Consider the following 288,358-nt stretch of genomic DNA (forward strand, 5'->3'; position numbering starts at 1 on the left):
GTGGCCTGACTGTCCTCTCATGGGGAACTGCTCTCATGTCACAGCTATGAGTATAGGTCCAGCTTGATCCTCAGGTTGGGCTCGCCCTCCCTTGCTATGTGCTAGTTACTGTGCATAGGAAGATGTACTTGTCACTTTTCAAAAGCTGAGACTCCTGGTAGGGAATGCATGACACAGGCTGAAAATTAGAGAGGGGGAATTAGAAAAAAAAAACCCAAACCAAACCCAAACATTTTGTGCTTGTTATGCAAAATGACGTTTGTGTTGCTTTCACTGTGGGGCCAGAGATTGAATCCCACCGCCTGGGGATTACAGTCCAATATGTGTTTGCTGCATAATTAATGGCAAATATGAGGCTCCTGACTAGCTGGGATCAGTGGGAATTTGCAGTTTGTGTTAGTCACTGGACAGTGAGCAGCTCTGCGCCTTGGCTGGGCAGCATTTTCACTCTGCTGGATGAAAACCCTGGGGGTTTTAAGCTGCTGAATGTTGCCAGCCATTTTTCCAGCTGATCTTCATGGCAGGTTTCCTTCTGATGGCCAGATTTATCTACCCTGTAATGGAAGTAAGTGTTCCTGCTCCACTGCTTACACTTTTTCTAGCTGGGCCTCTGTAACTGTAGCACAGAAAAGACACGGGGAGAAACTTAGGATATTCTCGTTCTCTTAACCCATTTCACATTCTTACCTGGTTTGCAATTTAAAGAGTTGTTGACAGAAAGCTTGTGTAGGCCGCAAATGCACCAGCGCTAAACATGGTTTAACTGGAAGCCATCACTTGGAGTTTCACCTTTGAAGCTGAACGTACCCTGGGGACGTTATCTTCTGCTCCAGAGTTCGAGAGTGCGCCCTCATCTGTGGCTGCAGGAACCAGGTAAGCTCCAAATACACTTTGTCCTCTCACTATCTACACTTAAAGTGTTTAAAACCTTATGGCATGGCCTGTTGTACCTAGCAAAACCTTTGAAATGAAAGGGTGTTTCTCCCCTCTTTTGTATCTCAGTAGTACTGTATTCATCATAAACTCCCAGTCACTGTAGATACCTGAAAGAAAGCAGTGTCCCAGCTTGAGGTCAGATTACAAGTTTTATTATGCCTTTAAGTAGTGATAGCGTTTTCTTATTTCTAGAACAGCATATGACAGATACATCTGCTTGTAAACATATGGGATGTTTTTCTTAACACTGCTGATTCTCGGCTATTCTTCTGACAATTCAGCAAACAGAAGGCAGGTGTGAGGACTTTTGGCAATAAAAAGTTTGTGGAACTTATTAAAAAACCAAAATGCAATTAAATGGTGGTCTTTCTTACACCACAGAGTGAGCCGCATGCAGAACTCAATGGGGAATTTTTGAGAGGGAGAGTGCACAGAACAAACCAGGGTTTTATCTCCCCTTGTGTCTTCTAATTATGATTAGAAAAGACCTGACCCTAAAAAGACAGGTTCATTTAGTCACTGGGGAAACCTCGTGTATATCATCATCATAGACTGGTCTGGGTTAGAAGGGACCTTAAGGATCATACAGTTCCAACCCCTCTACCGGGGCAGGGATATCTGCCATTAGACCAGGTTGCTCTAAGCCCCATCCAGCCTGGCCTTGAACACTTTCAGGGATGGGGCAGCCACAGATTCTCCGGGCAACCTGTGCCAGTGCCTCACCACCCACATAGTGAAGAATTTCTTCCTAATAAATATCTAATTCATTGTAAAATAGCAAATCCCTATTTCCATGATAAAAATTCCACCTTTGGTCAGTCGGTGCAGCAGCTCCAGGTTAATTGAAACTGGAAGCCAGATGGGGTCTGGCTGCAAGAGGGTGCTGGGTTCATTTCTTTGCGTGGGATGGAGCTTGTGAATGTAACTGTGTCAGCAGTTCATTTGTCAGTTGCAGTTGCCCAGGGTAAGTGAACCAAATTCCCAATCGTTGGACATTCCTTACAGTTAGTGTGAGTAGCTGCTTTCTGGCTGAAGCCATCCTATTTGCTGCATCTTCCACATTACTAGAGCTTGATGAAACCAAATTTCTAGATGCATGAAGAAAGATGTCCTATTATATTGTTGGTTTATGTTACTTTACTTAGACTTGTTTCTAGATGAGCAGAAGCTCATCTCTAAGGACATCACTGCACCAGCACCTGAGATTAAAATGCAAGAAATACTTGCAATCAAACCAGTTTAATTCATGTATATTTGTACAATTTGTATAAAAAAAAAGAAAAAAAATAGGTACTTGCAGACATTAACATAAAGACCAAACAATATTTTCTATTTATTTAAAAAGCTTTAAACATACAGAAGCAAACCCCTAATTATAAATGCATCATTATGCATAGATTTTACTGTTTACACCATACTGCTGGCTGCTTTTCTTTTTCATCCAGGAATCTATTTAAACTCCAAGAATTCTTAAACATTCCTCTGAGCTTCCTGGCCTCAGAACTGCTGTCTATCATCTTATCAAGTCATTGACCTCCAGCTGAAAACATTGCTCTAAAAAAAGAAAGAGTCAAATCTTTAATAAACAATTAAAAGTGCATTAACTGTAGAATTGTTTAATTTCATAAATGTTTAAACAAGTCAGTGAAAAACACCACCCTGTGAATTAGCTTTTTGCATTATTGATTGTAAAGTATCTTTTTTAATGAGATTCTGCTATTGCAAACTTTAGTCTCTTCTAGTTTACTCTGCGCAACCGCTGAGTCGCACGCCGTGTAGTATTCCTGAAATACCCACTGCAGAACATTTAACACTATTTTACATTTTTAACTGTGTATACAATGCGCTTGCTCCGTATCCCTGTTCCTTCTTAACACCAAAATAATTCAGCTCGATGAACAGAAGCCCACTCCTAAAAGGTCTTTTAGGTTATGTCTTGTATTTTGCAGGAGACAAATGCCTATTTCACTCTAAACAAATGCAAAAGAAGGGAACTTCCCCCGGTAGCTATAAACTAGGGTTGTTGGTTTCTTTCTTTATTTCTTTGCTGTACACAGGTTTAGATAAAAAAAAGTGATGGCTATTCTGCTTAAGTGTCCTTGCTAAGAGAATACTGCCTCTTACAACATCTATATCCAATTGTATCTATTACTTCAATGATCTCTTGCAAAAAATAATAATCAATGAATGGTTTCATAAACAACAGGTGATTAAAGTAAAGGATTTATTATAATCTGCTTACAGTTGTTTGCAAAGACAGACATAACGTTTTTGCATAAAGATATAAATTGCTTTTTAAAACTAATTTAGTGTGTTTAATTATATGAAGTTTCTGTGAATTATGAATTGTACCAAACCAAGATTAAAAGTAATAAGGTACAAAAATAGGAGCAAACAGACAACAATTTGGACTGGGACAGGCATTTAACAGTGAAGTGTAGAATATGGCTTTGCTAGTTTAATCAAGCAAAGTTACTCTGAGACAGAAAAGGAGGCAGTAACTTTGTTAATATAAAAAGCTGCTGCAGACTGTATTCACCCAGAACCTGGCTTTGAAATTTCCTATTTTAGACTTTAAAAAAAAAAGGTAAATGAAAAGATGGATGTAGGACTGTGTCTTTACTGTAAACAACTAGTCTGCATGCTGTGTATCTCACGTTGGAAGTTTGGCTTTCATATTGCTGTGCAGGTCAGTATTGAAAGATCTGCCTATGAATTAGACTTCCAAAATGCAAATAATATACGTATGCATATATTTATATATAAAAAAGTCTCTCTGAATACAGTCTTTACAGATTCCCCATTGCATAAGGCAGGTGTCATTTAAAAAGACAAGTAGCACTGACTGGCTTCAGTGCACCAAAGCGCACCTCAGAATTTGGACTCGGAAAGGGTGTAGAATTCGGCATTCAACCACCTTTTGAAAGAAATGCTACATTCTGACCAGCCAGAGGACAAACTCTAGTGCTCCAACATACCAGTGGCACCCAGAGAGAACACTACAGGACTCTGAGAAACTATTCTAGTTAAACATGAGCATATGGTAGCAACAGTTGAGCCTCAGAAAAGTTCACCTGTCCTCTATTCTACTCCAAAATTTTGTATTTGCTTATAAATTGTGAAACAATGAAAATCACCTCAAAAAGTTTTTTTTTCTTTGCAGTCTTACTTTAGAGAAAACATTTTTGAGACAAAATCAGACTGACTGAGTTGAACTTGTAGTGTGAACATTTGTCTTCTCAGATGTATTCTGATTATTACAAAAACACTTACAAAATTACACGCGGTTTTAGTTTATCACTAAAAATTCCACTCAGCTTGCCTGCCCTTAGCAGCATCTTACCACCCCTCTCACCAGGACAAATCTGTTCCGTATACTTACTGTAATGATCTGCATGTTCCCTTCATCATAATCAGAAATTGCTCTCCCCCATCTGAAATAATAATCTGACCTTTTAAGATGCTTTATGTATCCAGTATTCAAAGGAAAACCAAACAATCTGGGAAGCCTTAATAAAAAAAGAGAAATCATTCAACATCTTATTCACCCCTGTTCCCCTGAGAGAGAAAGGGAACTGAGGGCAAGAACTCACTATATCATTAAGCTGGCAGAAGCTTTGGAGAGACCGTAATTTGTCTTGTTAAATGAAACCCTGGTAAAATGGCAAACACAACAGTGTAGTTTCCTACAGAAATATGAAGCAGGAGTTCGAAGATGTGCTCGAGTCACATACGCTTGCAAGCGAGACGAAAGGGAGGAAAATATAGAGGGGAAATAATAGAAAGGCTTAAATACAACTGAAAAGGTTAAGTGTGGTTATTTACAACAGATACCGTAGGATGGTAAATTAGATATGATGCTAAAAAAGGCACAGCTTTCCCTTTCTTAAATACACTGTAAACGGTTCATTATGCATGCAGAACATTTCACTTTACAAAAAAATTACCTTGTTTGTTTAGACAAAGATAGTACTTAAATAGTCTCCAGCAAAATAGAGTTCTTTCAAAAATACTTTCCCATTCATCCTATTAACCATTAAAGAGTTTTTTTTGTCTCATTTACAAAAGTTCCTTACACCTTATTTCAGGTCCTTCACAATTTATACATACAGCAATGTACAGTACAGCAAAAGACTGCAAAAAATTATTTGTAAAGCCAGCACAATAGATACTATAAATTGATACCAGGGCATTTGTTTTCGCATCTCATCCTTTGTAATTAAATAGTAAATGGACACTTAACACAGTGTATAGCATCTATGATGGGATAACATGAGATAACAAATGCCGCAGGTGGGGATAACAGAGTATTCCACACCAAATGTTCTGTTTTTACTTTACACATTAGGGTTTGTGTGTGTGTATATATGTGTGTGTATATATATAGGTTTTGTTTTTGTCTTTTTTTCTTTTTTTTTTTTTTTTTAACAAGAAAAGAATATTAATGCCCCATATTGACTTTACGTTTTATGTGCAAACCAAGGGTAAGCTTTAAAAAGTTCTCATTAGTTCTTGAACCCTTTTAAAACAAGCAAACAATACCAGAAACTACATGGCATATTTAAAACTCCATCTGTTAAAATATCAAAATCAAAGAGTTATTGACTAGATATGGCTTTTCATCCAGAGGAACAGGAACATTTTCTAAGTGTTTTAGGGTTATAGGGTCATTTCCAAGCATCTAGGTCTTGCCAAATCCAAACATCTAGGTCTTGCCAAATCTTGCTTTCCATTCCCCAAACCCTTTGTATGATTTTAGACTATTCAGAGACTGCTGAACAAGTGTAAATAGCATGTTTAAAATATGGTTTCTTGGGTCCTTCATGGGTGTGGAATAACACAGGGAAACTTAAGGCAAAGTTCTTCCATTTAAGACATTTTCTATCACTTCCTGTGAAAGTACAGGGGCTTGGCATTCCCAGATTCCACCTTTGGTAGCTGGTCACTGATGATTTCCACCAGCATGGCCGGAAACTCTACTTTCAGTGCCTGAGACTCTCGGAAGGTGTAGAAGCAGAATTCCAATAAGTCACTAACGAGCTGAAAAACACAGAGAGAAACACTTCTTAGGAAAAACACAGACAATTTTGTATGCTTACTGATAATGGACCATTACCGAGAAATGGCGACTTGGCAGTCCATTTGCAGGGGTTAAAAAGCAAACAAGAGAACTCAAATCCCAAAGTGCTACTTAAGTCATTAAAAATCAACTAACTAGGAAAACCCAAGATACCACAGATTTCATTTTTCAGCGTAACTGCACTTCTTACAGGCAACCGGCCACCATGGAGACTATTGGTACTCAATGTCTATGGAGATAAAGTCTTCTGCCCAGAGGGAAAAGATCAGCCATGAACTATTGTATCTCTGATTCTCAGCTGGATACACACATTCATTCAATCAGATTATGTGGTTAACTTCAGTGCACTCTCCAGGGGTTGCAACCTACAACTGCCAGAGCAGCTGATGGTTTTAGCTCAACAACAGGCTTCTGTGTCACGCTGTAGCATTTCAGGTTTTAGAGCATCAAAGGCCTTATGAAACAGTTGATCTGGTAAGGCATTTCTATATAAAGGCATTTTCATTTAAATACACCCCCCTCTCCCAGCTTTTTTCTGCTTATTACTCATTAAAATATAGAGTAGTTAAAGGAAGTATCTCTTTTTGGAGAATCTAAATTCTCCATTTCCACAGTGGTGCCTAGCAGCAGTTTTGCTTTCTCTCAGTGGATTAAGCATGATCCTGAGGATTTTAAAGACAAAAGTTTCTATTTTATTTAGCTTCTCAATGACTTGAGCAGGAAGCTTTGTTCTGCAACACCGCAAGCACCATCCACTGCACCATGGCCCTCCTTTGGCTTCCTCTGGGTGGCAGAGGTGGTCATGGGTGAAACCGTATCTCAGTTCTCCCAAATGGCAACTGACAGCCATTTTGTTATCCTAACAGATGTGATCTCCAGCTGTAACAGGGATGCAAGCTGAAGGACAAAATGGTCTAGGTACCAGGAGCTTCTTGCTATGCGGGGAAAAAAATACCATGTGTCTTCTAAGTACCAATAAATTGAGTTGTGGTGTTCTCATTTGTCATTACAGAACTTCACTGTAGTCTACATGTTACGGGAAACTTCATCACACTACAAGAATGAACATTGATTTTTGCTTTTGAGCATTTTATTTGTTTTTGTCTCTTGTGCTACTTTCTCCACACAAAATTGCAAACTGCAGCTTATCCTTGCTATAGAACAACATGCCATTAGAGTGAGATAACTGTGAAGGCAAGAAGACCTCTTCCAGCATCACTGCTTGGGTGTAATAAGTGGATCATGATAAACAGATGTCCCATCCCTGGCAGTGTTCAAGGCTAGACTGGACAGGCTTTGAGCAACCTGGTCTAGTGGAAGGTGTCCCTGCCCATGGCAGGGGGGTTAGAACTGTATGGTCTTTAAGGTCCCTTCTGACCCAAGCCATTCTATGATTCTATAAAAAAATGATAAAAACATGGCAAAGGAAGCTGACGGCTTGACCTACATGCATGTAGGCTTTTGCTGGGTTAGTTTTACATACATTACCTTGATACAATCAAGGAGTAGTTGTTCATGACCTTCAGTAGCAAAAGAATGTAATTTCAAAAACAGATTTTGTTGCTCTGATCGAAATAAATGCTCTAAAGCCTCACAGTACGCTAGACCCTTTGCAATTTTTAAGAAAGACACAGCACAAGAAGCAAGTCAGCTTCTGAAGCACCCATGAATGAAGTGTGTCTGGGTTTCCATTAGCGTATGACTTCCCATTGCAGTTCACCAAATTACTGTGCTGTACAACTGAACTGGAACTACAGCCTGTGCTATTTAAACATTCAAACATTTGGTGCCTTATGCCCTTGCAAAGGACTATTAAACCACTTCTGCTTTTGTAGTTTATCAAACACAAGCTTGTTGTTTCAGTTCTTAATGTGTAGAGTTGCACTCTGAAGTAAAGCAGTTAAAGATAAATAAGAAGTGGACATCTGGAAGGCAGAAAAGGAAATAGAGGCAGCAACAGACTACCACCCTGTAGCACCATATCTTAGTACTTATTTTTCAGGACTTTCACAGCTGTTCTTGCAAGCAGTTTATGAACAAGACAGAGAAGTGCTGAGATCTCTCACACACTACTCTCTGCTATTGAGTACTACACAAGCCTGTTTGCTGTTGCTTAGTTCATTCACAACCTGGCATGTCATGGGGCAATACTAGTTAAACAGATGCATGCTAAATAGCCTAGCCATAATTTGGTTTGCAAGAGGGGAAAAAATGCTGATGTTCACAGGTTCACTTTACCCATTAGGAGGAAGTTGTTTCTGCATATACTGTATGCCAAAAACATTCCAAACATAACACAAAAGCAACCAAAGAGACGGAAACTGTCGCTTGGTAAAATCACCACTAACCTCCTTCCTGCTTGTGTCATCAAATACCAGCACCTAAGCAAACCGAGCCTCGCTCCCCAGCACAGCCTTGACAGTGACCTGGTGAACGTACTACTTTTCCTGAACTTGAACATGAGTCATTTTGCATCACTGAATGTGAGTGAGGGGCTTGGGATCATCTCTGTCAGCCCACCAACCGGCCTCACTGTGCTGCCTGCTCACCTTCTCTTCTAGTCAAGCTCATTCCTGCCTCATCACACTTATGTTGAAGCCACTGAGTGCAGCTAGACAGGTATCGCAGAAAAGCCCACGTAGGAACTATTCATTCTGCCACCTTAGCAAGCTTTTATTAGCATCAAGTGCATATGTGTGCTTGGTGAGTATGTGGACAAAAGGGGAAACGAAAAATACCAACATTGCTGAAGAGAGCATAATCTACTCCATACAATAAAGGCGTTAGCAGTCCAGTGGGGATAATGCAGGATGTGGTCATAGATACTATCATAACATAGCACACTCTGAGTCCCACCACTGAGGAGAAAGGTTGAAAGGTTAAGTTAAGTTTACACAACTATTTAAAAGAAAATACCAAGACTCCCCCCCCCAATCATGTAATACTTGGGTTTAGAGCCTTAAAGATAATATACATTGTATACCCATTTAGTCTGCTAAAACTTTTGTGCCTCTCTTCCTTAAGCAAAATTATCGATTTTAACATATTTGGCAATAATCAGCCACATCAAGAAAACAGGATTATGAGGAAGCACACCCCCTGTGTCACACGAACAAGGGACTGCAGTCAGGATCTTTTTAACTGCAACCTTAAAAGCTGTGTGCCTTTTGGGGCTGGGGAGGTACTTCTAGCACTAACTGAAACCAAAGAGGAATCACAGACCAACTCAGAGGTACTAAAATGTAAACAGCATGATAAGGTCAGCTAGAGAAGGCTACAAGACTGCGAACTGAGCTGTGAGCAGGGCTCTCCTCTGCAAGCGAGTCCTCATGCATTTTCAAAGGTACCACTCCTGACTACATTCTACCGACTGCTTTTACCCTCTACTTCTGGTAGCTCATATTGGACCTGCTGACACCTTCTCCAGTATGGCAGCATGAGAGGCAGCTCTAATTACGTAGCATGAAGGAGAGCACCACTGTTTTCACAAGCAGTGCAACAGTGACTAAAAACGTATTTACTTTTACAATCTCCAATTATTTCAGCTGCTGAAGCTCTCTTCTGAAGAGCTACAGCTTGGCACAGCACAGACAGTGCAGTTAAGGCCACAGCTGAAATAATTCCCATTTCCTCGGGATGCAACCAGGACATTGTTCTTACTGCTTTAGAAGGTAGTTGTTCAATTCTCTTCGGAGCTGGCAATAAACCATGGCTCAGTACCTCTGACAGCATTGCAAGCCTCCTTCTGCATGCAGGACAATCAGGCCAGTATGAGCGGGGTTGCAGGACTGCAGACACACAGGTCGGAATTATCACATCCATGTTACCCAGGCTGCCGTAAGACATGAGAGCTCTTCTGCTGGCAAGTGGATCAGCTGTTAGCTATAACCCTTCACCACTTCAGCCATTAATGATGTAGCTTTCTCTCATCACTACCCTACAGTGTGCTGTGCTTAAACATTTCCAAGGCTACAGCAGGCTTGGTAATTCTGAGATTTTTAATCAATCTTTGCAGTTGCATGCTGTATTAAGCACCTCTGAGAAACAGACACACTAATCAAACATCATTTTCTGTTATTAGGGTGGGGTTTCCATAAAATGGGCTTTTTTCACCCATGCAGTTCTCCATAATTAAAAAAATGAATCCTTTAATGAAGTCCCTGAAGTTAATGCAGTTACAGTGACCATCAAGCACCTGCAGAATTTTACGGCAAAAATAACGTCTTTTGAGCTTGGCCCTCTCATCGTGCCCTTGCATTTCCAGTAAGAACTGTCTGGTCTGCAGGGGTGCACAGTTCTGTGTGCTTAGTTAGTTTTCTGACTTCAGACTCTCTCCCAGCCTCTGAGTGTGTTATGAAAGCTCACAGCCACGTCCCAATCATCAGGAGCATCTTTGCGATTAAGCTTACTGATACAGCAACGGAGACAGCAGTAGTGTAACAACACAGTGCTGAGTAATTTCTTCCTATTACTAGCTACAGCTATCACTGTCAGAAACCTCCTGGGTTCTCATATGAAAGTGACACTGGAAACTTTGTCCCTTTCAGGAATGGGTCTCTGCCTGTTTCCTATGCAGTACAGTGCAGATGTGCATTGGGTGGAGGCAACCTTGCAGCTCTACATGATGCAACTGCACAGCCTTGGTGACTACATGCACCGAGCCAGGCTCCCTGAAAGGACAAGCTGCTGAGCAGCAGTATGCTCACTCTTGCTTTCAAAACTTGCCCGTTTCAAACTGCGCAAGAGTCAGTCTGCTGTCCTGCTAAGGTAAAGAACAACAGCCAAGGCCAGCCAGCCTCCTTTGCCCCAGGCAGCAAAGAGCCCTGGGTGGGTGCGGAACTACTGCAACCTCCTGCTTTTCCCCATTCACACAGTGGATACAAAGCTCCTGCTTCACAACTGGTAAGGCTAAGGAAGACCACTGCCAGACAGGTCTTGATTAGTCCATTGCAACTATATTCCCTTTTGCTCTCAGTCCTGTGAAAATCCCATGATACAAATTAATTACTCTCAGGGCTCAGGTAGTAAATCCTCCTCCCCTGGGATGGCTCACAGGCTGATTCTCAGGGGTACAGATGTCCTTTGGTGCCACTGTGGCTAATTCGTAGCTGCTTAAGAAATCTTGAACTCTAATCCAAAGAGCAAAACCTCCCACAAGCCCAGGGAAAACAAAGTAAGAGCAAGGGATGATGCCTCTGGTTACACCTATGCAGTGTATTTTCCTCTTGCTATCAAGGAGTTAGAAGGTGGAAAAATGCATCTGGATTAGGCATGAACAGTATTTGACCGGAACAAATGTGGAACCTAGTTCTGCCTGGACAGGTGCATTTACTGATTTAGGAACTGCACTCATTTCTCTTCATCGACATGTGCACGCTGAAACTACAGCACCTGACACTCGGCCACGACATGGAGAAACCTGAGATGATCTCATTCTGTATGCTTGAGGATGCATGCAAACCCACAGCACCACACACCATGAAGCATCCTCAGCCCTTGGCCAGGGTGAACTTTGGGCCAAGTCTCCCTTGCTCTTCTGTCAACAGTAGTGGGGGGTTCTGCCCTCCTTCAGCAACAACCTATTAAAATAAAGGAGAGGAGACCCAACCATCACATACTGAGCAAAGACAACCCTCAGAGAAGCCCCTGTCTACACCAGGGAGCTGGGAATCAATTTCTCACTTGACAGACATGTATTACCTGCTGCAACACACACCCATGCACACTCATTGCTGCTGCTTTTGTGGGGGCCGCACCAGAAGCAGGGGCTGGATCTAGCCTCTGAGTATACAGGGAAAATGCCTCCTCTGAGAATTCAGTCACTAAACAAGGCTCCAAACAGCCCTTCAGCCATGGGACACAGCTTTGGCAGATCAGTAGCAGGAGTAAGTGTGCCCAAAGGTGTTGGCAACAGCTGAGGGGCTCATCTGCAGCTTTGTATTTGTGGGGTTAAGCACCTGCAGAGGCACATGTGCATCCACCACAGCATGCCCTGCAAGCCTGCCCCTCGAGGATCTGTGCCTTGCTTCCCACTGTCAGCTTTTTCAGTGAGTATAATCCTGGCGCTCTCAGCCTATGGAAAGATCTACCTCAGCTATAAAGTATTCCCTTCAGGAACCATAAAAAATTAATTATTCAGCAGCATGAGCCTTAAAGAATTTATTTGTGTTTGGCAGAAAATATCAACAAGCAAATGACAGTGCAGTGCTCTGCCTTGCCAAGACAAGGGGAAGGTTCATATTAGGGTTTAATGTCATGGCATCGAAACAAAAGCCCTCTTCACTGAAAGTCTGTTTAGTATCAGCCAGATTGAAACCAAACTCAGCTTTTGTTCTGCAAACTGCCTAACCATACACTACACTCTCTATATGAAACACGGCTTGCCATGCAAGATACAACCCTTCCTGCCAAAGCCAACAGGAGATGTTGAGGAGGATCCAAATGAAGTTTTTGATACCATGTGTAGTACATCTGTTTCTAATGTTCCTGAATGCCATTTGTCTGCTCACGTAACACAGTTCACCTACATCCAAGTGCTGGATGTGCATCTCTCCCTGAAATGCCCATGGCCATTTGTGGGCCCAAGGCCCAAAACCTTTATGTCCTGAGTAGAGAGGCCTGTTGTCCTTGCCACACTATAGTTCTCAACACGTAACAACAGCCCCCAGTCACAACGGTAGAAATACAATCCCTACAGAAGGAAATAGAACCACAGGATTATTTGGGTTGGAAGGGACCTCAAAGCTCATCCAGTTCCAACCCCCTGCCACGGGCAGCGACACCTTCCACTAGACCAGGTTGCTCCAAGCCCCATCCAACCTGGCCTTGAACACTGCCAGGGATGGGGCAGCCACAGCTTCTCTGGGCAGCCTGTGCCAGGACCTCAGCACCCTCACAGCTATGAGTTTTTTTCCTTTATCTAATCTAAATATATTGATTATGTTGCTGCCCTCAGCGCTACTGGAGGATGCCCACACTGGGGTCCATCCGCAGAAGCAAGGCGCAACAGCAAGTAAATGGCAACAACCTTTTCCTCCTCTCATCTCCTGCTGAATGAGAGGAAGGGCGCACTGTGTAACCAGACTGATGCTGTCAGCCAGTGCCTGCTGTATCAGCAACAACAGCTTCCACACAGCATCATGCAAATAAAGAGCATTCTGGTGCATGGCAGCAGTGACGCAAACTACCCGTCCGCCTGCAGGCATGCTCCTCCAGCCAAGGAAACCGTGGTTATCTTGTCTGCTCAGGACGGGTTCCATCTCGTACTTCTTGGTTGCACTTCTGCTACTTCGGGGCTTTATGGATCATTAAAGTTGCTGATTCTTTCAAATGCTGAAGTGCCTACCTGGCCTTCTTGAAAATCTGTTTTCCTCACCTCGGCACTTTTCTACCTGCACATATGTTCACTGTGTGGATGAATGATTTAGTACACTGAGCAGCGCAAAACCACTGTGTTTGGGGTCTTCTTCCTCATATCAGCCAAGTGATTTGGTACTGTATCAAATAATACTGTTATTTGATATTCCCATGCACTTTAGTTCACACAGTCTTCAGAAAAGACTACTTAAAAATGAGGCTGATGACAGCAAGTGTGAAGGTGCAAAGGAGCAGTGTTTTTTTCACTGTTTATCGCTACACTCAGGTAAAGCAAACTCCATGAATGACAGGATACTGCTTTGCTCTGACGGAAAAGCTGGAGGCAGCAGGAGAGCTTAATAAGCATGCATTCTGCACAGGTCCCTTCGGGCTTGCACTGCAAATGCCAACACTGTGGCATGTAAACACGGGGCCTCAGCTCCAGTTAGACCACTCTGCGCCAACTATATTCTGATCTCCTGAACTTGTAACAGAGTAAGTTAAAAATGCACAGGTGGCAGCTGAAAAAGTGCTCCTCCTAAACTAAGGGGTTGAGCAGAGCATTTGCATTTACATTGATCAAACAGAGAAATTCTGTGCTAACAGGCAGTGGGGGGGAAGAGAAATTCTCGCTCCTCATTAATATCATCACCACTCTCAATTTATTCTGATGCATTGAAAAAAAACCAAAAACAACAAAAAGCAAAAAAATCAGTTGTAAAGAGGAAAAATAAACAAGTGCCTTTGTTGAGCAAGTCTCCAACATCATCCCTGAAAGGAAGCACTGTTGTCGGACAAGCGGCCTTTTTAACAGAGAATGCTGACAATGGGACTTTCTTTGAAAAGTCCCTTGTAAGAAAGCGCTCTCTTAAAATAAAATACAAAAATAGCTTAATTAAAAATTAAATAAAAGGCAAGAGCAGTCTGCTTCCTCCACGTCAGCCCAGCTCCCAGTGGTTAATGTTGCGCTTTGGAAAACGTCTGCAGGACACAGTAGCATTCTCAAGTAAGCGCGAGCCTGTCATCCAGTCACCTTAACCACACATACACACCCATTTAAATAATCAACCATAGACACTGCCTGTTCTGAGGTGGATTAGACAACTCCAGAAACGCAGGGGTTTGTTATGCTGCCCTGGGGTTCAGATGTGAATATCTTGCAAATGATTTTATCACCCATCCCCTTTCTTTCCACTAAAACACTACAACTTCCTTTGCTGGCACGGAGCAAGTGAAACCCGAGCTCTGAAGAATGAGCTATTACTGCAGTACTAATAATACTCTCCCTGCCTCCCACTAAGATTTGCAATGTTTTAATGAACAACAGAACAATATTTGAAAAATAATTCCATATGTACATTCTGTAAACAGACCTCAGGCTCTTATACAGATTTGACCTGAAGTGCACTGTACTGTACTGTACTGTCTCCACACAAATGAAATTTGAGTACAAAGAAGTACATTTACATGCGGGCTCTGAAAGCAAGTGCTGTAGGTTCTCCATGCAGCAAAGTTACTCCTCTGCCCACCCAGGGTGGAGCAGGACACTTTTCTCCTTTGCTGCACTTTACCAGGGAGGTGATGAGCCTCTGCTCATGGGATCCCTCCTCTCTTGCACCCCAACATGACTAAAGATCACTTGCCCCGTGAGGCTCCCATCACTCACTGCATGGCGGTGCAGCTTCAGAGAGGATGGGCACTAGCCCCACTACTGGCCCAGGCAGTGAGGAGACCACTTCTGAGTCACTGGTTTCCTCTATAAGGGCTCTAGGCTCCATTATGGAGATCACGGAGATACACCCCCACTGCTGCTCAAAGCACCTGGAGAGGTGTATCTATCTCTGCACTTAATCACTGGCTAGAACCCGGTTGCTCACAGGTCAACATCAGAGACACATCTTCTGAAGCCACGAGCAGGTCCCGTGCACTACACACCTACCACAACCTTTCAGAGCCACCCTGGGCTGAAGCAACAACAGCCTGGGTGTTCTGGGACTACACTTTCAGTTTCCCCATGTCATTCATCACATCTCGCACCTGATGCATATAAAACAACCCCCCTGCACTGGACTGAGACAGGCTGGTATAAAGTAACCTAACAACACAGTGACTGCCATGCTTGAAAAGCTCAAATAAAGCTTCAAATACCCAAGATGGCTCCAAGGTCTTAACACAGCTTTAAAGTCATCATTATTAAACCCCAACCATACAAGATCCCTGAATTAACTCAACATTTAACAGCACATCAGGCATGTTAGGTAAGTGACACTAATCCAGCACCTTCCATTGAGGAGCACCTTGTTGGGTACTCTGTGTGCTGCACTTGCACCACATCTAACTTTGAACAACAGCCAACATCCCTTCTCCCACTGAAGAGCCTCTGACCAAACTAATAGCTATACTGACCTTCAGTGAATCTTTGGAGGAACACACTACCATTTAACATAGGAGAAGGCAGCAGGACCCAGCCCTAAACGACTTATATTTTCTTATTTTACTTGGCAGTTGTCCTTAAATTCATCTAACAACTTCTCCCAGATGTTCCTTTAAAAAGAATTCAAATGGTTTTTTTTCCTCCCTCTTAACACAATCAAAGACTACTGGTTTACCTTAATGGAGAGAGTTTTGCTTAACTTTTCTGCACTCCCTGAGGAGTTATACTTACATCATGCATGGAGTCAAGAAGTTTAGTCAGTTGGTAGAATCTCTGCCAGCTTTGCCCAGAGTTACTTGGACATTTAGTTACCATCTTCTTTAGTTCTTTAATGTAATTTGCCCTCATTTCTTCAAATGCAGCTTGGCTTTTGAGACCATCCTTGGGAACTGTCATTGAAAAGACAGTCTTATATTAATATTAACTGTATTGCTTATTCTTTTGATATGCATACTTAAAAAGTTACACTAGTTAATTGATGAAAGAATTAAACCTGTAAGCAAAGTCCATAATTTTACAGACATTGGTTAGGAATCAACAACATAATACAGATTGTCAAGCAGTTCAAGCATCCTCTCCAGATCTGTGATTGCAGAAGCTGTGGCAGAAGACAAGACGGCATCTTGGACACATGCTAAGCTCATGCTGAAACTGTTTTCATACAACCCAACCACAAAAAAAAGAACAACCCCAAAAACCAAAAACCAGATGGATCAAGAATATTTTCTTAGAAGTTGAAGACGTGATTTAACATTCTTGAATGATTCCCCACACTTGGCAGAGGAGGGGAAGGTACAGATTTACAGCTGTTACGTGCAGAAATGCCAGACCAAGTGAAACGTTTCTATGCCATCAAGTAACATTTCTTTGAATGTTAGTAAGCATCTGCATAACACCTAGAGCAGACAGAGCCATTATTCTGCATTAAACAGAAGACTATTTTCCAAACATCCCAAGACAGTGCTTGACCATGCCATAGAGTAGCAAGCATTTCTAGTGTCCTATTAAAGTTCCCATCTGCCAGACAGATCATTTCCCAAATGTGTTAACGGTAAGTAGAGTCTTCCGATACGTTTTACTGTGACTGATACCAGCAAGGCTAATTACAAAAGCAAATACACTATTTTCAGAGTGCAGGTTCTGCCCCAAACAGGAATGACTTACGGGATCAGATCTCTAGGAAAACCCCGAAGAGGTTATTAATAACAACAAACAAAGCAGTCTGGTGTTCTAGTACTGCTTAACTATCAAATATTTTTTTACTCCGTATCTCTTAATGCTAGGCTAGAGAAGGAAAATAAAACGCTAAACTGTACAGGAGGAGCTTATTTTCTAAGCAAGCCAGAAAGCTACGTCAGAGTAAGCTAAATGGGAAGTCTTTTTACTAAAAAAGAGAAAAAAAGGTGGTGTTCCAACTTAGCTTACCCTGACTTAACATCTTGACAGAAATTGTCTTGTTCCTCCATTCCATTCTCTTTGAAATCCTGTGAACTGCCTTCTATCCCACTGCAATCACATCATAAGCAAGTAACCACTGCCCAAATGGCTGCAGAAAGGAAGCTTTAAGAAAAAACACCAGTAGTATCTTCCATCACCAGTGTCTACCAGAGCAGTTTGGCAATGGAAAACAAGGAGGAGCTCTACCACCGCGTAAAGCTGCAAGGTCTTGTGACCATCAAGTGCTGGAAGGGGGCACAAGGAGTAATCTTTAGAAAAAGCCTAGGAGGTAACACACCAACCTATCTATAAGTAGCTTATATTATATACATGTAATATTTAACTTTTAAATTCTAGATGCCAAATCTCTGAGTCAGTCAGCTGACGGAAGAAACTGAAACAGATGTACAAATTCAGTTTAAGCTGAATAAATAGAGACAGCAATCAAGATGAGTTAAAGCCATCAGAGCTTACTGGGGCCCTTACACAAAATGCATGGGCTTTACAGCACCTTTAATATTCACAGGCCTGTATCCCCACATACTGCTCTAAGAATGTTAGAGGCACTCTTTCATTGTCTACTACTATGTATTTTATGCTCTGTCTGAAAATTATTATGCTATCACTCTGGCCAGATTATTAAGAAAGAAAGACCACAAATAAAGAGAACTGAAGCAAAACATGAAATTCTGGAGGTTTGCCCAGTGTTTCTGATTTTACTTATTAAATGCAGCAATGCTTTTGGCAAGCTCCCAAAATCTATGGTCTCTGGAAAGCAAGAAAACAATTGAGTTGTAATGTGTGGTTTCTTCCACATGTAAATGGAGTGAAACTTCCTTGATGTGGTCGTCATGAAAGTTGCAGAATAACTTGTACTCTGCTCATCACACGATGCAATAAAAAAACCTTAAACGAAAACAAACCTGGTGTTTTCTGTCACAAGGTTGTATCAAGGTGTAAGCATTCAAAACCAGGTTTGCGGCCCTTCACATGACGCTGTCTGGGTTTTATTGCTGTCTTCATTTCCTGCTCCTCTCTCTAACAAAAATACCCTGGTTCTCCGAAAACAAACTATTTTTAGTAGGATTTCTAGTGACTACCGTGTGTGTTTCGAAGGGACCCAGCTAGCTGAAGTTAATTGGCCAGCCTGATCTCACCTAACAAGTTCTTGCAATAACCCAAGTCATTAGTCAACACTCTCAGAGCAGAATACCAAATACCCTGCTAAAGGAAATTTTGCTGTGTTTTTAGAACGCCTTTAGGCGCTTTTTCTAAAGATTCTCCCCCTTTAGGGCTGATTTAAAAGCAGCAAAGCCAGATTCCAATCCAGACACTCTCTCAAGAACATTCTGGGAGCTGGACCTTCCCCAGACATATCCACGTTTAGCACTGCTAGTTCCTTCTGGAAAGACCTCAAATGACAACCTTCAAAAAGCCTGTTTGCTTTGAAGGGCTACCCCAGAGCATATCAGCTACCCACAGTCTCAGTTTCACCAGCAGACCATCTCCTCCAGCCCTTGATGGAGTGGGAATGGGGGTCAGACCCCACAGGCCTGGACACAAAGTGATCCTCAATGGACAGCGTATCTCCCCATCCCAGGGAGCTGGAATAGCTTCAATGTGAAGAAGGGAGAAGAGACAGCCGAGCTCAAGAAACTTACAGCCCCAGGAGGTTTCTGTGAGTGAATCCAAATCCCTTCCAGCCAGATGGGAACTGCAGCTTCACGTTCTCTTTCAAAGGGAAGTTCTTTAACCACAGAGCTACCGGCTGGGTGGGACGGGTGACGTCTGAATGAAAGGCACCACAGAAAGGGAAAAAATACCCATCCCACTGCCTTGCCTGAAGGGGTTGCCACTTGGATTTGCTGGATGCTGCAAATCCCTTCGTAGGCACCTAACTCTGCCTACAGCAAACACACCCACACCATGGCTGGGGCTCAGGAAGCTCCTGGGTGTCTAAATCTGCTGCTGCACCAGCCCGCTCTGGTGTCCTTTAGCAGTTTCAGCAGGAAGCACCTTCCTATGCTGCACAACTAACGCCTATCGCTTGCCATTCGCTCCTTCCTCCTCTCAGTTTGCTGAGGCAGGAGATGGGATGATGGGCAAGGACAGCGAGACCTCAAAGGGCGCACTGGGCTCTGCTCACCACCAAATGGGGAGACGCTCTGTGCAGCACGAGCCTGCGTAGCCCCTGGCCCTGGCAGCCTTGGGCAAGCGTCTTGCTGCCGGCAGCTCGCAAGTGAAAGCTGGAATAAGCAGAGCAGCCCCTTTGATCTTCCATTCCTCCTCTCCCCGTGCCAGCCTCCTGCCGGGGGAATTCTTGCCTGGTGAGTTCACTGCAGCGACATCGTGAACACCTGCCAGTGGAGCTGATGTGTTATCTCATCGTGATGTCACTGAGTGGATCCCACAAACAGGAGCATGATTATACAGCAGCAAGTTTGATTACAGGTAATTGGATTTTTCATTAAGACTGATGGAAAAGTAATGCACAAACTGCCTGTGTATTTATACAGTTGTACTGGGATGCGAGCTTTTCAATATTTTCGCTAAGATCAAGAGATCTGCTAATTACTACACAGTGCTGAAACAAACACCAAGATGTAATTTGGCATCTTAAAACTCAAAAGTATGACGCTCCAGAGAAACATAAAGTGTGCGCTGTTATCTATTAAACTTTCAGTGCCCTGTAACAGGGCTTACCATTCTCAATTCACTTGGCATTGGAAAATCATCCATTCTACAGTACAGACAATGTACATCTTTTGATCTTGAAGGTGACACTAAATTACCCAAAACAATGGCTTTGAGTGTTGAGAAGGGATTCTTCCCCAGTTCCCATATCTACTGCACTTTCTCGGCATGGCTGGCTGACTCAAGCACTTGTTGTACAGAGAAAAGGGGGGGGACGAAGGCCCTTCCCAGTCCATTCCTATCCTTCCAATGCATGACATTCAAACTGGAAGGACACTTCCTGTGCTAATGCAGATTAGAGTGAGACTTGCAGATAAACCCAAAACATAAAACCAGGCTTATTCCTGCGGCCCTGATGGAAACAGTGTGGCTCTTTTGTCACATTAGTTAAAATCACTGCACCACTTTGTGTATTCCCATGTAACCACAAATCTAACTTACCTGTGCTCAACAGCAGCAAAACTTTCATTATAGTGTACTCCTCAAAGCTAAGCTGCAAGCGAACAAACTGCAGACTGATCTGGTGCATCCCCTGGCACAGCTCAAACATCGCAGACTGGCGCATCCGTTCCCTGCAAAGAGAAAGAAGCAAAATCCAGAAGATAAATACAGGAAAACACAATGTGTGCAGGGCAGCCCACATATGAGGAACCGTAAGACCTGGAAACCAAGCACTGATCATGCAGAGGTCAGTAAGACACCACCACGGCTGTGAAGTTCAGGCTCGGTAAGGGAGCTGGGGACTACAGACAGGGAGCTGGAGCTCTGCCAGCCCCGGAGGGCTGCCTGGTACCTGTGCTCCCAGCCTGGCAGAAAAGCACGTTGCCTGTGAGCTTTGGAGGAGCTGGGCATCGCCTTGCTCAGTTCCTACACTATCCACAGTGGATGGCTGTGTTCAGTTTGCCACCCGGCAGACCGCAGGCAGCATTAACATCCACCCCCCTACAAGGACCAGAAACAAAACTGATGATGTTAATGAAGTGACAAAGATGTTTAAAAATGTGTTTGAATTGTCAGCATTGAGCTCTGCCCTGGCTGATGGAAATGAGCCTGCTGAAAGGGTTAGAAATGGTGCAAGAGGGGAATCTACCCCCACTGCACGCATGTTTTAAATTATATATATCCTCCATCAGTTGATGTACAGGTAGAAAAGGCTTTTGGAAGTGCTTGGTGCAGAGATGGGCTAGGGGATAGGATGGATAAAGAGAGAACTGAGCGCCTCACACCTGCAGCCCTTACCACTCAGGGCAGTTAGCCCTGACCCCAGCCCAGCAGCCCCCAAGGCTGCCTGCAGCCTTAGGCAACAGGAAAACTCATGGCAAGGAGCTCCACTGCCACCACGCACGGCTGGGTTCACAAGCCAGCAGGGCCCTGGGATCAAAAAGCTCCTCTGTGCCAGCAGACATCCTGACTCTCTCACCCTGAATAACACAGAAACACAACTGGCAGGTCTGGAAAATGAAGAAATGGTTTAAGAAACGTAAAGCAGAATGCATGCCTTTGTGTTATTGCCTTTATGTCTACTGAGGAGTCTGAAGTTAAGAAACAATTGGGATGACCGCTGCCTCAGCCAGCACTTGTGCATGCTTCCCAAGTAACTTCCATTTCAAAATCTCTGGTTACTATTTTTCCTGGAAAAGGTACAGGTGTAGCTCCAGGGATGAAGGTGTAGGAACAAGAAGGAGAAATTATTTCCCTGTCACTGAAGTTCATGTTAATATACTACACTGGACCTCCTGTGGGGAATTCCTCATCAAGTTGTTGCAATGGTCTCTTATTCAAAACCTTAAATATTCAAAAATTCTGTATGCTGGGTGTTTTTTTTTTCAAAAATAATAATATAAAATAATCTGGAATATATAAAGGAGTATGTAAGATGACAGTCTCATTCATTAATACATATTTTTGATGCTTAAAGAATAAAATAATGAGAATACATGATGTGTATCCAGTTCACTCTTTCTTTTGCTTTATATACCTGGATACATTCAGCTTCAGACCCTCTCTCTTTTCTCTGAAGCAGCCCCAGGCTAACCCACACTGCACAAGTTTCAGGCAGAATTAGGTAGGATTTTGCTATGCTTCTAAAGCCACTATCCCAAAACACAGCTACAGCAAAGAGTCACCGAGAGCTGCCTGTCTCACTTTCAAACTACAGTATGTATGTGGGTATTTAGACATGGCGCTATAATTGTCCAGTGACCACTACTTCTTTTCTTCATTATAATTGCTCAACAACAATTGTCTATATTTCTTCAAACATTTTTTCACATAAGTGGGAAATTGGATGAAGTTCAGCTAATTATTTTAACCAAGCAACTGCCTTTTCAAATATACAAATTGGCTGGTGAAAGAGAAGAATCATACTGTGTGCAAACAAAGACTGACATAATCTTCCTGGAGTTTTATTTCACTACTGCCAGAGCAGATTTTATTTCCCTCCTTAATACTAATAAAGCAGACTCCCCATTGTTATATGGCTCTGCACTTTTCCCTGCTCCACCCTCTTCTTGAGACTAAGAACTTCCAGCTTCTCTCTTTTTTCTTTTTTAATTTAATAGTAGTAGTAATGCCATGTGACATGTATTTATTTTTATTATGCACCATGGACTGCAGGGAAGAAAAGGAGTAGAAGAAAATAGCCTTTGAATGCTTTGGATGATGACTGAAATACCACTCGGCCCTCTGTTTGAAGAGCAGCCTCTGCTGCTGGATGCACCCAGGCACGAGCACACAAGTCCAGTCATGCTCTGCAGAGGACTTACGGATGTCACGTGCGTACTCAATACTGATCACTTTGCAAGAGAGACCCTGAGTAACTGGGATTGGGTAAAACAAAGGGATTTGCAGAATTAAAAGACATCAGATGCACATACAGGCATTTCACAGAAATCATAGAATCATAGAATGGTTTGAGTTGGAGGAGATCTTAAAGACCACCCACTTCCATCCGCCTTCCGTGGGCAGGGGCACCTTTCACTAGACCAGGCTGCTCAAAGCCCTGACCAACCTGGCCCTGAACACTGAAGATGCTTTGAAGCTGCTGGGCCCAGGGTCCCACCATCCAAGGCTTGCAGCCAACTCAGCACAGCAGCACCTGGATGTCTCCCGGTGTTTGGATGTGGCCTTAGCACAAACAACTGAGTGTGCCAGGGGTGGGGACTCCTTCAAATTTGGCCATCACATGACTCTGCCTACCCTCCTTTGGGGACATCAGCCTAAGCCAGCCTGAGGTCCTCTTGATGGGTTGTTACTGCCCAGAGACAGAATAGCTGCAGGTACCTCTGAGCAAGAGAAAGAGACCCCAAAAGACCCCAGAGAGCGATCTCCCTTCCCACTGCTCTTGCTTCCCTCACTCTTCCCAAAAGTACCAAAATCAGGTCTAGTATACTGGTAATGGTGGTTCCTAATGGGCCTCTTGCAGCAGGCTCATAGGGATATGTACTGAAGTTGAGAAACAAATGATTAATAAGTGGTATTTGTATTAAAAAAAACCCTACAACATTTTAAGGTATCTCTCAGACTTCTAAATACCGTCAGGATTCAAACCAAGAACAGTCCATTATATACATTACTATTTTTGCAGGCCAAAGCTAGTTTCTCCAACCTCAGAATGTAAGCAGTTGCCACCATCCCTGCCTGTGTTTGATGACCACAGACGTGAGAAGCGTCAGATCTTTCATGCGATACCGCAAGCCACACAGCAAAGAAACAACACTTTCTGAGGTTTTGTCTAAGGTTTCTTACATTTTCAGTAAACAATGTGGCAAAATACCCTCTGCAAGAGTGAACCTAAAAGCATCCTGACTCAAAACCTTTAACATCGCATTGCACTTCTTGTGACATTCTACTGTTCCTCTCTTGCAGGATTTTTATTTGTTTTGCTTTTATACAATTGTCCAAATGGAAGAATTTTAGGGTTTTTTTTGTCTGTCTTAAACAGTCTTTAATCTACTTACTAATACTGATCTCTAGTCTACCCTCAAGGAAAACCTGATGCCATTGCTTATAGTGACATAAAATTATACACGGAACTAGTTACTAAGTAGTTTAGTTAACATACAGCAAGCCTGTAATTTCAAATCCATTTCCCTCCTGAAAAATCGATTCAGCTGATTTATTACTTATTTACAAAGTGTTCCTATATTAGTTAATTCACAACTCTGCTTAACGTAAAATAAACATGTTGTGGGAATTTACAGTATTCAACTTTGCATTTGATTTTTAATTGACACCGTATAAAATAAGAGGGTACAGAGCTTTTAGAAAATTCAGATGCTGATACTGCAGACAGCCCAATACCGTGACAGTTACTACAAAATAAAAGCTCACACGCTAGAAGACATAGAGACCATAGAAGTCAGGGCATGTCAACATAACGTGAGGAAAAAAACAGTTACTTCTTCCTTACCAAATGCCTCATCTAAGAATAAATACCATTAAGTCATCACAAATGTCTTTACCACCATGGGGAAAAACTAGAACAAACTTCTTTGTTGCCTTCACCCCTGCCCTGTGTGCGTGTGTGCTGAAAGAGTAACTGAAATACAAAGAAGGGCAAAACCCAACCAGCCAAAACCAGCTCTACCTTGACACAGCATATAAACTTCTCGACATGGAAAATGTGAAGATCTGGAATATAAGGGCCTGTATCTTTATGGGGACATTTAAGAAGGTAAGTACATTTAAGCAATAAAAGGCATGGGGACAGAGCTCTGAATCCACTGCGTGGATACACATTCAAAAGTGGTGTCATTAGCTCAGTTTAGCTTAATCCTCCATCACAATAATATGCTTTAAACTTTACACCTTACATTAATCCATCTTAAGTTCCCTGAGTGTCTCCTTACAGGCTTAATTTAATGCCCAGCTCACATTCTGCCTGACCTTTCCTGCAGCACTGCCGAGAGGCAGAGCGGCCACAACCAGCCCATTCTCCCCCAGCTTCTGCTCTGCCCCATTTTCACATGCTCCTGCACAGCCTTTTGCGCCACAGGTACCTTGTGTTAAGTGGTCACCGAGTTGCTCACCACTTCCTCACTGGAACTCCTTTCCCCTCTGGGGAAGGCAAGGTGGGTACCTCCACTGGCAAAGCCCTCGAAGCCACCTCAACTGCCTCTGTGGGAAGAGGGTTTTCCTGCTGTTGGATTTTCTCTCAATGAACCACAGCAAACATATTCCTAGTTGAGAGACTCCCTGGTACTTTCTGAGTTTGTCTTTTCTTGCTTCCCACTTGATCTGGGATCTCCTCGTAACTTCATGCAATCTCCATGTCCTCGCCTCGCTCATCTCTGCCATCCTTATTCACAAACTGACTCCAGATTGCCTATCTTCCTTCCCTGGACCAGCTCTGTGGCATAAGCCCAACACCTTAGCCTATTTCATCCTCAAGACCTACTCATGGAGAGCTGAACATGTGGATGAGAAAGTGGCAAACTAACCCAGCTCCTCCTCTTCTCCAGCTCCGTGGAAGTAGCCATCCTTTTACACAGGTGCAAGCAACAAGACAAATGGCTTGAGCACCCAGCTCAAACAGGACTGATGTCCCAGGTCACCAAGGGGTAAGTCACCCAGCTACAACAGATGTAGGATTTGAGAAGTCACACTGGCTTGGTTTAAAGAAGCTGTTTAAGACACGGCATCCTAAATACCAAACCAGTCACATGTCTCATTAACACAATTATGTCACTTGCACAAAAACCAAACGGCCACATCTGAAATTGTGAAACTACAGGCACGCTGCACAGAAACAATTTGTTATGAATAAGTAACTTATAATTTATGAAGTCATCATAAACTCTAGTATTGCAAACCTCCTTGTTGAGAATGGAAACTGCAACTCAGCTGACTGCAACCAAGATGAGGAACCCATGAAAGAAGAAATATTCACTCCAGGGGAAACTCAGCCCCAAACTAAACCTGATACCATGTTCTGTTTACTTTCTCATGGATGCTATTCAAAGACACAGCACAAGGTGCATTCCTAAATTAGACAGGGAAGTGAACAAAGGGCAAGCCGTGAAGGGCGTTTTGATGTTTCATCAGTACATGTGGCTTGCTAATCCCAAGAAAAACTGGGCAAGGGCATCCCCTTTCACAGCACCTCAGAGGAAGAAATGTGTAGCTGACTTAGTCCCTTGGCCTCTGCAGGTCAGAAGAGGCTTTGGAAAAGACCAAGCAACACCCATAGCAAAAGTCTGCTGTCAAAGATATTCTGCGTTTCCTCTACATTTTTCTCCTCATAAGAACTGCTTCCAATTTCATAATGAAAAGCCTTTCCCTTTGCTAGACTAAAACCCATACACATTCGAAGCCTGCCCATCATTTAACATGATTTCAGGGAACTTCAGAAAGCACATTACACTGTAACAAACCCAAAACAAACAAACCAGCCAACACAAACCAACAAGAAAACTGCCAAAGGCCTGAAGGTCAAAACCTGTTTGGAAGCCTCAAACAGCAAGGTATGTTTTCCACAATGCCAGAAGGGATCAGTCTGAACTTGGCAGAGAGAAGACTGAAAAATCACCAGCCACTTTTAGGGCACAGCAGGCAAGCTGTGGATGAAGAGGAGGGGAAGGACCGGGGACATGGAATCACAGAGTCCCTTGTTCAGCTGCTCAAACCATCTCATCAATAAAGCCTCAAGCCTGAATTATGTTACCCGCCTAAGAGGGGCTCGCTTGTCTGGAAAATGTTTTGAGATTCTTGGGGAAAGAAAGAAGCAAACATACTTTTGTAACAACAATTCACTGTTTCTTGTGGGAGCAACCTACTTCAACAGCTCCACCATAAAGAATGGTGGGAACAGAACAACACTGCCTAGCACAAAACCGAACCTATTCTTCCATGCAAAGGGGCAATCACTGCACTGCTTTGTGTGTGGTGGCACTGGGAAACACTGTGCATCACTCTGTTCAATGGACTGTACCCAGGCACCTGTTTCCCATCTTGCAGACATTATAGACTCAACCAAAGTCAGCAGTACTGGAGAAACATCATTAAGTTATTGCACTGATCAAAATCCAAGCCAAAATACATGCAGAATTCAGGAAAAATTCAATTATGACCTTTCATTCAGCACTTATTTCTTATTCAGCACTTTCTAATCTCTGCTTACTCTGCAAGACACAGCAGAGAGAGACACAAACATGCTCACTTCAACACATAGCCTTCAACTCTAAAGGCTTTAGAGCCATCTCCTTCCAGGAAGGAAAAAAGATACCTGTTACCTTGCAACAGGGGCAAACATGGGCAGTCAATCTTGTTGAAATTAATGGCACTTTTGTCATCAATTTCTATTGAGAGAAATTTGGGTCATACCCATTTTTCCTTTAAGTTGTCAGTAAGCCAGCAGAAATAAATACCTCATCTTCAGCACCACCAACCTCCTCTTCCTCCTGCTGGTAAGGCAACACATGAATTCTCCATCCCTTACTGCTTAGGGAAAGCAACTGTTACCCTGCCGTTGGTTACACCGCCATGGGTAAACACAGGCTGGGAATTAGGTGGTTTATCCAGGAAACTACCTAGAGCTAGCACTGCCTCAGATAACCACCCTATTCCCTATACAAGCTATGGTGGATCTCAGCCAGGTTACAATATCACAGCCCCTGGCTGCCTTCTCTGTCATGCTGCTGGAAAACACTGTCCTAGTGCCAGGTCTAGAGAAAAAAACCCAACCCAACCCAAACCCAAAGTGCTGTTGCCTCAGTCCCAAGCACAGTCTGCGTTTTCAGCATACTCCTACGTTCCCAGGCCATTCTGGCTGACACTGCAGAACTGCCTGATGCAGCTATTGCCCACATACATGCTCCTTCATACAGAGACAAGCAGGTGGCAGCAGTCATGTCTTAAAGCTGCAAGACCTGTCACCAAAGGTACCCTTCAGCTCCTTCTGTTGCCCCCAGATCCCTCTGCCCTGCCCTACCTGACTTGAGCCACTACCGACAGTCAGCATTTCTTCTACCCAGAAGCTGGGAATCAAAATAAACCATGTGCCCTGTTAATCTGCCACAGCAGCAAGGCCTTGGTACTGCTTCCTACTTTGAAAATAAGGAGGTATCACAGTGAGATCCTCCTGCATCAGCAAAATTGGCTCAAGGGTCCTGGAGATGCGCCCTGCTGCTGTTCCTGCAAGAAGTCTGACATGCAACAGGAGAAAGCTGCTCCCTGCAAGGAAGCGCTGTATGCAAAGGATTTCCTGCTCTGTAAGCTGCTAAAGGAGAAGTACATCAGTAACCATCTCCCCCTACCAGCCCTGCCACCAGAGCGGGTAAACCCACCATTACCAGAGTAAAATATTTAACCCCACAAGCTTCTCTCCAGGTGACTGGGATGCTGCAGATGATGCACAGCTGGGAATACTGGCACTACAGCTATGACCTTGGCAGAAGCTGGTGCCCAGCCTAGCACAAAACAGGGATTAGACTGAAGACCACTAGTGCTGATGACTGATAATTGGAAAAGGAAGGTCATTTTGCATTAAAACATATCCAAAGACATATCTGGTATTCTGTGGGCTTTTAGCCACGCAGGCATACAAACATGGCAATTGTAGTCAATTCTCAAAACCAGTTTTCTCACAAGAAAGTCCTCTTGGTGATTCCAGAGAATTTAATCCTAGGCAACTGGCACTAAGAAATTCAGAGCTGCTTTAAAGTTTCAGCTAAGCGTCCTCCAGTTATATGCCTATCAACAAAGGAACTGGCAACAGCTCGTGGATAATGATTGCCAAAGGAGAGTTTCAGCTCCCAATCAGTAACAGAGAACTTGTGCTAAAATGCAACTTAATAATCAACCAGTTATGTAACCCTAAAATCCCAAGCACATCGATAGCAAAAAATCCCAAGTATCTGCTGGAATTAACAGTTAATTATGCAGTTAGCAGAATGCTGATACCAAATACTCTCTTTTGGTTTGCATTTGCATTTCAAAGGAGACAAATCACAGTTTAAATGAGAAAATACATAATTACGCCTTTACCAAAATGCTTTTTCAACACTATATTCAATAATAACTGATGATAACGTACACATGACAATAACTACCCTTTTAAAGTTCGTCAGAGAAAGGTATCACCAGCCAGAAAAGGTGCCCATTAGGTATCGTTTCATACATCCATTATGCCAGGGCTCATTGTCACTTGCAGTGGCTCATCAGCAAAATTACTGCTATATTCTACATGCGGCAGCAATTCTTCTCTCGTGCCAATGATGCCTCAGAAATCAAGACTTTGCTCATGCTGTCATGCAAAACCTGGCATTTTCTGGAAGCCAGCTGAGGCATGCCTCCTCTCATATCACTTTAGAGAAACTACTTCCTAATTTTTCTCTTATTCATATTTAACTTTATAGGGGAAGCAGCAAAAGGAAGCACTAAGGCATTTGGAGATGCCACCAAACAGCTCACTGACGTGCATGAAGATTAAAGCAGTACCACTATTCAGACAGACACTTGAAAGGAACAAACCTCTTCTCTAACCTACCCCTTCCTGAAAAAGACCTCGAGAGAAGTGAAAAGACACCCTCCCAAAAGGCTTGTGGATGTCCCAAAGTCATGCCGAGACAATACTAAGAGAGCATAATTATGCCAAGTTCAATGTAAAAATCACTGGGCAAGTCTTCATGCTAACATCATAAAAAACCAAGTCAAACACATCACAAGCTGGAAACCTGCCAGAACATCCACTGGGCCAACAGATGATCCAGATGAAAAAGAAGCGTTTGAGAAAGATCAGGCCATAGAAGAAAAGTTATATAAAATCTCTGCATCACTGTTCTCTGCAAAGGAGTCCAGGAAGGCTCTGCACCAGTCTCCCTTTTCAGTGAGTGAGTGTGAGAACTAGTTTCAGATGAAAGTATGAGTAGAAGAGGGTTCAGAAAGAAAGAAAAAAAAAATACAGTAAAATGAATAGTAATAAATCACTAAGACCAGATGGCATCCATCCATGAGCTATAAAGTAACTTAAATACAGAATTGCTGAACTACTAACTGTGATGTGCAGCTTATTGCTTAAATTGCCCTTATAAAAGGCATGGAAGGTGACAAACGTGACTGATTTCTTTAAATGGGTCTGGCACTGGGGAGGGAGCACTCAAGGGACCAGAGTCTAGTAAGTCTCCCTCCTGCATCTAGCAAAATGATTGAAAGAGAAGCATTAACAGATAAATAAATATGCTGTTAAGGGAAGAAAGTCTCTTTCGCTAAGAGAGGTCATGTGGGTGTTGAAACTAGATGATCTTTAAGGTCACTTCCAACCCAAACCATTCTATGATTTTAAGTCTCATGAATCTGTAACAGATCTCTGACAACAGCACTTGAGCTCTGGTTGATAGAGGCAACATCTGTATGACAGAAATGCTTTTTACATGCCAGGTCTAGCTGCATCCCACGGCCATATGGGGTGAGACCTAAGCAAACACCAACCCTCTCCTCCTCCTCTCCTCTGCCCTGGTTTCCACACAAAGGAAACTGGGGCATGCAACTTGGGTATAGGCTCTAATCCCATCTGTTGGTGTGCCAGCATGCGTAATTACTGGTCCAGGACCTCCTGCACACTGCACTTTGCATCAGGAGATAGGCAGGCATGCAATCATGGCAAAGTTGGATGTTAAAACTATTAAAAAGATCTCCTGAAAGCTCTTAAAGAGAGCTTAGGGATAAGGAGGAGGGCTCTTCATGGATTATTAGTAGCTTAAAAACAGGAGACCAAGGGTAATAATAAATGGACATCCCTCTCAAGTAATGGAGAGGTTACTAGGGAAGTCTAGCAGAACTCTGCTCTAGGGCCTGGGCTGAAAACTGTACTCATACATCATCTGAAAAAAATCAGATCCATGGAAGTGACAGAGCTTTCTGATAACTCCAGATGACGAAATCAAGAACTGTCTGGGAAAAACTGCTGAAAAAAGCTTGCAAAATTGTGTGGCTGGCTGACAGAATGGAAGGTGAGAATCAGTAATTGCAATCCATGCAGATGGTAAGATAATCTTTCACCATACATACAAAATAACTGGGGCTCTAAGTGAACAAACATCACCCAATAAAGAGACCTAAGTGTAACTGGAAGAGGTTTTGGGGGCTTCTGTCTTTTGAAAATGCTTGCTCAGTGTTTACTAATGGTCAACAAAAGCAAAGGGTGAGAGAAGACTTGTGAGCTACTGCATAAATCCACTGCATTTTGAAAACAGCATGTCAGTCTGGTCTCCTCCCCAAACTAATACAATGGGCTAGCAAAATCATGGAGGAAGGAGATAAGAATGGCCAGGGGTAGCAAGCAAACAACAGATATACAATGGGAGAATAAACTGACTAGCCAATTCTTCAGCTCCTAGAAGAAATGATGGGACTTGACAGATCTCTAAGTGATAAATGGCATACAGAGAATGAAAAGGAATATATCCACTATTACTACAAACACAAGAATGAAGTGGCATTCCATCGAATTATCAGCTACCTGCTTTAGAAACATCTCCAACAAACAAATACGCACAATTAAACTGCAGAAGCGACTGCCATGGAACATTTTATATGTCAAGATTATAAATGTATTCAAAAAGGTATTAGGCAAATTCACAGAAGAAAGATACAGAGGGGTTATTAAGCACAACTGTCTGAATGCAACCTCCCGTTCAGAATCACTGAATCACTAAATCACCGACTGCTAGAACAGGCAAATGAAGAAGTATCATTTTTACCCTTGTCCTGATTTTATGCCTTCTTTTTAGCTGACCAGTTTAAAGGATAAGAAACTAGGCTAGATAGAACTTCCTTCTGACAGTGTTCACATTCTTATGGATCTCCTTAAAACTACTTTATCTCCTGCTTTCCTTTCAGTTTCACAATTTTAACAAAAGCAACTGAGACACTAGAGATAGAGGCATCAACAGGCAGAGCCCTTAGAAATTTAGGTGAAGAAGTTGAATCTATTGCTTTGCCCAACCACTGACCTGTTTACAAAGAAAAAGCAAGTTAAGAGTCAGAAAAATCTAACTGGAGCATATTACATCTATTAGGTACAGATATGACAGTAGTTCATCAAAATTCCCTTCTGTGTCTGTACTCTTTTGGGCTGGGTATGTAACAGAATCCTTCCATATACTTCTCTGAATGGAAACTTAGCTGCACTTTATCAAAAAGTAAATAATAGTAACAAAGTAAAGGAAAGATTTATTGATAATGATACCCACTTCTCACTGCATTGACAGTTTAGATTGTATGATGCAGTGCTCCTTTTCAAAGTAATATATACAAGCAAAAATCATGCAGGGAGGAATACCAGGGAGTGCTTGCTGACCTTTTAATGAGATCAGTGATCACAGACACAATTTATCAGCAAAGAATGAACACTGACAACTCTTACCAACAATCACTGCTGCAATATTAATTAAAAATGAGGGATTTGGAGACTGCCAGATGAAAGAGATTACAAAATGTACCTAAATTTAGACACAGCAGGATTAACAGATTGCAAAAAAACCCAAAAGGGTTAACAGCCATCATCCCGCAAAATATAAAGGGGGGAAAAGTAATCTTTTAAACAATAAAAGAAGTTACTTATTGGCTTTATCACCACTCACAGAGGTTCTAAGTAACTGTCACCCCCAACCCTGAGGTATGTAAGGTTAAAAAAACCCCAAACCTGCTATTCTTAAATATTCAGCTTATTTTATTACATTTATCTTCCTGCTGTTACCATAGAAATCAGAATACCAGGAAGACTTACAGGCTTCTGCACCAAAAGGGCACAGAGAGGCAGCTGCATCCTTGCACTGCCTTATGCAACACCAAATCCTAATGGTCCCAGCTTCCACAATGTATTAGGAGAGTATATTAGGAATATAATGAAAAGACAATGAACATGCTATTTACTAATAAAATACACATAATTAATAAATGCGGATTTTAAATAAAATCTTAGCTACTCATCTGAGCCACCTCATTATTCTTAATTTTATGACTTTCCTCACTGTTACAAAATCTTTTGCCTATTCTTATCCTATGACACCACTTGCACAGAAACTTCACAGAAATTCCCATGTACTGAAGCTGTTTTTCCACCTCTATCTCATTTGCTCTACATCAAGTTTGTAATTTGAAATATGTATTCTCTGGTCTTCCTCTACTGCTAACACCAACAACTGCCGCCTTCTACATTATAAAACTTCACACTTGGGGCAGTTACCAAAGGCGTATCATGGAAGATCCTTGCAATAGCACATTTTTATTTTACTGAAAGTTAAATCTTGCACTTTAAAGGAAAGATTAATATTAATTTTTAGTAACCTTTGTTAGTTTGTTACACTACATTACGTACATAGTATTATTGGGTTATTTAAAACTATCTGGAGTAGATGATTGAATTTCATAACGAAAATGCCATCTATGTTGCACTACAAACTAGAAATGGCAATAATGAGAGGACAGCCCCTTCGTAATTCAAAATCCACAACCTGAAGCTTTGTCTTATCAGTCAAAGGCACCAACTGGTATATTCTGCACTTCGTATTTTGCACGTAATATTCAATAAAATATGGCCTCTACTGAAATGTTTTTACTGTAAGAACTGAGCTGCATATGATGTCATACAATGATCTTAGAGATGGAAAAAAGACACAACTGATCCAAACGCTTGTGAAAACTGTCCCAGTTTTCAGACTCAGTTTTTCATGTTCACTTTAGTAATTTCGGGTACCTCGCGTGATGCCTCCTGTTGTTTTTACCAGGCAAACCCTCAACTCCTTGAGTAGCATTGACAATCTCTGTAAAAATCCTATGACAGTTAGAAGAAAGTACAACAGCCAGGAAACTCAGAACCTGAACACTTACGCACCTGTGATTTATTCTTTAGGCTGCAGATGACAAACCAAGAGAAATCAAAGGAACAAGAAAACACAGCACATTAGTCATTTGGTGCATTTGCAAAATACTGTTGAAATATTGATGCTGGACTTCAGTGCACCAAAGTTTCTCAACATGGTGTCTGAGCATTACTGAACTCTTTCAGTAATTCCACATCATCGCTATTTTACAGCTATATAAGGCTGGAATGTTAAATAAGATAATTTGGGTAAATTGCCTAAAAATAGTAAGCAATTTTGGAATTTGAGTCTCTTCTTCAGAAGTCCCCAAGGATTTAGAAGTCTACGAAAAGACCATGTAAAACCTACAATCAAAGGGAAAATCAAGACCTGCAGGGAACCTCCAGTGTAGGGCTAGCACTGTTTTCTTTATGCCAGCAGAAGCCAATGAGTGCCTAAGAGGATGCCTGATTTTTAACAGTGGTCAGCAATGCCATCAGCTGAGTTTCTGCCCTACAGGGAGTCGAAAAAACACCATTTCTCTTCCTTAGGGGAAGGGATGGATAAGCAAGGCAGTTTACCATGAGGGATGCAGTTTCTGGCTTCCATCTGGGAGGGGGATTTGTGCTGTGAGCACAAGCTGTGACCCCAAACGCAGCCCATGTCCCACCGCTCCTGCTGGTTTCCCATGTCAGGGGAAGCAAGGATCCCTGTCACACTATGTCTTGGCTCCTGCTGGGTTTCTGTTGGCAGTGCTGCACTCATAAATGCTTTTTATCCCTCCCTGAGCCTCTGAAAGGTTGCCAGCCGATGCCCTGACTTAATGTATGGGTGGAAGCAGATACCCGGGAAGTTGCCACCACTAGCCAGCAGGACAGGAACTGGCTGAGCCTGTCACAGAAACATGAGCAAGGAGGAGCAGCCCTTGCTTTCCTCTGGGATTTGGGCACCTGACTTCTGCACTATAAACACATAAACTCCTAGTATTGAAAGACCTGGATGATCAGAATTTTTTTTCTATGACCAAAACTGTCATGCTGCCCCAAAATGTTGGGTACTTTTCCTTCAAAAGGACAGAGCCAGAGAGTCATTTTAGCTACTGGTTCAATGAGTAATTCATCTAGTAAGGGAGAGACCAGGGAAAGCTCAAACTAACTTCTCTATCTTCCAGGACCATGTCTTGAAAATCACGTTTTAGGCTGTTCCCTGCAGCAAACAGTTAACTTTGTATAGCTTAAGACAGAATCCCTGAAAATAAGCTAGCGTTAAAAGACATGGTGTTTTGCTACATCCCTCACTTTGTTTTTGCACCTACTCCAAGCAGCACCACTCAAGTTTCCTGCTTTCAATTGTGTATAATTTCACCAATTTAATGCTCTGGACTTAAATTGTCCATGCGTGCGCCTGCCTCAGGTTGAATTAGATCAGAAAATTTCAGCTGAAGTGTTTGGTTAAGTCTGAAGAGAAATTGTTTCCCTCCCTCGAGTTAAATAAACAACAGCCATAGCCATTTTTTTTCTATGGGATTTCTGTTACTTTACTGTAGCAACCTGAAATGTCTCTGAGCTTAGGTGATGACTCAGGAGGGATAGTCTTTTGCCATGTCTTAAGGAAATCTTCCCCATTAATATCTCTCTGTTCTCCCAAATCCTCAGATCCATTCAAGGGAAGGCTTCCTCACTAGCAAAAAATGAAGCAAAAATCCAATTGTCTCTTATTGCATAGTCCTGTACCATCGCTACAACTCAACCAACCTGACCAAAGGAGTCACATGGGAAAAATATTACGGGATAACATAACTTTTAAGTTTGATTATGGATACAGTCTTCAAAGCACGTACCCAAAGGGCTCAAACTATGATTTCACAGACAACCTTAATTTAGGGATTTTGCAATTTCTCGGATTTGAGCTTGCAGCCTTAAGAACATCATTGCAACACCCTTTGAATGTAATTACATACGCAACAGTCATCCTTAAGAGTGTTTACCTGCAATAGGAATTATGTGGTGTCACATATATGACAGTCTTTTAAGGATTTACTGTGGATTAAAACTAAAGCTGTATATGCAGAATATTAGTTTTGATTACAACTACTATGCTACAAAAGAAATTGATTAAAAACACCCACATATTGTAACTTATACAAACACAACACAAAATACGCTGGCCCATTCCATCTATTCTTTTCAAGCTGATTTTAGGCACTTCAGTAGCAGGCTGAGTGGCCATTTTCTAATCTCTCAGATCTCATCTCTGCATTTACTTAAGCCCACTTAAAGCAGTGGAGTATACACATGATCCAAAAAGACCAACAGTACACTTACTTAGATATATGGGGAGATTCAGTTGGGTATAAGGAAGAAGTTCTTCCCTGTGAGGGTGGTGAGGCACTGGCACAGGCTGCCCAGAGAAGCTGTGGCTGCCCCATCCCTGGCAGTGCTCAAGGCCAGGCTGGATGGAGCTTCAAGCAACCTGGTCTAGTGGAAGCTGTCCCTGCCCATGGCAGGGGATTGGAATTGGATGAGCTTTAAGGTCCTTTCAAACCCAAACAGTTCTGCAGGCTGCCCAGTCAAGGCTCAGACATCTTCAACAACAGAGATTCTAGGGTCTTTCCAGATACCTGCTTTGCTATTTCTCCATCTCATTATGAAATTTCTTCTGTTGCCCAGGAGGAAGTTTTTTGTCCCATACACATGACTGCAGCCTCTCATCCTTCCACTGACACCTTCATGAAGAGTCTGACTCTATTTTTTTCCACAACTCATCAGGAAGCTCAAAGCTACAATTAAACCTGCACTGCACTCAGCACAGTCTTCTCTTGGCTGCTTGAGCCCAGCTCCCTCTCTGTCCCAGCCAGACCCTGATTACCTTGGCCAATCTCCATGGGCCTCTGAAGTTTCTCAACAACTTTCCTGTGCTGGGGAGCCTAAAACCTGGACTTCAAGTGAAGTCTCGCAACTACCACCCTGCCTGCCAATGTGAGAATCTTGGAACAGGCTTCTGCTATCTTTGGTAGCTCAGCAATGAGTACATTCTCAATGTATAACTAAGTACAGGAGCAGGCCACTATCTTACATACGTATCTGGTTTTAGATGTTTTTATTTCGCACTCCTTTTCCTGACTTGATCCCAACCTCAAGCTCAGTATAATTCTGCAGGCACCCACCTTCAAGGCCTGCAGCAAAAACCTCACAATTGATCTCGACTTCTGGAATTTGCTTCTAGCTGCAGTACCACAACCGCTAGCAATGCACATACACTTTTATTTGCAAGTGGGATTGATTTCCCTGTCCAATAAATTTTGACCCCTGACTGACTATCTTCAGATGAAGGAAAGCTGCTTCTGTGTTTGAACTTTTAGTCTACATTTCCCCAGGAGAACGGAACTCTTTGAAGTTCACATTTTCACTTAGCTTTAGCTACAGATACTTTTGCTGTTATGATTCTCTAATGTCCATGTCACAGTGGAAGTGCTTTCAACAAGGAAAATGGCTGACACTACGTTTTCAACCACATGCAGTGAATCTCCTCTTGAAAAGAAACAAAAAAGCACCAAACCAAAAGATCCTCCTTTGATATTGCTCTTTGCTTTGGGATCTATCTCATATACATTAATTATTTAGGAATTCCTAAATCTAAGAAAGACTATTAAAATGAATGGTGACAAAACATCTTCGTCAAGAAAAACATTTCAGACTGCTTCAAGAGACTGCGCAGTAAGTTATTTTTTGTTCATTCTTTTTTTATTATTTTTGTGGCTTATTTCAAGAGCACCCATATACCGATGATCATGGCTCATCTGTACCTCTAGAAAACAAACAAACAAACAAAAAGCTTCTGGGATAAGCGTAGGACATGACCCCAGTTTGACTGCCTGCGTAGTGTCTTAAGTTTTGACTTTACTGTCTTGGAATAAACACGAGGGGAACAGAACAGAAATTAAATTATACTCATCAAAAGCAAAGCACTAAAATCCAAACTTAAAATATGGAGGAACACATACTCAGAAGGAATGGTTCCTTGGTTGAGCCTTCTTTCTTTTCTGAATGCATCATAAAAGAAGTTATATTTCATTACTGAAAAAACATTTTGGCTTCTTTCATGATTACAAAGACGGGTAATTAAGATTGTCAAGAAAACACATTGAACAGCTGCATATTGTTAACAAAAGCACCATTATAAGACTGCTCTGAATAAAACTGGTAATTTAAACGTTCACATTTCCTAGAAGTTAGATATTTTTCCAAGCTCCAGTAGATACCAAAAAATGTTGGTTTTTTTTCCCTACAAATCCTGGTCACGTATCAGTCATATTTTAAGCAATCAGAATGGTCCTAATTTGAAGTCACATCCACATATATAAGGAGAAGTGGATGGCAATATCAAAGCTTTGCCAATTGAAAACTGAGTCAAAAAATTAAGCTACTTTAAGCCCGAATTAGCTGAAATTTTCTTAGACAGCAGCTATGCCTGAAAACCAAATAAAGACAGAGTAATCCTTCCAGCTTGCACTGAAAAGGACCATTAAGGAATACTTACTCATCGAAGATCAGGTCTGGAGCGAAATAGAGGAACTGGCTGTTTGTATGTTTGTACGATCTCCAACTCAAGGCAAATGATGACAGACACATCCATGAATACTGAATTAAAGTAATTTGGTCCTCGAGAGGCAAATTTCTAAATCCTAGGAATCAAACCAGAAAACACTCGTAAACTATGCTGCACTCTGCAAGGGTTGGCCCAACCAGCACTGAGTACATTACTGATTATTTTTCCAGTATTGACGAACAAGAGCAACACTCCCACACAAAGTATACTTCTGAAAGAAACACAGCCATAATTTTTCAATCCAATGACAAAACATGTTTTCTTGGCTATTATTCAAAATGAAAGTTTGTAAAATACTGATCACAGGCATATGAAGCGAAAAGTGACATAAATAAAAAAAACCCCGAACAATCTTCTCTTACGTGTTCATCTCGCACACTCCTGTAAGCACACACAGCCCACAGATTAAAGATGTAATTTCTCAAGCAAACAGTTCATTAAGCTAAAAGAAACAGTGAAGAGAAGTTTCACCAAATGCCTTGTGGTGTTACCTGGAAGTATCTTTGCCCACTTCACCACCTGAATCATCTGCTTGCCGGCCAGGCGGTTTAAGGTGGAAAGCAGGTACTCTGCTGTGTCTGGCTTTGAACTGTCGTATCCTGCATACACGATCTCCGGCTCAATGCTTTCAAGGATCTTAACAGGAGAGGGAGTAAGTGCTGGTGAGATAGCAGACATGTGGGGGACAAGTGCTGTGTTTACAGAGGGCTCAGTCACAGGCGCGATGTATGTTGTCCCTTCCTCGGGGCTCTGGGGTGGTGGCTGCTGCCGCTGCTGTGGCTGCTCCTCATGGATCCCTTTCAATTTCCCCAACTTTTTGGACTTCCGAGCTGGGGAAATGAACAGCACAAGAGCCAAGTCAGTACAGAAAGCTGGTGTAACCCTGGCTTATAGAAAATGGAAGCAGCAGCATCATCTCAAAGTTCCCAGGGAAATGGGTACAGGACCTTAAGAAGCACCTCCCTGCCTGCAGCATCGTTATACTCAAAAAAAAGGACCAAAAGACACATGTAAGCTCATTTTCATTGCTTTACTGGATGTTTCTGTAAGTGACAAAATGTCAGTATCTGTCTTCATACAGACACACAGAGAACAGCCTAGTCACCGTGGTCAGAATAACTTTTCACCTTCAAGAGTAAATTCATATTCTCCATTGCATGTGGTCATCAAAAGAAATCTCCCCGGCAATGCCTAAAATTAGGAGACCTGGGGCCCTCCTAAGCTTTTGAGTCCTACTGCCCACCATGGCAGCATCTCAACTTGAAATGCAGTTAATCCATTTTGAACAGCTTAAGCCAGCTGAATCGCTTTGCTTTTGCTGCTTTGATACTTCCATAAGAGCTTTATCCCCTTTTCTTGAACAGTTCTGAAATAACACTAGAAATATTTACCCAGTTAAAGAAAAAACACTGAGCCTTGTGTAACACCTTCCTCATGGCTATCAACATTTCTCTAATGATTTCCTTTCCCTTTTGTTTTCCTTTTTTTCGTTAGTGCTACCCTTCCTACTTTTCTCTACTAGAAGACAGTAATGCTAGCGTGCTTCCTCCCTTTGCAGAGACGCCAGCCATTCTCTGTGGGCTGTTTCCCATCTTTTTAACGCGAAACACAGGTATGTAAGCAGGCAGAAAGCCCTGCTTCCACCCCAGCAAAATGATCTTGTAGCAAGAGGAAAGAATGGGAAATAAAAAGCAAGACAATTAAGTTAAAAAAACCCAAACCACACAAAAAGATCCGAGCCAAAAGCCCATCACCCTCCTTTCATTAAATAATCAATAAATCAGCAGATAATGAACTAGATGTAAATGCTTGAAGTTCTTTTAGAGTAACTTCTCTCATAGTCATTCCTACCTAGCTATACACAGCTAAAACCCTTGCCTGGATTTTTATCTTCTTGTCCCTTGATTATTGCAACACCCCTTTTACTGGCATCAGTAAATACAAGTCTGTCACACTCCTACTTCAAACACTAATGAAAACACCCTCCTTAGTCCATGCCATGTCCCAAGTCTACTTCCTTGAGGTTTTTTTTTTTTTTTTCCCCTGCCATCAATTCCCCCTCCTATCTTTCCCTAAATATAGCACCTTTTCTGCAATTTCAGGATCCTTCCTGGCCAACCTCCATCTCATCCCTCCTCTCTTCTCCATTATCGAAATGTTCACTTCTACTGCTGTGGAAGTGCCACTGCCACCTGGGAAGTTTTCAAAGCTTGCTTTATGTGCTTCTTCCTTCTTACACTGCAGAAAACTCCTCACGAAGATGCACAGAACTACCTCATTACACCTCTACAGACTCCTTAAATCCCATGGTTTAAGAAAACCTTCTTCAGCCAACAGTGGAGCTGCTGTCGCCCTGTGACCACTGCTGGCGACAGCAGCCATTAGTGTTCTACTGCTTCCTTGAAACTGGGGCTGCCTGACCGGAGCCAGAGGCTGTGACTGAGCTCCCAATCCTGCAAGGCAGGATACAGACGCCCAGAGCCCAGGACAATGCACGCCCAAGTGCAACAATAGCCTGTTGTTTTCAACATTTCCTTGCTGGGACAGTACCTTGAACTCAGAGGAGCTGGCTCATCCCAAGATCCAAAAGAACAGCTTATTTGTTAAGGTAAACATGGGACATTGTTATAGAAAACAGTGATGTTACTACTCATAAACAAGATCCTGAAGATCTTGCGTATGGAGTCTCCTTGACTACCATCTTCAAAACCTAAACAGAACCCATTACTACTGCATCATATACAGCACTGGGCAGTAAGTGCAAAATCAGAACATTGGTTTGGTGTTGTTGCCATCACACAATGAAATAAGGACCTTCCTGGCTGATTTCAGCATCAGCGTCACTCAGGAGATTCACAGAGAAGTCCAGAGATCTTTGTGTAACTTTCACCATTTTTCCTTTAGAGATCTGGACACCATTTCATTAATTCACCTACAGCATGTATCTCTGCTTTCAACAATTTCTTAATTTCTCTATTCCTGCAAATATCCAGACCAAGTGAGGCAGGTTGAGGTTTTCTGATAAAAGGATTAGATATGCAAATAAAAATGTGCCAATCCTAATAAAATTTAGTTAAAAATTCTGCTGTTCAACGATCCACATGTAGTTAAAAAAACTTCCTAATTACATGAAGCATTAGCACAGATTATATAGGGAAACACAAGAATTGCTGTTATAAGAAAGAAGTAAGAGATGTATCTGTCAGGAAAGGTTTCATTGCATCTGGTTCTGTCTTAAGAGACAGGGCAGATGAGAAGAACCTTATAAAAATCCCTTCCAGTCCTATTTCTTACTTTTCCATTACGAAACTCTTCAAAAAAGCTCATTCAAACAATGAAACACAACTGAAGGATTTTTCATCCTCCATGCATCAAGTTACATGGATGCTGACATCCATTCTTCAGGATGAAACTTCTGTTCCTAGTACCCAAAAAGCCATTTTACAAAGTAGCAGCTGATCAGACATCTTGTTAAACAAGCTTTTTCCTCACTTTGCAAAATAAAATGGGGGGAGTTACAGGCAAAGCAGACAACTCTTGATAAATTTAATCCTGAAAAGTAAGTGAAAATGCTGTTGTTCCCCATTTGGTGCAGTTGCACCTACATGATGACATCCTCACGCAGTCACTGTAAGCATTAAATATAGTTTGCTCTTATCTTATAAAGGCAAAGCTGAACTTACACATTTGCCAACAGAATAAATCCCAAAAGCAAAGCAAGGATAGCCAAGTTCAGCAGAATACCTGATGATGAGTTAAGAGAGCTACTGGCCACTGAGAGTTTAAAAATAAGCCTGAAGGAGTGGACAGAGATTAGTGTTTGCTGTTATTATTCACTAAGTTTTATCAGGCACTATTTTTTTCTGTTATCAAAACAGGACTAAAAATAAGTAACTTTACATATCTTCCATGTTTGCAGAGGCAAAAAAAAAAAAAAAAAGCATTCTCGCCATAAATACATCAGAATAAGAAATGTATTGGTTCGCCAACTCCATCAAGTATCCAGCAACACAGATAACTGATTATATATTTATTAAGACATAATTTTGGATGTTCTATTCTCTAAGAGTTTTTCATTAAAAGAAAAAAGAAGTAACATTCTTCCATGTATAATACTGGCATAAAAATGTGTTTTAGTTTAATTTTCTTCCATTATAATGCCTTTAAAATGAAGCTGAGAAAAACATTACTGCTTGACAGTCATGTTTACAGTGAAGAAAACTGTATTTTTCATTTGGCTTCATGCCAGTGCTGTAGCTCAACTGGTTTGGTGACTCCCACAGAAACCAACAACTACAGATTAAATACAAACTCTGAGCAGTACTTTCTCTGAGGCGGTCTTTTGAAGCTGTTTTTCACATTTGCTCTCTAACTCCAATACCAACTATAAAATCAACACAGCAACCTCTGAAACAGCTCATAAGGACTGCCGTGTGAAAACATTTAGGAAATCACAAGCTCATCACACAGACCAGGGACGGAGCATACATGGGGACATTTCATGTGGCAAAGTTAAAACTTGAAGCCTATTTGGGGTTAGGTCAAGCCTTTCATCCAATGGCTGCACAGCCAGCGGCGTATCTCTAATTGCAGGACTTCTTGCCCTCCAGTTCAGTGTTACTGCACTCAGGATATTATATTATAATCCTTGGATTTTTAAATCACCTGAGACAGAGTAGAAGTTGAAGAAAAACAGTAGTGAAAGACACACTGCAGATATACTTAAGGTTAGGACTTCAAATATCTGACATTGCTTTTGCTAGGTATTTTAGAAGGTCTTGTACACTACAACAGAAATAATGAAAAATAAGTATAAGCATCTGAAAAGTCACATGAAGCTGGATTTTAAAAAAGCATGTCCACCAGACCTCCTCTGTAGCTCTAACAATGAATTACAGTATTCATAGGAATAAAAAAGCTGCAAGTCTGACCACAGATAGCAGTCCCTGTTCCTCTGGAAGCAACAGGCAGAGTTTCACCTGGATTTAATATGAGCAGGCCCACGTCCAACATGCTCAAAGAAAAGTCTGCAAATTCTGCAAACCCCCACACTGTTCCATGTGCTTGGAAGACCTTGACAAGAGCCACCCGCAAATACCAGCTTGCTTGTTACCACCTCCAATGCCAGTCCCACCTGCCTAGAAAAGGGCAACACTATGGATGCAGAGGCACTACGGAAGGCTGGGATGCCATATTAAAACCAATTTAACAGTCTTGGGCGCTATTAAGACCGTAGGGCAATACAGTATCCCGTTTACTACAGGCTTATGATCTGGCAAAAAAAGAGACAACCATTTGTGAACAGCTATTGCCAGGAAACTGGGGTGAATTCAGATTTGAAAGCTGGTTGCTTAGTATTGATCCTTCATCTGTAAGGACTCCTGTCACAAGACCGAAACAGAGAGGTCTGTGCTTTCAGGATCAGAAGTTTCAGTGCCATCTGTAAAACACTGAATAGGCTTCTGGTCATCTGCAACAGTGAACGCTACTCTAGGTCGAATAAAAGGCCATTAACGGGATGTGACCCTATTGTAAATTGTTTACTGAATGCAAATTAATGTGAACAGCACCTACAAATCTATGTCATTCCTGATTTTTTAAGGTTACGTCTGAGGTTTTAGGGTAGTTACAGGACAGGTAAGTTATTATACTCTTTTTCTTTTAAAATACCATGGTAAATTTACACATGCTATACAAATTGGGCCTAGGGGGAACTAATCTATAATCCTTCTGTCCCCAGGGAATATACACAAATTAAGTTAAGGACTCCACGGGGCCACACATCTGATAACTGTTTTCCATAGGATCAAAATGAATAGTTTTCATCAACATTACTGTTAAAAAAATGGGATCCCAAAATGCCAAAGAATAAAATGTTATCAACAGTAGCTAAGAACCCATAAATACTATGATTTAACTCAGCAATTTTGTAACAGAGTAATATCATGTTTGCAGAGTTGTATCAGTGTTCAAATTCAGCAAATGAACAATCTAAAATGCTCTGCAAAGTCATGTTGACATACAGCGCTCTAAAGTGAAATCTGAAGTTTAGAAAATTATCTGTAGTTCTATGTAGAGCAGATTACATCACTTGCAGTGAAAATCCTCTGGAATCAGGGTTGTTTTTTTCTAGAATATTCAAAGTTTATTACTTCGCTGCCTATCAAAAACCAGTTATTATTTATATATCTAAAGATGTGACACAGACAACTAAGAGTTTTATTCATCACATATGTAATGCTTTGCCACAACTAGGACCAAACTAATCCTGACCTGAGAGATCTTTATTCTACCCATGTTGCAGGACATAGCTGAATCAGTAAGTGATACCACAAGTACATTATAAGGACATATGCTACCTTTGTGTAAAGCAGAAAACATCAGTGGAAGGAAGGGGAAACCAAAATGGACACAGAACAGAACAACAAGAGCGAGGGAGATTTAAACACAGAGGTAAAGAAGAAGAAAAAGCAGCAATTTGAGTAAATACACGTGAAAGACAAAGGCGGGGGGGGGGGGGGGGGGATGTGGGGGGTGGGAATCATGATATGCACTTCAAATAAGGTATAATTTGGCTTTCCCACACACCCCTCTTTTGCTGCCTGCCTCTCTCCAAAAGCAACCTACAACACCTTGCCACACCAGAATCGCCAAAGGATCAAGCCGTCAATTCTCCCCCTGAGGCAGTCATCCCAGCCTTTGGATAGACTCCCCTTCGAGCCCTCAACAAGTATACACATTTTGTCACTTGCTTCCACTTTTGTATAGATAAATGCTCCATCAAAATGCCACTTTTTCCTCCCCTGAAGCTTTTCATCATGTTTGACTGGTGCCTTCGCCTCACTTTCTTCAGTGAGCTGACATCTGTTCTCATTAGCTATTTTACTGCTACCACAAATAGTGTTTCCCTTCCCCCAAATCTGTTGTATCTTGACATATATGAAAATTTTGAGCTATCTTGGTACAGACATTTTTTCACTTAAGTGTCTAGCACAATGAGTATGAGATTTTGCTAAGAAATTTCTAGATAATAATACCGACATTTCTGATATACATACATGCACACACATATGCACGCAAATGCATGGAATAAAGTGAAAAGCAGTTATGCGAACGAGATCTTACAGCATCATCCCATTCGCTCTACAAAGAACATTCAGGCATGCACCCTTTATTCTTCAGGAAACAAAGAAGGGAACAACCAAGACAGGAACCTAAAGCTTCCATAAACCAATTACCCACTTTGGGAAGCTAACAACTGCTTTTCAGGTAGAACTGAGGTAGATGAAGACCCCCTAAATGCGACCCAAGTGTTGTCCTGTGCGTAAGAGGAAGGGCCAGATATAAATCCAGAAGACACAGAAAGGTGGATGAGTCACTGCTTTGACTGGACAGACCAAGGGGAGAAAGCAAATGAAAAGTGACTACTGAAGCAAGGGACAAGTTGTACCAGGACTTAAAAGGACAGCACAAGATTACTTTATCATCTAAGACACACCACCAAAGGACTTTGTTCTTGCAAAGCAGTAGGTGATTTTTGCAGTGACATTTGGGATATGCTGAAGAGACCAAGCAGTTTGTCTAAATATACAAAAAGAAGACTGCAGCTAGTGAGGAAGACAATAAGGGTCCTGCCTTCACACAGTTTAAAAATAAATTTTAAAACCTGTTTCTGATGGCTGTGACCCACAGGAGACAGTGACAGAAAACGGTATCACTTGCTGGGAGCCTGAGGAATCAGTACAGTTTAATTAATAAAGCAATGAAAATTTCCTGATCTCTTATCCTCCACCAGCAGAAGCAAGCTTTAACTGGAGAACAAGATCAAAGCCAATGATCGAACTCAGCAGAATGAAATGGTAGGCATGACTGAAATAATGACATAGTTTGGCATTGCCAACATCATTCACAACTGCTTACTAACTAATAAGTAACACTTTAATCTGACAGGATTGGACAGCTTAAAGACAAGGAATAAAAGTGTATGAAGTCTGATCTATGGGTATGTCACATTTTATTTGCCTTCAATCAGACCCTGCAAAGATCCAAGCACATCCATAAATGTAATTCTTGTTCTTGGTTCACATTCAGTACACCAAAAAGGGAGGTACAGCACAGATGAAAGAGCTTCTAACGCATGTTTTAATCTACATAATTGTGCATATTTTCATCATGTTCATTTAAACATATTTTGGTTCTTTATTCTAGTTGGATTTAACATACTAATAAAACTGGACTGCAACTACATAAATATTTTCTGCTTGTTACTTTACTTACATATATATAGAATTTCAGGAATGTTTGAGTTTTGCTTTGTTTGGAACAGACTCTAATATACAATGCAGTGCAACGCTGCTCCAGTACAGCACTGTAAAGCACAGAAGCAATATATGTGAAGCAGTTTATCCTCTTGCTTTGAGCAGGATCAACTACACTTTGCCCAACCCAGTATGTTATTAATCTCCAATAAAAGGAATTCCGCAATATCCCCCATCTGTCTCCAACATCTAACAGTTTTCTCCCAGTATCTCCAATGTAGCATCATTTTTTCTGCAGTAAAGTTGATTTCTCTTCACCATTTCCCCAGCGGCCATAAAGAACGACTTACCATTCCTGTCCCCTCTCTTACACCCCTTTTTGTATTGAAAGACTAGTATCATGGCCTTCTTAATACATTTCTCCCTTTGACACTAAGATAAATTGAGTTTTATCAACTCTTGCTTATAGACTTATGTTTTCTTCTAGGCTTCTTCTTATCCTTGTCCTTCCTTGGGCGGTGTCTGGTCTGTACACACCTTTATTCAGGCACACAATATGAAATTTCGGGAGGGAAGATTCAGTTTAGATGTTAAGGAAACCACTCTGACTAGCAGTGCTGAAACCCAGACACAATCGTAGAAACTATCAGGTTGGAAGAGACTTTTAAGATCAAGTCTAACCATTACCCCAGGACTGCCAAGACCACCAGTAAACCATATCACTGAGGCCCTTATCTACATGGTTTCTGAACACTTAAAGGGACAGTGATTCCATCACTTCCCTGGGCAGCCTGTTCCATTCCCTGACCACCCTTATGGTGAAGAAATTTTTCCTACTATCAAGTCTAACCCCTCCCGGTGCAGATTGAGGCTGCTGCCTCTTGTCCTATCGCAATCATCGGGCCCACACTTGCCAGCTCTACAAGAATAGAATAATGCCTTAGTATCAAAAGAGGCTTGCCTATTTTTGCAACAATTTTATGTTGCTGACTTTGCCATAAAACCATCATGCAACCATGCTTCTTTCTCTGCTGCAGTCTCTAAACATCTGCTCTCGGGTATTCTTGCCCGCCTCAACTTGCACTTCTCAACATACCCCTCTGCACCTTATTGAAAATGCCATCCTCTTGGATTCAGACACTAGAACTGAAGATGCTTTTGAACTGTGATTCTGGTCACAAGGGAGAATTTGCAAATCTGTAGATTTACATATTTACTCTCTACTTTGTATGCAAGTAATTAGTAACACTGTAGACACAGAACTGACCCTCAACAGGACCCTACTTCAGATGCCCTTACAGTGTGGCAGCAAACCACTCATCACAGCTACTTTTGGAGAATGATACTTCAAGTAATTACGCACCCACTTAGTGAGAAATCTTGTCCTATTTTAACAAGAATTCCTCATTTCCTTCTCACTATACTTATGGCTAGAGACACCAAGTGGTGAAATACATACACCCACAGGGAGGTGGCACCTAATGGCAGCACTTGCCCACATCTCATGGAACAGGCATGGTTCCTGTGCAGTGTGCTGGCTTTTGCACACAGAATTCAGGACGGTGGGGCCATGGCCACAGAGATCTGCTCAAAGGGATAGCCTCTATAGGATGGAAAAAAGAAGCCACCTTGCAAAGCCGGGACAGAAGCCATCACAGTTGCCTCAGAAATCTAAGGTGAAAGCCCAGCTCAAATCTAGTGCATTTTAAGGTCTGACTCAATGATGAAGCTCCAGTTACCTACTCGTCTGATGAGTGGGACAGTGATGTCCACAGCAGGCAAGAATGGAAGGCACTGGGGAGGGTTTGGGTAAGAGACAGAGGAAATTTAATCCCTTTTTAGCCATGCCAAACTTCAGGCTACACATTCATGAAGAAGGACAAAAGTGACAAAAGAAAAGCTGAGTTCCAAAGTGCATTTTACAGGAATATTTAGGTTGTCAGGGAAAATGTCTAACACATTTGCTTGTTTCTCAGCAATTCTCAAAGTGATAATTAATTGAAAAATAACAGTTTCATAGGGGTACTCCTCCCTGTGTGGGAACAACTTTTACCAAATGCCAATTAGTGGTTTCCTGTTAAAATCAAATCAAGCTGTTTTTGATAAAGCTTTTTAATGAGAAATGGCTAAAGTATGAAAATCTTCCCCACATATAATTCACATAAAATCCCAAACTGACAGAACAGCCTCACAACTAACATTTCTGGTATATAAAATTCCCTCATGTACTTCTTCATTAATTTCAAAAGAAATGTATTTACTAAATATTTAAATCATCCAATAAACAAAGCCTTATAAAAAGCTTACAAAAGAAAATTATAATGTTGATGAAAGCCAATCTTAATCAGTCCTTTTCAGATGCTCCCAAACCTCATATTTTACTGATTATTTATTCATTCTTCAAATATATGGCAAATTCAATGATTTTCTAGCTAAGCATTGTCTACTAAATGCATCAGTAGATCTAACTATTCATGAAACAGATTCAAAGACTAGCAGTAAAATACCAACAATGAATGCAAAGATTAGGTCACCTACAACTCCAGTATGTGTCACCTGCAGCAATGAAGCATGAGCAGCTTCAACTACTTGCATTGCTAGTAATTTGGTTAAAAAACAAAGTTAGGGAAACTTTGGAGAACAGATTTAAAAATCTTCCACTGTACCAGACTGAATGCTCTTGGCTATGATCACTGGTTTCTGCCTTGTGTCAAGTGACAACCTTCCTCCCAAAACACCCATTCCCGTCCAACCTTCTGCAGGCGATCCTCGTCCAAGTCTTCTCTCTTGCTTTTATTTGGGTTGATACCCAGTGCTAAGGCTGTTCCATGACTTTTGTGCCCTTCATCCTGATCACAACATTAAGCCATTTTGACTGCCCTGTCTTGTAGATATTTACTGCGTGTGAAATTTCCTCCTCATATTTAGATTGGAGACACAGGTGCTCAACCAGCTTCTCAGAGGGTTTCAAAAGCATCGATAAGCAAACTCTGCTGCAGCACCTCTCATCCTGTATCTTGAGTGCTCATGCTTCCACTCCATGCTAGAGTGTGCCATGCTTTAAATGCTTCATTTTTGTTCTTGCACTACCATTAATAGAACTCAGCTTGGTTAAGCGCTGCACTTACCTCTGTGGTCTTTCTGGTTATGTCGTAAGGCACCACATGCCCTCTTCTTTTTCCCCAAGTAACAGAAATTTGAAGTAATTTGCCTCCTCACTTGTACAATTTCCATACCCCCAGGTTTATCAACTCTATGAACTCAGATTTCACTCAAATGACCTTATTTCTAACACATTCAATGCTGTTGCTCTGACCCTCATCACCCGGAAATCATCTACCCTTCTTCCAGGAACAGCAATGCTATCTGTGCAATACGAGATGGCTGTAGCCATCTTCTGTACTCATCTGAGCCATATTTTTCACCATCCAGTTTATGATTAGTAAAAAAAAAAACCCAACAAAAACCAACATAACAAAACAACACTATAACCATGATAATCTCCTGCTTTAATAAATCACCCTGACCATAAGTGAGTAAGTATCACCCTGTATGTGATACTAAGTCACCTTTCCAGGGAAAATGCAACTCTGCAGTATTACCCATATGTATGATCTGAATCATCAGAGTATCTCTTTGCAACTGTCAGAGTGGCACATTTCTAAATTCTCCTGAGGTTGAAATAGTTGTGTATGAAATGCCTAAGAGGTATGAAATGCCTAAGAGGATGTCTAAATGACGTGTCTGAATGTGCTTGGTCTCTGTGCAGACAGACCCAGAAGCCACACACAGGATTCCTCATCTCTTTCTTTCCAGTATGACAACTGCAAGGTTTTGATGGCAGGACTGTTGTTCCACATCAGTATCTTCTCTGCTCCCTACTGACAAATCCCCGTTCTGTCCATTCAAGGTGGACTGGTCTTGTGGTCTTGACATTCCACCACTTTCCTTCCTTTCTTCCTTCTCTTGTACCTTCTGCAGGGAAGATGATTTCCATCATTAAAATGTTACAGAACTGGGGGATGAAGGAAAACTGTTGGCAGAGAACTACAAAAGCACACAAATCACCAGCACCAATTTGCAGGAAGATGTGTGGTACTGGGTGGCTCAGGGATGTTCCAATGGTGCCTTCACCTTGCCTTCCTCTTGCCTTCCTCTTTGTTAAACATCACCTTCTTGCCTGTCATGTATTGCTGAGGCTTGAATGTGCTCAAGTTTTTTCTTCATAACCTGCTGGGTCTTTCTACTAACATCAAACTCTCAAAGCCTGCTTTTTGACCCAGGTATCCTTGTCACTTCTCACACCTATTTTAGCAAAAAACCAGATACTAAAAATGGAAAGGCATGCACTTGGAAATTGATGGGAAAAAAAAAAAGAAAACCAGGAAACAAGATTCAAACCAAAATACAAGTTACTAAGGTAATTCTGAAGCAAAGCGCATATAAGAATACAACAGGAAAGAACAACAGACTCACGTGCTAAGGCACAATCTGTGATTGAATAAATTTTCCTTGTGACATTACTGGAGTAAACCACAGCTCTAGAGTCAATTTAAAACCTGTGAAGTGCCAAAGTAGCAGACAATCAAAAAAGCAACACAATGTCAGAAAAAGAGCACATGACTTGCATAGTCTTTGCACCGTTGCTTCTTCAAAACACACTGTCACACAGAGGACAGAGTAGCTCATTCAATGAAGATCAGTGATGTCAAAATCTAAAAAGCTTTTTTGCATGTGGAAAGAGTATTTTCACATTTTTTTGATTTGCACACAAATTATCTAGCTTAACTCCACTTACACAACATTAACCATAGTCCGGAAGAGGCCTGGGACAGTTGCACGATCCATCCTCTTGCTCAGAGCCAACTGTACCCTTGTCATTTCTGACAAATGGACAAATGTTTGCCTTATCTTTAAAGACACCCAATGACAGACTCCGCTTCTTCCCCAGACTATCTACTCCAGTGCTCCCCTGGCCTTACAGTAACAGATATGTTTCCACTTCCTCACTTGCCTATTCCTTGTTGCTCGTTACTTCTGTTCTGCTTTCACAGACATGGAAAGCAGATCATCTCCTTTCCTCTTTACCAACGCTTGTTGCTAAAACAACATTTGCTGCCCCTCTCTTCACCTTTCCCTCCAGTCTTTTTTATGGACTAAACAATGCCAAGTAATTCAATCTGTCCCCACTAGTCAAGTTTTAAATACTCCTGATCACTCTCACTGCTATACTCCAGGCTCTTCAAATTGGTCCATGGCACACTTGCAGGCAACTAATGAGGGATTTAACAAAAACCATTAATCAGCATAGTGAGACCACCATACTTTGGCCAAAGTCATGTCAGGTATGGCAAGTTAAATCTTCATGCTCTGAAGCAATGGCTTGGTGGAAGCTTGAAGGACAAGTTCCTCCTGCTCCTACAGCTTCTTGCAGTGATGGGGAAGTGAGTAATGGAAACACACTACCAACAACCGCTGGGCTCCTGTGGTAACCAGCAGCTCTGGAGAGAGAAACAGGAGACACAGGCATGCTTTCTTAACTCGGCCTACACTTTTACTGTGGCGAAGAGCAAAAAGGATACGGACTTAGAGCACTGTGGAAGGAAGCAGGATAATTTGGTGACTGAGGAAAAGACAGAACATCACCAAGAGTTGCATGTAACAGTTTTGGAAACACTGAAGCACTCTGGACTGCTCCAGAATGACAAAACAAAAGCAATGAACACAGGTATTACGGGTTTGCTTGCTTTATGCATCTGTATGAGCAACAAAGACAAATGGCAATTCATGTCAGGATCCTCAGGAAAATAGGCTGCTAAATTTAAGAGCCCTACAAGGCAGAGAATTGGTTAAGGGGGGAATCACGCTTGGTCTTGGGGAGTCAAGGAACCAGAAACATCATCTACCCTGGAAGCATCCTGAAGGTGAAAGCTGGCACCTGCCAACAGACAGGAAAGCTTAGAAGCTCACAGGGGATCCCTGTAAGCCAACCAGTGAATGCCTGGCAGATGGTATTCAAGCAAGAACCACTGCTGTGCTTCAGTCCTATTGCCCTAACAATAGTACAACAGTGGAAGATCTTTTTTGCACCTCTTCTGGGAAGACCTGATTCTTCCTGTCAGAAAGCTGTGATCAACCCTCTCCATTCTGTGTTTTGAACCAAAGCAAGGCACCACATACAGAATATGAACCACACAGGAAAGACCAACCTCTGAGCCTGCACAGCGAGTGCTGCGTACTGCTGAAATCAGACTAAACCCCACAGAGCCTGCATGCGCAGTGCCGCCGCATGACACGAGGCAGGCTGGGACACGTACTGCCAGCAGGAGCCCAGAAGAGCTGCAGCTCCTTTGTGAGGCTGGCAACCAAGGGTGTTATGCCACAAATGGTATGGTGGAGAGCCCAGCAGATACAACAGGGAAGTTTGGAGTTCAGCAGACCTGTGCCAAAAGCCTGAAAGGCTGTTCCTGGAGGAAAGACAAATGCTGCTGGCAGCTGGGCACTCGTCAGAAGGCAGAGCTGAAACCAGCAAAACTTGAAAAAACAAAGGAGGACTGAGAACATGAACCCGATTAGGAGTCTGATCAAGGACTGCTGGATGAAAGCCGTGTGCTTTTGGACTACTGCAGTGCGTCTTCTTGAGCTGCCTTCACATATGAAATAAAACCATCATCAGCAAAATGCCAAAGTGCAAGGGCACACTTTCAAAACTCTTTTTTCAATCAATGCCTAAGAGATTACCCTGACGTTACCAGCCCTCCTCAAAATCCTGCATTTTTAAATCATCATTCAAAAATAGTTTCTTCATATTTCTGGCAAGTGGCTGTTCTGATGGTTGCAAGGATGTCCTCTTCTGAAGAGCCACCAACATGGGCTCCATGCAGCAACATGGATTTCCCTGCTGATTCCTTTTATAAGTACACCCGCAAGACAATTTAGGAGAGCTAACAAAATGACAGCACAAGACAGCATGGTTGCAGGCTATGCCTTAAGGTTATATTACTCTCTTGGGCTCAATACACTATACATGCAAATAAAAGTAGGTAAATCACTGCTTCACTTCCCTGCTAAGAGACAGCACAGATTTTAACACAATCTCAGAACTTGATGGATTTCCAAGACAAATGTTTTCTGAAATTGTCACATCTAGAAAAACATGAATGTTCTCTGAAACAATACTTATAATAACCTAGACATTGGTAGGTATCACAACTAAGCTGTCCAGCTAAAGTGTGAGAAAAACTGACAATGTGAGGTTTTGCTTCATCAAACCCACAATTAACTTTCATCTTTCAGTATACATTGGTAAAAGTCTCTTGAAAGAGCTGACACACACCCAGCTGAATGTTCCTAGTTAAAAAAATTGACTAGATTCCCTCGGAAGAAAATGCTACATAATAAATGCAAATAAAAATGCAGATAAAGTTAATGGGCATTTCAAAATACTTCACAGCTATAAGTTAAATGAGAAATAAAAGTTAACTATACATGTACCCCAAACTGCTTTAGTTTCTTACACACAGGGGTTTATTTCTTTTATGAAAACTTGCTTAGGAGAAATTTTAAAAGAAAGCCAAAAAGATACATTTTTTCTTTATTTAAGCTGTCCCTAGTTCTCAGATTTCTAGTACTCATGGTTTTTTCCCCTTGTTCTTTTTCTCCCTATTGCTTTCTTTTTCTCAAAAAGATTTGGAAATGATAGCATAAAATGCATAAGCTGCAGTAACTGAAAATAAGACCACAGTTTTAAATCCCTACCAGTATGAGTTATTAAACAGAAAATGGAAAGCTGGGCAGAAAGGTGAAGTTTTGTATCTTATTACTGATTCTCTCATTTAATCTATTTTTCAGATTATTGAAATATTTTAATGTATAAAAAATAAGGATATCTGCAAGTGAAGACTACAAATCTCAGGCAGCATCTTGTGCATGAAGTGTCTTACATATGTAAATGTATGCAGACCCAAGACTCAAATTTCACAGGCAGTCTCTGCAGACAGAGTGATGAACTATGCAATTTGCAAGGTGAAATCTCCTCTATTTCCTCTCGATATCCAAAGGATACTTCAACAAGCTGCTTCTCACTGTTGTCGGAGACCAGTACCGGTATTCTCACCAGTGTTTTACGTGGGAGCTGAGGCAGGAAAGGAATGCAGTCCTACATGGTACTGACCTCTCAGCACATTTTTGTCCCGTAAGCACGTATGGCACATCACATGGCACAAGTGGGATCCTCTCTGATCGCACAGCAGAAGAGGAAGGGATTCCTCACCCCTGGCAGTGTTCAAGGCCAGGCTTGACGAGGCTTGGAGCAACCTGGTCTGGTGGAAGGTGTCCCTGCCCATGGCAGGGGGTTGGAACTAGATAAGCTTAAGGTCCCTTCCAACCCAAACCATTACGTGGTTCTTATGATTCTGTGCCTGCTCACTAGGTCACATCAGAGGGGCAAGGACTAGCCTGCCAAGAAAAGGGGTTGGGTGGACAGAGATCCCATCAGGGTACACCATATAAAGCACTTCCTTTTCTCCAGGCTTCAGCACAGGGCCTGGCATACAGCAGGAATGAAACCAGGAGCTCTGGCCTGCCCTGGCTGCAGTGCAGCATCCCCAGCACTGCTGCAAGACACCAGCTGCATTGCTGGATGGCACAAGAAACCATGCTGAACACCAGGGTGGGACTGTGGCATCTCACTTCCCTTCCCTTCCCCTCCCCCAGTGCTGCAGTAGGGACAGACACGACTAAGGAACAGCAGCATGAGGTGGGAGTCAAATGAAAATGTCTCGTGCAGAAGTGAGAGACTCGACAAATCTGATCACAGCGTATGTTGGAAGAAACCTCACAATTCATGAAGTCATTCTGGTCCATAATTAACTGAAAATTAATTACAGAATCTTGAAAAGAGCATAAACCAAAAATGGGCCAGCATACCTTCAGAGTGCAGTTGCTCACTCTGAATCTCTTCCAATAATTAAGTCTAGCATATGTCACCGGAGTTAAAAAAAAAACCCAACAACAAGAAGCCAACAAACAAACTATGATACCCGAAAAAGTTTTGGAGTCCTACTTGCCAAAGGGATATGTCTGTCTGTAGCGCATACACAGACTTTATAGAGACGAGGAGGATGAATTAACATGATATTTGGATAACTTCAGCTTTGCAGAAATTACAGGTTGCAGATGCTTCTTAGAAAATCAAAACAAAAATTGAGAAAAAAAACATAATTAGGTAAATTATTTGCTGCCTTGATGAATAATTTTCTAAAGATTATTAGAGGCTCTAAGAGCTTGGAAAATGCTCCATTTTTTTCAGCAAACAAAAGGAGGAGGTAAACAATAAAACTGCCAAATTAATTTGGTTGAGCATTCATGAAAAGGTGTATTTTGTATCGCTGAGCTACACATATTTATAAAAGGTGCTTAAAGCATGGCATGCTGCCACACATCAAAATATTATTATTTTTGGGGGTCTTAGGAAAACAATTGTCAGCATGCCGGGAAGCAGGAGATATGCCATCAAAACAACCTGTGACACTTTCACACAGCAAACAAAAGAAAGAACATTTTGAAAATATTGACAAAGAATCTAATCAAAAGGGAAAAAAAAAAGACCCCAAAACCCCAACCAACAACAAAAACCCAAAGAAAAGAGTTCAGTGGATTAATCGGAGATAGTGCAAAAATGTGCTGCAGGAAACATGGGAACTCTCTTTCTGATTACCAGTTTTCCACCACACAGGTTAATCTCTTCAATAACAACAGGAGGACAATCACAAACTTTCAAATTACAATTTGCTTTATAAACCCCCATGACAGTAAGCAGGAGAAGCAGGTCAGCAGCCTGAGGTCTTTCACTCCTATCTGAAGACAGGGAAAGCTGCAAAAGAGAAGTCAAGGTCCTTGCTCCCCAAGGCAACATTTCTTCTGCATCAACGTGGGATTTTATTTATTTATTTATTTTAATAAGAGGATAAAACATTATAATTATGCACAAGTGGGAAAGAAGTGCCCACAGCTTCAGGAACCTGCATGCAATTCTGGGCTGAGCTATTCTTGTGACCCTTTTGCATATCATCTTACTCTGCTTCTCAGGAGCCAAACACACTGGCATCTCTGATATAGTCTGGGTTTTGTGTTTACCTCCGCCTTCATTTGGAGGGTGAGAGCTCAACTTAGATCTGCTGCACAAAGAGCACAGCACTGTGCAGTGTGACTCAGCTGCAGAAAGGACTGTGCTGCAAACAGGACCTGAACTACACTGCTTATAAATTCATTTTCCTCCAGCTCCACACTGATCACACTGCCTAGCACAACACTTGCACATTTTGCCTATAAATTCAAATTATAAACAGTTAAAAGTCTATTTTTATTAGCGCATTTTCTTGGCAAAAATTGGCTGACCAAATGAAGCTATAAGCTCCAATGCATCTTCATAATAATATGAACATATTCAGTCTATTTGAGCTAATTATGAAAAAATGTTGTACTAAACCTTGGAAATTTGTTTGAAGAGAAAATTACTGGTTTCAAATACTCATTAATCTCTCTTCTTTCCATTTCCACCTCCTTTTTTGTGATTATCTCTACCCTATCAGAACTCCCCTGCAACAGCACACAGAAGTTCCCAAAATTAAGCCTGACATGCTTTGCTGCGCCTCTGGAGATGCCTGGTGCAAAACTCAGGCCAGGCTGGGTGGGGCTTTGAGCAACCTGATCTAGTGGGAGGTATCTCTGCCCATGGCAGAGGTCCTTTCCAACCCAAACCGTTCTATGATTCCATGATTCTCACCATCAGGTAAAAAGAAACACCTAAGCAGCAAATGGCCTTTCTACCAACATTTTTTGCCAGACCTGGACAGGCTCAAAGGCTGAAAGGTGTGTTAATGTAATTTGCCAAGCCTCAGAGCCCTCTACACAGCAACTCTGTTTCCGGGCAGCAGGCACTTTACCTTCTCTCCAGCAACCGTCCTCTCTGCCTCCAACCTAGCTGTTGTCTCCTGGACCATGCAGAAGGTACCACACTGCATTAACATCCAGAGCTATACCCACACTGTCTCACTCACTGCTGTGATAGAAAGACTTTCTATGTAATTTCAGTTCATTTATGTGTCATAAATGGATTAAGTCAAGAACGAGAATTCACTTTAGTTCCCCTACATGAAGAAAATCACCAAAACAGATGAACAGCAAAGCTCAACCGCATGCCAGCTGTACACTGTGGAGGCAGACTTGGCCTTCTAGGTCATTAAATGCAGATCGTTAATTACAATTTCCAGCAGACTACCAAGCTCCAACACAGGGGAAGATTTTCAATGCATTCCTCATTTAAAGCATTCCAGCCAATGTGTCTAAATAAAAAAAACAACCCCTCTCAAGCAAAGTTTACCCCTCCCTTGTTTTTCGTTGCAGACGACACTGTGTGAACCCATCCTTTGAAACACACTAGGAAATCACAGTGATGAACTCATGACATTGCAAAGCGTCACACGTTGCTGTTTCAAAAGGTTATCAAGTCAGATGACAGCCCTGTATGCTGATGCAGTGATGAGCACACATGCCTGTCTAGAAGGGCACAGAAACAGAGGATGCCCTGCACCAGCTGCTGTAGGGCTGCAGCAAGATTTCCAATACCCCAGGGATCTGGGCTTCCTACTTCACATGCATTTTCAGCATCTTTTTCTTTGGAAAGAATGAGCTAGTACCATGGAGCTCCCACTTCATCAAAGGTGCTGTTCTGCTTTCCTTGCTGGTAGCAATAGCACAGATCAAAATCAAGGGAAAACTGTCAGCACCCAGCATGCCATAGTCTGGCCCCTTTTTCTTTTGGGAAGCAGAAACAAGGGGCCTAGAAGGCAACTTGAAGGGAAAAGAGTTTAAAGAGGTCTTAACAGGGCTAACGTCCCCCAGAAAGTAAGAAGTTCTTTGCTTGAGTATTTCTGCCAGGAGACAAGACAGAAAAAGACATCTGGGAGTTAGAAAAAGGTACCAGGCAGAAGGCAGGAACCAGGATTTTGCATATAACCTATGAAAGACAAGCAGCTAAATCTGTCTGCAGAACTAAACTAAGCTACTAGCAGAGAATAGGTCCAGGAGGATAAAAAGCGCATAGGAAATGATTTGGAGGAATTAATGTGACCATGCTATAATTTTCTGGAACAGTGAAAACACTCTATAAGGGAAGGGTCACTCTGTGCATCAGTGAAAGGACCTGCAGCAGTATCCAAAGCCCGATTCACAGACAACACAATAAACTTAAAAGTACTGGGAAAAAAAGTGATTTGTAATACAATTTGCTCAGGTGATAACTTGAAACAAGACGCCCACTGAAGCACAGCCAGAATTATGCAGACATTGCAATTGAAGAATTAAAAGAATAGAAAAAAAAACTACTGTAAGTTTTGCTATCATACTCTTTTCAAAATACTGTTGACAATTATTAAGGAAAGGTTGTCTTTTTGTTGGGAGCTTACGCACAGTGGAGTAACATTATCTAAACTACATATCCATACTGTTGCAGAAATAATCCAATATAAATGTTGAACAAGCAACAAAAAAGTGGAGAGGTTCACTACATGTTGATTTGCTTTCATGATGGTGTAAAATGTTTCCCAGTATTTAAGAGAATGCTCATCATAAAAAGTGATACTTGTAACCATAATACAAATATGCGATACTTGAAACCGTAATACTTTTATCTATATGAAATTCCACTAAAATTACTGTCATCATAAAACACTCACTTTTCTTTTTTCTGAGCTGTAAAATACGTGTCTCCAAAACCTGATTTAGAATGACAATAGAGCTTATTAGCTATTAAGCACTTCTTCAGGATAATTCCATCTTAAACTTTTGAGATTATGCAGCTGCCAGAACTACAAAAAGGCTGCACATTTCCTATGTTTTTGCCTAATCAAATTAGGAGACCAAACTATTAATATTCTGCTTACCTCCTAAATTCATTCCAGCTTGCAGACATTTCTGTAATCGACAGGCTGGGCAGTTCTTCCTTCGGATCTTATCAATTATGCAGTCATTCCTTCCCGCACACAGGTAATTGTGCTGTCCTGAATGAACCAAAACCAAAACACATTATTAGAGGATGCATTTACATAATTCCCATTTGTTCTTTTCTATTGTTTTTCAGTAATTTTGAGCTTATCAATGCAGACATTCCCAATCCCATTCTCTAGCCTTCCCAGTAATCTTGGTGACTTGCCATAGGCCTTACTATGAGCATATCTTCCGTGTAATTTAGGAAAGAGTTTTGGTGTGTCACTTATGAGAGAGATCTCATTACTTTTTTCTAGGCAAGACTGGGATTTTTCTTCTTGCAAAAAAACAAACTATTTGTTTGCGCTTTTCTTCTTACGCATGCCATATGACAAAGCAGGCTGACAAGTTTTAGTTCTGGGGCCATTCTCATGCTAAAGAACTTAATAATCTAAAGCAGAAAGACAAAGTAGAGGTTAACTTTCCCAATACGCTCCATTCCCTTCAACCAGTTCACTAGGTGCCTGATTTCTGATTTTACTGGTTACTTTCTACGCAGCAGGTGGTTTCTAAGGGTTTATCAAAACAGGCATAAATCACAACCATATTATTTCAGTCCTGTAAAGCCCCACGAAAGCACTTCTGAGGAGACAGCAGGTATTTAACGCACAACATTTAGTAGAAGGGAAATACATGGCAACCAGAGAAACAGGCTGGCATTTAACAACTCAGAGACTCAAAAGACGTTTTGCTCTGTGGGAGGAACATAGGTAGAGCAAACAGATGCAGCATATCAGATGAGGGGACCACCACATGGACTTTTCAAAGTAAGGCGCTTTAGTTTGAGGTGGAAGAATAAAAGAACCCATGAAGGGCTGGTGCAGCATGAAAGAAGATTATTTTAGCTGCCTCGATCCAGAGGTGGCACACAGGGATCTGGGGAAGCCAGAACAAATGGTTTGCAGCAGATGCAATCAAAAGCAATGCAAAGGGTTTCTAGAGGAAGGGTGATAGGACACAGAAATAAAGCAAACTCTAAAGCAAGCTGCAGGATTTGCCAGCATGCAAAGTTCAAAAAACAGTTCAGTGTAAAACACAACGGCGTACTGCAGACTTACGTAGTGGGCGCTGTAAGAACTATTGAGCCTCAGGGACAGGCATTTTAGATATAAGGTAAGAAACTATTTACTAAACACCAGTTTGTAACAAAGATGTCTGAAATGCAAGGTAGAGGAAAAACAGCAATTCTCATTGCAAATGCAGTAACGTCAGCCAGCACCTAAGCAGAGAGACTCTTAAGCACATTATGAAGGGAGCAGGCTTCCCTACCAAAACACAAGATGTGCCGAAACACCAGAGCTGCACCAATAATGTTAAATTGATGCCTATGACCAAAGAAAGGACCAGCTGTAGGTGGAGACAGGAAGCTCAGGCATGGCTCAGAAGCAGAGCTGCACTTGAAATACACAGGAGGCTGATGCATGCAGGGAGCAAAAGCAAACATGCAGCTTCCATAAGGGGACAGAGCTGCTGCAGGACAAGAGGTATAACATATGTTTGCCAAAACATTTCCCACAACAAACACATTTTCTCAGGAAAAGACAAAGAATATTCATTCAGCACAGAAGACCTGGCTTTTGTTTTGGGGTCTTTCAAGAATTTGCCTTCAAACTTCAGATCAGTAATTTTCTATCTCTGCATCTGACTTCCCTTCACCCTTACCCAATGTTACCTATTTAGACAGTGAACTGAAGCTTGGGCTGTTTCTTGCATGTCTTCACTGAGCATCTCATACAAAGAGAATCTATCTTATTTGAGTGAGAGAAGTGTTACTGTAGGATCGCAAAGGTATTCTCATTCAGGTAATGCTTTAGATGTTTAAACAAGCAGATGGGCGAATAAGGGTTTTTATTAAGAGACCTTACCTAGCACTGTGACACAGATGCAAAACAACAAAACCTATGCAAACTAATTCATGAATATGAGCTCATGAAGTTATGCCAGGCATAAAATCAAACTGTGCAATATAGTGATGGCACCAGTATCTATCAGATGGTCTTTTAGTATGCCTGCTAAACAAGAAAAAGATTAAATTCAGCTAATCACCAAATGATTTGCTAACACACGTTTAGTTTATATGATCAATACATAAACCAGATACTCAAGAGAAAAGTCAACTTGATTCCTATTTATAATTTTCCTCTGTACTGAACTGAGCACATCTGAAGAAATTTCATGCAGACAGCATGAAAGTAAAATCAAAGTGGAAAACAGAAGTGTTTAATAATATATGGTATATATACAGTATATAAAGATGGTTTACATATCCTTAAAATACTAGTTTAGCATCTTTTTGTGGGGAGAGGGGAAAAATGATTATTTTTCTGCTAGGAATGCTAGTACGACTGCTCAGTGCTCATACAATGTCCTTTGTGCATCACAGAGTACTGCAATACCATTTTTAGGCTGCCACAGGCGGGTGCAGGCTATTAATATGACAAGTCAGCTCTAATGCTGCAAAATGAACCCCATTGCAGAATTACCCTGAAGGCAGTTTGCTCTTCGAAACTGTACACCTGTTAAGTCAACATTTTTCACTACTGGTTTCAAAAGCTAATGGGTTTAATAAAAAGAGGTTAACATTCATGGACTCCAGGATAATTACTTGGGTCATGTTCTTAAGAATTGTGCAAATGTTTTTGTTTCAATCACTGTCATACTGTGACTTCATAAGAAATGTTCCTGCAATAGCAGAATACTTCCCTAACTCACCCTTCAAATGGTTTAGGTAGCCTGCAATTATTACTTCCTAGCCTATCTACTAGGCCAAATGATTTCAGAAAACATTAACTTAGTAAAGGTTGATCAATTTTTGAATCATACAACTCTGAATAGTAATGTATGGTACAAAATCTCTAAGGAGATTTTCTAGTAGGCAAGGCGAAAGTCTTTCCAAAAAACAAATGTCTTCTTGTATTTATTTATTTGTTTTAAATTTCTAAAAAAACACAAATAACCACAGTCATCTTAAGACTTACATTAATAGAAGTAACTTGAAAATCCTTAAAAAGAGGAAGAGATCAGTGTTCAGGAAAACCCTCTATGTAGAATACAGGTATGAAATAATAATGAGCAATTTTTCAGTTAAAATACTTATCTATAAGGAAAAAAATGGCTTCAGATTTTCATGCAATCAAATATGGTACATTTCAAATACAACCAATTTGATAAAGTAAGCTAGTAAAGCAAAGAGAGTCATAATGAATCAGTATGTTCCATCTGTGTATTGTGAGCCCCAGTCATGATCATCAACATCAGAACCAAAACAAAAACCTACACATCTGAAACTGATGCAACTCTCAAGACCTCCAAGGCTCTTCAGGATCTCAAGAAGTGCAAGACCATTCTGCAAAGAGGCTGATGCTTTTGTAGTGCGAGATCTCTAACTCTTTCAAGATATGTATTGATCTGCTTGTGTAGTTTGTGTTTAGTTTAATACAGCTGGGTTTTTTTTATCCAGTTTAATCATTCACAAGTGGGCTGGAAAGTGACAGAGTAGATATCGAATTCTCATCACCCATGTGCTAAAAGCATTAAGATGAAAGTAATTTTTACATATGCTACCATTAAGTGCACTTTTATGAGCTAATTCCTGTTCCATCTAAAATACAGAGTTACAAAAGATGCCAGGAAAATTTCCTGTTCAAAATAAATAATTAACAGGTACTACACAGTTACACACTAAGAAGAAACAGAGATATGTCCTATTCATAGTAAAGCTAGAGATATATTTGGGTTTGCACTTTCCAGGTTATTGTGTCACTACACACCACAGAAAGACACATCCAAACGTGCGCACAGAAACACTTTAGTATTTCCAACTCTCTTACCTGCAAAGACTCTTTAATTCCCTGCTTTCACAGGCTTACAAAAGAAAACAAAAACAAAGCATTCATAAAGTTCAGTCTTCCCTCTTCCTACATTTTCTTGAACAAGCCAAATTCAGCAGTGAAGGAAGGAGGGAAAAAAAGCTGTTCTTATTTGGTCTATGAATTGCTGCCAAAGTGAGGCTGCAGCAGAAGTTGTGCTTTTCCCCAGTTTAAAACTCCAGTACAATGACTGAGACACTGGTTCCAAAAACTCACTTGCTAATATGAGCTTTTTGTCTGTGTGCAGAGTGCTGCTGCACTCTTCGAGGGGCTGTGATACTTCCAGCCATGCAAGGCTGCGGTAGGAATGGGGTGTAGGTATTTCTCATCAGTAATGTTTCTGTTACTGTCTAAGGCAAAATTAGAAAAGTACAGAAATTTCTGAAATATTCCATGTCTTATCTTCCTCCTAAAAAATTATCTTTTTTCCCCAGTTTTCTGAAGTCTAAGTCAGGAACTGCAAATCATTGATGAGTCTTCTACATCTCTGCTCTCTTGTTAAAATAGCAACTACTATGATCAGATGTTAAATTTTGTAAGGAAAAGAAGTAGCATAGTGCTGGAAGAGCACCCAAAGACTGTTTAATTCAAGCCCACTCATGAAAGCATAAGACTAGCCTAACAATTCAGGCAGGTTTGGGTTGGGTTTATTTTTGTCTCTTTCTCTAAGTTTGTCTCAAAACCTTCTGAAGAAAGGTATTCTCCAACTTCCTCATAAGCCATGTGATCAGGCTAGTTGATTACATAGCATTGAAGCTGTGATTTTTTCCCTTTGCATTTAACTCAAATAGGAATATTCTGTAACTGAAAGAGATGTTAGCAATCTAAGACATACAGAGTAATAGATTGCTACCTTCTTACAGCAATCTCATGCCTATCGAAAGATTTATTTTCCCCATCTCTTTGCTAGACTAAACAAATCCAGTTCTCTCAATCTCTCCTCATAGGTCATGTTTCCTAAATCTGTCGTCATTCCTCTTTTTCTCCTACAGCTTCTTTCATAAAACAGAGTGACCAAAACTGGGTGCATTTTTCTTGCTGAGTTTCACCATCACTAAGGACAATAAAATGGTTACTTCCTGCGTCTTGCACACAACAACCCTGCTAACGCAATCCTGGACCATATCTGGCTTTTGGCAATGGCATTAGGTTGTTGACTCATGCTTGCCTGTGTGCCACTAACGCCCAGCCCCTCTCCTGCAGCACTGCTGCCTTCCATGTTCTCTCCTGCTACCTGGGAAGCCAGCTCTCTTTTTTCTCTCTGCTAGAACTACACGCCCACTACAACATCCCCTGGGAAAGGTACGGGAAAAGTCCAAAAGCCACTCCAGGTATGACGCCTTAAAGCAGAGCAGGCTTTGGGTCCTGAGACATAGACATGATTCATGAGGCCTTGCAAACAGACAGGAAAGTGAAAAAACAGGAGTGGCAGCACAGCTAAGGACCAAAGAAAGCAGAAGTAGTTTGAAAAAACCTCAACATTTAAAATAGCATTGCACTGAAGCACATCAGAATGCATGTAAAATGCCCAAACTTTCCTTATTCCTCCACAATGAGAATTATTACTTTGACTCATGAAATTGCAGACAAAGTTGTCTTCTCCCTGCAGGTTGCCAGAGCAGCTAAGCCTTCTTCCAGGGTGTGCAGAGAGAGGAGCTGAAAGCCACCTTCAGCCCTGACTTGCAGATCTGCATGTCGGAGGTTGGATCCTTTTCATAGACTCATAGAATGGTTTGGGTTGGAAGGAACCTTAAAGACCACCTAGTTCCAAAACCCTGTCACAGGCAGGGACACCTTCCACTAGACCAGGTTGCTCAAATCTTCATCCAGCCTGGCCTTTCGCAGATTTTGGACTGGAATAAGGGCTTAGATTTCACTGTATTTCCCATGTGGGAAGATTATCTCCATAACAATGGTAAGTGCAAAAGTCTTACAGCTTGGAGTACCTACTTACACCTGTTTGAATAGGCATGTATAGGTGCTAACACTATTACCTTAGTGCCCAGACCTCCTCTAAAGATACTCCCACTGCTCCTATCAGTATTTACCAGCATAATTATTATTCTGTATTTGGCGGTTAATCTATAACCAACAAATTTACTGAAGTTACTCCTAATAACATTGCTGAATGGGGGGCAGGGGGAAAATGTGGGTTGAATGTCTGCAATTCTACACTAGATTTCCCTCAATTCCATAAATGTTACTTACTGCTCAACTCTGTCCCTTCGCTTTACACAACAGACTGTCGGATTGAATGAGCCCAGCCCCTGCAACCCTTCTGACCTGCCTTAGAGACCTTCCCTGCTGAAGGAAAGGCAAAGAAAGGCTGCAGAAAATCATCAGGATTTTCTAAGGAAGCCCTCTCACCTCAAGAGCACCTGGTCAGAAAAGAGAACACCAGTTTTTTTCTGCTTTCTGATGCAGCCCTAATGAAGGGCTTTGCTTCCTACAGCAAAAAATCAGATAATCTGTACATCCTAACAGCTCCTTTATGCTCACTGAGCTATGTGATGCGTTCCTTTCATCCAGCTCCGAAACATTCACAGATTTTGTGAAACTGTTGTCGTCTCTGCAATCCAGATAAGCTCTTTTAATTGATAAAAATAAACTATTTCTACCTTTTAACGGCCAGCATGTAAATAAAATTAATGGTAAAATTGTCACAATGACTCTTACATACAGAAAAGCATTTTCTGTTTGACAGGAGTTGTACCAACACTATCAAGAAACAAACTGCATATACCTGAGGTTTCTATTTCACCATCTGCAGTGGGTAGGTACTTGCAACTAAATTGGCACAGTTAAGGACGATGATGAATCTCTTTCCAAGTTTCAGCTTTCACAGAGCCTCTGTTTCTCGCAGTTTAATAAAAAGGAAAATACCCTCCATTCAATGGAAATCAAAACTGCATTTTCATTTAAAAGGTCCATTTGTTAGACAGTTGAAGGATTTGTTATTTTTTTTTTTAGCAGTTGACAACTGCCCAGCAACAGCAGCCTATGTTTGCAGTCACTATTTTAGGCTACATCACATGTCAATTACATAACCTTGTTTTACTGCTCTTGAACTGGTTCGAACAACCTGGGAAACAGATTAGGGCAGTCCCTCCCAGCCGGCCATCCGCATGCAACAGCAGGACCCGTCCCCCTGCCGCAGCTCCAAAGGCTGCAGCCACCGCCAGTCCCTCTCTCCATAGCTAGTTACTTATTGCTAGACCCACCTGAGACATTTGATAATTAACTTCCTCAGCTCTGTTTAAACCAGTCCAGTCTGACCACGGTAAACTAATAAACTCAATTCCACATGCTGAGATTTGTGTGTGATGCAGAATAAGCTTATAAATGCCACAGACAAGGGACAGAACTTGGATACAAATATTGTCCTTTCATTTCATATAACAAATGGTCGGTGTTTGCATTTTAGATATTGAACCTCAGGGTCTCCCAAAATTCTGTCTGACTTCAGGGTTTATCTCCCTTATTACTGAACAGCTTTACTCTTCTGACTGTATCATTCCCAGATAACGTGCTTTTTGGATGCAGACAAAGACTATTTGCTAATTGCTCAAGACAATATCAATCTATTAACATTATTAAAGAGTGTGCCTATAACACAGGTATAGTCTAAATCCTTCTCTGAAGCAAGAATTTAGAGCTTTCCTTCCTTCATGATAAATTACAGACTTAATTAAAATTTGTCTTGAGTTTGGCAAAAATATTCACCTCATCTGGGATATTTCCTGCTTGCTTCTCATTCCCAATTACCTTCTGCTGCTTCTAGATCCCTGGCCATCTTTCAGTTTCTCTGCCTTTTTATATTACTGGATTAATCTACCATTTTTACAGTATTTTTTAATATCTTCTTACTTTCTACTCCCCCCCCCCTTCTTTCCTTCAGTAAATTTTATTTGCTAATCCTCTCCTTTACCCACTTTCATCTTCTGTCTTTTACCCCTCCCCTGCCCCACGACTTTTCTTCAGTCTTCTGATTTATCAATGTATCATTTCCTTCATTCAGCATGTAACTGGCGATTTCACAGGGCACATTTACACTGAAGTCAAAGGTGTGGCTACAGCTCATTTCATACACCCAAGCAAAGTGTACTAAAACTACCCGAGACATGGATAAAACCATAATCTCAACAGCATCATTATCTGTAGGGTCTACAAAACCCAGCTAGAGCTCTTTTAAAAGCACAGGCACATATCAGTTGGTGCTCAAATAGTGAGAATAATGAACAAACTTCCGCAACACAGTGTTTTTCTATATTTTCTATGTATTTTAAACCTTGTGTTTAACTGCTATTTAATTATAACGTTATAATTAAACAGTGTTGACAAGAACATTCTCAAAGCCAGCGTGTCGGCCTGTGATCACCCGGTCTTCTTCCTCTCTCTAATCTGAAATATGCTACTGATTCTTACTCAGTATCCCAGAGAAAGAGCTGCAGGTTGTACTTAGGCAGTGATTAAGTCATGAACAATGACTTAATGCTCTGCACATTAACCATTGCATTTGTTTCCTCCAGAAAGCCAAGTTTGAAGGCACAGATGAACTAGCAGCGCTTCCTCCAACTGTGACTACAGATACAAAGCCGATTCCCTTTATTTCTGGAAGAGGAGCAGGGAGGGCTGTGTTCTCTCATGCTTTATACGTGAGTGTTTTTAAATTGCCATACTGTTATGCACTCTCTATCCACACTTAAGAACACTGACTCCAATGCTCTGCCGATTTCAACATGGAGACCGTCTCCTGCTCCTTCACTGTTCCCAGGAATTTTGCCTTCACACGTGGGCTGAGATCAGGTTAAGAAAAACAATTGGTACAGTCTGGTGATCCTGGCAAAGGAGACGAGAAGTTATAAAAATGGTTCTCACTCACTATTTTAAGCAGACTGAAAGGGCACCGATGAGAGGGATCAAGGAGAGAGAGGAAATTTGGCAAGGGAGCATGGGATGTAGCCCAAAAGAGGTTACTATTTTCTACAGGAGAAACCATCCAGCAGGGTTGAAACCTATTAACAGTGAGACAAGTGAGCAAGAAAATATACATATCTCGTATTTGAGGTACATGAGCACGCTTTCTGCTGCTGTGCTTAAAACTTGCTGCAGAATTCTGAAAGCTTCTCCAAGCCTGTGCCTAGTGTGCCAGCTATGCCATAATCCAGAGGCACAAAGCCTTCAATACAAGATATGCCCCAAACTGGTTCTGAAACCATCCCCAGGGCTCCCTATCATCTCCTGTCATCTCCACAGGAGGCAGAGTTCATACCAAAGAGCCACATCAACAGTGAGTCACAGAGGACAGCTGGGGCCTCCTGAAATCCAGACGAGCTCAGAAAGCTTTTGGTTCAGCATGTTGGAAGTCTAAAGATGGCCACATGACTATGCAGTAACTGCCTTTATATGTGGTCAAAAAAATGCTGAATGATACCAGATAGCACAGAAAAGGAGTAAGAAAAGTGTCTGATCTTCGCAAAGCATTTCCGGTTCGGTGAAACCACACAGCACTGAAAATCTGTTTAGGAGGAAAACCAAGGAGAAATATCTACAGACACTGAAAGGATCCTGTTATTGAGATAAATCATTTTGTTTCTGTTTTGAAACTGGTTTTCAGTTCAACTGCTTTTGATTCTAGATTATAATGGATACAGCAATATAAAGAGTGAGAATTAGGGCTTTAGAGGAAGTTTTGACAGAATCACACATCTAATATTTTACAGCATTTTCTTTCACAGCAAGTTTCCAAATTTTCATTTTGGTTTAAATTTTAACTGAAGACTAATTTTGAAGTCTCTAGATGCTGTTATCCGCAGAATGGTATATAGGACGGATTTATAAGAGTTCACATTGTATGCATGGTGTCTACTTCTGCTTTCCCATGCTAAAAATCTGATAAGACATTCTTGACATACTACAAATTTCAATGCACTTTAGTGGAAAATTTCAATGTACAAGAAATAGCCTAGAAGGACTGGAAAGACTTTTTGAACAAGCATCATGCAAAAATCTTGAACTGCAACTGAAACACCTTCCATTTCTGCTGATAAATGTGGTCAACTGCTCTGCTACGTTTACTTACATGATGTTGTATATCCTGCTCCACAACTGTTACAACTGGATTTCAGGAAGTACACTGTGTAATATAAGATTTATATCAAGTTCATTGAAGGGAATGTTTAAGAGTGTGCACTGATGTATTCTGGAATATGGAGCACTAACTGGTAATGTAAAGATTTCTAGCTGACTGTATGGCTCCCTAAGCCACACTCCTTCAGTAAGTACTCTGCTGAAAATGTTCACCTCTGTAAAAACATTTGTATTCGTAAGTGTATACGGGGTTGAAACCTGTTATCACTATTCACTATTTCAAACAGCTTAGTGTGTCACACCATCCTAGTGATAACATCCAGGCATGTATCAAAATGTCTTTGTTTAATAATATGGAACAGGAAAACTAAGAGACAAGTTCTCTTCTCACAGGACAGACAGAAAAAATGAAGCTATAGAGCATTAATTCCATGTTTTGCAACTCCACTTTATAATTTGCAATTCTGGGCAAACTCCTTCAATGAGACGCATGCTATTTATATAAGATACTACTAGAAAAAATAGGCAGCATAGGCAGTTTGTTTCACCAAGTAAAACTTTTCCCAACTCTTGATCTCAGCGAAAATGTTCCGTTAACTTTTTTTTTTTAAGTAGCTACCCTTTGGTTTTTGCAAACATTTTGAAGTTCAAGTCTGTTGTGTTCTTGCATTTAGCATGCTCAGCAGATCATAAATTTTATTCTGTGTGAATGACACATTATCTTCAAAGCATATTTTTCTCTTGCATTTTTCATGTACAGTTTACTACAGCTCAGACTGGAAATATGCTAAATTCATAATGATGAATATTATTATAAATAATAGTGATAATTTAAAATATTGTCAGCAGATACATTGACAAATCTTTTCCTCTGGAACCCTGGCCAGTAATAATTTTATTTGAAAAGCTGCAAGGAATACCACTGCAAAAGCCTTTTAGCAGAATCTCTCGATATCCCCAACACAGAAATGTTGACCAAAGTAACGTAAGATACCCACCAAAATGAACTCAGAAAGTCTTCTGCATTTGTTTGTTGGCTTTTTAAAGAGAAGTCTATTTTACCCTTTGAAAGATGAAAATAGATAGGTAGGCATATACCTTCTTCCCCCCCCCCCCCCCCCATTTGTTTTTATCAGGAACCTCAGCTCTCTGTTATTCCAGGTAATTCTGACAGAACACAGTCAGAAGAAAGAGGATGAAGGGACAGCAAAAGATTTGATAATTATAACGAAGGAATAAATGGATCTTTACAAGCAATGCCCTTGTAGTCGGTGCAGAATTTCCAGGCTGCAGAGCCATGGGTCCCAGCCCTCTCCACACCCTCAATTCAGGTCAGGCTTGTCAGGTACCTCTGCCCACAGTCCTTCCTCACAAACACCTGAACAGGACAGGCCAACCCTTCTGCACCCCTGAAAACAGCCACTTCACCCTTTGCTTACTCATCCAGCCTCATGGCAGCAAAACTACTGATGAAACAAAGCTTCATCTAATTAAACCAAATTTCACTGGACATCATCTTGCAAGTGACAGCCCCATGGCCCCTTTTTTCAGGTGTGCTGGATTCGACATCTCTGGCTATGGCACCAGCATGACCTCAAGGCGAAAGCAAATCTTGCCTTTCAGTGACAGCCATTGTGCTGGGTGCCAGACTCATGCTTTCAGTAGTGCACCTTTTCACTGGGAGTTGCAATTTGCTTTGGCAGAGAAATAAATCAAGCAGTGATCCTTCACAATGGAATCATGCTAGGTCTTGAACAACTAAAGCCACAGATGACTCAATCTGCATCTGGCATTTTCAACACCTACAAAGTTACCATTGGGGTTTAAAAAGGGGGAAAAAAATAAAAATTAAAAAAAAAAAAAAAAAAGTCACCTTGTAATGCATAGCAAATTTTTCACAACTCATGTGCCAGAGTGAGATCTTAAAAGGATCAGGACTTCATTACTGAGGAATAGATATTTAGGTTAAAACAAATACGCCGAATTTCAGCCCAAATGATGGTGGTCACTGAAAGCAAAACCGACAAAAATAGACATAGGACAACCAGAAAAAAAGTCATCTTTGGACACAAATACAACATTATCAAGCTATAAAGCAAATAACTCCATTCTACTTTCAAAGATCATTCTGCCTAATTGATATAACTTCTATTTCAAAATTCGTTTTGCTCAGTGAAAATAAAGACCTCTGGATTAGGGCAGCTGCTCCTTCATGGTATGTATCCTCACCTCTTGTATCAAATACATTTAAGAAAAAACAAATACAAAACTCTTTGGTCTATTCTCATTTAACTTCACAAGGGACATGCTTGAACACAGATTTTTGTACAGTTCTAATTCAATTTTCACAATTAACATGCTGGTAGTACTAAGCAGACTGAATTAATTTTAACTTCCTGCAAGTAGCTATGTAATACGAACTCATGTGAACTGAAATGTCACTGCTCAAGAGGCATACGAACAGCACAAAATCCTCTGGGTTAACTTTCAGAAAATACAACAATTTTCCCATTAAAGTGACAGAAGTTAGCCATTGCCAAAGCCCAATCCCTTCAGCAACACAGAGCAGGTCTAAAGCCTGAAAGAGAGAACTGTGGTCAAATGGCTGATTGAGGGTGGTGGTCATTTAGTGTTAAGCCATCATAACAAGTTTAACCTCAGTTTCACATACTTGACAATCTATTTTTATATTCTGTAAATGGTGGGCTTCACTCCTGGCATCAAAAGCAATTAGTGTTTATCTCTGAGAAATGATAGTGACTAAAGGCAAAATTTCACTTGTTTGAAACACATAAGTCCAAAGTGATAAATAAAATTTGAATTACGAAAATGGAAATTTTAAAAAGGTCACTAACATCAAAAACCTTATCTGCCTTCTACTTATGACAGATTTCAGTGTGATGCAGTGCACCCCAGTTTATAATTATGAGAGGATAATCCAGTCCTACGCTCTTCCTAACACAGCCCAAATTTCCTAGCTCTGTTTTGCCATCTTCAGAAGTAACTTTGAAACTACCAGGCGCCAGCATTAAAAGCCTCCCTGAACAGGTACACTCGTGTCTGAAAACACAAAGAAAAGATCAAAATGAAAATTAAAAGCAGATGCACTTTATGTACTAAAAGGTTTTTCCACTTTGATAAGTGGATTATAATGAAGTGTGGCACCATGTTTCATACAACTTATTAATCCAGTCCCACTTATTTACACTCTGAAGCAGCATAATGATTTCAAAGTTGGAGCACAGCCAAAACTCACATGCAGAAATAATAAAGAAGTTGTGTGGAAAGATTCATTGTTGGGTTTTGGGGTTTTCCAAAGAGAGAGACTGACTTTTAGTTAACCAGAAAACCGAAGTTAAAGTAGTTGTAACACAAGATGAAGAGTGGAGATGAACTAATTTTTGAAAGGGGATAGACGCTATGAAGAGATAACTGAAGCCTGACTTGCTCTGCCATTACAGCCCCTCTAAGCTTACCCATCAGCTCTACAGCTTGGCAAAAAAGCTATGAGAATAAACCTCAAAATACTGTAGAAGCACAGATGGCAGGAATTTTAGAAGGACAAAGAAAAGCTGGAAAGTGGGGAGTGTAGATCCTGGTGGGGAGAACGTATGACCAGAGGACACCTCCTTAACGCTTCTCTGACCCGCACAAGATGCACACCATTGTCTCAACGGACCTTCTTGGACTTCTTGAACGTCCACACTTCTGCAGTAGTGTTTTTGGCAAGGCAAAGCTGAAACTAGTCCAAGAGTACAAAGCCATTTATACCTGGTACAATGTACATAGAAGACTGCAGCATAGAAGTGACGGTATTTTACCTCTATGTTATCTAAGTATAGATGTCTACACCGAGTAAAAGCGGAAATCAGGCTGTAAGTGTAAACAAAAATCCACTATTTTCTTGCTAAAAAAAAAAAATAAAAAAAAAAAAAAATACTGCCAGTCAGCAGTTCCGTCCTGGGCACAGCACACTCCTCCTGCCTCTAGGAGCATCCTTACCCCTCCTATTTCCAAAGTAATGGTCCCTTGAAGATGCTGAGCCATCCAGTAGATCAGGAATACCTATTTTAAAGGGTGAAGTACACAGATACAGAAATACTGTTGGTGATGCACTCCTGCAGGAAATGTATTTTATTATTCACTGATGCACAACACGGAGTTCATTTTATCCACTACATTTCTCATCAGCTAACTTCTCTCTCCTTCTATTCCTCACCTGAAAAACCTGGTTTTACAGTAAGCAAGAAATCTAGAATCCAGTTAATTGTTATTATTTGGCTAAATTTACTTGATGAAAAGACCCTATATCAATTCTGCCACGAAGACTTTGTACAGCAAATTCCTACTAAGGATAAGCCACTGACAAATGCACAGTTTATCACATTGGGAAGATACCCAGTGGAGTATCAGAGGGACTACTGCTTATTTTGATCTTTTCATTGGAAGTAGGAAGAAGGGAATAGGAGTTGTCAGTGTAAATGTAGATAGAAAAATAATACAAAAGGGTGTAAAGAAATTAGAAGCAAAGACAGGAAACAGGCAATAAAACTGCAGTTGGAAAAAATGCTCCTGCATGTACCAAGGGGGTAATCCAAAATAAAGAGTTAACAACAAAGCAAAATAACAAAGCAGAATTTGGAAAGCTTCAACCTAGAAAGAAAAACCTAGGAATAAGAAGATAACCTGGATGTACGAAGCAATGCGGCAGAGGAGAACTAAGTGCCAGTAACACCGCTGGCTCTTTCTGCAGGAGCATTACAAAGCAGAGCAGGTTGGCATGGTAGTGCTCTCCATGCATTTCTTTTGCAGCCACACCTGGAATATTGTATGCAGTTCAGGCACTTCATTACTGGAAGATATAAACTAACTGGAGGAAGTCCAGAGAACTGGAACGGAAATGATTAGAAGCCAGAGGGAGTGATTTACCAAGAAAATTTAGAGTAGCCCTTTACCCGCCTGTAACTTCTCTGATAATTAGAGACGGGAAATGATAACAGCCTAGTTCAAGTCTCCAGTCACGTGCTTTAAGCCCTTTTGCCTTGGGCACTTAAGCACGTGCCTGATTTTAAGAATAAAGAGTACACAAATATTTTGACCTAATGAAGAGAATAAGATTAAGGGGAAAAAAAATTAGGCTACATACCAGTGAAATCCTCCCAGGAATGAATTATGACTAACTGAGCTACCATAAAAGATGGAGATTGTTTTGCTTGAAATTTCAGGTTATTGCTGCTACTGGAAAGTTATTCACATCTAAAGTTTATTTTCCATGAGACAACAGGACTATTAAAAATAAAGCATGTTATCCACATACACAAGTCTTTGCAGTCTTTGTCACAAACATACAGAACCAAGCTACCCTGCCCAGGTAGAGACCTGACTGAACAAACACTTTTTACCCCGAACTGCATAAGTCAGGAGGAATGGCTCTGAAAAATGACATATTATATCCCAGCAGGAAAGTAACTGGATTCTCCTAGCTCCTCATGCACCGACATTGCTGTGAAGTGATTTTCAGGAAGGCAGCATTTTATATAACTGTTGAGCTGTCAGCAGGGCTCTACTAAAAGACAAGTTAAAAGTTGTGTAGACACTGACAGAATACGGTCTAGGGAATGGGTGATTACCATGCCAAACAGGTTTGGCATGCAATCTTTAAAGCAACAACTAACAAACAAAAATGCTTAAAAAACCCCCCCCAAACCAACCATAAAAACAACAGCAATAAGGAAAATAAAAACCCAGCTGCAGGCAGCCTGCAAACAAGCCTGCTGGAGTGCAGCTTGCTATATAATCACCAAGCAACATTCCAGGCCAACAGTCATGTTGGGGCATGTAGGATTCCCCAGCCCCTCTCCCAGGAGGTGAGGCCTCCCAGAAATGTTATCTTAAAGGTAATCTTGTGCCCCCACCTGCCTGCCCAAACCTCTTCACCCAGCTTGCACTTAAAAACACTTCGTGATGCTCCAGAAAAGCAAAGTTCATAGTTCCAGTATGGAGAAATAACCCAGACAGAGTTGTAGCTCATAAACAGGGGGTGGGGAGGGGAGGGGGAAAATCAACACAACTCGACACAAGGGGGGAGACTTGGAACAAGACAGAATTCTGCAGCATTTACTGGAAAGTCAGCATTTATTACTAAAATTCTGTTGGATATGCATATCTGAACGGCATGCTAGCCTAGGCTTTTGTTTATGCAAGTAATGCAAGCTTTATGTTACAATTTCTGCAATATTTTCAGACTTCAACGTTTACCTGCAACCTACATTTAGATTTATGAGCCCAAGAGAAGAACTGGCACAAAGTCAACAGGTCTCCACTTCATCGCATCAGTGCCTTTATTTGATATTACGATTTTTTTATGGACTTTCTGCAGTACAGTTTTAAAGTTTGGCAGAAGGTAAAATGACTGCATGGTTGATCGTAGCTTTCATTACTTACAAGGTGGTATCTGTAAGTCCGAGAGTCCTTTTTGTCCCTTTTTTCATACAGTATATGTAAAAATGAATCTGCAAATTGGATGAACTCTGTCAAAAAACAGATTATCACCAGTGGATCTTGTAGGACTACATATAGTTAAAGTTGCCTGACACTTCTCATTTTAAGACCTCATTTTCTATTGCTTATAACTTTACCACACATTAGCAGTTAGGGCTGAAATTTTCCATGCTGGATGTCTGCCTCAGGCTGAATTTTATTTTGCAAGTGTAAGAATTTATCAGCTAGAAATACTAAGCTTAGTGCAAAGTAAGTTTGTGAATAAGGGTAGGGAGAAACATGTTGGTTTTCCCCCATGTTACATTTTTCACAGACGTATTTGAGAAGCTCAAGAGCCTTCACACTTTGAGACAGACCCTTTGAAGCATCACTGCTCTGATACCACAGATGTGCCTTTTGCCATCTCATACATTATCACTTAAAATTGTAACGGATCATGGTATAAAACACTGAAAAGTTGCAGTTTGTACGTGATATGATTCGCAAAGGTTTTGGTAGAGGTTGGCTGCCAACCTCCAATGTTCCCTTCTGCAAAGAGTGTGGACCAGGGCAAAGGGTCTGAGCTGAGCCTGTGCTCAAGCCATCTCCTCCATGTGCCAGGAGGTGCTTTGGCACAGTGACTCCATGCAAAACAATCCCCATTCCACTCTCTAGAGACAGCAAAAGAAGAGCTTAGAAGTAAGAGGAACAAGGCATAGGTTGTGGGAGTAAAGGGAACCACCAGGAGCTTAATGAAGAGAGAGGACAGGAGTTCTGGAGAGATAGTAGACTTGGAAGGAGAAAAGCACCCCCAAAAAAGCATTGGGGGAAGGAATGCAGATGTCAGTGATAGGATACTGGAGAAGCTAGGGAAGAAAAGAAGTGGTCAGGAGAGTCTGACAGCTCAGAAGCCGATGACTAAAGGAAGAAACGAAAGGTCCAGAGGTGAGTGCTGGCCAGAAGCAGAAAGGGCAGGGGATGCAGATGTGTGGTAACTGGATAAACAGAAACAGATGGGAAGAAAATTACTTGCAGGCAGAAAGTCAACAGAGTATTTCTCTCTATACTGTTAGGGCTGAATACAGGAAACCTAAGACTCAATTCCCCTAGAAGATGCACAGTTCCCCTAGAAGATGGCACAACCATCTCTACAGATTGGAAACTGAAGCCAAAGACAGACAAAAACCATTAGAAGTCTACAAATGCATTGAGCCTGACCTGCCACTCCCACAACTCCGTTTTTCAGAGCTTTTAGCATTTTTTGAGAGAAACTGCTTTCCAAGAAGGCTGACATCCCCCTGGTTGGGGTACTGGTCTCCACGTGAGGCAGAGGCTGCTATACGGCAGCTGGAGCTGGGTGCCAGTGCAACTACAAGATGGGAGAGACATGGTTTGCTGAACCATCATAAAAAGCTTTGGGCTGGGGAGGTCGAGTGCCACATCCATACACTACATGATGGCTAGAACTACACTCCTGAAAGAGACTGCTAAATTGAACCATGTTTTCCCGCACATACGATTGCATTGACTTTAATTAGGTAACTGGCTCAGTGGTTTTGATTGTTTCGACTGGGTAAACACGTGACATGGATTGATCTATAATTAAGATGAACTTTAGAGATAAGTGTTCATGTTTAAGTGGTGGAGCGGACACATTTGTTGCTGCCTGAGGATGAAGGAATAAAAGCACAAGTCAGAAGAGATCCTGTGTGATGTACTGTAGGTTACCCTGCTCTTGCGGGGGGGTTGGACTAGATGATCTTTTGAGGTCCCTTCCAACCCTTGGGATTCTGTGATTCTGTGAGATCCTCTCTTTGCTCAGCCAGTGAGTGCTGACCCCTGTTTTTCATTGTTACTAGGAAGTGGTCAGTTAACCCTCATTGATAAGCATGAAAGTGTGACAGAGAGTGCTGATTAATGCACTGTTCACAAATACGGTCAGGCGCGAGGAGAAACCCACAGTGGGCTTCTGGCAGTTTTAAATGGCCACCAGTTACAGTTGTGCAAAATGAAATTAGCCCAGCTAATCAAGCACTGAGAAGCCATGGTTCTGCTGAGGGTCAAGGGTTCCCAGCAAACAAAAGGTAAAGTATGCTTATATACCACAGGGGAAAAAAAATGTAAAAGGGAAAAACCCACCCAGACAGGCTGATTAACGAAAATGAGAACATACAACAAATTTTGCCAAATGGTAAATTAACATAATATATGCACTGCACGTACAAACTGAGAAGTCCACATCTTAAAGAAAGAAAGGGAAGCAACAGACTGACTTCAGCTATCAGTAAGTTCATGAGCAGTCTACTGAAAACGTGCTGGAGAACAGCCTGTCGCACTGCTACAGGTGACCCTGTTTGACCCCTGTCCCCAGAATCCTTTTTGACTGCACTCCTCTGTGGACAGGTTTGCTATCTTACCCCTTTACAGACTCAGCCACATGGCCCCCTATGTCCTTTAGCCTGAATTTTGGCAGTGACTGGGTTGTTGCACATATTCCTCATGTTCTCAAATGGGTTTGCTCTTTGTAAACCATTCTCCTATCAGACCTAGAGAGATGAGGAAGCATACAAAGTGCATGGTAAAAGCACAGGAGAAACAGAATCATAGAACAGTTAGGGTTGGAAAGGACCTTAAGATCATCTAGTTCCAACACCCCTCCCACGGGCCTTGGACACTGCCAGGGATGGAGCACTTACCACTTCTTTGGGCAACCTGTTCCAGTGCCTCACCACCCTCACGGTAAAGAACTTTTTCCTCACAAAACTTAAGCACGTGCCAGCTCATCCTGTGAGAAAGACAGGACAGACCCGACCACCAGCATTTTTTTATGAACAAGTATCCTCCTCCCACTTTAATCTTGCTTTATTAGTCTTGACACTATTAGTCTTGGTAACTTTAAGATGTTACCTCCCTGTCTGGAATGGGAGAAATGTTTTTATCTTGGCCTGCTCTGTGACCCTTCCCAGATGCCATAGGTCCTTCTTCCTTCTCTTTCTAAACCTCTATTTCAGCTGAGATCTTAGTCTGTCCCACATCTGGATGGAAATAGTTTAATTCTAAGGATTTTCCTCAATTTTTCAGTTGACAATCTTCACTTCAAATGAGACATGTAAGAAATTCACATGCATACTGACTTGATTATGGATTCCATGATCCACATAATGTACATGCATACCGGATTACCCCGACCTGCACTATATGGCAATATTTAAGATCTGTCTTTGCCTGCTGAATCTAAGTGGGCACCTTTACTTATAGAAGCACATGTAGCATTTCTCTCTTTTTTTTTCTTGGTGACTTATCATTCTTGCATTGTGAGCTTGCTATTGAAGGCTTCAAGGACACAGAGAATCGTGACAGTAACAAGGACTTTCTCCTGTTCTTAATGGAATTGCAACGGAAAATATAGTAAGTGTGAGAACGGCAATAGAGGACTGAAATGAAAGTTAGAAAGATGGTACTGTCCTTCAGTTCTCTATTTCTGGAACATTTACTAACTCTATGGAAAAAAGGGATGCTCAAGCAAGCAAATGTACACAAATTCCATTCAAGAAACCTCTGCTGTTCAACCCTGCTCTTACAACAGAACACTTTAAGCACATCTGTTTTTCCTGTGCTTTTATGTCCTTCACTTTTTCATAAGCTTTCCACGAGTGATCTTCTATTATTCAACAGTCAGTGAAAGATCTCATCCTTGTCATATTTCCTCTTCCTCCTTTCAAATGAATAATTAAGATGGAATAATTGTTAGGCGTTCCTTCTGAATTTCTTCCATGGCAGTGGATTCCTTCACAAAACAGAAGAGAAACAAGGGGTGTGACCACTGTAACCAAGTGGTTGCACTGTTTTCCAACACCTTAATTTCATAAAGCTGTATTCAATGTTGTATTAAAATATACACGTATCTACTGCACTTGACAGACCGCCTGCTGCCCTGCATTCAGCACAGAGTACCTGCATGATGACACTGCAGATGTATGAGGATATGAAATATCACTTGTAGTTCTCAGGACTCTATAAACCACTTGAGTATTAGAACTGAGCTGCCTGACTGCATGTATCTTGCCTGTGAAGTCATTAACAACCACCCTCTCCCAAATGAATGTGCGACCTGATAGTTTCCCTCACGAATATGGTTTCATCACTGTAGGAATACTGTCTTCCTGTTATTACTAAAAAGACTGCAAGTAAAAGACAGCATTTTTAAATAGGTTAGTGTTTTTTCATTCCCTTTTTTAATTTTATGAATAGTTTAGTATGCCAGTGCACACAAGCTAAGAAGTACTTATTATTTTTTCCCAATAGTCCATCATTATCATTCTGTTGTATCAGAGAAAATTAGCACCTATCACTTACATAATTTCAAGCAGTATTGTTAAGGGTGAAATCTGCATGCATGATATGGTGTATAGGCTAACACAAGTCCATTTGCTAAGTCCACGTGGTGAAAATGGATGAATAAATAATTGAATGCTTAGCTCCAAATATATAATTATTCTTAGAAAAAAATTACAGCACAAGTCTCTGAAAATACATATAATAATACTCATCTATAGCCAAATACCCTAGACAAAAAATGCCCTTTCAGAAATGGAATAATATAGTTAGATTCCTAAACTGTTTATAGAAAACTTGCATAAATGCCCAAGTTTTGAAAGTACAGGGCTATTACTCTTCTTCCCCATAGGCCTTAGCTTTAAATTAAAAGCATTTTCCTAGTCTAGTCAAGAAAAGGCTTTGCAGAAACCTTCGAACTGCAGCTTAAACTGCTCCTGTTAGGAAGTTACAGCTTGGTTGTTCTGATCTGTTCCCACACACAGTATCATACGGTCTCTCCCTAAGAAAGTAAGATTACCTCTTTTAATATCATCCATCAGTCTGCTCTGTAATAAGCATCCCTGTTCTGATGTTGCGAGAACCGTTTGCCATATGTCTGCTTCCACTACACGAATCACATTAGTTACTCGTTACACATAAAGAAATGAGGGAGGGGGCTTTGCAACAGGAAGTACGAAACTTCAAGTCCAGTCCTTTTCTGTAGTAGAGTGAAACATAAACCAATTTCCAGATGAAATAAAATAAACAGGCGGGTACAAATGAGAGAACTACGCTCTAGTTCTTATGCCTGGTAGTAGCCCAAATTAATGCAAATATGCCATGAACAGGAAATGAGTGGAAAGAAAATCCATGAGTAGTCTGTATACAATTTTCATCAAGAATCAAAAAGAACTAAAGGCAAGTGAGGCAAGATGTACAAATCTGATACAACTGCATGAACACTGATAGTAATGACACCTTTTCTGGAAAAGGTGTGAAACATTAGATTACACAGTATTCAAAATACTCTGTTTAGCAGAATAGCCAGCAGCACACAACTGGCAAAACCTTTTCTTGGCATCTTGCAAGAATGGTACCGAAAGCTTCAAAGAAACCCGATTTTCATCTAAACCAATGTAATATTGGTTTTCTGTTTTAGGGACATGACATTGTGTTTTAAAATAATGCATCTGTCTTTCCACTGCAGAGGGTATTTCCATTTTGGTATTTTTCTCACCCTGTGACTTGAAAGTCAGCCTACGTTCTAAATCTCTAGAATAAATTCCTAAAATATAACCTTTCACATTTATTTTCTGAGGCATTTATTTAGTCCTTTTGAATTTCTTCTGATATTCATTTTCAGGTAAGAGGCATTGAGTAGTTTAAAGAAACATAAAAACCTACTGCCTTAACCAGCAATTCCACTACAGATTTTTGCTCTTATTACTAGTCATAGTACTGGTGTGCCACTGAAGAAAATACGCAGATGGACCCACCTGGATACAAAGCTGAGCAAGCTGCTCTGAGCAGGAGAGTTAGACTAGATAATCTCCAGAGGTCTTTCCCAATCTTACCAATTCTGTGACACACTTGGACGAAGTTAATCCACACAAAATGGTGCGCTTTTCATAAACTTACGCACATTAGCACAGCCTTTGATAGACCTGAAGTCATGAATTGATTAAGGCATATCTTTCATACCAAAGAAATGCTATAACCAGTATTAGATGAAGTTTTACACAAGGAAACTTGAAACAAAACAACAGGAATAAAAGTGTAGCTTCTAAAAAATAAAAAAAAATACTGCAAAATATCTGCAGCATATTCAGAAAAGATGGTAAATTAACCACATCATAATGATGCATTTCAGTAACCTGTGCAGAAGAATTATACAGTGTAAAGGCTGACTGAGATATTAAACATGTTGGGATATACTGTGTTAACAAAGGTAAGAAAGGATGGATTTGAGGATCCATAACATAAACTTCCTCTAACACAAGGAACAGTTCCTCTAACAGTCTGTACTAGAGAAGCTAGATTACTGCCTTCCTAAATATACATCAGTCAAATGGTTTAGGCACAGCTTCTACGACCTTGAGGCGCCTTGTTGCTATTTAGGAAGTGCCACCATCATCAGTGTTTCCTGCACATGACCACCACCTAGGAATCTTGCTCCTGTTGCTGTCCCTGAACAGGTTATGAAGTCTCAGACTTCCCAACACCTCAAACCCTGAATTCTGATCTTTACAACGTGTTAACCGAAGTTTCTAACTACACTGTGTCTTACTTCTACACCCTTAGTCCCACCTTGCCAGACCTCTAACATATCCTGGGGACAGTGTGGATTGCGGTATAGGATGAATCTGGACTCTTATCCTTGAAGTCCACATTCACAAGCTACTGAAAAAAAAAAACCCAAAAAACCCAGAGTACATAAAGGATTGTAGAGATTCAGAAAAGAGAGGGAGAGAAAGTCAATGCTTGAGGCAGCTGAACTGGATCCTGGAGAACAGGACTGCACCTCCTTTTCCATGGACTTACTTTTATAATAACCAAGAAAAATCACTAATTATCCTCCTTTTTTCCCTGAATATTCAACTTGAGATCGAGAGTCTGATTTGCAGTGGTAGCTGCAAGTAAAATCAATGGGAATTGCACTTTGGACATACTAAGCATTAGAAAAGGCCAAGTATTTTTGCCCTAAATATCATAAATCAAAAGCCTTAAATCAGTGGATATGTCTGGGATTCATGTGTCTTAGCTCCTCGACTGTAAAACAAGGGTAATAACTACTTATCTTATCTCGTATTTCAAGGGTAAATTAAACAATGTTTGTGAAGCACTTAGATATTATAGTGATGAGCACCACAGAAAACCTCTGTCAGAAATGAGTAATTATGTATTCTGAGCAAGGGATGAATAGCAATCAGCAATTGAAGGCACAGGACCATATACTGAGCAATGAGAAGAATACAAGATATTGAATAGCTGTTCATTAATTGAACGTTATCCAATCTGTTCAATGAACAAGGCAGAGGTCTAATGGAAGAAGTTGTATGTGATTGTGTAATTAAGTCTCAATTAGAAATCATTACATGCGGTGCAGAGGAACAAAGACCACACAGGCCACTGGTATTCATTATTTTCATATTTAGTTGTGATTTTGCACACTATTTTTTTTACCGTCCCCAACAAATTTTTAAAATAGCAAGCTAAAAATATTCCAAGAAGCTCAAACCCCCTGGAGCCCACCACTACACCCAATGAAGGAACCCATGCAGAGGAGCAGAAATGGGTGGGAGAGGACACAGTAGCCTCAGGTGGCCCTGCCACTCTGAAACGGGAGAAGAAAGGGTCTCCCACGCTGCCCGTGAACAGGATGCCAGTAAACCTTATTGCACAGGAGCCACATGCACACGTGAATCCCAAGAACATGCTCTCATCTGCTGCATTCAGTCTTAACACAGACTTCAAGCTTCAGCTACACCTACATCAACTGCAGGTGACATACACCCTACAGAGAAAGCTCATGTACTGGCCACTGCACTCCGCAGTTACTGCGTCAGTTCTACAGTAGGTATGGAGCTCCCCAGTATGGTGTCAGCACCTCCTGGCAGCCTTTCACCTGACCCCTACTTGTTTCTGCTTGCTCTTAGTGTGGACAAGGTGGATGCAAAAGCCCCACATAACCATCTCTTGAAAGACACAGGGGAACGGATTGATCCAAATTCCCTATTTAGGGGTCTGGATTTGCAACTCAACCATTAGAGATGGCACCAACAATTCTATAGGCTGAAAACAGGTAATAATTCTGCCTTACAGGATTTCATCTTCTTAAACAATAGAGCTGCGGGCTTCAAAGATGAACACAGGCCATTACTGTTTCTATAAAACCTAACGAAACTGCCTCAGTCTAAGCCCAGACAAACCTTAACAAAGGCTCTCCCAACCAACCTTCAACAACCTAAAACTGTGCTGCAAAAAAAGGCTGAAATCCTGGCTTCTTTTAAGGCAGTGGGAGATCTGCCATTACCTTTTCCCACTCTATTTATATCCAAGATGCTAGCAGATGCCTTGTTCCCTCTGTCTATAACAGACAGATCTGTATGTACATTTTATCTAATTTTTCCTTTTTTTTTTTTTTTTTTTTTTGTCTGGAGACTGTTTTCCCACTCTCTTATTTGAAATGGGATTAGGAGGTACAAAAAGATGTTTCGATTCTGGCTTTCTGTATTTATGTGTTTATTTTGAGGTTTCATCTATTTAGAATTTCTTTCAGCCACAACACTGCAAAGTTGCTTATCTCTAACATTGTTTCACTGAAGGAACCTTGCAGGATTATCCCCTTTCAGCTCTTAACTACTTAACCTGAGACTGGAAGAGCCTTTTCAGGCTCTAAAAATTTTCTGAACCTTGAGGGTTGTAGAAGGGAAATACCATTTGCTACTAGAAGTGAAAATTACAACACTGATCCGATAGGCTGCCAAAACAGGTAGATAACGGCATTTTATGAAGTGGAATCTCTTAAGAAGCAGCACCATAGCTTTAAGGTTCTAAAGCATCCCACAAAGGATGTTTTATGCTGTTTGATTTAGAAGATCTCGTACATATATTTATGTCCAATTGCAAACTCCCATCTGAATGTTCGTTCATGCTTTAGTTATCCATTTACAGTCGTATTATACTAAGCACTACAAAAAAACCCCAGCAGCACAGCATCCAAGAAGCCAAACCAATTATACTTCAATGACCAGGGATTTCTCAGTAACCAGGCTCTCACTTAAGGGGATTACCAGCAAACGTGACCAAGCATGAAGTCACCTGATGGAGTCTGGGGGAACCTGCTGAGGCTTATCTGGATGGGATGGAGTTATTTCAAAAGGACGTCACTCTCCTGAGCTTTTTTCTGAACTCAAAATGAGAAAAGTCATTGCAGGAGACAGACATTCACCTGCCAGTATGAATACAAAGCAACTGTGCCTTATGCATGATCTGAGCACTTCACATCAATTTTTAAAAATTGGAGTCCTGTATCCCAGGAAGATCTGGCTATCCACCATCATTAGAAGTGGAATACCCTAAAAATATATTAGTTAGCTCAGCCTCTCTTTTACTGCTCCTGCTTCCTTCATTTTTGGAACCAGATGCATTCTCCAGCCTTACCAGAACACAGTATTAACCAAAAGAGACCTCTCTGGCTTCCCTTTTACTTATCTCAGATAACCAAATCATATAATACATCAGCTAGCTCTCTTAAGCACCGTTTCAAAGCAGGTACTCAAATCCTCCTGACTCCTTTCAATAAAGTGCCCCTCTAAGTCCCTCTTTTTGGTGGTTTACAGCCTTCTCAATATATCAAATTAACTAATGCAATTTTTACCCATTTGCTCTTATTTCAGTACAGTTCTTAGTTCAAAATAAATTCTCCTCCCTCTATTCCTCAACTGTGAAATATTTATAGACAGCAATCATGTCCCAACTCAGACTCGTTTGGGGTAAGCTAAAAAAAGCTAAAAGCATTTAGTCACCTGACATAAGATACATTTTTTATTCCCCAGATCATTTCAGAAGTCCTCCTAATGTGTTTGCTTGACTCCAAATCATAATGTCTTTAACATGCTGGTGACCAGAAGTATACAATATTCCACATAAGCATTTTCAGCGTAATTTGTACCATGATGGTGTGAACGCTTTCCTCTTTGCTTGAAATACTTGGTGCACCTGAAAACAGGGATTTCGTATAACTACTTTACACAAGTGGCTCAGACACTTTGGAACTATTACCTAAAAGATGAATTTCTGACTTTCCCTTGTGCAGCATACAGAAAAAATCCACTCCTTTTTAAAGAAAACTCAGTTGAAGTATGTAAGAAAACACTAAATTAATGACTGTGGCATTAGAACTTTTGTTAGCCAAAATATCTGTGGCTACCTTAAATCAACATGCAGTCACAGGGCTACCCCACCTGTAGGAAGACTCTGATCTACCAGAATGTTATCCTTGTGATGTGTTAAGACACACCTAACCACAAGTAAAAAACAATTACTGCAACTCAGTGCCTACCACATCATAAGAATGCCAAAATTTCCCCTCTAAGGATGTAAAAAAGCTTGTGAAAGCCTGTGTGATGCTTAAATTTCTGGTGATGGAAGGCTGTTACCTAAGATAAACCAATCTTACCACTGCATATGTGTTCTGTTTAATGCATACTGTGCTTGTGCAGGCTGGCTGTCACCTACTGAATGCATCATTTTATAGATGAAGCAGTCTAGAAATTAGTACTCGTAAAACAAAGAACAAGACACAGACAAAAGAGAGCATGAAAAGAATAGTTGCACTCAGACCTCCTAGCATCATGCATGCTTTTCAAGGCTAGACAGCAGCCTGTGTTTAAATCATCATCCTTGTACTCCTCTCTCCCACTCTACAGCAACACAGGCTTACATAGTAAATAACAGTTTCAATCAAAAGATTGCAAATGTTGGAAAGTCTTGGGGAAGGGAAGAAATTATTAATGCTTTTGAAAAGGAATGAATGCAGATTTTTAGCATTCTTCATATGAAATATTTTTTCAAACCATATTCCCAGCCATTTACCAACAGGCAGTTCTCTGTAGCACTGCAGCTGCTGAACTCACCCATTCTTTACTTGTTTTAAAACCAAGATACTGTATCACCTAGATGGTTCCCGAACCTACTCCCTCCTGAAACTCTGCCATGATATACTTGCTCTATTAGTGTTGCAATCCACATTTAACACGCATCAAACATTTATTCTTGTCAGATTTTCTCATGCACACCACATATTTCAAGAGCCACAAGAAAAGCTTCTCCTCCCATTCCATCTCTCCCCAGCGTTAAAATATTCAGTTGTAATATATGCTCCATCCTTTATTGATCATTTCTTTTGTGTCACACTTGTTGCTGCTTGTTTTTTTTTCCTCCTTTATGGGGTGCAAAACTTTCTGGCTTCTTTCTCCTACGAGCTTCCTGAACTTCAAGTTCCTAGTAACTAAAGCCAACTAGGAGCAGGAATAAAGACTTCATTCCCCTGAGCAATACTGCCTGCCAGAGCAAAAACCAGGAAAAGTCTTTTTTGTATCTCTGAAAGCATGGAAGGCTGGTGTCAGCTACAAACCTACAACGACTTAATTATTTAAATTTTATTTTACACCTATTAACCATAGCATATCAAGTAAGAGTAGCAGCTGCTACATGAATTTGACCAGCTCACTTGCCCTCAGCAGATCACCCATCTGCTTGCTCTTCACCTAATATTTCTGTTTGATAGGTTGCAAAACAGATTCTTGCAACAGGTCAGGAACAGAGTCAACTTCAAATCCTACATAGAAATTTCTATGAAAACATATGGACATCTATACTGAGTGATGTCGAATTTAGAGAGGCCACTGACCTTATGAAAGTGGGTAACAGGAAAATTGCAGCCTGTGATGGAAAAACACTGATTCCATTACAGTGAATGAACAGAAGAATGGAGAGTGAAGAACTGTATGTATAATTAATTCTAGTAATACAGACCTACAAAATTCACGGGTGCGCACACCACAAAATGGTGTGGAAAATGCCTTTCTATAATGTATCAAATTCAGCTTCTAAAGCATAAAAAAACCAAAACAACTGCTTCTTTAAGTGATCAACAAGGTAAACTTTCCTGTTCACTGGTAGTATTTCATAAAAATTTAAAGTATGCCGATTAAGCTAATTATTCTAAAGCTATGTATACCAGCATTTAAATTCTCATACCTTGATTATTTCTCCTCCCCAATTCAAATGAAAATACAAGGCACACACACAGGCTTTAGTTTCTCCATTTTCTGCTGGGGGTGTGCAGAGCCTCGGGAAGCTCTTTCACTTACAGTGCGCAGGAAAAACATAGAAAGACTACCTGCTTCTGAAACAACATGTTACGCATAACATTATCACTTCTCCCCTGGGATATTATGTATCTGGCCCATTACTAAAGAGTTGCACAGTGCCTCTGCTTGCCAAAGAACTGAATTTATCTACCGCGGAATTTTCAGGCTGCCAATAGCTTGCAATCCTTCATGCAGTGATCAGTCTCTGGAAGGCTGCTGCATCCGTTTTGTTACAGCAAAACCATCATCCTCAGTGTCTGGCAAGGCAGACTGGGAGTCACCCCAAATGACTGGTGGGTTGGACCCCTTGATCTTGCAGCCCGGGTTGGTTTGTTTCTGTGTTTTCAGAACAGCCTGGCACAAAGGGAGATGAAGAACAGCACTTCCCTTCCGTGACCTTATCTTTGAGGTAAAATCAGTTCCCACAGCTGTGCTGAGTCCCTACAGATTGCTACACAAGAAATTTCATCCCTTCCACTACTGAAGCAAAACCTTAGATGACCTGCTGTTAAAACATATAGCAGAGGTAGGATTTCTTTGTTCCTAGGCTGCTTGTTGAGGTGCACAGCACATTTGCAATATCCAGGAGACCACTTAAGTAAGACAGCATCAGCTCAGGCTTTGAAAGATTTCCTTTGGCCAAAATTACCCTGACTTTAAATAGGCAAGTAACAAAAGTTCAGGTGAAAAAGGAATGCAACCTTAGAAACTTCTGTTGCTGTGACTGTGCTTCCACTTCAGAGGTGATGAAACATCTGTGTTTATGATATAAAATAGTAGAACTCTATTCCAGGTAAACCTGGAACAGATATCAACAGCAAAATCTGAAATTTACTGACCATCACATATTTGTATTTAAGAAAAAGACAAGCTTCCCTATGACTATATAATATATAACTATGTAACAATACAATTTTTTAATTCTTCCATTTTAAGTAGTCAAAAATCTCCCAGCAAATACGCAAAATAACTTGAAGAAGATGGTGATTTTTGTTGTAGTTTTTAGCACTATTTGCAGATGATAAAATGCCTTTTTTCTCACCCTCAAGCCAAAGGAAGAATGAGAGATTAGCAACTTAAGAAGTGATATAAATTTTGATTTAGGACCGACTACTTCATACTTGTCTGGAACTTGAACAAAGGAAGACTAAAAATGCAAAGCATACAGAGGAACCACTGTGATTTCTGACTTTAAGCCTGTTACTCTACTTAGAGAAAGCTGGTTCAGTGGAAAAAGAGAAGACAAGACTGGCCAGGTGCTTTAGGTTCCCTCACAGTACAGTGTATTTTCAGCATATGACTCTACTAATGACCACAGACTAAACAACTTCATGATTGGCCACATCCGTAATTGAAAAATTCATACAATATAGTTATCATAGGTAAAAAAAAAGTAGTACAAACACAAATGACTTTAACTTTTGCAGTAGCACCATTTATCAACACTTTCATGGTTACTGGATTATGGTGCTTGAAAGGCAGCTCAAATTTATATTAATGACACAATCACATTTCTTCGTATAAGACTTCTGTTCATCAAGTCAGTCAGCAAAAAATTCATGCTTACTCGACACCAAAATTTTTCACTTCGGTAATTTACACCCCTGTAATGAATTCCAGCTGAAATTACCTTTGAAATTTCACCAATAAACCCATTTCAATATTTTTCTGGTCTACAGCTCTCCTTCTCATAAATTCATTAGACATTTTCTGCAAGTCTCCAAAATAAGATTCACTGGGAATATAATTACCAGATTTATAATTGGAAATGCAAGCTTTAGTCTCTTTGTTGTTGTGTAGTTTCTTGTTTTTAAATTTCAACACAGTTGTTCTCTGCTGTTATAATCTCTCTGTTTTATAGTATTCACAGAAGCGCAAAGGAATTGGCACTCTAAAGCTGTTCAAGGCATGCTGACAACATTAGCAATTCTAGCAGAGAACCAAAAAGCTGGGTGGTGTGCAGTGGTCCCTTGCTCCAAATTCCCTTTCTCTATGTTCCCATGCTTTTTGACACAATTTGTCTCCCCACTTCAGAGAATCACAGAATAACAGAGTTGGAAAGCATCTTTAAAGGTCATCAAGTCCAATCTCCCTGAAATAAGCAGGGACATGCTCAACTGGAGCACCTGTTCTTGGCCTTCCACCTGAACACCAGTTGCTCTTGCCCATGATTTCCACCCCACCGTATCTTCTGACTATCAGTATGGAACTTTTAAAATTAATCAAATCTTTCATTTAATTGGTAGCAATTCATGACCAAAAGCCTCTTCCCCTCCAAGGAGGAGCTGCTCTGTGCAAAGGGGGCACAAACTGAAACACAGGGCTGTCTGTCTGAACACCAGGAAGCACTTTTTGTACTGTGAGGATGACCAATCACTGCCACGGGTTGCCCAGAGAAGCTGTGGAGTCTCCATCCTTTGAGATATTCAAAGGCCATCTGGACATGGTCCTGGGCAGCCAGCTCTAAGTGGCACTGCTTGAGTAGTGGGATTGGAATAGGTTATCTCCAGAAGTTCCTCCCAAACTCAGCCATACTGTGGTTCTGTGCAAATGGCACCAGCAGTACCTACCATATTTTATAACATTTGGAACATGAGGCCATTTCTGAAAGAACGTAATTTCTCCTGACATTTTTACATTGAACATTAGTAAGAAATATGTGTGTGCGCGTGCGCGTGCACATGCATGTGCACACGCACACACATCTAAAGTGTGCAAAATGTAACTGGAAAAACATAATTAAACCTTTTAAAAGCCTATACACATGATTTCAGGGAAACTGTGAATGAAACTTGAGTATTAACTTTTATTCTTTTACTACAATCTCTTGCAGAGGAAACAAATCATTTTTACTCAAATTAGCTACTGTATTTATAAATTCTCCAGGAAGTTGTTTCTGTTTTCACAGAGGGAGTTTTACTGTTTTCTTTGCAACAAAGACAAGAATGCAAGCACTTACGTAAGGAACACAGCTTTAGCTCAGTGCAGAGACAGGTGTGCCTAGGATCTACGTTAAAGGTAGAATTTCTTCTACCTTTGTAGAAAGTTCTTTCACTTCGATTTATTTCTTACTTATATCATGCACTGAACTACCAATATTTTTCAAGACGAAATCCTCATGAACATATGATACAGATTACATTACTACAAATATTTTATTTAAACTAGGGAACCTCAGGATGGGCTGTTTTATTGGTCATGTACCTGGCTAAAAAAATTATGACAACTCCACATAAGATTTTTGTTACAAAACTACCTACGCAAGTTTTCAGTCACACAGATAGTTTCAGGCTGTTTGGAGCCAAAATGTATATTATGGTTTTGTTATTTACTTTGTGGCTAATACTCTACAGTTTACTTTTATACATACATACGTATACAAACACACACACAAATGTATGTGTGTGTGTATAAATATGTATGTGTGTATATATAAAAACAGGAAAGTACAAGCCAAATTTTTGGTGTTTGCATAACAACGCTACTGGGAGCTTCAGGAGTTCACAGTCATGTGCATACCAAGCAGAAGTCTAGACAGTGCTCACACCCCACTGGTAGGAACATACATGTTAATATAATAATTCTAAAAAAAAAAAAAAAAATAAATAAAATTAAGTTAATTTAAAATTCCTATCTTCAATTTTTAGGGATGACAGGGTTGCTTCATCTTTTTTATTTTTTAATTACCTTTTAAACTTTCAGTAATTACTGATAACTTCTAATAACAACATTTCCATGCCTGATTAGAGAGTAATACTTTCCTAATAATTTTGGTTTCTGAGGCTTGCAAACATAGTCTTGCTACTTGTCAACTCCTAAAGGGAATCCTTGGCAATTTTTCATAAATTCCTATAAAGGTAGATAGGGATATCCAGCAGGTTACATCAAGAAGGACATCAAAAGGGAGCAGCATCATAAATGTAGATCCATTTCCAACCCTAACTATTCTATGATTCTATATATGGCATGGAAGCACATGGAGTAAACCATTCAGTGAAAATAAGTAAGGTTTTCCAGCTCCACTTCATGCGCTACATTAAGCAACTAAAACCTCAAAGACGAAGTTAGGGAATGAAGCCATTGAGGTCAGCTACCACACAACAGTAAAGAAAATGCTTTCACAAGGGGGAAACCTTTTCCATGTCCTTACAACTTTGTGAAGTTCATTGCAATTAGATTGACACTTTTGATGACAGATAGATAAATAGATTGATAGAGAGCTACTACATGAGGTCTTGACTTCAATGACACACAAGCCCTGCAGGTCTATTTAACAAAGAGCTAAATCCTTATTGCCATCAGCAGCAGATTTAGTGATCACAGAAAAAATTAATCACATCACACAATACCTCAATCCTCAGTGCTCAAGCTGGACACCATATTAAGAGCCTGATTTCTTCCTTCTAGGTTTTTCTTCATGAAAATAAACCAGTAAGAAGGTATCACCTTCTTCATCAGCGGTTGCAAGAACATCTACTCATCAGAAAAGATTTAAAAACACCTATACAGTATTTATGTTCTTTGCATGCCATGAACACTTGTGCTTTATCACGTATTAAAAACTTTATTTTCATCACTTGAAGAAGTTGCTTACAAAGTCTGTACACATTAAATACTTTTTTTTACCCTAGAAACCCAAGTCAGAGACAGGCAACACATATCAGAGGTCCTGTACCACTCCATGTTCTTTTCACTTTTTCAGTAACTTCTTCCTATTGAGACTCCAGGAAAGACTAGCTATACCATAATTAACATAAACCAGGGAGATGTCAGCAAAACGCTCCTGTGATGATAAATCTATCAAAATATAGTCCCCATGAAAATACAATCCTAGTCCTTAATGAAGAAAGTATCTAAGAAAAGCATCATGATCAATTCCTGCTTCCCCTCCAATCTACCACTTCTCTTTTGCTGAAAGACAAAGCAGATGCACTACTGAGTAGAAAGCCCTGGAGGTATCCACAGGGAGATAACTGACCTGAGTGGGTTGTACTGTCATATAAGGCTGCCAATGCATGAGACAACCATATTCATTCTCCAGTACAGAAGAAGCAGGAGCATGTTTACATCAATTGTATCTGTGCTCATTAAAAATTAAAAAAAAAATATCCACTTTGATGGGAGAGAAACCACAGGACTCAGCAGTGGCATGAAGCAAACCAATGGATCCTTTACAAGGTGTACGCTGCAAACCACCCTGGAATATTCTACACAAATTATACCACATGTAATCAGAGTTTATTCAAGGGTTTTTTTTCTTTTTTTGTCCAGATTAACACCACACAACTTTATCAACATCAGAAAACACAAAGGAAAACATAGGTCCATGTATGCGTGTATGTATTTCCATTAAAAACCACCAAACCTGCATGTTTTGCCTTTTCTTTTTTGTTGAAGTTTTTACTTTCATGTTTTCTTACCTTCTACTGCTCTCTTGAAAAAGACTTTACAGCTGCCACATGTAACCACCCCATAATGACATCCAGATGCCTCATCTCCGCATACCAAACACACTTTGGAAGGTCTTGAAGATCCAGTTGATACACTTCTCAATGAAGAGCTGCAGTAAAAACAAAACAAACAGAACACCTGTGAGTATTTCAAATCACATTGGCCATACTGCAAAGTTCAACTAAGAATCTGTAACAGGTATATTGCTTAAGGCACCTTACAATTAGGCAACCACAACTCTTTCTGGCAGCGCCTCGCTGAATACATGAATTGCTTTAATTAGTAAGCGCAATATTTTTATTGTCTGTTTAAGACACCCATAATATATCAATGTAAATGTAAGAAGTTACCACAAGGACAGTGGAATTTATTGGTAGCAGATGATTAAAACTGAAAATAAACAACAAATAAACAAACCACTCTGGCAGCGATCTGATAGCTATAAATTTTCTTTCTGTTTGCTTGACTGTTTAAAGCCTTTACAGCTAAGGAATATCTGTAATAAAACCACAAAGACCACTTTATGAAGTAGCACAGCACTTTCCTGCTTGCATTCCTGCCTGCCATTGCAGTGGTATATTTCTGTAATTTAAAAGCTTACTTCCAAAGTAGTTTTGAAGCCTTTTTACATTCTGCAAGTGTAGATGACCCTTCTATATGACTGTAGGTGCCAAAAAAGCAGCACCAGAGATTCAGAAACCATCCCAAAGTATTGAATCCAACTTGTTATTGACAGGTAAGTGTACTGCCAGACATTAACTACATTATTTTATTCTCACCAAAGGTCTTTAAAGATGATAATTAAGAAGTCAGGCTTTCAACTCCTCAACTGAACAAAAGCATTAATGAATGTGTTTTGAGACCATTATTCACATCTCCTTCGAAGACAAGGCTGAGAGAGTTGAGTTTGTTCAGCCTGGAGAAGAGAGACTCAGGGGAGACCTTATAATAGTCTTCCAATACCTAAAGGAGGCCTGCAAGAAATCTAGGGAGGGAGTTCTTACAAGGGCATGTAGGGATAGGAAAAATGGAATGGTTTCAAACTGACAGAGGGGAGATTTAGGTTTGACATGAGGAAAAAATTCTTTACTGAGAGTGGTGAGACACTGGCACAGGTTGCCCAGAGAAGCTGTGGCTGCCCCATGCCTGGGGGCTTGAACTAAATGATCTTTAGGTTCTCTTCCAACTCTAACCATTCTATAATGCTGACTGCAGGCTGATGCATCTTGCAAACCCAGCTTCAACCATCTACCACCTTCTTAAAAAGGCAGGGCATTTCTGTTGCTGGGTCTCCTTAAACCATGACTCTTCAAAGGTATCTTTAAGAAGTATTTTCCACTGGCAACACTAAAAGACATTGCTCTTCATAAACAAGTCATATTTCATGATGCAGCGAGTCTCCTCCCTCCCTTCTTCCCCCAGGAAATGGAAATGCCACTCTAATGTAACCAGCACGTTTAGAGAAACGTGCCAGATACTGAAGGAGGTAAAAGCTTTGGATTCCTCCCACGCCTCTGGAGTCTCTCCTTCCACACAGCCTCTCTTCTCCAGGTAAATGTGACCTCTTGCATTTCTTCACGTTATCTCTCTAAATGCTGCCAAACATTTACAAAAACAACCTGAAGAGACTTTACACCAGTGGTGAAATAATCTGATAGTTCATATTGCGGGTCACAGGCTACTTGTCTGTCAGTTATTGGGAAACAAAGTTCACAGGTAGCCTTAATTCAAACATAAGATAAAACCAGCCTGCCTCAGAAATTTCAAGCACCCACGCTTTGCCTTTTTCAAGTTTTCTATCTCCCTTTAAAGAGGTATACAGAGGCCAAGTGACTTATCCAGGGGCACAGCATGAATGTCACTCCAGATCAAGGACTGCAACTCTCCTGGCCTGCAGCTTTACTGTAACATCAAATCTAAACGTCTTCTTAAATGACAGCATTCAGATGCTAATCAAAATGTTCCAAATAGTATTCCTGCTCGTCTGCTCCCTAGTCTGTTAGATTTACTAGTTTTAGTCATTATGCTATTTATACTTTCATTACATAACATCACACTACTTGATAATTGCTAGGTGATGGCATTAGCTCATCTGTTAGTAAAACAAAGGAAAACCTCACCAAATCTATGTTGAAGTAAGTTCTGTGTGCTCAAGTCACTGTCATACCTATGCATGCTGCATTAATCTACCCCTAAGGGATGGTACCTTCTTCAGGATTTGCTGAGACTCTGCTGGTATTCAGCTCTGCATTCAAATTTGTTTAGGTAATGAACGGGACCTTCTCCCTCAAGCATATTTCATACTCCACAAAAAATAGGAAGCTTCTCATTAAACAGAATTCTTCAAAAGGTGTCTGCTTTCTAGAGAAAATGTAAACAACCTGGAAAAAAATAAACTAACTCCTTGAAAATTCTTTTTTTTTTTCTTTTCTCCTTTTTTCTTTTTTTTTTTTTTTTTGCCTTTTCATTGCAAACAGCAGTATTTTGTCTGGGAAGGGAAACATTTCAATTATAACATGCCACCAAAATGTCTTAGGGCATTTGTAATTTTGATGCTGCATGTTCCCATTTCTTCATAAGACTAGCAAAAAAATTCCTAGTCTTTCTACCCTGAAAAAGGTCAGTGTATTTTTATTTAATATCTAAAAAAGGTAAAAAGGTAATTCTGTTAGAGAGCTCTTCCTGTGGAGAAATGGAGGTTTCCAGGGTGTGTGTGTTTGTGTGGTTTTTTATTTCTTTGTAGATATATATACACACACACATATATATACATATGCATGCTCAAACTCTCCCTCTACATTATATATATAAGTACGTATTATTTTTGGTTGAAAGTTGTCATGTAGGATTTGCAGAAGGTGGGAGACCCTTTTTTTAGATACAAGCTACCCTACAAAATTTCACTTACACAGAATTATTGGGTAAAAAAAGCCAGTAAAGACACATTGAGACACCAGCTGATCCACAACTATTATTAAATGCCTACCTAAAACATAATCGGCAGCATATTTTATACAGTGCTTCTCTAAATGAAGGGCTTGACTATAGCTGAAAGATGAAGGTACAGCTTGAATACAGAGCATGTATTCAACTACTCAACCACAGCATCACAGGTGGAAACTTAACATTCTGGAATAAAATTCAATTAACTCCCCATACACCCTTTTAATCAGTTTAAAAGTGGAATAGCTTAAAACACAAATGAGGTATTTTCATTCTTAACAGAGGTATCCAACATGGAGCAATTCTCAAATACTCTACTGCAAGGAAACATTAATATTAGCTCTTGGTACTTTAACCTCCTCCAACTTGTGCCAGCTCATGTCTTCAAATGAACAATTTTTGGCTTGTTTTTAACACCTCTTATGTTCTCTTTCACCCATGCTACACCAAAGCATTTACCAATTCAAATGCTGTTATATTACCACATGCAAAGGTAAAGTGGTAATTGTACATACTTGCAAATAATAATAAGAAGCTGAGTCCAAAAAAAGATGCTGAAATCATATTGCTAAACTTCAGATTAAGTCAACTCTCCCTTTATTTTTTACTTTTGAGAAGCTTTTCTTTCTCAGCAGGGCACACATGGATGCTCACACATTTTTCTCCTGGATCTCTTCTGTATTCTGTATTCTCTATTCTGTATTGTTTCCTAGTGCCTTAACCATGGTGAAGAAGATGAGCATCAAGATCTGACTGGTGACAAAACCACTCCTCTGCCCTTGTCTCAAGGCCAGATACCCAGTGTTTATGACATCGAAACACACTATTTATTAACCACTTTTATTAAACCAAATAATTAATCAGAATAGCTCTATAACCTATAATATGTTTACAGGGAGACACGCTACACTGAAAAAGGCCCACTTTGAAAGTGCTTTTCATGCATGCTCCAAGGTAAATATTTCCCTCTTTAATTTTCCACAGAAATATCCCATAAATTTCTAACAAGTAATCCTAATGTAAACTGGTATGCAGGAAAAGTTAGAGACAGGTTAACACTTAATAGGTAAAACCAAAGTGTTAAATTCAGTTGATTATAACAGACCTATATATCACTTTCATTTTAGGTTGTATTACTTTCTGTTTTTTTTTTTTTTTTGTTAAGCTCAGTTCGATGTTTTGCTCCAGGTTAGCACTTTAGTTACAATAACCCAGATTATTTAGGCAATAAATTGTTCTCTCTTTTGAAAAATACAGGAGCTGGTCAAAACACGAATGGATACCATAAAATAAAATAAAAGGGAAAAAAAAGCCAAACACAAAAAAAAAAACAACCCAAAAAACTCAAGGAACTTTACAACTGCGCCTCTGGAAAACAATCAGCCTGCTTCAAATACCTATTTAAATGACATGCTAAATCTAATGGCTTCTGTGGGCCACAGCAGATTGAGTCTTAAGCTTTAGACCAAGTGAAAACACTCTTTAACATTTGCCCAAATCCATATTAGAGCCCAACAACTATTGCTCTGGTATTCAACAGGGCTTTTTTAAACTTTGACACAATGGACTACTGTTGACCCAGAAAATTTCTTGCAGGCAGCAACCTACTCTCAATATAAACTTCTAACTGCAAACACAGGAAATACGAAATAGCGCCACAGCGCTGGATACTCATCACTGCTTTCAGAAGCCAGTGGTTTCCGTAGGCTGGTTAGGTACTATTTTCACGCCTTTCTCATTATTTCCAACACAAAGGGGGGGGAAAAGCAAACACACGCCCCCATGAACACACACGCTGCAGGATTCAAATACAGAGATCTAACAGAGCATACATATTTTATCACAATGCTTTTACAGCCAAGGGCAGCATGGAGCAGTTTAACAATGCCAAATGTATCTTCTAAATGATTTGTAAAATGGTTGCTTAGATGGCTCCACTAACATTTGTCACATTGTAGGGTATGCAATTAGGAATAAGTCTGATTTATTACCCCCAGCAGTGCAAATGCTGGCAGTTAAATGCTGACCTTGACTAGCCACTGCCATCAAACTCATTTGTGTCTCTGAGAGTTAGCTTTAGTGATAGCTGTGTGGAGAATTAATTAGAAATAACAGATTTTGTAAAGAAGAGTCAATAAACCCACAGATAATCCAGCATTTTAGAAGCTGATTATATAGGTTATTATACTTTTCAAACCAGATGTCATACAGGAGCACAGTTTAAACAAACTATGCTTCTCTGATGATAAAATGAAGCACTCCAAAGAAGCATAAGCCACAGTACGAATCCCAAACTCATTTGTTCCCAGCACTTTTATTATTATGAGATCTAGATGAGTCCTTTTTAATTTCACACCACTGATTTTTTTCATACAGAAATTTTCTGGTAGTAAAACAAACAGAAGGAACCTGGGTGCACCTCAATAAAGCAAGCTATGGGAAAACAAAGGTAAAAAGAAGCTGAGGTGAGCATTATATTTTCACCAAAAAAAAAACCACCACAACAAAACAAACCAACAACCAAACAACAACCACTTAAAGAGTAAGAATAACCAGGATATTCAAGAAGCAAAGACTGCCAGCATCTTCCTTCTACCCTCTCACCTCATTTCTGAACGGGTGTAAACTCCAGCGAGAATCCTCTTCTACTGGGGACTGGCACAGGAGAACATCATAGTTAACTCTGAACATACAGATACTGAAACCAATCTTCCTGGGGCCCAAAACAAGAGCTGTCTATTTCAGTGGTATTTCACAACCGGGACATGGATGGTCCGACTGAGCGTGGAGACCAGAGCTCGACCCGTCTTTCACACCCGAGGAAGCTCAGACGATCAGGAGGCGGCCAAGAGTTGATCAAGAGCCGCCGAGCCGGTCATGCCACTGCAGCAGCACACCCACATGCTTGATCCTCACTAACCTCAATGCACAAGCCAGTCAAAGCCGCCCAAGAGAGACAAGAAACTCCCACACCGAATGGGCAACACAACTCTGTGCAACCAGGCACTAAAATCAAGAGACTGATTACCAAGTTTATGCTACCCTAGAAATACACTTTTTTTTTCCCTTCCAAATACTCCCCTGAATTCTTCCTGGTTTCCACAGCTAATCTGTTTCCATTGACTGGTCACTTCTCTAGCAGCTCTCCTTTCTTTAACTCAACATCCACTCAGCCATCACAGTAGACAGCAAAACCATCCTCTTCAGATTACCCCCATTATTTTTGCATGTGTTCACATAGAAAGAATAATTTCACTGCCCAAGATAACTACTAGTTATTTAGCAAATGCTATTATGGTCAACAGTTGTGCAATAGATTATTCAGTCAGTACACCATGATGTTTTGGTGATGACCTCCACCATAAGCATGTATCATACCCCAGATTTTAATTGTCAATGGTAAGGTTTGACTAGTATCATTTTTACCTTGTGTAGCCTGAATTTTTTAAGAAGTTTTACTGCGGGAAGGCACCCTGGCTCTTTCCTGTAACTCCCTGCATAAAGCAAGTTAGCAGACTGGAAAATGGTATTTCTTAAATGTCAGACTATATAAACCAATCTTGTCAGCAGACGAAGAAAGCACAGAGAAGTGAAAAGGTGCACAGATGAAACTATCATGTTTGCAGAGGAGAAGGCAGTCACATGGGACATCACGAACACTAAGATGAGGAAGGACCACTGAAACCAAACCACCCCTGAGCCTCAGCAACACTCCTGCATGCAGGCAGAGCAACATTTACCCTCTGATGTTTGGCAGAGAGGCATACAAAGCACAAAATAACCTAGCTGCAAATTCTGCTGGCTGAGCTTCTCAGGGCATTACCCTGCTCCTGTAGAGATGAAGGCAGACATTACAGAAGTGGTACTGAATAAAACCATAGGAATTTATGGCCACTACCAGCCCCTAAACCTGCAGCCTTAAAAAACAGCTAAGATTATTTTTGCTAAGGCTAAACCTTAGAAAAACCAAACAAAAACTTTAAGTCTCAGAAATCTTGATCAAGTTCTAAGTATTTTAGGAAAGATGTGTTCTTCAGTGCATATTATGCATGACAGACATCAAGCATAACATCTGAAGCAGTGCACCCTTACTCTGACATCTGGAGTACTGTATCAGTCTAAGTAATATATGTGGTTAAGCAAAGAACTATTATTTTGTCTTTAACATCTTTTCTCTACTAGAATAACAGAGATAACAGAAAAACATCCATTAAAAATATATTATCGATGTGAAATATTTAGGAAATTAAAGTAAGGAAGAAAAATTATGTAGAAAATAGCATCTTGTGCTATAACCAGCTGCTTTTGAAAGCACCAAACTTCAGGATCCTGAAACTCTTGCTTGGATTACCATTTATTAAGCTTTATTTGGTTTGTTTCAGCTTATGATGAAGAATGTATCCAATCCAGTACTACTTCTTGTAACGCAAAGCAATGGACCAGTATCTCACCAAAATGAACTTATTTTGCCACCTACAACTTCGAAGATTTATTTTTAAGAAATTAAAAAAAAAAAAAACCAACAAAACAACCCAACACCCAGAAAATCCAGTAGCTGTGATAGTATATTTAATTCTGTGGTCAGTCTCAATTATTTGGCTCTTTTTTAAGTACAGATATTCTATTCCAAGACAGAAAGCTTCCAATTGTTTGAACTTTAAACACTACAACCCTAATACAAATGTCCAGATTACAAAATTAATCCCGTATTTTCAATTTCTGTTTTTCTTTTAAGACATATGTAGTATGATGAAACCTGTAGGAATCAGAGGCTAAAGCACGTATGGTTAAAGAGAACACAAACCGAGAAATCAGATCACTTCTTTCCTCAGCAGCTCCAGCTTTTACCTGAAGTTACTCAATTTAGCAATGCCTAAGGGTCATATACCACACTTTCATACCTGGATCTTAATTATGCTAACAAGCAAACTCTGATGCACACTGGTAACAGAAAAGGCTCCCTCCTTTCTTCCCAACCCCTCCAAATCTAAAAAGATTCACCCAAAAAAGCATTTAAATTCCAGTGTTTATTCTGCAAATAGAAGCCGATGGGTTCTCCTGTGCTGCAGTCACCAGTGAACAGGTTCCTGTATTTAATTTAACCTTAAGGCATATGTTGATTTTACAAAATGAAGCAAGTGTACTAAGCTCCTTCAGTTTCCATTTACCTTAGTGGATACTGACAGGACCCAGCATTTCCCTCAATCCAACTGTAAGCCTTGACTTTTCCATGACCTTCTCTACTGAAATCTTTCGGTAGGAACTCTAGCTGGCTATCCAAATTTTACCTTCAAATAATTTGTTGACTATAGAAAAAATATAAACTAAAGAGTATAAAATATAAACTTATGAGTAAACAAAACCGTGTTCTGACGGACTGAAACTGAGGAGCGCTTACCTTCTAGGGAAATAAATCTACTTTTCATCCACTGATTTACTGATCAGAGAAGTGTAACGTCCTCCTAATACTCCCCTACAATGCACTCTTCTCCTCTAACTACTGTCACAATGTACCAAGATCCAAATGCCCCAGGGAAATAAAATTGACTTGTTCTGCATGCTTTTTAGTACATACACATATTTATCTATTGAAATGGAATGGCCAACCTAAACAGGGAGTTCCCTATCAGGAGCAAACCTTCAACTGGAAGCTAGAGAACAACAGTAGCCTTATAGTGCATTCTCTCTAACTTTTCATATTTGGTCTACTTATAGAATGAGTGCAGTTTAAATGCATGCAATGTTGGTATCTGTGCTGCTGATTATAAATTGCTATGTACTGTATGGCAAGATAAGGCAGGAACAGTTTATCTGGAAAATGATCTAGTTAATTATTGAAAGTCTATTGGGGGTGGGAGCAGGGAGTTCATTTAACTCTTTTCCTGCACCTGATCACCTGCCCTGACTACAAAGGAAGAGAAACAGCTTCAGAAACATGGCTTTTCATGGCATCATCTTCCATCACTAGAAAATATGTAAACTAATCATCTATCCTGATCTCTCTTGTACAAGAGCATAGTGGTGTTTACTCAGTGATGCTCTTTACTCAGTGATGCTCTGCTGCCTTCTTCTTAAGCAGTATTTTAAACAGCATAAAACACAGGGATTCAAGGGAGGTTCACCTGCTGGTGGGGACACCAGCAGGAAATCATTACCACTTGCAGGCAAGACAAGACTCTGTGACTATTTTGCTCCGCTACTGAAGATTTCTAAGACAAACTGAAAAAGGAAGAAAGAAAAATATACACAGCAGCCCAAAGCAGGGAGATGCTATCAGTAATACGAACGTCTCCTTAAAAAGCCTCCACTTTTCAAAATAAAGCTCACTACTTCCTCAAGTTCTTCCCTCAGAGTGTAAAGAAGCAGCTCCTAAAAATACTCACTTTTGCTTGAAAGCTTTATTTTATGAAACCCTTATTACAGCAACCTGAAATGACATTGAAGACCAAGTATTAACCATCTTCAACCTTAAGAAATGTCATTCTGTTGCAGAGACAAAAACCTACCTTGTATGTCTGGCAAGGGCTTGTCCCCATAAGTCCTGAAATAATGCCTGTATCAAAAATACTAGTTTATAACAGAAGCAGCTTGGTCCAGTCATATGCAGTTTCCTATTATAAACTGTTTGCTTTATCTTCTGAGTGCTTACAGAGAAAGCCACCACACCACTAATGCCTTCACCACACAATATAAAAAGTTTACAAGAGTTCCATACTCAAATAAATAATACATATATTATGTGTCATAATAGCAAAAAGTAAACTGAACTGCCATCCCCAGTCTACTGGGGATTAAAATATCACAATAGAAAAACCTCCAGAGCAACCATGAAACCATAGGGAAAAAATGCACCAAAGCACAAAAAAAGGTTACCATGGGAACAAAGGCTATTTTCCAACTTGTCACATAAAAGCCCCAGTATGGCAGACCTTTACTCATAAGAGCAATCCCACAGGCTTCGAAGGGCAACATGTATAATTACTGCTTGAGCTAAAAGAATCCAGTGGGGGAATGGAAGGGGAGGATGGGGGGGGGGTACTTTTCAAGTCCCTTGTGCCCCCCTCAACCAACAAGACATAATTAGGATGGATGCTGAAAGCATATTAGCAGTACCGATGTATGCTATATTATAATTCCACATAGGAACAGAAAACATAAGTAGAAAAGCCTGCACATTAACCTAAACTTCATAAACAAGGCATAGGGAAAAATGAAAGGCAACAGACAGCTCACAATACTATTTGGTATGAGTTACCAACGCAGAACTAAGTAATAAGACTCAAGCCCACAAGCGTATCGGAGAAATTCCTGGCATGAACAGATTTAAATATCTTACATGCAGCAAGTTCTGCATGCATTTGTACAAGGAAGGTTGGAAAAAGAAATAATCCACTGAAGATGATCTTACTAATCAAAAGGTAATAACCCTTAATAAGGTTAGGCACAGTGCTTTACATTTTGCTGGAAGTTTCCAGCTTGGCACTTGTTTCACATGATACAGTAAATGCCGAACTCCCAACTTTACCACCATCTCTGATGAACACGTATTTTAAAAGGCAAATAGTCACATTATTTTGAAATATCTTCTGTGACTTCTAAAAAACACTATCTGAAATAATGAAGACTTCATTTTTAACTAACATTTTTCCATTTTAAGAAATTCAAGCTGTTCACGGTGTTTTAATGCATGAAAATTATTACTTGATAGAAGCAGCAAGAAGCCTCCTGCAGAGCTCTAGGTTGGGGAACTACACAGGCATTGGAGTAGCTCACAAATTCATCTTTTCCACCTTCTACCATGGTCCTGATAAAACATCTTCCTAAAACTAAAAGGTGGAAAAGCCACAGTGATTTCCACTTTTACTTCCTTTACGGTTACCCTTATTACCTTCATGGGCTTTTGCTACCTTTTGACTGTGCAATAAAAAACAAGTCATGATGCCCCATCCAAGGAGGTGTTCAAGGCCAGGTTGGATGAGGCTTTGGCCAACCTGCTCTAGTGGAAGGTGTCCCTGCCTGTGGCAGGAGGCTGGAACCAGATGATCATTAAGGTCCCTTCCAACTCAAACCAACCTATGATTCTGAGTTTGAGGAACATGCAAGGGTTACGGTGAGGTGAATACGCCTGCACTGAGTAGGCAATACAAGACAAATAGATGTGGGATTCATACCCATCAGCTTCTGGGAGAAGGAGAAAAAGCAGAAGAAGAAAAAAACAGAAAAACAAGATAGGGAAACATAGCAGTCAGACCTCAGTGTGGCCTATTTCTGAGTGGTGAAGCTGGCCCTTGTGCAACAACCCCTCATTTATCCAACTGTGGCTTCTTTGCTTGGCCAATTACATGTTCAGTGGACTCTGCCTGCGCCTATCCGCAAACATCATCTAGCCTACGACTCATCTTCCAATCTCTCAGCCTGTCAGGATGCTTACCAACAGTGTGCAATTGGATTTCTGCCAAAACCTTATCAAGTTCTCTAGCCATCATTTCTTCAAATGGTATCTCCAATATAAAGATGCTACTCTAAGGCTGCAAATGAAGAGTTGCTTTGGAAACACAAAACAAACCTCAAACTCATCACACACTAGATTTAAGTTCTAGGTGTGCAATTCCACCACCTGGTTTTCAAATATAACCCATAAGTTATGTGTCTTCATCAGCACACTGTGAAGTTCCTCCGCTGAACTGTTCCCTATAGGTCAGCTTTTCATTTCTCTCATGTTTCCAGAGAGTATTCACCAGCCAGGGTAAAATATGAAAAACACTCCAATCTTCTCTTCAGTGTGAATAAGAAGCTATGCAACCCTCCTCCTGCCTTACCTTCAGCAGGCAAACATCTACCCTGCACAGCTTTAGCAAGTGAGTCCTTGGTCTAAAATGACTGGTAAAGGGCTCTGTGGTACCTTCTCAGAAAATACACTGAAAGAAATATCAAAGCTGTGGAAGTATTCTGATCCAAATCCAACCTGTGAATTGTCACAGGTGAAACAGCCTCCTCAAGCTTCCTATCCGCTTGTAAAAAATGTGATTAACAGGATTAACACAGCAAGTAGCAGCTCCGGTTCAGACAGGGACATCACTTCCCACTTGTCCCATCCCTGCCACACATAGTGACAATCTGCAGAGATTCTGACTTTTATATTTACAAGGTGAAGTGCAGTCACTCCTGTTGGTGGTGATATTGCTGATTACCACCTTTATTTGTACACTTCTTGTTTTCCCTTGCCTGTAGTTCATGTGGAGGGCAGTATGGGCCAAAAAAAGAGATACATTCATGAGTATTCAACAGGCCTAGTTTTCATTCTACTATTGTAGAAGGAATGTATAGATATTCTTTCCAGCCTTCTTCTTAACTTAAAAAGCTAAGTAATTTAAACAAATGGAGGGCAGGGCAGGGGGAAGATGCGAGACACTCATCTTTGTAGAGCTTTCCTCTCTCTTGCAACAGAGTTTGTTTGAAATGGACACATAGTAAAAGATGGCTTGGACTAATCATTACCATCCCCAGTTAGAAAGACAGCATATACTTGCATCCACAAGAGCAATTAGGAAGAGCCAGAACACATTATCTCATACTCTAGCATATACAGAACCTGCATGTGAGCAAATGCACTGACAGCACTCATGCTGTATGTACAGTCTTGAGTGACTTGCAATTTTTAATTTCACATACCCCCTGATTTGCATAAAACTATACCTATTTTAAACACCGGGACATTGTGACAGAGGAATGGTTTAGGTCCTAAAACAAATCAGCATCAGAGCCAAAATGCAGTAGTTCAGAGCTCAGCACAACAGTGAAGACTTTTGAGCAGAAGTACTACTGAACCTTCAAAGATACAGTTAAACATACAAGAATCCCTTTAAAAATCAACAGTAATAGGAAATTTCAGCTCCCATTAACTAAATAAAAGTTCTATTGATAGCTTGTGGAAGGCAAAATCAACCGCATGTGTATTTTTTAAATATTCCAACGCCCGAGTCCTTTTAATTCCCCTTCCCCTATTTTCACAGCAAGTGTAACTGCTGACATGTAATACAGTTATACTGTATTAAATAACTATAGATTTTAACTTTCAAATCAATTAAAATACCCCTCCATTATATGTCAGAGTGACAAGTAATAGCCTGCTGAGTGCCATGGAAAATTTTGGTCAAATAGCAGATGAGGGCTGCAATCACTGACTGATACCTAGAGCAAAGGCTTTTGGTAGTTCTCCCACAAGCAATCACAATTGCTGACAAAGTTCAAATTTGTCTTGACAGGATTGTCAAGGCAAACTAGAAACGTTCACAATTGCAAGTCAAAGAATTCATTTTTATTCAGCTGAAATTCACTCTACCGCTCACATACTAATGATACACAGTACTGTACCTACCACTCTTCCTAGCTGAATAGCTGAAACCCATATAGCAAAGACTAAAAGAAAATGAGAGTATTAAGCAAAACACAGACCAAGGAAGTTATGTTCTGCAACTAACACAGCCCCAGCTCCTCTCCTAAATCCTTTGCTGCATACTGTCAGAACTTTGGCAATATATAGCAGGCCGTGATTTTGGAAGGCAGCTTGTACTTAACTTCAGTGGGAATGAGAGCTGATACAATAATAAAAAACACCATCATCCCTCCCATTTCAGGAAAAGGATGTTTAACTGTTTATGCACAAAAGCAAGTTATTCTAGAGGCAAACTGACAGTTGAGTGTGCATAATTATGTGCTTATGCATAAATTTACACAATTTACATAGTAATCAAGGTGTACGGCAGCGTGAGCAAACATTATTACTTGCTAAGCGATCACTCCCCAGATCTCATTTATGCAGCCTGCCTGTGGCACAGATTTTCAATTTTCTATAGCAAGGACCACGATATTTACATTCGTTGTTAAGCCAAAATACCACTCACTGACACAAGTTCCACACAGAGTGCAATTAAAACCAAGCAGAAAGAACCTGATGACACACATTCTTTGCTCCACAAAGCAATTTCATAGAATCACAGAATGCTTTGGGTTGGAAGGGACCTTAAAGATCATCTGGTTCCAAAACCAGCTGCCATGGGCAATGGACACCTTCCACTAGACCAAGTTGCTCAAATCCCCATCCAGCCTGGCCTTGAATTTCTGCCTATTCTAAAACAATCAGCTTTTTTTTTTTATTCCCCCCTGTAGCCACCAAAATTATTTCTGCTATAAACAGATGTGCAATACGCAGAGTAAGCACTTGAGGAAGAAAGAAGATGATTCAACAAAGAGTAAGTCTTAAGGACCCATGGTTTTGAGTATTGTAGCAATCACAGTTTAACTTAACTTTATTACATGGCTGGAGGATCTAATAAGACCCTGAAATCCCCCCTTGAAGCATCCAGGCTTCAGACCGCTTCACTCCATGCACCTCCTGACAGAGGAGCCCACAAAATGTTAAGAGACCTACAACTTCTTCTTACTTCCAAATACTTCAACTTACACCAAACAGAGCAAGGGCTGAGCCCAACATACATGAAAATAGTTTTACTACTCTTTTAAATTAAGCTGTTATTCAGGAGCAGGAATAATGGAACTTTGCATCCTAAGGCTTCCTCCTTCCCACTTGCAAAACTGCGAACTACCACCTTTCCTCTAGTGGGGGGCACTAATCGGGTGCTTCTTTTGCATTTAGTCACTTATTTTAATGGAAACGGTAAGAGACAACAGCAAAAATTTTAAAGAGGTAATAGCTAGCTACTGTGAAATCTCACTGAAGTTGGCTGACATTCAAAACTTATTAGGCAAGAACTCACCATTACATAAAACTTATTTTCCTTAGGCTCAATGTAGGGTCTTACCACCATAACCAAGGAGTTGACAGCAAAAAGTGCTTCAACAGCTACCACTGCTTTAAAGCTCTGGATACTCACACATACTCCCCCAGACCATCCTGGCCTTTCCAGGGAAACGCGCCAGGAGTCCCACTTTGTGACAGGAGTGAATGTTTGATTTGGTTCACCCAAAACTAATTTATCATCTGAGAAACCAGCCATTACAGATCTTGTTAGCAGCCTCTGTCCCAGCTCATCTGAACTAAGCTCACAGGTAGTGGCGGTGCCATTACCACAGCCCACAGTTCTTCACCATGAACACACAGTGGAAAACCTGCTCCTTGGTCAAAGCGAGCAGAAGACTTGGGCCTAAATGGACTGGATACTGCTTTCTTTCATACTCTTTCTTACAATTCAGAATTTCTGAAGCTAAAGTATCAACTTCCTCTAAAAATGGCACACATAAGATGGCAGGTAGCATCACACTGCACATAAGACATGGTGCTATCACTGATACCTATGCATATCCAAAGTTTTTCTGCATGCTTCTGGCAGAAGAGCTGCCATTGTGATGGTGAATTAAATCCTACTACTCTGTGTAGGAAGAGTTGGATTTTTGCTTTTTTTTTTAATCTTAAATTGGCAAGAAATTAACCCCATTTTTGCAGCACAGTACCAGCTAGATACCCATCTGATTCAAATTTTTTTTTTTGCTTGCTTTCCCCCAGTAACACGTTCTAGTTTTGTGTATACCTACAGAAGTCTAGTTACTGAACCTGCAAAAGCCTGACCAAAGTGGATAGTGTCGTTGTCTTTTGTGTGGTTTTAGACTACAGACGTAGACTTCCCTGGAACACATGCTCGCAGTATTTCCTAGACTTGCCTCAGAGTCATTCCGATTTCTATGAGTCCATAGAAAGCAGCTTCGGGCAGCACGCCGTCTATCCTACTCTTTGAAGATCTCCATCTGTTCTCCTGTATCGACTAAAATGGTGTTTCTAAGATGCGTATTTGAAAACACTTGTGAGAACTTAACACCTAAAACCTTTTCCAGGCCTTTTATACCAGCAAGGACTGAAAGACCATCCAAAAGAAACCGGTTAATGCTTGGAAGAAACAAGGCTGTTATCCAAATTTCACAGTCATACACAGGAACGTTAATAAAAGTAAATGCATACCAAGCACTTGTTTGAAGTTCAGAGCTTCTTTCATTCCAGAAATACTGCTTTAATCTCACAAATACTGCTCTGCCTTTTGTTATCCTTTTTCGTGACTCTTGTCAAGTGCAGTGCTCAGGCAACTTGCTGCAGAAGTAGCAGAAATTGCCTACAAGTGTCAAGCCTGCTCTGTTAATGTGCACATTTTCTAGTGGAGTGAGGCTGAAGAAGGACCTCAGCTTCCCCCACAGACGTGCTCAGGCCAAGCTGTCTGGCAAAATACCCTGGAGAGTCAGCCCCTCCTGGCTCTCAAGAATTTGGGAACCAACTGCAGTTGCTGGCAGAGAGGAGGCTGCAGGTTATCAGCTGCGTCACCTTGGATTTGACGCAAAAATCACAGAAAGTTGAAAATTCCCACAATCCTATAACATGGCATGCAGGTTTTTTTTATTGCAGCCTCCAAAAACGTCAAGAAGCAGCTCTGTCTACAAAATACCAAGGCAGATCAAGGTGGGGACAAAGCCTTGCTTTGTGCCCTTTCCAACAACGAAAAGCTGCAATGTTCTGCCTTGATGGAAAACACTCTCCAGAGTTGCCAATTCAAGAGCTTGCCCTAGCAGCTGAATTTTGCTGAAGTCAGAAGAAACCCTGGAGGTTAACAGTATTACAAGCTTTGGTTTACTTGACAAAGACAATGTACAGGCCTTTATTCTCAGATTTTCTGAGATGTCTTTTGCTGCAAAGTTGCATTAACTGTTCCTCACCCCAACCAGTCCAAATCTCTGGGCCTGCTAACTATTGTTTCAGCAAATGTAGAAGTTTATTTTTTCCTGCAAGAAGTGAAAGATTACACCAGTTTCCAAAGCAAGAGCTCTATTCTTTCTGTCAAGTTGGGTCTCTGCATTCTGGAACCTGTGAGGAATCACCTTCTTGTCCTTGACGGCTCTCAATGGTGGTGCCTTTGCCAGGCCAGGTGGTGCTTTCTGACCAGCTTCTCCAGCAGAAGCACCACAAGTGCCTGCTGCCCTTCTCTGTGGTATTTACAGGACAGATACAAGATTTTGTGCTATTTTGCTGCCAGCTGCTCCTGGGTGAGCAGGCTGGAGAGCTTCATTTAATGCTTCGTCAGATATGCCAGATGGATATTTGAATAAACTGGTAAAGTGTTCATGCCACTGATTTGGGATTTCCTTGTATCTGGCTCTCAGTGTTTGACCACCCTGGCTATGGACTGATACAACATCACCAGCTCTACAGCCACAGACGAGTTCTAAGCAGCCACAGAAACTCATGTAAGTTCTCATGCCTCTTCTGCCATTGCCATTACAGTTTAAACCAATGGCAACCCCGCAGATTTTTGCAGGAACCACTTGCACAGCCACAACAATTTCATGGTGGCCACAGTCAAAGCATAGCTGATAAGTTTCCACCAGGCAGCCACAAACACAGGCCCCTAAGGGCTGCCTGTGGTCGCTGTGATAGCTCCTTAGAAACACTGGTCCCAGCTGGCAGCAGAAGGTATAACAAGCAAATAAAAATACAGGAAAAGAACAGAATGAAAGTGGCTTTCATAAATAGTGTAGATAACTGGTTAAAGCCCCCCACCCAATAATGCTCGTGGCTGTGCTCCTTAAGGTGCTGACTAGTTTTTTTAAAGTTACTTTTGCTGCACGAAAAGAAAAATACCCAACAAGCTATGACACAAAGAGAGTCTAAGAAGCCTATGACTGAATATTGATAAACTGCTGATTGTGATGTGCTATAATTATTCTTAGAGCATGAGGTCACAATCCTAAATTATGAAACTGCTGAAATAATATTTTTAAAGTTTCATCTTTCCCTTATGCATAAAAATCTCTGCTAAGCCTGCAAAATCTTGACCTCAAATTTAAGGACATTATGCTACTTTAATAAATTATATAGAAGGCTTGACTTGTGATCAAGAAAATATTAAGGCTTGGGTTATTATATTTTACATTATTTCTTTACTCATTAAACCCAAAGAGCTTTCATTAAAAATACAGTAATTCAATTCACTGTCATATTATTAACAAAACATGATACACATATTTAAATTCTAATGCAGTGGAAGAGATGACAGGGATAAGCTATATACTGAAGCGCTGAAATCCAGATGATGTGGAAGCAGAACACAATCTTTTATACAAAGCAAGGGCTTCAACATTTGAACTTCAGTCCAAGTTTATTTTAATTGGTATCGTGTCCTAAAAAGAAAAATTAAAAAAGCTTACAGAAGAAGAATCTGGATTACTTTGGATACTGTTGTCTTAAGCAAATATACTTCAGCTTTTTACTTCACTAGAATTAGATGGGAAAGTCTGTCTGTGTCTCTCATTGCTCTCCGAAATTTGACATATTGCTGCTGTTTGTGATAAGGCTGCAGTGCGCCTGTTTGCATGACTGAGAAGTTATCCACCAAGACTGTTACTCAAGCACACAAGTACAAGCCTATCACTCCAATTAACTATTTATGAGCTGTTCCACTGCTCTAGAAAAAGTGCACTCCTGTCAGAAAAAAAAAAAAAAAAAGCTCATTAGAAAGCAGCCTGTTAAGGTATTTTTGAATATAACAATGCAATTTCAATAGACACATATGAATTATTTTTTAAGGAGACAAGGAACAGAAGCATTTTACTCTGGAGCTGAGGAGTTTAAAATTTTGATGAAGGAAGGATTTAAGATTGTATTATAGGAAATAATGTCGCATTGATAGAAATGTATTTAAGATGGTCCTGCAGATCTTCTCCATCTCCTATCTGTGTGTCCTTTCACCGTAGGTATGCATATGCTTCTATTCTCTAGCTACACAGAACCTGGGTGGGTGCAGTCCAAAGACTGGCAGGGAAGCAGGGACTGGGTGCTGCTTCCAGGTGGCTCCTCCTGTAAGGGAGAACCTCTGCCACAGCTTCCCTTTACATCCAAAACACTACGGAGAATAACTCTGCACTCCGAATCTGAAAATCCTCCTCTCTCAAGTGGAGCAAAAATTAAATTACTGAAGTGATGAAGTGGCAAAATCATTATCTTCTGATTATGCTAAGCAGATGGAGCGGGGGGAAGAGGGGAGTGTGGCAAACCTGCCCTGGCATAATTTTATCAACTACAGAGTTGCTAAACTCTTGAGAGTGTTCTGAGGTACTCTGGTTCTTACTGATAGTATAGAAAGATTATATACACCACTTCTGCATTACTGCAATCCTCAAATGTTTCAAGAAATTCACATATGTAAAATAATCACTACTACTTAAAGCTGTGCCCTTTGTTCCCAGTTTTTTCCAATTTCCTTATTAAAAGTAGCCGAGAAGCCATCTCACCTGATGCTCCTTCAGGCAGAGATATTTTGGACAAACTGCAACAATATTTCATAATCATCAGATTGATGAGTGACACTAAAACACTACCTGTCAAACTGATACTGAACTTCACCTTCTAAATTACTACCTGATTGCTTCAAATGCATGTAGTTACATTAGTCCAAACGAGCTTGTTGCTTAAAATACTACTGCATCTCACACATTTGTTCCTGGAAGATAACAGGATGGACCCCATTTGAAATACTGTCTGGCATGTTTACCTGTCTCAAGCCTTCCCTTTATTTTACAGCATCCTTCCCTGCTGTGAGCTCATCAGAACAACATTTTCATGCAACAAAGTATGTGATTAATCATAATCTACATGAGGACACACTACTTGAGATTTAATACATGAAGAACCTCGTTATAAATTGCTAATATGCTGATGTTAACTTGCTGCTCACACTTGATCTTAATATTTACCCACCCACCTGTCCAGATCTCTGAGGATGACTCTAGTGATCCAACTCTTCACCAGCATATCTCTGTACATTAAGGCCGCTAATCCAACAATATTTCTTTCCCTGTCTTTCTCCCACCACTCTTCTCTATGTCCTCATAAACACCGCCACCTATAAATAAAATTATATGCAAGAATAACGAAGGGCAATATTGAGCCTTAGCTCAGCAACAGAGCCGAAGTCTGGCATTTTCATTGGCTGTATGCTGCTAGCTCCAATCCTGTTAGGGCCAACGCGATCCACTTCAAAACCTTCTCAGATTAGATATAGAAATGCAATTCTGAGCTACTCCAGTTTTTTTTATAGTTCACTGTCAGCATGTAGAGAGGAGCTATCAGAGTAGAGGACAACTGGCATGCATAAAGAAGAATAATCCTCCCCCCACACACACCCTCCTTAATTCACTAAAAGGAATGTACATGAAATACAGGACAGGTCATACAGGTCCCCATTAAAACAAAAATCGCTTTCCCCTGGTTTTCCCAGTAAGCCTAAATCAGTGTCGAGGTGTGTGATCAACTCCTTAACATACTACCATACCATTTGTTTATACAGTTATTGTCTCCCTGTATTTTCCAATAACCTTCTATGTTTTCGCCTCCCAGCTGAAAGCAATGTCTTCACATTTTATGCATCAGGAAGCCAGAACGACTATCACTGTTTAACAATGATTCCCTGAAATCTTTTGGGAGAAGTGATAGAAAATATACGGAAAAAAGGAATTAAGGAGTATGGTTATCCTATCTCTTGTCATTTACCAGTAACGGAGGGGAGGGGGAAAGGAAAAAGTCTAATTTAGTGCTCTGAATGATACATTGGAAGCTCTACAAGCTTCCAAGGCTACTTGTAAAGAAAGTTTTATGCATATGCAAGTCTGTTCATGGAAAGGTACCATATGCTTATCATCATTTATCATTTATACAATGCAGACTTCATGAAATTTGAATGGTCGTCTTTTTTTCTCCTCTCCCCACAGATAGCGAGATTCACAGATCTGAAAGTATGTTAAATACTAAATCTGTAAAAGTTCATGACAGTCTATGGCAAAACTCCATTTCAGTTTGGATTAAATATATTTGGTGACATTCCAAACAAGCCCGTCAATACATGCACAAATGGGACTGCTAGTTCCCCAGGAGAGAAATGTATCACTTGTTTGCTCTATGAAGACCTCTGTGTATAAATCGACAAGAATGCTATCTTTATATGCAGAATACTTCTGCAAGTGCTAGAAGTTGCATGTGTCTGCTCAACTGAGAATGAGACCAAACGTCCCATGCAAAAGTTACAAGCACCAACTGTAATGCTGTACAATTTCCACTTTAAATTTATGCATGAATGGAAACATGTATGAAAGGAGTAGACGTCCAGTAAAGAGAATGGATTTTACAGCTAGTTTTCAAATTATTTGAGGAGAGTTTACAGACTGCAAGCAATTCTTTGCTCTTTCTATCTCCCTATTACAAAAAATCTTTTAACATTTTCCCTCCCCAGTCTTTGGTCAATATTTGTTAATTACTCTGTACTTAAGTATCTCTTCTGCAATATTATACCATAATTGAGGTGCTTCAGTATGTTAAGGAGACTAGAGGCGTTATACACACTTTTCACTTCTAAGCCTTCACTTTAAGAGTTTTTCCCATAAGACTGCCTTAGTTTGTATTCCCTTCCTTATTCCCTCAAGCTTTTCTTTGAAGATTCAGACGTTTTCTTCCACTCTTCTGCATGCTAAACACATCTCTGTAAGATTTAAAGGGCTCAGATGTCAGGTATGTAAACTAGTTTTCCTTTAAGAGCAGAAATGGCACATTACGGTATTCCAAAGGTAAGCGTATTTGAGGAAGAAATTTGCCTTCAAGTTTTATGGTCTTCAATCAGCAATACCATTCTTGATAATCTTGACTATGATGAAATAAGAAATGTTGTAGTCATTGGCTAAATTCAGGGTATTTTTGGTTAAGTCTGCAATCAGGATGTTTGAATATACTGCACTAAATGCTCATATATTTTTCTACACAATTCCCCAGATTTCATAGAGATTTCTTCATCAAAAAAACAGAACTTGGAACTAGTTTTTCCTCTTCCCACTTCAGTCAGAAATCACATATGCAATGCTTGCACTAAAGTAAAAATACTGTCTTTGGCATTTGTGTTTATCTGCTAAGGCTTACTTCTGTGAATAACCCAAAGCATTTCATCCTAGACCTTTATTCAAACTACACTGACTGTGTAATCATCCATAATTCAGAAGCAGCACCTCTTGAGTTTGTATTAACAACTTGATACTTAAGTAAAGAAAATTCTATGGAGCTGGAGCCCACAAAAATATCCTGTACTAGCAAATACTATACTGACCAAACTCAGACTGGTTTCAGTAAATTATGACAATATTTATACTTTATAAAAAAAGGATAACGAATAGGACAAACTCCAGGCAAGATGTACAAAAGTTGTAAGAAATCAAATATTAAAAGATATGCTTAGAGAAGTCTGGGTGGAAAAACAGACAATTCCCACCCTGCCACCATTTTTCCCTCTTTCTAAACCTTTCCTCAGTTACATAAAGAGTGTATCTAGAACTAATCTGGACACTTTCATGGGTGCTACTTTTCAGGTAGCCACACAGAAAGCAACTGTGTAATATTTCTAGCAACAGGTAATATTTGACAGTGTTGGCTCTCCCAAATACACATTAAGTGATAAATGCAAATATACTATTTACACCAATGTAAGTATATCTCAAAAATCTAGCTTAGATAGTCAGACACATTTTTGTTTGGGAATGAAGAAGACCAGCAGCTCAGTTTCCTGACACAAATCAAGGTAAAAATTCTGCACACTTGCTTACTATAAACTCACAATTGAAGATTTGGAAAGCTAGAAAAATCAAGTTGGATGATCAGGCCCAGACTTCATATATTCATATTGTAATAATAATTTTAGTTATATAAATAACAAACATTTTTATATACAAATTATATAGTACCATACCCTTGTTTTCGGTTTGGGGTTTTTGTGGTTTGTTTTTTTCTACTGAACAGTACCATTTTATTTCTAGGTCTCAAAAGAATTAGGAAAAATCTAACACAAAAAAAGATCTTATGGGGACAGGTAGGACACAGAAGTACTTCCTTTCTAGTACTGGTTTCCTTGAAGATTAATAGTGGACACAAGCACTTAAATCAACTTGATTGTACACTACTTATAAATTTAATGCTGCCATTTTATTGTATAAATAATCATCAAATTAAGTGGCTATGAAATATAGAGTCTGTTTCAGAGATAACAACTACATGTGACAGGGAACTTCTACTGACACAAAAAACAACTGTGCCCAGAAGAATCCATCTTCCCAAGGCAGGTGACAGCTACCAGATATCCTGACAGTGAGGTGCTTCCACCTCACCAGATAGGAAATAAATAATTAACAACCCAAACATTTAAATATACAGGAAAGTGTCCCATGCTGGACATTTCTTAGATGGCATGACAAAAACAGACTTAATCTTTCATCACTCATTATTCTGACTCCATGTACTTCTTGTATAAAATAAAGACTGTGTTCAATGACAAATACAGCTCAGATGCTGCAGAAAGGCATCTCATTCGCCACCTCCTACCAACATGTTTCTGGAGAGACAGAAAACCAAATAAACTGCAGGTCAGTGAACAGTTTCCCCTCACAAAGCACTTGTGAATTCTAAGGGAAAAGTACTCTTCCGTACCAAGTGGACATGATTTCTGTTACTGTCCCTTTGAGACGGGGTAAGATATTGGTTTAGTTAAGAACAGAAACAGAATCCCAAATCATCCATTCTACAACCGTATTAGAAATTTTTTGCAAGGATTCTTTTTGCTATTCAGCAGCTAAAGAAGTTAGCATAGAGGTCTCAAGCTCTTTTATTCAAATCTCCGAGGACATTTCCTTTTCTGGTTTATGGTGATGCGAATTTGCCCTATCTCTGCTTAGGTCACTCAATGGTTTTCGGGCATCAGAATTAAAAAGTTACTGATTACAATGAAACTGATTATTCAATTTAAACATTGAAGATTTTACTAGTACAGGTACAGTTAGCACAAGCAAACCTAGGGCTCTGCCTCTGCAGCTGCTCTCAGCTGTGGGATCATCTACTGCTTCCAGTAGAGTGGTCCTGTTATACTGCTCACCTCTGTGATGGCACAACAAGTAGTGCATAATCTCAGATATGTAACCCAATAGCTGGATGGGTAGAAAAATCTAAACCCAGACTGAAGCTCAAGCTCTCATCATTAGTCAAATACCCAAACCCGAAAGATCTCAGGAGGAACGCCTCTTCAGCAAAGTTATACTGCATCCAGCCAGAATATGAGACCAGTTCAACTCCCACTGACTGAAAGGAACAAAAAGAAAGGCAGGTTGAAAAACAAAACATGCAAGCACTTAAATTTAGAGGGTTACACAACTGTATTTATAGAGTGCTATATCCACCCAAATCCAGAGAGCACGCTTCTCATTCCATCAGGAGAACCTCCAAGTTTAGAGTATGATGAAAAGGCAAAAAATTATACAAAACCCCTCTTCTGACACAAGAAGAAAAAATATAACCCAAATGTAAAGAATCAATTTCACTGAATTCAGCAAACTGTGAGCAAAGCAGCTTGGTTTCATAGTCTTAAGATCTGAGTCTCACTGAGATCCAGAATAAAATATCTACTAAATTTAACATGGGTTCATGATGGATGTGGTGTGACAGATAAGCTCCTGAGCTGTGTTACAAAGAAGTCCTTCCCTTAAACCAGCCCACAAAAAGTTTTAGCCACAAAGCCAGAGCACGAACCTAACCAACACTGAAGCAAACAGCTAGGAGGCACATGTATTCCAGACATTTTATCCTCACAAAAAAAAATCACTTCTTTGCAATTAAGGAGACTCCATCAAAGACTGTAGCAATAGGACAACAGGTAACGGGTTTAAACTAAAACAGGGGAAGTTCAGGCTAGATATAAGGAAGAAGTCCTTTACTGTGCAGGTGCTGAGGCACTAGAATAGGTTAACTAAGGAAGTGATAAATGCTCCATCCCTGGCACTGTTCAAGGCCAGGTTGGACAGGGCTTTGGGTGACATCGTCCAGTGTGAAGCTTCCCTGCCCATCGCAGGGCAGTTGGAACTAGATGATCTTGAGGTCCTTTCCAACTCTAACCATTCTGTGATTTTATGATTCTAAAATTAAGCTTAAACATATTAAGTACTAGTGAACCACACACACATTTTCCCCAAAAGCCTTCAAGATCAAGGGAGTAGAAGAAAATATTAGTATTTATTTGAAACGAATCTTCAGTTATATTCCCTCTTTCATAGCGCAGTCTTTTCTGGTTTTGAGTTGGAGAATGAAAAAAAAAACCACCAAACCCAAACTGAAATTGTTCCTTTAAAACACATTTCAGTGTAACTCAAAGCAAGGGAATAGTTAAGCAGTGATTATAATTTACAGTATGCAGAGAGGAACTGTTATAACTGTACATCTGGGCAGTGGGCTGAAGTGGCAGAGAATAAATAAAGGCCAGGGGATCCTTTCTCTTCCACACTCCTCAAGGACATGGCAGCTTGCATTAGAGGACAGCAGCAAGGCAAGCGCTCGCAGCTTGACAAAGCTTGCACATGAACTGCATCTAAAATTATATGTATGTATACATATGTATGTATATACATACGCACATATTTAGAAACGTCACCAAATAAAACTGTCTGCAGGGTTTATTCCTCCATCAAAGGCACAGGCTGTCATTGCTGGGAGCCAGACGCTAAATGCCATTACGACACAGACTCCGATCAGAACTTGCCAAGGTGCAGGAGCTGCACCCGAACTGTATAATGCTGGGACATAACTCTCCATAAAGTTATCACATTACAGAGTTACCCTTACTGAATCAGCAATCCCCACGGTCACCCCTATGCAGTTGCCTGCCCTCCTGTGGATAGCATACGACACGCTAGGGTCAGCTGGAAGAATGTGAAAGAAAAAAACCAAAAACCGAATGCACAAATCCTCATGAAAACTAACATCTGCTGCGTGCCCAGGATGACTATGTATGTATTCTACAGGCACAACTGCAAAACACCGGGAAATTTTAAGAGTATTACATGAACCACTCCTGCAACCAGTTCTGCATTTTCAAATTCTATGGCAAAGTTAAGCATCACCAGTGGAATGGTACCTGCAAGTAAAGCTGCCAAATGTTTCCCTTTTTATCGGCAAGTGAAGAGAAAGTTTTATTTGTTTAAAACTAAGCATTAATATTTTCCATTATGGGTGTGTTTCAGGCTGAAAGGATCTGTGTTTCAGGAAAAACGTTATAGCTGTTTCTGAAAACCAAAGTGAGGGGAAAACGCTGTTTTGACAGTTTTTCAGATTTCCTACAACTGACCCTTTGAAAACCAGTATTTCCACGTTTTAGTGTGCAGACTTTGAATCGATGTTTTCCTCTAGCCAGAGGAAAATCCACTCAAACCCACCCCCTTAAAAGCAATGTTTGCATGCACTCGATAGCGGTTCACAGTACTTGGCAGTATTCCCTCCACATTTTATCTATGCTGAGCAAGCTGTAGATGAAGGCTGAACGAAGTTCATTCTTCTCCCTTCCTCCCTCTGTACAGATGCTCATTCTTGCTGTTGTGAACTGCTGCACCTGAACTGAGATGAAGGACACTTAATCCCACCTCAGCTCAGCAAACAGATTACAGCTATGCAGACTGGAAAGGGAAGGTCCCAACCTTAACACAGAGACCAGGAAAGGCAATGATACTTGACGCTGCCGAGACGCAGCAAGTGGATGTAAAAACAGCATTAAAAGCAGGAGGACAAGGTGAGACCATGACATCTGAGACAGTACACAGCAGCAGAAGAAAGGAGGAGACAGACTACTGGGAAGAATAGCAAAAAGGTGATTGAGACCATAGTCTGGGATTAGGGAGAGAGGTGAAGACTCCAAAACATCACAAACATCCCCTTGTACCTTATTCCGTATAACATCTTTCTACATAAAATCCGTTAGCAAAAGCAGAAAGGTCCATTTTTGAGGTTCAATGAGCCACATGGTTGCCAAAACTGTTCCATGAAATGGAATTTCTTTCCATCAACTTTCTGAAGAGGTCCCAGAAGTACTTGTGGCTGTATAGCTTTCTGACTGTATGCAACGTTATCTACTACAACTCTGTGCACAGGATTAACAAACCATTTTCTGGACAGCAAGTAGGGAGGAGTAAATTCCAAGTATACTCCATAACCGAAAAAAATTACTATTAGGAAGGAGACTGTGGCTTCTTCATTTCAGGAACCTGAACAAGGCTGGAAAGTTTTGACAGCAAGACTGATCTGAACTAGGGAAGTAGAAACTCACCAAAAAGAACTGAATTTATCATAACTTTTCCACATGCTGTATAATAGATACTTTTCATACAAATGCATGCTTTTGCCAAAGATTTCTCTCATTTTACCTTTGAACTGTGAAGACAGTCCAAAATCTAAGCTAGCCAACAGTTCACATTTCAGGTAATTTGCAAACTGTGCACTGAGTTCATTAATACTGACAATTTAATGAACAGCACAGCCTTTGAGTAGCCACATCGATCACAGTTTTCAGCAATTAGCCTCCAGTTTCATACTCTGCTTACAAAAAACAGTATCCACACCTTGACACATATGGAGTAATTGTAAATACACAAAAAGTCCAGAAGAATTTATAGCTTACTTACAGCACCCCAGACTGCTCAAGTTCTTTTGGACTGCACTTTCTCCAGCTCTTACATGCACGTAGAAGGAGAGGCAAGAAGAGGGCAGGCCAGAACAAACATGCCATCTACCATGAAGGCAGGACTGGGAAGGGGAAGCGCGTGGCTCCTGAACATCAGATCACATGAAGAGTTCCCGCTGCGCAGCCACATGACCCACCATCACATGGTAACGACTATGAGGACCTCACTTCATCTCCACAGGTATGGCAGCGCTCACGAGTAAGAAACAAAGGGGGAGGGTGATGGGACTTGGAGGAGAAAGACCTCTGCCTCCTTTCAAAATAACTCAGCTTGCTCATTTCCGTCTCCTCTCGGAAGTTTGAGAAGGCTGCCTTGTCCTTACAAAGCATGATCTGTTAAACCCATCTACAGCAACCTCGGAAAAAAGATTTGAACCTGTTAATGCTCAGATTTATATGTAGAATGTTAAGTATCTTTTAAACATTTAGTAATACAAGACTCTCCATTGGACTTCTGTGTCTGTACTTCAAGTATTATGAAATAGAAAATGAAGTTCACAATCTAGTATTTTTGTCATGGGAATGGTTCTCAAGTTCCTGGGCTTAGCAGATGGTCGATAACAGATTTCACTATTTCCTGTTTTTTCCCCCATTTTCTTGGATTTCAGCAACAGAATAGGTCTTTTCCTGAGCAATCTGTTCAGTCTGATTGCGTGTCTTTTCTGAATTATATCCAGTACTTATTTTTCTTTTGTAGTTTCCCCCCCACCCCATGTCCCTTCTCTGAACACTGAAAGTTCTCCCTTTGGTTTGTAGTTGCTGGACAAGAATAAAAGCAAATCTCAAGACGAAGCAGACAAAACGCATGTTAACTTCTATACTGCTTTCCTCAAGTTGTTTTTATTTACGCAAATTATTCCCAGCAAGCCACTCACACAAACACTCACACACACACTTCCTAACCTGTAATTTTATTTTTACAGAATCGTAGTTCACTTCTGTCTTTGCTCCGCCACATTTTCCTACTTTCAGGATTCCTCTGCAGAGTTAATCCTAATTACCTCCATACGCACATTACAGATAAGTGCACTTTTCCTGTGTAACTAATTTCAAAATTCTCTAATTCGGAACAAATCTACCTACTACCTTCAAGGTACCTCCGCCCACAGAGAGAGGACTGAGATGCTTTCCCCGTCTCTCAAGATGCTCCCTCAACGTCAAGTTACGTCCCCACTCAAGAGGCTCACTTTGACGCAGCGCCTGTTCCACGCCATGCACTCTAGACGTGATGGAGAGAAACACATTCAGCAGATTTATAAAAAGTTTTAACTGCTCTCGAGAACAGAGGCATATACTGGCCTCCCTGCTGCCATAAAGGGAAATGCTCTCAGCAAAGCAACAAGAGGAAAATCCCAGGTTTGCTAGCTCTTTAAGCCAATGCCATAAATCAAAGACTTACATAACTTCTTTTTTTTCACCTCCTAAAAATACATTCTTAGCTTGAAATATAATTATTAAAACTGAAAAATTAAAATGATGTTTCCATGGTTTTTACTAGCTCTTAGGCTGGAACATGGAGGCATTTGCAAGAAAGCCGCTCTCAGGAAGCAGGAAGGTAGTACAGGCAGCAGCATGCCACCAGGATGGAGGAAGATGCACAGTACCAGGAGCTGACAGCTGTGCAAACCAGTGCTCTGACCTTTATCTGAAATGCTGTGAGAGCAGAAGTGAAATTACTGTTCACCTATGGTCTTGGGGACCTACCTCCCTCACTGTGCTGGTACAGTGGGCATCAGTAAGGTCTGTTTGGGTTTCAGAGGGAACGACCCACTCTGGACCACATGCTCACCCTGGCCAGGGGCAGGAGCTGCAGCCCAATGGAGGTGTATGTAGGCTCCCTGGTGCAGATGCTGCAACCATGACAGAGGTGCCCCTCTTGGCCCTGCACACCTTTCACTGTCCTGAGGGCCTCTGCAGTTCCCCATGAGTACATGCCAGCGGCCCACAAGGTCATCTCCAGCAACTCCTGCTCGCTGAGCGCAGATGGAGCTACTCCAAGAGCAGAAGACTATTTCTGGCTGGCTGTTTCGGGCTGCTGTTGCCTGTCCCAGTAGAGATGGGCCACAGCTCTCCGCTGCCAACCCTGGGAACAGGTGCTGCTCCTAAGGAGAACCAGCAGCAACCCTCACTGCGAAATGTGAAATTTCACTGAGAAATGTCAGCACTGCAACGCTAAACCTCCTTCATCTAGGGCACATCCGAAACCTTGAGGGTCTGCTTCTTGGATCGGAGGAGCTGTAATCTTTTTATAACTAGTTAAATGATGTCATATGCTCATTAGCTTTCCAGACTCTATTTGGAAGGCAATTTTTTTTTTTCTTCATTCTCTTGTTCTCCTTTTTTTTTTTTTTCCCTTGACTGCTTAGTTTTTATTCAGCACGAGTGCTCTGCTCTGAAAATACTGCCAAAGGTTTTCCACATTCTCTGCACAGCCCTCTAACTGCATTGCAGAAAAATAAGACTCATATATACACATTCAACCTTGCTCCTCAAATGTCTTTAAAAGTTTCCTCTTTATAATTCAAGTTCCTACTGGAAAAAAAAATAAGTTGATAATCTCCCCACAAATACAATTCTGCATGTTCCTGTACCAAGCCAAACCCACAGAATTTACTGCCACAGAAAACAGAGAAGTAAAATGAATGAAAAGAATCTATCATTTTTTCCTCCAATCTCTGCTGGGTCATTGCAGTAATCCAGGAAAAGAAATCTGAAATCAAAACCGAAGCACTAGATTCAGCTACACTGCTTCAATGCATAAAAAGTGCCTACTCACATACAGCCTTTGTAAAATTAAAAGCAATTATAAAATGATACAGAAATTACTTTGTTCAGTCTGAGATTGAAAATATTAATCCTAGGTAGGATGTAAGGAAAAAAATAGTAATAAAATCATCACTAACCTATTTTGAAATTCTATTTAAACTCATTTGAGAGAGCTGTAGGGGTGTCCAATATGACTGTCTGAACACATCATTACATGGCTTGCAAGCTGTATTTAGACAAATTAGAATACAAACACACCCTAACATTTTTGATCATAACTGAACTGTCCAAACTGTGCAAGAGTAGGTTTCTTTCTTAGGTATTTTCTTAGTAAGTTAAAAATATATTTCTCTCACAGAATTCTTAATGAACGACAAGTCTGAACTTCATCTTTTCCCTATTTGTACTACAAGGAAAGAAAATAGCAGTCAGGTTATCTTTCTGTTATAGCACTGAAGTTCTTCCAATGCTCAGCAGAACTGGTTATGAAACTGGATGACACCCTACAGTTTGTTCAATCCTCCACCTTGCAAGGTAATCCCTTTCATAAATTCACAAGCCCTACTTCAAAACTAATCAAATATTTTGATCTTATGAGTCCCATTCAAAGAGCTGCTTTGGAACGTTGCCTCTCCAATGACTAGAAAGCTTTTAATCTCCAAGTTTAAATTCACACAATCCAAGCTATATGCACCCATCCTTCTATTATTCTTCTTCACCTTAAACAAACCCAAAACACAAAACCTTTTTAGAACAGTCATTGCTCCCTCATGAGTCCCAAAACATCCCTTCCCATACATTCTCTTAGCCTTCCTTCCGCTCAGATAGGTATTAGCTACTTTACTAGTCTCAAGTCCTAAAAAAGCTGTTTTTCTCACGAGTTTGCAACTAGCATGGGCTCTTTCTGAAGCACTGAATGCTGTTATTAAGCACAGCAGAACTCCTACCACATGGATCTTATTTTCAGAATGTTACTTGTATGTGGTCTAATGGCGTCCCAAGTCTGTCTTCTTCACATTTTTGCAAAAACAGTACTGCTCTACTAAAAAGTGCTCCCTTAGCACAATGTTGAGTGTTATCATCACCACACAAAAAGAACCAGAGTCATGCATAGACACTGAATACCTAATTACAGAAGTGGGACAAAGCTCCAGTGTAGGAAATGCAAGATCATGCATTCAGTTGTTCTTGACTCTTAGTTGTTGCCATAAGCTTGGGCAGGAGAAAATGGCAGAAGACCAGTTGTTACCTACTAATAAGCATTCTCTGGCATAACTTATTTGTGTCTCGCTGTGAGACAGCCTTAATCCAACACATCTCTTTTTTTATTATTATTCCTCTCTAGTTTAAAGTCATGTATTTTCAGTTTGACACTGAGGCTCCACTGAAATTTAATCTTACTCTGGCACAATTACTTTTGGCAAACATTTTATTTCAATTACTTCACATCCACGTACTTTTCTGACAAATGTTATTTTAGTGCTCTGCATACTACAGATCTCCGGTTTGTAGGCTTGCAGTTATGTGGATCAACATATTCCATTTCTCAAAGTTTAATTTTTAATGGTAAAGGTTTCCCATATTTGATAATGAAATAAGCCATTAGAGGAATCTGAAACGTCTGCCTCCACCCTGGGGCTGAATCCAAGAAGGGGTGGGTCCACTGATTTTGCTGGAACATGAAGCCACCAAACATCCCTAAAACTTTGTCAGGATACAATGGAAGACTAGTCTTAGGAATTACCACTATATTTTACTACTTCTTCAAAGATAAATTTCATCCTATGGAACTTTCACTTTCAAAGAAATTCAGTAAAAAAAAGACCTTCTTTGGAGGTTACCTAAATGCATAACACATGCAACAGTTTCACTTGCAACTGCTACTGACCTCAGCAAGAAACACAGTATTTTATTAATTCTGTTCTCTAGTGAAGGAAGATGCATGAATCACACAGGAATTACTTCTCCAGTTATCCCTGCCTCCCACAGAAGCAAATATGTAATATACCAGGGTCTGAAATCATAATGAAAAAACATTGCAGGAACAAAGTTTTCAGGCAGTGAATTCTGAACAGAGATAGTCTTCTAGTTGATAACCGTTAGCTGTGCCCACATGTCTTTTAAGAGATCTGAAGCAAAAGATAGCTTAGGAAAAGCTGCAGTTCGAGATATTACCACCAGACTAAATTAACCCATGCCTGAGATTTGTACACTAGCACTCTTAAACACTATTAACAACTGAAGTTTAGCAATGGAAGTCCATGACGAGCAGTATTTGAATGGCAAAATGACCAGCTTCTAGATTCCCCTTCACGATGGAAATCTGATCAGTGGAAATACCTTTTTGCTTCAAATCAAAGTATATTCACTTCCCCGTTGGCACAGCATTTTCTTCTTCATATGACAGAATCACACAATCATTTAGGCTGGAAAAGAACTTTAAAATCATCAAGTCCAACCATTAACGGAACAATTCCAAGTCCACCACTAAACCCCACCCCTAAGTGCCACATCTACGCATCTTATAAATACCTACAGAGATGGTGACACAACCACCTCCCTGGGCAGCCTGTTCCAATGCTCATTAATACTTTTGGTGAAGAAATATTTCCTAATATTCAGTCTAAACCTCTTAAAAATATATTTGAGATTAGGTAAAACCAGTAGCAACAATGAAGCAGGAATACGACATCTGAGTAGGAAGAAAGATAAGGCTGAAGCACCAATATGCTGCAAAACTTCCTCAAAGACATTAATTTCTCTAGCAAACCCAAGAAAACTCATAGATTCAGTGTATATAAAAAGCTGTGTTACCTCACTCAATCAATGAAAGCAAGAATACATTTTGGAGAAAGCAACTTTTGCAGTATAGCAAATTTGGTGAACTTCAACCCTGGATTTCCATCTTTTGTTGCAAGGACAGAACCAGCCAGCTGTGCAAGACTCAGTCCGAACAGCAAAACAGCACAGGATACAGGCTGCTCGATCTTTATGGCTGCTTTTAAATAAGTGACATTAAAGAAGTTTCTCTCTATAAAAGGGAAAGGACAACTGCTCATGGTATATTTCAAGGCAAACAAAATCCCCATACAACAGGGACTGATTTCATATATATATATATATATATACACACACACACACACCCTGTATCATGGGGTTTTTATTACTGTCAGACATGCAGGAAAATGTTATGCCCCACTTTCTACAAACCAGTAGCTATTTTCTAAACTATTCAAAGCAAATATTTATGTTTCCTTGAGAAAGTTTCTGCAATATTCCGGAAAGAAAAGAAGCAGCAAATCAAAACTGAATTCATGAATACAAAACAATTCCTGGAGAGGCACGTTCTCCTTCCCCCAACTCTTTTTTTTTTTTATAACCGGATTTGTAATGGGGCCATTTGGCATTTTTTAGTATGAAATATTATAATCAGCTCCTTCTCTCTGTCATACACCACTGTCACCCTGATGTATTTTTCTCACAGAACCATCACTTTTGGGACTACTCTATCATAAGAGCCACCACATTACGTTTGACAATCTGTACTAGATAAAATGAAGGGCACCCAAACAGGGACAAGGTCATTCAGACTTCTGGATCTTTATGAAGAGCATATAAATTGTGCGTTAAGTATAAAAAATGTACTGAAAAATCAAGATTGCATGAAAAGTGCTTTAAGTTGGTATGATCAGAGATAAAATTAGCAAGAGTAGTATCTCTGCCAAGTGCTGTAAAATGATGATGCAATAATTTTACCCTTTCAAGTTAGCACATGTATGGAAGTGATTAAAATGTTTCCTTTTTAACATTAAAGAGAAAACTGCAACAGAGGATGTTAAATAACTTCTTGAAGTTCAGGCATGGAAAGGAGCAATACAAATGCAACCACTCGTATTTTGCAGACTAAGCGAAGTAGTAAGGTCTGTTGTTTTTTCTTGCCTAAAATCCAGAGTCAACCGTTTTGCACCAAAATTAGTATGGCACGTGTTTTCTGGCTGCATCTCCAGCTGAGGATTAAGTTGACTAATCAGAAGGACACCATACTGCATATAACAGCTCTGGTACAACAAACTGCTGTTGCGGCACACAAAGCAATGCTTCCAACAGTATTAACATTCTCCCCACCCCTTCCTCAATTGTTAATTTGCCAGTCATAGAACCACAGAATGTTTTAGGCTGGAAGGGACCTGAAAGCTCGTCTAGTTCCAACCCCCTGCCATGGGGGACACCTTCCACTAGACCAGGTTGCTCAAACCCCTGCCCAGCCTGGCCTTGAGCACTGCCAGGGATGGGATAGCCCAGCTTCTCCAGGCAACCACTGCCTCACCACACTCCCAGTGAAGAATACCAGGAGTTTGGCTGAAAGGGAAAATGGAACAAAAAGTCTCACTTTAAAGGACAAGTTTTGATACAAAAAGCATTACTGAAACAGGGTGAGACAATTCACATCATCCAGATATTAAAGCTATGGGTTCTACCCTTCCTAAACAGGTTATGAGACATATACATGAAACCTCATTTTCTGTTTTACATAACCAAATGAAAAGTTGCTTACTTGATCTTGCACATGGATAGATCTGCAGGCTAACTTTTTGCAGCACAGGAAGCACTGAGAGGAGTCTGTTATCAGGTAGTGTTAGAGATGGATACCATTGACTAAGCAGCTATCAAATGAATTTAAAGAATTATGCCACAGAAACATGAGTCTTAGATTTGAAGATACATTTGAAGATACTCCCACAGCCTGTAACAAGTTGTCTGCGTTCCTAAATGCACGGGTTGCTTTCCAATGCAAAAATTAAGCAACTAAGCTACCGCGCCAGCAATTGTCTATAGAGAACCACCACCACTGTCTAGGCACATTCGCACAAGACAACACTCAGCTCAGCTGCCGTCTTGGTTGTTGCCTGTCTAAAACAAAATACTAAGGGGACAGATAGCAGGCTTTACAGATGCCAGTAATCCTGCTGGTGATTATACCCCCTTAACACTCAAATTTCTGCAGCTATCCATGCCTAGACAACGCCAAGCTGCCTGGTCCTCTCTGTCATCCAAATCCAACTGGGAATTCCAATTACTTAATGAAGGGTCATGTCCAGCCCAGTAAGTTTCTTCAGAATTGGCAAGACTTTCTCCAGTAAGCATGGTGTTCATTCTGCCAACGGTCAAGCCGTAAGAGATGGGAAATCACATCTGAATTAGTCACAGGGGGACTCCAATCCACAGCTCTACTTTGCAAAAAACCCAGACTTTGGGTAAAAGACCATCCTAGTTTGGTAACAAGTAAGAGGCCACACCAAAAAATTAAGAATACAGCGACAAATGACAACAAAAACACATAGGAAATTCATCAAGAAAAATAAACATGTTGGCCAATTTTCCCCAAATGATGTGGTTTATGAACAAAACTGACAACAAGAATAGAAAGCCCAGGGAAACACCAAAGGAACAGACCCACTGCTAGGTAACTTTGTTAACCATTATGCACAGAGGACAGACAGGCCCAACAGAAAGCAGCAGATTACTTAAATCCACAATGAGAGCTTGCTTCATAGGAGGGCGATTAATAATTTCCAGCCCATTGGTTGTTTAAGCATCCTCCTAATTTATGTCTATTAGGGATATGCGTATTTAGATTAGCATGCCTGAGTAGGCCATAACAAGCCCATATTCAGGAGTTTGACTGAATAACAGATCTGCCCCAAAGAATACCAGTTTTTATAGAAGTTTTGGGAAAAGCCAATGAAATAGAAAGAAATGCAGTGAAAAGCTTCCAGGCTGTTGGAAGACAAACCTCAACACACATGCGCACAACCGATGCAGGCAGAGTTTAATTGACAGAAGTACATGCAAAAACATGGCCTCAAGATTTCTGCAGAATGTAGTTTTTTAGTCTCAAGATATTTTAACTTGGATTATCAGTGTACAAAACAGAAAAAGTACACATAGAAAACTGATTAATAGTAGGCTGCCATCTCCAAAAGCAGCTGCAGGTGAAGGAGCATTACTGCATGCCACTGCATCCGGCTCTGCAGGACTCAAGTCTAAGCTTGGCACCGTACTGTACTTACTTTCAAATCACTAATATTTTTCTGGATATTTGATTAGTATTGCATTTAAAGACTGGCAGAGGACACAGCATTACTACAGTAGTGCTCTGGACTAGTAAGCCCATTCAACTAACACTTTCTAGATTTTGCCTTTTGATACCCATATAGAAAGGAGTGCACTCACAGGACACTCTCCTTTTTTGCTGCTGTCTTTGCTTTAGGATGGCTGAAACAGGACACAGCAACCCAACAGAAGCTCACCATGAACTGCTGGAGTAAACCATGGCAATCTTCAGACAGATTTGTTTGGAGTACTCAATTATGGAATGAGCAAAAGCAAACTAACAAACTAGCATGCAATACACAGCATAAATGTCCATAGGCAAATACATTCGTGGGAGAGGTGCAGAAAAAAAATCATTTGAGGACTGAAGATAACAGAAAATATAGAGTGACTGTGCAAACTAAAAGGACTTTAAAAAGCTTTTAAATAAGCAGCTGGGAATGGGGAGAAAAGCTTTTAACAGGTAGGGTTGTAAACAAGAGAAGCTGAAAAGGGAAGCTGTAGATCCTCCATTTTTTATTATACTGTAAAAAGAGATAGATGGTTTTATTTGGAAGATACCTCAGCTAAAGAAATTGTGCCTTTGTTAAGCATGTGGTGCTGAGTTCAGCGCTGCACTGTGGTGGGATAAGCAGGCTGAAATTCAGCAGCTAGGATGGGAAAACCTATGGTTGGGCTCCCAGATACCTTGTGCCAGTGGCTTGGCCTTTGATCTCTCCCTTCAAAAGGTTGACACCTCCTGGTCTCACAGCCTTGTTTAAATGTCAGAATACCATCTCAGTAATTTTACTTTTAACTGCTAACACCACAGACACAACAGCTTTTTCTGGCTTAAACTGTATGCATAGACTAATTTTCTTTCATGAAAGGAAAAAAAAGATGACTCCTAATTTATTATTCGATTCGTTTCTATCCACAAGATGAATAAAGCCAAATGAATGCTATTTCCACAGTCCTCATGCTTGAAGAGCCATATTTCAGGATGATATTTAATATTAATTTAATATTCATAAAACTGATCTTATGTAAGTTACAGAACATTTATTCAGAGAAAAATTTTTTTGCTCAACTTTCATTATTACTCAGTTTTTCAAAGACAGTATTAAGAAACTTGCTAGAAATTAGCTTATTTCACAACGTTAAAAAGAAATGGAATTGTAGACTAAGCCCCCGAGTACGGTAGAATGCATACTGGCAGTGCTGCAGTGAATCCTCCACTCAAAACATAGTTTTGTATCACCAGCAGCAGAAACAGTTTTCATAATCATTCATTTAAATGGACACTATAGGTAGGAAATTATGCCTGGCTATCTCAAGCATAATTTACAGCAGAAAGGTACCAAAAGCTTCAAGTTAGATTTCCTCAATGATGGCCTTCTTGTTGGACTTGCAAGCATCTCAGCAAAGACTCACCATGTCTCCTCTCTCTAATATCTAAAATTTGATCTATACTAAGTATCCATATGTAAATATTTAAAAACTTGCACCGTACTATCTCCTCCTAATTTTCTCCTGGTTCCCCCAGATGTCACAATGATGTTTCAGAGAAGTAAGACACTGTCATACCAAGGAAGTAGTTTCAATGAAAAATGCTTCATGCATGTACTACAGCTTTTGATGCTGAACCACTAACATTTCATACAGCTGCGCTCAAAGCAATCACCAGCTTGCAGTCATACCTATCACACCCATATGCAGGTCCTCAGTTTGTAAACATCTGTTCAGTAAATGGGATCAATATACAAATATTAACCCATTAGTGACAGATCTCTAAGTAAGAATCCACAAGCTTCCCACAAAAACTAATGTCCCACAAACCATCAGCAACCCCTTCTTCTGTAGCCTGCCAGCAGCTCCTGCAAACTACAGTGGGTTAAAATCCCCCACTGCATGGCTAAGATCAGTTGGTGTTGGGGCATCAGCAAGCAAAACTCACAGCCAGTGGATATTTGCCACTGTAGAAGGAATATTTCGCTGCTAATCTCTAATTTGAAACTAACACTTCCTCAAAATAAAGCAAATCTATATGCATTAAATAAGCACACATACATCAACTGTAGTACAGTGTCAGAAGCCTCATTTAGGGAAAAAGCATCTTGAACCCAACAGCTCAGCTTTCTATGGGAACCACAAATAACATTACTCACCAGTAGATTCAGATAAATAAATAAATAACCCTGGAATCATCTTATCTTTTATTCTTGCAGACCAATGTCACTCTGGGACAAATGAAATACCATTTTTCACATCAAGAAACCTGATAATCTGGTTCCAGATACCTGCTCAAATGAATCTATACTGAAGTCAACAGGAATGCAGTGGGTCTCGGTCAGCAAAATTTGAAGACCAGAGGGCTGCCCAGATGTGACCTGGATAAGGCTCATATAAAGAATTTGTATTCCTGATAAAGCACCACCAACTGCAGGAAGGAAACTTGACTTTCTGACCTCAGAATCAGACTGCAGCAAGATAAAACATCTTCCAACTAGCTGAAGCAAGAGGAAGTTAAGCAAAAGAAACAACTAATATCACATTGGGTTTATAGAGTGAGCCCGATAAAACCCCATAACATTAAATGGTAAAAGTAGCCTAGAAAAAAAGAGCAAAGCATTTCGAGCACATAGGGTGCAATCTACATGTTGAACTTGTATCGCTTCCTTCATCAGCAGACCCACCACAGACTCCTTAACACCAAAATCTTCCACTACCCATGGGTTTTGAAAAACCCAATTCCACACGGCAGAGGTGGAAATCTGGGAAGCGTTTAATGGAATTAGGAAAGATGAGGTGCTCGTGCACGCCCACCTGCTGCAACATGCTCCTTCCATTCAGCAGAGGAGAGCACATCCCAGCCCCACGGCAATGCCACTGGGGCAGGCAGCCAACGCCACAGAAAAGCACCTCGCTGAAGCATCACGGGCTGAGCAGGGATGGAGCCTCACCTTCGGCTCTTTGCAGTGCAGGAATGAACAGCCCCATGAATTTAAAATGCAAAAGCTCTGGTTTGAAAAAGCAAGAATCCTTTCTCTTTGCATTAAATTACATCTTTCCTCAAAAATCTGCATGTTGCATCCCCATTGAGCTCAGAGTCACGATGCTGACAGATCATCTTAGGTGATTGAGGCAGCAACAGAAAACTTAAGTCTGAATGTGTGCTGCTTTTTTTCCTTTATTTTTTAATACAAAATACATAAGCCTTTGAAAGATGGTTTTAACCTGGAAAATTAATTTGAAGATGTTATTCCATAAGTATTCCAGTATTCAGCTTTTTATTTATCAAAAAATAAAAAAAAAAAAAAAAGAATGACAGATTGTATCTTTTCATTTGCTTTCTTCAGCTGTTAAAATTTGGGAATGGAGAGAAATACAGGCCACTTCCATACACCTCAATGGCTAAGAAGAACTTGCTGTAGAAAAGATCTGAATGATGAAAAAGAGTCTTTCCAAAAAATTATAAGGAGAGGAATCATTAAAAGAGTGAAAGTTATTATTTCACAATATACTCAGTCTAATCTTCTTGTTGTGACCTAGACAAGAATTCCTGCTGCCTCAATGCAAACTATTCCCTACTGCACAGTATGAGCAACATTGAAGACTTCCTGTGGATGTTCATTTACATATTTATAAGAAATACAATTACATATTTTGCCTATTGACTGCTATCAGTTGGTCACACACAGAAAAACAAAGTAAAAGGTGAGCAGTGGGCACATGTGATGTATTTCTACAAAAGCCTTAGGAAGCTGAGAAGGCACAGGACAGCAGCAATGCTCTCTTCAGAGCTATAAAAATCTTTAAGCAGCACAAGTTTAAGTGTTGCTGTGCCAGCAAATATACTTCAGAGATGCATGTTTAGCAGATCCAGGCATATGCCAAAACACTATCCTGAAACTGCAAAGGTAATAACTGCCCACTATGTATTTTCTGCAGACATTCAGGCTTAGTAGGGTGGTTACGAATCTCCAATGACTGTTAGTTACAGGAAACAAGTAAACACCATTAACAGTATTAATTAATATATTCCCTACTCCTTTCATATATTGAAAATTAGAATAACCCAAAGTTGCAATAGACATTTCCGAAGTCTTACAGCACCATTCACTTCGCTTTCCTGTGCTTCAACCCTAACCCCACAACAACTGATCCTTGAAAAGCCCTTCAACTCCAGCAGTAAAGCACTAACTACTGCCTTTTAAGCTAAGCAGGCGTTTTATACGTGAAAACCTGTTTCAGACTGCAGAAAGAAGACCTTGCAAATAACGGATGATGAAGCAGGAGGCTGTACAAATGTCAGCTTTTGCTTTGTGGTACGCTCTTATATTTCTTTTGGAGTTTTAGTGGCAGAACTGCAGCAGCTCACAAGGGTTTATCAAAACCTGGATCACAGTCTCATTTTGCTAAGAATGGCACACATACAAGAAAAACATTTCTGTATCTCTGTGGAATTAACTCCTCCATCAGGTAGACTTCATCAAAAAACTAAATAAAATAAACCGATACAGTTTTTTGGCATATTTCAAAATTTGACTTTGCTTGCAGTATGAAACTCATAACACTTTTTAACAAACAACAGTCTTTAAAAATATTTTCCATGGATTTGCTGCTCATTATAAATAAACTACCTGTAAGCTCATGAAAAAGACAAAACCACCAGAAGTATTTTTTCAATGGAAAATACATCCAAATACAGCTTCGAGAAAAGGCAAGACAAAACAACTAAAAGTGCTTCCTGGCCAGATCAAGTCAGCTCCCATTATCCTGGATCTGAATCCCTGTCTTTCCTTCAGCATTTTCCCCTTGCTCTCAACCCAAAGGTCTGATTCTTGATGTGGAAAAGGGCAGAAGGAAACTGCTGCAAAGTTATTATATATTGTAAAGCATGGCACAACTGGAATGGCAAGGATGAACGGCTGTAGATTGCTTAGGGGATGATGCACAGGGACAGCATGGGGCCTTTATAGGATTTCATTGCTTATCTCAATCTAGGCAATTGAGACAAACATTAGCTGTATTCGATAAAGATCACAAACACCCTCCACTCCCATCCTTCCCAAAATACACAATAACAATCCAGTATGACCATCTCTGCCAGATCCAAGTTATTGTATGCTACAGAGAAAAAGCCAAGCTGATGCTTTACCTTTTTACCCAGTGACTTGTTAATTGGAACTTAAGTGCTACAAGCAATAGCACCACTTGATATCCCTGTATACCTCGGCACCAATTTTCTAACTCAATAAATATAACACTCAATATGCAGAAAATTTATTGCAGGCCCCACCCTGGTAAGATACCAATTCTCACAGTATAATAATTAGTGGTCATGTATGAGCAAGAAAGATCAAGTCCAATCCTGTAAACCATACACAGTGCTTTACCAGATGCAGCTCTGCAAAACTCAGAACAGCTCTGAGACAGAACTACCAAAGACGTAATTAGAGATGCAAATGCTAACTTGGAACTTTGAAGAATACTATACACTGCATTGCAAAATTATCAAGAAAAACAACTTAGTTAAGTGTAGCAGGAAAAGCAGCTCCCAACTATGCTTCTCACCCTGGTATACAAGTGAAAAAATGGGAGCCAACAGAAAGTTTCATTAGTTGGGAGTGTTAAAAGATAAGAAAGGTAAAGTACAACTCATCATTACCATGAATAAAACAATAAGGCTTGTTTAACTTTACTGGAACAAGCAAAGAGAGATACCAACAGTCATACCAAAAACTGGAACTGCCACTAATAATGGAGGGGGCATGGAGGCGAAGAAAAAAAGCAGCAGAGACATAAACCAGGTATTTTTTGTTCTGTATCTAAAGAGTTATACAATGGCTATTAGCATTTAACTCTTTGAGATCGCAAGGTTCAAATAATTTGGAACAAAAAAAAAAAAAAACCAACCAAAACACCCAAGAGATTTATCCAAGTTATTAACACTCCTTTTCAGAGAAAGTCCTGGCCTGCCAGGGAAGTTCCAAAAGCCTGGAAGAAAACTAGGGTTGCTGCAATACTTAAAATGAGTAATTGGGGAGATTAATTTTATGATAGCCTGTCATCTGGATACTGAACCCATCCAAAATAACGAGAAATTTGATTTAGGATTTTATTAATAAAAGACTTTAATTAATAAGCATCAAGTAATTAAAGCAATTAATATCAAACAAGCTCATGGAAAGTAAGTCCTGTCAAACTAATTAATTTTTTTTTTTTCCTTGACAGAAGTTTAGTTTTTCACTTGTTTTTAGCTGCAAAGACAAGCATTGATGAGATAATGCCACTTCTGCATGGAACTTGACTCAGTTCCGCACAACATCTTGATTAAGGAGCTAGGAAGATTAAAAAAAAGTGCATTATCAAACACTAAAGCAGACTGGGAGGTGAGGGACAAGACAGAAAATGCAGCTGTAATAGGCACCGCCTCCAAGGAGCTCTGCTTCAACAGGGTCCCTTCAGAGCTGGTTATTGACACCATGGGAGGGAAACTCATGGAGCTCACTCAATCAGACTTAGCCCAGAGCAGCTTCACCAGCCTCTAAGCATCCATGGGAGGAGCAAAAATTTGATCACAGAAGTGTCTTCTTTTACTAGCATAGTGAAAATTCAGTGTCTGGGAGGTAGAAAAATTTTCAGAGTGAAATTGATGCACATTTTGCTTTCCTTCAACAAGCTTAAAAGAAGTTGCTTCTCATACACTGGCACAGACTGTAACCCACCAAGGCATGGATTCAGCAGCTTTCTCTTGGCTTTGGTGTGTTTTTGTATATATATCCCTACTATTGTGAGGCACTGCGCAGTAGCTATGCGTTTGTCCAGAAAATTCAATTTACAAAAAAAAAAAAAACCCAGCTGAAAATAAAACAAAAGACAATTCCCTTTTGCTTCTGCAATCACATGTAATTGCCATTCTCATTTTCACAATATCCTCTGAACATACCTCAAAAGAAAATATTGACCAAATTAAATATTAACTACTCAATCAATTAATCAGAATAAAAAACCTCAGTAACTTCCATCTTTGTGCATCTTGTCTTGCACCATTTCCACCTCTACTTAAGTGAGAAGCTAAATATCTTTCCTGAAATACAAAGATTGCTTACAGTTTAGTGCTTGATACAGTGATGAGAACTATCCCGAAATCTTGCTTTTGCAATGATATCCAAGACTTCCCTCCCTTCCCTGCCTTGTTTGGAAGTAGAGACACAATTTCTTCATTTAGCTGTAAACCTTTCCTGCCCTCCTCCTCAATTAAAAAAAAAAAATCCCAAACCTAACAGCTTGGAAGAGAGGGTTTCAAGAATAAACAAAGCCCCAAATGGACTTCTGGATTCCAACTAACTTGTGATTTTCAAGTGGCAAAATGGTGACTTTTGAGCAAGAAGATTAAACACTCAAAACCAAACCTGATAGGAAAGAAGCCAAGACAAACTGGAAAACCTAACAAGCAGAAATAAGGCAGAAACTGCACTGCAAAATTCAGAAGCTCGAGAAATCCGTATGCCAAATTACTGTACGGGAGTAAAAACAAAGTAAATGAGACCCTCTGCAACTGCTTGAATATTCTGGTTTTCTAACTCTATGCTTGTTACCTGCTGGATAAGTGTATGTCTGTCTTTCTCCTGCATTTTTTGAGTTCCAAAGTGTGACTAAATACCAACATAAATAGTAGCAAATTATACATTGTCAGAGCGTCTAAGCAGTATAATAGAACCCCCGCTAAAATACAACCTCCTCAGACTTTTATTTTATTATGCTTCCTTGTTATGCGTATTTTTGAAGTTAAAGATCTCTGCAAATGACAGAACTGCTCTCAATACATATAGAACTGGCATTCTAGGTAAACCAGCAACAGTTAAAGAAATACTGTCTGTAGTATTTTTCCAACACCAAAAGGTATCTTGGAAAAGGAGTTCTAAGTACACTTAAGTCATTTTGGAAACTACTACCACAGCTTTAAGGAAGGGACCTTAAAGATCATTTAGTTACAACCTCCCCCTGCCATGGGCAGGGACACCTTCCGCTAGACCAGGTTGCTAAAAGCCCCATCCAGCCTGCTGCTGAACCCTGCCAGGGATGTGGCAGCCACAGCTTCTCTCGGCAACCTGTGCCAGTGCTTTACCACCCTCATAGCAAAGAACAGCTTCCTAACACCTAATCTAAATCTACTTTCTGTTAAAAGCCATTCCCCTTTCTCCTATCATTACATGGCCTTGTAGAAAGTCTCTTTACAGATTTCTTGTAAACCCCTTTTAGGTACTGGAAAGCTGCTTTAAGTCTCCATGGAGCCTTCTCTTCTCCAAGCTGAACAAGCGCAACTCTCAGCCTGCCTTCAACTCTCTCAGCCTGCTCCAGCCCTCAGAGCATCTTCATGGCCATCCTCTGGACTCAATCTAACACATCCATCTCCTTCCTGGGGGCCCCAGACCTGACCACAGTACTGCAGGTAGGGTTTCACAAGAGCAGAGCAGAGGGGTACAAGCACCCCCCCGACCTGCTGGTCAAGCTTCTTTTGATGTGGCTCAGCATACTTTCTGGGTTGCAAGTGCTTCATTGCTGGTTATGGTGAGCTTCTTGTCAGCCAACACTGCCAAATCCTTCTCCTCAGGCTGCTCTCAATCCATTCTCCACTTAAGTCTGTATTTGTTCTTGGGATTGCCCCAACCCATGTGCAGGACCTTGCATTTGGCCTTGTGAATGACATGGGCTCACCTCTCAAGCCCATCAAGGTCTGTGTGGATGGCTTCCCTTCCCTCCAGTTATGTCGACTGCACCACGCAGATCTTTTTTCCCTACACAGTGAACAGTACACAGTGAAGCCTACTCAACCTTTTCACAGTTTTATTTCAAGGTGGAAGTGAAACTAAATTAGAATGCCAAAAATAATTACAATTTCACAGACTTCCGCCAAATACGCAGGTGCTGTACAAACCTATTGACATTACTATTTCAACAAAACACATTTCTGATATACTTTTCAAGCATAACCAAAACACTAAGGATGCATGTGGGAAATTCCATATACCAGGCAAGAAGAAGAGATTTTGGATCTACTCTTGATTTCAAACTATATGAGTTGCTCCATCAAATAAGAAAGTACCAATTCATACAAACCTTACACGACAAAACCACTTTCTGTTTCTCGGTCTCAAAGCAACCAGAGAGGAAGAGTTCTGCAGTCAGCCTGCTGGATGCCTATAATCTTGATCAAAATTAGCAGAGCTGAAAGAAGTTAAGTAATGTTTAGGCATATGTTCTACCAGCAGCAAAAATACCCATTTTATTGCAGCTCTAGAACGGGGAGAAAAACAAATGATGAAGTACTGTTATACACAGTTACCAAAAAGATTGCACTCCTTGCAAAATGCGTAGCAACAGTGGATGCATCTACAAGGACATCCACACAAGAACATTTCACAAAGCCATCATGAAAACAAAATGTATAAGAACAAAATTTTAAATACACAGCTCTAGCTTCTCTGGACATGCAAATCCTATTGGAATCTCTGTCAGTTAAAAGAATAAAAATATTACAACTCAAGTATGGACCAAATTCACCGTATTCAGGCTTTGCGCCCTCTATAAACATCCTTTAGCCAGAGGTTGGCCTCAAACTAGCCCCTACAAATTAGGACATAGCCAGAAGGACACATTCTGCTACCAAATTTCTATTTTACTAACACAAAATGAACAGATATCTTTTATGTAGACTGAGAAGGAAGACAAGAAAACACAAAATCAAGCAGCTGCAGAAACAGAATCCCTCCTTCTGACAAGGTAACAGCTTCTACCTTGGAATATCCACTAAAAAAAAAAAAATCCAAAACCAACCAAAAAAAACACCCTACAAGCCAACACTGTCCCAAGGCAGGTATCTCCACATCCCTCTTTTTATCACCATAATCCTGCTGGTCACATTTCCAGATGGTATTTCTTGACATGATCCCTTTGGATAGAGGCATTTCTATAGCGTAGATGAAGACAGTATATACACACAATAAAACCATCAATGCTTTAAAGGTCTTTTCATAATATTTGTGCTGCCTATACCATGTATTGTCACAAAATTCTCCAGGTTCACTTGGGTCACAGATTAGTTCCCAAACGGCTGTCATGAAAAACTGGAAGTGCTGGGGTTTGACTTTTTGGCCTCACATTTTGCCTAGGCAATTATTTTTGAAGAAGAGCAAGTCAAGAAAGTAATGCTGACCTGATGAAGACCATTTCTTACTACCTATTAAAGAAGCTTACAAACTCTGCTTTTCCAGAGTTTTCTTCTCTGCTTCTGGCTCTTCCAAGATCCCTTTATCTGTGCCTTCCATCTATCTGCAAAGTGAAACTGCCAAATAGACTGGGATATGCAAAGACAAGACCTCAGAAACATAATCAAACTAACTTAAATATGTTAACAAGAACACAAGCGAAAGTGAATAAATATAAGAGTAACAAGTCCAAAGAATAAACATTTTCTACAGATGCAAACATTAACAGTGATCAATTAATAAATGACCCAGCACAGATTCAAAATCAGCTGTAAATTTTCCCTTGTAAAGATGACATTTTCTTCCCCATTTTTACTTTGGGATTAGTAAGTAACTCTCCTTTCAGACAGGAAAAAAAACAAACAAACAAACCCCACCCAACAAAAACTGAACACCAAACCGAAAACACACACCCTTCAGGAGCATAAACCTTCCAGGTGTTACTTCAGTACAAGGAAGGAAAGACAAGCTCACAGCCACCCCTCTCCATAACCTTTTGCTGATAACATTCACCTCTACAGAAGGCAAACCCTTGCGAAAATCATTGCCCCAACTACTCGAGCACACCTAAGCATGCAGAGAGACAGAGAGCTTCTTGCCAACACTCCCTCCCAGCTGAGATGCTGCAGAGCAAGTTCACTGTTTCAGTGGCAAGTTGTCAGACTACACGGATACTGAGTACTTTTATTTATTCTATTTTTGATTATTACTTATTGTTGCACTTCAAGAAGCTTGCTTAGATCTCTTACAAAGTTAGTCATGTTCCTGATACAGGTTACAAACACAGATCTGAATACAAACTGCTTTACCATAGTATCATTATAGTATTTCTAATAAACCAATCTATTCCTTTAGCAAATCCTATTTTATAGCTTTCTATCCAACCAAACCAAGCTGGTTTAAAATACCAATGCTTTCACAGATGTCACAACAAAACAACTTTCAATAGAGTAAGAAATGCAATTACATAATATTTTCTTTTATTTTTAATCCTCCTCTTTGTTTTGGCTTTGATGAAGACTGCGGATGGCCTCTCAAATGAAAAAAAAAAAAATTAAAAATCCAATGCTGAATTTTCACTTGAAATTTCACGTTAAGGATTTTGAACTCCTTTGGTGATACCAAATACATGCAGTTCTTCAGCTCCATCCAGCACTGGGTGCTAACCCTTAGAGGCTACCTCACTGCCTTCCAGCTGTGGGGCAGAGCCAAGTGCAGCTCCTGCAGTGAAGAAACCATGCTCAAACTCATCGTCCTTAGTGATCGCCCTCCTACATGACCCAAAAGCATAATGTAATGCCCAGCTCTCAACCCGAGCGCTATATAAATATTGCTATGCAACGTGTTTCTACACCCTGTATGCACAATAACACGTTATTAGCCAACTGTAGTAACCTATCTTTATCCCTCATGCCAGATTTCCTGCCTGTACTTCCACTGAAGTCCCGCTAAGGATGGTAGAGAGACTCAGACAACAACTTTCCATGTTACTTAAGCTTTCACATAACTTTTTTGGAACGAATCAGGAACATAATTAATTACCTACAGTAGAAAGACAGGGTCTTTCAGAGGTTTCAGCCATCCCATGGAAGGGGACTGTGGTACAGGTAAGCTGAAGAAAGAAGCAAAAAGGACAATGCTGCTTGCCTATGGCCCTTGCAAGTTTCCTCCTGGCCAACAAGGCACTGAGGCAGTGCAGGGTGGCTGCTCAGGGGACCCCAAGAGCTCTCAGCTATGGCACAAATCTGGTGGGGCAGTCAAGCGACACAGAAAATGGTTGGGTTCAGGGTCTCCAAACCAAGGTGTACACGTACAGCTTCGCACAGGGGCGGCCACTTGTATCCGCTGATCCTCATCCCCCCGCCCCTCTGCAGCAGCTCCAGGTCCCCACAGTGAATTAGGTTCAGCAGCAGCCTCACACCAGACCTGCTGAACAACCACCACAAAGCCCTCAGGTCCTGTCTTTGGCACTGCAATATCCACTTAAAGCAATGACCCAAATCTAACTAAAAAAAAAAAAAAAAAAAAAAAAAAAGCCTTAGTACTGCAAATGAAGTTTAACTGACTTTAGCTGCTTTTCTCACTGTTTTTGAAGTTGTGTTTAAAACACCATTTATGAAACAGAAGGCAACACAGAAGCTCAGAATTAGACATCCTGAACCATTCAGAGAGATTTCTTCAGACACAAACATGAAAGGCTCCTCTATTTTTCGAAAAAAAATTATAAAGGAGGATTTAATCCAAAAGCACACACACAAGAAAGCTGGCCTCATCCCAGATGGTTTCTCAGCACAACGCAGGCCACATCCTGCTCTCCCCCCCTCCAACAGGCACAGACCCCATCTACAGAAGCACAGCAGCTCAATATCACAAGCAAGCATTCTGATGTTTGAATGCCATTTCCAATAGTCCATAAATAGACACAGTAATCAAATCTGGTTTAGCTGCAGTCTTCACTTTGCAGCTTTATGGACTTTTCTGCTAGAAAAGATTTTGGTGGGACGCAGGCGGCACCCAGCCTGACAGAGCGAGCTGCAGCTCCTGGCCCTAGGGGCTGCTTGTCCCTGCAGGGGGGAAGACACCCCATGTGGCTCTTGCTTTGGGCCAAGCGTCTCAAGATGCAGAGCCCATAATTTTAAAATACCACCGCCTCTGCTGAAAGTTGGGAGAGCCCAAAAAAAAACCAATAAAATGCTGTGTGATAACAAGTTACTGTGAATCAACTGACAAACACGGTAATTGCACATGCACACTCTTTAACTCAAGTGACCCTGCTTTTGCCAGGGGCTAATAATGCACATACAATTACCATAAATAGCTGATGAACTGTAACTTGTTTGTGCATCTGAAACAGTGGGTGTTTCTGGAAATCCTATCATACGCAGAATTACATACTCAGGCACCTTAATTACATTTTCAACCCTGTCTAGCAATACCTGCCTGTTCTTTCCCCACTCTTGGGCAGCAACGATAAGGTCCTATGACCTGTATTATTTCCACGTGCTCTATCCCTCAAAGAAAAGCCCAACAGCACTACCAAGGAGCCCCTGCAGACATGGCTCACTCTCACTGTGCCGCACAAGCTGAGCAGCCCAAACGAGGGACATACTTCTGGAACTAGAGGCTGAAGCAGTAAGATACTGCAAGTTATATATGCCAACAGTCCCTAAAGTACTCCTGTGCATTTACACAGGATTTTTCAGCTACCAATTCTAAAAATACTGCAGCAGGAGAGGGAAGTTTCACTGCTTTAAGAACCAACCTCCAGCCAGGAGGACAGGACTAAACATTCAACCAGACATTAGGCATATCATGTGCACTAACAACAGCCCTAGCCATCTTGCCTTTAGAAGTATTTGCAGTGATTTAAAACCCCAAATAGGTGTCACGCACATTTAAGCCCATTATAATAAACTGTGTCAAGAGGCAAATGTTACTTGACGATTCCAGCCCAAGTCTGTCTACAGCAAGACTCGGTAGTAAGCGCACCAGCACATCAGCCTTTGCACGACGGACTTGCAGAGAGCACTTTGACGGGCTGACTCACCCGCGCTGCTGTTATGACCCAGCCACAATTTACTGGATGGATTGCAAGTTGTAAGGAAACAAACTGATCATGAATTTACACCCATAAGAAATAGTACCACTCTTCAGACAATGAAAAAAGCCCATTACTTAACTTCCCACCACTGAGGTCCTTTATACTAGCAGTAAAGCAAGTTTACTGGCATTCTGTACACGTGAAACCGTTAACACGTAATATTCCAAACCGTGAGTATTATTAAGTGCAGCAATGAGCCAAAAAAATACAGATGACAACAGTCTGTTCATTTTTGGCTTAGGGAGGACTCTTCAGATCCTTTGCAACATAATATAAATCAGATTTACAAGCAAAAGATGTGAGTAGTCTCATATGTCAAGCCACAGTGATTTACAGACACTTGCATATCCTCACTTTCCAAAGTATGACATCAGGTGTTCCAGCACTGAGTTAGAAATACAAAGAGAGGTAGGTAACATCCTAAAGACCTTACTTCTATTTGCTTCCATTTTAAGTGCCGGACACAGAGAGTAGATGTTCTCTCCATTCTCTTCATTCTCTCCATTCATCTCCACTTCAGCAGCTTTTTCTGGTTTTAAAATCTCCTTTCAACATGTTAGGGTACAGCAAAATAATTAACAAATACAAGTTACAGCTGCCTCAGTGACAGAAGAAGTGATACTGTGGAAGATATGCCAAACAGAGACCATACAAGCACACTGAGCAATGTACTGAGATGCATTTCCATGTGTTTTTTGAGTCGTGTCTTCTCTGCATGAGGATGCATGCGAAGAGCTCATGAATCAAAACACACAAGATGCAATCAAATGGCATCTCCAAAACGGCATCACTGGAAGAAGTGATGCTTCCTGCACGAAGGAAAGAGAAGTAAAGGTTGTTTTGCAAACTAGCAACACAATAGTGGCTTCAGTAAGAACTATGACTTGAAAAAGAATTTGCGGTTGCTACAGGTACTGCCCTGAGGCTGCCTGCGCTCCCCAGGCAGCTCAGTTTGCAGTGACCTACCCTAAATGAAGCCAGGCCCAGACTCTTTTTGCTCTAGAACCAGAGCCCTACATTAGACTCAGCCATGGCACAGGCTCTTAGCAGCAGGGCACACATAGTAAGTGAGCTGAACACCATGAGTGCTCGAAATAACCCAAGCAAAGAAGTTCAGAAAGGAAAAGTGAGGCTCAGCTGATGAGTAGGGATCACCATTTTGGCACCAATGGGTGTATTTAATCAAAATGCAAAGAGGAGTACCACCACAGGTGTGGGGAAGGAAGGCGGCTGCTAGTTGGTGACTGTACACAGGTGCAAAGCACTGAAAACAGAGGCAGAACCACAGAGATAAGCAAGGAGAAAGGTCACATCTACACAAGGGGGAAGGACTGACAGGGGTTTATCATGGTTTTAAAGGAGTGCCAGACCAATGCTTGCAGCACATCTACACAGTGAAGCAGGAGCTGGAATAACTCTGCAGAATTGCTGGCAGTGGTGAAGATGCAGCGGCCAGGGTTGACAACCAGGAAACATACCCCACCACCCTGGTCACTTGTGTCCTAGGTGCCAGCCTGATACTCGCATGTCCCTACACAATCACTGCTTCTGGTATCTGCAGCAGCTAAAAATTGAGCTAGTACAAGGACGCACCTATGTGCTACAAGCCATATCACACTTCTGCTGCTTAAATACATATTTTAAGGCAGAAGAAATAAAATGAGATCTGACAGTGACAGTGGCATGTCAGCTTACAAAGGCTGTAAGTAACCTAGTATTAACCAAGTTACTCAGAAGAAAAACAGGCAACAAAACAGCAATGGGTTGTAGAGCTGCCCAGGACAGCAGCAGGCAAGGGCACCCCATTACTTGGAAGTAACATGGAGAACTGATCACATTGAGCTGTGGATATCCAAGTGTGGGGGAAAGAGCATTTTCATTGACATACAGTAGAGACACGAGCATGGCAATTTAAAAAACCCCAAAACCCAACAAAACACCCCACTAAAAGCCAACCCGTTTCTTCTGTAAGGTCAGTAACAATGATCTTCCTGTAGTCCTCTCACAGGACACAGCTCCTTACCTCATTTCCCTCCATTTTGACAGGGGCCTCCTGCAGTTGGGAGGTAAAGCAGCAGTGGGATTAAAGCAGAAAGGGGTAAATAACAAGGTAAAAAAATAATAACCACCCCCATCAAAGACAAGATGTAACTTCTGTAGTTGCGCTGGTTATTTAATCAGAGTCAAAAACACCTGAAGTGATTTGGGAAGGTTTTAAATGGAAAGATGAAAGTATCTTTGTCACATGAAGAGCAGGACCAATGCAAGTAATTGAATGTTATTATCTCCTCAGTTTTCAGGAGGTTAATGGAAAACCTCTAAATCAAAACAACTACAAGTTAAGAAATTCTGCCAGTGCAAACGCTGGTACAGAGTAACGAAGTTTTTTGTCAGGCTACCAGAATACACTGACTTTCAACTATTATTTGTAATACAGGGAAGCCTGAGGCCCCCCGTGAACCCAGTGCTATATTATGTCACATTGCATTTTGCTTTTCTCTATCCAGGAGTTTATTAAAAAAATCCCACAAATTCTCTATCTTAAACTTCCAGTGAAAACACCACGTTCACATCAGACAGAGTAGCATATTACAACACAGCTCAGCACGACTGCATAGCAAGACCAGGAGCAAACCTCATACCATGATCCAGTGCTGCAGTCCCAGGCGTAATTTCTTATCACCTTTGGTTTAGCTTCCCGGCAGCATTTGTTGAGTCGATCAATATATCAATACACTCATTTTTAACTGCTCAAAAACACTGGCAATATAGCACTGAAGTTTCATTTTGATCCTGCCCCCACGGGATCTGTTTCCTTACAGGGAGGGGAACCACTGTGGCAGCCCAGCCACCTCAAGGAAGACATCACACCCAGGCTGCTCCTCCAGCTCAGGAACTGCTCCCCCATACAGAAACACGGCACTACAGTTATCAAACATGCTGCCAGCTGATGAATAACCCCACCACCCTCCTGATTTTCCTTGCCAGACGGAGGGAAGAGGTGCTTGGAACAGAACACTGGAGGTCAGAAGGTCACAGGTAGCACACACTGACCACTCACAGAAGATGCAAGCATGTCTGCAGCCTCAGTTCAAAGAAAAGCGTTAACTCCCAAGTTCCCAAAATCCAGGGCACTGGTTTTAAGCAGGCAGTTGTTTGAAGAAGGCTAGCCCTGCACTGTGGTACATCAACTACTTTGTCCAGGAAGTGCCTTGTGGACAGCGGCCATAGCCCTGAGAGTCCCATTTCCAAGTCTCTCCACAGAAAGCAGTTGCTAACCTGACCAGTACAGCTCCCAGTCCTGCAGCCTCCTCCCCACACAGACTGCACATCTCCCTTCCCCTCAACCACAGCCTGCATCCCACAGGTGCTGTAACTGATCCACTCACCCTCTTGCAACCTCCTGCCTCCCAGCTGAAGCAGGTCACCCCAAAGAACCAGCCCACCACGTGAGAGGGCACTTCACTCTGCTTCAAAGCAGCCTTACAGCCTCTGAAGACTTAGAAAATTGTTTGCAGAACTAAGAGTTAAAAGGGAAAGTTTCTAACACGATGATGCCAGCTGCAGAGAGCAAGCAGAGGAGTGTCAGACACCTGTGAATGTGGTCCCTGAAAAAAGAGTGATTTGAAAGAGAATGCAGGCTGTAATTACAAAATATTAGAGATAAGTGATTTCATTACTCACACAATTTTCTGTGTGGATGGGAAAGTCAGTAACCTGGTAAGAGTCTAAACTAGGTTTAAATTCAATTATGAGTACATTTTTACCACCTGAAAATTAGATTGGTACATTTTTCAACCAGCAGTAATCTGCTATTTCAACACCATCTTTTCTTCCTCCAGCCAATGAATGCAAGACAATGATTGTCCAAGATTTGAAATGCAATTTGTCCTAATAAGCCCATCTAGGGATTTAAAATGCATTCACATCACAGAATCTGAATGACAGCTTTTTAAAAGGAATTAATGGACTTTGAGATAACGCATTTAAGTTAGCAGATATGTTGGAAACACATTAGAGAATATGAAGATCTAAAAAACCACCTACGAACAAACAAGCTTGAAAATATGTTTTGGAACTTTTCCAAATTACTCTAAATTTAAAATCAAGTAAATAAATAGAGCTGGATTTATTTAATTAATTTGCTAGCAACCTGCTCCATCCACACCACCACCCGCGGTTTTATCATTTCCTGCCTCCATTCATACTATTTCTTTTAACTTTGTCCCTCTGTCCCTGTAACCTAAAACCTTAAGGACTGAGGTTGTGTCCTTCCAGACTGAAAAAATTTAACGGCTGTAATTATATCACTGTGACACAGTTAATGTCTGAATCCTATTTATATTTAGCATCCCGTTTTGTTCCAAAACCTCTTCTTGGCCCCTCTCCACCCTGCCTCTCCAATCTTGTGTCCATCATCCCATTACTGCCCACTCATGCATTCCTCCCTGTCCCGTCCTCATGACCACGCAGCTGGGGTTGCCCTTAAGCGTGTGCTGTCCCATCTGTCCGGAATTCCCTTTCTCCAGCCCGATTCCTCTTCTCAGTTCTCACCTTTACGTGTGTATGTGTGCATCTGTTTACAGTCACCCCTGAGTTCCATGGACCTTTTCTATCTACATAATAGTGGTTTTTATCCTGTCCTCACTGAAATCATCACAGACAACAAAATCACTTGGGCCTTTTCCACTTTTATATTTCACTTCTACTTTCTTTTATACCATTCATAATGTATTGTTCCCTTTTTGCCTGCCAGACAGCCATAACAAATCTCTCTGTAGCTTTACAGTTACATTCTACCTACGTCCACATTTTGCTAGTATCCATAAATGTGTGCCTGCATCTTACAAAGATGTATACTGCACCAGTCATTTCAACTATATTCCCTTACCCCTGAGTTCTACACTGACACTGTGTCATGCTACCAATATAGGACAGTATTATGACTATATTGCTCCAGTCTCCATCTCATTTTCTGCAGCTAAGGTGAAACCATGAATATACAGAATGTTGCCATGTTTCTCCTTGCTACTTAAACAGATCTTTGTTTTAACAGAAAATATAAAGGATTTGTAGAAATCACCTTCACACTTTTTTGTCAAACCCTTATTCTTTATGCTAAGCTTTCACAGAATGTAAAGTTTGCAACCTTTTCCAGAATGCTTCTGCTAAGAGGTGAACCTGCCTGGGCAACTTTTACGCTTATTATGAAACCTTTTTACATGTAGCTTGTTGGATGGCACATACAAAAGGAATAACTCTGGAAAACCTTCCATTTCAGTTGTTTTGCTTTTGATTTCATAAAACCAAGTCTAACTCATGTTAACTGTGCTCTCTCTAATAGGTCTCTCTAATAGGTGGAATATAGATGGATTTCGCATTTACTTTCTAAAAACAAGCAGCTTTTCATCAGCATGTATTTAACTGGTACTTTGGAATATAAAACCTTAAAAAACATAGTACTTATTTCTTCTATTCAGACATACCTCCTAAATCTTCAGCATGCAAAGATGGCTATGTGCTTTTTTGGTCACTTTTCTCTCTTTTTATTCTAGGTGACTCATGTAGCTGTAAGCTTAACTGGCATCACTTAAAGTAGTCTGGGAAATTTCATACTGCTGAATGTGAATGTGTTACTACTGTATCTGACTGAAATCTAAATAAATTCCACATTTGGCCCAATGAAGTAAGACATGCAAGATTTCAACCTGTTCTTGGAGAGTAAGAAAAACAGCATTCTAGATTTTAGTAAAGTAAAAACAGATTCCCTTCCCTGTGACCCCTCACTGTATCTCAAATAATACTGACATAACAGTAATTTTTGCCTAATTTGCTACCAGATAACTAAAGCCTGCTTCTCCATGGAATAGTCTATTCATTAACAAGATGTATAAGAGAAACAGGACTACGTGGCATGCCAATATTGAAGTAGAAAAGCATGGCTGTGAATTAAAATCAGCAATATGTCTATATATTTTTTTCATTAGCGTTTTCCATCAGGGCAACATATGCCTTTGGCAGGAAGCAGCAATGCACAGAAAACAAAAGAGAAACATTCATTAATGGCCTTCTCAAATGAAAACTTTGCTACAGCGATATATGGAAAATGTCTTCAGGATTTCACAGACAATGCTCTTCCAAATATGCACTCACAGTCTGGGACATAATCCCGGGAGTCTGTTGGGTGCTTCATGTCCTGTGTACTGCTTTGTCTGTACTAAAGTCATAATGAGAGAAAGCATTCTGATCCCGCAAAAGCCATTTGATACAATTTGAGGCAAGTACATAAAACCACCAGTCTGCAAGGCACACTGAGATAGAAGGTTGGGGCATTCAGGTACTGATGGCACACTTCACAAGCCAGGATTTCCTCAGCTGGAAGACTGTAAACTTGACACATCACAGAAAATAAACAGCCAGCATCTATCTCAAAGGTTTAATCACTGTATTTTAATCAAGCCAGTAACACTAACCTTTCGAGCACAGCATATCATTTTCATTACTACATTATTAGCAATGGCATGGAAGCCACAAAATTATAGAGTATCATCAATTTGAAACACTAAATAACTGTGCTGTTAGTTAAGACCTTTAAATACAAACTGTTTCCAGCAACAGATACCTCTTGATACTAAAACCAAAGGTGTTTTATCCATCTAGAATTTCCTTAACTTTGTATTTGTTACTCTTATTACGAAAAATAACATATTCAGAAAACCCAGCACCACCTACTTATTAAAATTCCCCAAGAGTTCACGCCAATCTCCATTTGTATTCATGATTTTTAACCTGTAACATGCAAGCACATTAGAACCTGCCTAGGAATATCCTGATCTACATAATTTGCATGGGCACTCTTTTGCCCCTGGAAAACTGTATGAAAGACCTTGGTCACTCTCATATGCATTCAAGTAACTGTCCAAATTTTGCAAACATGCTTCTATATATTTAAAGTACTTGAACACACACAAGAGACTGTTGCAGGAACAACATAAACCGTAATGGGCAAGAGGAAAAAAATATGACCTAACACCTTGCGAAACAGTTTACATGGCTTGAATTCCTCTATTGCATAACAGCAAAACGAGGTAGCAGGAATGGTATTTTTCATTATGCTGCGCTGCTTACTGAATTCTTTCTCCCTCTCTCAGCCACACATCCAAAATTATATCGAATACGGTGACTCCAGGAGTGAGTGACTGGCTCAGTGCTGGGTAAGAATGGCGTGGTCTAGAGGAACAGGCAGGAGCTGGGAATACAAGCTATGCCTCCTCAACTCCCAGCTCTTCCTGCAACTTTGAGCGCATCACTTCTCCCCACTTTCTCCAAGGACAGCAATCCTTTATAATACTTTACAAAATATTCTCTATTCTGATGCTAATTATTGCACCACTAGACTACTTAAGTGTTCATTACTTTTACTGTTACTTCCTTTCCAGATGCATTCAAGAGGACTGGAGGCATCTGCTTTGGTTTTGTGTACACGTACCTACAGCGCGTAACAGGAGTTCACAGGACCTAGTGAGGCTGCATGGAAGCATATAAAGATAGAACTGGTGCAAAATGTTTAATCTAGTTCCTATTAGTTATTATTAAAATTTGCATTTACTTTTCTCCAGTATGGAGTTTAAAGTGGGCTGCAAAGTTGGGGAAGCGTGATTCATCTACTAACCTAGACAATCCTCCTTAAATCATTTATTCAATACCCCTGATGTTAGCAATTCTTTACGTGTACTTGATCTCCAACAATTAGATGAGAAACGTTAGATTAGGGGCACTGCTAAGGAAAATCCATTAAACAGGCCTTTGTTTTAAGACAGAGAAGGTAAAAGCATTCTTTGATGCAATAAAATATGAGTATTTACATACTATGCCCTAATTAAGATTTTTTTTTCTGTAATTCTACTGGCTGTCCTGGAAGAGCCATAAACATTTAGTAAAATAATCTCAATTTACACTGCTTTGTTCTATGCCTTCAAGTACCATACATGGCTGTACTCCAAATCAAGTAGTTGTCCTCAAATGCCTTCCAATGAGCCCTGCCAGATTCTGTGGTTCAGAAGTAATTTAAAGGCAGAAAGCTGTAGCAAATGAGACCTAATGGAAAACAGAGAATGCCTTAGTTTGTCCTAACTGTTTGCAGAAAAGAAATGGAAAACCACAAAGAAAGAAAGGAAAAAGAAAAGGAAGTGCCAAAATGTTGTATTTCTCTCTGCAGATGAAGCTAATGATTCACCAAAGTCATGATATATCATGTGCAAGTGCCTTTTAATGATTTGAGAAATTTATGATGAAAATATTGAAACAGAAAAATACTCTCCTTGTGGAACCATAACTGTTTTTAAACAGTTTTTTCCACTTTTCTTTTTCCCCTTCCTTAACTCTGGCATGTTTTTTCTTCACTTTGAATCACCTGCATTGAGTAACTAATTCCTCGTGTTTAAAGCAGAGACCATCAACCACTGGCTGTTAAACGCAGCCAACTGTTCAAAACTCCAGCAGATGGTTCTCTTCTGCTGGCCAACAGAAACTTTATGGTCCTTTTCCTAATTCCTCTCAAGAGATACAGAAATTCTTTATTTAGAAAGCAATCACTCCTGCACTATAGTGTCTCTCCTATGCAGTCTATTTTTGGTTAGGCTCACATCTCTTCCCCCACACAGGCCCTTCAAAGTACACTGAAAGCATCAAAACGAAATTGACAGCAGACCTGATCTAAAGCCATCAGATGTTACAAGAAGTCCTTCCACACATATATTTATCACAAGGCTTTTCTGCTTAAGCCTAATTAACACCATTCCTACTCTGTCCAGTACCCATGCAGGGGTGCCCTGGGGTGATGTAAAGGATGTCAGCTTTCAAAGAAGCCTTCAGGGGCAAGGTGCATGAATCCTGTGGAAATGAACATCACTTTTTCTGTGACCAGAGGGTTTTCAAAGAGGACCCTTAAAATATGTCCCCAAAAAAGTTACGAAACCAAAAGGTAGTTCAGAAAGCTACACATTTAATTATTCATGACCACCGAACTACTAGATTTTCCTTGGATTCTTGAAGGTTTTTCCTACATCACTGTATGGTAGTACACAAAACAACAAATCCTTCTGGCGAGTGACCTCTCCTCACAACTCTTGGCCCCCCGAAAAAGATGGAATAAGTTCATTTTAAGTCCATGCTACGAAAAATGCTATTCACAATCCTGGTCTACTCTGAAGACTGGAAATCAAGTTTGGTGTCGTGAGGGACTAATACACACAGCATCCAGAAAGCTTCTCTTAGCTGTAACAAAGCTCTGCCTCACACGTAACTGTGCTTAACCCTGTGTCCTCACATTCCAAGAGGGACAGAGACTTTGCTCTTTTTTAACTTGCAACTTTCAATTACAACCATTAAGAACTCAAATTGATTATTATTTTTTTTTTTTTCACAGAATGCTTAAGCTCACTTTTCCCAACCTTCCCAAAGTAATTCCTTTCTTGGGATGAATGCAAGCATAACAGTTTTCAAAGTGAAAAGAATTCATCTGGCAAAGCATAGAGAAAACAGTTACGTGGCTATTAAAAATACAGCTGAACTACAGCATATGCTACAAACACACAGGCATACACATACATTTTAGTAACAATTTAGAAACAAAATCTAATGCAGTTGAGCTACTCCTGCTTGCTAAATGAAACTCCTGTAGGATACTTTTTTACGACTTCTTCTGACACAGTTTTTGGGGGATAGCTGTGAATTATGGCTTAGTCAAAGTTCAGGTGCAACGTGCCCAATTTGGGAGAATGTACTGTTTTAAACAGAAAACTGTTTAAACAGTTTTACATATTGCAATTCAAATTATAGACATAAACTCTTCAAAACACTAACTTTATGCTCAAATAAAACAGGTGCATCACAGTGTAATGTTTCCAGTTATTTATTTTGCTGTTGAATTCCTTGTAGTTTATTAAACCTTTGGTAAGCTTTCAGACAACTAAGTACTTGTTAAGTTTTTTGTATCTGCTCATCCATTGAAAAAGCATGGACTATCTGAAGAAAGTAATCAAATACTTACAAAATACTTTTCTACAGTATGACAAAGATACTGGGTCTTGGGGTTATTGATCTAAAAGACCCCAGCAGGCTGATGAACTCCTACAGCTGAAAATTCCAGAACAGAAACTAACTTTTCAAAGTTGGTCCTGGTCAGTAATTCTCAATACTGAACTCGCAGCGGGATTTAATGACACTGCTCCTTCACGTATACGAAGGGTCCTGTCCAGAAGCCAGGTATGTCCTACTTTCAAGCTGCTCAGTCTCCAAGAAGATAACTACCATAGCTATACAGTCAGTCAGCACAGATGCAAGAGAAGTTGAGAGGTAAAATAAACAAATGTATTTTTAAGAAAGCAAGGAAGGAAAAGTTCAGATTCCTGAGCTCATCCCTAACCTTATTGTGAGCCCAGTTCTCAGATCTGCCAGAGAGCAGGGATAAAAGGCCAGATTCCCCGTGTTTCTCTAGAAATTGGGGCTCTTCCGCCCCAGCTTCTGCCTGAAAGGTTCTGCAGAGTATGGGAAGCAAAAGCATTTGCACAACAGTCAATTATTCAGTAGCTGAAACACAAGGGTGTGTGGAAGGAGGAAGGATCTACAGCTTTATTGGGTTGTAAAGGAGGGTGTGAGCAGTTAAGTTACTGAGATGTTCAACAGTGCGGAAAAGGCATAAAACTAAAACATCTGAGAACACATTTCAGACTTTCCTAGGAATTACACAATTGTGTATTTCTAAAAGTAAGCACCAAAACAACATTTTATTTAACTATGATTCTTTTCCATATAGCCATACGAAAGCAATTGGTACTTCTAAATGACACGACAGACATCATAATTTAACAATAGAAGACCGCGGGAAATGAAGTGCAGACAGCAAACATGACTACTCTACAGATATTCTCACCAAGACCAAACGCCCATGTTAGGGCATTTTATTTCTGTGTGATATACACTGTGATGTAGACAGCCCTCTCATATTGCCACCATGAAGACTTCTGAGAAAAGGTACACGTGCACTCATCCTTATCTAAAAATCCATACAAATATACCCATTTCTCTATTAAAAAATAAAACAAAATAAATCAGTCCTACTGCAAAACCTACAACGTTTCTTGGCTGGATAGCTCTTGTTAGAATGCATCTGTCAAAGGGAGGAGTCAGCTGAAATCACAAGGCTGAGCATGCATCACAGTACAAGCATTTTAATCTTGCCATGGTCATTTTCAATTTAATGAGCTTATGTTGCAAATATGTATTAATTGCTAGACTTTCAGTAACAGAAGAAAAAGAAAAGTAGAAAAACCACTGTAACTCCTAGAACTGTGTATGAAATCCATCTAGGTTTTTTATTACTTGCCGTTACTTTATCGGCAATTATTTCTGGGCAGCTACAGCTTTATTGGCAGGGAGACTGATGGGGGGATGCAGGTCCCCTTGTCGTAAAGCTGTCTGATGTGGCATGTTCCCAGACACACGGCTGGTGGCAGCCGCACAGCATCCTCCTGGGGTCCCCTCACCCTGTCCAGCAACATAAACAAACCTCAAGGTCTTTAAAGATTTTGGTAAATGCAACCTTTTGACAGAGATACCCTTTTCCAGATAAAGCATAAGTAGCATAAATTGGCATTTTCTCCAGTAGCTGGATATTTTTGCTTCATTTAAAAATGTCAGTAAGGAAGGTCTTAGAAACAATCAAGAGTGGTAGAGAAAGACAGCACAATATTTGGTCTCAGTGGAAAGAACAGTTCTGACAGCTTTTACAATTAATTACTCAGTTAAGCACTTTTTTTAATGCACTGCAAATGTTGTGAATCCAATGCCATGTCTGCAAAACAATGGTGTTGAAATTCTGCATTCTACCCAGTGTGTGTGACTTTCAGTACTTCAGAAATTCACTAATTCAGAAATTACAACGTGTAATTTCTGAAGAGCCCTGAGGACTGGATTCGCTTGTCCTGAAAAGACACATGCACTCGAAATGTTTATGAAGTTAATCACTTTAAGCCTAACTTACTTGGTCAGGTAACACTGCTAATAAGAAACATAATGACAACATATAAATACGCTCTATTAAGTATGACAGAAGAGTTATATTTGCATGCTACTAATACACACAGCTTGCACAAACACAAAAATAACAACCCCACAACAACAACAAAAAAGGGCCGCATCTTTATACTGGCTCATCAAACAAAAACCAAACAGAGCAAGTATTGTTTCTGTGCAGTGAGATCCTGCACACTGCCACCATGCGTAGGGAAATTCCATTCAAACAGCTTCCCACCAACTCTCTGAAACACCAGGAAAACTGTATCAGCAGCAAAGATACAGCCTTTACTGATGTCAACAGCAGATTTATGCAGCTAGCTGAAATGGAGGAAGGTCATGATCAGCTAATTAATATATAATGTACTCTTTCTTGCTCTTTACAAATATGATTATAATCTAATAAATGCAGATGCTCTAGTTAAACAACACGGTGATGCTTATCTGGAATATTATCTTAATAATAAACACTAATATCTTATTCTCACATTTAATATTATCTTACTTTTATTAAAAGCGTAACTGCCCAATTCCCTACGTTCTAAAACGTATGCATAATCATCATTTATGCAAATGTAAATAATTCTTGTCTCAAGACCCCATAATGTAGCAAGCCTTCCAATCACGCAGTACAGATGTTAACAACAAGATCTGAACGAATTAGCACATTACCACAAAACTCTACAAGGCTCCTCGCAAGCACTGTTTCTACTTCTGTTTTCTCTGTGTGATCGATAAAACATTGCTATCTGTTCAGCACATCTCTTTTGAAATCCAACAAAAACAATGCTATAACTTGTTTAAGCTACTTATGAATTTCACTCAGATTAATAATATTAAAAGTTAACACCACATGTTTATTTATATTTCTATGCTGCAGGCAAGTGCATTTACATACTGCCTCAGAAAAAGTTCACAATATGCAGTGCCTACTGCAAACCAAATTAATTTGGAGAATACTGATGTGGCAGACTCAAAACCACAAAAACACATTCGTTATTACTCATCAGAGCTGTTTTCCTAACCAGTTGTATAAATGAGTAGGTAAAAGTCTTCAGAAAAGCTACAACATACTGGCATTTATCTTCTTCTACAGCAGTAATATTTATGGATTCTGAGAAGTTTCCATAGGCTAACGTTTCTAATAAGAGGATGAACTCTGGCATTCTGTGAGCACAATCTTTAAATTAAGGTCCTAATCCTATAGTCCGTTTCAGGCAGGCAGAATCACACAACTGCACTGAGACCCATTAATTTAATTAGAACTATTCATATGCTTAAAGTTATAAATGTGTTTAATTACATGCTGATTTAAGCCCAGACTGGGGTAAACCATGCCTCAAATTCACCAGCAACTTCTGTCTTCCCAACTAAATTCATGTTGATATTAAAACATAAATTTAATATAGAAAGAGATTAATCTAGCCCATCTCACAAAACAAGGCCATATAGTTTAGGAGGTACAAAGACTGATGCTGCTCATTATGGAAAGGGGAGCATGTAACAAATATTGGTTAGAAAGTTTAATGTGCTTCTATGGGGCCTCTAGGGCTGGATTTTCACTTTTTTTCAGTAATTCTAAATCCATATATAGGGAATAAAAAAGTCTAAGTGAGCTAGATGCCAAACCACTAATGAGCCCATCTACTTTGCTTATATACTTAAAAAAAAATTGACCAGGGAACTATCGTCATCTGCATGTGTCTGGCTACCTTGAAAAGCCAGATCCTACAAAATAGCCCTTGGATACAACGGTGATGAAGACTGCTGTTGAACCAATGCAAAGCTGAAGACATTCACCTGGTTGAGTTGGGTGAATACAGACAACATAATCCTAAAAATGTTAACCAGCTTCTGATAGTGTTATGTTCCTTCTTTTTTATTAATTCTGATAAAGATTTATGTGAAGAATGATTTGTTTAATGGCATTTTAATAGAAATAACATTAGCATGGGCCCATGAAGATTTATTTTCTAATCAGTACTAAAAAAGTATCTAATCAATACTTTCTAATACCCCATACAGAAGAGGGAACTGTCCTACATGAGATGAATACAACAGATAGGCACAGTAAAATAAACCTGTGAATGTAACTAATCTACTCATTCCATGAACATTGTTTTCCTGCTGCATGTTGGGCTCTTGGCACAGGAACAGGCTGGGACAAAAGGATCCTTCCTTTTTGTAGGTAGGGGACCTCTGGTTTTGGTTTGTAGAATTAGGAATGGAGTAGCTACTAATTCACTCTCCCTGGTGTCAAGAAGCCGCTCCATCCATGACCAGTTGATTTGTACCATCAATATATACTAGGGGATTATTCAAATTCCTGCTTTTGGACTGCTTTCTATATTTTATTATGTATGTATTATCTTTGTTGACCCAGAAAACACCAGGAAAGAATTCTGATTCTCAGGGTGAGTCATACTGCAAGACCTGTGGGAGGTCCTCCTCTGGTACATCACCTTCCCATTGACTGCTGCCAGACCCAAACTCCAGCCCTTCGCTTCAAAATCAGGGGGCTACTGCTGAACACAGCGCGGCAGTTGCTTACACATCATATGCAGGAAAACTCCGTCTGTTGTTGGTGGCTTGCCATTTTGTCTTCCCTATGACTGCCACGCTAGAGACACAGAATGTAATGGATTATAATGTTCAGAAATTAAATATGAAGAAATAAAGGAAAAAAAGACCCCTTTTTTCAATATATAGTATTAGTATCAGGGCTTCAAGACTACTACTCTGAATACTCATATTTCAGTATTTGTAATGCTGCTACTTTTCTGTCTGATCTGAAAGTCAACACTTGACCTTCTGAATCAAGTCCTCCTTCTCATTATCATTAATCTGGTATATTACATTCTAATTTCAAATTAAGATATTTCAAACAATGTTTCACAGAATTACTTTATTAATCAACCATTTGTTCTATTATCTCCCTTAAGCACTGAAAATAAATCTAAGAATGTGGTTTTCATATTCAAAACCAGATCTTTCTCCCCGAGGTCTCTGCTTTACAAGCAGACTTACTAGAATCTTTTTGTATGCATTCTCCCATATCTGCTATGAAAGGCAGTGGTCTTATGTTCTGACACTAAACCACAAATGTAGTGAGGTGGAATTTCTTGGCCCACTTTCAACATTTAAACACATAGTTAACAATGCCTAAGAAAATGCAACTAACCCCCACCTCCCCTCCAAAGCCTACAAAACCAAACAAACTTTACTAGCAGTTCTACATCATATCCCATGGGACTAGAGGGAGAAAATAGCATGAAAAACGAAAATACTCCATGAGGATTTAAATTAGCTTTTGAAAAGCAAATTAGAAATATTAAACAGAAAACCAGCAGTACCTGTGTGCCTAACATACATACTGGGACAGAATAATGGGAAAATGTAATGCCGGTTGATTATTTTATCTCCATTATATTCTTTGCAAGGTAAGTATCTAATACAACCATAAACCAAAACATACTAAGTGTTTTTCTCCATCTTTCTATTCTGACTGAATTTTAAAAGCAGAATCCTAAGAAGCCAAGGCTTCCAAAAATGCATGCCTGCTTCAAAAGTTTAACAGATGAGTAACTAACAAGCTAACATGTGGGTTTGCTGTATTTTGATGACTGACCTCCAGTTGTTTTTTTTTTGTCCAATGAGTTTCAATATGACTTAACAGCTGGGTCTCACACTTCAGCCAAGTACCGCTATTATTCTGCCAGAAAGTTTTCATGTGGAAGTATATTGAACTTTTATGGCTTTCATCACAGCTAGTAAGTAAGAGCGAAAATGATTTAGAAGAGACAAGACTTAACTACACAGCAAAACCTGAACTACAAATAAACCGAGGTACCCTGAAATAACTCATACGTAGCCTAAGAATGGTGGTTAGTCCTTTTATTTTCAAAATATTTACTCCAACTTTAGCTTTTGCCATGAAAAATGAACCAGTCTCCAACTGTATCCCTGAGCTCCGTCTGCTATGTGAAGGGAAAAAAAAAAGGTCAGATTCTGTTAAAAACCTTTTACTGAAGTGATAAGGAGCAAAGCTGTACTTTTATTCAGCTGAAGTTCAAGACTGGCGCTTAGTTATTTTTTTCTTATATTAAAGGATATCTAAGAAGCCATTATATAAAGAGCACCATGAACCAACATTTTATTGATAATCTTATTAACAATTACGTAATACTCCTTTTCTTGGTAAAAACCTTGAAAGTTCTTACATTCACTGTTACGCTTTTTTTGGTTTAATAGAAAATGTTAAATTAGCAATAAAGTACAATGACTCAGCCAATACGTGTTCATCTCTTTTGGTGAAACAGCGATGGTTGGCAATGGGACAATGAAAATATTTTCTTGGTTTACCCAGAATAGCAACTATTTTGGTTGTGCACTGCATTTATGCATTTGTATTATACTTTTAAATATATCATGTTCAGTGGGATGTTGAATGGATATTGAAAGCTACACAAACGCATTTCATTATTAAAATTAACATTTCGGTAAATACTATGGGCTTTTCCTTTAAAACTTCCTATGAAATCAAAATAATGCAAATACCACTTGAAAGTTTTAAGATATCTTTTACTTACACATCAATATCACATCACATGTTCCTCCCTTTACTTGACAAACACGGACTATTTATTCATTACTCTTAAATGCATTACTATCTTATACCATTTGACAGGTGCTTTTGTTGTTTGTTGCAGAAATTATCAAAATTACTATAAAATGTGTATGAATATATAAGGATATACATAATAATAATAAAAAGACCAAACAAAAGAAAGTGCCATCTAGAGTACTCAAGACATGTTCGTTTCTTTCTTTCTTTATTTATTTCTTAGTGGAAGCAAAATTAGGTTTCCACTGAAGTACCAAAGTAGCATTGATCATGTAACTCCTGAAATGGATCTTCAACTGCACAACTCTCAAAATGCTTGTTCCTATGCTCTGTAGCCCAACCCTTCTAAAAACACTCATCCAAAACGTTGACCTTAAACCACATCATCCCCTCCGCAGCTAGTTCTAAAAGCATCAGAGAATGCCACCAGACTTATCACTTGGTAATAGCAAGGCTATTTGCAGACTCCTTCAGTGTGTTTTCAGTGTTCATTTTCAGAAAGAGCAGCAAAATTGCTGAAGTCAGGTTACTAGCCACTGCAAACAAAGCAATCCATAACGTACAATGAGTAAAAACACTGCTCCCAAAAATTAGTATTTTTGAACTAATACAAGTGCAAAATTATTTGGAAGTTAACATCCCTCTTTATATTGACATCTTTTGGAAGCTAGTATTTTATTAGTGTTTAAAGTTTCCAAGTGCCATATGCGACTGAGAATATTTACTGATGATAAAAAGCCACCCTATCACTGTGTACCTCCATACAGAGGAAGACTGCATAGCCAGAAAGTGGCTTGCAATCAAACCTTCCCATCAGAAAGCAGTGAAAGACAAACTTTACAAAGTGTATATGCTAGCACATCTGAATCTACTTCACATGTTGAGTGAAGGAGCTTTGTGTGGAAACAAATTTGGCACTTAGTTTTCAAGGAGCAACAGCAGAATTCAAGACTCAGTTCATTAGTACATGACAGAGATGCAAAAATGAAGCTCTGCTGGTTGTAGATACAAAACAGAGCGAGATGCCAACCTGACAGTCGCACTATCAAAGCTCTAACAAGAAAAAACAACAGTATAAGAACAGCATCCTACACAGACTAGGCTGTGACTGAGCAAACCTCTCTGGAGGTAGGATGCCAAACCCCACTGCTGAAAAGATGACAGTACTTCAGAATAAAAAAAATGAAAAGAAAGGGAAGGGATTTGCTCTCTTCCTCATTATCTGCGCACTGAAAACAAAAACAAAGGCACCTGCAAATTACCCTCTGGCGGTGCCCCTCTGCTCCTATGGATTACAGAGAGAGACTACAGCAGCTGCACTGCTAACCTTGATGCCTCAGTTTATTCTGAAAATCCACCCTTGGGATGAATGCAGACCTTTAATATATCTACCAAAACATCTATCTGATACATGCACAGTTAAATCAATTCAGCTCAGTCAACTCTGGAAAAGAAACCCCAAACACAGGTACCTGAAAACTCTTGAGTCTATAAACATTCATTCCACAAATCTGCACCCTGTGGCTCAGGCCCAAAGAGAAACATCACTGCTTCTCAAGAATGATGAAAAGCAATGTCAAATGAGATCCTCCTTTACTAAAATATTATTTTTATGAAGCATGCTATACAACAGTTTTAGTGCACTGAGAGGCTCTGCACAATCAGATGTAAACCCTGCTCATAAATGGAATTCTTTTTTCTCATCAAACCTATGCCCGATCTTCACTGCTCAAAAATTCTCTGAAGTCATAAACTGAACAAGAGAGGTATCAGCACAGTGAAAATTAGAGAATTCATTTATCTTAAAAAGGTCCAAGCATATTATTTCAAATAGTAGAAAGTCTCATTAGGTTCATTATTAAATTCACCTCATGTCTGATACTAAAACATCTGAAGTACCAAGAAATAGTCTAGGTAAGTGAGCATCCGTGTATGAGTAGTGATAAGCTACAAATTTCAGACAGGTTGGTGAGCTGAAAGATGGGATCAACCTGAGTCCTTCAGCTCATTACCTTAGCTACTATGCAAACCATTAAATCACAACTGGAAATACATACTAGTCGTATTATAAGGAAATCACACATGAGATTACTTGAAAATGACAGAAGACAGAAGAAGAACGGCTTTATGGACCATTTACTCACTGCTGAGTAACAAATATGGGACAACTTTAAAAAAATTATCCCACAGCAAGCCGACTACGCCAACCACAACAGAACCACATATAGTATTAACAATGTATTAAGATAGAATCATGGTCAGCATCATTCAAAACCCAGGAATCTTGCAAGCTCTGCTTTCATTCAATGTCTGAATTTTTTTCCCCTGAGCAATACTGACTTCTGCACAGCATGATAGGCAACACCAACCAGATCATGCCAAGGACCTTCCAGGTGCAGTCTCATTTTGCTTTCCTAATGAAATGTACAAGTAATTAACCATCAACACTGATACAGTGCAGAACTTACAAAGACCTATTAACTAGACAAAAATTAAAATGTTCAATTAATCTCTGAGATTTCAAATAGCTGCGCAGATCTGCAGGCATCTCCTGAAGGACCAGCACTTCTCTTGTCAAGGCTGGTGAGGACATCTGTGCCCATGGCGCAAATACCCTCCTTGCAAGCATCCATGAGACCCCTGGTGTGTAACCTGTAACTTCAGTTTCTCAAATTGTTGCCTCTTGTGCCCAGGCCTGACAAATTCTACAGGTTTTGCTGAAGTTACCCCTAGCTCTTGCATACATTTCAGCCTCAAAGCCACTCTTCAGCTGATTCTCTGCCACACTCTTCAGCCCTAGGCTTGTCACAAATCTCCCTGTTTTCAGGTTCTTGTGCCCTGTAACCTGTGCTAATGGACAGCAGTACAACTCGAATTTCCATCATGCAGACTCCCTATGAGACTCCTCTACCTGAGCCAACTGAAAACAAAACCAAACCCATTTATTTTCCCTACCTTTTTGCTCATGCCTATTGTTTTAAAATACAGGACACATCAAAGGGTTTCATATACTGCTTTCCTGTAGTATATGATCTCCAACTTCTTAGCACAGTTTGAAATGACCTTGTGCACAATGTGGCAACTCATTTGACCTGGTCCCCTGAGGAAAACAAAAGCCCCACATCGGTATCTGAAAGTCACCTGCTGTCTTCCTACAGATAGCTTCACTCTCTCGCAGGGCATGGGAGAAATCTCTCTCTTCCCCTGGAGAGGGACTTTTTACAAGGGCATAGGACAAAGGGGAATGTCTTTAAGCTGAAAGAGGATGGATTTAGATTAGATACTAGGAATACTGCGAGAATGCTGAGACACTGGCACAGGTTGCCCAGAGAAGCTGTGGTTGCCCCATCCCTGGCAGCATTCAAGACCAGGTGGGACTGGACTTTGAGCAATGTGTCTAGTGGAAGGTTACCCTGCTTACGGCAGGGGTGTTAGAACTAGGTGGTCTTTAAGGTCTCTTCCAACCCAAACCATTCTATGTTCTATGCCCACACCCTTGTCTGACAGGGAGTTCACCTTATCCCCCTTTTCCTCAACCTCTAGGTCTCCTCCTTGGAGAGTCGTTCATAACCTGAACACCTTTATACTCCTCTTCACTCTCCACTGCTTACAGGGAGCTCTTTAACCAAATCTCAGCAAAAATACTGATCTTATGGGAAATAGAAACACACTAACCTTGGGATATGACTCAGAAAGCCTGCACTGATTTCCAAGTTCTGTAAGATTCATACACAAAATAGAGGAAATCACTTAAAACTTCTCGTGCCTGCATTCTTTACCTAAAAATTGATTTTCCTCACACACACTTCCCAGAAACACCGTTAGGATAGAAATCATCACATTTTGCCAGTTGCTCAGCCATTAACATAGGTCACAAAGTACATAAAAATGAATTGATTATGAAAAGCAGGAAGTGAAAACAGTCCATATGTGGCTAATATTGCTACTGAAACCTAAACTTCTGCATTTCCTGCCATTGTGACTTTAATTATGAAATCCTAACGTTGCACTAAGATAACTGCCATGTTTAGTTTCCTAGCTGTCTTTAAAGGAAATATTAAAGAGAATCAAAACCAAAACAAAAATAAAAAACCCACACCGAAAACCCAACCAAACACAGCCACCCAAAAATATCCACACCAAACAAACAACAATGAACAAAAAAACCCACACAACTCCGATTTTCAAGTTCCTCCAACTCATCAGTGCATTCTCTAAGGAGGTTCCCTCACAGACTTCTCTTTAAGCTTTGCTCTAGTCCTCTTGCTGCCTGGGGTTAAAGGGAACAGAAACCTGATGGGCTGTCCCAAAGGAGTGAAGTCTATCCATTCTGTCTCTGGATAATCTCATCTATCTCTGTCTGAAAAGAAACCCTGAGATGGATCTGCCCATGAATTTGTACAGAGCAGAAAAGGCTGAAGCAGAGACAGGACTAAACCAAACCAACCCCCCCCAACACAATAACAAAACTAAACAATCTCTTTTTTTGCTTCTGTGCTATCTGTGGAAAAGGTTACATAGATGATCCCTAACTAAAATATACCTTTTTTTGGTGGGTTGAGAATCAGTCTGAAATTTGAGCATCAGTGATAAAGATCAGAGAAGAAACAGACAAAACAAATGCTAACAGATCACAAGTGTGAGATGGTGTTCCCCTAACTTCTGCAGGTACTCACTCACCCTTAGCTGAGGTATTACTGCCCATGTCAATCTTATTTAAACCCATCTCCATACCAGAAAAATGTGAGAAAGCAAACAGTGTCCTACCTCGTAACAGGGCTCTCACAGCAATCCACAAAACTATAAACCAATTTTATGTACACACTGAGCAAATTGATAGGAACTATTCCAAAATACAGAAGTCTTTGAACACAGAGCTAGATACAGGATGCTGGTGAAGAATCAACATGGCATTTGCACAACTGCGTCATAAATCTACTAGTATTGCTACAGAATCAATGTGAGGACAAACATGACTGAATCAATTAACTAGACTGATCTGCTAACAAATAAAAGCCTGTTAAAAAATGGCAAATAAAAGGTGGTACTAAACATTCGGTTTCTCTATGGAAATATGTCAGTATCAGTATTCCACAAAAGTTTTGTAGGACAGAGCTGAATAAACAGGCTGGAAAAGGGGGAAGATTAGTGTGCAGAAGGAGTACGCTAAAGATACCAAGTCACTTGTAGCAATACAAAGGCTTTCTAAGAGAATTGCAAATGATGTCACATAGCAAAGGGCTGGATAGTAAAATGAAAGACAACACTCAGTGTTGACAGGTATGAAGAATTATAGGGAGTGGCGGTGAGGATGGGTGGGGAGGAAAACAACCCCAACCCTACGTATACAATACAAGCTCTGAGTGAGCTGTCACGGCTATAGAGAAAGATCTTGCACTCATTCGGGACACGCTTAAGAAAACGCTGGTTTAGTTTCAGCAGTCATCAAAACAATCGAATATTGTTAAAAAACTATCTGGAATGTAGACCACCACAAACGCACCATTAAGCTAGCATTTAAATGACAGACACTGCACACTGAGTATGCTACCTAGCTTTGCACGCAGTCCTCCAGTCTCAAAAAAGACATAACAGAACTAGGAAAGGCAGAGAGAAGAACAAGGATGATCAAAGGTATGAAACAGGTTCTGTTCAAGGAGCTAAACAGACATGGATTTTCCAGCCTGGAAGACAAACTATCAAGCTGGTATCAAAGAGATCTGTGATAAATGAAGCAGCATAAAGGCAGTGGATAAGGCATCGTTTGTCTCTTACAAGCTAAGAACAAAGGAGCATCAAATGAAATTGTCAGGTAGCAAATTCAAAACAAACAAAAGGCGGCACTTCTTAATACATACATTGTTCTACCATAGAACTCACTGCACAGGATACTGTGGATGATAAAAATGCACATGGTTTTAAAAACAACCAGACAAACTAATGGAAGAAAAATCTATCAAGGGCTATTAAACCCAAGATACCATCTCTGTTTCAGGAAGTTTGTGAGATGCAGATTGCTGAAAGCTGGGAAAATATACTGGGAAAGCACTACTACGGTAAAAGTCTTCCCTAGGCATCTGCTATCGGTCACCAGCTGAGACAGGACAGGCTATGATAAAAGCCAGCAGCGCAACTCCATAGGAGCTGATTTAGGATCCTGAGGACCCAATGTCCACATTTTGATCAGATGGTTTCACTTTCAACTAGACGTGCTCTGGTCCCACTGCCTGAATGGGTGTTACCAAGCTGAAAAACATCTTTTGGTTTAGCGGCGCCCAAAAAGAAACCCGCCAAGAGACACTCTGAGACCACGCAGCAACATGCGCACGTCTGCAGGAAGCAGGGACAATGAGCGGACTTGCTTCAGAAGTGCATTCCTGGCCCACACCAAAACATTCATACACCTGTGCCCAATGAAACAAATGCTTGTCCTGAGAGTCTGACCACCCTCCTGAATCCATAACCCTCCCAAATCCAGCAGATGCCCTCCAGAATGCGTCATGTCCCAGAGGGTGACCAAGGCAGAACCAGCATCTTCCCAGCTACATCCTACCCCACTTAATGGCCTCTGGGTACAACTATAGAATTAGACCTTTAAGCATAAAGCTATAGAAATCAGGAAACTTTCTACTGCCCATTTTTAAGCCATTTTTAAACTTTAACATATGTAATGCAGCAAACAGCTGCTTCTGACCTCATAAATATACACATACACTGATCTGTAGTGACAAATACACCAACTATCAGTTTTTAACCATCTATACACTAAAAAAACAGAACTGGTACCTTTCTTATGATGGGAAACTTACAATTCTGTTCATCTTTTTTAAATTAAATTAAAGTCATACATGCCTCCTTCCAAGAAGACAACCAGTATAATTCCAAGCGATACATGTTATAGACTTGCAAAATACATTTTTGTGTTAGAAACTTTATTGACATTCTCTCATCACAGCAGCTCAACTCGTACAAAGTAGTTAAATTCAGCATTACACGTAATTTCTTTTCATGTCAAACACTATTTTAATCATACTATACTGCCTTTAATATGAAAGGACCTTTTGAGTAAGATGACAAGCCCATCTCACAGTTTACAGCCAGACCTGGTATTTACCCAAAGCATATTCTCCTAGAACAATGCATTTTAAAACAAACAAAATCCCCTCAAAATGCATCGGATTCTGACTTTTGCTACTTAATTTTTTTTGGTCTAGTCACGCAGTATGGAACCTCAGCTGAGTATTAAATGGAACTTCTTCACTTGTATAAAAAGCCTTTGGATTTACCTTGAATTCCTGATTCTACTGATTTAATCTTTTTTGTAAGTCTCTTCCAAAGCAGACTACTACTTCCTTAAACAAAATGTTGTGTGTTCATTTCTGAAGAACAGTGACACTTTTGACCTTGATAAAGAATACAGGGTTTATGGGAAAAGTCGCTGCAGAAACTTCCAACAGATTAATGTGACAGAGCTGAACCTTTGCTTTGCCTGCAACCTAATTAAAAAGAAATGTTCCCACACCAAAAAGCCTTGTGCAAGGTGCTTGTCACGAAGTATTATGAGGTTCTGCATAAGAAAGCTCAAGGGCATTCAAAATTATTGCAAAACAGCCTATTTTCTTCTGCAGAAGTAACTAACAATACAGGACCAGAATCTTCTCTTCAGAAAGCCAAACTGAACCTGTTAAGGTATTTTAAGGATCTGTAAGTACATATCAGTCTTGTTTCGTTTACACTGGATCTGAGAAAGCAAGAGAGAGAAATACAATTTTTTTCCCTTTATCTTGGTCTGTCTGGTACAGGCTAAAATGAAATCAATTGCCCTGTGGAAAAGCCTTGTGAAGAAAACCCATAAATCCTATTTATTTATCTATTTTTTCATCATGCTAGAGCAACACAAGACACGGTACTTCTGTCATAGTGCCAGATGGTAAAAGAAACCTAACAATTGCTGTTCTTCAACCACAGGGACCATATTCACGGTATTAAAGATGAAACATCACCTCAAAACTCGTAAAATTATTTGGCCCTTTGATTATCATAGTTAAGCAACATTAAATTCCATCAGTGATCATCCGTAGCCAAAAGTTATGTGCTTATTCTTCCCAAGCAATGTAAAAGGAGAACAAAAACTTTCAGAGTAAGATCCCCCAAAATTATCATGCTAATTGGAAAGCTTTTTACATAGGCTAGCAGAAAAAAATGATGGGAACAGGTCTTAAATGCTTCTCACATATGGCAACGAAAGTTCATCTTAGCAGTACATCCTTCCACTTTGGGTCCGCATTTTATCCAATCGCTAATACATGTCAGGACTATGAAAGATCTTTGGAATAGGAGCTGGAACATGTGAGTCACTTTCCTCATCATGTGGCCAGAACAAGTGTCTGCCTTTGCCCAAGATAAATGAAGATTTACGGGGTCATTTTGAGTCAGGTGGAGAGAGCGAGCACTTGCTCTGGGTTTGACTGTAGCCCCTGGATGCTCACCTGTGATAAAAATGTTTGAACACCTTAAAGTAAAGGCCATAACTGGATCTCAGACCCCAAATACAGGGCAACAGATCTTTCCATGGTATATCCATCTGAGAGAGACACCGATATCCCTTATTCGGATGACTTTTCCAAAGAAACTAGAAACCTCTCCTGTGTATTGTGTAGAATCCAATCCCCTGGCCATAGTGAGCCATTCCCAGAAAAACAAAAAAGACTGTATGATAAAAGAAACAGGGATTTACAAACAAAAAAACCCAGACCAAGTCACTTCTAGTCATTGTGTTACCTGGAATTTAGCAGGAAGCTGTCCTGCTGGCTTAGATAGCATTTTTGTACTTGTGTGGCTAAATCCTACCTGCATCCCACATAAAAATCCTATTTTGTACATTTTTGTTTTCAAGCTAGGCTTGGACTCTTCAGTCTTTTCCAATGACATTTACAGAGAGCTCTGTTTAGGATTTGAAGGACGGCAGAACATTTTCTGTTCTTTATTATGAGCATGCCCAACCTGAAGGCAGCTCACATACAACAGATACACGTGCTTGAGCAGTATCAGCGTGCCACAGACAAGATACTTTTTCAGATATTTAAACAAGGCCACACCTGTAATAAAGATAATAATTAACTAATATCCCTGTCACCAAGGTGTCGCAAAGTGAACTTCACATCAAAGAAAAGAGCCTTTAAGTTATGTAAAGATTTCCAGCTGTTGCAACAAGATGCTGCTTGCTAGTCTAGGGAAAGAACTCATTAACCGGTTTGCACTGCACACAAAACATGAGCAAACTTTGACAGATTTCTTTTCCCTACTATCTGACAACACTTCCGTTTTGTTTTTTTGGGTTTTTTTTTAATAGATTCTGTGGTCGTCCTCCAAAAGTTGAAACGTTACTCTGCATCTTTTACAAATATTATTACCACAAACAAACATAAAATCCCTGTGTGAAACATCACAAACATAAAGTTCCTGTTTCTCTGTTAAAGTGTCTTAGAAAAGATTTCAATACCATCTGACTTCAGGAAACTCAGTTAATTGTATTTCTAAGCTTCCCATTGCCAGACGGTATGTCACTCAAGACTGGCATAATGACTCAAATACCACCAGCAGGTCCAGACAACCAGAATTAAGAAGATGGCATCCTGGGTAGAGAAAACAGTTTCCCCCAAGGTGGCTCTAATACTTCAAGATGAACTTGCTCAAACCAAAACAAATTCTTCACAGCCATGAAAGGATTTGCTGAGACACCGGGTCACAGGAGGGTAATGGCACTGTGACACACCTACTAAATCTTCCCTCACAAGCTTAATGCAATAAAGAAAATCCCTTTGTGGCTGACACCACTGTGGGTGCTGCAGTGAGGAGAAGCAGGCCAGAGGAGGTGAGGGTGGTCCCAAGACTGTGAGCATCACTCTGCCCAGCAGCCCCCAGCTCTGGAAAGGAAGTAAAGAGCTGGCAGGGACAGTGGCTGGTCTAAGTCCTGTTCAAGAGGAGAAAATCAGACATGACCTGGTAAAGGAAGGGAAAGACTGAATGCAGCCAATAGTACACAGCCTCACCAGGGGGATAAAACAGAGAGTGGCTTATGCCATCATCTACTGGAAGACATGATCAGTGGGACATCCCTCCTCTGGTTTAAGTTGCTGGGGAACAAAAGCGGAAGATGTACTGGTGAGACAAACATGAATTTCCTGAAGGGAAGGAGGAAGACATGGTTTTCCTCCTCCTCAAACTTATTTTATTGGTTTTACTTGGACAAATCAGAAATGACCCTTGTTACGAGGAGAGAAAGTGAGATGCAAGCAGCTCAATTTTGTCCAGGAGGGGCAGACATTTAAATTACCAGTGTTGCTACTGATTCGGGACACGAGCCGTGGCTGGGGATTTTACCCGTAATTCTCACCGACATTAATTCACAGCGTGGCTCCCTGATCAGAAAAGGTCTTGCTCTGGCCTGACCCGTAGCAAGGAAGCTGGGGTGGAGGGTTCATCTGACTCATGATAATTGCCTTACCAGTATACTGGATCAAAGATGGTTTCTGAGGTATCAGGTCTATGTACTGACACAAGATCTGCAATCTCCTGGCACACACTGCAACAGCCAAGGAAAATTGTTACTGCAAGAACTGAGGATGTCATCAGGAAGCAACTGATAAAACCATTTTCTGTTTCTTCCAAATACGTAGAAATATAAGCACAAAACCCTAGCTTTTGAGGTCCACAAGAAAACTACCTGAACTTGGTAAGAGTCATTCTGAAATGCTGCTGTAATACACTGATGTTCAGTAAATAAAGTCACTAATATTTATATCAAGCACTTATTCCTGCATTTCATAAACAGACACTGAAATCTTCTAGCGATTCAAGATATTCTGCTCACAGTATTGAAGGAGAAACGCATTAGCAGACTCATCTCAAGCCACTCGGCTCCATTATAACTCAAACTCTGCACAGGTATTTCTTTATTTTCCCCTAATGTGGGTGATAAAATAGGAATGAAACTAATGTCACTTACACTTAAAATAAACAACCACATTTACCAAAGATACAGACTGTAAAGCACCAGTGAAAACAGTTGTTACCTACTTATTTCTCCCTTTAACATCAGGGATCCTTGAAGAATCCATCTGAGTTTTTTGTGGCGAGCTACACTGAAAAGGCAGCAAAACCGAAACTGCATTCAAGATAATTATGCATTTTATCCAACACCCTCAAAATCATAACAAGTTTGTGATAGTTCTACCTGTCACTTTTCAAGAAATCTTCCCTACACATCTTGAATGTGCTCAAGATACAGTTTCAAGATGAAAGAAAAAGGGGAAAAATTGTGAGTGCTACAATCGAGACTGGGGATATTTTCTGATCTACGATTTTACGGGAGAGAGTTTTTTTAAGTAATTGCTTAGAAAAGTTGTCCCCAGTTTTTTGGATCATCTCTCAAATTTAATCATCTTGAAATAATTTATTTACTCATTAATTTTTGTTCCAAGTCACCTACACAAACGTCCACAAAAATGTGCCTATTCCTTTGAAAATAATTTACTTCAGAAATCCAGAGTCTTCTGGCAGAGTCTGAACAAAAAATTTCTTTCCAACTAAAGGAAGGAAGGAACCAAAGGAAGGAAACTTGTAAACTACCAAATTTCCTGCATAAATGTTTTTTGACTCCCTCATTTGGGCATTGCAGATTGGAAACTAAGCCTCCACGTTCTCTGCTTCTGGGAGAACATACTCCCAACTTTCCAGTTAATGCAGTTTTTCAATCATTCTTTAGCATGAATCACTAATGTGAATAATTATGTGGAACCCATTAGGTGCTACTGCATTGTCCCACAGACATCCATGGATTTATCTGTACCATACTGCTGTCTGGTAAGGGAACAGGATTATCTCTATTTTTTGGATTAAGAACTCAGGGGAAAGAAAAAACAACCAAAACAACCCCCCAAAAAACTAACCGATGACTTCACCGAGTTATTTCAAGAAATCTGGCAGATTAAGTCCAGATTTCTTCAGTCACAGTCCACTGCTTTAGAAACAAAAATATTCCTTATCATTTCCAGAAACCTTAACTTCCATTTAGCCAAGAAACAAAACACGAACCCATGTTTTCTTTCAACAGTGCCTTTAATAGAGCTGTACATACATGACCTATATGGCAGGTTAATCAAGTCAGCAAGAGATATACATTGATATTACTGAATGTTTAATATGTTTTAAGTAAGATAGACAGACCTCTGAATGAACCACAATACGCCCTGGATTTAAAACAATCTGTTGTGGGGTAATTTTTCACATTAAGTCTGTATTTAACAGCAGCAGTAATTTTTAAATTTTATTTGACCTCCTGTATCTTTCATGTAGAAATGTATCTTGCTCCATATAAATCATTACAATGCGCACAATATCAGTATCAAGGTAATGATTTTCCCTGGAGACAATTTTGCTGATAAATTAGCGATACAACCATCAGAAAAGCAGTAACGCTGACTCCCTTCCGAGTGCAAAAGCAAAGTAGCTTGCAAAGCATGCCTTGGATTTGAGAAGCAGCAGAAGGAACTCCACACCCCTCTACCACTTTTATATATAACAGCAAAACAAAAAACTCAGCAGCTATTTCAGGAAGCTTAGTTGTACAAATAAGAAAATACTTACAAGCAGAGGCTGGGGGTACACCTTACAAAAAAGTCTTTTCTAGATACAGAGTACTCATTATTAACACAAGTTTGGAAGAAAATCGGGAGGAAGTACATCTAAGGATCAAATCAGAAGAGGTCTTGCAGATTATTTTAAACTATGCATGATGGATGCATTTTGCTCTGTCCTCGTTTCAAACTCTGCACAGACTTTTCCCTGCAATAATCTATTCCAGATGAAGTAACTGATATTTCCAGTTTCAACCAAAAAGAAATGGAAAAAAAGGGGCAACCTCCCCCCTCAATCGATAATTCTTTGCTATTCAACGATTAATCAGTACAAAATCTTCACTGAACATTTAACTTTCTCTTATTTACTGAGCTCTTTAACACAGAAGAGAAAGTAAATAAAAGGAAGAACAGCAATTCTTGATTTCTTGCCAGTTTACAGTATTAAAAAAAGAATCTGCGCCACGGGTTGGCAGCCAGCCACACTTACAGTAAGCTATCTACTGTTTCACCCCGCAGGAAGGACAAAGGATTCAGTGTGGGGCTGCTGGGTTTCTCCCTGTCAAATGTACCCTTCAAAACAGATCCCAGGAATATTAAAAACTGTGTGCAATTAAAAATGTGTTTTTTCGTGATCTTTCCTTCTTTTGTTGGATGTTTTTAAAAACCCTGGAGTACCATCGTGAAGAAAGCAGAGAAAGGAAATGAAAGTGTCAGAGTCACAGCACTGACATTTTAACTTATTAAATCAAGTTACTCCAGCAGAAATATAGGGTGCTGGGTTAGTAGTTTGGTTCATATTTCTATTTCCCCATGACATGAGTGCACATACTCTTCAGCTTCATGTCCTCTAGAGCTATGGAGAGGTCAGCACTCACTTCTACAGGAGGGCTTCAACAGGGCTGTGCCACAGGGAACCCCATCTTCTGAGCTCTTATTCCTAAGGCTTCCTAGTCTGCGATGGTAGCTGTTTGCTAGCAATGACGAAACCTGAAATTAGTACTGACTTCCGAGGATAAACTTCTCCATGCACTGCTCTATTCCGCTATTCCATGTGTGTCACGTAAAATTCCCATCCTGGTCGCTCAAAACCATTTGACCCAGTGGTAGGATGCAGGAAGGAAGAAGGGACAGAAAGATGGAAGGAATTAAGGGCCAGGAAGAAAAGGAAAGGCAGGGTAAAAAGCAGCAACAAGAGGAAATCAGAATAGGCTAGAGTTAATAGAAAGAGCCAAAAGGAAGTGAATGAAAGCATGACTGAAGAGGAAACAAGTTGTTAAAGGACAAAGAGAACAGCTATGCTGCATTACCAGAGAGAACACATGTGTAAATACAGAGAATATGGATGAGAGTTAAGGATCAACGGTTATAAATAAAGTACAGCCTGAGTGCTCCTTCCAATGCTAAAACAAAAATAAAAGGAGCACTGATCCCACCTACGTAAACATCCATGTGATATCCCTTTGTTTCATCATGTAGCCTTGAAACTTTCTGTGAGTTTCCGACTACTTCACTCCTACCCTGCCCATTTTCTGTCTGGAGACATTTTAAATATCCCCAGAAACGTCATGACATTTTCCAAGAAAATCCTACTTTCAGGAAGAGTCATTTTCTTTTATCCGAACTGCAGCATCTTTATCTGATTCTTTCACTTCCACGCCCGATTTCCAAAAATTAAATGCTTTTTTTAACTCTGCATTTAATAGTATTCAATCTTTCAACTTTGGTATCTTGCAGTCTCTCTCTAGTCTAAAAATGAATTTTCAGCTTACACAGAAGAGAACTGAGGGTTTCCTAGCTTTCCAGCAGACAGCTTTTGCTTCCAGTCTGGAATGGCTGGAAACACTGATTTTCAAGTTCTTGACAGTCTCCCCCGATTCCCCCCCACACACACTCCCCCCACCATCACTAAGGAAGTAAAAGTGCCCATAGTAACTACTGCAAGTCAGCAACAGCCTTGTTAAAATGACCTCTGCATCTTATGAAATGTCTTGTGTTAGATCCCAATTTTGAAAGATACCAGTAAAGTTTGTAAAGATACAAATATCTGTGGCTTTCATCTGGCTTCACCAAGTATTTGATTTTGGCAAGTCTAATGGATGGGATAACACTATCTTTTCACACCAAAAATCCAAGATGCTAATAGTAAAATTGCTTTGATACAGAGCATAAATTCTGCACATCCTGTGGCCAATTCCTTCCCAGACCACACAAGTGGACAAAAAAATGCAGAAATACTCCAGAACAAACAAACCCTAAGAGGGATAAAGATGCATGAGCATCACTTTGCCCCAAGCAGGATTTCTGAACAGATGACCAAACCTATTTTCTCCCTGGAGGCCTGGCTGCTATGCACCCTCCTGGGACGGACATGGACCAGAGCAGGCTACAACAGCACCATTCCCATTCCTGGGGCAGGTGGGAGGCTCAGCTGGCTGGTACCCACTGGTCACGAGGAGCAGTGCTGTTGGGGCCAGGCATTAGCATTCACAGGCTGATAATTTAGTTTCCGCTCCAACCTGCAAGCCACCCCAGGATGGTTTTAGGAAAACCACTCCTTCACATCTTCATTTCTATGCTCACAGAACTCAGAAGACTTCCTTTTGTTCAAGAGCTCTCATGGACTCTTAAAGCTGGCTTTATAGAACTTAGACATTACTATTTTGTTTTTTACAGCTAGTGATGCTTTTGTAGGCACAGTATCTATACACGTATATTATAACCGCTGCAGCTATGCAGCAGCAAGGGAAGAGACAAGCTCCAGACACAGTGTCGAGGAAAGTGCAAATTTAGTTAGCATGAAAACAAGATTAAACCAGCTTCCAGAGCAGCAAAAATACTTGTTCTTGTACCAAATTTGGGGAAACCATTTTTGCTGGAAGTACCACATAACCAAAACATTTTGGGCACATTTTTCAGAAGCTCCATCATGGTTCTGAAGCACAACCTCCACAGAAGGTCAGCTTTTACCTTCCTAATCTTCATCTACGCCATAACCTACAGAACAAGTTTTAGTGTGTTTACACACTCTTTTTATCTTTGGAAGACTTTAGGAAAGTTACTGGCATTAAAGAATGATTTATTCTCCCAACTGAAGTTATTGACATCAAAATAGTAACTTTAAATTTTAGTTTTGGGGGGGGGGGGCATTTTCACTAAAATCACTTGATGCTTTACTGATGTCCCTCACGAATATTTTAACTTCAGGTACAAAGTGCAGCAAGTCCTGGTGAGTCTCATAACAACACACTTGAGCAGGGTAAAAACAAAATTAGAAAAAGAAAAATAAATATCTGTCTTCAATGCATGCATGAAAAACGGTCTCTGACTTACTGATTTCTAAGCTTCATTGCAGTGGTTCTGTATTTCATTTTTACATGAGATAATGGAGAGTAGGAGAGAAAGAGAAGAAAAAATAATTATACCTTCAAGATTAACACTTCCTACTTTAAAAAACATCCTAAACATAAATGAAAGCTTTGATTAAAAGTTTTGATTACTCCTTTAAAAAAAAAAAAATCAATCTCAAGCTTGCTTACATAAAGCTGAGAATTTGCAAAAACTAGCTTCAATTCTGCAAAACTCCGAAACTCCCACTGACTTCAAGGAATGCAGGCTTACAGTCACTATTTGCAAAAATATATTAACTTCAGCATTGGAAATATTTATCCTCCCTAATCTGATTCCCCTCCCCAACAATTATAAAGCAATTACATGAGATAAGGACACATTTCTAGGCACCATTTTAACATATTTTGATAACCATGTCCAATTACAAATTTCTCTCCCTGCTTAAAAAAGAATAAAACAAACCTTGTAAAGACTTTTTTTTAATTATTATTATTATTCTGACACAGTGCTCAAGTGTCTTCTACAAGGAAGAAAGGTATTCACTGGAGCTCTGATCCAAAACATATTAGAAGTTAACAGTCTGCTTGCAGTTAGCTTCAGCACACATCCCATCAGGCTGGCAGAGAACAGACCTGAGTAGGTTCGAGACAGGAACTGTACGTTAATCTATGGAAATGCGCGAAGTCAAGGATTTTTTTACTCCTGTTGGTCTTTCCAAGGTTTAAGATTCTTTATAATGCCATCAGCTGCAACAACAGATTCTTGTTTATACAAACAAATGGCCTACAAACTACACACTTGATCTTGCCAGCCAGCATGCAATTTTCATTACCCTATACCAGGTTAAGCACCTGTCTTTTGCTGAGCCTTTTGTCAACTACATAAAAGTGAAACATTATTTCAAACTACGGAACACCAGAATGGTTCAGTTCTGACAAATTTCCAGTACTCAATGTCCCCCATGAAAGTAGGCTTTTACTTGAAAAAAAACTCCACTTATACTGTGTCTGGAACGTGAGATATTTTATTTGTACTGATTTGTGTTTGCAAAATTTTGTGGAAGAAAAGCAAATAAATACAAAGAACCAACCCAAGTTGCTCCAATCTGGCAATCTTTGTTTGCAGAATTCTATAAAGGTAGAAATGCTATAGTTAACTTAAAAAAAGCAGGGCCTAGAAAAATCTGAATAAAGATGTGGCTTGCACATTATTGTATCACACAATTATACTATTATGCAATTAAATGTATTTTTCAATTATAGTTGTATTCTCCATACATTATTATACAACTGAGAATAGTTTTTAAAAACATTGAAGCTTCTAACTGCATTACTAATTGTTTCAGTTTAGTAGGTATTTTATGGCATGCCATTGATTTCATCCTAGACAATGAACATAAGAATGTCCACATTTTTAGTTAAATATACTAAGTTCTCTACCTCCTTTGTTCTACCACATGCATGACTATGTTGCACAGCAGCTGCAGCTGCTATTTTGAACTATTTAAAAACTCATTTAAAATCAATAAGTCATCAAGATTGTAAAGCAATAGGTGATTAATACCCTGACGGACATGTATCTTTTTGCCATTAAAACCATAAATTCAATCGTCTGTCCCTTTACAACTGAAAGGTGAAACTCATGCAGTAATTAAGGACTGGATGATCACACCAGCATACAGTGAGTACAGAAGCGGGCAGCTGCAAGAAACACTGGATTTGCTACAGATCAGGACCCTGCTGCATTCCCAGGCACCCCAGCCCACTGCAGCCCTTCTCTCTGTAGCAAAGACGGCTTGATGAGCAATCTTTCTGCAACACTTTTCTGCTCTCACCTGAAGCTCACTCCCTGCCAACATCCATATGCAGAACAAGGAAAAAAAACCCAGGAAAGGGAAAAAAAAGGGAAGCAGCAGTGGAAGCATTAACTTCCAGCAAGATTTCCACAGCTTGGAGAGGAAGGGTGCCAAGCACACAGGCCAGACACTCAGCTCTACTGCTGTGGGGGGAAAAACCATAGAAAAATGTTTGCAGCCACTTTCTGACACTAATCCTTGCTTCTGCTTTCTGCCGCACCGAAATTTTGATGAGAAGCATCTTCCTGGGCCCCGCAGCTGCATGGCTCACAGGGGCTGTGCAGCTCCCCTGGGCCAGCAGCCATATGTTGCATTTCTCTGGAAAGGCCCCTAAGAAAATACTGACCCAAACCATATTCCTCACTGACTGTCTCTGGCACAGAAAGCAAAACATGCTATAAATGCATTCCCAACCGAGTCGAGCGGACACTCGTCCTAAGGAGGGGTGAGACACTCTGACAGCTGCTGCCTGTCACTGACACCAAAACACCCGAGCCAGCTGAGCACAGGGCTCAGCAGTGCCCGATGGGGGACATGGGCAAGAGCAGCACCGTGACATGGGGGGATGTCTACTCCAGGATGCCAACCGGGGTGGGCACCACAACTCCAGTGGGCACCATTTCCAGCTGGCACACCAATGAAACTGGGGAGCGACAGCAGGTTTTGCTCTGTCCTTCACTGGCATGCAGCTCCCCTGGGCCAAGTATTGGCTGGTTCCTCCTGTGGTATGCATGCGATGTCCTAACCGAACAGCAGACATAGCATCAAACACGCTAAGAGCATCATTCACTCCGCACACCTCCTCACCTCCTGCCCTCACATGAGGAGGGACATGCGAGGCCCCAGCAGCTGAGCAGGGACCGGCCGGCTGCCCGACAAAGGAGGTCAGCCGAGGTAGGGATGAGCCTAACCGATTAAAAAAATAAGTTATCCAGTATCACAGGGCTGTCTCAAGCACCCCTGCTGCCAAGAGAGATGTATTTCATTTTGGCCTTAAGCCAGCCTTAAGACATCCCGTTTCAGTTCCTGATACTTCGGGCATTTGCTCTCCCTACACCCAGTTTACAGATACCAACACAGGCAGAGGGAAAAAGCATTCATCTTGTGCAAACACCCAAGGCTCAAAATTAGAGGAATGCCAGAAACCACTTCAGCTGAGAACCAGGGATGTTGTGAAGACTTTGCTGTACAGGCTACTCCGATGCTGAAGGAATTCAAGCACCTACACCAGGCACTCCAAAGAGGCAGCGGCTCCCTCGCTTGTCATGCAGCATTTTGTCCGTGATTTATTAGAAGAGCTATTGGATTACACAAACAGGGAACAAATACATGTAATTCTAGCTATTGCAAAAAAATTCTAAATCCTACAGGACATATATATATACACACACATAGAGAGACACACTGGATAGATACATATAGATATGTATGTACATAAGTAAACACTATGGTAGTTAATTTCACTTTATAAGCACAAATAATAACCTGTTTGCAAAAACTAGCAAAAGGGGAACACTGTTACATCCTCTAACGCATTTCTTCTGTCTCGTTAGACTGCAGCTACAAATTAGGTTGGTCCATAATTAAAGAACATGGGGGAGAGGGAGGCACCAAGGTCATAAGGCAAATACAAGCACCAACTCTTCTGCAATGCCACAGACAGAGAAAATGGTATTTAGTAAACCAGACACTATTTCACAGGCCCAGGAAATTCACAACTGGCAAATTTCTTCCCTTTATGTGAAAACCATAATGCAAATTAACTGTAGTGTGCTAAATCATAGTTCCAATTTGGCAACATTCTTTGTAGGGTTTGACAAATAAATACGGTAAGAGAAGGGAATGTCAGGGGGAGAACCTAACAATTTTACAGGTAAAGGGAATATTTTACGTGTCAATGGGACACTTTTACAACTGTTAACTATTTTCTCAAGGTGTCTCAGATCTCCTGTGTCGTTTATGGTATTCTGAGTTTGATTTTTTAAAGTGCTTTTTAGTTTCACCTCTGAATAAATTCAGCAACAACATGGAATTTCATCTCAGTGAAGTGTGCTTCAAGGAACAAACAGAGGCATCTAAATTCTTTACCACATAAGAAAATAGAACTAATCATTGTCTTTATGCTTCTGGATTTCTGCAGTAGTGTATTTCCTGCAAGTAATAAAATATCTGACAGTGTTTTTGAATTCCCTGCTCTAGTACAAGTTGATTAACAGTGCTTCCTCTTAAGGAGTTAATACTATTTTTAATCCAATGATAGTTTTGATAATAATTAACATTACTTCTAATCTACTGTTATGCAGGGTATATAACATGGTTAGATGATACTTAATTTTGCTCATGCTCCGAGACTTCATTTCTGATAGCTGCTTTGGTTCATTGCCATTATTCATGCTGCACCATGCAGTACCTTCCCTAGCTGACTCGAGAAAGTGGATTTCTAGAATATGTTAATCAAGCTTCTTTAAAGTCAGCATCTGGTTTCTTTTGAGGTGAATGCTCCAAAAAGAACATTTTTTGATGGACTGAGACATCCTTGCTTAAATTTAACGATACATGTCACATTTAGATCATGAATGCAAGCCTGCTGAAAACACACAACAACAACAAAACCCTTGGATGGTATGACCAGTAACATACACACACAAACAGCAATGTAAGTCTTCAGAGGGAGCTTGTAACTACCCAGTTCTTACTCTTGTCCTCTGCCATTGCATCTTGCTAAGTCGAAAATGTGTGAAGACAGACGGTCTGCTGAACTTTGGCAGCCCCAAGCCAAAGACAGCTATTAATGCTATTTCATCACCACTTTGCATCTCTGCTTTTTCACCGATTCTACAGTGCTGATCACGCCAGAGAAGGTCAAGCAGGACCTGCCAGTGCACTCCAACACAACTCTCTGGATTGGTTTCCTCTCCAATAGACCTAGAGAGAGAGGGTCTGGACTCCAGAGGCAGCTCCCTAACCCAGCTCATCCTGCCTCCAGCCCCTGGGGAGATGGGACATCTTTACAGCAGCAAGGAGACTGTATGGCCTCCACTATACACAGTGTATTTCCACAACTAAACTGCTTTCTTTTCTCAACAGATGCAACATATTGATATAGTTGCAAGTGCTAATCCCTCCTTCATCAAACAGCTCTGTAATTAACGGGGCTCATTCTGATCAGCACTACCTCCTCTTCTAATGCTGTCAGTATGTCTGATGATCCTACGGATTCTAGTCTTCCTTCTGATCATAAAGAGGTTAGAGAAATACCCACTTAAGCTTTCGGAGGTACATGTAAGCTGGAGATCACTGAATGTAAGCTGTAAGTAAGTAAACAGCACAATTTACATGTTCAAATCAACTCACTTTGCTGCTATACACCCCTGAGCACTGGAAACTCCACCTTCATTTCATGTGCTTCATATCCTCTACGTGTGCCAACACATCCTTCGCTCCGAAAATACGGGAAAAAAAAGAGCAGGACAGGGAGCTGCTACTTCAAACCTCAGGTGGGCAAAGAGGTCCCTCACTGCTGGGGAAATCACTGGCCACTTTGGGTGCTTCACTTCTCCATGTTCAGGGCACACAATGCAAGCTGTACATATCCGTGCATGTCACAGCCTCACCGACGACTGTCTCAGGTACCCCCAGAGAACACCATACCACCACAGCTCTGTCACTCCCTTAGCCACCTCAGGTACTTCAGTTCGCTCATTTTCTTTGGGAGAATAATGCTAAAACATATTCAATGTTTATCATCAAAAGGCTTCTGTTTCAGCTTACGCTAATTAGAATGTTCTCCTGAATCAGTATTTGGGGGAAAACACTCCAACCATATTGATTTGGGAACAGGGAGCTCCCCACAGAGTGCGGGGCTTACTCAGAAGCATGAGTGACAGATTTGATTCTGCTATCTCATCACAAGAAGACAGAAAATGACATGCTGGATTTTCAATCATGAAAGAGTAGGGGAAAAATATTTTTATGTGAAAATTATTGGGTCTGCACATTAGCAGAGGACAAATGAATACAATTCACAACAATGACTTTTTTTTTTTTTTTTAAGTCTACAGGATGTGGCAGATTTAAAAAAATTATGTAATTTCCAAAAAACCAGTCATTCATCCAGCTCAATAATGGGGCACACCAGAAAAATATCCCAGAAATTGGGATGTGCTGGGCCAGCCCACTGTGTGCTTCTTGCAGGGGCTTCTCCCTGACTTACAATGACCCCTACCCCAATGCAGGCTTAGGAGGACGCCCACCAAGACGAACCACCTCAAAGCTTGGTGATGCATTGTCTGCATGAAAACCCAAGGACATTATGCCCGATCCTGGAATAATGTGGTGCTGCAACTTGTGATGCTTGGCTTCCACCTGAGCACACACCAGGTACCTCTCTTCCCCCATTTCTGGTGGAGAGGAAAGCTGAGCCTGACATATGGAGGGCACTGGGATGAGGCTGAGGGGGAGGCAGGCTCCCCAGAGCCCCAAGAGGGGATCTGCCCCTCTTTCTATCCCAGCAGCTCAAGCCAACCCTGCTCCCCTTGAGCGGTTCCTCTCTGCTTGGCCCGGATATCACTTTCCAGGCCCGCAGCCCATTCCTGCTCTCTGGCCACCGGCACTGGTCACCCTTATCTATCCATCAAAGTACACGCTCTGCTGGCGGCCCTTCCTCCTCTCCTTCCACCCCTTCCTCAGAACAGGCAGGCCAGACCAGAGCATCGTTTCTGCAGGCTGCTGGCAGATGGGCGAGCCGAAGCTTCTGCCCCAGCCCCGTGCATCAGCTTTTCTCTTCACATTACAAGCAGGAGCAAGGTAAATTTTACCCTAAGAATTATTTATAGGCTTCCTGCAAGTGACTGCCCGTAGCACAAGACAATAGCCCTGTTCATCTTCCCTCAGTGACCATGCGAGCAATAAACGTTTCTATCAACAAACATTTGAGCAAACAACTGATTCAGTTTGTTCCAAGCTTCTTTGAGGTAGAAAAATACTAAATGGCAGGCAAACCTAAAGGAAAGGCTTGCTCCTCCCCACCGCCATCTGTCTCTGAGCAGGCATCTCTATTCTCTGACCAAAAAACCAGTTGAATACTAAAACATTTACTTGTAGAGAATTCAAACTAATATTTGTAAACATAAATCACGACAGCATTTGCTGTTTACCCAATATGTATTTTTAGTGCCTACCTATGCAAACGTTAAAATAGTATAAATAGAGTTACAGTATAAAACTAGTAAAATTTAGTAACACTTAATACCTTGCATACAGGCCCTGGAGCCTCAGATGCCACAGAGGTTTGCTTCTGCGTGGGGAAAACCTGCAGGCTCCTATACAGATGTTTCCATTAACAGAGCAAAGGAGAGAAGTCATTATTTGTTCTTGGTATATACAAATAGTATTAGGAGCCAAAGAAACGTGCTGAGACTTTACAGTAATACCTTTTTATTACAGCTCAAAACCTGTCAAAAAATCTCGCAGCAGAAGCTGCTGATGCCTGCTACTGTACTACCTACAACCACTGTCCTGCATGATTACAGCAGGGCTGCTCTTTTAAGATAAAATCCGAAAAAATCACTAAATATGGAGAACAAATTCCTAAGAAAACAAACCCTTACCACATCAGCATTCTATAATATTAGGAAAGTATTTGCATCATGCCGCTTGTGCTAAAATACTTAATGATCTCATCCTTACCATAACAAATTATCTGCCAGAAAAAGACCTTGAAGGTCAACACTGGCAACAATTAAAAAGTAATGAAAAACATTCATCCGTTAGGCTGAGTTACAATTTCTAAGTTTGAAGCAATGTGCTGTATATTTTATTAGCTATCACTTGTTTAATTATTCATTGGAGCTCCTCTTATGCTCCATAGAGCAACCTCACATTGCTAAGATTTCCATTTGAATGCTATTACCAATTCAAGGACGAAACTCATTTAAACTTTAGCTTTTGTTTTTATCTTCCAAAACATAAATTACGTTCACAAACTAATGGTCTGTCATCCTTGCTATTTTTAATTCTGTTCACACTTGCTTCAACCTGGGACCCTACACACCAGCTCTCCGATGACGGTATTCTGAGGGTCCGCATTCATCTGCTCCAGTGTTCCTACAAAACTACACAAGTTTTCAACCAACTGCATCCCTTCCTTGGCCAGCTGGAGTAATTTTTATTCCTGTCTCATTTGCAGTAGCAGCTCACTCAAGCACAGTATTTTCTGAAAGAAATTCACTGAGTTCAAACAAGGCGATAGCGCTGTGAAATAAGTTCTATGCTTTAATTGCCATTTAATTACACTTCCTGAATTTCCTAGCAAGTAAATAAAATCTTTCTCAAGGTTTACCGTAGAAACAAGGAGCTGTAAGAACAGGGCAGGCTTAGATTGGTATTATCTGCAGTTCTTAATTTGTCCTTCAATGTGGTCATACACATTTATGCCTCATTGGGGATTCACAACAAACACAAGGGAAATTAGCTAGAATAGTTTTTTTGAGGCAAGAGAGGGAAAGCCCGTTCACTGTTTTGCGGTCAACAACTCGAGACAGGTTTCACACAGTAACCTGAAGAAAAATTAGAACAAGCATCTATTTCTATACAATGAACAGTCAAACTCTAACGCTCTCAAAAAGTATTGATTTGGCTCAAACTCAGCACCTCCTAAAAGAAAAAGACAACACTGTTCTCTAATACTCCTTGGTAACTGTGAAAATAAACTCTGAGCAGCAAGAAAAACTGGAATTTATTATGCGAGAGAAACCTTCTTCTACAACTCAGGCTCGGTTTTGCGACACTGTCAGTATCACCAGGAAAGCGAACTGTTTATATAATGGGGAAAATTATTTACAAGCATTACTACATTAGTTTTAGATAAATAAAGGGAGCAGCAAAACCAGCCTTAACCCCTTCTAAATTAAAACTAATTCCCAAGATCAGAAAAAGTTTGATTGTATGGTATCACAAGATTTGTTTTAGGTGGAAAACAAAAGTTGCACTGTAGCTGCCTTAAAACTTCATTTCTCAGTCTCAGGAAAGCAAAGTGGCAGACAGGGGGTGCACTGCCCAGGAGCTCTTGTGCACAATGGGGCACAGAGGGACTACACTCCCATCCCACCCCTGCCAGGAAGACTGATAGGACTATCTTTTAATACAGAATCTCTCTGTAAGTAATCACATTTGTATCCAAAATTTCCTGTTGACTACGAAGCCAGAGAAATTTCAGACCTAAGACCAGCGGGAAACTTCTGTGTATGCATTTAGCTTTACCAGTGGAGAACACACTCCTGCAGCATGTTTCAGACCCAGCACATGCGGAAATCACTGACAGCTAGATCACACCAAACCTACTTCATTGCTTCTCAGCCTCCTTTCTAAAGGTTGACAGTAGATAGGACACCTTAAAAATGAATGGACAGAAAACCCAGCAAATGACCAGAGAAGACTGTACAGATGGATCAACATGCTCTGCCCTCACTGCTGGTAAGGCAAATAAGCGCACATACACCTGCTTTTACTGCAGAGAAAGTCTCTTAAAGCCTTCCTGATGAGACCAGAAAATCTGGACAGACCTGTTTCTTGTTGGTCTAATTAAAAGGCCAAGAGGACGTTGATCCAGTAGTGAAACCTGAAGGAACACATGTGGAAACAATCACATTCTTAACTGAAGATGACGATAAAGTGACACCATTCACGAAGGTCATGTTTGGCCAAGAGTTTCCTTATATTCCCTTCTCCATGTGGGGGTAGACAGGGGCTTCTCTTGAGGGCAACTCTCAGCCACCAGTGGACAGGGAGAAGGAATGAAATCTACACACACGGACAGGAATAAAATGTAAATTTCTGGGATAGAGATCACAGAATATATACAGACTCCATTTCAGCACCCTTTATCCTGAGTTACAGTCATTGGCAACCTTCTATACCTGGTTTGCCTACTTCAGTCAAAACACAATCGAGTCTGTCGTAAAAAAGAAGCACGGGGCTTCTGCCCAGATGTAAATAATATCTTGCATCATGATAATAACATGCAAAATGTTATCCTGCCAAAACTGTGTCCTCCCTCCTAGACACGCCATTTGCCTCAAAAACTTATGCCTCTCCCAGAAGGGAGCACCAAGAACATCTCCAGCCCTTCTAGAAGTTTCTAAGTGACTCCAAAGGATACAGTGGCCCCCTTCCCACATGCTTCCATAAGTCAGTAGTGCCCAATGGCAAAATCTGCTCCACCAGGCCAAGCCCATCAGGAAGACTCATCTCCTCATGGACCCCAAGGATGAGTAGGGCTGGCTGTGACTGCTGCATAAATGCCTTCAGCACGTCACTGTGAATGCCTGGCATGAACTTTCCAGTAAGGAAAAACAATTTACTTCTCGATTTTCCTGCAATGGTATTAAGCAGTAGCCAGATAAAAATGGAGGCAGGAAAGAGCCATCCATTATGATACGCCTTTAAGACGTCTGCCTACTTTCTCCAAACAGACCCACCTGACTTCTCTGTCAACCTTAATCCTTTCTACCAATACCATCAACCAGTCAACACCATCCCTCAGCCCTTCTCTTGCAATCTGTTTTGTCCCAAACCACGTGTAAGCAATATGTTAATTCTTTGGGACACTATCCCAAGCTCCTGGGACAAACCATCACCTGACAGCAACACAAACTTCCTATTTTAACCCAATCTGCTTAACTTTTCTAACCTATCAGTGTGAGTCATTTATCACTCCAAGGCTGGTCACCAAAACCAGAAAAATACTTCCCAACTTAGGTACACAGGAGCGCTAATGTCTAGAAAGATACTGGCAGCAAACATGATTCTGTTGCTAAAACAGAATACACTTTTAATTTCATGCCAGGCCTAGCTGCTGAAGACTTACGACACATGAGATCAGTTTCTTCAGTACTTGCATCCCAGGCAACAGGATTTTGTGAGAAATAGACATGTTCTGTGTATCTGTGCATTATTTAGACAGTTTTAAATGAATAAACTCTGAAAAATGACAGACTAGATATGTAAAATATGCCCATCTTAAAACTGCTTTGAAACTTTACACAGGTATTTCACAAAACTGTATAAATACAGAAAACAACCCACTGTTACCTACATAAGACAGTAGTAAGAGCTTTTCATAATACAACTTCCACAAATGAAGTGAGGAGTTGATTTTATCTGGTACACCACAGTAATTTTGCTGTGCAACTTCATGAAACTGCTACAAATAGCATTACAGCCAAAACCCAATTGTTGCTGAAATGCATTCAGTAAAATGGAAAATGCACAGAAATAAAGCAGAGTAATTGTCCCCCAACTCACGTTATATATTGTGTTTCTAAATTACACAGCATTATATTTTTTTAGTTTGTAATATTGTTTCACATTGAGGAATGGATAACACAGGAGACATTCTTTGACCTTTTCCCTCTGAATATCTAAATAATATACCATACAGGTTCACAAACCAAGTAACTCCCTAGCCTTTTATTAGATCCCAAGGGACAAAATCCATTTTAAAGAAACATCACATATAGCAACACATAATAGAGCTAATGCAAACTGCTTTCCTTGCCATGCTATTTCTCAACTGCATCACAATTTTCTCCTGTATAGCTATAATTGTAGTTTATGAGTTTGTACGTATCTGAAAGACAAAAATTGGACTTCTAGCACTTGAAAATCTGCACTGAACACCCTAATACAGAAACTGACAATACAAACCATGATTCTGCACACCCACTGATTCATACTTAATGGATTCAGCACAGCACTGCTGTCTCCTGAAAGGCTTGACCCAAGCCATGGACGAAATAACTTATCAAGCTTTTCTATTCCCCAGATATTGCAGAAAGTATTTCATGGACTTGTTCCAAATTTAGCAGGATGTTAAAAACCACACAGCCACCAGATAAGTAATTTGTGGGGCAGCTAAATCAAAAAGCTAGGCGGATCCTTTAAAAGAGGCCTTTCAGGGACTTTGATTTGATAATGTTTGTATCTCTACAATTAATCACAAAATAATGAAGGATTCAAGCCATCGCAGTCAAGGGCTGGGAGCGTGAAAAGATGTATGCTGTGCATGACAGGAATCAAAGTGCCAGAACAACTCAGGAAAAAAGCATAGTATGAAACAGCTGATGTAAGTTAGGAACATTGGAAACTTTCAACCTGCGGCAGCTTAAGCAAAGCCTTTGTATATGGCCAGTCCCACTGATTTTAATGGGGGCCACTAGCGCAAATAAAAAGCTGCATGCAGGAGTCTCACTGCCAGACCATGCATCAAGCAACGTGTCAGGAGAAGCTGTCAGTATTCTAACTGATGTGAGATCAAATCCTCTGTCTAAAGACACAATTCTGTCTGCATCTAAAACTTGGAGCAAATGCAATTTCATAAAATGCGGCTTATAAACCACCCTTTAATCCAGAGCTGGTTTGAGCTTTTCGGGTTGGTTTTGATTTTTGGGGGGGGGTATGTGACATACATGTTAAATGTACTGTTCTGGAAAGAAGTAGAACATCTGCTGTCCTGAGAACTACTTACGAGCAGCATTTTAGAACTCTATTCTGATATCATTCAAGATCAGTTTATCACATTTGCATAATCTAAATTAACAAGCAGCACAATAAGTAGTTAACATTTTGAACTGCTTCCTCAAACAAGAGCAATATTTCAGTAAGGTTTCCAAATACATGACAGAAATTTATCTGAAAAAGAAATAAAATATTAAGAAGTTGTTATCTTCTGTTTCCAATTTCTCAGTTTTTAACAAATGGAATTTTAAACTGAAATATTCCTGGAGCCTTTCCAACACAGACAGCTGATACTGGGAAGGGTTTTTTGGTTTGGGTTTTTTTTTTTTTCAAATTTTTAGTGCATTATTTCAAGTTAAACCTACGCTGGCCATGGAGAGGTTGATTTTCTCCTCCTCCCTCCACAGATGAGCTATTCCTCAGCATTCCTTCAAGGCAATGCACATGGTCACAAGGAATTAGTGTTTTAATTCCCACAGCCATCCTCTGGTGAAATGCTGTGTGAAATACTAGCTCTATGGAAAGTGAGTGGGAACGGTCATCAATTCTCATGAGGGCAGATTTCAACCCCCTGACCCAGATTTTCCTCCTTGTTAATTTAAACAGTAACAAGTTTGGGGGTTTTCTAAGGAGCTGTTTTCCCACATCTTAATGAGATAAAATATTAGCTCTTTACCATTTTATCCCATTTTCTCTAAAAAGTGTCAATAAGAAGGTATCTATTGGCATAATTTCCTCAAAAACTAAATGCTTGCCTTTTGCTGAGTATCTGAAGAAAATTTTACCTATACTTACCCATTTTAAATCCCTCAAGAATCTCTAAAATGGTTTTACTATTTAATATTTAAATAATTAAAAAGCTTAAGAGAGCCCAGAATATCAGTTAGTGCAAGATTTTAGTCCAGCTAACACAGGGAAACTGAAGTACCTACTGATACAATGCTTAATAATGCCTTGTGTCATGGTTTATTACAAAGACAAACCGAAGTTATTAAATCTATTAAAAAAAAAGGGGGGGGGGGGAGGGGGGAAACAACAAACCCACCCTGAACCAAAGTTTAACACTGTTGTGACCTTTTTATCTAACGGCTATGAAAATGTAGAAGCAGCAAGTAAGCATGTTACTGGTACATGACACCTACATCAAGAGGCAGCATGCACCTCCGAGAAGCACTGACACCGTTCTATCCCTTCTCCTCCTGCCATAAACATTCAATATAACTACTTTTCTCAATACGTGAAAAATTACAAACAAAAATGAGTTGCCAGCAAAGCCTGAGCAGGAAAGGAGTCGTCATGAACACTTTCATTTTCAATGTGAGCACAGATTTGTCTGGGATTAGCTCAGCGCTGGAAAAGCTCATTTACTTCTCAGATAATTTCAGCTCCTATGAACTCTGACATGTGAATAAATGCTCATCTGAATAGCCTGGTTGAGCCTACCTGCATAAAGCTATTCATCTGACCAAAGCTACTTTTTCCACTTACAGTATGAAGGATCATCATTCTGTGGTTACATGCGGGGACGGGAGTTTTGCTGAGAGGTTATCTTTCACCATTAGTATAAAAACCTTCTAAAAATACTGTGATTTTTAAACTTACTAGCTATTTATACTCTAGTTATGCACTGTGTTTAAATCTCACTTGAGAATATTTTTCAAGTATATAACGTGTATTTCCTAGAAAGTATCTTAACTGTTTGCAAAGCTCATCCTGACTCTTTAAAATGTCTATTTCTAGTATAATTCAACTAGTTTGCACATTAAATTGTCAGCAAGACCTTTCTCTTTTTACTTAAAAATGTCACAGCTTACATGACAATTTTATTAGCTGAAAATTCAGCTTTTGTTTTCATTTCTCTGTTTCCCCTTATATAATGCATCTAAACCAGAGAGGGCAGGCTGTCCAGGCTAGCCACTGCAGCACGAAATGAAGATAATATGTCTCTTCCTTCTACTTCCACACTCATTGTTCGTATCAGGCTTTTGTCCTGGCTTCTGAACTACGAACCCTGCTGGGTGCTGCGTGTGGATGTACCTCCTGCGCCTGGTTAACTTGGAAGCTTGTACTAGCCTACAGAGAGAGACGCTCTGCAGAATATCCAGCACTGACACAGGCTGCAAAAAATAAACCGAAGCCCAAATACAGGATCTTCCAATTTCTTGATTTCACTGGTGTCGGTAGATTTTCAATAGGCCTCCTATCATACTTTTTTTTCCTTCCCCTCCTCATTCTGGGAGCACAGCCAATCCCCAGCACAGCAGCTGACTTTCCCCAGAACTAACTAGAAATATTCTGATAGACTCTATTTATAGACTCAAAAACTTAGGACTGGAAGCAGCCAACCAAATTTTTCCATTCCTTGCTCCCCTCCACTATCTATCTATCTGTCCTGGGCTAACCTAAATTCCAGCCTTCTACATTTCTCAAGGGGGAACTACCCTACCCAGAATAGCTATACCATAGGCACACACACCTCAAACACCCAAAAGCAAATGCAGAGACCCTTGCATGCAACGTACTGAACAGGTTAGAAGAACATGAATCGTCTGCTTTTATGTCACTGTAGAAAGCATTCACACTGATCTTCTCCCCTGTCACCACAAATCAAAGTTGAAAAAAACCCCAGCGAGATTTCTATAAGGGATTTTACCACCTGTATCTCAGACCTCTGCTAACACAAAAAAGACCAGTTTAGACATGCAAACTATTTCTTTGTTTACCTTGACAACAGCAATGATAAGGAAGAACCTTTTTTTAAACAGTGGAAGATACCTACTGGCTTTATTTTTGTTGTATTTTACACACACACACACATATATATGCATACATACATACACACAAATATTTATATAGCTAATACTCACAGAAGTCAAGTTTGTCCCCATTAGTTCGGGCACAGTACAAATATACAGCAACAGAAATACAGTTTCCCAAAGTAACAATACTACTTCAGCTGACCTGTCCTTGGGCATATGACTCTCTAATTATTTATTTACAATACTATCAGGTTCTGTTGAGCATTTCATACTGCAGATAATGTATCAAAAGTATGAATTTTGAACTAGGAAGACAAGCGTGCTCTGGAAGCAATACCTGGCAAATCTGGTTTTTAGTTAACCTTACAAATGTTGCTAGGAAACTGTACTCAATATTTACTTCAAGCCTTTAAAGAAACAGACTAATTCACACTAAGCTACTGGTGGGGAGCATTGAGGACTTGGCGGAGAAGCCCCAACCTAAATTTACTCTTGACATCTCACTTTCCTAATCCACAGACCTGACGTAATATAGAAATATAATTAAGAGTTGGATATGTAGTTACCTTACATTTGCAGGACCTGTAATAGCACGGGTATTTTGGACGCTGCAGGCAGCTCAAAGTAACAGAGATGAGCAAAAAGTTCTGCTGTTTTGCTTCTGTTTGTGTATACTTAATTAAACAAAAAAAAGCCACAGCATTAATACAATGCCTTCTACAAATGTCAGATGATTTTTACATTTCGGCCCTCTAACAGTGGGTAATTTAACATATGCCATCATCAGCTCTAATGCCTAGTACAGTGGTACATGCTACCTTAATCTGCCCACGTGAAACATCAGACAAAGGCTAGATTGTACCAAAACTGGTAAACTGGAAACATTTGTGTTTCTGCTCTTGCCCTTCAAACTGATTTTATTAAATGTATCTATAAAAATCTGTCAAAGCTATTTCTTGCAAACCTAACTGATAAGATGTTGAATATTGTCAATTTTCAGCCATGTCAGACAAAACTGCAAGTCTTCCTAGGATCTGGTTCACTATGTTAAGCTTACATCCCCTTTGGGTCAATATGTGCCATTTTCCTTGCTCCTATAATCCTTCCCTTCTTTTTCATTAAATCATATTTCTTGCTCTCATGCACTCCTGATCTCAAGCTCATTCCTATTTGGTCCTGAATACTTTTCTCCCTCTGCATGAAAATTACATGCACTCCTATTGAATTACTGATTTAAGTCATGCCAACATCAGTATCACCTCTGAGTTTAGGGTACGCCACATGATGGAAAAAATCCAAGAAATATCCTAATCAGCAGTAACTCTTCCTACAGAGCTGGAACCAGCATGAGCTCAAAGCCTCAGATACATGGAGCAGAATTTGGAAAGAACTATACACGTCCACACTGCCGGCACTGGAGAAGTCCCCAGGAAAACCTACTGACCCCCACTACTGCTATCACCCAAAAGCATGGAAGGGGCTGCCATCGCCTCACGCCTTTAAGAATGCCAGTTTTGAGCATGAGCTTAGCCAATGGAGGACCTGACTTCTGTGCCGCACCAGACTCTACTTCATGGACCTTCCTATAACCTTTGTAAGACGTTCTTTTAATAAACACACTATCAGGTGTTTGTGCCGAAGCAAGCAGAACCTGAAGCATCTTGAGATCATGGAAAGGGCTAATTCAGGTGGAAGGACATGGAACAATGGTGGAGGACATGGAGTACCTTATTCATCACAGTATGGAGGGTATGAAAATAATGAGAACATGAAGCTCCTCTTCAGAAGTTATCAATGAGCTCAAAACTCATGGGGGTCCTGTTACTACAGTGCTGATCTATTAGAAATTAAGATAGGTCTACAGCTCTTTTCCTGTATCTGTAGCATAAATAGAGTTAATGGCTGTAAGTCATTCATAAGCCACCTATTCAACTCAGCCTCATATAAAAATTAGTTTTAATTAATATTAAAATCTAAATTAAAACTAATAAAAAATCAGACAACTGCAATATATAATTAGCTGAAAATCAATAGGTTTACTTTAAAAAAAATTTACTGATCCACAAAGTAGTTTTTTTTTCCCTGAAATTACAATTCTAACTTGTCAAATTAGTTTGCCTAAGTTGCAGCTGCTTGTAAATACTTAATGCAGCTGCCTACAATCAAAACAATCTTGTTTTCCTTTACAGAATAGTATTATAATAAATATCAGAATATCTGAAAACTGTATCGAACTCTTTCAACTACTTGAAAAGAAGTGAAATGCACTAATTAAAAAACAGAATACAGCCTATTAGTCCCTTCAGTTTCATTTCGTACTTCCAGGATTTAATTCAGTTGTTTTTAAGATTTCACAAGTGCTGTGAAGGAAGAGTAAGTAGGTGTTCTGCTCATTCTGGACATGACTTATGAACAAATACATCTGCTGGAAACAGTGCCTCCAGTTTTTCTGGGGAATAATCTGCTGTGCCTGTAACCCTGCATCTTTTTTCAATTACAGATACTTGAGTTAACAGGTGAAAATGCAATTAGCATACAGACAGTATCTCTATTACAGGCACTGTGCTGCAATACAAGAAGATCTATCAAGAGGATCAGTTGGTCCTGAGGATTCACCACCCACTTTATGGGTGTTGCAAAGCTTATGCTTCATGGCAGCTCCAGCAGGGTCCCATGGGCAGAAGCCATTATAGGCTGGAGTGCCCCAGGCAGCTCCTGGAGCATCTTTTTCTTTCACTGCTGGCTAAGCAGTTATCTGTTTTTTCACTCCTCAGCTGCCTCATGATGTGAACAGCAGCACAGAAGATGGTGGCAACTGGAATATTCGCTTCAAAACCACACTTCTGATCCAAATAAAAACGCTAACACAAACCTACCAAGCTTGTTAGCAGCCTTCTGCACACAGCTAACCCCTGTTTATATTGGGAAACAAATGCAGAACAATTTGCAGACCCACAATGGCTGCAGTTTTGGTCCCAGAAAAAAAGGAAAAAAACAAAAACAGAACAAAAAAGACCTCTTTTCACTTCTATTTCTATATATGTTAGCTCCTCAGATCCTTTCCTTCTTAATATAATATATCCACCCAAAACACTCGTCCTTGCTTCTTCCATCAAATGGGTTTAATATGAAGTGAGTAACAGTCCCTTTATCTCATTATCTGCATGTACAGTTTGAAGTTGTCATTACCACATATTTAATCAGTCAAAGTTTTCAATGCCTAATCTCTTTTTTACTGTCAAATCTTCAAAAACATAAATTCCAAGCAGTCTCAAGAATCAGAAAGGTTAGTTGGGAAACAAGCGCAAATCAAGTGCATTGTTTCATTGCAACATTATCTTATGTCATTAGTTGGCAGCAGCCATAAAGCTCTGGACCACTTCCAACATTTACTTCCATACATGAGTAGAAGCTGACACGTCTAACCCCCACACACTTTATTCATCTTCCAGCTAGTTTACATGGATTCAGATTAAAACAAGAATTTAAAAATCCTAATCAAATCAACTAGATTATTCTGTTTTGCCATCGTGTATGCGAAGGAAGAGTATAGTAAAGCTGTGCAGGGTTTGCAGAAGCTAATCCTGCAGCAATGTGGTTTTATTTAATGCATTTTACAGCCGGGTAGTCTGTGACAAAGACTCAATGCACAATTTTGACTAGCCCATCACGTTCAGTAACTGTTTTCTAATCCTTAAGGAATATTTATTGGGCAATATTTGTTTTTAATTATTAACTTCAGAAAGCCTCAGTGCTCTAAACCAAACTTAAAATAACAAAAGAAAACCCCAGGGCACCCTAAAGCCAACCGAACAGGCTACCAGCTGGGGGGCAATCCCTAAGAAATGGGGGAAGAGGACCTCTGCCACAGCATCCCACCAGGGCATCCTGTCCTCCCCCTGCAGGGCTCAAGGTGCCCAGAGAGCTGCAGAAGCCCCGGCATGCACAGCTTCAGAGGGCAGGTTTACTGCCCAAATGTATGGACATGCACACAACAGATGACACGGGCCCAACTCTGGGACAAGACCTCTTCCCATTAACACAAAGCGACACCAACAATGATCCAGAAGCATGCATCCCTTGAGCGAGGGGCCAGAAATAATGTGTGTTTACTTTCTATTAAATAAATAAATAATAATAATAATAATAATAATAATAGGCCTTACACATGGCAAACATAATACTATACTGTCTTCAAATGAGACTCTAATTTTTTCAGCGAGTTTTCACATATCCTAGGATCAACACATATGTGAGGTTTTTGTTGTTTTGTTATGGTTCAATTTACCCAAATGAGTCTGGAAGTTAACGAAGTCAGAGCTAGGAAAGTAGATCTGAAGCTCTTATTAGAGGAAGAGCTCCCTAACTGCTCTAACATACTGCACTCTCTAGCACAAATTTAATTTAGTTTAAAATAATGAAGCTGACAGCTCAGATAGTCTGCCTGGAAACTGTGCAAATTTCCCACCCACCTTCATTTGCAAGGTCCCTGGCACTCCAGTCTTCAAAAGCGCTGAAGTGCATGACAGGTTTCTAGAGACAAGCCTTCAGCAATGCTAAAAGTGAGATCTCCGACCTTTCAGAGCAGCTCATATCTGAACTCAAGCCTCCTGAGGGAAAATAAAGGTTGCTGTCTTGATGCCCCAAACTTAAGGCACGCTTCCAGAGGCAATCCCTTTCCTGCTCCTACTCTGATGGCAGTGACATGAAACTTGTCTGGGAGACCAGGCTCCACCTGCAGTCTTGCTTCAGTCAGACAAGAGGCTGTGTTTGAAGAGGGAATAAGGCTAATCACCTGCCAAAGTGCCCCGTCCGCACTCCCTTAGGTGCAGCAGTACTAACGAAGAGCCAGAGATACAAACACGATTGATTTTTCAAGGTGAGACACTGCCAGAGTAAACCAGGGCTTGCCGGTTGTGAAACCAGTTTCCAAAGGGCTCGCAGAGCACAGGTCTCAGTAAGGACATGCCAGGTGACGCATTCACACGGGTACACGGATGCGGCTGCCTTGCGCAAGCTCACGGGGATGCACGGGTGCAGGCAGCTGCCTGCCACGGCCGGGCAATGCGCCTCTGACGGCACAGGCACTTCAGCCCATTCTCATACCAGTGAAACTCAGCGGCTGCCCTGTTTCCTACATGGCCTGAATCTGCCATCAAGCACAGCCTGACTTAAAACTCATTTGAGCAGAGCACTTCTTTGCCTAGAGAACTGCTCCAACCTCCCCTGGGGACTCCTGAGACCCTCCATCCCAACGCTTTGAGGCAGGTATGGAAGAAGAGCTGGCAAACAGAAGAAATGAAGTACTGTAGCGATCGGTTTTGCAGGACTGCGCTACCATGTCAGCACAACACAGTATTCAGAAAACCACTGCCAAAAAATGCTAGCAAAACCCTACAGTTCAGCAGCTGGGACAGTCAAAATCCTAGTCAGGACAGTCATACCTACTTACTTCCCAGTTCTGACCATAACACCACTGATAGATTGCAGTGGCCAAAATAAACCTCTAAAATACATGTTTACTTTGTAGACTTAAGACTGAATACGAACCTGAAATGGTCATACACACACATACAAAAATGGAAGAAAGATATTCTCCCAAATCCAAAAGATTCAAAAAACATTAATAATAAAGGGCCTTTTTAATCCATATTTTTCCCCCAGAAACCTAATTCCTAGGGAACTGGTTTATAAAGCCACCACTTTTAGAAACATGGGACAGTACCTCTCGGAAGCAGACAAGGAAAGAAAAGCTAAACAGAAAACATTCCTGTGTCCTGTCCAAATTTTAGCCTGAAAGCCCATTTGAAGAGTTATTTCACCTCCAGATGCAAGCAGAAAGTACTGTTTAGAAGGAAGAATCGGAATTAGTAAAGTGATATAAAAATTGTCAGAAACATTCAGCAATTAGTCTGAAATTTGCTTTTTAACTTCAGGGTTGTAACTCTTTGATCTATTATTATCATTAACCACAATCAACAGTGTACCCATGCACACTTAAGAGAGAGTACAAATTCCCATAAGCCATTTTATGTATTATCCACAAATACTGGATTCTGTTTCTGCTGAGATGTTCCAACCAAAGTTTACTATTTTCCTTTCTAAAGAAGTATCTTTATATATGAACCTAAATTTACCCTACCTCTAAATATGAAATTTAAGCTACCAATTAGGACCACGATGTAAATACGCAGCTTACAGATTTCATATTTGTAGAAATTTAATTTAGCAACCAGCAAACAACACACTCTAACGTAATTGCAGGAGCTTAATTCATAGTTTAAAGAAAAGAAATAAAATTCAAGTTCTTTTCTTGTGACCTACCACTAACATGGGCATTTGTTATAATACAGTTCAACAAAGAAACTGTCTTGCACGTGTATTTATTCACATACTGAATAGATACAACCAGAGTTCATTGTTTTCATAAGAATCCAGAATCATCAACAGCATGGGTTTGGTTTTCTGCAGCTTTCATTTTGTTTTGTTTTGTTTGGGGGGAAGGTGTTCCTGGGGACTGGGAAGAACGGAGGTAGGGTTTGTGGTTTAAATCCTTCAGCATTGCCCCTCTTGTCAGTAGTGGTACTGGAGCAGGCTACGCTGGGAACTGCTGGCATGAACAAGGAAGGCCTTCCTGACCTATGAACCCTTCTCCTGTAGCGTAAGTCAAAAAAGCATGCCTTCCTCCAGGAAGTCTCCTCCAGCAGCAAAACCAATGTGGCTCCAGCAGGAGAGGGCTTTCATGAGGATCCAATAGATGGTGACCTTCCACTGCAGTTTGCACTAGTAGGGCAGCAAGCAGTCGAAGCATGCCATGGTCTATTTAGGGTGCATTCAAACATGCCCAGTAATGCTGCAAGGACTTGGGCAATTGCACACAGTGGAAACAGTCTTAGTTTTTTCTCCACAGATCTCTCACCCAGAGGAGACTGCAGCTAAAGTAAAGTAATTCATATGTCGAGCACCAAGCACTGTGTAGCAACCAGCTGCATGTGAAAACTCATGAATGTATTCAACTTAAACGTATTTAATACCTGTTTCTCACACACCCTTTGTAGCTTCCTTGTCAGACCATTTTTATCACTCCTACACAGCCATACTGCAAGACACATTTGCCAGAAAACAAGTTATGGCTCTATATTAATTTTTAAATGTAGCATTTTCTGACCTCTGAGAGCTTAAATCTGAAATCAAAGAATTCCAGTGTTCTCCCAAAAAGTTTTGGTTGAAATCAGTCCATTTTCTTATTCCAGACCCTACAAGTCCATCTGAAGACTTAGTACATACAGTTATAAAACAAAAACAGCCTTTTAAAAACATACCCTGAAAATACAAGTGCCAAGATTATGGCTTGGCAATACATTATCTCTTAGCATAAATGTGCATTTAGGACTATTTCTTAGGCTCCTTTCCCTTTCTGTCCCTTCAGTTTGCTCTTGCATCCATGTCACCCCACACTGCTCACCAAGTTGCCCTTTCCTGTTGGTTTTTAGAGCTTCAGAGTGAACTGCATAAGGAACCCAACTTGGGTCTCCCATACAACACAGCAAAACCGGAGTCTCACCAGACAAGACATGGCCCAAGACTGTTATTTCACCACTACAAACAATATACTCTTCAGATACAAACACCACGCAACAGCGACCACTACTCAGTCCTGGGTTCAGCAAAGCACGAATACGTATCTAAAAATCTGATTCAGCAGGCAAAGCATTTCCCAGCAGGTTTAAGTTCCATGAATGCTAAGTGTTGTTTTAGGAAGGACAAGTTATGGAATCACAACGTAACAATTTACGCCCTCTGCAGACAATACCAGTAGTGCATGAGTGTTGATACCACTGCAGCAATCCCTATGTTTACCTGCATAACTGCAACACATATCCCATAAAATAGGATGGAAACATTTTTATACAGTACATATTTCAGACATTCATGTCTTCCAGTCCTCATGGAAATGGACTGATCCATACTGTCAGAATACAGATAATCAAAATTTCTTCTGCTTGCTAAGATCTGCGCACACAGGTGATCCCACCTTCCCTTTTTTCAGAAAACCATCAGAAGAAGATATCATAGTGGGATTTTACATCACCAAAAGTGATAGCTAGGAAGCAATTATTAACTATGATCAGAATAAACTACGGCAAACTGATTTCCAACAGCCACGTACTGTGAAGTTCAACAGTATCAACTGGCAACAGAAATGTTTTAGTAATACACAACATTACTTACCCCCAAACACAAAGAAACAAACAACCCCTAGATACTGGCGTATGTATTCACAACAGAGCTCTTATTTCCCCAGATTTAGAAGATCTGCCCCTTTATGGAACACAATTTTCCAGCAATGTGGACTTCTCCCTGCCCCAGCACAGGAGTCAATTGATGTGTATAAATTTAAGTGGAAAATAGGCATCATCAGTAGCAGTCACATTTTCAAATGATACTTTATAAAGATTCTGAACTCCTTAATAAAATGGTAAAATAAAACAAAGAGCACCCTCAAGAAAGTACCAAAGAAAGATGTAGAAAGTATGGGGCTCTTAAATGCATGCTGGTATGCTAAGGAGAACCTTTAGACATCCTGCCCTGACATACTAATAGAGACTTTTAACTTCTACAGCAAGAAATACAGACATACATACGCAGAGGTTCCTACTGTATCAAGATTATATCCAGAACTGTTAAAAAGTACACAAAAATATACACGAACCTACAAAAAAGCAAGTATAACTTTAAAAAATGAAAGAAAAAAAAAGAGAAAAAGTACAGATTTAAGGCTACAGTCTACAATACTAAAGAATCACTGCTGAAAGTTTGCACAGTGAATTTGTGGGAAGCAAAAAGGAAAAAGAGTCCTGCCAAGCATGGAAAATATTTTAACAGCATGGTCTTCTACCATAAAGTCAACAGCAAACAAACAGAGGTCAAGGCCATTCATAAATTCTAAAAGTAATATTTACCAGACCTCTGTCTCTCTGGCAGGTATAATTCTGATAAGTGTCTATTCTAGATAATATTTAACATAAAAGTTTATTTGCAAAAATACTTGCAATAGCCTGAAATCGGATTTAAGCAGAATCACCCATTCAAGTCAGTAAAGGTTACATACAAATGAAGATCATGCTGTTGGGTTGTTTTTTTGTTCTGTGTTGGGTTAGGTGAGGTCTGGGGGGTTGCTACAAGTAGGGTCTATTAAAAAACACTGATCCATGTGAATGGCTCAGGAACAGATAGGAGTCCCCAAAATATTGTCAATGTTTGATCAAAGATTTGACCGTAAACCCAAAGAAGTCAATGACAGTCTTTCAACACCCTTTAACAGACATAAATCAGACTCTAGAATAGCATGAAACACTGAAGAGAACTCTCCTTGTCTGAATGACAACTGAAATGTAACTACTGATAAATGTATGCAACTTACGTTAAAACAGTAATATACCAGATTACATCACACTGGATAACACCAATAGAACTGGCAGGAAGAAACCACAGTAGGAGTTTCAGTCCTTTGTTTCTACCAGAAGTTCTGAGAAAAGCAAGTATGCATGTGTACATACATGAGTTAATATGGAAATTAGAGGGAAAAGGCACACTTGCAGAAGCAGCTTTGAGTACGAACTAATGCAGCGGAAAGGTCATTCTCCCCAGTTTTTACTGTTGCTTCAAGCAGCCATTACATTTTCTGAGGCCATTCTGAAAATTGGGTAATTGGCATGACCACAAGGCCTAGGCTGATACCCTGATTCAGATGAGCAATCTCCCTACATCTATCTGGATTCTCAGTGTAGGTTTCCATCATTGACATCACACAATCACACGTATCTTCCTTTTTCAAGCCCACTTTCCTATTGTTTAGTTTAGAAACCATTATTTCTTAGGGAATGTCATTCATGGAGGGGGGATCTACACACACAGACATACAGGTATGATTCACCCTCTCTAAAAATTAAACATGCAAAAATATTTCAAAAACAAAGACATGTTCTGCATGCATATTAGCAGGAGAAAAACATTTTTAAAGCAATAAGGGAACTTGAGTTTGCTTAAGAGGCTCTTGCAACCCAAACACAAGCAAAGTTATGAAGAAAGTTACCAGCAAGTAACTTAAAAAGAACCATAACTGTGGATATCTAATAAAAGTAACTGAAGGAGAAAAAGAGAAATGTTCTGGCTGACAGCAAGGACTTGGCACAGTCAGGAAGGTAGCAAGGGATTTTAAATGCCTAAACTATGTTTAGTAGATACTATCAGCAAGTATAACTGAATTGAGAAAGGTGATATTCTAACAGGGGGGAAAAAATTAACGTTTAATCTAAAGATTCACTCTGAGTGTGAAAAGTCTTCTTCACTCCTGGTCACCCACTCTTTTCCACCATGTCAGCTGCAAGACAGACGCGGTCCAAAAAAGGTACGTTATCAAGGTTCAGAAAGCACTGCTGTCAAAACAAGATATACTCAATGCTGGTCATTTATTGACTTAAGAGAACCACGTAGCCTATTTTTTCCCTTCACCTTAGTATTTGCTTACGGCAATTTATACTGCAGCATAAGCATACCTGAAAAAAGATGAAGACTTACAATACCAGAAACTTAAAAATACTGCAGACTTTGAAGGGTTAATCACAGCTGTAGAAGTCTGCAAAATGTATGATGCCTCATATGGTTGATGCATCAGGGAAAAATGACTGGAAATAACAAGGATCTAGCTTGGATGTAGAGTGCAGAGATGCAACGCTGCTGAAATGACGACATGAAGGAAGAAAGACTTTACAATCCTCATACCACGCTGACATGGGACAGCTGAAACCCACCTTGGGATATCGGGCCTGACATGGTTTTAAATTATGAGTGCTTTATTACAACACTTCAGAGCATGAACAAACTTGTGGCTGATTTCCTCTTGTTTTAGCTGGAACGCAGCACAGAAATGAAAAGCAAAGATCAGTTCAAGGTTCGTTAGCAAGAGTGAGCTTTTACATGTGTAACACCCTAAGATGAGTCCTTAAGATTTGCCTAGTCAGCAGACAAATACCTGAGCAGGCACCTATTCATTCAAATCTGTACTGCTAAAATGACCTCTCCATGAATTTACCTTGGAACTTGAAAGGGCTTTGCACAGGCTCCCAGCTGCACCTGTTAGCATAAAGCCACTGCCAAGCAGATTAAGTGCCACATTTTGTTAAATAATGGGACTGAGTGTGGAGATTTGAAATGATGACACATGTCCTAATCTGAACTACGGATCAGGATGCCTGAAGTGTCGCAACCTTGCAGATCTCCATCACCTGAACATAACTCCACAAATGCAGCAATAGCTCTGAGCGCTAAAAATTGCAGGATTTCAATCCTGCAAAGTAACAGTTATGCTTACCTTCATATCTGACTGAAATAATAGCGGAGAGAACAAAGACAGGAAAGTGTATCAAGCCCGTGTCATCATCAAGCCTGATGACATACCCCTGTACTGGTATAGAGGTAAATAGATGGGAAGAGCTACGGTGGACTAATATCAGATGAAGAGACTCCTTCGAAAGCCTCATGAGAAACTGTCATTTAAAACGTAACTACTGATGACAACCATGCTCCTACCTGCATTTCTCTATTTATCATGCATGTCCCTGCAACGATGACAACCTTGACTCAGCGCAAGCAGCACTTACGCAAGAGTTCTCACGGCTGGCAGGAGCTACTTGCCCAAGTAACACTGCTCAACCACAAAGGCAGTAAAATACTGGGTCTTTATTTTCAGGCATCCCATCAGTCTTCTGGTGAACTTTTCTCACCATATAAATAATGCAGTTTATGAAAATTTCATCAGGTAAAATAACTAGAAAACAGCAACTTCATCTTCCTTGATTCAAGAAAACACTTTAAGCCAAGCCTGGATGGTAACAAATATCCAGCTACATGCAAAGTTCAGTATGAAGGTGGGATATAGCCCTTTTAAGTTGAGAAAGATGTATTAAAAGTACATTCTTTAGAGCCCATATCTGAAATGGTCAAAGCAGAAGTGCAGCATGGCTTGCAAAACAGTAAGGAGATTGCAGAGGTAGTGAACGGATCTGAGAATAAAGTGAAAATATTTAAAGCCTTTTTTTTTTCCCTCCTGGATAGATAGGCTCTTTTCCCTCCTCAAAAGCACCCTTATTTTAAGTATTAAGTTTTTCACTGCAACACTATTTCTTCAGAAATATTTAGCATCATATAAATATGGAAAACACTACGCATCCTCTTCACCCTACTCCAAGAATAAGGCAGACGTTTCATTCCCTGAGGGCAGTTGCATAGCTCATGATGAGGAAAAAAAAAAAAGACTTGAGAAAGGTAAAGGCAAATTCTGTTACTGGTTATTTCACTGAGCTTTAGCACAAAGCTTTGGCAAGCCTGTTTGACACAGGAAGAGTCTGTGCAACTATTCTAACTCAGTCATACTGTCAGATGCGCTTAATAACTTGTAACATTGATTATGAAACCAGATAGTTCATGAAAGTAAGTGTCCTTTATGAGATACATGAACACCTGTTTGTTGAAGAAGTGCATGCTCTACAAGTCAGCCAAGAAATACAAATTCAAACGACACTTGCATATTTCTCTTCCACCAAAAGTGGGGAGATCAGTTTATCCATTTATCCCTTTCAAATGCGTCAAGTTTTAACAGCCCTCCTCCTTCTGGAGGCATTTTTCTATATATACAAACCAAATGTTCCTACAGTTAAAATACAGAAATAATATGTTGCCACAGGCTTGTAAGGTTTAGTTTTTACACTTAACCAATTAAAGTCCAGTGCAAACTTATAATCATGCATCTTAACAAAATCAGATTCCTGACACTATCGTTTTCTTATCCTTTTCTCAATATTTCATCTGAGGTACAGCACACTCAAGCACCAGCTAAGAAAGAATAACCATTATAGGGCACACGAGAGCTATTTTACTAAGCTCTCATTATAGGAAAAACAACATTTATAGTAGTAAGAGCTCATAAACATACTAGAGCTACACATTCAAATCTAATAACAATAGAATATAATATGTTCCTTTTAAATATTAAAGCCAGCACTTCGTTTTTATTAAAGGCAGAGTAAAAACACAGCAAATCTAACGATAAGAACTGAAATGCAAATGAGTAATTACGTATCAGCTTGAGAAATACTGCCCTGGTCCCCATTTTAATGCACGCCTTTTATGTCTAATGCAAGGGAAGAAGAAAAAAAAGAAGGGAGAGGTAGGGGATAGAAGTAATTTGCCTGCTCACCTGGACACATTTTCTGGAATGTACTCTAGAACTGGATACCCATCACTTCTTCTGGATGCCAACTCCGAATGCGACTTCCAGGTCTCCACTAGCGTGCTGACAGGAGGGAACGAGCTCAAGTGCTGAAATGCCTGCTCTCGAGCAACCGGTCGCGACAAAGATATTGTGCCTTGGGCACCGATCCTGTAGTGAAATGACTGTCCACCTGAATTTACACCCACAATGGCAGAGGATGGTAGACTGTTTTCTTGGTAATAGCTGCCATCATCAGGCTCCTGCTTAATTCCCACACGTAGGCCTGGATTTGGAAAACCGCTACCTTCACAACTTCCATCAAATGAAGAAACAGGTGGTCCTAAAATCCCAGAAAGAGAGTAATAGTCTTTGTCATCCATAAAAGAAAAATACGAGCCATCTGTAAATGGGAAAGGATTTACTGTTTGATTCCCTTTAAAAGACGCACCAGAGCAGGGATGCTTGGCTGACTCTTGCTTCACCGGTACTGAAAAGGGGGAATCGGAGTTTATTTTCCTGCTGTCACCAATGCACGCGCTGCCAAAGGAACCGTCTGGCTCAGGCTTTATGAACTGAACAAGGTTCATCTGACTGTTGTTGGAGATGGCGTTCTCCATTTCCTCCATCTTAGGAAATGTGAGTTCTTGAGCACCCTTGTCTTTTGTTTCTGGACTGGGAACGGTATCTTGGCTTCTGCTAGGTCCTGCTGGCGTGCTGGAAGCTGGGAATCCTAGAGAGCTGTTTATGGGGCTACAGATGGATGATCCCACAGTGCTAGCTGCTGGACTAGAACGAGTGGACCTATTATTGGCATTAGAAGGGCTGGCAATGGAGCTCCTCGAGTTCAGGTTCGCAGGACTGGACACAGAAGATCGCATAGTGATATTACTGGGACTTGAGACAGGAGATTTCACGCTGCAGTGACTGGGAGGACTAGAAATTGGTGATTTCATGCTACTTATAGGGCTAGAAAGTGGAGACCCCACATTGCTAACGTGTGCGGGACTGTGCAACATAGACCCTCGGTTTTCAACGTTCGGTGAGCGTGACAAAGGGGTTCCCTGGCCAATGGGGCTGTGCACGGCAAAGTTCCCGAAGTTAGCAGTAGTTGAGGACACAGAGTTAACTCCCGCAGGACTACACACCGAGGATGCCATGTTCTGAGGGCTGCAGCCTGAAGGGCTTTTCTCTTGACACATGATAGGGCTTTTGACAATAGCATGCATGGCACCACCGTTTACAGTGCTCCCAGAGTCTGACATCAAAGACCTCAAGGGTCTGCTGGTGCTGTGGAGGGGAGAAGAGCAGTGGCCGTTCTCCTTGTAGAGCTTCACCAGCTGCTCCACATTCTGGTACATCTTCCCTGGGCTTCCCTGGTTCTGCTGATCGTAGGGGTAATCGGCATCTCGTATCGAATCCATATATAAACCCATGGATTCGGCCACTGTTGCTGACAGCTCCTTGGACTCCGTTTCAGTTTTGATGTCAGAGGGCAGAAGACCAGGCTGACTGCTGTCTTGCTGCAGGCAGGAGAGTAGCTCAGGTTTTTCTTTGTTGTTTCCTTGTGCACTGCTGTTTGCAAAAGCTCCAGTAGCACAGCTTACGTTTACAATCTCCATATAGTTATTGTCATCAGTCTGCTCTCCAGCACCTACAGAAGAATACTCCACAGACTGAGAAACTTGACCCCACCGTCTCTCCATATCTAAGCCTTCTGGGTAGCTGTGGTATCCTTTTGTCTCCATAACTAGCAAAGACATATACAAAAAAGTAAAATTAATAAATGACAGGACAGTGTGACTTCCTAAGGAAATTTCCTAATTTCCTAAGGAAACAAGGCGTATCCGCTCACTCTGTCTATCCTCTTCTCTGCCTGCCAGTCCCGTTTCCCTGCCCCATCCATCATCTCTCAACCATTTGTGCAATTTCAATCAAACCAAGGGAAAAGGTCTCACGGATATGACAGCCCTATAGATTCTGAGAGAAAACTGCTCAGCAGTCAGAAAAGATCCAAATTATTGCTCCCAGCCTTGCCCCAAAAGGAACAGCTCTGCAGCATCAGCACAACCACTGCCCACCATTGCTGGCCACAGCCCCACGGTCAGTGCTGCCCTTCTCGCAGGGACCTGGAAGAAAGGGAAGGGGGTAGCAAGGATGAAGGCGGAACCAGAGAGGTCCTGAAAGGACACGCTGGTGGTAGGCAGGGCATAAACCCTGTGGAAATTGGACATTACATCTCTGCTCCTCCAAGGACCTTGCACTACCATACTACAGGGAGAGCAAAGCAAGGGAGGCTGTTGTGCTAAGGGCGTTTCTCTTCATCATCCAGGGTAGCACAGGATGCTTTAGAAGGAAGCAGTAGTTCTGAGGGGCCAGGAGCTGGTCTGCCCCTTCACAGTTATGCAAACTGTTTGTACAATCACCTGAGGAAACCTAGAGGATTGGCTGGGCTGGAAGAGAAGCAAGCTAAATGCAAGCTAAATGGGAAACATTTCTGCCACAGAGGAAGGGCATCAGATTAGGTGCGGATGCATGGCTGTTAAATGGATCTGTAGTTCTGCAAACCTCCATGGCAGCCAGGAAGAGGAATATATATAGAGAAGTAAACCTTGTTTTAAAATAGACCCTAAAAAAACCCTTCCATCCTGCAGGCCACTCTCTCGAGGAAGGGAGCAAAATGCGTGACCTAGCTACCAGTGTTCTGAACGTCATGCGTAAGTAACAACAATTTTATTTCCTTTTTTTTTTTTTTTTAACTAATAGGCTTACAGTATCATTAGAACTGTAGAAACTCAAGTGCCAATAGTTACAGTATCAGTATTATGCAAATAGTTTTTCCTTTCAGAATGTATTGATTTTCCAACATTTGATTTCATGTTTAAGCCCATTACTTAACACTACTTAAAAATGATATTATAAAGAAAACCATAAAACAACCCCCAAAAATAACTAAATGAATGACTCAAATACTCTTTCCCCTTACTCAGACCTATGGCTCCATGCCTACATTCCCCTCAAGCAAATTTTATTAGAAGACAGAATCACGTGTATCCCACCACCACGAGTACCAAATCACATTCCTATAGTCTAAATTTCAAGACAGAAGTCCCTACTTTCACGTAAAGTCACTCCCAGAAAATCTCCTACCCCTGATTTAAGTGCTGAGCAAGCCTAATTCCTAGATAAATCAATTGCGGCTGCAAGTGACCAGCATTTCTGAAAACCAGTAAACTTAGTTAAGGCTTAAAATTAGGATGTAAGTGAATTTTACCCCTCAGAACCACCAGCAGAAGCCCTGCCTACCAGGAAATCTCAGTTATAGGCCTAACATTGCACAGGTGCACAAGCCTTGCAGCGACCTCTCCCACAGCTGTACATTTCAAACTCCATACATAATCAATAAGCGAGCACACTTTGAAACTTCAGCAAGTAAAAATCCAGGTCACACAAAGGCAAAAGAAATAAAAAATTGAAATGGCCTGGTCCTGCACTTGCACAGAGAGAAGCACCGTCTGGGAATCACATCCGAAAGGATCGAAGAACAGCAGAAAGATTATCCGTGGCCTGATACAAGTTCTCTTTAAAATGACAGCTATACACTAGTAAAATGCAGCAGCAAACAGATTCTCGGGGAGTGCTGGTTTCTGTGCCTCGGTGAGTACTAGAATCGAATAACCATCTCACGGCTTGCTGACAGCATAAGGGCTTGGGTTTGTTCTTCTCAGCAGAACTTATTACAACTTGACTAGCATGTTTATCTATGGTATCCACACTTCACCTACTGCACAGACATGCCTTTTTACTAACTTTCACTACCTGAATTTGACTGTGGGCTAACACAGACCACAACAGAAGCCGACTCGTGTTACATATCAGAACTGAGACCATCTGATATTCTGCAGAAGGAAGCTTGTATTATGAGCACAGCAGTTCCCCCAGGACACACACCACACACACACACCCCGCCCCCCAAAGAAGAAGTACTTGGACACTGCGAGCTATGTATTTCACCCCAAACATATCAACAAACACAGACCTCTGCAGTATAAGTCTCTGATCAATCAGGCATGAAACCAGTTTCGCAGCAACAGTCGAATAAAAAAATAGAAATCAAATGGTACCTGGTATCCCTGCAACCAAAAGGTCACCTAGATACGGGAAAACCTGAGGTAAATCCCGTTTTGTAAAAGAAATCCTAACCCGATGGCTCGAGCGACCACCCACTTCTTATCACCCGGTGTTTGTAAAGCGAAATTTAAGTGTCATTGCCTGCGAGCCGCTCCGCCGACATAAAACCGACCAGGAGACCGGAGTTTCGTCGCCACAAACAGGCTAGGGTTTGCCCCCTCTCCCCCGGGCACCGAAGCACGGCGGGGAGCGCGAGTAGTGTCCCTCGTGTCCCCCGCGGCGTGGGGCTGCTCCCTCCGTCCTCACACGCACGGACACGCGTGTGAACGACCGCGCAGGCAGCGCTCGCGTCTATCTCCCTATCTGCCCTACGCGGCTCGGAGCATCCACCACCGCAGCTCCCGGGCACTAGGCACCGCTCTGCACCCCTAATCCGCCACCCCAAGATCCCCGTCAGCTGTCCCGCAGGTACAATCCGGATTATCGCGCACGGGAAAAGCCAGCAGTTCCCGGGAGCTCCCTCCGTCCTTCGCACGCGTCCGCCGGGGATCGACCCGGGGAAGATAAGGGGGGGGGGGGGGGGGGGGGGGGGAGAAGGAAGAGGGGGATAGGAAAGCCCAAACCCACTCTCGGCCCCTAAAGCGATGCAGAAAAGCACTTTTTCTCCCGCGCAAGCAACACTCCCCACCCTGCACGGTGGAGAGGGCTCCAGGTAACCACCATAACACCCCCCCACTCACTCCCCACGGAGAACACTGAGGGGTGCCCCCGGGTGCCGACCCCCAAAATGCCGCCCAGCGCCCCGCCAGCCGCACCTCCGGGTGCAGGTCGGGGTCCCCCCGCCCCCGCGTCGGCCCCGCTCCCGCGGTAACTGTTGCGGCGGGGCGAGTCCCGGAGCCCCAGCCGGAGGGGCGCGGCGCGGAGCGGAGCGGAGGGCGGCGCGGAGCGCAGGGGCGGTCGCGCTCAGCCCCCTCCCCGCCGTGCCGCCCGGTGACACGGAGCGGCACCCGGGAGGGGACGGGAAAAGGTGCCAAGTCCTTTAAAAACATGTCACATGCCCACCTAAAGTCGAAGTTTACGTCCCGCCCCCAGCCCGCCCTCATTGGCGGGCGGGACGCAGAGGTACGCGCGGCTGGGGCCGGCCTGCCGCCCCATTGGCTGGGGAGAGCCGTCAGTCACCCGCCGGGCGACATGACTGATACAAAGTTGCTGCGACACAGGCTGGAAAACGCATCTCCTTAAAGCCGCAGCGGCAGCCGCGGCCGCGCAGCCCCGCGCAGCCCCCGCAGCCCGCCCCGCCGGGACCCCAACCCTGCCGCCCAGACGTGCGCCCGGTGAAGGGTCGCGGGGAGGCGAGCGGGGGCCCCGGTGAGGTGCGTGCGGAGCGGCCGCCCCCCCCCCCCCCCGGTTCCCGCGCCGCGCCGGCGGCAGGGCCAGGCATCGCCTCTCCGCCGGACCGGGATTTCCGCCTTGCAGCGGCGCATGAATATGCAGCGGTGGTTGCACCGAGAAATAAAACGAAATGAAAGAAAGGAGCGGAGCGCGGCAGGGTTCAAGGACTCGTCCTCCGCTCGCCGCCGCGCTGGCCCCGCTCCGCGGCAGCCGCGCATCCCGCCGGGCGTCCCCGCCCCTGCCTCCCCCCGTCCAGGGGCAGCGAGAGGGGTCACCGGGACAGCCCCAGGCTCCGGGGTGCAGCCACCCCCCTCTCCCGCCCGGTGTGTTCCCCCCCCCCCCCCCCCCGGCGCCCGCGTCCCTGCTGCAGGAATATCCTTTTCCCAGGGAAGCACCAAAAAAAGAGACGCCAAGCAAAGTTTGAGGCGATGCGCTCCCAACTCGCTCCCTCAATAACACCCCCGGCGAGCGGCCGGCAGCCACTGACGCACGCTCCCAAACAGCCCCAGCGCCCACCGAGCTCCGCTCCCGGCCCCGACCCCGGTGCGGACAGTTCCGCGGGGTAACAGGGGTGCTGCTGGGAGCGGGGCGGTGGGGCTGAGCCCGTCGGGGGAGCGGCGGCACCGCGCTGGGCGCCGCGCACCTTCCTGCCAAATCACCCCCTGCGCGCACGCACGCAGAGGAGCGCGCGGGTCCGCGTTCGCCCCGGGGAGCGGGGTTTGCGCCCAACAGCCACAGCGACAGCGCAAACGTCCCCAGGATTTGGCGTGTCACGTGCCCCTCTCATCCGCAGGTTCTGCCGAACATCGACCCGCACTCACGGCCCCGCCGGGCACCGGCCGAGGAGGAGGAGGAGGAGGAGGAGGAGGCGGCGGCGGATCCCAGCGCGACCCGCGGAGCAGCCGCCGCCACCGCGCTTCCCAGCGGCGCTGGCTCGGGCGCTGCCGAGCTATGGACGTGTCCTTCCCGCGAAGTTTTCACCGATGGGGCCGGGACCGGCCGTGACCTGGATATGCCGGCTGCTGTAGCGGACACCCGCCCGGCCCCCGCCGCCCGGCCCTCGCTCCCCCGCGCCCCGCGCAAGAGTCCGCGCTGCACTCACCTCCCCTACGACATGGTGGCGCGGCGGGAGGAGGCACGGCCCCCGGCTACTGCGTGCAAACCATCCGGGAGCCCGCACCGACACCGAAACGGGGGGAAAAGAGGGGAAGGGGGAAAAAAAAAAAGGAGAAAAAAGGGGGGAAAAAAGTACGAGGAGAACGGCCGGGAGCGGGGCCGGGCAGCGGGCACGGCGCTGCCCGCGGGGCCGGCGGGAGGCGGCAGCGGGGTGCCCGCGACTCGGCTCGGCGCAGCCGGGCGGACAGCTCCCACCATGGACGCCTAGGTGGGTGGGTGTTCCCGCGGGTCACACCCTCGCCCGCCGGCGGAGGGGAGCGGGGGGTGGATCCAGCACCGGCGGGGGGGGGGGGGGGGGAGATTTAGGAGAGGGAGAGAGAAAGGGGATCGGGGGGGAGAAACGCCCTCGGAAAAGCAAAACCCGACCCCGAATCAAAAAACTTATGTCATTCCAGGTGAAACTCCCATCTGCGCCACCAAGGACGGGGAGGGAGGAGAGTGGCGAGGGTGTAAACTTTTTCCTCCCCCCTCATTCCCCTCCCGCCCTCCCGGTGCCGCCCGGCCCCTCGCAGCGGCCGGCGGCCGCGCCGCCCCCGTCGTCCCCTCCCCGCGCCGCCCGCCCCGGCGGCTCCCGGCGGCGCGGCGCCGCGGGGTTGCTCACGCACGGAACCCGCCGCCGCCGCGGTTCCTGGTTCGCGGAGCCGGCGGAGGAAGGGAAGGAGGGCGGGCGGCAGGGAGGCAGGGCGGGCGGGGGGGGAGGAGTGTCTCCCCGCGCCCTTCCCCGGGCGGAGCGTCTCTCCCGGCCCCGGCGGCGGCGGCGGCGGCAGCTTCGGAGCCTGTCCCCCCCCCCCCCCCCCCCAATTCCCCCCCACCTCGCGCACCCCTTCGCTCCGACCGCTCAGCTCGGCCCTGGGACGGGGGGTCGGGGGGAGGCTGCGCACCCCCACTGGGCCTGCTGCTTCCCTCGCCACCTCTCGCCGCTGCCCCGCAGTGTGACCCGGGTTAGCGGAGAGGGGATGGGGTGCGTCCCTGTGGCTGCAGTGGAGCAACCCGTCCTATTTCAGGCGTTCAGATTCAAAAAGAAAAAACCCCAAATCGGTGCTAACATCGATACCGGCTTTAAATTAATATTTCGCTTGTGGCTAAGACCTTTTAAAAACTGATTATTTTTAAGTTCAGGGCATTAAATGTCTCTATATTTAAAGCCTTAAGGAAAAGAGATTGGGCATTGTAGGGAGGAAAATGTTGCCCCTATTTTAATATCCTCAATGAAGTCTTTAAACGTGTAAAAGGACTGCTCGCAGGAAATTTTACCTGTGCTGAAGCCCCTGTGGGATCGAGGCCTTGGAAAAGGAGGATATTTTATTTGCTGTTGTTTGTATCTGTCAAAGTTTGTGGGCAACGTGATAAATGCTAAGCACGGAAGCATAAAGTGCTGGTAAGGTCAGACTTGGAGATAGTGGCACATTCAATAGCTTAATTTCACAATTAGTTTACTGTATTATTGGAAGCAAATCATATTTCACTGTGCCTACACTAGTGCTCTATTTTTAGTCCTAATGTAGCTAAAAAGGAGGAACCTACCAAGATATAGCATCAAATGTGCACAATTCTGTTCTCTCTTTCACTCATTTCATGTCATGCATCTGGTTTGAAATGTAGCTAATTTATTAATCGAGGAGAGCTACTGCAGATGGGTTGGAGGCTGCAATTGCAGGGCAGAGGAAAGTTCCATGCAACTCTGCGAGTTACCTAGCAAATCACAGTCCTGCAATAAGATCCCAAGCACATTGGCTGGTCTATCAATAACTGCCATACTGAGCACAGCTATTTTATGTTAATTCATAGTGATGGTGTATTTGGCTGATGGGTTGCACTTCTTTTGTCTTACTTTTCCTGTTACTCTCCTATTTTTTTTCCAGGGCAAAGGTGTAAATTGAAAAGGCATCTGAAATGCCTGGGGGTGGCTGCAGTCTTTCTGTTGCATCTGTTTTCTATTTTTTATTTTTAAGAAAGAAAAGGAGAGAGAAAATAAAATTGAAGGAATATGTCTATCTACCTTCTGTCTAATACCAAATGTTTGATTTCCCCCTCCGTTCTCTTGTTACATCCAGAGATGGCTGCTGCAAGCATAAAGCACCTTTCCCAGTACATGCAAGATGCTCACAGATTTTCCACAAACTCAGGAGAAACCTCATTTATTTTCTGCTTGTGGTTCACAGGAGCACTTAGCTTTTTAGTGGTTGACACTATATCTATTTTTAGCATCATTTTAACAGCTGTCACTAACAGCTAAGATCTCATCTTGAACGGGGAAGGGAGATTATCTGTTTTATTTAAGAAAATCAAACTACATAATTGTCAGATTGTAAAACACAATTTGGATCTTTATCTGTGAAGAGAAAAAGCTATCTTCTCCCATTTCACTAGTTCCATGTTAAAAAAAAAAAAAAAAAAAAAAGAAAGAAAAAAAGAGGGGGGACCTATAGTGGGCTTGATAAAATAACAAATGAGCTTTGCAAGGTTTGGAAATAATGCTGTTCAAAGGCACATTTCCAAATCCATTAAAAGCAGTCCCATTACTGCCTTCTGCAGCTGTGTCGCGATGGGGGAAGCCACAAAGAGTCCTGTCGTAGTTTTCCAAGTAGGTCAAGAGGAGCAGCACAGACACCTCTGATGGGCAGTTCTCTCCCTTCACGTTAGATTTTCTGAGAGGTTAACTCATGTCAGACACACAACACTGAAAGCAGCAGACAGGCAAGCGTAAGCCACTCTGTAGCAGATGTCATTTCTGCTCCTAAAGATAGTGGTAAATTTGCCATGGATCATGCATTACAAAACGAGGTAACACTGAAACTCTGCAAGTGTCAAATTTTACCTCCTCCCATTCTTCATAAAGCCAGGAAATGGTATTAGGGCTTCAGGAGCAACGATGTAGTGTAAAAGCAGCCTACTGTACCGTCTTACTTAGAGGTCATGTGCCCTATTTTGAGAACTGAACCAAAGCGGATGAAGTTTTGAGTCGCTTCCAACTAAGGCAGCTGGGCATTTCCCACTTCTCTCCAGCTCCAGCCCAGGAAAGCAGGCAGTCACATGGCCACATATATTATTCCTTCACCTGGTATTATTCACTCTAGATTTAATTATTATGCCATTTGGCTCACGTGGTTTTGATTATTTGAGATTTAAAGCTGATCAGGAAGAACTGCATTTCGGGAAGACACTGGAAAAACGTTGGGGATGGCAGATGAGAGTTTACTTTCCCTGTCCAACAGGTGTGAGTATTCCGAGAGAGGAGTCCACAGTCTCACCAGTTAAATGTGTCAGAGCTAGCTTCCTGAGCCGTGCTGAAAGCCTTTAGAATCCTTTGCAAGACCTGGGAAAATGTAAGTAAGCATCTTTTCTATATGGTATGCTTATGTTCTCTGTGATTTATCCATTTAGTCTAATTTTGAACAATTTTATGTTCTAATTATAGATAAATCTTTTAGCTGAGCAACAGAACATATTGCCTTTTAACCTGGATTCTTTCTTTTCTGTCTGTTTTTCTTTTCTTTCTTTCTTTTCTGTTGTTTAATGCTCCTTAATGGCCCATGCTATAACTGTGGTTGAACCACATCTAAGTATAGTACAATTGCATTTCTAATGCAGGTTGGCATTAGCAACCTCTTGCTTGTGTAAAGCTCCAAGACATGCATTTGAAAACACAGATTTCCAACACTTTTAAAATCACAGGTCTTTACTGATGATTAGCACCAACAGTTTCAGCCAGTTCAAAATGAAAACATCGCACAAAGAATTACTTGTTGTGAGTAATGGGTCTCGTTGACCATGGTATGGCAAACGAACCACAAGGAATAACACGTAGGCAGTACTTCATATTTTTCGTAGCTTTAATATTGCCATATCTATTTATGTTGTTTATAGTCAGCTTTTCTCTTGTTTACTACCTGCACTATTACTTGTAAGAAAATGTAGTTTGTAAGAAATGGAACACACGAAAAAATTGCCATCGCCACAGAATGCAGGCTTATCCCACTATTAATGAGTTCCAAAGAATAAAAGGCAGCGGCAGCTAATTGTATCTTAGTATTTATCTACTGCCTACTGGCATTTTTACAGTATCAAATAGTAACTCATACCGTAATCTGATTAAAATTTTGTAGTAACCATAATAGTACTGCACCTATGCCAAAACCCAGACATAGAGTTTAACAGCAGTAAAAAGAAGAGAGCAAATAACACCCTCCAGCACTTAATAAACATATCAAATGCAAATTGGAGGAAATTATTTAATCACTTTATAGGCTAGTTAATTTTTATGATTATTCACAGTTCTAGTCGCAATACTTAGGGCAGAACTAGTTAGTATCCAAATTGTCATAACACCAAGGTCGTAAGTAGAATTTGAAACTTGCTGTATAGAGGAAATTACCTTCCTGATTGAATGAGGGTGCAACTTTAAAGCTCCTACAACAAAAGGAGAATTCTTACGTAATTTTCCAGATTCTTCTATAATCCTGAAATCACCTGCTCTGAGATATTGTGCAGTGAGAGATGGTTTGATATTAACTTGCATTCATTTTAAGACTTGAAAGACCTTTGTTTTCTAAATTTTAAAAAATCATTATTTCCTGGAAAAGAGAGATTTTGGATGGGCGTCTTTGAAACATGCTGTGAAGAAGAGACTGAAGAGAGCAATGCTATGAAGCTGAGTTAAGAGACTGCTCAAGAGAAGTGTTAATTTAACATGTGCCAAGACAGAAAAGGAAAAAAAAATCTATTGATTTTTGTGGAAGTTGCACTGCTTTCCTATATAGATTTAGTCTGTTGACTTTTTTTCTTATATCAAATATGTAGGCTGTGGATCATATGTAGGCTGTGGTCCAGCTCAAGGATCTCATTCAATGTGCCATCTGGGCCCAAGGTGGGCAGTTGATCTTGCATGACGCGGCGAGTTGGTCCTTCTCGGATGCGTGTTGATTTGCATAGATTTGGTTAAGAGAGGAATATATTTGCCACAAGGAATCATAAATCAGTGTTCTGAGGAAGTGTCCTTACTCTGAAGATGAAGGTCACACTAGAATTTGTCTGGCCTAGACTGAATATCTGGTACTGAAAGGTCATGCTTTCCAAAGTTTCCCCATTTTACTCACTGATTCTTGGCTCACAAGCCAGGAGTGATAGAAATGTTGACACACTGGATGGGTTTGTCTCTGATGGCCCAAACACATGGAAATAAACAGTGATTCACAGGTGACAGTAGATATCCTCACCAACCCGGTTGCCTGGCTATGGTTTATTCTCTTTTGGTATGAGTGTAAGTGACAGTCGCTCAGCTTGGTTTCCAAAAATGATTCTGTCTGTATCAGTGCTTGTACAATCCTGGCTCCTGCAGCATCCAAGTACCACGCAGACATATTTCTTCCAAGCTCTGGAAAGAAGAAACAGCATTATCACCATTTTATAGTCAGGGAGTGGAGAAACAAAGAGATTGCAGGATTTACCTCAGGTCCTCTAAGAAGGCTGTGACAAAGCTTGGTACTTCCCAAATCACAGTGCGCTGCTTTTCATTACAAGACCAGATTTCCTTTTCACCCGTTGCCTTCCCAAGTTCGCGGCTGCATGAGCATGGATTGCGTGTAGTTAAAACACATTTGGTTGTTGTCCGGGGAAGGAAAAAGCGCTGTGGTCTGTTTGAGTGTATTCATTATTGAAATGAGTTTAGAAAACCCATATTGTCAGGGCTTTTTACCGTATGGATTAGCAGCAGCCACTAAAGATTGACGTTACCTTGCTTGCTCAAGCCTGGTCAGAAGAGTCACATTCCATGAATGTGCAGGAATTTCTGGCATGAATTCTTAGACATGCACATTTACATTTTGGCTTCTGTGCATGCTGTTCCTGCCCTCACCACTTTGAACTTTGCTTTTCATAAGTAATTCTGAGAACAAAATTAATTCCTTCATATATACATGGAAAGCAAACACAAAAGAGGCAGGAATATGGCCAAATGAAAGTAATTTCTAGTGGCTTTTTTTCTTTCTTTATTAATTTATTTTTTAGTTCGTTCTCAGCTCTGGCTAGACAGTCACAGAGTAGAAATTATGTACCCCTCTCATGATTTCTAAGGGAAGATCAGCCAGGACTCAAAAGAAATCGTGTTTGTTTAACAGCCAAAGTTGGTCCCTGACAGGAATGATAGATGGTTTAGCAAACAAGAATTTCTCCTGGTGTGGTTCATGTCTCCTACACATGACTTAAAATTGAAAAAATGAGCCTATCAAAAGTCCTTTTTGCTCAACAACTGCACAGAAGACGTTACTTGCATCACTCCTAAACGTAAGATGAGGTGCTGATCTTTTTAATCTGGTTCCTTCATTTCTGTTCTAGGGAAAAGACACCGGACACCATGATGCTAGCCCTCTAGGTGAGCTTCACTTTTCAAGCCCTGGCTGTTACTCTTTTCTGTAAGAGGAACTCATAAGAATAGTGAAAGGAAGCACAGGATTATTTAAGGAACTAGAGCTAGATTTGTGGTATTTATACTACTTTTATGTAATAGTAACAATAGTGATTGCAGCACATTTTACACTGTCGGGAGAGAAAGAGTTAGACCTTCTTTTACCGGGAATCAGAAGCAAACGAATAAATAAGCTAGGCAGTACACTCCCTGTCTGTATTTTTTATTTCAGAGCTTATACTGAAGGGTGTCTAGTTCTAAGCAGGTGCTTCCTTCCTTGTAAACCCATTGTGGAAAGCAAATGAGTCCCAGGGACTGTCGCTCCTTGTTGATCATCAGTGGGCGTAGATGCAGTAGATATAAAGGTCTATGACTCACTGAGCGTGCTAAGGTGAAACCAGAAGAGAGTAGATAATTGCACCATTATAAAAAGAATTATCACAGTTTGATTACAGAAAAAAAATCTTCTAATGGTGCCGTGACTCTAGGGAGCTAAAATAGGGGATGGGACCAAAAGTGAGGAGTTTATGTCAAGGGATGGCAAAGTGTCACCTTTAATTGATCCATTTTAATCAAATGTGCCAAAAAGATGATTTCTAGGATTGAAGGTACAATGGGTCAAACCAAACTAAAATACTTCCCTGTGCCAGTTCTGGTTAAAATAAAATGAAGACAAATCAAACACACAAACTGACACAGGCAAAAAATTTCTGAATCCAGAGATTACTAGAATGCTTCATAAAAGAGATTGCGCAACGTCCTGCCTTATGTACAAAAATACACAGAGTTCGAAATCGCCCCATCTAGTTTGGTAATCTCTAAATTGAAGAGTGAGATGGAGGGATTGCAAGTAATCCAGCTTGATATGAGAACTTCTAATACTCAAGGCAGTGAGAAGGCGGCATTTCCTTTTGACAGACAGTGAAGAATAATTTGGTGTCACATAACCCAGAAAACATGTATGTAAAATGCGGAAAGTGTTTGGGCAATTAAGAACAGAAAGCAAATGTGGTATAAATTAATGGGTATCTATGACCTTTAGAGAGTGCATGAAACTTGTCAGGATGGTTTTCATACCAGCGATATTAAGACTACAATTTAGGCTGGAAAGGCAAAATGAAGAAGACAATGAATGAGGGCGTGGAGGACAGTGGTATCTCCTCATTAATGGTGGTGCAGCACAGAAGGAAACTCATCCATCCATCCCAGCTGTATCAAAGACTTGAAGCACACCAGCAAAAGCCTAACCTTCTCTTTTTCCTTCGGGGTCTTTGTGAGCATTCTAGTAGTGGTATCTACTAAGGTGGGTACTTGGGGAGGTGCAAGTCTTTGGGAAATCTGACCAACGAAATGGGGGACTTGGAGCACTCCTTCAGGAGGGCAGAGATGCTATTTTTACAGGGAACTGAACTGAACTGAAAGAGGGCCCCCATATCAATGCCCCCATGTCAGCGTTGGTATGTGGGTCTCAGCATCCTGTTTGGGAGAGCAGGGCAGTCTCTGCAGTCTTGAGCTGGTCCCTCTCCTTGTGAAGCACCTTCACCTGCAGCAGGTAGAGTCAATGGTGAAATAGAGCTCTAAGCACAGGGTGGGTGAGATTTCTGCAGGATGTGACCCAGGACCTCTGCCCTAGGGAGACGGAGAGTTGAAAATAGTAATGGTCAAAATAGAAGTGGAACTGCAGAAAGGAGCCAGCAGCCATGTCCTTCATTTCAAGCATACCTTTGATAATTTCCTATTAGCTCAGTCTGGGTCTTCAGTTTCAGGGGTAGAGTTTGGAGGGAAGAGACTGGCAGGAGTCTTTGAATATCACCTTAGGGATTGTAACACAGAGGAAATCCCTCACAGCTCTCAAACTGAAAGTTTATTTCCATGAAGATGGGAAACGATTGGTGAAGACGTGTCGCTCCTCAGGTGAAAAGGTAACATTATAGGGTTCACGTGAAGTGACAAAGGTGTTTCTTATAAGGTGCCTTCATGGCCAACGTTTGAGGTTCTCCAATGCTATGTCCCAATGACCTTGGTAAGGAGTAAGACATGACACTCCACGCTTGTTATGGACCAGCAGGGAGAGCAGTTCGAAGAAACCTTAGTTGGAGGTGACAGACAAGACAGTCCGTCCAAAACAAAGAAATGGCTCTCCCTTATCCTCCTTTACCTCTGCTTCCCCAGCTCCCTGCACCTCTGTAATAGCAGGAAGGAGACGGAGGCTGCAGGCTTACACATTACAAATCTGATCCAAATCGCATCTGTAAATGACAGCATATGCCTTCAAGTGTGTTCAGTGGTTTTATGCAGCAGTGGCCACATAATTATGTCACTTCAGGGCTTGCTAGAATGTAATATTAAATATGATGCCAGTTATTGCTCTGCATTCCTGCTATTTTTACTTGTTGGTTTTAAAGTTAATAATATTCTGACATAGCCTTGGTTCAGGTGAATGGATGTCTTCTTTTCTAGGACAATGGGGTTTCTGTAAGAAAAGCCAGAATTGTCCACAGCTAATGCCTACTAATTGAAATGAGCACTGTTCAAAATGTTGCTCATCACAGGAAAAGTTTGCTCCAACAAAAACATTGATAAAGGCAATCAAAGGCATAGCAGAAGTTACTGTAAGGCAACAAAGTTTGTGCATTGATCCAATTAGGGAGCCTTCTGCTCTCAGGGCAGTGGACACGTCTGGAAACAAGAAGCTTCACTTTATTAGGATGATGAAATAACAAAGGGACATTTTGGGAGTGTGATACTGAACAGAGTGGTAGGGTTTCAGGTAGACTGGAAGTTTTAAGGTAAATCCCATCACTCTGGTGAAATAGGTTTTGGGGTGCATTGTGAGAACGTTTAGCAAAAGCTCAGTATATCTGTATAAATAAAATACTAAGTACTATTTTTTTCAATACTTTGAGCAGTACACCCACCAGACAAACGGGTGGCCCAGGGAACTGGGAGAAACATCTCTGGGTTTCCCCATCAGTATCAGTGTAAGTCAGCTGGCACTTTCTCCTGTGAGTATTCATTTCTGAGAGGCATAAAGATAATGGTATTGTTGATACTCAGCTTTGATTTGGGAATGATTTATTTCACCCTCTTATCTCCAGAGCAACAAGTGGTTTACTGATCAGTACCTTAACTGATGAGTCCTCTCAGCTAGAGCGGTCAAGCCAAAAGCCATAGCTCCAGGAGGAGGGCTACAACAGTTTTAGCTATTCCCCAAGTACCATGGGGTAAAATAGCATCTCTGGCATGGTGTGCAGCAGTGTTGTTCACCCCTTCAGGTTGCCTATGGCTCTGTGTGTTTTGCTGCAGACTAGCAGGATTTACTGAGCTGCACAGGGGGTTTCTGGTTATAAAAATCTTTTGACTGATGATGCATTTGCATCTTCTTTGGAAATCTCCCTTCATGTGAACTTATTAAGTCTAAGAGCCTCCAACTCTTAGCCTGTTACAGTGATGGCAGGCTTTCTTTGTGGTTTTCTGCCTTGTCTTTAGCCATATGGTCAACTGAAACGGCCATGTGCAAATATATGTATTCTTTGTGCGCAGCTGGATTATAGCTGCTATAAAAGCAAGTAAAACAAGTTAGGGTACATACATTACAGAAACGCATATAAATTTATTTCCCAGGGTATGTTAACTCAGGAGGTACCATGCTTTTTGTCCCTCACCTGGTTTCTGGAGACAGGTTAGCTGTCTCTGCACTGCTCTTGATTATGCAATCCACACATGCGAAGTTTCTTATCTTCCTTGTAAAGATACTCTGTGAAGAGCAAGAAGAGGGAAAAAAAAAGGAAGACTGCTGTCATTTGCGTTGCAGGGAAGGGAATGTTTTTAAGCCAACAAGTAACGCAGATGGAATAGCTGACCTGAGGCTGAGTAATGCACACTGGTTCTGAAATAAAGCCCAAAGTTTCCAAAAAGAAGCCAAAATCTACACAGGAATCACCTGGGTTTTCCCTTAAGTCTTAAGTCTCAAAGCTGGCATAGGTGAATAGGGGAATTCAGCTGGTCTAGCAGATAAATAAGAGCTTTAGATTGCAAGAAAGAGGAATCTCACAAAATTCAAACCCCAAGATCCCACTTGACTGAAAGGGATGGACCCTAATTTTTCCGTCGGTTATATGTGTGATCAGTAAGGACACAAAAACACGCATAGAGATAAGTAGAAGATGCACATGCAGACACGGCTAGATGCTTACTTTACTGTATATATGCATGCATTTGCAATGTATTTATGTGATACTATGCAGACACGCAACCAAACATGGAGATAAATGTGGGTATAGAAAATCAGACCCAATGTATGTGTTTTAGATAATTTTTTTACTTTGGTTTCAGTATGCCATCAGTCATGGTAGTGCTTTAGCATGTCATAGCATAGATTAGCAATAGAAAAATTAGTTATTTTGATTATTGTTAATGTTTTTCTTTTCTGTAACTGACTTCAGCTTTGTTGCACATTATTCCATGTTTGGCAAAAGCTTAGTGTATCTATATAAATAAAATGCTAAATACTGTTTTTCAGGACTTTAAACAATACATTTCCTCAAAGTACCCTCTTTAAAAGAAGTATTTGTTTATTTGAGAGGCAGTTTCAATAGCATGTGGCAGATTATTTTAATAAAACAAGGCGAGATCAATATCATGAGAGCAGGATTAAATATCTTCAAGGATGCTTGCATACTAACCCTTTGTATGTGACTTTATATTTTGAGGTAGAGAGAGAAAGAAATGAGAACCATAGAATATGATTCCCTGATTCACTTGTATTCGGGAAGGTAAAAAGATTGCTTGAAATATGTATGCTGAAGCTGGATTCTTCATAAGATAAGGTGGAAGAGATTACTCACTGAGCCCAGGAAAGCAGTCTTTCTGAAGGAGACAACCAAAAGGCTGCAGGTGATGTAAACAGATTATATTTCTTGGAGATTAAAGCAAGCTTTTTGACATATGAAAGACCCTATTAAAAATTGGACTGTGCTCACTGTCATCTGTGGACAATATTGATTGCTGAGCTGTTTACTTGTGAAAGGAAGTCTTTCTAGTCAAATGATGCAGTTTTAGGAAAGAGAATGACCTCTGCAGGAGGAGGGGGCATACAATTATAAATCATACCAAATGTGATTGAAACTCTCCCACAGGCAAGAAAGAAAAACAAATTAAAGCAAATATTGTATTAAAGGAGTTTCAGTGGGTGCCTTGGAGAGCTCTGATTTTCATGTAAATGCTCATTTAGACTGAGGTTTACTGCCTCCTCAGAATAATGGAGACGAAAAGAAAAGCATGTTGAATTGTAAAGGGAGGGAATGCCAAAGAAATAGATGAATTGCAATTCAGTTTCTAGATTTTTGCCTCCAGATCTAGTGGCTATGATATCTCACTGTCTTAAATTGTACTTCAGTCCATATAATTTGGGGAATCTTACCTTTTTTCTTTATCAGGTCTTCTAGATTATTGCAGCTTTAGATAATTTCTCCATAGGTCCTTTTGCACGTCCTTGTGGGAATTGCCTAGTGATTGACAGCTTTGATCTGGAAATTGTTGCAGCGAAACTGCTACAATTTGTATGGAGAGAACTGCCAAATAATTTGACAGATAGATGCCAAGAAATGACGTATGCGGATCTGTCAGCCAAACTTTTTTAGAGGAACCATCCTTTGAGTTTTGCTGCATGGGTATGGTGAATACTGGTGGCGACACAGAGCTGACAGCACCCATGCTCTGCAAAAGTGGGCTGTTGGGATGGGTGACGGCTGCTGTCAGTAAATCCCAACAAAATGATCATCAGAAATCAGAAATTAAGGATTTTGTGGTCATGGCAGGAGCTCACAGGCAAATAGTTTCATGCCTGAAAGAGTGTGAAATTGATGTAAAATGTTTTCTGAAACAAGATTTTTAATAAGAAACCCAAAAGTAAATAAGATAATTTTAACTAAGCTCAGGATGAGCCTAAGAGAACTCAGACGTATTGTACTTATGCTTTTTTTCCCCCTTTTTTTCATTTGCAACAAAAATTACTCCAGAAGTTACAGTATTAAGATTTAAACCAACAGTAAGAATCAACACAATTATAAATGTCGTTGTATCATGTAGGCTATCAGGCAACTGAAGCAACACATGTTCAAACCTAACTGAGTAAACATATTTTATTTGCATTCAAGCTAATGCATTGAAACTGGAGTTAACCTCCCAGTGCTAAAACCAGGGCAGGTGCAAAGCCATTTCCCTCATCTAACAAATTGAGATGCCAACTGTGTAGCCTGAACTATTTCATTCTTAAACTTCTCCTTGTATTTGTCTATGTGCGTGGGGATTTAACGCAGTGGGATATTGAAAATCTCATCAAGTTCAACAGAATAATCCTTAAAAGAGCTTTCATCATTAAGTGTTTTCATACTCTGTAATGTACAAAGTTACGTGACCATATTTTAGGGAGGCTTTAACTAGGAAAAAAACGTCCTACTGCCTGAAGCTGGCAATGTGCTAATTAAGATACACAGAAGAAAAGTTAAGCAAGTAACTTTAAAGAGGGAGGGAAGCAAGGATGCCATGCCATGCAGAAATACATGACGATTCAGCCACTGAGCCCAATCGCTGGGGTGGAGAAACGCATAAACAGGAAGAGGCAGTAAAGAAGTCATTTAATTGTGGGCTAGAGAGGAAAAGTACCTCCCATGAGATTTATTCTGGACAGCTGAATGTGTGTGCTCATGGGAGCAGGGGAGATGTCACTAGGAGCTCTTCAGGTCACGCCTGTGCTGGAGTAAGTTAGAGGCACTAGTCAGGCCAAATGATGAGATGATGAAGCAGTGGGGGAAACTAAGTGTATTCATCAACATTTTAATCATATTTCCTGCCATTTTATTCTTCTCATAACTTTTTAAACTACCTTTCTGTCTTGACAAATTCCTTCTTTAAAGCAGCCCATGACAGACTTTTCTCAGATGTCCAACTGAAAGTGAAGATACCCTAGAAAGTCTGGAGCACAGGGAGCCTCAGTTGAGCATTGCACTGCAAAGCTGGTTCTTATTCTGGCTCTGCCAAGGAGTCCCATTAAGACATTGTGAAGTTGCTGAAACCATTTTTTTTCACAGGTTATTCCTAATTTTTCATTCCTTTTTTTACAGACACTTGATCATGCCTTCTGGTTTTCAGATATATGAGCCAGCTATGTAACCAATGAGCTCTGAATGCCTGAAACATTATGTAGTGGTAAATGCTCTGAGAAAAACAAATACGTGACTCAGAACAGACACCAAGAATAGTAGAACCTTTGGACCTACATCTCCCCAGATTTTAGATTGCCATTTTAAAGCGTCGTTAATAGTATCACCTCATTTAACAGCGTGTTGTGTAAATGAAATCATGGATGCTTGTAAAGCATCAGGACTGGTAGTGATGATCACCTTGTCTTTTCTAACTTGTTCTGTCTTTGTGCTCTCTCTCTGTCAGTATTGGCCTCTCGCTCTCTCCCTGCTTGGCTGGTCCAAGCTTGATACTAAGGTCACAGTTGCTGGTACGGGCTCCTTGCTCCTTTCTCTGTACCTCCTATTTCCCCTTTCCAGCCTCCCCATCCGTGCCTTGCTTATTCTGGTTCCTTCAGCAACAGTCCCCGGGCTCCTGTCCCTTCCTGTGCCCCAGCCACTGCCCACCTGTTCTCCATCCCTGGCACATAGTGTCATACACCACTTGGTGTTCCTGTTCTGCAGCAAACATAGTGCAAGCGACAGCAACCCTCTGGCTGCTAGTTTGACCAGACTTTCATCCCCTTTGGCAGCAGGGACTGGTGTGTAGGTCAGCACGTGCCTTAATCGTGCCTGAGTCCTGTCCTGGCACACAGCTGAAGTGTGCTCTCCAAAGAACTGGAGAGAGGTTCAGACATGCTCCATGGGCCTGGCATCCTCACAGACAGTACTTCTTAAAGGCTAGCAGGTCCACACTGAGCAGATTCAATCACAGTTTTTGTAAGGCTCATCCTTCAACCGAATGTGGGTGGACCTCCACAGAAACTGCACTGAGAAGCTGTTCTTTGGCACAGCTTCTTGTTCTTGCTCCAAAGTTATGGGAGGGCACTAATTTTTTCAGCAGAAGGCTTGTTCCTGAATCTGCTCTTTAGAAGCTCTTGAGCTAATTCCACTGAAATTTGCGTTTTAAATCAAAACCAAAGAAATAAATTCACTCAGTATGGAAATGTTTTGTAGTGTTTGGAAATGCTATGCACAACTGGAAGTGGGCTCTTTAAGGTGGTTGGCAGCCTTACTAATATGCAAAACTACTGCCTGTGCTGATGCTAGCAGTGCAGGTAGGAGTCACATACCTAAATGCACCCAAACTGGGGGTGTTATAGATATAAGCTGAACAAAGAGCTGTATTTTGTCATTTGGAGCTTTGGAAAGTTTGGGAAATAAGTAAAATTTACTTACATGGGATCCTGAGGTGCTGACAAAACTTTAAAGTTAGTCCTGCCTTGAGAAGGAGGCTGGGCTAGATCAGCTCCCAGAGTCCCTTCCAATCAAAATTTTTCTATCATTTATATTTTCAGCATATAAACTTCCAAGTGTTTTATTTTCTTGCTTTCAGGATGGTTCTATTTCCTAATAATGTACTGCTACTGTCTGTTCAGAAAGTTGCTTTTGAAGACCAGCCGTGACACACATTTTTAATCAATTGACCTTGGCTAAGAGGATTGAGAAACTTAAGGAAAGAAAAACATTCTCCTGTCACCTGCAAAACCTTGCTATACGTAAGTTGTGGTTATTTGTGGACTACGTTTGACAGCAAATTGTTTAACCATGCTGTGCATTCTTCCCATGATTTAAACTGCTCTGTATGAAGAGCAAATACCTCACGATTCTAGTGAGAAAAGCAATCACAATAGTAATATTCTGCCATTTCTAAAAACTACAGAGTGAACCCTAATAAATAACAGGCTCAGGCTCAAAGCAATAAACATGCCAGTGTATGGAAATCTGATTTTTTATAGATATAAAAATAAACTGTGATTTAGTGTTTCATACCTTCACTGTATAAGTAACATCCTACCAGCAGTCATCCACAATAAACAATTACATTATTTCAAATTGCATGCAATGTTTAGTGTTGAGGAAGCAATATATTTAAGAATAGTCAGGCTGAAAACCTGTTCACAACAAAGATTTTTCAAGTATCTCAATTCCTCACATATACAAATATGTATGTATTTGTTTCATATTTAGAATCACTTAGCTGCTAAAGAAGTCAAGTACTAACATGCCCTCAGCTGTGCCAGCAAAATACTAGCAAAACGGAGGCTATAGGTGTGTTGTGACTCCCTCATAAGGAGTGTGTGGAGAAGTAAGAGAATGCAGACTGTAACTGTCTGCTGCAAATCTCTGAATACACCCTGAAAAACTAAAGCACGCAAAAAATGTCTGGTTGCTAGTCCAACTGGTTGCACAACATTGACTCCCCTTTGGTGTTGCAGACCTCAGATCTCTTGACCTGGACAATCTCTTTTAGTCTGAGTAGAGAAGTTACAAAAAGCACTTTCCAGTAAAAGCCTGAGACTAAGGAGGGATTTGCTTAGCGCACTTCTTTATGTTTTTAAAATCATGTGTCTGTGCGCTCAGAAAATCCTGCAAAATATTTTACTGAATAACCTTTTGGGAACATATGAATATCTGGACAAAGAGTCTTGTCCACAGCATTCAAAATTGATCATAGGATAGAGTCATAGACTAGAATCATAGAATAGTTTGGGTTGTAAGAGACCTTCAAAAGTTATCTAGTCCAATCCCCCTGATCCCAAGCATCTAACCCCAAAACAGCCAGGTGTTAACAAAGCTTTTCTGATTTGCCCAATGACGAACATATTCATTTTCTTCCTGCTTGCTTGTGCACATTTCAGGCAGGGAGGTATGGTGCAGTAGACTGTACCACAGAATTGGTACTTCCAGGGCAGAATCAGTGACAACAAAATGTACATGGTATTTCCTAAATACGTTCCCAGTCAAGCTGTAATGAGGCTTCTTAGTGAGCAACAATTAGGTCTGATTGTGTTGGGAATCAGAGCAGATAAGTTATTAGCGAAGCAGTTATATTAGGGGAATCAAATGATCTTTTTTTTAATCACGATACTCTGTTTTCCCGGGCAGGATTTTTTCTTTCTCTTCATATGCAGTGGATAAAGATGCAACATGGTTTCCCCTGTGCTCATAAAGATATACTATGGGGTAATAAACCTGAATAATATTCATTTCCATTTGTTATAATAATTGTAATAAATCTGCAAGGCATAGATGAAAGCAGTTGTACTAGCCTTACATCTCACAGAAGATAAAAAAGCTTCTAGAAAGGACAGAGCGGAGTGTTTATTGTGCCTTCTTAATTTTAAGTACATTTAAAAGAATTGCCATTTCCTTCTGTTGCCTCATTTACAAGCACCAAGTTAGGTGGTAATTATAAGATAATTCAGTAACACTCTAAAATAATGATTCAGCTAATTAATGCTGAATTACAGAGGCGGTCCTACACAGATACTTATAACACCCCCATTAACACTGACAGAGTTCATCATGATTATTCGAGCAAGCACTAAAGGAACTGAATGTGATTAGGCCAGTTCTTGAAAATGTCTACTTTTCTTTTTTTTTGTATGAAACTGTGGCCTGTTACAGATTTCTCTGTAGTGCAGGTGTCTTAGGGAGGAAATGGGGCATAGGAACCTTCCTCCTACATGCAGCAGTCACCGTGCATGGTTGTCACGAGGTCTCTAGAGCTAAATTGAGATATCACACTGGCCACTGAAATCATGACCACAAAAGGGTGTAGTCATTTGTTTAGGAGCTGTGGACAGGGGCATGTTACTAACTACCGTATCTTTGAATTTAACTGATGCTAACGTAGGGCAGAGGACAGGAAGGGCTTCTCGCTCAAGGTCAGCAGAGAGGGTTTGTTGCCTCAGCATCTAGGGCCCTGCATCCTTCTTTTTTATTTTTCCCATTTCCTCTGGAAAGTCAAAGTTATTCTGGATTAGTCTTGTGTTTGCTGGAGCTTTGTATTTTGTAAGTGCTGTCACATTTGTCTGTGCTGCATTTGTGCCTCATTGTGGAAAACAGAGAGGGGGCAATATGAAGGCTTTTAAAATAAACTCAACATATTTATTTATTTATTTTAGAATGTGCAAGAAGATTACAAAAAGGGTAGGTTTAGTTGTTTTATTTATACAGAGAGACACACAGGTCAGGGTAACGTTAACATATCATAACAATTTCATGACAGCATGTTCAGTTGTCCTGAGAAAACTTTGTTGTCTTCACTGCCTGCAAGCTGATGGCATTGTTTTGAATGAAGTACAGCTCACTGGTGGCAGAGATGACTCTGGTAATTACATGAATCTTCCATAAGGAAGAAATTCTTTACTGTAAGGGTGGTGAGGCACTAGAATGGGTTGCCCAGGGAAGTTGTGAATGCTCCATCCTTTGCAATGTTCAAGGCCAGGTTGGATAAAGCGCTGGGTGGTATGATTTAGTGTGAGATGTCCCTGCCCATGGCAGAGGAGTTGGAACTAGATGATCTTAAGGTCCTTTCCAACCCTAACTATTCTATGATTCTATGATTTATGCTAGCTGCCTGGACATCACAACCCCGTGTGCTCTCTTACACAAGCAATATTTACAAGACTTTTATAAAGTCACAGCATTTTTCTTCCATAAGGATCTGCGCACCCAAATGTTAATTATGTGCTTGAGAAGAAAGAAGTTAGAAATTGTATACAATATATGGCAGAGCCACTGGGAAATTGAATAGAGGCTCATCCAATTAAGGGGCCTTGGCACATACTTTTTGCCCCAGACTTGTGATTTTTATTTCTAAGTGGGAGTTCTGCAGAGGCTAATGTGTGAAAAATCCCATGGCGAAGCACACAGGGCCCCGTGCATCACTGCCGCGCTCAACCTTGGCTTCCGCTCCGGGTGGTGGAGAGCAGGCTCTTAACGGAGGCAGGCCAGAAGCAGCACAGCATGAGATGGCAGCAGAGCTGCTTCAGCCTCATGGTTCTGGCTGTGAGATGGGAACAGTCTGGCGATGGTCCTTGCATCCCCACGGGGGGCAATGGGTGATGGATCTGTGTGCTGGCACTGTGTCCGCAGCCCAATGATCTCCAGCTGTCATAGATGGCAGCCGGCTGTGTTATAGCTGGTTCAAAGCTGGGCTTTATGGTTTCTTTGGGTTACCAAACCCCTTTTCATTCTGGCCAGAAGAACTTAAAATATGCAATGCTATGGATACAGAGGCAAATTGAGACTTGGCAAAACAGCATCGCTTTCACTTATGTAAGGGCTGAATCTGCCTCCCAGTGTTTTAGTGGCCGGTTACTTTCCCTCTCTTCAGTGTAAAAGTTTTGCTTTTGCTGTCCCAGGCAGCTAGAAGTGCCTCTAAAGCACATTCATCCAAGCCCTTCAGAGTCAGTAAGAGTTGGAATGGGTTCAGGTGGAAAATGGTGGGATTACAATCAGGGTACGGAACTCAGAGGACTGAGGCTCTGCTTCTGACTGTGCTGCAGACTGTGAAGGAATAACCCAATTTTTCAACTCTCTCACTTGTCTATCTGTAAAAAGGGATGGTAATCTTTTATTCATCTATTTTACCTATTCAGACTAGAATATATACTGAAATACAAGCAACGATAACAGAATATTAAGCAAATGGGCCTGGGAGGGTAGGAGAGACAGAGGTGGATAGGCAGAATCAAAACAAGTATCATGAGAAGGAGAGTAGAAATCACAATTGCAGTTGGCTCAGTGAAAATGCCTGCTTAGAAACACAGCTGAGGGCAGGTTTTGGGTAGCTCTTTTTTTTTTCCCCTTGCCTGCCAAAGTGCAGGGGGAGTGGGGAGGAGCCGATTCCTTTCCAAGAGCTGGAAGTACAGTGCTTCTGTGGGCTGTTGGTGGGAGATGCTTTGCTGAAGGGGAGAAGACTGGGCGTACACAGGGTAGTCCTCATGTGACACCCAAATCTCCAAGGTGGCTGAAGTCTTAGAAATGCCTCTGGAAATTCACCGAGTGCTTACTAATTGCCCAAGAAAGGGATAAATTTATTCCCTGATGAATGAACTGTGGTCAGCCAAGGAAGAATTTCAGAGATCATATATCTGTTGTAGAGACTAGTGAAAGAGGGGAAGAAATGGGCCAATCTGGCCCATGTAAAGATAAACAGTGATTAGAGAAAGGAAACAATCCAAGGAACAAGCTGAATTTGGCAAGAGTACATCAACACTATGTTTTCCAACCCTGCAAGTGTACAGCCCCTAGGCAAGACCAATTCCAGTGGAAAGCTTCAGCCAACAAACTGCAAACACTTGAAAAAACTGATGATAGGCTCTTTGGGAGCCTCTCTGGGAGGAAGATTCTTGTCTGGCAAAGTGACTTGCATACTTCTGGCACTAAACAAACCATGTCTAACTATGGTGCTTTGTGGTCACCCATTGCCTCACTATTTTTGTGCCTCCCTGCCTTAACCCACTCTACATGCGCAGCGCCTGTGGCGGAGAAGGCAGCTCTCCCCAGCTTGCTGACAGAAGGCAGAGACTTAAATTTGGACTTGAGGAAGGATTCTTGATGAAATCCAGAATCATGAACCAAAGCCCTCTCTTGACATTAGCCATACAAGTTAGGACCGCCTAGCATCACTGCTGCAGCAAGGCTTGAGCGTGATTTTGAGACTCCAGCAGCAGCCCACACCACAGAAGCGGCACCCCATCTCCCCAGTGCTCCCAGATTCAGCAGCCACTGCTTCCCACAGTCACGCTGGCTGCCCGCACTGGGCACTGCAGGCAGAAGCCACCCTTGCTTGTCTTGCAGCACACCTCTGCCACCAGCCACGCTGGCCAAGCAGCCTCCCTCTGCCTGCCCCCAGCAGCTGTGCAGGCATGAGTCCCAACTCCCGCTCCCCACGTGGAGGTCGGACCTTTCCTTTTGGCTGAGGAAGAAAGCCAGTCTCTTTGGGTGTCCCTCCTCCTTAATGAGGAAGGCTTGAGCATCCCGTGATTTATGGGGCTGGGATCTCCAGCCTTGGCTGGCCAGCTGGCTGCAGGGCTGCAGCAAGCTCTGGGGGAGGTTTTATGCCCCATGGCCATTCCCGAAGCAATGTAGCGCACAGACAAAGATGTCCAATGTCAATGAGGTTGTTTCTGAAGCCTGGTGTTTATGTCATTCCTGAATGGGAAGGAAACCCTAATTTCCCTTGATGTCTTTTCTCGGAGAACTTTTTAAACGTGAAATGTATGTAATTGGGCTGTCAGGGGAGCCGGTGCAAAGCCTGTGAGAGATTTAGAAGTGAGATATCAGCATGACTGAAAGATCAGTCATGTGATTGTGCAGAAATAGCATTTAAAGGACAATGAGGCAGGGATACGGGGATACAGATATTTGAGACAGTCCTACTCTGTGGTCCTGTGGGGCAGTGAGTGATTTGCCCAAGATTTCACAGGAAGTCTGTGATTGATTAGGTAACTTGCTAGGTTTGAGGCTGCCTTACTGGTACCTCCCAGATGCTAATATTTTTGCCATGGTATCAGCCATACACCACTTATGTTTGCTGTGAATGTAATCTGATTTCTATTTTTGGATATACATATACTAAAAAATTGAAACCTGACAAAGTCCATCAGTCCTGTTCCCAGTGCAGAAAGGTGCTGTGACCTTCTGGGACCTCACATGTCAGCAGAGAGACAGAAGGAGGCGAAGCAAGCATGGGAGCAATGTGGTACCATCATATCTATGAAACAAGACCTCCCCCTCACGCAGCTTTCTCTCTTCCCATTGTGGATTAAGGTGTTTCTTTCCTATCTATGTGAGGTTCCCATTGTAGGCCAACCTTTTTGATGAACAGCTCATGCTGCTGCTGAGCCAGGGCTGGACCCTCACTGTCTGCGTTTGAAAACCATTAAATGTGTGACCATCTTATCAAATTGACCGTTGTATGGATCCTGAACACTTCCTTAGACCAACACTCAGGTCTCATTGGCACTGCCTGCTTTTGTCATGTTTAAAGATCTTGTGCCTCTATGCTGTTACATGCTTTTTATAGATTCACTGGGAACTCTAAAGCGGTCACTTGCAGCTCACTGTGATTTACCCTGTTCTCTGCTGTGCAAAACTGTTTGTCAGTGGAGCCGTGATTTCAGGAGGATGTTTGCACAGAAATATAATGAGGCTTGGCTGGTCCTCGGGAGTGGGAGCGATTTTGAATGGCTGCTGACCTCACGGGGAATCTGGGCTGCGCTCAGGCAGAAACCACTGAGCTGGAAACAAAAACCTGGAGAAACTAAAGCAGGCTCTCCATCTTCTGCTCTGAGTTAGTAAAGGGGTAGTTTATGCAAAAGTCTGCAGCAAACACAAGAAGATACATTCATAGTTTGTTTTTTTTACATTATTTTTAACAGTAATACAACTTTTTTTTACATGGGTCTGTGGTTTTTGGTGTGTTCGTGTAAACTGTTCACTTCCAAATTAGTTGGCCCTCTCTTTGATTCTGTCCTGATGAGTAGCTTTGAGCTTTCTCTTTCTCCTGGATGTGGGACCTGTGGATTAGGTCCCTGCGGGTTAGGTCCCTGCACAGGCTCTGCAAAGTAGGGGGATGCTTTTACACTCTTGAAACTACAGAGAAAAAGATGTATTTGTTTTATAGTCAGGTTTACTATCTCCCATTCTGTAAACAGCTCTATAGTGGTTACTTTCTGATTTCCACTGTTGCACAATGCATACAATTACAGGAAAAATACATGCAGGAGCTGTGTTTGAATAAGAAGCAGGACAAAACTATGGTTTTTGTCCAATAGCACTTTTTTCTGGCCCTTTAAGAATCCACTGTCTTGTGGTAATAAATCACATTTTGCACTACAAAGATACAGAGGCTTGAACAAAAAGGCTATGGGTTACAGAACTGCTCCTCACAGGGTTGCTCTGCCCTCTTTCCAACGTTTTCTCTCCTCTAGAAAATGGAAGGTTTGCTTATACTTAAAATAAAAAAAAAAAAAAAATAAAAAGAGAAGAGTCGCCCTTGGCCTGAGATCAATCATGGAAAATTTCAGCCCCATCAGAGAACGTTTTGGAAGCATATGAGGCTGTAAGCAGATGATCTGATCCTGATGCCACTTAGCTCACAGCTGTTTTACTCCTCTTTAACAGCAGTGACTGCCATGGATTTACCCATGATTTGCCGGTATAAGCTGGGATCAGAATTGGGCTGTGGGTTATAACTGTGTCTGCTCAGCAGCCTCTGCACTAGCAGTTCCTAATGGCAAAAGAGACAGTGAAAGATGCTATTAGAGTCCTTGTTCTCCTGGGTAGTGGTAGTGAATGTGACCATTTGTATGCTTAAGGCTGCAAGACCAAAACCTGCCTAGCTGTGCTATGAATAGTGAGAAGTGAACCTGGAAAGATAAAGTGCTTTAATTCACATGGAAATCCTAACTTTCAGCTGTTTATCTTGACCAGGTGTATTTGGCCCACCACATGCATTTTGGTTTGGTATTTTAGCACTTCAGGCACTCAGCTGAATCACTGTGAAGGGCAAATATCAGTTAAAATAATATTAAGCTGCTCTGCCTAAATCATCCATCCCTTCTTACAAGATTTTTACAAAGATTGAAGGCTCTTGCAGAAGTTGGTGTTTGAAGTACACTGATCATTGTGACAACTGTGTTCAATTTACCAACACTCATAAGACCACCTTTGTTTGGTTGGCTCTGCGTGGCTGTGCTTGTGCTGGTTTTGCAGGTAGCAGTGTCATGTGCCTCTCTGCTGGTGGGTGCAGTTTTCTCTCCTGCGCAGAAGAGCATGGGGAGCTGTTTGTGCAAGGAGAGAGGCACAACTGCCTGTCTCTTGTGGGAGAGATTAGACTGTGACGATCTTATTCTCTGTGAGCAAAGAAAGTAAGATAAATAGTTTGGTGAAGCTGATTTAATTTTTTTTATAATCATATATCCTCTTCAACCTCTAACAATACAGCTGTGCTTATTTCAAATTACTTGCAGTACAGCATTGAAAATGACATCTCTGGTTGCATATCTACTTCTCATGAATACTCTGAGGAAAAAAGGGTCTTTAAGATTGCTGCTCCACTACTTGTCTTACTTTCCCCTGCACATCTGCTAGAGCAGCTGTTGGAGATAGGACATTGGGTGAGACATAGCTTTGGTGTCACCTGCTAAAACTGTTTGTGTGCCTCAATTTTTGTGTGTGCAGTACCTACCACTGATGTCCAGCATAATTTGGTCCTCTTCTCAGTCAACCTGTGCTATACAGTACTTTCATGTTATTTGAACTACGAAATTAAGTTCTAGTCTAGTGTTTCATATACTCTGAAAAGTACTCCCTGTCAACAACTCTGGGGCACTTGTGCTGCAATTTGGGCCGATACTGGCTCCACCTGTTGTTGCTTTCCTCCATTAGTTATGTAGATGCAAGCAGACTTTGAGACACCTCCTTCTGTTATAAATAAAACTTGAGATGAAAGACTACTGTGTAACTGTAGAACATATTCAATTTATACCAGTCCAGGACTTGGGGAGCTGAATTGGACAGCTTCATGGGTGACCTCCAGCCTGTTGAAGGTGTTACTTTTATCATGCAATTAAATAGGGCTGAATATGTTTGTTAAAAACATGGCAAAAAAGTTGCTGGTAACTAAGGAACCAGGACTACTTACTTAGTGTCCCTAGTGATGAGTTATACTTAATGTTTCTTAAAAAAATATCCTGACATCAGGAGATGTTTATTTTATTATTAATTTTGCCAATGTCCTACTTGAAGTGGGTGTTAGATCTGATTTTTGGTCATCAAAATAAACGCCAAAGTCAACAGAAAAATGCAGGCCATGATGAAAAGGTAGAACTTCTTAAGATTTTGTAGCTGATAGATGTTGTCTAAAAGTATTAATAATCTTAAATTCTTAATCATTAGCAACGAATCCCTTAGCTCTAGCAGAGTTGTCAGGATTCTACTGGTTGTGAAAAACTGCACGTTACTAGCTGTTGCTGGTGAATTAAATCTTGGTAATTGCTGTACAGATGTCATATGTAACAAACATTTAGTGACATGACAAAGAAGGCATTTTTTCTCGTTCTTTTCCCATGAAATCCCTTCAAAGTGTCATCCCTGGATCTTGCAGATTTTGATCCTGGAAAGTCTCAGGGAGACAACTTCATTTACAAGGCTGGGTTCGGAGTGTGTGCAGATCCCTGCGGATTCATCAAGAGTCAAGGAGTAGAACTTCTTTTCAATGACATCCTGGGGCCAGGACTTCCATCCGTTAATTATGTGAAAGAGGACTTCCTTTAGTCAAAGCTGCCAATTTTTAATGTAATTGAATGTCACCTTATCCTCATATGACTAGGGAAGAAAAGCAGAATCTCTTGCTCAACATCTATTTGTTTTATGACCTTACATATTTTTGTGTCATTCAGGGCTTTTTGTGTCCAATAAAAGCAGGCAAAGGCTGTATTTACCAGAATTTGAGCTAGAGGTACCAGGAACTAAATTTGTCTTCTGCTTTTTCGGCTGATGGAGAACCTGAAAGCTGAATAGTTGCAACTGGTGCTCTCTCAGGTAAAGGACAGGGTCTCATGCATAAGGAGGTGCTGTGGCTCTCTAGGTCTGGCTGCTGGTGATCATCAAGCAAGAGACCCTTTTTCTGCAGCATCTTCTAGCTTTTTCTGTGCTGGTCAGACTTATCCCTACAAATCAGTGAATAAGGACCATCTTTATTAGTAATATTCAGTGTATAACTTTCCGGCTCAAGGATTAAAAAAACTCTTGGAAAAATAAGAAAAAATGGCCTGAGCAATCTTGCTGTTGTTGTGTCATATTTGATCCAGTATTTTCTCCTTTCTTTTAGGAAATAAAATGAGTGAAAATAAATATTAGGAAGTACGCAAAATAAGCTTACATTTGTCAATAAACATGAAGAAAATGAGCTGCTTTAGGCCAGTTTTATAAAGCTGAATCTGATAGTTTCAATTCAGTAAATATTGATAAGCAGACTGAAAACCCCTTTCTTTCAAAACTTAGGCACTGAATTCAGGTGTCACCTTTTTCATGGTAGCTGGCCAGTTAAGTATATTTCAACATAATCTTATAGAGGAATTTAACTACAGAAAGGATGAGTAGAACTCCTCAACTTGCCTTATGAATTCTACTTTTTGATTTTAGAATAACTCTGTCCTACAGGATGATGAACTGCCAGTCACACAGGAAAAGAAAATCAGACAGACATTTCTTTTCTGGAAAGATTAAACTCTCTAGAGGCTGGTAAAAACAAAGAAAATCAAGTACATCATCTTTCATATTCACATCAACCTATCTATTGTGGAAAACATCAGAAATCAGCGTTTTCTCATTCAGCTGAAATATTATTTCTGTGCTATTTCTAGACTGAAGAGACAAATATCGACGAAGTGAACACGTTTAATAATCACCCGAAGGAAAGAGAAAAACACTGAAAAATCCAAAGCGCAGTCCTGCTCTATGTCAGCCAATGCTGCTGCATCCAGAGATGGCTGCTGGGAAGAGCAAATGCTGGTTCCTGGGAGTCACAGAGCTATGACATTTCACCAGTAGCTGTCTCCTTGTCTCTCTCTCAAGTGATTTTGTATGTTTGTGTGGTTTTTTTCCTGCTTCTTTTGTGACAAAGTGGGTGTGGAGAAGGACAAGACAGAGGTGTCCGGGAACTAAGTGGAAGGTGGTCAACTTGTGCTGCTCCCACGCCATTTAACGAAAAGCAGAACAAACACCAGGTAAACACAGGTGACAGAGGGGGTAAGTGACTGCTTGTGCTGACAGGCAAGTGGTAACTGCCCGTGTGTGATCGTGTGGGCTGAAGGCTTTCCCAGAGCAAGCTTTTCTTTGGTGGGCCACAGGCCCTTTTCTGCAGTGATGCAGATGCTCTGTGACTCCTGTTGAAAGCAGCATGCACAGTTGAAATAAGGTGCAAAATGCTTCCACTTAGTCATTAGATCTTTACCAGTACCCAGTGATGATTTAACTGGTCCTGAGTAAACACTAATGCTTCAAAGAATGCTTGTGCTAATTTGGCCTTGGAAATCGGAAGACAGGTAAGATGCATGGCATCTGCCGAGGCATCTTTTGCTGTTCTACATTAACACTAGGTTTGATGGTTGTTAGTTTTTTCTGTCTCAAAGGAGGTCCTCAGCAATGTCTTATTCTGCCTTGGGCTGATGGTTGTGAAGCGGTATACATTAGAGAGCAAAGCAGAGCCACTTTTTGGAATGCTATGAATGAGACAGAGTAAGGTGTAGAAGAGAAATCAGTTGTATATTCACAGGTATATATGTCACAGTTGTGCTTGAAATGTGAGCATGTCTTTCAAGAAGTTTAAGTTAATATTAAGATGACCCTCCTACGTCTCTTCTTTGCAGTATAAGTACATGCACCACCAGTGCACCATCAGTAAATGTAGATGCACAAAGAACGTAGGTATAAGGATCCATGAATCTTAGTCTTGTGGGTCACTTGTAGACATCAATGGTGGTATCTCAGTAAGCTTTCTAGCTTTTTATGTGATTAGCATATAGCGAAATACTGTTTGGAAATTGTGCAAAGATTTTTCTTTGCGGCATGACAGCTGGTTACCAGGCACAGCATAACCACTGCAACTCGCCCATCTCATGCATATATGATGAATCATTTTCTATTTTTTCTGTTAATGACTCAGCAACTCAAGAAGTGGGAGTGACCACTTGCTGCATTTTTGAGCTGCTAAATGGCATCTGGCAAAAGCCATTCTTGTGCAACTTTTTTGGCTAAAGTGGGCTTGCTCATGTATGGGAGTCGGAGGTGCAGTTGGATGGCCCAGAGACATGCCTTATCAGTGCAGCCACGTAGGAAATGTTATTTGCGTACTGATAGGAGTGTGATGTGGACTGACAATAAAGATGACTGCAAACCCAGTGATTATATTCTGTTGAAAGACCCTGTGCAAGTGTTTGATTATGGCTGTTGCGTTCATTCGACGCCTCTTTTGTGGCCATTTTCCTGTACGAAGCATAAAATTATGTAGCCTGTGCTACACTCACATAGTTTGATACAGCTTGCTACAGAAGACACTGAGGTACCACAGCAGACTGGTATGTACTTTTCTCATCAGAACTGTTCATCCTTCAGCTTTCCAGTGTCTGCAACTGCCTGTCTGAATAATGTATATTCTTCCCGTGCAAGCTCTGTCCCTTTTTCCTTTGAAGGTAAATGTCTGTGTGGGTGAGCTGTTGATTGATCATTTAATGCACTCTCAACCAGAATTAAGTGGGCAGATCTTTGTGCAGCGTTCCACACCAAGAGCTGCAAGAACACCTCAACTTTTCAGCTATTCACGTTCACACACTTGCTTAATCATGTCTATCCTCACACTGACTCGTCAGTTGTTGATAAACAATATGTTTTTCCATGTACTTTTGTATTGAAACTTGGTCGGGAAATTTATGGCTAGAGTGACTTTGCCTCTGTTAAATAAATGTTAAGCATGTCTTTACTGTAAGAGTGACAGAGCACTGGAACAGGTTGCCCAGGGGGGTTGTGGAGTCTCCTACACTGGAGATATTCAAGGCCCGCCTGGACAAGTTCCTGTGTGATGTACTGTAGGTTACCCTGCTCTTGCAGGGGGGTTGGACTAGATGATCTTTTTAGGTCCCTTCCAACCCTTGGGATTCTGTGATTCTGTTATAAATATAAGCATGTTAAATAAAGTTTAACATTTAACATGCTTACGTCCACAATGATCTTTGGTGATGTAACTTTAATCAGGCATAGCTGTATGTATGCCCTTATATAGATGACAGTAGGTTAAAGAGTTTATTTTCCTTCTGGAGTTTCAAAATTCAGATTAACTAATTATTAGGAAAGGTTTATAAAGAAAGGAGTAGCTACCTAAGCGAAACAAGAGAGCTGTTCAATAAGATGTGTTTTGAACGTGCATGTCAGAACAGAAAAAGGGTTTTAGAAATGGAAAATTCTTTCATTAGGTCCATTATTGATATAAATCCACCAAGGTTTGCATTAAAGAAATTAAAGATGTAACTCTAGAAATCAAAACGGAAGAAAACTGTCTGGAAATACAGCATATATAAAGTACTTTGTGTTCTGATAAGAGGATATCTAATTTTATATTTTAGACAGTAAAGGTCATAGTTCACATCTTAGTGCCCCCGTGCTTGGAAATCCACCACAGGACTTCGGTGGTCTAGATTCTGTGAAACATTTCCATTCTTTGCTTAGTTTGGGAAACCTTACCTCACCTCGGGGAAGTCATTTAGCTTCTCTGTACCTCAGTTCTTCTTCTGTAAAATGGAGGTAGCATTTTCAGTCTTCACAAGTGTATTAAACAACACCACCCACCCCCCCCCCCCCAATGCCTGAGACATGCAGGCAGCGCAATGGTAGGACCGCAGATAAAGTACATTGTTTGCTTGAATTTGATTCTGCATTTTGAAAAGCTGCATAAAACTTGCAAAGATGTCTAAATGTTTGCTCACAAGTACAAAACTGGTCAGTTTTAGAAACAAGACCCTGTCACACTGACCTTATTATAATTGTGATTATGATGATTCAGAGCATTACACTGACAGCAGCACTGCCGAATCAGGACCAAGAGAAAGCCCCAGACTCTGTGCATAGCTCACAGAATGAAAAACCAATACAGCCAAGCCATAACAGAGTAAGAAGGCGCAAGCCAAATGCGAAGGCGTTATCGTATATATGTCTTGTAATTTTTCCCTCCCTCCCTTTCCACACTGCACCTTTCCATACTTCCACCCTGCAGAGGGGCTCTGCCCTTCCTCTCCCCCAGGTTCCTCACTGATTCCCCACTGAGTTCTCTGTGGGGAGAGCAGCTGCCTGCTGCCTTGCCGCGGCTCTTTGGCGGAGAACCTGCACTGCAGGTTTCAGCTCAAAACAAACATTCATGGCTGAGTTATGAACTCCCAGAGGGATAGATGGTGAAGTGGATTAAAGCACTAACTCTTTGCCTTTGGCTCGAAGCCGCATTAGGACAAAAGTTAGAGTGAGTTTCAGAGTTAACTTTCATTTGTCAGTATGGCTTGGGTTTGGACATGGCAAAAAAGACCAGGAACGAAATGACACTGGTTAAGACACATTGGCAAGCTGTCAGGAGGAGCCTACACAGTGCTTGAGACAGTTTGACATATTCAGTGCTGACAAGTTTTGTCAATGTTTCAGGAAATGTTTCAACTCCAGAAGCAAAACCCAACACCTATGGACAGCCCTCTGGAGCAAGGGCCTGTGGGAAGAGAAGCTACCCAGCGTGGTGGTTGGGAAAGGCTCTCCTGCACCACACTACAAGGATGCCTGAGGACAACCTATGCCTTTGCAGTGGTTGGACTGTGTCCTTCGTGAGTGGCTTTTTACTGTCCCATGTCTGCAGGATGGAGTCTCCTCAGGATTCTTACTATTTCTTGTGTGCTTCTTTGCAGTCATCCTCTGGTGCTGGGCTAGGTCACCTGCACCTCATGTACCACATGGGAAATGTCTAGGAGAGCCTGTGTTCTGGTAATGAGTTTTTAGGCTTTTCCCCTGTGTGCTTGAGTCAGGCAGGATGAACAAAACCTTAACTGTGGGGTATACAGCTGTGAAGAAGTCTTCTGCTCTCCTCACATCTGCCCTATGGAATCATAGAATAGTTAAGGTTGGAAAGGACCTCAAGATCATCTAGTTCCAACCCCCTGCCATAGGCAGGGACACCTCACACTAAACCGTCCCACCCAAGGCTTCATCCAGCCTGGCCTTGAACATTGCCAAGGACGGAGCACTCACAACCTCCCTGGGCAACCTATGCCAGTGCCTCACCACCCTAAGATAGAATGGAAGATAGAATGGTGCTCAAAACTTCCATTAAATTGCCAAAACTTTCCAAGGCTGAGTAACAATAGACTGTTTTTGGTAAAATAAGAGGCAGATCCTTAAGAAGTTTGTACGTACAAGTCAGTGTTTGCTCTTCCTCTCCCACATCAACAGTTGTGCGAGAGTTTAATTCCATTTGCTGTTGTAAGGTGGCAAACAGAGGAATAAAAGTATTAAGGAAGGCTTACCTGAATAATAATTAATATTTTCTTCAGGATAAAGAAAATTGTCGTCAGTGTACGGGAGCCACCACATCTGAGAATATTTATAACTGTTCATTCATGCAAGGAGCCCCAGGGCTCCTATGGAGACTCTCGGGACACCAGGGCCAGCCCAGGACACATAGTGGGTGTTAAGGTGCCCTTCTAGCTGGCACCCAGGCATCCCTCACCTTCTTTGAGCCCTTGGTTTGGGGTGTGGGAGGGGATGGGAAGGGATGTGTCTGGGCAGAGAGGAGGAGTGGCTGTAAAGGGAATGAGGCAGTGAGCTGGAGAGAGACCCAGGGAGGGAGGGAGGCTTTCTCTAAGAACCAGGTTTTATAGAGACATTTTTAATTTTTCTAATATTATAAGCCACACAAATGGATGCACAGGTATCTGAGCTGGATGGGAAGGAGAGAGGGGAGTGTCCTGCACTGGACTGATGTCTGCTGTCCTTTGGGAATAGTCCTGCAGCACCCCAGATTATGCAGTCTCGGTGGTGGCTGTGGGGCTGAAATGTTCCTGCTCAGGAAGCAAAGTGGGACGTGTATTTGGTACCACTTTCTGGAGTCAAAGTAGTTTCTTCCAAATGAAAAAAGTCTCTTGCTATATAAAAAGATGCTACACCTTTGAAGGGAGCTGTTTGAATAGAGGCTTGTGACTCAGAATGCTTAGAAAGGGTTTTTTCCCTCTGATCAGGAACACTCTCAAATGCAGGTTGTGAAGGAAATAGGAGGATGGTGACTGTTTTCACTGATCTCTGTCAGAGCATTGAGGTTCCTGATGGATAAACAGCCGGTTGATAACTTGAAAAGCTTTGAATAAAGCACTGTGACCTCTTTCTTGCTTCTTAAACTGAAAAGAGCCAGTGGGGAGGAAGGGGAACTGGGATTGAAACCAGTTTCCATAGAATCATAGAATCATAGAATCATAGAATAGTTAGGGCTGGAAAGGACCTCAAGATCATCTAGTTCCAACCCCCCTGCCATGGGCAGGGACACCTCGCACTAAGCCATCCCACACAAGGCTTCATCCAACCTGGCCTTGAACACTGCCAGGGATGGAGCACTCACAACCACCCTGGGCAACCCATTCCAGTGCCTCACCACCCTAACAGGAAAGAATTTCCTCCTTATATCCAATCTAAACTTCCCCTGTTTAAGTTTTAACCCATTACCCCTTGTCCTGTCACTACAGTCCCTGACGAAGAGTCCCTCCCCAGCATCCCTATAGGCCCCCTTCAGATACTGGAAGGCTGCTATGAGGTCTCCACGCAGCCTTCTCTTCTGCAGGCTGAACAGCCCCAACTTCCTCAGCCTATCTTCATACGGGAGGTGCTCCAGTCCCTTGATCATCCTCGTGGCCTCCTCTGGACTTGTTCCAGCAGTTCCATGTCCTTTTTATGTTGAGGACACCAGAACTGCACACAATACTCCAAGTGAGGTCTCACAAGAGCAGAGTAGAGGGGCAGGATCACCTCCGTGGACCTGCTGGTCACGCTCCTTTTGATGCAGCCCAGGATACGGTTGGCTTTCTGGGCTGCGAGCGCACACTGAAGCCGGCTCATGTTCATTTTCTCATCGACCAGCACCCCCAAGTCCTTCTCTGCAGGGCTGCTCTGAATCTCTTCTTTGCCCAACCTGTAGCTGTGCCTGGGATTGCTCAGACCCAGGTGTAGGACCTTGCACTTGTCATGGTTGAACTTCATAAGGTTGGCATCAGCCCACCTCACAAGCGTGTCAAGGTCCCTCTGGATGGCATCCTATTCCCTTTCTCATTCACCTGCAGATGCTGAACTCAGTTGTGTTCTGCACTCTAAATTTCTTCATTCTATCTTCTTCCAATCCTCTTGCTCCTTTAGGCCAACGTTATGAACACTAGAATTAGTACACTGGTGGTGTATTGTATTTGATCTACCAGAGGGGAGAAAACAGAAAAGAAAGAACACAGCACTTTATTTTTTTGTGAAATGCGAGTAGCTTGTTCCGACTTCAGTTAGGCTTCTGGAAGCATCTGACCGATGCTAAGTTGGAGGTTAACAAAAATCTCACACTTAACCCAGTTCTTGTAACATGTTAATGAGCTGTGCAGGCATATTTGGAATTGTAAGAAATGCTCTTCCAGATGTCACTGAGTCAAAAAATAGCTAACCTCAATCCTACCTATACCCATAGTCATACATGCATGCCCTGAGAGATTAGTGCTGGTCAGCATTTCTGCAGGATGAATTTTTACCTGAACTGAACACCTGAAAACATGCTAGGTACAGCTTATGCCTGTCACCCAAATTGATGCACAAACTGTGCAATAACCATTCACAGTGATGATACGTATGGAGCAAGTAGAGCAAGAGTGTTCCAAGTAGAAAGATAAAGAGAAGTGATCAAAAAAGTTATAATTTAAATTTTAGCTATATAGGCTCACTTGATTTTTGAGAACTGGCAAAAAGCAATCTGTATAGTACATCAGTATAATAAGCTGTTGCTATATGCCTCAGGACTATTGAAAGGAAAGCTAGCAAGCTGAATTGCATTTGTGCTTCAAGCTCTTAAAACGCATCATGAATAAATGTGTCTGCAGGTTCATCTAGATTTATAATACTGTATTTTCATGTGATATCCTCTGCATAAAATTGAGACTGTAGAAAAAAAGAAAAATAGGCATAGTTATTTTTAACAGACCATAAACACCATGAAATTAATTGTTACCTAATGTGAAAAAAAACCCCCACTAGCCAAACAACCATAGAGGTCTGTGGGTTTATATCAGAAACTAGTCTGGCTCCATCAATGACCAAAATCTAATAATGGTAGAGTACACTGTGGGAAAGTCAGCGATGCTTTTTTATTGTTACTATATTATTCTGTGATGGGGTGTGTTTTGCAGTAATAGCTTACATACTTGCTTTTAACACGTGGCAGAAGAGTGAAGACCTGATCCTGCTCAGCTTGGCACGCACAGGTAAGAAGCAGTTGCCTGGCATGCCATTGACCTTAAAGCCGTATTTGTCACAAGCTTTGCAACCTGTACTGCTTTGTTGTAGAAAACAACCTCTGAAATGAAATAGCCATAACTTCTGATTACAGCCAGCTGGGAATTTTACAAGAAAATAGCTTTCCATAGGAAATAATGAATATTTGTTCAAACGGAGGTGTTCTGGAAAGCAGAGAGGTCAAATCATTGCTGAACCCTAGGTGAGCTCCAGAAGATGGATGCATGCTGTGTTGGCCTCGTGGCCCCTGGGTACCACCAAGGAATGCCTATGCTGCTGATGGCAGGTGATGCGGGGGCCCCATGGGCACCCCCATCCTCCTGCAGGGCTGGGGGTCCTGGCACCCCCCTGATGCCTGGCTATGAGGGGCACTTGATGGTACACTTGACAAGGCTCTGTGTTTCTTGCCCTGGAAGCAGAGTAGATAGCTATTCTGTCTCACTCCCAGAACTGCCTGATTTTTCCAGAATATTTTTTTTTCCTTTATTTTTTTTTTCTTTTTTTTAAACCATCATCTTCAGAATATGTAATTTTCCTACTGTTGGGAAAAATATCTTTGCGAAACCATCCTGAATTTCTCAGAGTGTGTATTCCATGAGTTTCACATAAATGTGTACATTTCTGTTACAATATATAGATAAAAAACCCCAAACCATTATTGTGAAAATCTTCTCTATCTCACATAGAAATGAATTATTACTTTATAGATCAGCAATGTACACACTTTCATTTAGTAAAATAACCCAGAATGTGATTTATTTATTTCCAGAAATTGACAGCTCTGTGCACTATGAATTTGTTATTTACACATGCATTCACAGCCCACCAATCTTCCTATCAGCAGTGAATTTCTATCAAAATATAACCATTTGTAGTAGTAGAACACTGACCATGTCTTTCAGTGGTACATATTAAAATTATTTCACATGCCACAGCAACACTAAGCTGTGTTTCTTTCAGCATACAAAAATGCAGTAAAAGCTGTTACTATTTCAGTGTTTTTAGAAAAAAGTGTCACTGAAATAGCTGTCATGAGCAAACATTGCCCAGAAAAAACAGCATGGATTTAATAATTCAGATTTTTTTTCACTGTATATTGAATATCTATTTTCAACTTCATATATTTTGACAATATGCAGCACTCAAAATGCATAACTTCTTTTTCTGATACCATGTCTGCATGTTTGTTACCCTAGAGGATACTGTATTTTAAGTGCCTGTAGGTCCCTGTCTGGCGTACTTACAATGTTTTTATGTGCTTGACTATTTTTTGTTTCTGATGTAATCCCTCAAATTTGCTATTTTCCACTCTTTTCAAGCTACGTTAGTCTTTCTTTTTTCTTTTTAATGGGTTGCACAGTGATACCTGCATAAATCTGCAAACAGCTGGTTCATAATAGAGCTATTCACAAAAAACTTTTTTACTGTAGGTGTTTCTAGGGAATCACCCAGTTTGCAATCCAGTACACATCTAAATATGCTGTATGAACATGTTTCTCACAGCTTTATTCTATTTGGCACTTTGCACTCAGCATTATTTCTTTCTGAAGTTGCTTAAGTCATGCTGTTATTAAGAGGATTTTTAGAGGAAAATAAAACACCAGCTAAATCCACCTGTTGAACATCCATTTATTTCTGATATATAGCCGACCTGAAAAGACTCTCACTGTGCCAAATGCAGTGCTGATACTTGTGTGTCAGTATTCGTACATTAACAGAGAAATTGCGCCCAACACAATTCTTCCCTTTTGCTAAATAAAAGCAATAGATAGCCATGTGCAACGCTTGGAGTGCACTGAGAAATTGTTTCAGGATGCAGCCGGAAAGGAAGAGGTTAGTGGCAGCAGACACAGCGAAGAAAACTGGAAGAACAAGAACATGCCTTGTATGAGCATACAAAAGAGTGTCAGTTCATGCACAACTTGAAATATCCCTAGAAAGGCACAGTTGCAAAGGTTAAGATTCTCATATGATTGAAATAATTCCCATTTATGTGTTAGTTGCTGACAAAAGCTGTTGACTTCTTTTCTACCATGTATTCCAAGATTTTAAAATTTGCCTCTGTCAAAACCCTGAAATGAAACATTCTGAAGACATTTAATGCTCAGCTTTTAAAAAACAGTTTGGTTTGAATGGATTGTTTTGACTTGTTCTCTTGTCTCTTTTCACTTTTCTATTTCCTCATCTGTGGAGTTCAATCATTATGAATTTTGAAGCTAGTATGAGGGCTTAAAAAAATCAAGATATGTATGGTTTTGTGCCTCAGATGCAGCAAGATATGATAAAGCCAATTGTTAACCGAGTGATATGAGCTAAGGATTTTAATTAAAACTACAGGGAGCTCTCTGTAGTACCATTACTTTACTATTTCTTTAATTCTGTCTTGGAAAATTTTTCTCAACATTTTCAGTTCAGGTATTGTAGTGTAGGTTTCTAGATGCTGCTTTTTGATTTTCTCATTTTCTGGTCCGGTGCTGAGACAACCAGAGTAAGATTTACTAATAGGCAGGCAAAAAAAAAATCATAATCTTTCATTTATTTGTTTTACTGAGACAAACATTTCTTAAGAGAATTATGAAGGAGACACTCCTTTTTCCATCCCCATTCCCCTGTGCTCTGTTATACAGCACATTACCATCACAACAGTAACTGGCTGAAAAAAGCATTGAACCTCTTTATATTTTTGTAGCATTTCTCTTCATACCTCCAGTGCAGGAGGGTGTCTGGCAGTATTGATAGCCTTTCGCTTCACTAGTTCTTTATTGTAGGGACATTAAAATTGATTTTCTGCATCTTGGCATATGAAGACTCAAAAGTGTGTTACATGCCCTATTGCCCCAAAATGTGCAGTCACGGAGCAAAGGTTCCAGTGACAGAGACTTTTATGGTACCAGGAGGCCTGAGCTGCTGAACTGGAGGAGCAGAGAGAGACAGGCTTATTTATAGTGCCTCTGAAGAAATATCCTGCCTTTGAACTGGCTGCCCAGATACTCTGATTGAAAAATTTGATTTCCTGACAGGAGCGGAGGCAAGGGTAGAAAGGAGAGCAAACCTTCAAGACACACCTGGAGATAAAGTGAAAAAAGCATCGTGCCTTACAGCAGTGCCTTGCCGTGGGGCCTACTGGAGACATATTTACAGCTTTGGGGTAATAAAGGTGTGAGTTAATGTTGAAAATGGAATTGTTAAGAGAAAACATGCAAGGAGGAATTCAGAAATAATGCATCGCCAGGAACTGAAACAATAATTCTGAGCGTGAAGCAGCCAAACTACTGCCATAGCTTCCCAGTCCCCAGTTAAATCGGCTTCCTTTTCTAATAAAGGTCCCATAGGTCACTGTAGACATAGGGTTCTAGAGTGAGCATGACTTTAAGCAAAAGAAGTCTGAATGGAACAAAAATGTAAGATGCAATTTTAAAAGACCAAGAGGAAGATTATACAGTAGAGACAATCTGTCACGATCACCTCAAAGAAAAAATCCTTTCCTCCTACGTAGCAAAAGTCTTTGAGTGCCACAACAAAATGATGAGTCTGGTCACACCTAATCCATAGGACAAGAGGAGAGGAGAGGAGAGGAGAGGAGAGGAGAGGAGAGGAGAGGAGAGGAGAGGAGAGGAGAGGAGAGGAGAGGAGAGGAGAGGAGAGGAGAGGAGAGGAGAGGAGAGGAGAGGAGAGGAGAGGAGAGGAGAGGAGAGGAGAGGAGAGGAGAGGAGAGGAGAGGAGAGGAGAGGAGAGGAGAGGAGAGGAGAGGAGAGGAGGAGATTAATTGATGATTTTGCTGCCATATGCAGTTCTGATCCTTCTCTTAAAAAAGATAAAGCAGAACTAAAAGAGAAACAGAGAACAACAGTGCTAAAAACAAAGCATGCGATAGGTCCTGTAATAAATAACTCAGTAGAGTAAGGTGGTAGAGATCTGTGAAATTAATAATGGCAACAGAGAAAGTGAATCAGGAACAGCTCATCATTGTTTTGCATATAAGAGTTAGGGTAGGCCAGATAAGATTGTAATCCAGCAAGTTCAAAAGAAACAAGAGGAAAAACAAGAGGAAGTACTTTTTAATGCAAAATGCAGCTGAAATATGCTTGTCATAAAATGCTGCTGATGCTAAAGGTTTCAATGTGCAAATCACAGGAAGTAATTTGACAAATTCATGGAAGAAAAGACTTACCATGTGAAAGAACATTATATGTGGCTTGGAGTGGGCAGAGATATCTGGAGCAGAGGAGATCACATTGGAAAATACTATCATAGGTTCACTCTGCTCCTTTTATCTATTTTTCTTGCATTCCTTGTCAGCTAGTATTGGAAACACAGGATCTTTGGTCCAGCAAAGCCCAAGTGTTACGGTATTAAAATTCAGTTTCTTTCTCAGCCTCAGTTAATCCACATAATTTTCCTTGGACACAATCGGGATAAAATTGAGAACAATCAGGCTTCTGGGGAGGAGGAGGTGGTGGAAGGAATGGATATTACGAATCAATTCGTAGAGGATCTGTTTGTAACATATGCGAAAAAGCACACAGATTTGGAGGTCTAGTTAGATTTTCAGTTAAATAGATATGGTACCAGAGATATTTATTTCTGCCCTTGCCTATAGCTAGAGAAACAACATTTTACACAGCTTAACCATTCAGTGATTGCACCATCTGAGCAACAGACCTGGCTAAACACAGAAACGACAGAAGGATTTTTTTGTTATAAGTGAGGAGGCTTAATGCAGATGAAGTGGCCATATGGAGTGAAAAAACATAAATATTAAGAAGATGGAAAGATACTATTAGAACAAGGATTCCCAAAGTTTGTTTATGGAAAGCTGGCACAACAAGCAGGGCATCAAGCCGCAGGACCTGACATAATTAACCTGTAATTCACAGGCCTTCTCCCTTCTCAGCTCCCACAGACTTTTGGTCTGCCCTTTCCTGCCACTCTTGAAATCAGAAGGATGAGCCTCAGTTTCTTACTACCTTTCAGAGAAAAGGGGACCACTAAGGGTTGTAGTTCGGTTGTGACACGTCCAGCTGTCCAGACTCTTGGGGTCCCCAAACACTTTGCATGTGTGGAGGAGACTTTGTAACTGCAACAGCCTCGAACAACACCTGAATTAATTGAGGATGGCTGCAGCTAAAGTCACCAGGTGAGTCTTACCCAGAGGTGTTTCAGGCTGCCCTTTGGGAGGCTTGCAACAGATGAAGTATTTACAACAGGTATCAAGGCAAGTCTCAGTAGGGAAACCTGATGTCCAGAATCAAAAAATGGCTGAAACTCTGGCTGGATAAAGGTGATCTGGGTAACACAACAAGAATATTCCTTCAAAAAACCCCTACGGTATAGGAGCTTACATGAGCAATTAAGGACTTCATTCACAGTGTAGGGTAGTGACTGGTAAGACTCCTCCACTGATCTCAAGAGGTGTTGTGTAACACTCCTACAGCAGGTATGCTCTTATGCAAAAGATATTCCTAGCCTGATAAGATACTTTTTTTCATGAATCACAGTAATATTCACAGCAGATACAGCATTGTAGGCAGCTAAAATGGACTGATTAGTAGCTGTCAAAAGTATTTTCTGGGACCAAAAAAGAGAGAAGCTTGCATGGCACCTGCAGACTATTCATAAGCACTCCAATAACTGTGTGGACAAACAGTCGTACATTCACAGGATAACAATCCTCAGAGCCAGAAACTCAAAAACAAATGAACCTTTTGGCATGAGCTTGTAACATGAAAACACTTCAAATAAAACACACAAAACCATAAAGCCTTCTGGTCATTTGTTTTGCAGTACACAGTGGCGCAGTCTCTGCAGCCTAGAGGTGATTAACACAAAATCCCACTAAATCTCTACCTGTTACAGAGAAAACTAAAAAAAAAAAAAAAAACCCAAAAAAAAAAACCTCTTAATTATCTGTCTGTGCCAGAAAACAGTCACGTTTTTCTACATTTTGAATCAGCATTGTTACTGTTGAGTCTTCTCATGTTTACTTTTCATTATTTAAACATAAAGATTTTGTTGAAATAATACTCTTTGATACAAATGATCTAGAGTAAAGAATGCATGCCATAAAAGCTAAGTTATTTATTTTGTCTGAACACTTGGCAGATGAAAATGATGATAGACCTAGGACATGTCTACACTGAGCAGGAAGGTGTGGTGCAGAAAGCCCTGGATGTACACTGAATGATCTAGCTCCAGACCTTGAACCAAAACAGCCATGTTTGCATGGAGCTACTGACAGGCGCAGCTTCAATAGGCTTGGAACCAACCCTGGGGAAATGTTGCTAGATCACCAGCTTCCTAAGTCAGCTTGAGTCTAACTTCAAACACAGATCAAATTCAATCAATGAAGAAGCCATGGAGAAGAAGGTGCTCCTCCCCTAGTGGTAGCTGACTCTGGTTGAACATCAAAAATTGGCTGACTGGTTTGCTTCCTTAATTTTTCCCCCTAACTTTTGATATTTTCTGCCTATGTGAGGAAGATCAAAGCATGGCTGTCTCAGTTTAGTGACCACTACACATCCTTGCTACTCCACAGTAAAAGGCATGGGAAAGCTGGTTGGACTTCATTCCTTGAATCGAATGTCAGAAATGTTGTTAAATGAAAGGTTAGTTAATCATTTCAGATTCCATTTATCTTATCACATGCATTTACATAAGGGTAGTTATTTATATGGTACACTAATTTGTTTGTATTCCCTATGGGAAAAATCCTAGTTTAATAAGAAGGAAACCAGCAGTTATCTTAAGGGTGTAAAAATACTCCAGTGCCACCTTGTGCTGCAGCTACCACCAGGATGTGAAGATGCCCCCAGAGTGGTCCCTGCCTCCTGGGTGGAGTCAGATTGACTGGTGACAGGTGAGGAAAAAGAGAATGAGGGAGATGTTCACAAGCATCCTCAATATACACCTGTTTCCTAAGAGTGGAGTTCAAACTCTTTGTAAATTCTTTTCCGCAGAAACCACAACTGTGCTGCCCTCTGCTTTTTTCCCATTTTTGATGGAACTCCTAATTCTCATAAGCTGCATTGCAAACTGATCTGTCCAACTGGAGAAGAACCAATAGAGCCTTTTGTAAGGCTATTAGTAGGTAATTAGTAAGTAATTAAATTTTAAGAAAAAAGGAAAGAAAAAAAAAGGAAAGAATAAAAAAAGATTGACTGGATTTCCTTGAGTCCCTGCTGCAGAGGTGTAATGGTCTTCATTGGGCAGGCAGGTCCTGTGAGCAGCTACAGTGGCAGAGAAACATGCTGGGGGTGTGATTGCAAAGAAGTGAGATCTCACTCCAATGGAATCAGATCATGTTCTCACAGGTGTGGCAAGGAGACTTTTATAGCTTGATAAACATTTGAACTATTGTTATTAGTAGTTATTTATATAACAATACAGGCTGCAAGGTACCACTGGTGATTTGGTTAACAATGTTTTAGGTAGTGAAAAGGCAGCTCCTGCCTACATCTCTGAAGGACATACCTGCTGGGCCTCTGATGAGGAGCCATGGGCAGGTGCAATCAACACATCTAGGAAGCATCAAGGATGATTAGTCTTATCAATTCAAGTGTCTAAGGCTGCTTAGTCATCCATGTGTTTGGCAGGAATTTATCTTCATGACTCGCTTCCATAGTCACTACAGGCCCTAGGGTAGATGTCTAAATACATGTTGAGCTTACATCTGCGGAAGAGCAGCACCCTAATATTTAAACACACAGAGAAGCCGAGGTGCCTCTCTTACACTGAAGCAGCAGCCAGGTCCTAAAACAGGTCCACCTCCTGTTCCTAGGCCTCTAAACTCCTCCTTTGCAATCTAGTTATAGATTATATAAACTCTAGTTTGCAATCTAGGCAAGGTCTGAGGTGAGCCCACCTCAGCATCTCTGGGATGGGGCTCTGGAAATATCTCTTTGGGACATGGCAGTGGCAGTAGGCAGCTACAATGGTGGTGGCTGTGAAATTGCCTTCTTGGCAAGCCCATGTGAATTTTGTCTCTCAGGGTGGGTTAGAGGTATGCTTGGGCCCACATGCAATGTGGGAGATGATGAACATGAGCCCGTGAGCTGGCTTGTAGCCAGGACTGTGGTCACCTGAGGACATGCTCAGGTTTTTAACTTGATTTCAGCTGTAGCTTCATGACATGCGGGGCTGTGAGGCCAAATGCTGCAGCAGGGTCTTTCCTAAACAACCACCTCTACTGCAAGGAGCTTACATCATCTGAGACCTTGATCTGATTGCCAAGATTGCCCTAGATATTTTGTAAGTATTTATACACAACTTTTATCCTGGTCCTCTGGTCAAATCCAGAATACCAAGAAAGGCCCAGAGCACTGCAACTTATAGCATCCAGCCCTCCGCAGCACCCAAGTGCCTTATGTCTCCTTGGCAGCTTCGAGAGGAGACCATGGTGGTGGCACCCTTTCAGGCTGTCGTATGGCAGCAAAGCCACTACTTAGTGCACCAGACATGTTCTGTGTAAGTTGTACAACAGGGTTATTTGGCTTTGAAAACACTTTTTAAGCTGCAAGTATTCCTGCTTAGACAGCTCTGTATCCCCAAAGCAGTAGCTGAAGTGTCCTGAGGTACTTCAGAGCCACTGCTGATGCTGCAACACAGTGCTTGCTGAAAGCAGGTCAAGGCAAGGGTTACTCTACTGCTGAACTTTCTTTTCTTCTTAACCAAATGACATACCTTGTAGCAATGCCTGAGAATTCCAACAGGCAGCAGAGCAGCCAAGGTGTCCTGGTAGGAGGCAGGACAGAAGTTAGCTCACGCAGCAAAATGGAAAACCAATTGCATTGGCTTCTGCCGACTTCTTTTCAACAGAGGGGAGAATCCCAGCTTGCCTCTGTTACCTGGAGCTCCTTACACCAGTCTTGCTACAGTCCTGGAACACTGGTTCAAATACTAGGGATGTGTCCTCCTTCCTAAAAGCTCTGCCGAGCATGTGACAGCCTGGAAGAGCCTCTACCAGCCTGGAGGAGCACTCACACAGAGTGGGTGTGAAACTGGCCCCAGAGGAGTTGCCATTGTCAGCACAGAAGAGTTTCTGGCTCCTGTTCAGAGCTGAAAAACAGTTGTGAGGTTGGAAGGATGGGTCCAAAGTCCTCCTAGCTCTGGCAGCACAAAGAAGGAAAGGCATACCCAGGTGAGGAAGCCCTTGTCATAGAAAGTTCGCGATGTATTCCTCTGCTGGGGAACAGACTGGCATTAGGAAGAAACAGACAAAAGTGTAAGGGCAAAGGCAGACCTCAGCCACCCTTGCTCAGTCACACTTGAGTGGTAAATGATGTAGATACAGAAGTCTCTCCTCCAAGGTCTTTTCCTTGACATGCAGTTGTCACGAGAGGCATAAGCACGTGTGCCTACACAGCCCAATACAAATACAAGCCTCTTAAGATAAATATTAAATATGTGCTGTATCTTTCCAGGAGCATTCAGGTGGAAGTGCAAGTTGTCTGCTAGAGAACATCATGAGCAACCTCACAACTTCAGAAATGAAGCAAGAGCGATGGCCCTCTTTACTGAACTGCTGTGAGGATGGGGTAATTTTAGCACTGGTGTCACTCCTGCCCCCAACCCTTCTCGCCTTCTCCCCTCCCTGGCACTGCAGAAACAGGCTATCAGCTAACTGGGGACAGACATATGTACAATCTCTGCAGGTGGAGGTTGGACGAGGCTGTAACGTACTGCTCTAATGAGGTACTTTGATCTTACCCCTCCCTTTTTTATTTGTTTTACAGTCCTTTGCCTCACTTTCATCCACATCAGACAGCCATCAAACTTGGTAGATCCTCCTTTCACAAATAAGTTTACAAGGAAGGAACCTGTGAAATCAGGCTGCATTTCAGGGAACTCAAACCTGAGTAAGAAAATATATGTGAAACATTACCTATAAACTAACAATTTGTAGGGTGAATAGTATTAAACCAAGCCAACTAACTAAAGAAAAATATAAAGTTTGGTTTTTTACCTGTTTTTTTCAAGTTAACAGAAGTATATAATCCTAATTATATGTAGTCAACAGTTTCCAGTTTCAGTGGTAGTTTTACCATGCATGAAGGACTGAATATAGCTCATTACCTTCTCTATGTATCATTGAAGATATTGATATACAATACCAACATCATGAAGAGCGTGACTGTCCTGTAGGGTATTTTAAAACAAACATCTCTCATGGGAGGCATAGGCAAATCTCAGCTACTGGAAATTTATGTGTCTTAATATCCCTTCTCTAGATATACATTTATACATACTTGCTTAGAACTTTATGCTGAAAAAATAACTTTATGAGCAGGACTAAGACATCTTCTTGGATATCAGCAAGTCTCCAATAGGAGCATTTGCACTCTCCATATTGCTGGAACAGATTATATATCTTCAGAAACTGTAAAAAGAAAAAAAATTATAAATAATTAATTAAGGAAAAGCCAGATCTTGTGAAAAAGACCTCATCAGCTACTTAACAGCTCTAGCAGATGCAAAGGCATTGGGCAGTTGCCTATAGCAATTTCATACACATAGAATTTTGGGAAAATGAAGATGAGACAGAAATGCTAACTTATCGACTTATCAGGAGGTGGGGGACTGTGACTCCGTGTATCACTTCTCTTCCCAGACATCTCAAAATCACGGTTATACAACAGATGCAATTTAGTGCCCATGTGCCTTCCTCTAAATATTGATGATGCATACAGGTGTCTGACACCAGCACCAATAAACGCCCACTTATCTGTCAGCATCGGGGCACACGTGCATGCCATTTACATGAATCTGGGTTTGTCTTTTAGTCATACCTAACTGAGCAGCCACATGAGAGTCGTGGCCCATGAGTCACTGTCAGACATCAGATATCACATGTGGGAGAATCGCAAAGTATGACAGATACTGTTACCATTATGTAAACTTCCTGTCATAATCATTCTTGGATGTTCATATTCATCAGTTACCCTCTGCACGCTTCGAGCTGGAGGTTTGCTTTCTATGTAGGCACAGGCAAACACAGTTGTTCCTGATTATGAGATAGAGCCTGTTTTGTTCTATTGTTTGAAGTCTCAGTTTGGGTTTTTTTTACCAAGCTAGGAACACGCTACATGCTTTGCTGTTGCTGTGTGCTAAGTTTCTAGTGTTAGGATTGTCAAAAGGCTCAATTATTAATTGGCGCCTGCTAATATGAAGAAGAAATATGCAGACTGCATATTGAAACTTAAAATCAGTTTGACAAGTAAATAGTTGAGGGGGAGGGTTGTCCTTAATTTCCTGGTATTTGTCTGACTTCATCATATTGCGCAATTTTTTTCCCCTGCTGAATGAACAGATCTATAATGCCCCTTGGCACTATTATTTTCTCGCATTAATAAGGAGAGCATCTGTGTGTCTCAATTCGGAAGATAATCTGTACACATACAGCCTTGCAAACAGAAAAGGAAAGTGAGAAACCTGTGTGTAGCTGAAAGGCTGTGTTTTATAAGCAACACACACTCAGAGCCTGAAATGATATATTGGGACAGCTGATGGCTGAACTGTGCCATGAGCTGAAGGGGCCCAGGATGAGAGTAAGATGTCCTGCCTGGATGACAGTCCACCTTTAGCAGGTGTATGCCAAGCCTCTGGACAGCCATGTATTTTACATGAAATTCCACATCCAGAGTGAGTTTTACCACCTGGCAGCTGATGGTTTCACTGTCTTTTCAAAGGCCTTTGTATTTCTTAAAGTGAAAGGTGTTATCTGATGCCTTGAAATGGCACAGAGAATGGCAGAAGTAGCTTTGTGTCCTGCAGGCTGTCTAAACAATCTGTTAATCCTCACCTTGAGAGATCACCTCTAGAAGACAGAGGAGGGTTCCAACCTCTCTGTCAGTGTAAGCCAGTTTTTCTACTGTCATAGCCAAAAAAGGTGCCAAGTGACGGCAAACTAGGTGTAGTTTTGTGATGAATAGGTTTGAGCAAACCTTGGCTTTGTGCATCTCTGCAAAATCAGGGAGGTGGGAAAAAAAACCAGAGCTGCTCGAGTGACAGTGGAAGAAGAACACATATGGAAAAAGTAGTATTATTTTCATTACCAAGCACCTGCTAAAGGATGGTGTCCCCATGCAGCGATATCTGAGCTGATGGTGCAGAAGAGGACACCACATTCTTGGCTCTGTAACAGCACACATTTTGGTGCAGACAAGCTAGATCTGACTTGGAAAGCCCACCAAAGGCAGGCAAACAGGACTCCAGTGGGTTCCAAGGCTGAGGAGTTAAACTCTTTGCCCAAGAGGAATGGTAATGGGTTAGGTATCACCTCCATTGTTCTTCTACATCCAGGAACTCAACATGCTGCCCACACTCCTGTCAAGAACTGTGGAAACCTGGACTGCTGAAGTATTCTCTCAGTTTTGTTCAGAAGTTAATTTCCCTGTGGAGGTTGTTGGAGGAGAATGGTCTTTTTTTCTTTACATCTGAATGTTTTGCAACAGAAAAAAAAATCTTTTTGAAATGTTTCTGTCCCATTTAAATGTAAGTGTTAAAGAGTCTGCTGTTAATTATCCATCCAGGATGATGGCATCTGTTATTTCTTTTTAAATGCTTCATTTACTTTAACTTTATAATGAAGTGCAGTAATGTATTTGCAGTGGTTGTTAACTCTTTGAATTACTGTTTCAGCATCTTTTTTTTTTTTTTTTAATACAGAGGGTTTTTTTGACTTTTGACACACATTGTCCTGTTGAATGATGGAGGAGAAAGCTAATACTTAACATTTCAGGGAGGTTTAATTCTGACCTGTTATGGAATCTCTACTGGTGCTTCATAAAAAAGAAATAGAACTTTAGAAATTTTGAAGGAAACAAACTCTGTCATTCCTCTCAACATTTTATTTTTTGAATTGCCAACATTTCATACAAATTTGCACTCCCAAATCTTTCTGTTGGAAGCTATTTGCATCAGAAAGGAAGAACCGCGAAGCTGGGGGCTGAAAAACAGAATTTACACTTTTTTTTTTCCCATAACATTTCACATATATTTAATGTTTTTCTTTTTTTCTTTTTTTTTTCTTTTTCTTTTTCCCAGGTCTTTGTAACACGCTGTGTTCCAGATCTCAAGCTGGATAGATTAAGTGGCATGTACTCTATTTGACATGTCAAATTTCTGTTACTGCTGCCTACAATACATGGGAGCAAATGTCGCTTGTATGTTTTGAACATATGCAACAAATTTCAACCTAGAAGTCAGCTTATGGGCATCTGTTTTTGGGTTGGTTTTTTTCTCCCTTTTTTTCTTTGTACTAGTAATGCCAAAAGGCCAATCTAAGAGCAACTGACATCAGCTCTGTGGTTCCTTATCCAGAGTACTTGCAAGGGGGACTTCAGTAAAAATGAGAATTTTTCCTTCTAGGATGATTCTTCCAGGATCTGCAGCCCTGGAGAGCTAAGAAGCTTGGAGCACTCTTTATTTTACCAGTTTTGTTTGAAGCAGATGGGAAAAAAATTTAAAATCTTACTTTTTGTCCTAAGAATGTGTACTAATGCCATAGCTCTGCACACCAGGTAAAAAGGTAATGAAGCTCGCGGAAGAACCAGGACTGTCTTTGCCCTCACCCACACCCCTTCCTGCAAGTGCCTGTCCCCTGTGCCCACTGACAGGTGGGGCCATGCAGTGATGAGTGGGTTTGAGGGGTTTAATCTGCAATGGCTCCCTCCCTGGAGGCAGTGTTAAGGCTGCAACAATGCTTGTGTTGGTGCCAGTTTAAACCATGATCTTCAGTTAATGATGGATGAGTAAGTATATGCCTTGGCCAAGTCTCTTGACCTAACTTCTTTTTGCAATAGCTTATGTTTATTTCTGCTTAACAGGGTTGTCCTAAAAAATATCTCTCAGATGTGATTCCTATTGCAAAATCTTGCCATCCCTTTTGCTACCATAAGTTATCTCCTTCTGAAAGCCTACTGTTATACGTAAACTGCAATTAATGAAGGAAATGGGTTATCTTTTCTAATTCTGAACTGGTTTAAAAATCCTTCTCATGAATTTGCAAAAGTATATTACATAAAATATTGGTATACCATAAAAGGCAACAATGCAGCAATACTTCTGACTGTGCGATAAGATTGTCATGACGGTCTGTAGAAGTTCAAAACATACAGAAGTGAAAAATTATTCTATACAGGAGGGAAACACATAAAGTGATTTTTTCATAAAAATATTTAAATTGTCAATAAATAATTTGTTGAAATACAAAAAAATAGCTGACATCTATTACAAAATGTAGCATTTTTGTGGTACTGTGTAAATTTGGAAAAAACAAATCCACACCAAAGATGATTCTGTGTGAGTCAAAACAATATTTATGTATGGTTTCATAAAAACTTTGGAAACTGCTTTTTTGCTATGAACATGTATTCTTTCTGCAAAGACTTAGTAAAGTGAAGCTACTTATTAATGTCTTCTTTCCTCCAAGAGCAAACTGACCTCACATTTATTGCAACTGACTGATCAGTTCTCTGAAATTTCCTCCAGGGCTGTGGAAGACCTTTGAAGTGTTCTCCCAGTTTTGCTGCTTACCTTCCAGATCTGGTGGAGGATGGAGGCTTCATTTTCTCCCCATTATTAACAGTTTTCTCCTCCCCAGACTCCTGTCACCCAAAACCTGCAAAGCCATAGAGATAATTTATTTAAATATTAAAGCTAATCCCACTTAAAGTAGGATTAACTGCTGTGAAAGCCCCTGATTAGCAGACTCGTGTCTGCGCAAGGACAAGAAAATCTCTGATAATTAAAAAAAAAGTCCATCTCTCCTAGCCGTAAGTAATAGAATTTCTCTTTCTCGCTTAGTATGTGGAACTATCCTTCCAAGCTTTCCATTTTTAATTCTTTCTCCCCCTTCCACCCCTCCCTAGGGAAAAAAAAAAAAAAAGAAAAAAGGAAAAAAAAGAAAAAAGCCTACTTTAGCAGATATAAAAATTGCATTGCATATAATTTGAACCAACGCTTTTCAGCTGAGGAGCTCTTACCTCCTCAGCCCCACTTGTGAGCTGCCTGCCCATGCTCCTACTACCCTTGGCTTTCTGCCCAAAGTTAAACTACATGTTTAGTATCTTTTTAATATTTCATGTGTCTCCCATCTGGTGAGCTATGTTCTAGTGTCACAGGAAATGGACTTAATGATCTGAAGTTAGGTGGCCATTTCTTACTACATATGCGTATCATAAGCCAGTTTGATAATATACTGAAGGGTTATTTGTTAATAACTACCTGGCTGTTTCCTTTTCCAGGGTACTGTGAGATTGCTCCACTACATGCTACAACCCACATTTGGATTATTTTTCTTGTAATCATTATTCTATATTTATCTGCACTGGAGTATATTTTTAGCCCATATCTTTCATCAGTTAAAGGATCTGTGTCCTTTTAGACCTATTTCATTCTTCCCTGCCATTTGCCATATTTAGATAGCTGGCATCTCCATGCTATTACTTATTCTTTCAGGGATTGTTACACTAATGCTAAGGTTTTGCTGATGAACTATGGCATAAATTTTTTTGCCTGTTAATTAATACCAAGCATTATGTTTTACAGCCAGTTCAGGATGAAATAGGATTTCCACTTCCTACAAGATACATCAAGGATATATGGATTCTAGAAATTGGAGACAGGCATGCATGCACTCCGCATAAGAAATATATTCCCAGGAACCAATTTCCTGGTGGCAAATTATTGGCTGAATATATCAGTACAGATGGCTGTCTAAAATGCAATAATGCTAGGCATGTGTCACCATGATGTGGGAACTCATTCAGAAATGGAATACTGCAGCATTGGAATAAATAGATATGTAGCTGAAATTACAGATTGTGGAATACAGGATGGGTGCAGGCTGCTGCTGCTGCTTGGTACTGAGGCTGTAAGTTTCCTTCCTAAGAAGCATAGCTCTCTTTAGGCATTTTGTCATGTACTTGGTGCAATTTCAGCTCTTAATTGCCTATTACAGAATGGAGAGGAACAAATAAAAAATAATATATAAAAAAAAAAGAAAAAAAGTCAGAATTTGGCATAGCCAGGAGCTACTGCTTGAGGTCCATCGTCATCATTACAAGCAATAAGGAACCAAGCCAGATGGCTTCATCTGCCTGCTCTCAGAAGCTAAACTTGTGCTGGAGTGTGGAGTAATGCCTGGCTTGGTACTGGCAGCTAATGGCACGTGTCAAGCGGTTGCTGGCTACAGGGGAAGGTAATCATGGAGGCATGCCTTGTGATCGGAAAGAAATGGTCTCCTAGTATGGAGGCATGAGTCCAGCATGAGGCTGTAGGACTTTCTGTTACTGATGTTTCCTATTACAGAACAGAGGTGTTGAGGCAGATTCTATCTGAATATCCTAACTACTGAGGTTAACTGAGATGAGGTGGTGGATGGTTATACAAGATTAAAGAATTACAAAAAGATACTGAAAAAATATTGAAATGGAGCATGCATACGTCCTCACTTGCACAAGGAGTCAAGTAAGGAAAACTGTCAGGTGGAGAGAAGCTGTTCAGAGATGCTGCCTACTCCATAACTTGGGTCTGGAACAGGAATTCTTTTACTGATTTCTCTGCCTGTGCAATATTTCTTTTTGTGTGAGCAAATTTAAAATTCAAACTAGACCAATTAGGCTGTTGGTGAATATGGAAAACGTTAGTGTGGGTCAATGTCTTCTCAAGCAATCAGCATTCAGTAACCATGAAGTTCACTTTGGTAACTGTTTTATTTGTTGTTTTCATTTTTCACTTCAGAGAACAATAAAATGAAAAGTATTGTGGATATTCCAGATTTTGAAGAAATTCCTTTCCATTATTAGATTGAGAGGTTTTGGTTTAAAAGTATAATCCTCGCAAAGACTAGAAGTGAAGACACAAAATCAATGAAGTGAATAAATGGAACAATTCTTTTCTCAATCTCCATATGTTTGTATTTTGAACACTGTTTTTTTTTTAATGTTGGTAGCCAAAGTTTTCACCGTGTATTTCTGCTTCTTAACACAGCACTCTAAGTGTCTATAGATGCTGTGAACCCCTTAAACACAGAAATAACTCAAGATTCTGAAGGTCAGTAGTGAAGCAATTGTTAGAAATCTTGAAAGTCCTACTTTAAGGGGAATATGACAAATTTTGTGTTTACAAGAAGCCCTCTTAGATTTTCAGTAAAAATGAATAATGGGGCACTTACAGCTTTTAGACTTTACTGCACTTCATGCTCTTCAGTGACACCACACAACTGGTCATGATTTGCTATCAGAAATGTAATGATTTTACTTTAATTCTTTTCTATTGGATTTTTGTACTCTTCCTGTGTTATAATAGAATTAAAAAAGGGAAGAGAGATCAGACCTTGGCAGCTGTGTCATTTTAGTACCTGCAAAGAATTTCTTAACTTTTTCACCCATTCAAAATGTGTAAATGTGTTTTTGTTTAAAAAGGGGAATAACACCAATGAGCTGTAATTATTTTTCTAATTGTCTTTATCATATCTCCTAAAAGCACAAAACAGAAGAAGAAAGGAAGGCATGTGCCATATGCATTGCCATGATGAAGACATACATGGTAGAGCACTTGTCTATAAAATAGGTATTAAGCCTAGAAATACCTAACGACTATGGATTTGCTTTGATTTCATTTGAATAGTGATCAAAGAGGAAATCAATGGTGTTTCCTTTGTATGTATGTATAAACCACTTTAATATCCTTATGCCAAGTTGTCCTCCTAAATGCTGTTTAAATAAAAAAGCTCCCTACGGTACAAAGATCAGACTATTTTCTCTGTAGCAGACTAGTTAGATATGTTATTTGTAGGCTTGTCAATAGATGCTGAAAATACAGACATTTGGCATCAAATTCAAATTCCAGTGACAAATTCACGCAATTCATGGGCATCTAAAGTGTTGCACTGGGAGCAGAATTTTGCCATTTAACTTTGCCTAGAGTAAAATTTGCTTTTTGGATTAATTTAATTTTTGGAAAGATCACAAAAAGGATTGAAGTTCACTAAAGATGTTTTTTGCATTTTTTTATTTTTTTTTTTAACATTTAACCAAACAAAAAGTCCTGCCAGAAGCTGAAACTTCTCTTATCTTCCCCCATCCCCTGGCCCCCTAAGACCTGTGAAGGTTTGTTCTTGGAATGTAAAAGCATAATATGAAAATCTGAGAATTCATGATATATTTGGGGAATAGCAATTATAATTGCTTTTCTCACTCTCTCTTCTTGTATGGGCATGCTTGTACATGCATCTGCTAAATATGGTACTTATATTTCACTCAGATTAGAAACCAGGCTGACCTTCATAACCATGTGTACTTATGTTCTGCCTAAGGATAAATGCATTTTCCTTAGCACTCTATTTAGTTAGGTAAAGACAATTCATGCTGTAAGAAACATTCAATTTTGTTTTCATATGGAAGTCTTCCATGAAAAAAGAAGGGCGATTAATCAGTTAAAGACATCTACAGTTATTTTTTCATGTTAAATATAGGAGTTACTCTGTCCTACAGATTTTCTTCTTAGTTTTTCAATTCAATTGTATTTTTAAGTGTCAAACAATAGAAGATGAAATGCCACTCTCATTTCCTATCTCATAAAAAAGATGTTACGTTACATTTTATTTTCTGATTCAGTTTTTCACTCTAAGAATTGGATTTATATTGAGTTGAAGAAATGCTTTAATAAATTGGAAATGGGTCAAAACCATTGCCAATAAACCACCACTGCTACTCATCTAAATATGTTCCTGATTTATAAGAGCCTCCTCCAGAACAATTTCTTAGTTGGTCTCTTATTTGGATTAAGTCTTATTGGATGACTGATTATATGTTAACTAAGAAGTGGTCAAATGTCTTTTGTGGGACATGGACATTTTAAAGGTTATTTTCACAATATTCAAATGTCTCTCAAAAAGGGCAGGACTTTTAAAGAGAGCTTTGAAAGAGCTTACACTTTAAACAGTGCCTGAACCAAGAAATTGCTAAAAATAAATGGAAAAAACTAGAATTCTATGCTTGTGCATGTGTGTTTCTCCTCAGCACGCACACATGCCCACACACAAGCACAAACTGCAGGCTACATCCTCACCTGCTATAAACTTACCCTGTTTCCAGAGGTGCTGGTTCTACGTTGATGCATCTATGGTGGTGGTTCAAAAAAGCTTCATAGCACACTCTCCATACAACAGCATAAGACATATTAAAGGAAGAGAGGAAGGAATTTAAAGTTGCTGCATCTGGTCCACAGCAGACTTCCTCTGCTTCTTTAGGGAGAATAAAACAATTAACAGTCAGATATAACACCATATTTCCATTAGAACTGGCAATTTCAAATTAGGAAGTGTGTGATTCCACTGAAAGACAAATTTGTATGAAGAAGGAAAGAGCCTCCCTGAATTATTCCTAGCTTGGCTGAGATATTTGTAGATTTATTATAAAAACAAATTGCATTTCCCTCCTTACACGAAAGGGCTCTATGCTTTCCTCTTGGACTTCATGGGCATTTTGCCCAACTGCAGGATAGGGCTCTGAGGTATTTAGTGCAGAATGAAGGCTAATTAAATTGTTGCATGTTGACATACTACAGACTCTAGTCCAAAACTATTCTGAAGCGTTTACTACATTACTGATTTATTTTCCTTGTGGGTACAACTCTCTAACTGCTTTGGAAGCTCATAGCTGCACTGGGTGACTGGCGACTGTGTCTATACAGCTTACGGAGCATTCTGCTGTATTCTTCCCCAGTGTTCTGGCGGCACACTGCACATCAGGATCTATCCAATCCATTCTTATTTTTGACAAATTATTACAGCCATTCAGGTTGGTAGGTTCTCCTAAAATTGTTTGACTGGCATATTTTGGCACAAAGAAATATATCCTTCGTTCATATACTATTGATGCCTCCAGAGCTCTTGGCCCAGGAACCAAAACATCCAAACAATTCAAGACAAAAAAATTCCCTTGGCCCAAAAGTGTTGTCCATAAATGGTAATAATCATCAAATATAAACCTTTTCGTCCTCGTTTGGTAGCAATTACATGTTTTATATGATAGCCAACCCACAGCGTTTTTATTTTCATAGATGAAGACTGTGCACCTATCATGTCTCCCAGTAATTTTGCAGTGATTATTTCTGTAGGAATCTTAATGCCACACACCAATGACTAGTCCAACCGCTTGTGTCACTGATACTCGTGTATTCCAGCAGAAAGTAAAATTACACTACAGTGCTTTTTTTGACACAACTTTGCAAACCTTCCACCCTCACGGATTTTTTTCTGACCTGATTTTATGCCCTTGAGGACAGGGATTAACAGCTGGCATTTCAGTGTAACAGACATAAGTGAAAAAAAACTTATCCATAGCACAGTGCAGCTTTTCCCTGTCAGTAATGTGCTTTGTTTGGTTATCCAATACAGGATAGTGTAGGAAACCTGGTAGGAAAACCTTTCTCAGATTTACTTTTCTTTTTTTCTTTTTTTTTTTTTTTTCTTTTTAATCTCTACACTGTCAAAATCAGTGGGACACAGCTAGGTCACAGCTGGGTCAGTGCAGATTGGTTGGTCCCCAGTTTAGTTTAGGCTCTGGTTTGGCCAGCTGACCTCAGTACTCCTTGGAGTATGGTCTCCTGGTCTCCCATCTGCAGAAGCCCAGAAGCTGGGTATGCACTCCATGAGAATCTGTCCCTGTGAAATCCAACAGGAGATGCTCCTTACCTATGAGGGCTGCTGAAGGAGGAAAAGAAAGGCCTCCTTCAAATTTCTATATAATATGCATATGGCCCTCTGCTCAGGGCCAGCAAGCGGAAAACCAGCTTAATCCATTCTCAGTACCTAGGCCTTCAAACATGTAACCAGCTCTAAACAGAGTACCCCAAGCAATAAACAATAAGCAACTTCAAATCAAGAAGTACATCTCTCTCCATATTATTTCGTGAAATCCTTCAGTGATGGAGTGCAAGATTCATTGATCTTCATTGGTCCTGGCTATAGGTCTCAGATACATTTAATGCATGTTAGATTTACAGATGTCATTGTAGCCAGTTATATATGCTTGATGAATGAGCAGATCATATGTATAACTTTGGAACGGATGAGGCTACCATGAAATTTTGGGAGCATTCCATTACCCAGCACAGACCAGAAATCAATGGGAGGGCAACTGTAGCCCTGGATGCCAATCTGATTTAATGGACAAGAGAAGAATAAAAATGGTTGACCAGACCTGACATGAATTTCCAAAATAGCTGTTAGCCAATGATGTATTGTGGTAGCAGCATAAGAACAGTCACAATGCTTTCCAGAATGTGAAAACAAGAGCATTTCTTTCAGAAGACAGAAATAGCTACTGCAAAACAGAAGTCCGGGTGACAGAAATCCCTGAATTTGAGGTGTATCTGACAGCACAAGACTTGTTGAGGCCCAATCTGAATCAGAAACCGCACTTTGACAATTCATATGCCAGTAGTGTTTCAGCTTGTGATGCCCTGTTTCCAGTGGGAGCTGTGGTGTGAGGTATGGGAACTTCCCAGCCCTGGAATGTGCTTCTTGCCTCAGTTCAGGTTGTGGTTGGCCTTGCCCTGCTATGTCTGATGGTGTGCAAACCTCCAGAAAGGAAAGGGCAAGGAAATGGATTTTTGGTTTCTTATGAAATGGAATGAAATGGAATGGAATATACATATAGGTCTCGGTTGGTAGAGACCTATCATGATCATCTTGGGCTGACAGAAAGTTAAAGCATATTATATCAAAGGTGTTTTGGGGGGAAGCTTGGGCTAGGACAGTTTATGCTCTCTGATGTGAGAAGTAAGACTGTTGGCAAAGGCAGTTCATGTGAAGTTCCCTCTCTAGGCTTAACTGAGGCTTTAAGCACAGTGCTACATGCATGTTTAGTTTTAGTTACTGGATGGTAAACAGAGACAAAGCAGGTGTACAGCATTTATTTTTAGATAGCTTCTTAGAAAAGAAGAGGAAAGCTGCATGCAGCAAAATTTTACTCTGGCAGCACAACATAAAAATAATTTACTTTCTGTATGCAAACAAATTTAAATCCTTTTTTTGCAGTATTAAATACAATGTGAAATGAACAGTTAACACAAATAAGTCTCCTTATTGCTCAGTGGACTCTCAGCTACATATGATAAAGAACGTAGATGCCCATATGTTTAGATGCTGTAAAGTGAATATTCAGCCAACTGGTCCCCAGAATAGAAGCAAAAATTTAGAGTTGAGTGCTTGGACCTTTTGAATAACACACAAGCATGTCAAAAGGGCTTGTTAAAAAACCCCTAACAACTAAGCAGGTACCTGTCTAGAGCTAGCTAGTTGGAAACACTAAGCACAGGGCATGGCTGTAAATCTGTCCATCTCATGAGACTCAGCACCCATGGAGGTAGCCCTCTTCTCCTGGGGTCTGAAGCCAGTGCAGGAGCCATTGCTGAGCTAGAGGGTGGTGAGAGAAGGGCTGATGCGGACAGCAGGCATCACTGCCAGCGGTGCAAGGGGGGAAGAGAGTTCTGCATGTGTTAAGAGTGAGTCACAAGTTCAACACGAGCATGTTACAGCACAAGTGAAAGCAGAAATCTCCTATGGGAAAACATGCTGCATGCTGCTGGTAGCTGAAGGAGACAGCAGAAGAAAATCAGGTGCTTTGGCTGCACAAGCAATTGTGTGCGGCAGCCTTCTCAGGGACCCTGCATCTCCAGCCTCCCAGTACAAGCCTGCTACCAGTTTACTGCCTTGATGTTTTCTCTGCTTTTCACACTTTTGGGTGCTGTGTGAGATGCTATAGAGCTTCACTGGTGCCTGCTGGCAATTGCTGAAGGATGCAGCCGTAACGACAATTTCTTAATTGCCATTCTTCTGTGGTCACAGCTTGCTAAAATACTCCTCCATCTAATGGGAGCAGTGGTAGTCAGATTTGGAAAGGAAGTCTGTGTGGTTTTGCAGGAATTTGCAGCTAATAAAATGATAATAAGAAAACCAAGAAAGAAAGATGACTACAGATCTGACTGTTTGATGACTAATTTGGTCAATGTGGTAAGGCAGACGTGATTTGTGGATTGAGGTCAGAGTAAAACTCTAGTTATGATAACTGAAAAAATAAAGATGAATTGACTGATTTTGTCAGAATGAGAAAGAGGGAACTTTCATGGTGGCATTCTAAAGTCACAAAATATTCCTATATCATAAAAGTATATTAATGAAGTGCTGGTGATGCACATGTTGGCTGAGAGGGGAGTGCTTGAGCCACAGATCTTAACACAATTGTTGTGGACCATGGAGAACAGGTATTTCCTATGTATAAAACAACAGCAGCACCTATATCTATTCAGCATCTTACCTCCAATGATTGTTCTCAGTAACAATCACTTGCTTTTCTAAATTACCTGTTTCTTGAAAATATGGAAGAAGTTGTATCTGGAATCAAAATATGATTAAAAAGTCAGTTCTATGGGTTCAAAATATAACCCAGTGGAGAACTGGAATATTTTATGTTTACTGAAAGAAGTCCTAGGAATGCTAAGATGTCTATGAAACATCTTATCTATGAAAAGCGATCTCAAGAAATCTCCAAGATACAATCAATTTCCATTGAACTCCGAAGTCATATCAGGCATTGCACTGCTTGCTTCCAATTGGAGGCTATTCTAGAGAGCATAGAGGCTAGATTTTTGAAGTTTCTTAGATGTCTGCTTCCCACTGATTTAATAAGACACATCTGTAAGACTTGATTTCAAAGGGAGATCAGCACCTACCTGCTTTAACCAGTGTCGTTCTCAATTTCCTTCACATAAAGCTGCGGCAGGATTGAGAAACAAACCCAAACTCCAACTGCTCTGCAAAATCCTTTTGAAACATTCGTTTTAGGTCTTTTGATAAATAATTGCAGAGAAGTAGCATACCAGAACCTGATAACCTGCAGATGTGATGATATCAGAAACAACCTGCTGAATCCCCAGGCTTTTGCACATATTTGAATAGCGTAAACCCCACTACTTGCTACTTATTTTACTATAATTCATGATACAATTTCCTCAGATTGAGAAGGAGATGGTTTATTAACAGAAATGATTTTATTACAATTGTGAACAAGTATTGGGAATTTTGTGGCATGACTGTAGTTTTTATGGAGTCACAATTTATCTTTTGGCAACCCATGGCAATGATTGTTGGGTTATGCAGGAAACAAAAAATAAATTGAATGCCAGACTTCTGAGGGGAATTTGAAGTGGAAACACACGCTCCCCTTATACATTTGCCCTTTTGATGAGGCAAATATTGCTAAGTCTCATTTCTGTTCTTCCCTTCAGTTAGAGTAGTTTTTAATACTAGGGAAGTTCAACTGATTTCAATCAAATGTATAGGAGCAATTTACATCATCTGTGTCCACAAATTGGAAAGAAAATCTGTAGCTGCTGTATATTCAAGACTTTGTAAGCTGAGATAAGTTAGGGCAAGAAAAAACTTTACAGGACTCACAAAACTATTCCAGGCACTCAGTAATTAGATTTATAGTCTCAGACACAGGGGGAATGATAAGCTTTAGGCATTTTGAAGTAATTCTGTAGGGGTCAACATCCTAGTACTTAGATGCATATGCATGCATGAAACAGACTAGCAATTCAGTGACACACCAAAGAAAAATGTTATGCTAGATCGTTTCTTTTTAATTACATACAGAAAAGTAGTTACATGAGCCTCAGCAGGGAATTTATTTTTTTTTTTTTTTGTGTAAAATATTGAGAAATCAGTTTGTTTAAATGTTAAGCTGTTCATAGGAAAGTAAGACCCTGGAGGTTAGAGAAAGTGTTGTCACTCAAATCTGTTCTCCCAAAAAGCAATTACTGTAGTCATTTAATGTGCCTTACTCCAAAATCTAGTCTGACATTAAATACTGCTTGAAATGTTTGGAAGACAGTTAAAAGGTAGGGATGGATCCTTTTCTCATGTAATGTGCTGAAAAGCTTCTCTGTGCATTCAATCATCTGGCTTCACAAATCCTAGTGGTACTCTTCTGAAGCTGTTAGGGAACATATTGGTTGCATATTTCATTTGTTTCTGGCAAGAATAATTAGATGAATGTTTAATTAAGAGTGATTTTCCTTTATGAATCATGGCCAGCTGACTGAAGGGTTGATGACAGTCCGTAATAACCAATAATACATATATCAGAATAACTGACTTGCTAGTATAACAAAATTATACGTACTTTAGAAATACCCCAGCAGAAGGATAAATCCCCAGTCAGTATAAATCAAAGATTCACTGAGGTTGACAGGACTATTTTATTAGAAATCTCTTAAGAATCTGGGCAAATTTATTTAAATATACTTCAAAAAGCTTTCTGCTTTCATCACACTCTCTGGCTTGGATTCAAACCTGTGGGAGGTGAAATATTATTGTCCCCCTCACACCACCAACCCCTCCCTGCACCCAGCTTGCATTGTCCACCCATTCCCATTCCTTTGGTCCTGCTCATCTCTCCCACCCTGGAGTGCATTTGCTCTGTCCACCTGGGTTGGGGTGTATTAGGACCCTCCACATCAGGAAGGAAACAGTAGCATCTTCCTCCTCTGTAGCTAAATATTGCCTAACATTGACTAACATGCCTCTGGGGCAGCACATCCAGGACAAACTCACCACTTCCACTCCTACTGTACACTCACTGTCATCTTGTAATAGCATCATGTGGCTGCTGTGACACAGGTGAGCTGCCTATGTAGTGACACAGAAGGTCTTCAGACGAAGGGCCCTAAAGCTGCCTGTGATGAGGGCAGGCAGTATCTGTGGGCAGCTGAACCTCCAGTCCCTGTACAGGGCTGCTTGTACACTTTGCGTTATTACACTTGTGGACTGAAAAAGGCCAGCATCTTGTCAAAACTGGTTTTGTCTGATCCATTTCTGTGGTGACTCACAGTTTACATGTTTATGTCATTTAGGGATGTTTCATTACCTGTTTTTTATATAAGCACAAAGTAAAACATGTATATGTTTCCTATAAGATGGAAATTCGTGTTCTTTTGTGAAGAAAATTTAGTTATTTTACAGTCCACATTTTTCCCAGTTTTTCCAATTAATCTTATTAGTTATTAGGACCAATATGTACATGTTCGTCCCCAGTCGTTACCAATTACTTTGGACTGTGGAACATTTGCTTGCTCTGGGGTACCAGCAAGGAAACAGTAATTAACTGAGGTAGTTGCTGCTTTCCCTTGAAAGCTAAAGAACAGGATTATGCTCTTTTGATAAAGTAATAGGCTTAAATCAATTTAATGTATTTAATAGCAACCCTTGATAACAGGAAGACACCTCAAAGCCTTCACTGTGAACTTTTCCAATTACCTCAAAGCTGCAGACAATGAAGACAAATGAAATTGCAATTCAACAGTTGTAATAGAAAGGGTAAAGGATGAAATCTCCCTAGAATCAAAGACTATGTTGAATGATCGTTTTCTAATTAGTGAGCATTATAATTTTTCTGACATCGGCACAACACTTTGGAAACTTAAGCTCTCCTGTGAATTAGGCAAGTGGTATTATCCCCATTTTACAGACCTGGGATACAACCCACATTAAAATTGGACCTCCTCTTTCCCTCAGAGACTCTTTGCCTGTTTCCATCCAACACGTTTAATATCAGATCTAATGAAAGCAGTAAGGGTGGCAAAGGCAAGGCATTGCTCTCCTTCACAGAAACTGATAAAGAAATGAAGCCATAGTTTCTGATGCAACCTCACAGGCTTTTGCAGGCTTGAAGCAGTGGCGTGTTTGGCTCGATAAGATCAGTTGTCAAAATATGTCTTTACCAAGAGCTTGGTGCCTACGGCAGGATTTAAATGGATTGTGGATCATTCTGTCCAAAAAAAAAATATCTTTTTTCCAATGGTCACCTGTAATTGGACACTTTCTCAGGGAGAATGTGTGTCTGAAATGTCAAAGAGATGGGCGTCTCACAAAGAAAACAGCTGTAGCTGGTGTGCTTTAAATTGCTGCTGGTGCTCTCTCTGTCCTCTTTAAACGTCACCCAGCTACTGAGACCTCTGGGTTCAGTTCCTCTCAGCTGGAGTTCATGCTTTACCCTGTCTCAGGCAGGCAAGACCACAGATTTTGGGTGACTCACTGACACACCCCTTCTTGTAAAATTATTATTTCCAGTGCAATCCAGCTGGATAGCACAAAGGTAAACAGGAATCAATACTACATGACTAAAGCATTAGTGATGAAGAACTGAGATCTAATTCATTCTTTTAAATTATATGTAGTCCTTCAAACAATGTGAAATGTAGAAAAAAGCTATCTGTAGGTACCAGAGCCCACATGTCCACTGGTCTGTAGATTTCAAGTAAATAGACTTCTGACTCCTTAAAGACTCACCTGAGATGATGGAGACCTTGAGACACAGTGGCCCTCCTCTCACATCTCATTTTCTTTTCTGTCACTACCCAAAGTGACACATTTTGGATCCTACTTGGAGCATCTCAAGAGTCCAAGCACTTAACACGGGGATGCATTTCACTTAGTCCTTTCTTTTTGTATTTATTTGTCAACTGTGAACCTGTTACAGGACCATTAGGCTGCTGTAGAAGCCTGAAGTTGAACTCTCACCTCTGATATCTGGGATACTCAGAAATACTGGCTGTTAATTTCACTATGCAATACTCAGTATAATCCCTCTAGTTTATTTAAATGTCTGTTTATTACCACGTCTACTTTTACAGAAACAATTTTCCCCTTCTTCCTGTGATTTGCCAAATGCCTGTCTCTTTTTCAATCTTTCTAACAGTTGGTCAAATACTGTCTGCTTGTTCAAAGTCCTTTTATTCGGTACCCAATTCCAGCAGAATCAGGGAATTTACCCAATACTCTATGATACTAAATACAGTGCCTTATTTCTCACATGTTAAATTGGACTAGGAGCAGTTTGCTACTTTATGGAAGTTTTGCGAAGGTTAATAATATTCTGAAAACCTCGAAGTTAGTGGGATAATACTAAACAAGAAACACTGAAATGGATGAAATTCTAATACATCAGTCTGAAGTCTGGAACAAAGCCAGGGAGAGGAACACTGTGACAAGGCTTCAGCTAGGAGCAGAAGGGTAACAGAAAGGAATACAGAGCTGTCTTTAAACATTTTTGAAAGGGTATCTCACCCCATGAATTGACAAAGCTGTTGCCATGTGAAAATGGGCAGGAACTATATTTACTAGGTTTTACTTCTTGTCAGCTGCAAAAGGGATGAGTTAGGTAAGCTGCGTACAGTGATTTACAGCTTCTGCTTGATTTTATTTTTCATAGATGATGGGGAAGGAAGAGGGAGGGCTGAAAGGGAGGGCAGTGATCTAAAATACAAACAACCAGAACAATTACATAGCTTTATAAGGTTAACCTATTTCTGCTTTCAGACAGGAGGGAGGCAAAGGATCTTATTTATTGCCTTAGAGTGCCTCTGTCTACAAATCTCAAGCACACTTAACTCCACCCTGTCTTCTGGGCAAAAAGCAATTGGCATGAAGTCCATAAATTTAAAGCTTAAGTAATTCTTATGTTAAGGTAAGCCCAGAAACCACCCACTGGTGAGGGTTAATTGCTACTGTGCATTATGAGGAAGAGGGCTTGCTCCTGTAAAACCGTAAGGTCTTGTTTTTCAAAGGTTTGGGGAGGGAGTGGTTGGGGTTTTGATTCATTTTTTTATTTACTTTTCACAATAAATACTTTCTGTGTACTTTAACCTGTAAAGAAGCATGTCTAAAGAGTGAGCTTAAACAGGTACACTTGCCATGCCAACAAACAAGCCACTGGTGTTTCTTCAGGCTGCTGCTGAAATATTGCTTTAAATTCTCTGAAAGAAGGTGCTTTAGCGTACCATGTCCAAGTGAGTTTATATTTTTATGGCTACCTTTTGCCTATGCCAGTAGAAATACAAATATATATAAATAAAGCTGGCTTGAGTCGAAAGGCATGGTTGCTAGGTAGCCACTGTCATGATAGTGAAGGTACCAGTGAAGGACAGAGAGGTGAGTCCCTCATAATTGTAGAGATCCATTTTTCATCCTCCTTGAAAATGAATCTTCTTTTTTTCTATACAGATGACAAGATCACCAGCTCAGCAGGAACAAGTCTGCAGAAAAACACAAGCATGAGGCTTTATTGTGTCTCCCTGTAGACACTCGAAGGTTTTCAGATGCTTCCTAGAAGTGGGTGGGCAAATGGGGAAGGAGCCCCTGCACTTTAATTATTGCAGGATGGTTACATGTAATAACAATGGGTGGCAAACACACGCTGCTTCTAACTGTCAGTGCTGCATGTTTACAGTATTAACTGATAGAGGAACTGAAAAAAAACAACCCAACACTGAAGCACAAATCTGATTGTTCTTGTTTCAAGAGCTATGGGAGCAGCTGTGGTCTGTGGGCCTCAGGTAGATCGTGGCTTTTGAGGTTCTTGTTGCTCTTCTGTACAGTGATGGTGCTAAAAGACAGTGAGGTATCTGGCTGTGAAAATAAATGCTGCTAATCGACACGCCTAAACCTGACATCTTTCTGGGCTCTTTGGTGTAAATGGACAACAGTCAAACCAGAGGTTGGATGGAATTCCTTTCCCTTTTTAAAAATCATGTTAAGCCAACGGGGCTGGAAATATGTGAAATCACTGCAAGCTATCTACTTTGGTCCTGCTAAAGTTCTCTCATCCTCTGGACAGGGAAATTATTCTGCTTATTCCCCTGAAAGGGAAATAATATACAGGGAAGATGAACTGGTTTGCTCATAGATGGGCAGAAAGTTTGCAGCTATACCAGGAACTGAAACCAACCCTGGACTGGATCTTGTAGCACAAGCAATTATTTCTATTTATTTACAGTTTGTGTGCCCATCATATTTTATCATATGTTCTGAAGAGACGGCTGCTTTTTTAAACATTTACTGACTGAAACAATAAACCATAATTGCTCTGGTAAGGAACTCCTTACCTTGCAATTTGCTTCAAAAAAAAATCCTGCCCTATCTCCTGGGGTGTGAAAGATTAAGTCAGACTTCATCTGCAGGAAAGATGAAAGCAATGTAGGAATAGCAAGTACAAGGAGTCAGGGATCCCTTTGCAGAGTGTGTTTTGCAGAGGCATGCTGCAAATATAATGATGTAGTCCAAAGGCAAGATGTTGATTACTCAATAGGATGGAGTTATCAAATATTTCCTCTTTGCAAATGATGACTTCCTACAGATCCAAGACTGTTACAATACATACAAGGTGCTTTTTCAGAATCTTAAGTCTGTGGAGGGAAAAAAAAGTGCCATATTTGAAGCACCAGAAGTTGTACATTGTAGATTTGGTTCCCTGTGTGGAATTTTGGATGAGCAGTCTGAAAAACTGAAACTTGCAATTCGTTACCCTCCAAACTTCAGCAGATTACACAGCAAAGACTAAAGGTTTTGCAGGAGGGAGACTTGAATCTTGGGATTCGACTGGTCTTTCAGATCTTTGCTGTTATCCTGGCAATGAGCCTCAGTCCTGACCTGAAAAGACAACCCTTGTGGCAGAGAAGCTGTTATGACCACTCAGACCATGATTTTCTGAGAGGACAGCAAAGAAGCCTGACAATTATGTCTGGGTCAGCTGCAAGACCACAAACCTCTAAACCACCCATTCTCAAAGGTTTAGCTGACCTGCTGTTGGGCAGCTGGTGAGGTGGCGGGTGAGTAGGGGCATGGGTGGGCTGGCAGGGCAAGGCAGGGCAGGGATTACTGGCAGCAGGGGACCACCCCAGGCAGGCTGCTGCTAAAAGGGAACGAGTTTTGACAAGGGTCTTGCAGGCTCTTCAGGACTGCGTTACATCCAACCAGCGTTACAGCAAGGAGACTGCTTATCAGAGCACCTGAAAGAGAGAAAAAGCAAAAATGTCACATTTTCATGTCAGGCACAGCAAGAGAAAACTCGAGGACTTACTCAGCTCTGCTGGGTAGGGATAACTGTGTCTTGTCCACCGTGGCACTCCATCCAGGCTGTGATTGATCTGTGTTTTTCTTAGTTGAAACGGGCAAGCATAAGGCTTTAAAGCTGGCACAGTATGCACACTAGCAGTGGGAGACTTAGTTAACCCTCAGAACATCTGGAGAAGCCTGCACTGCATTTCAGGTAGCCTTATTTTCTGGTCAGCTTGTAAAACTCCCTGGTTGATTGGCATGTAGGGAGTTAATGAAGTTACTGTTCAGTTAGCTTCTTGGCTTTATCAGCTTTATGTCACTCTTTAGTTAAGACAATGGTTAACTACTTATCTCACTAAAGTGTGAGGTGTGGCTTCATGAGCAGTTATTTTCACTGGAAATAGTATCTACAGAAATACATCGGTTATGGAGCTCTAGTAGATGATTCAGCAACTATGGGTAAGACTCTTGCTCTGGTGATGGTGTAAGTGAGAGAGCTCAGCCCTCCAAGTTATGTGCTGAGTGGTATGCTGGTCAAATGTATGACTTAATGACAAGGCAACCCAGTTATCAATGTCGTTGATCTGTTGCACAGCATTAAAACTGTAATTCAGAGGATACTTTAGTTTTCAAAGCACTGTAACACACTCATAAAATAATGCTGACAACATGACTAAGAGCTAAATAGGCCCTATCCATATTTTATGGCTGGTGAACATAAGCAGGAGAGGAAGACAGACACGCAGCACAATACATCGGTGGCAGAGTGGGGAGCAGGAAAGAGGTCTCTGGTACCACCCATATCGGTGCTCACGATCTCAGGACCACTCTTCTAGAGTGGGACTGCTATTTGCCTCTTGGTGGTAGGCCTCATTTAAAAGAAATAAGAGTAAAATGGCACTGACAGTGTCAGAGTCCTTTTGGCATGACTCCCAGTGTGGGTGCTAAGCTGTCTCCCCTCCTTTCTGAACCAAGGATGCTGCCTTCATCCTGGGGTTTGTTTCTAATGTGGTTGTAACCTCATGTCCTGACGATGGTATGTGTGGAAATTCACACTTCTGATATTGCAAAAGCTGCCTGAAACATGTCACAGCGGGACCCCAGGTTTTTCCCTCATTCTGACATTCCCAGCAGATTAATCTCATTTCCAGACCTCTGTGAAGTATAATATCAGCATCTGCGGAAAATGCAGGCAGATGCGGGTAACCGAAGACTGTACATGTGGTGGCTTTGCGGCTTTCTCAGAGCTAGGAAAAGACATGATTTCCCACGGGTTTACCTCCTGCCCACCAGTGATGAGTGCTTCCAGACAAAGACGCCCCAGCTGCAAAAGTGCAGCCGCCGTCTGCACTCTGCCAGAGCTGAGGGTTGTCTCACGTACCACCTCAGTGAGAAGCAATTGATTACGCTGTGACATCTGATAAACTCTCTCCACCTAAACGTGCATTTTGAAGAAAGTATCTTTTTGATCAAACAGTGCCTGCTCAGATTACTGTCAATCCGAATGAGTTTTCTCTGAATGAGCATGGTACTGCCTGACACAGAGCCATCAGATTTTTCTCAAACTGCTTGGACAAAGTGGAAAAGCATCATGAGGTTTGACAGCAGCCTCAGCAACAAACAGAACATTTTACAGGGACTTGTTAACCGTGCTGAGCTTTGCTGAGCAGATTCACACGTGACCAGTGCTCGTCAGGCTCTGAGTAGAGTTGCTGTAGGTGAGGTATGAAGATTTCTACTCATGAAACAACATATATAACAGATAGTTTGTATGTTTGAATTTCAGAAGCAATTATAAAATGCAATAGCAACCTGTGTGTGGGCTTCTTAATGGATGGCTAAATAAAGTTGAATAAATCCTGTGAGTCTGTATAGGAAAGATTATAGAAAAGAGTGCTGCTAGTTAAACAATCAGTCCACAGTCATCAAGACGTTAGTGATTACTGAGGCTAAAATCTGAAATCAATACACAGTCTCTTTTAGAAGTATCTCTAGCTACGTGAAAGATTTATTTTTTTATTTGCCTGCTTCCATCACAGCCTTTCATATTGCTGGGAAATGCACTAACATAGCGAATCTTTCAACCAAAATAAGAGGTCTGTGAACGCCATGGATAGACCTGTCTCGGTAGCTAGATGCAGAGGGTGAAACTCACCTCTCCATACATAGAATTAGTAAATACATTTTCTTACTTTGACTTAGCTTGTAAATAGTTGTTCACATGTAAAAATAAGAGTGGCAAAAGGCAGCTAGTGATTATTATCAAAACAAGAAATGTTTGTATTTAGATAGGGAGAGAGGAAAGATTCTCTTTGATATTTGTGTATAATTCTGGCAATTAGATCTGTGTCACTAATTATCCACCTTTATAAGATTTTGGAATAATTCCCAAATCTCTCGCCCATTCCACATCCTAATTAGCTCCTACTTCGCTGTCATTGACTCCAACTGTAAGAATCAACTTAAGCTAGTAGAGCCAAATTTTAGACTGCTTCCTCCAGCAGCTTGTCATGAAGTCCTGTAATAATGTCACATTTTACTGTATCAATCAACATTATGCAGATGTTAGCCATCAGTTACTAGCCATCTCTTCTCACTGCCAGGTATCTTCAACTAGTTCTAGGCAACATTTATAGAATACATTTTCTTCTGCTATCACAACATAATAAAGGGTGCAGACTTCCAAAATGAAATTCTTCCAACATGAAACTTTGTGATAGACAATCCTGGGTGCTAAAAATTCATGAAATGTGAGATTAACAAAACTTACATAAATGGTGAGCAAGGACAGTCATAATCCTGCAGTAATAAAGCTTGTTGATTTTCTTGTATAAATCACGCATGCCTCATTTTTAAAGTGAGGCAGCCAGTAGTGGCTGGTGGTGACAAAATACAGGGAGCTTTGAGGGGATGCCTGCAATATACATCTATTTCCCACTGACATATCACTTTGAGATAAATGCTAGTTAAAAAAAAAAAAGAGGTCACAGGTTTGGGAAATGGGTTGATGGAAGATGCTTAAATTACAATGAAAAAATTAAAGAAACCCTCAGCCACTGAAGGGCAAGGGAATTGCCTGCCCCCAGAATGCCAATTTAACATTATGATGAGAGAACTGTCAAGGTCATTGGTGGAATTCAAGGCACTGAGCAAGTAGAGCAGGCAAGTTTTGCCTCCCAGTAATAAGGAAACCCAAATCAGACAGCAAGTGATTATGGAAGTGTTTCGTATACTCTAGAATCTGAACACATAATAAACCAAATGTGCAAGAACGACTTCTGTACTTTTGGTATTAGCTGTATACTCTTAGATATGAATGCGAAAATGAGTCACCATACTTCAACATGTTTTTCCCTCTTAAAGCAATTTACATACTAGATAAAAGATGACTATTTTTAATATATATGCACATAAATTCTTTTTTCTATAGGTGGCAATTCCACTGTGTGAGCTAATGGTGCAGGTGGCTGTGCTGGACCCTCCCAGGGGGCTGTAGCCAGGGGAGCTTTGCCCTGAGTTCTCTGTGCCCCTCCTTGCAGCATCTCGCCGATGCAGCAGCACTGAGACGATGTTTATTCTTAGATGTGTTTAAGCTGTTGTAGCTTCATGCTGTGAGATTTACTGATACAATCCTCTGCAAAGGTGCTCAACAGTAGCTGGGCTAAGTAATGCCATTTTCTCTCTGTAGTTACTTCAGCAGAATGGGAGTGCCTTAAGTGCAAATGCTGCATGGTGCTCGAGTCAAATGGTGATGCTCTTCCTGAAGTTAGCTGTCATTACAAGTTCCTTTTTTAACTTGAAACTTGGTAAGGAAACAGATGGAGGTTGCTTGGGAGATTCCGTCACATTTTGGACAATGTGCACATGCACATAGAAAACCAGTTGCTGGTCACACTTGATTTCCTGTGACTTTGATAGTAGTTACAGTGCTGAACTGCTGTGAGTAGGGTCAGATCCTAGCACCTAATGTGCATTGGACCAGTTCTTGGAAGCCTGCCTTTGGTTCTACTGCAGTTTTTACCATTTTACCCATTTCTTTGACTTTCCCTGATATCTTAGAGAGACTGATGCATAGTATGGAGTCCTGCTGGGTCCCCTTAGTACAACAAGGAAATCCACTGTGCTGTATTAAGGTCCTTGATGAATCCTTCAGGACAAAGTGTGTGTGGCATCCTGTGCCTGTGGGGCTCCGGTGCACATGAGAAGCTGGATTCCCAAAAGTGCTCAGTACCAACAGCAAGAGCCAGATTTTCAGACAAGTTCAGCTGCTTGCAACTTTCCTTTTGCAACCAGTAAAAAAGGATCTGACTAAAACCACAATGGGAACTACATGTCGAGGGCTTTACAGAGAATTGCCCACTTAGTGCCTCAGCAAGAGGTGAGCTCATCTGAAAATTCAACTCCAGATGTGGGGCTGAATACTTGAAAATTTAACCCGGATCTCCATTGAAAATCTGGTTCTGTTAGAACATCTGTCACTGAAATGGTAATCAGACTATTATCCATGTACAATTTTACCATTTACATATTTTAATGACTCTTGACTCTTTCAAGCAACTTTGAGAATGTATTTTCTTCAAGTGCGACGGAAAGGCAAACCCAGCTTAAATGCTAAAGCTTCCATCTGTCCCATGGACCACTGCAAATCAACCAGATGCTGTTACCTCAGCCCCTTCTTCATTTGTGGATGGGGATCATTGAAGCAGGAGGTAGCCATGAAGTATGTCTCTGGCTGTGACCAGTGAGAAGCTCCTGGACTGCTGGTCTCCTAACTATCCAACTCACCCATCTTGTGGGGATGAGGGGCAGGGTTACTGCCAGAGCCTGCAGAGATCATCCGTCATTTCTCCAGCCTGGGAAGATGCTAATGCCCACTTAAGCCAGGGAGGAGGTGACCTGCCTCTTGAGGGGCTGCAAAAAGAATAAAGGAGATTTGCCTCACTTTTCAGGGTTTTTGTGAATTTCCCTCCTCCCCATGTGAATCATCTGGTGTAATATCAGGCAACAAAGAAAATAAACTAGTTCCTGGAAACTCGTCCCTGTACGTTTTCTCTAGATGCGTCCTTATATGCTAGGGGCAGGCTGAGCCTTGTGCTGGTAATAAATGAGGGAAGTCATCACATTGACTTCCTGAGATACTGACTGCAAACAACAGGCAGGATTGCCATTTTGCTGCATGACGAGGATTTGCATACACGTGTTTATTTATGTAGTTGATGGTCTCCTTTGTTTGCATGAAACAGAATTTGCATATACAAGTCTCTCATTAAATGCACACCTTTATCCAAAACTGGAATGCAAACTGTAGGGTAGCAGGTGTTAGGGGTATACAACATGACTTTTATGACTGGCCAGATCACATATGGGGATGTCCGATTCTCAGACGCCAGCCTGTGCTTGCTGAGCTAAGTTCAGTCTTTTTATTCATAAACAGAAAAGGATATCATACCTGGAAGTAAATGAAATATAAACATTAGGCAGTCTAATGCCATTTTTACAGTCACTTTTAACCAGGAAATAATACATCTTGCTTCTGCTTAGCTATAAAATAAAAACAAAATGTGAACATATGCCAATTCTACAAGCTTCCTTATAACCTACTTAGTCACTGTTATTAACATTTCTTTAAGCATCCAATTACATTCATTGTATGGCTTCTTTCACAGTTTGTGTTCAAGCCAACACCAAAATTCACATAAACTTTACTTTGTCTCACATGTTCACATACATTTACCTTCATTTGACCCTGACCTGCTAATCAGGTGCACAAATCTCCAATCTTAGCATTCGTGCAAGGCTCCATTGCCTCCAGTGGTGCACTATGCAGAGACATCAACATCTCCTCGTGCAAGTGGGTTTACAGGTTGAAGGTCAGAGCGTACGTGAGAGCTGGCATCTCTTATTGTCAGTCCCACTGTTGTCTGCTGTTGCTCTGACCTAGCCACGGTACCAGTCCTTGATCCAGCATGTTTCTTTGGTTTAGATGAAGTCTTCACCATGCATGCTTCCTGAGCAGTGAGTCTTCCTCAGGTCTGTGTGACCACCTTGGAGAGGCTCAGGGCTGTAGCCCACATCCCCTGTTGTATGGTATGGTGCATCGCTTGACTCGAGATCAGAGCTGTCTTCAAGCGCTTGCTGCAAATTCTTTTGTAGCATTGCGTTCCACCTGCTTGCCCAGAGCTTAGCCCCTGCCTGCAGAAGTATCTTTAAAATACCCAGAGAGAGCAGGGGTATTTAAATATGATCTGTCTCGTCAGTATTTCTTCATGGCTAAGTGAGCAAAGAGCCCATCCTGATTTGGCTACCATAAATCACATTTGTAAGCTCCACAGCTTGGGTGTCTAACCTAAGCATTTGGGATTGTGGTAGATGGCAGGTACCTAACATACGTGCTGTGTTAGAGCACCTATCTCCCCCATGACTTTAGCCTGAAAGCCTTGTTTATTCATGTGCACCACAGCATATTTAAAATTGACTTCTGAATGTGCTAGAACTTACTATGAACAGGTTTATTGGTGTATTTATTCAGCTTGCAGCTGAAGAAGGAAAAGATAAAAATAGCAGTATACTTGTGTGGTACAACAGAAGATAATGGAAGAGGATAATTGAAACACAGCTCTATATAGGGAGTAAAAAAAGCAAAAGGCATTTATAGATAGTCTTCAAAATGTATTAATAGTGAGCAGCTCATTAATTTCAAGTTAGCACAGGTCCAAATAGCTTGAAGCTAATACTTGAATTTGTGCTGCTTTCTCTGAAATGATGTTATTATTCAGTGATGGCTATTATTATCAAACAAACCAACCCTGATATTAGTGACAGAATCAGTGTATGGCTACTTTAGAAACAAAAGTCTGCCAGGTATACTGCCTGCAAAAATAAGGACTTGTGCCATTTTTTCCATTGAGGGAGGGAGCCCTACTAGTCACATTTTGTTTTGGTGTGACATGACCTGCCGCTTCGCCTGACATTTCCACCTGAGCAGCATTTACCATGTGGTTTGAATAATGTAACTTGCTCAGTTATGATGACAGTATGTCAGAAAATACTGGGAAACCTGATGCCTTTTGATAGCATTTTGTAAAGAGACCTGGCCGACACAGATACAGAGGCTGAAGCAATATTTTGAAGTTAATGAGACAGCAGAAGAGAAAAGAGTTACAGTTCAATTGCATTTTACAGGAGCAAACACACAGTTTTCTGCGTGGTTTGAAGGTTCCCCAGGGCTCTGCTGATGCAAGATTTGCACAAATTATAACATTTCTATAAGCTTCAACCTCTAGTTATTGATGGGGAGTTCAGACTTCAGGAAATAAATGAACATGAAGCTGAAGCCATTAAGCAAGCCATCAGCATGCCACCAGTCTTAAAGCAGTGCAGATTAGCATAGAGATTCAGGGCTGAAAACCTGGTAGGGGTAAACATGTGAGACAGGACTCACATTTCACTGAAACCTTGACATTTCAGTACCTGTGGATACAGCAGTAACAGATGCAGTAGAATCAGAGAGTAGAAAATCAGAGGGAAGCACGAGGCATAAAAATGATGTGACCAACAAAGTGTTAGAGGCAAGACTCCATGCTGGCAGGCACATATTGATTGAAAGAAAAATATCTATACTTTTTCTGGATGCAGATTTAGAGACAATCAAGATAGAAGGTGAAGCAGCAAAACCCAGGAAACTGCTTTTTGAGGAAAAGAAAGGGCCAAAGAAGTGAGTATACCGAAGAGGAGAATAAGAACAGAAAGAGACCGCTTGCAAGGAAAGATGGAGCTGATACTGAATTGGCTGACAACTCTTCAGTCAACCATTTTTGAAGAAAAAAAAAAAAGGAAAAGTATTTTTCTAATTATGTTATATATTACCCTGTGCGCATTTTCCTAGAAAAGTTTATTTTAATACCACTTCCTTAATTAAAAACATGCTCTGTCTTCTCCCAGCCAAAATGAAACACATTTTTTAGTAGCTAATTATTCCTTTGAGGTGGGGTGACTAGGAATGAGGAAAGCCCATGAGGAGTGTGGCATGAGAGAAAATACCTTTGCTGAAGTTTTCTTCCTACACTGTTGAATCTTTCCATTAAATAAAAAAATTGGAGGGAAATATTTCCCTTGGTGAAGAAAGCAAAAGCTGTTTTGAAATTTTAAGCTGTTTTAGGATTTAAGTGAAGCTTTTAAGGAAAAAAGAAGAGAAAAATATTGAAGCTCTTCAAAGACAGCATTTGTGATGTGCCAGACACACAGGTGAAGACAGACATGCTCCTAGAATTACGCATTTCCCTTGCTACATACATGTGACTTTGCGTATTGCATGCAGGGTGGATATAAACCATTTTATATCAATTTCTTCATAGGTCTAAGTACACAGGCTAGAGGAAAAGCAAAGGAAGATCAAGAGTTACTCACATTCATCATTCTCATTTAGGTTAGTAAGGCAGGCCTGATGCATATACCCTACTGCTAAAGCCATATAATGGCAAAATAATTTCTATTTGACTGGTGATAGAGAACACTACAGTAACATATTTATCTGCTCTGCACACAAGCGGGAAGCAAAGCATCGCTATCTGAAGCCATAAACGGTTCTTAGACTTCAGCAAATTTGGCACTTTGTTGCGGTGCTTCAGTGACTCTTGCTGCTCAACAGCTACACAAATAGCCCGAATGCAAACACGTTACCTAATCAGGTATCTGTGTACTCAGAGATATCAGAGCCTACAAGTATATACTTTGATAAAGGAGAGTTCATGGTCCAGATATCCATTCTTATAGAAAAGCATTAAATAAAGTTGAAAATGAAGAAATTAGCACATGACCACGCAACATGGCAGCAAATTGCTGCAAACAAATGTGGCCTCAAATATACAAATACATGTATCTATCTTCCAAAACAGGTCTCTGCCTATGCATTAAAGAGGAGCAGCTCAAAGAGGGCAAGAAAGAGATATCCAAATGCACGCAAACAGCTTTTTGCACCAGTAAAACATTTGGGCTGATGTAGGAATGCTGCAGAAATTATGAGACCATGTGTATTCCGGAGGGAAAAAACAAAGAAAGAAAGACTCCAGAGGAGTGGACAGAATTTTCGTTGGGAGATCTGGTACTGAGAGCCACAGAGCAACTTCGGCTCTTTTTTCAAAGCTCTGTTTATGACACTTTCTGATAAATTAGTGGCAAGTCTGTCTCCCTTTATTAATCTTCTTTTATCTTCAACTCATATTTAAACAGAAATGGAAGCCTATATTGTGCTTTTATCCCAACAAATAAATGTTTATACTAGCAGAAATGCACAGTGTCAGCACCTACTTTTGAATAGCAGAATAGGCATCATGAATTCCCATTCATCCTGAGATATCAGCATTATTTACATCAGATTATTAAAGTGTCTCATACAGATAAGCAGACTTAGAGTATAAAAAACCTGGAAGTTAAATACAAACATAAATAAAGAGAATGCCTGCATGCAAGCACTCATTTCAAAGGTGATTCCTTAAAGAAGTGCAGATCATGGGCATTTTGTTGGTGCTCAGGAAACAGAGGTTATAAGAGAAACAGAAAAGCTATTTATTTGGCACCCATCAACACATGTAACGCTGCAGTCATAAGCAGGGTTTAGGCAGTTCTGTGGTTCCTGAATAACATGACCATGGTGCAGATAGCCTTTGCCCAAATGCTGCATGTCAGAAAACAGCCACTGACAAATTAATCAGAAAGATCTTTTTCTCCAGCATCAGCCTTCAATGGGTGGTTAAACCAGGGTGCCCACTGCCTCAGTTTCCTTTCCTCTGCTCTCTATGAATATACAGAAATCTAGATGGCTATCCATTTTTGAGACTGGTGTATTAGACAACATAAAACAAGCGTGAATATTTTTTCCTTTTATACATTAAGAAGAATCCTTTCCCAATTTATTGTATTTGAATAACAGTGAGCTGAAGAAACCAAGACAGTGCATTTTTTAAACTTATTTCTGATTGGCTTTTCTCTGGACCCAGTAAATCCTTTTAATCCTTTTCTGGACTCAAAGGCTTCTCTGGCTGTTTTCGTCCGGGCTTCTGACTCCAAGACGTTTCACCTCAGGGTCCCTGCTGAGGGTTTTCCGCATTACACGATCCTTCTCTTCCTCTTCTTTGCAACCAAAGACACCATCATTTCAGGGGAGTGATAACAATTTACAGCCCCATCCAAACTGGCACAAGCTGCAGCAGCTGTGGGTCAGCAACCTTCAGTGTGCAGCCATCCCTGGGACTGTCCATTTGCAGAAGCTGCCAGCAGCAGTGAGGCAGGGAGGCACTGCAGCCTCCTGGCAAGGTGTTGACCATCTCTTGCATGATGCAGCAGCTCTCGCCACTGGGACATGGCTGGTGCATGGTGGTCCTCTTGACCTTCTGGGAGCAAGTCTGCTCTCTCATAAGGAAAGCATTGCAAAACTGGATCAAACGCTGACAGTAATTCAGGGCCTAAACGTTGCATTGGCCAGTCTTTCACATGCTGCTGATTGAAAGTTACTCCCGTAACCTGATTGCAATCATGTGTCTGGGCATGCATCTGTACTATGGATGCAGCTTACAGCAGTGTACCACAATCCCCTTAAAAGCCTCAATGGATAAAAGGCATAGCTACCGTCCTTACCTGCTTTCCTGCCTGATTTGGCTGCTGCTTCTGAAGTCCTCAGTGCAAGTGAAGAAAAAGCATGATCCTCTGATCATACCGCTGGCACTCTTCTGATATTATTTTTAGGATTCAGACTACTTTTATCTTTTGAAATGAAGGGCTGAATGTTGACTGGAAAACTGAAAGCATTTTATTTAAATTTAATAATTCCCAAATGTTACAATTTTAGAAGTTAGCACCCTGAGGATAAATTAGATGATTGCAAGTCTTGTTGATGTGTATGCGGGCTGATCTAATCAGCCCATGACATTAGACGAGCTGTAATGAAAAGAAAGAATCAATGTTAAATAGGTTCGACATTAATATACATTATCTTGTCTAAATATTTATTTTTTCATAAAGCATTTGTGATACTATTGGGGAATTTTTAGATATGGGAGATTAAATATACTGGAGGCTAAAGTACTCTGTTAAAGCACAAATTAAGGGCTTGATCCTAGAGGACTTAGTCTTGCTAGCTTCAGTGGGGACTCTTTCTACGAATAAGAAACACACAACGGTAAGCACGGAGTTTATGAGAAAACAGGCACCTTCTCCTTCCGGATCTGTTCCTGTTACACAGTAAAAAAATAACACCATACTTATGCAGAACAATTATTTTAATACGATTCATTTTTACATGCATCTGTTTCATTTTCTAAACTACTTGTGTGTTTTGGATTTGTCCAGTGACTACGTATTCATATGAATGCATAGTACCCAGCCAACTGTCCAGCCTGTTTACATTTGCATTACTGTGCAAAAGGCCTTTCAGCAGATTGGTTTTACTAGACAGCATTATTTTGAAAGATCATTGTTGGAGTCTGGCTTGATGCATGGAAATATTCCTGTTACAAGTAATCTTTTCAGTGAACTCCACTGTTCTTGCCAAACCTGCAGTCTAAGGGTGAGCCAGGCTCCAGTGCCTGGTACTGAAGGAGATGCATGAAGAATCAGGGTACATCAACCTTGTTTCATCAGGCATGGGGAGCTTCACCACTGTGGCTTTTCCATGTTGGGCCATGCCACAGCTGACTGCATGCTCCTGGAAAAGATGCCTTTCTTTATCCTGCTTCAGGTCTTTCCTCCTCTGCCCTCAGGGAGGACAAAAAATCCACAGAGGAGCCTAGATCTGTCCTCAGCTGGGATGTAAGTCTGCATTTTATCTGCTTTTCAACATGTTTCACACTTACAGTATTTCAAGTGCAGCTGGTCAAAATGCTTAAAGTTTTCAAACCTGCATTTTTACAACTCAACTCTGGTTATTTTTCTCCTTTTGCAGAAAATCAGATTTTTATTTAAGATCTATATTGGACAGCTTGATCCAACTCTAAATGCAGCCGTTTCCAGGTGGAATTGCCATTATGGCAATTTTCTGATAAGCAGAATATGTGTTCATAAGTAGCTACCTGACAAAGTGATATCATATATCGCAGGTCACAGAAGCTGCCTTTATGTCTGAGTCCATGAGATGCTGGTGTCCTTTTGCAAGACTCTGTCCTAAAATATCTGTATTTACTCTT

At 40.9% G+C, this 288,358-nt stretch overlaps 1 protein-coding gene across 11 annotated transcripts; it reads right to left on the bottom strand.

Moving 5' to 3' along the window:
- Positions 1 to 2,159: 2,159 nt before the first annotated feature.
- NR3C2 (nuclear receptor subfamily 3 group C member 2) lies at positions 2,160 to 212,245 on the bottom strand. Of its 11 annotated transcripts, XM_065688358.1 has the most exons (10): positions 211,704 to 212,243; positions 205,530 to 206,828; positions 205,067 to 205,421; positions 93,706 to 93,845; positions 59,550 to 59,666; positions 38,839 to 39,177; positions 38,279 to 38,423; positions 20,379 to 20,509; positions 16,038 to 16,195; positions 2,160 to 5,976 (listed from the first exon to the last, which is right to left on the bottom strand). In XM_065688358.1, exons 2-10 carry the CDS (start codon positions 206,824 to 206,826, stop codon positions 5,821 to 5,823), a joined length of 2,838 nt encoding a protein of 945 aa, XP_065544430.1. In that variant the 5' UTR covers positions 206,827 to 206,828; positions 211,704 to 212,243; the 3' UTR covers positions 2,160 to 5,820. The 11 variants fall into 11 exon arrangements, 10 of the variants coding, with proteins under 10 accessions (XP_065544430.1, XP_065544404.1, XP_065544412.1 ...); XR_010614563.1 differs by lacking the exon at positions 211,704 to 212,243 and having other exon boundaries at positions 2,160 to 2,490; positions 4,319 to 5,976; positions 205,067 to 206,841; XM_065688332.1 differs by having other exon boundaries at positions 205,067 to 206,828.
- Between the last annotated feature and the right edge of the window lie 76,113 nt (positions 212,246 to 288,358).

Source organism: Lathamus discolor, chromosome 1 (assembly GCF_037157495.1).
Source record: "Lathamus discolor isolate bLatDis1 chromosome 1, bLatDis1.hap1, whole genome shotgun sequence".
NCBI lineage: Eukaryota > Metazoa > Chordata > Aves > Psittaciformes > Psittacidae > Lathamus > Lathamus discolor.

Bases quoted from the DNA above. Each gene is read 5' to 3' on its own strand.
- NR3C2 (XM_065688320.1), bottom strand. From the start codon at position 206,841: ATGTCTTTGCTAGTTATGGAGACAAAAGGATACCACAGCTACCCAGAA. The intron at 38,424-38,838 runs GTAACACCACAA...TTTGATTCCTAG, and splicing joins GTGGGCAAAGATACTTCCAG to GATTTAGAAATTTGCCTCTC. The intron at 20,510-38,278 runs GTAAGTATTCCT...TTCTCTTTGCAG, and splicing joins CCAGACCTGATCTTCGATGA to GGAACGGATGCGCCAGTCTG.